Source organism: Thunnus albacares, chromosome 23, assembly GCF_914725855.1.
Source record: "Thunnus albacares chromosome 23, fThuAlb1.1, whole genome shotgun sequence".
Lineage (NCBI taxonomy): Eukaryota > Metazoa > Chordata > Actinopteri > Scombriformes > Scombridae > Thunnus > Thunnus albacares.
In genome coordinates this window covers 22,639,527-22,927,884 of record NC_058128.1, presented here as the reverse complement: position 1 = coordinate 22,927,884, position 288,358 = coordinate 22,639,527, and the positions used below count along the sequence as shown (strand labels likewise).

The 288,358-nt window shown below is 40.6% G+C and overlaps 7 protein-coding genes and 1 long non-coding RNA gene across 29 annotated transcripts in view; 4 read left to right on the top strand and 4 right to left on the bottom strand.

Annotated features, from left to right (window-relative positions):
- mpped1 (metallophosphoesterase domain containing 1) overlaps nucleotides 1–45,304 on the bottom strand; it is a 92,788-nt gene extending 47,484 nt beyond the window's left edge. The window contains exons 1-4 of one of the 3 annotated variants that reach the window (XM_044343784.1): nucleotides 45,079–45,304; nucleotides 31,754–32,145; nucleotides 29,468–29,649; nucleotides 4,123–4,348 (exon numbers count right to left, since the gene is read on the bottom strand). In XM_044343784.1, the coding sequence (XP_044199719.1) occupies nucleotides 4,123–4,348; nucleotides 29,468–29,649; nucleotides 31,754–31,932 (587 nt within the window). In that variant the 5' untranslated portion in view covers nucleotides 31,933–32,145; nucleotides 45,079–45,304. Of the gene's footprint in view, nucleotides 1–4,122; nucleotides 4,349–9,328; nucleotides 9,623–29,467; nucleotides 29,650–31,753; nucleotides 32,491–45,078 lie in introns of those variants that run through there. The other 2 variants (XM_044343783.1, XM_044343785.1) reach the window with 2 other exon arrangements.
- A 7,171-nt stretch (nucleotides 45,305–52,475) lies between these two features.
- scube1 (signal peptide, CUB domain, EGF-like 1) lies at nucleotides 52,476–176,857 on the bottom strand. 5 transcript variants are annotated; one of them, XM_044343492.1, is made up of 23 exons: nucleotides 176,643–176,857; nucleotides 169,291–169,413; nucleotides 147,750–147,875; nucleotides 133,714–133,848; nucleotides 104,873–105,001; nucleotides 102,763–102,879; nucleotides 96,124–96,213; nucleotides 89,332–89,448; nucleotides 70,911–71,033; nucleotides 66,267–66,383; nucleotides 65,210–65,332; nucleotides 64,912–65,031; nucleotides 62,133–62,231; nucleotides 60,640–60,756; nucleotides 60,286–60,444; nucleotides 59,727–59,930; nucleotides 59,440–59,601; nucleotides 58,682–58,849; nucleotides 57,968–58,129; nucleotides 57,577–57,774; nucleotides 56,815–56,967; nucleotides 56,583–56,662; nucleotides 52,476–56,495 (listed from the first exon to the last, which is right to left on the bottom strand). In XM_044343492.1, the coding sequence occupies exons 1-23, from the start codon at nucleotides 176,728–176,730 to the stop codon at nucleotides 56,343–56,345; spliced, it is 3,063 nt and encodes a 1,020-aa protein (XP_044199427.1). In that variant the 5' UTR covers nucleotides 176,731–176,857; the 3' UTR covers nucleotides 52,476–56,342. The 5 variants fall into 5 exon arrangements, with proteins under 5 accessions (XP_044199427.1, XP_044199428.1, XP_044199429.1 ...); XM_044343493.1 differs by lacking the exon at nucleotides 96,124–96,213; XM_044343494.1 differs by lacking the exons at nucleotides 169,291–169,413; nucleotides 176,643–176,857 and adding an exon at nucleotides 155,395–155,581.
- Nucleotides 136,310–137,402, top strand: LOC122975199. The gene is made up of 2 exons (XR_006400594.1): nucleotides 136,310–136,629; nucleotides 137,283–137,402. It is a non-coding gene; the product is annotated as an uncharacterized LOC122975199 (long non-coding RNA).
- Nucleotides 176,858–180,694: 3,837 nt separating the features above from the next.
- Nucleotides 180,695–188,538, top strand: samm50l (sorting and assembly machinery component 50 homolog, like). Of its 2 annotated transcripts, none has more exons than XM_044343713.1 (15): nucleotides 180,695–180,779; nucleotides 182,488–182,601; nucleotides 183,040–183,141; nucleotides 183,250–183,337; nucleotides 183,619–183,725; nucleotides 184,145–184,275; nucleotides 184,637–184,724; nucleotides 184,893–185,021; nucleotides 185,109–185,180; nucleotides 185,652–185,738; nucleotides 185,951–186,021; nucleotides 186,356–186,423; nucleotides 186,736–186,882; nucleotides 187,070–187,211; nucleotides 187,554–188,538. In XM_044343713.1, the coding sequence occupies exons 2-15, from the start codon at nucleotides 182,506–182,508 to the stop codon at nucleotides 187,597–187,599; spliced, it is 1,374 nt and encodes a 457-aa protein (XP_044199648.1). In that variant the 5' UTR covers nucleotides 180,695–180,779; nucleotides 182,488–182,505; the 3' UTR covers nucleotides 187,600–188,538. The 2 variants fall into 2 exon arrangements, with proteins under 2 accessions (XP_044199648.1, XP_044199647.1); XM_044343712.1 differs by lacking the exon at nucleotides 180,695–180,779 and adding an exon at nucleotides 181,271–181,447.
- A 3,430-nt stretch (nucleotides 188,539–191,968) lies between these two features.
- aldh1l2 (aldehyde dehydrogenase 1 family, member L2) lies at nucleotides 191,969–218,211 on the top strand. Its single transcript, XM_044342939.1, has 23 exons — nucleotides 191,969–192,173; nucleotides 194,428–194,572; nucleotides 198,891–199,125; nucleotides 202,720–202,885; nucleotides 203,909–204,010; nucleotides 205,938–206,027; nucleotides 206,297–206,431; nucleotides 206,658–206,783; nucleotides 206,894–206,985; nucleotides 209,952–210,099; nucleotides 210,389–210,508; nucleotides 210,629–210,756; nucleotides 211,026–211,176; nucleotides 211,291–211,361; nucleotides 211,493–211,598; nucleotides 211,837–211,924; nucleotides 212,122–212,215; nucleotides 212,323–212,422; nucleotides 213,203–213,301; nucleotides 213,601–213,766; nucleotides 214,468–214,573; nucleotides 214,663–214,862; nucleotides 215,454–218,211. The coding sequence occupies exons 1-23, from the start codon at nucleotides 192,126–192,128 to the stop codon at nucleotides 215,507–215,509; spliced, it is 2,772 nt and encodes a 923-aa protein (XP_044198874.1). The 5' UTR covers nucleotides 191,969–192,125; the 3' UTR covers nucleotides 215,510–218,211.
- Nucleotides 218,212–220,898: 2,687 nt separating this feature from the next.
- Nucleotides 220,899–231,863, bottom strand: LOC122975515 (acidic repeat-containing protein-like). Of its 12 annotated transcripts, XM_044343984.1 has the most exons (8): nucleotides 230,991–231,857; nucleotides 224,597–228,178; nucleotides 223,435–223,781; nucleotides 223,102–223,126; nucleotides 222,944–222,990; nucleotides 222,585–222,752; nucleotides 222,202–222,436; nucleotides 220,899–222,077 (listed from the first exon to the last, which is right to left on the bottom strand). In XM_044343984.1, exons 1-2 carry the CDS (start codon nucleotides 231,067–231,069, stop codon nucleotides 226,764–226,766), a joined length of 1,494 nt encoding a protein of 497 aa, XP_044199919.1. In that variant the 5' UTR covers nucleotides 231,070–231,857; the 3' UTR covers nucleotides 220,899–222,077; nucleotides 222,202–222,436; nucleotides 222,585–222,752; nucleotides 222,944–222,990; nucleotides 223,102–223,126; nucleotides 223,435–223,781; nucleotides 224,597–226,763. The 12 variants fall into 12 exon arrangements, with proteins under 12 accessions (XP_044199919.1, XP_044199921.1, XP_044199916.1 ...); XM_044343986.1 differs by having other exon boundaries at nucleotides 222,585–222,990; nucleotides 223,102–223,781; nucleotides 224,597–227,476; nucleotides 227,561–228,178; nucleotides 230,991–231,863; XM_044343981.1 differs by having other exon boundaries at nucleotides 223,102–223,781.
- A 2,780-nt stretch (nucleotides 231,864–234,643) lies between these two features.
- nopchap1 (NOP protein chaperone 1) lies at nucleotides 234,644–238,371 on the bottom strand. The gene is made up of 4 exons (XM_044343266.1): nucleotides 238,172–238,371; nucleotides 236,581–236,655; nucleotides 236,315–236,448; nucleotides 234,644–236,143 (listed from the first exon to the last, which is right to left on the bottom strand). The coding sequence occupies exons 1-4, from the start codon at nucleotides 238,230–238,232 to the stop codon at nucleotides 235,958–235,960; spliced, it is 456 nt and encodes a 151-aa protein (XP_044199201.1). The 5' UTR covers nucleotides 238,233–238,371; the 3' UTR covers nucleotides 234,644–235,957.
- A 593-nt stretch (nucleotides 238,372–238,964) lies between these two features.
- slc41a2b (solute carrier family 41 member 2b) lies at nucleotides 238,965–282,328 on the top strand. Of its 4 annotated transcripts, none has more exons than XM_044343264.1 (11): nucleotides 238,965–239,100; nucleotides 240,640–241,225; nucleotides 242,508–242,615; nucleotides 245,008–245,079; nucleotides 245,800–245,944; nucleotides 246,201–246,347; nucleotides 254,115–254,262; nucleotides 254,865–254,944; nucleotides 263,599–263,730; nucleotides 264,309–264,457; nucleotides 278,737–282,328. In XM_044343264.1, exons 2-11 carry the CDS (start codon nucleotides 240,683–240,685, stop codon nucleotides 278,920–278,922), a joined length of 1,710 nt encoding a protein of 569 aa, XP_044199199.1. In that variant the 5' UTR covers nucleotides 238,965–239,100; nucleotides 240,640–240,682; the 3' UTR covers nucleotides 278,923–282,328. The 4 variants fall into 4 exon arrangements, with proteins under 4 accessions (XP_044199199.1, XP_044199197.1, XP_044199200.1 ...); XM_044343262.1 differs by having other exon boundaries at nucleotides 240,542–241,225; XM_044343265.1 differs by having other exon boundaries at nucleotides 238,965–239,110.
- Nucleotides 282,329–288,358: the final 6,030 nt, after the last annotated feature.

Genomic DNA, 288,358 nt, shown 5'->3' with positions numbered 1-288,358 from the left:
GTAAAGTCAAGTCTCCAGAGGCACTCGAGGTTGTACACCTAAGTGGGTAAAATGCATCCTGGGTGTGTTACGGCTGTACAGAAATAGTTCCAACTCTAAGAAAAAATGCCCCAAAAAGGGAATTACCACTGGGGCGGCCAGGCTTCAGTCCACAGGGGCCACGGCCATCCCTTGCCACCCTGAAAATCCATGCTTGCGGATACGGAGATGGAGGAGGAAGAGAAGACAGGAAGTAATGAAAATCCTAGATCCATCCCATATTTCTTCTTCTTATCTCCCTTGTTCCTTGCACCCCCACTGTCCCTCTTTTTTTTTTTTCTTTTTTCCGTCCCTTCTCCCTTTCTCTCCTCTCTTGCATCAATTTCTTTCACTGTTTCTCTCTACTTCCTCCTTCATTCTGCCCTCTCTTCACTTATTTATCATCCTTCCCTGTTCTCTTAAAAGCTCACCAAACTTTGACTCTTCTCTTTCGTTTTTCAATCCTTCCACTCTTTTCTCACCTCCATCTCCTCTTCATGTTATATATGTGTTTGTGTTCTGATAGCTGGTCTCATTTTGGAGCTGGCAAACTATCCAGATTCACAAAACTCCTCCATGAACAAATCTCCAATTAACCCTTTTATCTCTCCTTCCACTTTTTTTTTTTTATGTAGCTTGTCTATCCGTCACATTCTCACACACTCTTCTGTCAACAACTTGAAAAAGTTTTTTTTCTATGACAGTTGTCCTTTTTCAGGCTGTCTTTTTGTCTTCTTGAGCCCCTCATCATCTGTGACAGCAGTCATTTTTGGCTTCCTGACAGATGTTGCAGTCACGGTCCGTTTCTACAGCAAAGACGTCGGGACATGTTTTGTCCTTTTCACTCATCAGGAATTTATTTCCTTTGTGGCAGAAAAACATGTTACACAAGCCTTCAGAAACTCCTGCAGGTTAAACTGAACTAACCAAACACATTTAGGCCTGACTGACTCTAAAAGACTCATTATAAACTGACTTGAAGACACTCATTAGCCTAGCGGTGTTAAGGCTACAAACAACCTATAATGCGACACCGGTACTTTGTCCATTCAGAAAGAATCTCTGATGTTTTGAATATGTAATTGTTTAGTCCTCAAATATAAGACAACATCTACTTCTTTCAGATTCCAGAAATGTCATTTTATATTTGGGTTAACACTGTTTATCAGCTATAGCTAATTAATGTTACTTAACAGCTAAAATGAAACTTTGGTCTGTTGTCTGCTTCATGTTCCTCCTGTTAGAGTCTGTGATCAGTAAATCTGAGGGTGAAGATAACATCACATCACATTCAAGTGAATCTCCCAGTAAAACATTTATAGTATATTCACATCAGTATTTTGAACTGATCAACTTCATAGTTATACATCTGGGTGAAAAATAAGGTATTAAACGTAGCTGTTATTTCAGTGTGTCAGATGTCAGATACATTTAATCATCATTTCATATTTTATGCTTCACGTCTTATTTCTCAGGTTGTAGCTACAGGTTGTGAACATTAATCATTAATCATTAACAATCATTAGTCGTTAAAACAGTTGTGTTTCTGGCTTCTGGAGAGATAAAAGCTGATTACAGATCCTCACTGAATCTTTGACTTTTAGTTATTTATAACTTCAGTTACTTGCAAACGTTATAAACTGAACCAGTTAGATTCTAAGAGATATGAAAGGATTTGATAACCAGATCTGACACTGTGCTATCACACCACAACCCTAATGATATCCAAGACAAACTCTATGAAAAACTATTCTCCTCATATTTAATGAATTTGTATTATCATCACATAACTGCATTACTACAACACCTGTCTCATTATGATTTCATCTGTTTGCTTGAGCTAATTATTTTATTTTATATTACAGGACAGTCTTGATATAACTTAGTTTAAAGTAAAAAAAATGCCAACAAAGTTTACAATTTTTGAAAATGATTCTATTTCATAATAACTATAAATGTCATGTGAGATCCAAGTCCAGACTCACAGATGTATGACTGATAAGCACACAGATAATCAGGCCGTCAGACTGTCTGATAGTCGGGTAGCACCTCGGGGTGGAGGTGGTGGTGATAGTGGCTGTGGTGGGGGTGGGGGTGGGGGGTGGTAATCTACAGGCCATAAAGTAGCACCAGCCTGGCTTCGCCATGGCGACGGAGGGAGGGAGTGGAACAGGCACCGTCCCACGAATCCTGCCGGAGCGGAGAAGGATGGACGGAAGAGGTGAGGAAGGAAGGAGAGAAGAGGGTAGCAGCCAGTGCAGAGGGGGGAACACACGGAGCCTCCAGCTGGAGCCCCTCTGTGCTGCAGGAATACACCCCGAGGCACACACACACACACACACACACACACACACACACACACACACACACACAGGCATGCAGTCCAAGGCGAGTGAGACACACACGAGTGCACAAGCTCACAGACCCACAGTGGACACACACATTCACACATTCAGACAGAGATATTCTTACACACACACACACACACACACACACACACACACACACACACACACACACTCGTCACCTCATGTGCCCATTACACCAGCCAGGGCCAGCCGGGGAATCTCAATAAAATCTTTCTAAATCCTTATCCCTCCCTCCCTCCCTCCCTCTGTCTGTCTCTCTTTCTCTCCATCCATCTCCACCTCTTCCTTCTTTCCTACATCTCTCCTTTGTCTCCTTCCCTCCACGGGTTCCCTCGCTTTCCCCCCTCCCTCTCTCCTTTTTTTTCTTCTTTTCGCTCCATCTCTATCTTCCTCTCAGTCCACCTCAGGCAGCTCTCTGCAGTGGCCTGAGCAATAAACTCAGGGGACCCATGCTATCACAGCAAACCAATTACCCAGCACTGGACACACACACACACACACATGCAAACAGTGTCCTCAGGGACCTGTCACTAAAATACACACACACACACACAAAGCGGATCGTGGACCACCACCTAAGCGCTTACACACTCACCCTCATACACACACACACATCCTGGAAAAAAAGAAGCCTGTCTACAAGGAGTTACGGTATGAAAGGAATACAAGTCAAAGCTAAATAAAGAAGCTAATAAATGATCCATTTCAACGATTCAAAGACGAACAGATGAAGTGAAAAAACTCTTATTTTGGTACCAATAGCCAAGGCTGGATTAAGCTGCGTTGAGGCTCTGGGGCAAAAGTAAGCTGACCCCCATTAACTGTGTTTAGATGATGTCCTTGCTACCTCAGTCTGTCAATAATGGATTATTGTGTGAATGTACAATATGCACAGTGTTAATATTTGGCGTATAGATTCTGACTAGTCAGAGTAGAGATAACTTTACTCATTAGAGGAACGTAGATGCACAGCCTGCAGGTGGATGCTGGGGTGGAAGTGACACTTTTGAAATGCTAAATGAACATCGGCATGATCAAAAGGATGTGTTGGATATATTTTTCACTGCTGTAAGGTTGTAGCAGCGGATTCAAGTTGACAGCCTGAATGAACTGTCTGACTGCTAAAGACAATACTTCCTATAAGTCTCCGCTAACACATTTTGGTCCACATAACACACCAAATGGTCTCTAAACAACAACATACACCAGCGGGTATGTTGATGGCATTCAGTGACGCATCAGAATACATGAAACAAGACTGTCTGTCTGGCACATTTGTTTGTATGGCTGTGTTTTATGGGCTATAATTAATCTCAGTAGTCTGTAGTCATTTCAGTGGTCACCAGTGGGAAATGTAGTCCCCACACACAAATGAACAAACCTAAAAGCACCGAAATAGAAGCGAGCGAGCACTTTTTCAAATTTGATCTCCCCAACTACAGCCAAACTTGCTACCAAATGGTTTCATCGTCACTCCTCCCCTACGAGCCGCTTTCAGAAGTTCTGAAGATTTTGTAGTGAGATGATTTAACTGTAATGAAATCTCTTTGAATGATTTTCTTTTAAGCAAAACGCAGCTTTGAAACATGGCCAAATTATCATGTAAATTTAATCATTAGAATGTGTTAATTTTTACAGAAAAAGGTGAATATCACACTAAAACTTCAACCGCTTGCTTTTTCTACACTACTAGGAGTTTGCTCTCGTGTGCAGTGCAGTGGTAGAGGTTACTCACCAGGGGGAGCCGTAGATCCTGAATCCCCTCACAGTGACCTCGGAGTCCTGCAGGTAGATGCAGTTGGTGAGCAGCGACTGGACGTTCTCGTAATTTTCTGGCTTCAGCTTGGAGGCCGAAGGGAAGTAGTAGAAGTCCTGCTTGATCAGGTCGGCCATAAACTCCTGGTCAAAGGTCAACTCGTGGTTCCCGGCGATTACTATCTTGATGTCGTAGGGCAGGGTGCCTGGCGGGGGGAGGAGAAAAGAGAGGGGAGGAGAGGGGGGGAAGGGAAGGGAAGGGGGAGAAGTGAGGAAGGAAAAGAGAGGAGATGTGATTGGGGAGTGACAAGCAGAAATGTGGAGATGGCCAAGATGTGATGAAGAAGGAGGACAGGTGAAGGGCAACAAAAACAGAAACAGGGTGGTGCAAAGACAAATTACATGAGGGATGGAAGAGGGGGATTGAGAGGTTATAGATGAAAAGATAATAGGGGAGGAAAAAGGAGAGGGGTACATTTAGAGAAAGGAGGTGGAAGAGGTAAAAGGAAAGAAAGGAGACAAGGGCAGAGGATGAAAGGCAGGGGAGAGAAGGAAATAGAAAATGCAAGGAGACATCAGGACATGGATAGCAGGGATGGAGACGGGAGATGTAGGGGAGGGGGGTTGAGAAAGAGTAAAGGAAAGAAGGGTGGCAGACAGAGCAGGGAGAGACGGGAAGAGGGAAAATTGAGGACGACATGAAACCAATTCCAGACGGCTTGGCATTCACATGCGAAAAAGGCTTTCTCATTGTTTTCCCCTCCATTTCTAGCAAATCTGTACATCTGTCTTAGCTTCCCTCCATCAGTCAAGGTCTCAACCCAGTGCACTGCTGTCTTCTGTTTATGGAAGCATAGCTGAATGCATCCGTCAGGGAATCTTTATCTGGAGGAATGATGGAAGGAAAGGGGAAGCAAAAAGAGTGATCATTGTGAAGTTTAGGGACACAGAATATTAAACATTTACCGACGACGGCAACCGGCGCCGCATCTTTCCCCCCTTTCTTTCTCATCATCTTCCTCTAATCAAACTCCTTCACGTCCCCCCCGAACCTCTCCTCCCTCTCAATGGTTTTAATTGGCTATTCAGAGCTTGGCACAGCAGGGCGCGCAATCGATCGGAGCCCATCAAACCCAACAGCAGCCGGCCCTTCACAAATCTACATGATGTTTTCAAAGCTCTGCTGAGGAGAGAGAGCGAGAGAGAGACAACACTGACAAACATCTGGGGGGTCTGCTTTGTCAGGTAGAGTGGCTGATGGAGAGTTCAATCACCATGACTTTTTATTTTTTTTTATTTATTTTTTTTTATCACTGCCAGGACGGCACAGCACGCAGCTGAGCGCGTCCCTTTGTGTGTCAGCATGCGTGTTTGTGAGTGACTTTCCCGCGTGTGTGCGCGTTTGCATGCATCTGTGCATGAACGTGTCACGTTAGTGAAAAGGAGTAATTAAACTGAGCTTTAGAAGAGGCTGACAGCCCAGCGACGGCTCTGTCATAACAGCCAATCACAGCCCGGTGATAGAAAGAGAGAAAGAGTGAGGGGGGGGGGTAGAAGGAGGGAGAGTAAGGAGAGAGCGACAGAAATACTTTAGGAAGCCCAAAAATCCTTGAGTGTGAAGGAGGAATAATGACAAGATGAAAGCAGCTGTCAAAGAGTGCCCATCTCTGCAGTTTGGGCCCGGGCCGCCCCCTCTCCCCAACACAGCTCCCATTTGTTTGGCAGAAGGGCTTTAGTTTAGTTGTCAAGCAGACACCAAAAAAAAAAAAAAAGACGTAAATGAGGGGCTGCACCTCCACAAAGGCACATGGAAACACACGCCACTGCACAATGTTGTTTTCAATTCCTCTCGGACAGACTTTGGTATGTGAAGTAGCATACGCTCGATTGTCCCTGGATAAACCAAGGTTGAAGCAATGGCTCACTCCAAAATAAAAATCTGATCATTATATTCGATCAAATCCCAACTGAAGCTCACACCACTGAGCGCACTGTAGTTAGCACCTGTATTTCTATCTCACACAAAGTATTGAAGGAAATGGAAACTCTTTACATCTCTTACACATTTTCTGAATGAAAGACTGCGCTGTGCTACTTGAAGTCCAATATTTACCTCTCTATTCCATGATTTTTTTCTTTACAAATACAGAGAAATGTCATAGGTTAGGAAATAAAGTACAGAAATAATCAAGAAAACATTACATTTTTGGACCCAGAGTGCAATTTTATTGGCCGCAAAACCTTGGATTAGTTGAAAGTACTGACAAATGTAAATATTAGAAGACCAAAACCATGACAACCACACTACACACTTCTCTGCACTTCCATTAGAGCAGTTACCCAACCAAAACCCCAAACTTCTGTGTCTGACCCCTGACCATAAAAATCTAAAGTAAACAGAAGAGGAGTTAAATCTAAAAAAAAAAATTAAAACTGCCTCATCCTATTTCATCAGACCATTACTTAATAACTTTTGAATTCCTATGACTGTACTAAACACGATTAGATAAAAATGTTTTCACTAGATGTTTATCTGATAGTGCTGTGGCTAAATTTAAGGAAGTGATTCCATCAGTATTGAATTCACTGCCATGTCTCAATACTACAGAGGACTCTTGTGTTAACTTTAGTCCCTCCCAAATTGACAATCTTGTTCATAGTGCCGCAGGGTCTCTGTGAATGACACTCGACTCCATCACCCCTTTAAAAAAGAAGATACTAAAAAATAAGAGGTTAGCTCCATGGTATAACTCCCAAACCTGCAAATTAAAGCAAACATCACAAAAATTTGAAAGGATTTGGCATTCCACCAAACTAGAAGAATCTCAATCAGTCTGGCAAGATAGTCTTAAAACATATAGGAAGGCCCTCTGTAATACCAGAGCCGCCAATTACTCATCATGAATAGAGGAGAATAAAAACAGCCCTAGGTTTCTTTTCAGCACTTTGGCCAGGCTGACAAAGAGTCATAACTCTATTGATCCATGTATTCCAATGGCTCTCAGTAGTAATGACTTCATGAGCTTCTTTAATGATAAAATGATAACTATTAGAGATAAAAATTCACCACCTCCTGCCCTTAACAGGCACCGATTTATCCACAAACACAGGAACCTTAGAAACAGCTGTAAAACCTGATATACAAAACCTGTCTCATAGACCCCATGTCAACTAGGCTGCATAAGGAAATCTTACTCTTAGGTAGCTCTTCTTTGCTAGATATGATCAATCTGTCTTTAGTAACAGGCTATGTACCACAGTCCTTTAAAGTATCTGTAATTAAACCTCTTCTTAAGAAGCCTACTCTTGATTCAGGCATTTTAACCAACTATAGACCTGTATCTAACCTTCCCTTTCTCTCCAAGATCCTTGAGAAAGCAGTCACCAATCAGTTGTGTGACTCTATAATAATAGAAATAATAGTTTATTGAAGGATTTTCAGTCAGGATTTAGAGTCCACCATAGCACAGAGACAGCACTGGTGAAAGTTACAAATGATCTCTTAATTGCATCGGACAAAGGACTTCTCTCCGTACTTGTCTTGTTAGATCTTAGAACTGCATTTGACACCATTGACCATCATATCTTATTACAGAGACTGGAACATTTAATTGGCATTAAAGGAATGGCAGTAAGCTGGTTTAAGTCCTATTTATCAGATCGATTTCAGTTTGTACACGTTAATGATGAATCCTCCATGCACACAAAAGTTAGACACGGAGTTCCACAAGGTTCTGTGTTTGGACCAATACTATTCACCTTATATATGCTTCCTTTAGGCCATATCATTAGGAAACACTCCATAAATGTTGATTGTTATGCAAATGATGGCCAATTAACCAATCAGTTAACTAAGCTCCAAGCATGCCTTAAGGACATAAAGACCTGGATGACCTGGTACTAAACTCAGAAAAAACTGAAGTTATTGTACTTGGCCTTAAACACATTATCTAATGATATAGCTACTCTAGATGGCACCACTGTAAGGATGTGAAAAGTGTCCTGAGATAACCTCTGTTGTGATTTGACGATATATAAATAAAGTTGACTTGACTACCTAATGTTCAGCTTTCATGCAGTGCCTAACATACTTCACTTGTAATTTTAGTGATTAAAGAGTCTCTGAGATATCCACTGAGATTGCCACTCCAACACTGAAAAACTGGACAAAATGTTTCCAACTGCATAAAAAAAATACACAAATACTGATTTAGACCAGCTTTCTTCTGTCATCTGTGAATTAGCATTTTAGGCTAACACAAACACACACAAAAAATCTTCTTTGTGCTGTGTATGTCAGATGCCTGAAGCTGCTTCACAGTAAAAGCCTTCCAGCTTTTGAGAGGAAGGGGGTAAAGAGGCATTACTGGAAGGTTTTTACTGTAAAGCGGCACAATGTGTGCACAATGTGTTTGTGTGACTTTTGGCAAAATGTTTTGAGTTATCCTGAATTCATTGTTCAGTAAGCTGGTCTTAATCTATTTGTACATAATTTTGTTGATGGTTCAGAACAGAATATAAGTGCATACTGGATATATCACATATTTTATTATAGGGTGTTAATAAGTTCAGGCTGATTTTTGACCATGTGGTGGCAGTAGAACAGGCTGAAAGCACAACATTGACACATTATCCCCTTATATATCCTTGATTTTATGGCTAACATGTTAGCAAACATTTACACATCCAACAGAGACAAAGCAATATTAGCATTCATTTGGAGTCGCGTTTGCGTCTATCTAATGAATGTAAGTTTAATATTCACTTTCATTTTAGCTCTGTTTTTGTCTCCACCAACTCCAGAGTAAAATATCTGGCTGCTAAATGCTCTATCTATTTCCTAACTGGACTGTCTGTGCTGTTTGGTGAAACCGGGATACTCCAAAAACCCGATCAAAACTAGGACACTAGTGAACATGTAAATGAACTCAATGAGTCACCCTATTCACATTTGATCCGTTGTTAATATAAAAATATCAATAGTGCAGCCATAAGAATGAGCTGGAATTCATTTGGATTTATCACACTCGGTCTGTTCATTTCCAGGGTCTTCACTGACAGCATGTACAATCCTTGTTTTATTGCATCTCACACCGCCTCACAAAATGCGAGAAATTTCTCAGACAACACATATTTTCTCTGCAGCCTTAATGACGACTGTGATAGTTTCTGGAAGAAAAGCTCACCAGGAAAGAAGCCAAGTAGCTGCTTGGGAGCGGCATCTACCTGGAGACTAGCTTGTTGTTTCAGCCTTTGAAGACTGGAGTAGAGTGTGAAGTGATAGATGAAAAGTGGACCAACGTGAGCCTGCCTGCATAGCAAAAAAAAAATGCATATATGAAAAGTGAATGAAGTAAGGTCAGGAAGGAGTTTCCAGTTTAGTCTTTGAGCTGTAAAAATCTGTGATATTTCTTTTTCACTCCACATCAGGTCATGGCTATTTTCTCTGAGATGGCACGCTTTGCATCTAACAGTACGACTGTTTCTATCTTCGTCTGCAGATATAATTAAAGAAATGTAATAATTCAAAGGGAATCTTCCAAAGACGGCAAAGAAAAGAAAGGCAGGGAAAGCTGCTTGCGATGAGATCATCAGCTAAAAGCCTAAAATGCAAACATCAAAAATAAGTAAGGGAAAAAGATATGTGTGTGTGTGTGTGTGTGTGTGTGTGTGTGTGTGTGTGTGTGAGCCTGAGGAAAACAGACAGTGAGGCAACAAGGCAATGACAGAGAGGGAACAAGGCACTCATAAATTTTTGAACAAATAAACACTATCTGTGTCTCCTCAGAAATTCTGCAACGTGAGCAGTTTTTCACCCATGAAGTTTGACGGCCAACTGTAAACTGAGAGAAATAAATCACTGGAGAAATATAAAACTCCACCAGCTGGACACACACACACACACACACACATTCATGTATCCATCACTTCAGAGGACATTACACTGACTTACATTCATTTCCTGGAGACTCATCCTAACCTTTAACCATACCTACCACATGCCAAACCCTAACCTTAATATAACCATTAACTTACCTTAACTTTAAACCAAGTCTTCACCCTAAAATGATTTACATTAAGAGACTTACTTTATGTCCCCATAAGGACACACACACACACACACACACACACACACACACACACACTTACTTAGCAAAATTACATTTCAATTTCATGATGATTTTTTTGATAGTTTCCCCTTGAAAAAAAAGCTGCAAAATGACAAGGTGTGAATACCAACTAGCTGAACGTCACATAGTGGAATCTGTTTATTGTAGGAATTCTCTGTTCCAGCCACCCGCTGTCAATATAAATATAATAAAAAAAAATAACAAAAAGAGAAAGAAATCACTATTCAACAACACAGTCTCTTATTGTGCACGTTCACAAAGAACAAATCAATCACAAAAAGACAATTTCTCCATCAAATAAGAATTCATTTGTTGCTTCTGTGACAAAAGAGAGAGAAGAAAAGAGGACAGGATGTGGGTGGAAGTGTGTATGGAAGTGTGCGTGTGGAAGGGGTGGGGGGGGGGTGTTGCATCTAAACATTCGGGGCGACATTCCCCACACAACACACGGGCTGCTCTTTGTCGTCCCGCCATCTTTTGTCTTTGAATTCAAAAGGCTGCTTTTAAGCAACAAATAGTTTTAATTTTTGCCTGTGAGTGAATCAGTCGGGCGGACTGCTGCCTCGTGTTCTGCCGCATCAAAAAAAAAAAAAAAAAACCCAAAAACAAACACAAAATAAAATAAAAAAAAAAAAAACAAAGTCAGCAAGTGAGCGAGAGGGGAGAGGAAAGATATGAGGAAAACATGGGACAGCGCTGGCTGAAAGCGAGGTTGCAGTTGGGAGTGGAAACAGCTGGACTTCAGACTTTCCTTCTGTCCCTTCATCCCTTTATTCCTCTCTGGTTCTCTTTCAATCCCTTCACACTCAGTGTCTTTGCTCTTTTGTAAAAACGCCTGCACCCCAGATCTGTCTGTCTGTCTTGTGTGTGTGTGTGTGTGTGTGTGTGTGTGTGTGTGTGTGTGTGTGTGCGTGTGTGTGTATAATGTGGATTGAGCAATGAGCAGCCTGCAGGTATGTACATGATCCTGTTGGTCATAATGTGTGTATGCATATGATTGTGTGTGTGTGTGTCTACATGTAATAAAGGCTATCTGTGTGTGTGTGTCTGTGTGTGTGTGTGTGTGTGTGTGTGTGTGTGTGTGTGTGTGTGTGGACTCCCACCGCCGCCACAGGAAATCTTCCGGAGTTCGGCCACCATTGTTCCGACGCTGCGATGGGTGGTCTGCTCTTTGAAGAGGAAAATCCCTGCTCTGCCCAAAGCTCTGGCATGTACAGGGGGATTACTGCCCATTGTGTGTGCATGTGTGTGCATGTGTGTGCGCGCTCATATATGTGTGTGTTTGTGCGCATGCAGAAACAAAAAAGCCAGAAATTTCCTGCCTGCCAAGACAAAGTTAATTCCTACGTGTGTGTGTGTGTGTGTGTGTGTGCGCATAGATACCAAAAACTAGTAGCCAAAACGTCCTGGCAAATAACTTAATACCAAAGTATGTGTATGTGTTTGTCTAGAAAGTCTATGAGTGTGTGTGTGCAGTTGCAGAAAATAGTAGCCAAATATTATCTGCCAACCCGAAAATGATTAAATTAATACCAGTGTGTGTGTCAGTATGAGTGACTGCATGTGTGCAGGAGGTAGAAGCCAAAACTTTCAGCTAAAATTAAATTGATGGAAAAGTCCAGTTTATTGCAACGTGGATCCTGTTTGTGTCGGCCGGCATGATTTTTTGAGTTGTTAAAAAAAAAGAGAGAGAAAAAGGATAAAAGAGGTGATTTTTTTTTTTTTGTTCAGCAAAGTCATCAGACCACACCTGGAGCTTTGTTCCATCAACACAGCTGTGTGTTAGGTGACATTACCGAGGGTTGTTTTTTTTTTTTAAATTGATGCTCGTCTCTCACTTTGGGGATGCACATATTGTTCCTGCTGCTGTGTGATGGCTACAGGTCTTTAATCAGCTTAAAGGAAAGAATCCTACGTGCAAACAGCTGTAAGCAACAGAACCTCAGAAGGCCTGCTGATGTTTGGGCAAAACCCGGAATAACATCCAGTGACATGAGGAGACATTATTAGTGACCCTCGTTGATCTAACCTCTCTCTTTCCTGCTTTAACCGCATTAAAAGTTGTATTTTCATGGATATTTCAATCTCTAATAGACGTATTACACATAAAAAGGTGTTTGTGATTTTGGAGAGGTCTGTTTGTGTGCCTCTGCAGACTATAGAAATGTAAATTGTGTGTTTTGGCCTCACTTTAATGTTTATGGAGCGATATCGGTGCTGAAATGTGGAGAAAAGTCTGAGGTTTAGATGTTGTCCTGTGTGCAGAGGAATGTGTGGCTGTATTATTCATCATGGAGCAGCTTTGTAGCTTCCTCTTATTTGACAACAGATTTGTTTTGGTGGTGTGAGAACTTGAGCCTGACAGTGTGAGAGTGGGCAACCCTGCTCGTGTTCTCGCTCTATTGTCACTCCATGATATTAAAACATAAACCTTCAATGAGCTCTATTAACCGAGCGAAGCTCAAATTATAACTTGAACGTTCGTGTGCCGTCATCTACGTGTCTGTGAAGATCTGTGTGAACCTCTACGTGGACGTACAGCCTAAAAATACGTGAGGGCACATCTGTATACACTGACACCTGATGTAGTATAAACAGTGTGTCTCCGCTGCAGTGGAGGAAAGAAGTACCGAGACTCTTTACGCAAGTAAGAGCAGCTATACCACAATGTCAAAACAACAGAAAACTTCATCACAAGTACAAGTCCTGCATTTAAGATCCTAAATATTATCAGCAACATGTATTTAAAGTATTAAAAGTAAAAGTATTGGTGTTTCAGTCTTGTTCATACATTTATTTAAGTACAATTAATACTGATGCATCAATGTGTGAGCAGCATTTTACTGCTGTGGCTGGTTCAAGATGGAACTAGTTTGAACTACATTACAAGGGTGACAATATAAATCTGAGGAGTTGTGAGATGATAATTTGGGGGGAGAGAAGAAGAAACATAGTTCTGCCACCTAAATTTGAATTCATTTTTCAGGCTTTGTGAAATATTGAATAGTTTTACCTATTTGGGCCTCAAAATAGTTATTTATTTGAAACCATGTGATAAGTTTAAAGGGAAAATGTCTCCTTTGATTGAAGTGGAGCCACAATTAAACACTGATTATTTGTAAGGAGTCAAAAGCCAAAAAGTCTGAGAACTATTGGTTTAATCTTCAACAACGCAGTATTATTTATACGCTACTTTATAAGTCTTGGAATGGAACTTTAAAAAGACCTCAGACGTGGCGAGAGACACCGCAGACAAGTTTAGCTAACCTGGGCTTTTATTTAAAGCCTGTTTGATCATGTGACTGCTTCATTATAGCGATGGAAGGACGACCAGAATAAGACCAAAGTTGTGTTGAACTAAAATTATCCTTACGAAACTCTATGTGTGTGTGTGTGTGTGTGTGTCTGAGAGTGATGCATGTTAAAGCCAACACACAGTTTATGTATGTCATCTTCATGTATAGAACATAGTGAGATTACAGCTGAATAGTGCAGCCTGAGCCGGCCTTTATCTGTGCACGCATAAACAGAAATGCAATAATTCAAAGAGAAGCTTCAAAAGCAACGGCACTGATGTTCAAAGACAGACAAGCTAAAGACTCAGCTCGGATCAGTCGTAATTCCTTTACAGTGTGCGTGTGTGTGCGTGTGTGCGTGTGTGTGTGTGTCAGAGACAGAGGGGGACGACTGGGATGTCACATGAAAGAGAGAAAGAGAAGAGAGGAGAGGTGAGTAAGAGATAGACATGCAACAAGGTGGATGATGGAGGAAGAGAAGCAGCGAGACTTTGCGCCTTCCCACCTCAAGCTTAAACTTAATACTCACTCGTTTCATTTAACTCACCACCCACACACACACCGCTGCGTCTCATCGTACACACAAACACGTACGCACACACACACACAATCGCACGAGCAGACGCAAAACAAAGGCAGCCAGCAATTATGAGACGGCGTACACAAACACCACCTACTGAGCCACGCATCCAAAACACACATTTTATCTGAGTACAGCAGCACCTCCTAACACTTCACAATGTCCTCACTGAGCATAATGCATTACACACACACACACACACACACACGCACAGAAAGCGGTGACAAAGACAGATACAGCGCATCATCAAGCGGCCTCGTAGGTGGTCTCTCTCTTCGCTTTCTCTTTTCCTACACTCCATCTCTGTCTCTTTCATCCTGTCTGCTCCACTTCCACATTCAGTGTGACGACGTCGCCTCCAGGATAATGTGGTTGAAGATTAAGCTGCAACTTTCAGAGCCAGCGAAGTGGGCTTCTGATGAATGCTGATGAATTAAACCGATGGCCACTCGCCATCTGTCCCGTGTCTGTTTTTCAAAACCCAATTCCTACCGACGCCACGTTTAGCTGATGTTAAACTACAACCCTCGTACACGGCGTTATTCTACAGAATGTAGCTTTATGTTCGTGTCGTAAATTATCACACAGTACCGCAGCTGTGAGTTTTGTTCCGAGTTGATATGCTCAAGGGTATTCTGACATCCAGGGTTCAAGTATTTAAGCATGTGGAGGTTGTAGACGGTGATGTCACAAGTTTGGAGCTTCACCAGGAACTCTCATCTCTGTTGTCCGAGAGTCTTTGAACGCACCGACGTAGGAGGTTTTTCACACTGCCACATGATGACGGTAAAACAATCAATTCAGAATGAATTCTCGATTCAGAATCTATTGTTGATTCATTGAACAGTAAAGGGGGCACTGTACTGAGGCTCTTATTCCAGCTCACTGCCAAACCTGCCAAGACTCGTGTCCTTTGTCCACTGGACTACAGAAAGTGTGTGAGAGGTTCTGTCAGATTCAGAATTGTAGAGATAAGAATCATGATTCTTATGTCAAATATTTCTGTGAGTAACCTGAATGATCTCTTATGTTGTGACCTGAATTACATCTTCTCACTGATCAGGTTTGGACATCATTGTTTGGCCAAATTGCATTTTTCACTGTTCTGGTGTAAAAAACAGTCATTGAGTCATTGTTGATGCACATTATGTAGATAGGTACTGTAGTAAAATGATGCTTATTGTTTTGTGTTTGTCGTCCTTGTTGGATGTGTTAACATACTAGCTTGACCAATCATGATTCACAGTACTGCTATTATTGTCCTGACTGGGAATTACACTACATATTGTTGTATTTTGTTAAGTTACTGTAATGTAAAGCAAGACTCACTGGTTACTTTCTTAAAGGAGCACTCCACTGAATTGACACAAGGAGATCAGTTTGCTAGTCGTAGTTAGTTGTAGAATGTCTTCTATGGCTCAAGTCTGAGAAAATAGCCATGATGATGTCATCAGAGCTATTTTTGAGTTGGGCTTGGAGACTACACATTTATAACAGAGCCAGTGTTACAAACTGGAGGCATGGAGTGTGAAAGACATGGGTGCACTAAAGAAAAGATGTTATTGGTGGTATTATGGGTAATGTAGGAGCCAGTATTTTTGGGGTTTAGCCAATACTAGGGAGTAAAAGTCAGCATAACTTGGCCTCTGCTCCTCCAATTTTGGTCATTCTTTTTCTAATCTGCATCTCTTACAAGTTCCCCAACTTTAACTTCAACTCCGCTGCTCTGTCGCTCCACATCTGGATATTTGCATTTTCATGAGCAGCAGATAAAAGTTGGTGCTATCTTGCTCTGGTTTCGTTCTATTTGCAGTCTTTGAGTCAGTGAGGCTGCAGACTCTGTTGCCGTGCCGGTGGCTAAACGTTGGGATGGTAAAGTGTTTGATGCCTACAGCTGTACACAAGAATGACTGATGCACATCTGACTCCCCTCTGCTCTTTGTTGTCACCTTCTAACAGCTTGGCCTTGGTCTGTTAGCTGTTGGCAGATCCAGCAACAGTTTACATACAGTGAATTACACGCACTGACGCTGACCCAGAAAACAAATCGGAGACAGAGAGAGAAAGAAAGGGGGGAAAATTATGAGAAAGACATCCATCATTTCATAAGCGATATCCACAGAGGCTTTACACTCTTCCAAATGTTTTCTGAACTGGGGGAGGAGGGGAGAACTTGTTTGAAATAAAAAAGTGGAGATGTTTCTGAGACCATTTTTACATCCCGTTTTCACTTGCTCTTGCGCACACACACACACACACACACACACACACACAAACACACACACACACACACACACACACACACACGCAAGGAACACAGTCTTTCAAGTGTGCAAATAGGAGACACAAAAGCAGTGAGGGACAGATGGGAAACGGTTAGCTTAAATTTACAGTCACTTGAAATTCTGTCGAGTTTCCCAATGTTAAAAACCTTAAAGGAGTGTCAAACCTCCTCGTTATTCTCTCCTCCTGCAGCACTCACTGCTGGGTAAACAAGAAAAAGAGGAGGGGTGAGGGGGGAGGTGGGGGGGGGGTAGAAAAAAAGATAGGAAGGAAAGTTGAGAGAGGATGAGAATGAGAATAAGGAGAAATTGAGGCTTGGGGAAAGAAGGACAGACAAGTAAGAGGAAGGAGAATAAAGAAAGGATGAGCCGAGGAGGTAGGAAAGAAAAGTGGCGAGTGAAGGAAATGAGGAAATAAGGAGGCAGTGTGTGAGAGCGGGAGAGAAGGAGGAGAGAAGGAGAGCAGGCCAGAAAAAGACAGCAGTCATGAAAGTTTAATGCCCTCGCTGTTACCGAGTAAAAGGAGAAAGCTGGGAGGAGAACGAGGGGAAGCTGAGGAGGTGAAGAGGAGGTCCGAAGGGGATGTGGGGTGGGGGGGTGGGGGGGGTTGAAACACCTGACAGAGGATGGAGGTGGTGGGGTAGAAATCATACACACATGGTGCAGAGCCAGACACTCTCTCCCTCTCCCGGGTGAAGAAAAAACACACACTCCCATTTAAAGTGCCTACATGGCAATCGCATCATGGTCGTCACTTATCTATTATTCAACAGTAAAGGGGAATAGAGTATAGCAGGCGCTAAATAAAGAGTTGTAGCAGAGATGGTAAAGGCTGTGAACCTCACAAACCCAGAGAGCTGTGGTTTATTAAGAGATCACTGAGAAAAACACCCAAATACCACCATGAAACATGGGATTACTTTAGTCCCAACAGTCTCTCTGATCAGAAGAGCTACTTCCTCATATGACAAAACACACTTTAAGCTGCACTGATTCATGTTTTGATATATTTTAATATTAACACAGGAGCTTTTTAGCCTCTATTAGCTCTTTGATTTGTTTACTCAGTTGACAAACTTCACTCTCATCAACCTCTTTTTTTAGCCCTGTTAGTGAGTACACTAACTGTCCAGAACAACAAGTCCTACAAATTAAATGACCACATAGGCTGTTTGTACCTGCACTCCAGAATGGCTCAATTGGAGCATAATATGCCGCTTTCCAAAACCTTTACAAATCACTGTTGAAAAATAATGATGTTTTACGATGTGACAGTGCTGTGGTTAAGGTCTGGTTAGGTTTAGGCACAAAACTACTTGGTTAGGGTTAGAGAAAGATCATGGTTTGGGTTAAAATGATCACTTGAAATGTGGTTACTGATTGCTTAAAGTTAGGCAATGTTTGGCGTCATGGCAACAGTAAATGTCCTGACTTGTGGTTGGAAACAGGAAGCGAACAGTGGTCACCTTTTGCCTCACTATCTAGCCATCCACCCAACCCGCCTCCTCCTATCCACCTAACCTTATATAGACATCAACTGAACTGCATCACATCTCTGGGTCATAATTACTACGGCCACTAGATGGTGTCTGTCACTCAAACATAACTATAGGTCATTTTACAGGTCAGTTTTTCTTGGGAGGACAGGCTCGTCCAGAAGCAAACAGCAGGCGTACAATGTTAGCAACTAGCTGGTGAACATAGTGGAGCATTAAGCAGCTAAAGAGGCAGATGTTTTTTGTCAAAAGTTGGTGGAAACCAAAACAGAGCTAAAAGAAGAGTAACAAACACCAAATGAATGCTAATGTTGCTCTGTGTCTGCTGGATGTGGAATAGACAACTGTTAACTAGCATGTTCACCTTAGTGACTTGCTAATATTGTTTTCAGCTTCTCGTGGAGCTCCTCTGCCTTCACGTGGTCAAAGAAAATCAATCAATCAATGTGTCCTGATGGCAATTTAGTTATTAAGATTGTGTCTACATTAAGCCGTCTAAATTCTAAAACGCCATTTTGGAGCAAAAACGACATATCCACAGCAGAAGTTTCAGCTTGTTTCTGCAAATAGCTCCATCCAAATTAAAATACCAAAACAGGTCATTCTCCTCCTACTGGGCATGTGTTCATGACAGATGAACAAGTCAGCCACAAAAGACCAGAGAAGAAGAAACGGTATACTATTTCCATTTCCGCAGTGGCTTCCTGACAATTATTTTACTGCAAGCAGATTACACCAGTTTCAGCAGAGACAGGTGGTAGATAGCTGTCAAAGTAGAAAATGAAGAGAACAACACTCCCATGAAGCCGTCCGCCATTGTTATGATTGTCACTGTGTTTCTTCTTCTTCCTCTTCCAATTAAATGCCACGCTGCTGCCATCGTTTTGTCATTATTTCTCTTCATTCATGTTGACTGCTGAATGGAGGGGGAAAGGGAAACATCACAGACATCAGCGTCCATTTTGACCAATGAAGATAAGTTTGATAAGGTGGAGAAAGTGTGCGAAACTTCGCAAAAATAGAGCCAGGGAGAGCGTTTTTTCAAACAAGCGACATGTCACTTAGCCTGTTCGCTGACGCAAGGAGAAAGTTAGGACATCTTCATTAGGCAAAACTGAAACAATCCGACGCTCACTCATTCACATCACATGAAGTTAGGAAGAGAAGCAGCCACTGAACTGAACCCAGACAGAGGGAGAGACAGACGGAAGACGAGCGAGAGAACAAAGCCTTTAAGAATTAAAGCTGCTCCTCTCTTGACCCCGAGTTGACTCAGAAGCACAAGATCCATATTTAAACACAACATTCACTGCAGTATATTCCCACTCCGCTCTGCCAGCTCACGCCATCACATGGCATGAATAAAGACGCCACTCAAGTCTACAGTGAGGACGACGCACACAAACAAACACGCAAACACTAACAGAAGCGTTGCCTCGGCTTACGAAATCCACATGGATGCTTGCTGGCATGTTCGTGCTCGCAGCGCAAGTGTGTGCTGAAAGCCTGATCAAAGAGGCCATTATTGGAGACAATTGGACTCAAGTGCTGCTGCTCACGAGCTCGAGCTCTGCCTCTCGCCCTCACTAACCCTCCCCCCCCCCCCTCCCTTCCTCTTTCTGAGTCTCTCTCCTCTGTATCTCCTCTCACCTGTCCCGCGCAATCAGCCTCCATCCCCAGCAATCCGGCGCTCGCTTCTTGCCCGAGCACCGGCTTTTCACCGACGCCTAGGCTCGTCTTTTTTAAGCTATCACGGCTCTTCAGGCTACACAATGAGCTCGTCAGAAAATGAGCGTTCACCATACATACACGCGTGAACTGAGAGTGAATAAACAGGTGGGTGAATTCAGAGGTTTATCTGTAAAGATTCTGAGGCAGATAACCAACAACAGAAACAGGAAAACATTGTCCAGTGTGTTTGCCAGTGTTTTTACGATGTATTGGTGCCAAAAGTTGGATGAACATTCCTATGGAAGCCCAGCATTCATGTTAAATAAGGTTTTGACCTTTTCAAGAGGCTTCACAGTGGTGGGTATCAGGCTATGCCATCATAAATCTAGTGGGCCCCATGACAGGTGACACCATTCTCTAGCCCTGATCCAACCTACCATCGAGCTGACTTTCAATCCTACGCTCACCCAAGCAAAGAGCAGATACTCGGAGGCTTAACCCGGCATTATGTCAAGATTGTATCTGCTAGGGTAAACAGCTGTGGCTCACTTGTGAGGCTGTATCAACATAATGCCATGGACCGCTCAGTGGTCCAGTCATCATCCCTACATATTTAGCTCCACTAGTCTTAGAAGTATCAGGAAAGCTATATCAAACTTTATAAACCTTTATCTGAACAAGCACACTTTTAAAAACACCCTTGAATCCTACTCTCACCCAAACAATAATCTGTAATCTTCATATCTACATTGTATGTGCTCAGGCTAAAGTACAGTGGCTGACCCAACTAGCTTGATAACACCTCTTCATCTGAATGCCATGGCCTGCTCTGTTGTTCAAACACCATCACTGTATACTTGGTTCCACTAGTCTTACCAATAGCCACTAATGAGCAACCCCTCTGGTATGAGAATCTTTTCTTGAACTAGTATTATGGTATTACATATGGAGTTATGTAATTTACCTTTGATTTCACGCGGTCATTGGTTTCCATTCATTTCCATATAGTATGCAAATCAATTAGCTGACTTATGAAACTTGCTAGAGGCATGTAATCATTAACATCAAGTGTGCACTTATTTTTTCAGCGTTTACTCTACCTTGTAATGTGCTGTACATTTAAGTCGGCGAGATCGGTTACAGTTGTGCTCTTTTATCTGTTCTAATCTAATCAAACTGAGGGCTATTGGTTTGCTGCTCCAGTCACAACCAATCTCACTAGGTTGGAACTAGTCACATATCCGTATCACTTTCAACGTGATACAAGTCTGAACAGAATGCTGTCAGATTAACTTCAAGGCTGCAGCAGCACGAGGTGAAAACATTCAGAGAAAGAGAAATTCATGTTTTGTTTCACCTTCTGTCACTGTAATAAATAAGTATCAGTATCTCAATCACTACCTTTTATGCACAAAATCAGATTAATAAACTAGGAAACACTGTGAAAGGGCAAACTTTAAGGCATTGAGGGGCTCAATCTTCTCATTTCAGATCAGTCTATAACAACTATTTTCCCCTTGTGGTGCGACCAGGGCAGAAGATATTAAAAAAAACACCTTCATCCAACCATAGTAATAATCTGACCAGCATGCCCTCTCTGTATTTTCCATTTTCATTCATACCAACTGTTGAATAAATGAATATCCAGCACATGAGCAAAAGGAATTAAACCAGAGTCCCATCTTAACATTTTCTTATTCAATGTTTGTGCATGTGGGACTTTATAAAGCAGCAGAATTCACTCTGTAATTACAATAAATGATGGAATTGTGAAATGTGATGTGAAAATGTGTCCGTGGATTAACTGAGAGAAGCAGGGATGGAAGCAGGGATCCCTTGATGGTTATTAATTAAAGATTCAGCAGAAAAATCCATCATTGATGCAGCCTGTGAATGAACAAAAAACAGTCTTCCTCCTCGCTATCATATCGCTATCTATCTGTTTAAACTCATCTCACGTACTAGGTGCTAAATATCATGTGAGCATCGCATCTCTCCGTAAATGTCCTGTCATGTCTGAATAAAACTGTAAGGAGCATTAACATAAAAGTCAATTGAATAAGTGTGAATTAGAAAGGCATCGCTTTAACACCTTGATGACGCCAGAAATTCCATATCTGAAGAGGACTTCTGAGTGTCAGCATCCAGTGGCAGCAAGTGAAGTGAGGTTGGATTCACAATGACTAGCTATCCTGTTACCTCTCCAGTCTCTAAGTCTGTATGTGTTAACGGGGGGGTAAACAGAATGGTTATCTGCGATGGAAAGGTTACATGATTGGCAGTAAATGGGCTAAGACATGCAAAAGTGCAGGTTCAGTCCCCTATATGCACAGAATTATACTACTACAAAGAGTGGGAAGAGAGCTCTAACTCTAAACATACAAGTTATAACCCTGAACTGACCTTCAACTCTGATCTTATTCAATGGTTTCATGTATTTTTTTCAGGTTTCATATGTTAATCTTCTTGATGCTGGTTATTTAGCTTTTTTTCTCATATGTCACTGACAAAACTTAAGCAAGAAAATGACATCTGTACAACAACCAACAAGAACATCCAGTGTGCACAGAGCTGGTCCACTGTTTTCTTCTTCACTGACTGGGACTGTTCAGACACGGTTAACATTTAGAACAGGAAAATGATGCAATCTGAGCTAAATGATTCTTAGGAAACAGAAGATTTGGAATCAATTCAAAGTGGGAGATGTTTCTGAATTCCTGATTCAACTCCTGATTATTTTTAATATTGATTAAGTACAAAATGTCTGACACAATTTCCCAGATTCCAAGGAAACATTTTTTAATGGCCTGTTTTGTCTGACCAACAGTTCAGTTTGCCAGAAAAACAGCAAATACACACATTTTTCAAAGCTGAAATCAGGGTTTGATACTGTTGCTTGATAAAGGATTATTAAATTTGTTGTTGACGATTAATTTCAAATCAATTGACTAATTGATCAGTCATCTAATGATCTCAGCACTACGTTGCATCAGTAAAAACTTTACTGAGGAAAATTACTGACAAGATTGTAGCTGTCTTTAATTGATGATGTCCTAACTACAAAGTTCAAGAATTGAATAAAGACCAAAGATGCAAGATGGACACACACACACACACAGTCCTCAAACAGTGATTGACAACTGGACCTACATGCATCACCATGACAACTATGGGCAGAAGTTTGGCATCTGTCTCTAAAGTGACTGAGCTGTGAGTTTGCTCAGGTAAGGCAGACTTCATCTGGGGAAAGGCACTCTCCTCTCCTCTCCTCTCCTCTCCTCTCCAGTCCTTTCAAACCTCCCCCCCCCCCTCCTCCACCCCTTTCCCTGTCATCTCCTCATTTTTTTAACTCCTCTTCCTTCCTTTCTCCCTGCGTGAATATCATCTCCAACCTCCTCAGTCTTCCCCTTTTCTCTCCTCCTCTTTTCCCCTTCTCCTGCAGCGCTCACCATCCCTGACAAAGCCTTGAGCGTCTGCCAGCGGCCCCAGAGAGCCGGCTGACTTCCTGCTAAAAATAAGAGCTGAGAGAAGAATCGCAGAGAGCTGCCACCGAGCTAGAGAGAGAGAGGAGCTGAAATGGGAGAGAGGTTTGGAGAATGTGGAATAAGAGAAAAAGGGGAAATCAGAATGGAGAGAAAGAAGGTAAAAGGAGTGGAAAAAGATAGAGAGAAGTGAGCAGATTTTAGAAGCACAAACTCTACAGAAGAGTATGAGCAAAAGAGGAAGATATAGATAGAAAGACTGAGAAGAGACTCCACCAGAGGAAGGATGAAAGAGCGGAAAATTTGGGGAGCAGATGGTGTTACCTGACCGAGGCTCAGTTTGCACAGAGACTCCTCCGAATGAATACGCTAAACCTGATCTCCTTGTAAATCTGCTCTGCACACACTAAACAGCAGGAGTTACATTCATCTACAGAATGAGACGGTGTGTGTGTGTGTGTGTGTGTGTGTGTGTGTGTGTGTGTGTGTGTGTGACAGAGAGGGGGAATGAAAGAGAGAGAAAGAATAGGGGCCAGATTATAAATATTTATACAAGCAGACGAGAGGAAGAGGAAAAGATGGCAGGGTTGCAAGGGAGGAGGAAATAACGGCGGAGGAGAGGAGGAAGGGATGGAGAGAGGAGAGACTGACTTCAGAGGCAGCAGCAGGCGCGTTTGGCTCGGTTTATCTTTTCTTTCCCGTCTCTCCCGTTGCCTCTTTCGCTGCTGGAGTGCAGGCTAGCGGATTTGCAGCTCGCGCTCCCTGCAGCTCGCGTTTGTGTGTGCGTGTGTGTGTGTGTGAGTGAGAGAGAGAGAGAGAGAAAGAGAGGAAGGGAAGGACAACAAGTTCTCCCCTTATCTCCCCCACTCTCTGCTCCCCTCCCTCAGTGAAAGAGAACACACAAAGGCCCGTGCACCCGCTAACAGGCTTATGCCATTCCCGGGGAGGTTTGTGCCGGTGTTGATGATGCCGATGACAATGACGACGATGGCAACGATAGCAAAAAACTAGAGCTCGCTCTGCTCGCTCGAACTGTTGTAGATTCACCAAATCAACAGTTCTTTCTGTCGCTCGGCTCCGCACGAGGTCACTTCATTCCAGTTTCAAACAGATATCACGTAGCGATGATAAGACTTACACTTGCTCCTGACTCAGTACAGAGATAAGATGCTTCCAGCGGAGGCTGGAGATGCAAAAAGTCAAAGAAGACAAGTATGAGCTCGGTAAAGCTCTCACACTTTTGTTTGACGGAAGGGAGTGACTTAAAAATGCATTGCAAAGAAATCTCTTCTCAACTCTTTATGGTTCTCAATGTAGAAATATTTTCATAAGACTAAATATCTGATGTGCTACTCTTTATTATTTATCTATATTAAAGTGATTCAACACTCTCAACGGACATGTGGACATGTCCATGCAGCTGTTTGTTTAGTATATTTCTATCAATTCTGCAATGAACCCACTAACACCATACATGTAAGACAAAAGAAAAATATACTGACAATAACAATTCCCCCAACACTCCAATCCCACCAACCCAGACAACTACAACAACACCAGAAATAATTACAAATAACATGCCCAGTCAATGCTCTGCAAGAAAAACAGATGCTAGTCCCATGCAAGTCGATAAAATCACCCGAATACAAAACAAGGTTCAAAAAAAGAAAGTAATTACGTAGTAGCCCCAAAATGATACAACAACATACTACAAAAGAAGGGAAAGAGAAACATAATAAAGAAAAAGACAATTACAAGAAATCCGTATATTTACTATGAATCAACTGAGCTTCTTTCATTATTAAGAATGTGATAAATATAAAGGAAATTTCATAGGTAATCCTGCAAGTAAGGTATTTCCAACTGCCTGTGGTACATGATTTTTAAAAAAAATCCATATTTGCCTAAATTTCCTTTCACTGCCACTCAGGACTGCAGACAGTCTTTCTAGGGGAAGAAGAAGTATTTCATTGTACTATATATTAACTGTTGGGGGCTCAGACTCAATCCATTTAAGTAATATATATTTCCTTGCCAGTAACAAAAGTTTCTCCAAAAGTTTAAATTCAGTTTTATTTAGGTTTAATGTCCCTTTATTAACATTAAGAAGAAGAAGGGATGGATGAGTATTTATATTCCGATGGAAGATTAAATTAATTTCCACGGAGATGCCGTCCCAAAAAGATTTAATTATAGGACAAGACCAAAAACAATGTATATAGGAGGCAGTGTGTAACTTACATTTTATGCACAATGGAGAGACTTGGGAATTTGAATTTGTTTAATATTGAAGATGTAAAGTGGAGCCTATTAAAAATCTTAAACTGTTTTTCACGTAGCCAATTACAGATAAATAAAGAATTAATTGAGTTTATGGCTTTAGTCCAATCATGCTCATTCAAATCAATTTCCAAGTCTCTTTTCCATGCTGATTTGCTCTTTTCAATAGTTTCTCTGGCAAGCACAGCATTTTATAACACTAAGAAAAAAGTGGTTACTCTTTCTTTTTTTTTAAAAGGAATTTTGCCATATTGTGCAAAGGAGGCATATTGCTTAAATCTGAAAATCTCAAATATGAAGAAAGGCAAAAAGTGAGAGGAAAATATTCCATATATAGTCCATACTACTACTACTACCATTAATAATAATAATAATAATAATAATAATAATAATAATAAGTAACAGGCTATGTACCACAGTCCTTTAAAGTATCTGTAATTAAACCTCTTCTTAAGAAGCCTACTCTTGATTCAGGTATTTTAGCCAACTTTAGACCTGTATCTAACCTTCCCTTTCTCTCTAAGATCCTTGAGAAAGCAGTCACCAATCAGTTCTATAATAATAGAAATAATAGTTTATTTGAGCACAGAGACAGCACTGGTGAAAGTTACAATTGACCTCCAAATTGAATCGGACAAAGTACTTCTCTCTGTAATCGTCTTGTCAGATTTTAGTGCTGCATTTGACACCATTGACCTTCACATCTTATTACAGAGACTGGAACATTTAATTTAAAGGAACTGCATTAAGCTGGTTTAAAACCTGTTTATCAGAACAACTTCAGTTTGTACACATTCATGATGAATCCTCCATGCACACAAAAGTTAGACACGGAGTTCCACAAGGTTCTATGCTTGGACCAATACTATTCACCTTGTATAGTAGAATTTAAAATCTTTCTCCTCACCTTCAAAGTTCTTAATGGTCAGGCACCATCATATCTTAAAGAGCTTATAGTACTGTCTTACCCCACTAGAACACTGTGCTCCCAGAATGCAGGCTTACTGGTGGTTTCTATAGTCTCTAAAAGTAGAATGGGAGGCAGAGTCTTCAGCTATCAGGCTCCTCTTCTGTGGAACCATCTTCCAGATTCGGTCTGGGATGCAGACACCCTCTCTACGTTTAAGAGCAGGCTTAAAACTTTCCTCTTTGATAAGGCTTATAGTAAGGGCTGACCAGGCTTGCCTTGGACCAGCCCCTAGTTATGCTGCTACAGGCCTTGACTGCCAGGAGACTTCCCATGATGCACTGAGCTCCTTTCTCCTCCTCCTCCTCCTCCTCCTCTCCATCTGTACGCATTCATGTACCATTAATGCATATTACTAACTTGGCATCTTAGTTTGGCACCCACTGCTATCACTATTATTATTAGTCATATTTCTATTATTATTGTTGTTATTGTTATTATTGTTGTTATTGTGCTTCTCTGTGTCTCTCTCTCAACTCTCCCCCTCCCTCTTTCTCTCTCAACCCAACCAGTCAAGGCAGATGGCCGCCCACCTAGAGCCCGGTTCTGCTCGAGGTTTCTTCCCATTAAAAGGGAGTTTTTCCTTGCCACCGTCGCCAGGTCCTGCTCACGGGGGAATCTTGGGTCTCTACAAATTACAGTCCAGACGTGCTCTACGTGAAAAGTGTCCTGAGATAACTTGTGTTGTGATTTAGACAATTGAGGTGAATTGAGCTGAAATAACATTAAACTATTTTCTTGTAATAAATCATTAATAATCCTAATGTCTTTATTGCACCACTGATTCAACATGGTGCTCTCTATACCTGGTAAAAATTCGGCATTTCCTCAGCTGGACAGGTTTGACAAAAACAAATCTTACACCTCCTATTTTTTTAAATTTTTGCCATCATCAGCAGAGGGATTTCTGCATATTATCCACGAATAAAGCACACTTGGTCAGTAGAGCCGTCATGACAACTGAGCAAACTCCATATGCTGATGAAATCCAAGAGATGCAGCTGAGAGCTCTGGAAAACTAATAGACCTTTAGTTGAAGTGGCTGTAATCAATATTTCTGTATTAACAATGGATCACATGACTACTTGTATGTGAAATGGTTGGCTCATAGTGATGAACCTGCACAGAGTTATCCCCAACTCTGCAGTTAACCCCAGATCTATGGGGCGTCTATGTACAAGCGTTTTAGCGTCTTTCGGCTTATTGTTTTGGCTTACTCTCTAAAGCTAGCACACTAGCTGCCCAGCACCAAACAGCAAACAGACATCAACTAGCTGGCTCTTTAGCTGTTAAAAAGCCAGATATTTCCCTCAGGAGTTGGTATAGAGACCAAAACCTTTAAAGTTAAAATCCATAGGTTTGCAGTCCTGACTGATTTGATGACACCTCATAATCAAATTACACCAGCACTGCCTATTGTTTTCTGCATTAAGTTAAATGTTTGTACACACACTGTGGACCTTGATGCATCAGCTATGGAGCCTCACAGTAGTTCAGACAGGCACCGAAGTCTGTTATAGTCACATGCTCCACACAACCTCCAAACATGTATGCCCAAGTCCTGCTTCTATCAATAGGTGGTCTATATTAACAATTGGTGCTCATTCAGTCTGCCTACAACAACGCTGAGTTCTGCCTTCGCTGCTACACTGCTGCCTGCTTCAGAATTTAACTCCCTCTGATTGGTTCTGAATTTTTAGTGTTTCTTTTTAATGTGTTCATGATCATTAAATGTTGTGTATCTCAGGCTCTACTGAGGGGTTTGTGAGCTCAGGGACAGTCTGTGTTGAGCTTGCGCAGATTTGTTCCGGAGCATCACATGAGCAGAGCCACAGAGCCAAAATAAAATGCTAAAAAAGTTACAATAAATTATTAAAATCTTGATGTGAGTGTCCTGTCTGAGTTTGTTTTCATGTAGGAATGGCAGACTCTGACTGTAAACTACTAGGTGATGGCTACTGCCAAAAAAAAGCTATAAATAGTATCAAAAATAGGCTTTCACAGGATGTCCTAGAGGTTAAGTTGGCAACAAAACATCCCCAACATGCATTTGGCTGGGATCTGTTATCTCTCTACTGTCACCTATCTAATAAGGCCATAATATGTCCAGAAAGGATACTAAAAAGGAGTCTGATGAAATGAAATTCAGAATAAGGACCATCTACTCTGTCCTGAGAGTGAACTTTACCGCCTGGTTTGTGTCAGTGGTTTGTTCCTCCTGTTTCTGTCTGCTGTCAGTGTTCAACTACACAGATATGAACCTGCAGTCTCTGTCAGTAACACAAACCAGACTCACACAACACTTAAAGGACCATACTGCCGGTTTTGCATGTTGACCACAAATCACACATAGATTTCCTTCACGTTACTGTTTCCCAAAGCACAGTGTGGGTTTCAAAGCTGAATTCATTTTCTTCTTTGGTTTCAGTTGATTTCTGTACCGTATGAAAATTAACATGCAGAGTCTTCCCGTCCATCACAATGAACGTTCTGTCAGCTTTTGTTGTGGAAGTTATCGCTGTGTGGTAGCGCAGTTGTGCGCAGAGAACATTTTTAAAAAACTCGTGGTGTGTTCAAGGAAAATCCTCTAAGATTGGAGGATCACCACAAAGCGCTGCATTCAGGAGCTCTGTTGTCAAAAATTGAACACAGAAGCCAAACAATAAGCAGACTGGGGAATTTTACATTTAAGAAAATTGCTGTTCAAACCCGACTCAAATCTCTGATGTTCTCGGAGCATCCTTGAACTCACCAACAAGCATGAAAGGATTCATCTATTCTGGAAGAGACAAACTTATTTTTAATGGCTTACAGTATGCTTGGAATATTGTCAGCAATAAATGGGGGATATTTTTAATTTGCAGTGACATGCAAAACACTGGTCCTTTAAATTGCAGTGAAAAGTATTTTTTTTTTAAAAGTGAGCCTGCTGTAGCCCTGAGATTCTGAAAACTTCAAAGAATCCTTCCTTTTTCAAAGTTTTCTTTAAAAAAAACTTTGAGCAAAGCACCCAGAGTGAGTAAATTTACCCTTGTACTGAACCCAGCCTTATTAATAGATCGTTACAAGGAGACCTAGATACAGAAAACAGGCCTGTGACCTGTTCTGCATCCACAGCCGCAACTTTCAGAGATGCTGACCTAGCCAGTCGTTGAACTTCTTGACCTCAGAGGGCAGCCCCAGCTCGGTGAAGTCCCCAGCGTGGATGAACACATCCCCGTACGGCATCTGGATGGCGTCAGTGCGGGAGTGAGTGTCTGAGATGCACACGAAGCGGGTGTAGCCCGGTGGCTTGGGCGCGTCGTGGGGCATCGGGTCCACCCTGAACCGAGGGAAAAAGAACAAAAGACAATAAAGTTTTAAGGAGAGAGGAAGAGGAAAAAGGGGGTCACTGCGGCTGGTGGTGCGCTTAAACAATACAAGATGAAGAGACACAGCGCTGTATGCAAAGTCTCTGTGGTAAGAGGCTGACAATGAAAGAAGTTTGAATTAGTATCCAGCAGAAAATCATCCCCACAGACTGAGGCGAGGAGGAAGAAACAAGAGACATAGCGGGAACCGAGAGCGAGAGGCCACAATAAAAGCACGGAGCAGAGAGAGACAGAGAGAGAAATGTGCAGAGATAGAGAAAGAATAAAGCGCAGATAAAGAAAAAGAGCAGAGTCCTGTGGGATTTCCAGTGAGCGTGCTCATCCACGGGGTCTCCAGGGGGAAGAGGGGAGCTGGTGAATAACCGTGGCCCACTTTAGTGAGCTCTCCTCCAGGTACGATAACACCCAGTCCTGCCTCCTCCTCTTCCTCTTCTTCTTCCTCCTCCTCCTCCTCCTCCTCCTCCTCCTCCTCCTCCTGTGCACCCCAGCACCACAAGAGACAAGGGGAAGCGGGAAAGCAGATACACATGCATGTAGGACAGCCGGAAAGAAGTGTGAGTCACAAAGTAATAAAATACAGAGAGAGGTTCACTACTGAGTGTACGGAAATGTAAGAGAATGAATCAACACAGTCTCACATCAAAATGTGTAACAGCTACGTTGGTCCGCAGCACAAAACATGTTAGTTTCACAATAAAATTATGAAAAAGTAAAGATGTTGATTTATTTTAGATATAACTTTATTTCTCAGAATCAAAGGAGAAAGAATTTAAACTGATGGCTTTAACATGAATCTATCATATTGTTAAGTTATTAAGGACACTTTTGTGTTTTTGTGTTGAGAAATGTTAAAGATATCATTAAAAGAAAATCTTAACACAGTGACAGTGTGGAAAATACTTTTGGGCGGATTCTCCTGTCAGCCAATCACAAAGCTTCAAATTCTAGATTTCAAATTCAGTTCATCCATGAGACGCTCTGAAAATCTACCTTCAAACAGTTACATAAAATAACAAATAACATAACAGCTCAGATAACTACACGACGCAAAGACAATGATTCATTAGCAGCATCCATAGCAACCACCATAGCAACGATAGAAAGCCTGAAAAGATCTTTGTAATAACTGGCAAACTAAATATCATACGTTCACTGCATGAAGATTATGAAAATAAAATGCACATTTATTGCTGTGAATGTTTTTTAAATGCATTTCTGAACTATCTTAAAATACTGCACTTCCACTGAGAATTAAAAGAATGATAAGTGAGAACAGTGTTTGTGTTAAAGAGGGAAACTCAGAGCAGCAGAATAGTGAGTGTGACATGTACAGATAGAATTAGTGTTGTGCAAATTGTGCTGAAAGACAACATGTTAATATGAAGGAAGTGTTTGCTTCTACAGCAAATTAAAACAGGAGCAGATGAGAAAACAAAAAAGGTTTCTTCTTAAAATATGACAAAATATGCTTATAACACAGAGGAGATTAGGAGTAAAGGCATGTCTCCTACATACGGCTGTGTAAAATAAAGGCAGATGAATTAAATAAAAGCCATCTGAGCTGTTATGTGAGAATTCCTGGTGTTAATCTCACTGGTTTGAGAAAAACTTCCACAGCAGAAAGAAAAAGTCATGGGCACCAAGGAGGTCAGGAGTTCCCAGACGCTCTTCGAATTCAAGGACTTTTGAGGAGAAACAGTCTCACATTGTAATGTTTTGGCTAAGTCATGACAAAAAAAACTCAAGTTACATCATTAAAGCAACTTTTATGTTTCATTAATGATGTTGTCCAGTCAATTTCACAACTGTTGTGACACAAATCTCAAGAATATCTGTCTTTTTTTTTTTCTTTTTCCTCAAATGAACATGAAAGATTCTTCTTTTGGCTGATTCTTCTGTCCAATCTGGTTAAAGAGCTGCTTCACTTAAAGGATAATAGATGTCCAGTGATGTAAAAACAGGATATGGATGAATGAATGAATGAAAAAGGAAACAATCAGAGGAGATGTAAACTAGAATATGATTCATTTCTACAGGCCTGGTGGATCTACTCACATGTGCACGTGCGGCGGCTGGAAGCGTCCCTGATTGATGTTGTAGAAGGTGAAGGCCTGAGTGGGGTTGGTGCTGTACTCATCCACCTCCACCGCCGTCCTGCTGCCTCGCTGGGTGTGTGACTGAGCCTGTGACTGCTGCCGCCTCACTGCCATGATCTCTGACAGGGTGAAGGCCATGGCACTGGTGACTGGAGAGGAGCGGCTGGAGGAGAGCGAGGTGTCAGGCCGAGCACGACAGGAGTTTAGCTAATTGGGTGTTTTTGCTCTAGGACGGTCAGTGGATTGTCCCGGCCTCAAACTCTCACTGAGCTCACAGTCACAGTGAGCTGAGGAGAGAACATCACTTCCTCCCTCTTCTTCTTCTTCTTCTTCTCTACAGCTTATCTGCACCTGAGAGGAACACAGCAGAGCAGAGCTGGCATGAAGTGTGTGTGATAAGAGTGGGAATTCGGAGAAATGGTGAAACAATCAGACTGAAAGAAAATTGCCAACAAAAATAATCAATTAATAGTTTAAGTCATTTATCAGGTTTCAAATGTGAGTGTGTGCTGCTTTTCTCAGTTTCATATCATTGTACAAATTGATTATCTTTTGGTTTTGGACTGTTGACTAAACAAGACATTTGAAGAAATCTCCTTGAACTTGTGATGGGCATCTTTCAGTATTTTATGACATAGACATACAATAAATTAGGGATGCACGATATTATCGGCATGTCATCGGTATCGGCTGAAATATCGGCATGTTGTTTCACCCTGACGGTCCCGGTGCTTCCTCCGCAGGCTCCACTTCACTCAGCTGCCTGTCAGACCAGCTGCTTCTTCTAGCAGAGGCTAGCTGGCTGTGCTTCCCTCCGGCCATGCTGCTGCTAACGCTCCGCTAGCCTCTCCGCTAACGTTAGCTGGGAGGCTAGCAGAGGCTAGCTGGCTGTGCTTCCCTCCGGCCATGCTGCTGTTAACGCTCTGCTAGCTTCTCAGCTAACGTTAGCTGGGAGGCTAGCAGAGGCTAGCTTGCTGTCCTTCCCTTCGGCCATGCTGATGCTAACACTCCGCTAGCCTCTCAGCTAACGTTAGCTGGAAGGCTAGCGTGCTGTGCTTCCCTCCGGCCGTGCTGCTGCTAACGTTAGCCCCGGCTCTCCGTTTGGATCCAACCGGAGCACCGAGCCCCGGTTTGTTATTCAGGTTAAAGTGGGAAGAAGCAGCTGAGTGAAGTGGAGCCTGCGGAGGAAGTAACGGAACCGTCAGGGTAAAATAGTCCCCGGAGGAGCTGCTATGTTCGGCTGCACAGATAGGAAACACCCTGGCTGATAGGATGTACCACTCTGTTTGGAAAAAACTTCTTCTTTTTGGTTTATAACGGCGGTTGGCAACCAGCGTTTTAGGTGCATTACCGCCACCTTCTGCTCCGGAGTGTGGACCAGAGATTAAATCCTACACATTGCTCCTGTCTGTCTAATAAACTCAAAGAAAACTCTACTGCTCCACACACTTGGCAGGTTCATTAAAGTTTTAATGCTGAGCTCCTGAACTCCAGTCTTACTAAGTTCTTCCTTCATATATTGTCTTTCTTGATCATACTTAGTACAATCTATGCTTGCATGCATAATAGTCTCCTCAGCCAGCTGGAAAAAAATATGTGCATATCTTGGTATCAGCATCGGCAATTGGCCACAATGAGTTGGAAATATCGGCATATCTGATATCGGCAAAAAATCCAATACCATGCATCCTTACAATATATCACTCAATCTAAAAGATTTCTAGATAACAAATACTAAATCCTCTGATTCCTAAGGATCATTTTACTCTGACATAATCAATGTCCTTTTTCAGTTTGTGTGTTACAGTGATTTAATATGGGAGTCTCTTCCAGTTTGTTTTGAAAAGGGTGTTCAGTCATGGCAGAAAGGACATGAAGTTCAAACCTGTGTGTGAATTTGACCAAACTGGAGAGGTTTAGTAAAAATGCACTGACAACTAACGATTATTATCATTATAGACACATTTGATGATTATTTTTTCTAAAGAATCAATTAATAAATTAGTCTCTAAAATGTAAAATAAACTGTGAGAAATGTCCATCACAGTTTCTGAAATCATCAGACTGTTTTGTCAGACCATCACTAAAAAACCAAAGATATTTAATTTACCATCACAGAGGACAACAAAAAGCTTTGGCATCTTTTGCTGGAAAAATAATTGCGATTATTTTTCTGTTGATCAACTAATGGATTAATCAACTAATCATTTTAGCTCTTAAACTGAGTATCAACCTCAGCAAAGTTCTTGCAACATCATTAAATCTTATTGTCAGGTGTGTAGGATAAAAAAAGACCTTGACTGAGAATCGCTGTACGTCACTTGTACTCACTTTATTAACAACATTTCAGTTCTTAGACCTTTATCAAGTACATTCATTTAATTAAACAACAACTGCACAATAAACAGTACAGCAACAAACCCTCTGTGTATAACCTTTTTCCCCTGGAGTCCACCAATCAGAGGACGCCAGCAGCACCTCCACACGCACACAAATAAAAATCAACAAGCTCCTCCATTTATGAACACTGTAAATTTAGAAATGTAATAGAATGATAGGAACATATCATACAATAGAAGAATCAAAGGACATTAATTTGCTTAAAAAAACACACACACAAATCAACCAAAGTAAAAAATAAAATATGATAAAAACTAATTAGTATTGGTATAAAAAGACAATATTCTTCCATAAAGGTTAAAGAAACTGTATCTACAATAACATAAAGAGAAATATCAAAGGACGCAATCATCATATTAAAATGATAAGATAATGAAAAGATAACCAATGTAATATTACAAAGGAGATCCATCTTATACAAACTGATTCAAACAATTGATTATCCATAGCCTGGCAGAGAATACATCAGAAAACTGGATATAAAAGGCAATGACACACCAAACTTTTGATTTGAAATCAAAACGGCTGATAAAACGACAGGACTGTGTGTTATTAGGAGCTGCGAGGTGAGCGCTGCATCCCCTCCAGCTACTGTAGCACCAGAGCATCTGTTGGCTCGGCTTAAATCTGATTTTTAAACCTGATGTTTTTTGTAATTAACATTTTCAATATATACAAACATAATGACACACAATACCAGTTGCTACAGTAAATCAATGAAAAATAAGTAACAGAACAAACAGAAGAAAACAAAACAAAATAAAGCAGGACAAACAAAATTAGCTCCAAGTACAATAAAAAACAAAGAGTAAACTGTGGAGACAAGTGAAAAATAAAATATATTTACTTCCTTTCTTTATATACATCAGAAACTTAGACCAAACTTCATAAAACTTTACTTGGTAATCATTAGATCTTCAAAAGAGGCATTGTCTGTCATCAATTTTAACCATTCAGCAAGATCTGGTTTTGTGTGGCTCTTCCGATGGTGGAAAACAATCCTTGAAGCGGTGATAAAACCTGCCAGTGCAAGCCCCAAATGTTGTTTGTATATACATGGTGGTGGGAGGGAGCGGTCTCCTAATAAGCACAGCTGGGGAGATTCTGGCAGTGGCCTATGCAACCACTCGCTGACAGTTTTAATTACTTGTTTCCATGAAGGAGAAACAAAAGAACATTCTCACATTAAATGAAGAAAAGAACCTGTTTCATTTGTACACTTCCAACAATAATTGTCATCCATGAGTCCATTTTTGGTATTTTAACTGGTGTATAATAATACCTGTGAATTATTTTGTAATGTGTAAATTTTCCCAACGTATCTCTAACTGACCAGCTGACATCTGCTACCATATTTTCCATTTATCTGCTTCTATGTTTGAGTTCAGATCTCTTTCCCATATCTTTTTTAAGTTTTCACAGTTACCATACAGTGTTTGCCATCATTTTATAAAAGACTGACTAATCGTATTAATTGGTTGTTCCAAATTGATGATTATCCTTGCTTATATTTAGAGATATGTAACAATTTCTGAGTTTTTATCCATGTCTCTCTGGAATGCTCCCAGATTGGGTCGTTATGTACTTGCTTGATACATTTCTCTGTGACGATGCCTCTATCGGCTCCAAAGAGGCAGCAAGTTCATTTTCTATCTGCATCCATGCAAGTTCATTAGTATTTCCATTATTCCAATGTTTAGCCAATTTTGTCATTTCAAATGATATTCCATACAACTCTACATGTGGTAATCCCAGATAATTAAACCGAGGTGCAATTACCATTTTTATTATGCTTATCTTTCCCCATAAACTCTGATTTATTAGTTTCCATCTATCTAATTTTGTTTTAATCTTTTGAAGTAGCGGAGACATATTAATTTGCATTATACTGGTAAGATCTGCACAAAGTTTTAACCCAAGGTATACCATTCCTGTATCTATCCATCTGAATTACAGTGAACTAATTACTCCCCTATGACAAGTTCTCGATACTGGAATTACCTCAGTCTTTCGCCAATTAATTTTGTAACTTGATATCTTTGAATATGTTTCAAATAAACCTAATAATATAGGGGCTGAAGAGGTAGGGTCTGTGGATAGCCACAAAATGTCATCTGCATAAAGAAACAGCTTGTGCTCTCTTCCTCCAGCTTTAACCCCACCAGTCTTTGGGTTCGATCTAACAGCTACTGCAAGAGGTTCAAGAAATAACAATAATGGAGAGAGCGGCTCTCCCTGCTTTGTGCCCCATGACAGCTTGAAGGAGGGTGATATCAATCCCTGTGGGTCTGCATATATCACTCTAATCCAATTTAAGAACCCAAAAGTTTTCATAGTATGCAACAAAAAAACCCTGCTCCTCATAGTCGAAAGCCTTCTCCGCATCTAGGAAGAAGGACACGATTGGAGCATCGTCCTCCCTGCTTAACCACATCAAGTGAAGCAATCTTCTGAGGTTATCAGACCTTACACTTATAAATCCAACCTGATCTGAATGTATAATGTCTAGCAGGATATGCTGTAGGCGCATAGCCAATACTAGGGTGACCAGATGAGAGTGGATGAAGCTGGGGACAGGGGAGTTTGGGGTGGGTGTGGTCACCTAGCCACGGTGGGTGTGGCCTCCGGTACATTACATTCAGTGTCAACATACAGTAAAACATGTGAAAGTCAAAATGTTTTATTTTTGTTCATGAAGTCAAATGTCTGTCATTAGGAAAAAGAAACACAATGGCTGTGTTGTATGTGACAGTATGTAAATCATTATCTGTTACATCAAATTTTTTAATTCAATTCAATTCAATTTTCTTTTATTCATTCTATCAGGATGGTTTAATTTCCCTCCATGAATGTTTTAATTCAGCAACATAGCTATGCGTCGCTGCTATGTGTAGTTGTAAATTACTGTGCACGGCTAAAAAAAACTACACCAGCCATAATCCATGTAGGCGACGGTTTCCCCGTCTGTGGGAAACACCAAAAGAATGTTTCACAATGATCAGCAATTAATGTTTAATTAGGCTATAACTAATCAAAACTCAGGTTTAGTCTAATTTTCAGGAGAAACAGGACAGGATTCCAGATTCAGGACAACCGCTCATAATGGGGAGTCCGGTCACCGTAGCCAATACCTTAGTTAGTATTTTGCCTGTAGCTGGTTGGATCATGTGGGTCCTTCCCTTTTTTGAGGATCACTGAAATTGCTGACTCATTGAATGTACTGGGTAACTCACCCGTTAATGTAGCCTCAGAATATACCTCTGTAAAGATAGGTGTCAGAATATCAATGTAGTTCTTATAATATTCAACAGAGAAGCCATCTAACCCAGGAGCCTTTCCTGACTTCATTAATTTAATAGCTTTCCTAACTTTATCCTCTGTAATTGGAGCGTCCAAAGTTTCTACTTGATTAGTCGACAGCCTAGGGAGATCAATCCTCGAAAACCATGCATTCCTTTCTTCAGTATTAACAAAAGTGTTTGAAGTATACAGATGTGAGTAGAACTTTTTAAAGACTTGATTAATTTCCTGAGGTTTAGTCACCACTTGTCCAGATTCATCCTTAATACCTGATATAATGTATGTGGCTTCCTTTTGATTTAACTGTCTTGCCAGCAATTTTCCTGACTTTTCTCCACTTTTGTAGCAATTCATTTTGAGTCTAAATATGGCAAATTCAGCTTTCTTATTATACATCTCATTTAACACATATTTAATATCACATATCTGCTTCAATAAGGTCTCACTATACTTTTCAGATAAACTTTTTTTCCTTTTGCTTTAACTTAATTTCCTTTAATTTTTCTGACTTTCTCCCTATTTTCTTTCTTCAGCTTTGATGTATGGGCTATGATTTTGTACCTAATAAATGTCTTGCAGGTCTCCCAGATGGAACATATCCTTTCAGTAAAAAAAATTGTTGAAGTTCTTCAGATAATTGTTTAAATGTTGGGCCTTGAGATTAAGTCTCCACCTACTACTCCTCACTCTTATCCATTGTTAGGCACAGCTCCACTGTAGCACCGTCTGTTAATGCTGTGACCCCTGTTCTACTATCCATAATAGACTCAATCATGCTTTTGGATACTAAAAGATAATCTACCGTATTTTCTCTAATAGTGGCTGCGGCCTTTATTTACCTCAACTGCAAAGGGTACCAGGCCTTTATTGGAAGCAGGCTTATATTAGAGAGAGGCCTTTATTTCTAATTTTCATTGTTTGATAAGTATATTTAATCATATTTTAGTACGAAGTCTCCTTGTTTTCTGATCTGCTTCTGTTTGCTCTGTTAAAGTGCATTACCAGTAATTACAGTAATCGACTTACTCCGATGTGGTGGCAGTGCACCACTTAGCTGTAGCATGTGGTAGCATGCTCATGGATGTATGCTCATATAAAATATGCACTGTAATCTCCATATTTAAGCGATATTGCGTTTCCTCCACCTCCCTTCCCTCTCTGTATCGGCTTTGAGTGAAAATAGCAAGTATATTGTTGAATTTATTAAATTAAAGTGATGGAAATGTAGCCTACGTTAGAGGCCTCTGCATGTAGCGCCTACTCATAGAACTGGAGTTACATCCAGGTAACTACTATTTAACTGGCATGCACATTATATAACAGGCACCAGGAGTTTATCCAACCTTGTTTTCTCCCTTGCCTGTATTTAGGGCCTTTAACTGTTCATGTTGACTACGCCCCTGGCCATTATCGGAGACCAGGCTACCAGGCCCAGGTTCTTTATAAGCTGATGTATTGCAAGTCTATCCTTTGGAACTTTACGAGAATACATTGCCCTGTCCTTTATAGCATCCAGAATCTGATTAAATGCCCAATATTATATGTCTATTCTCAACTGCCCAGACAATCTTAACTTAATAGAACATAATGGAAAAAAAAATCTGCATCCTCCTGACTTGGAGCATATACTGTATATTAGAGATTGATCCTCTACCCAATAACAATCCTCCCTTCATTATCCCTGTGTTCTTTCAGCAATACAAAGTTCTCTTGAATTTGGCAGTTTCTAAATTTGTCCGATGTGTTTCTTGTATGAATGCAACATCTGCCTGTTGCGATTTGAGATAGAGCTGACACCTTTTTTTTTTTTTTTTTTTTAGCTTAACAGGATTCTGAGCTCCTTTAATATTCCATGAAATCACCCTAAAATCACTATTCATATTTTTTCTCCATCATGTTCTTTCCATCTTCATAATGACCATGTACTTTTGCCCCTCTGTTCCAAAGATGTTCCATCTTGTTTTCAGACACATAAACATTAACTACTAGCAACATCATGAGAAACCAATACATACAAAAACCAAAAAATGATTGGTGTACACTGGGCAAAGATACCCCCATCTAAATAAAGACAGGAGGAGATAGTGGTGGCAAGTTCAGCAGGCTACAGTCCAAGTAGGACTGTATACTGATTCTGGCCCTTAGTAAGGCACTTAATGATCTAAAACTTAAATCAGCCCACATCGATAGTCACTAATAAAGAATGAGCAGGTGATCAAATGGCTGCAGATGACAGCTGTTCATATGATAGGGGCCCCAGTCAGTAACAAGTTCAAATAGTCACCGCTCCATCAGAGCAGGAGTTCTTAGGTATAATACTTTGCTCTTTTTGGTGATGAATTCCAGTGCTTTGCGATGGTCCTCAGAACTCATCCGCTTCCCTTTCCATGAAAACCACAGTACAGTGGGGAAGGTCAGTGTGTAGCGAATATCCATCGTGAGTAGTTTCCTCCGAACTTAGGTAAACTTCTTCCTCCTGTCGGCCACATCCTTGGTCACGTCTGGGAAAAAGGAAATTCTCCTGCCATGCCACTTTATTTCTGTTTTGTTCTTGTATTTCTCTCTCACTGCAGCTATCACCCGTTCACGTTCCAGAAATGTTTGGAATCTCATGATGATAGGTCTCAGAGGACGGTCCTCATCTGGAATGGGCGCCAGCGACCTAGCTAAGTTCATTCTTAGCTAGTTAGTTCATTCTTAGCCTAGTTCATTCTTAGCTAGGACCTCTGCAACCAGCTGCCTGGTATACTCCAGCAGCTTGCCACCCTCCAGCTGTTCCTTAACTCCCATTAGCCGCATGTTGAGTCGTCTGTCCCGGTTCGCTGCATCTTGCACTGCTCTCTCTAGCTCATCACGTTGTTTAGAAGTGTTTAGCAGCTCAGTGCTTAACCGACCATTCTCACTCCCTAGATCCATTATCTGACCGTCTGTCTCATCCAGTCTCTCAAAAATAGCAGTAATATCCATGCTTACTTTAGCCTGTGAGGTTTTTACTGGGGAAACATCCTCCTGCAGTTATTTGAGAATGTTGCTGAGTTGTGACATCTCTTGCACTGCTTTTTCCAAAGTCGCTTGAAGTTCTGTGAGAGCATTTGATGCGATAACTGGAGCTCTTGAGTTGGGGTGAGCCATTCCTACAACTTTCAGCATCGTCCCACTAGCCATGCTAGCATAGTTCATCCCGTGCTTAGCTGTTCGAGACTTCGAGATTGTAGCAGCCATTGATAAAAAACAGTTTTCAAAAATTACACCAAGTGATTATAAAAACAAGAACACCAGTTTTAGATGGTTAAATTAGGCCTTTAGTGATCGAATTCAAAGGAGGAAATGTGCAAATTTTCTGGAGATATGTTCTAGGCAACCATCTTGGTAGTCAGACCCATGTGACTTATTGTTTAAACCTGATGTTAACATTGGAGTCATACAGGCAGCCTGAGCGGAACATTTTCACCTTGAAAAACTGCTGTTATGCATAATGTCAGACTGCACGTTGTAGTTCCAGAGCCTGAATGATTTATTATTTACAAATGTATTTTTCTGTATGTGCTGTAATGCATAATGTGTTCTTTTTATTTGAATGTTTGCTCAGACAATATATAAGAATAAATAGAATTGATAAAAATCCTTTCAATGTCTGTCCCTGGTGTGTGAGGCCTGTGTGTGTGTGTGTGTGTGTGTGTGTGTGTGTCGCCCATTCATCTCTGCAGCTCATTTTTCGGAGGCTCTGGCAACTGCTGGGAGAGAGCAGAGCTGCTTAGAGGTGCTGAGATGACGGGGATGCTGGGAGACGGAGGTGATAATTTGGGGACAGGCGGGTTTGGCAAAGTCCGCCTCGACTGCCGTTCGATGTCAGCGTGCCATCTCGATTCCTCATTCCCCGGCAACCTCACACGGTGACAGCACACTGACGTGACAGATACACACTTCACACTTCACACCGACCGCGGTTGTTTGTCACGGGCAAATCCCAGCATGCTCAGTGTATGTGTTTCAGGAGCACATACAGTACATGTGTGCGTTCCGCGTGCACCCAGGTTGATGTGTGTGCAGGCCTGGGCGTGCATATTTCAATGTGTTTCTGTTGTCATGAATGTGACAGTGACAGCGCCTCACATTCATGCCAGTGTGAGACAGAAACATGCATTAGCAGATGCTGGGAGATTATAACACATTGAGCTCATGTGCGGTTTTTCAGATAATGTAGGTTACACAGGACATGCTCATCATCACCTTCCTCAGCTTAACTTTAACAGCAGCCTCTGTTTACTTTCTACACAAATGTCACTTTCATTCTATCTGGAGTAAACATAAGTTCTATTTCATTTCTTTTGACCGTCTGAAAATTTTACCTGAAGATGCCATAGTATACGCACACACACATACACACAAACGCAAATTTTAATCAAATCTGAATCCATTTATCACATTTAAATCCTTTCAGATATTTTATTGAATCCATTTAGTTTAAGCTTTCAACATATGTAACAGCTAAAAATACTTTTACTGTATCTGTACTTTTTGTCGTGGCTGTTACATGATTACATGTTTGTTATGTGATCCGGTTAAACCTGCTGATGAAATGAGAAGCCTGCTAACCTTATGTGATGTTGACCTTATGTTTTCGACAGTGCAAATAAAAAAAAAGAGCAAAAGAGACAAAATATTTGGGAAGACATTTCTAAGCCTCTGAGCTCAGAGATCTGGATATTTGGACCTGGATCTAGGATGAAACATCCTGCTGTGGTTCAGATGTGTTTCAGCACTGAGAGCCAAATACACAATGAAGATTAAGTGCGAGACATTATGCGGCCAGTGTAGAAAGCTACATGAATTCAAATTGAAATGTTCCATCAGATGCTTATAGACAGCCTGTTTGTGTTAAATAAAGAACTTAATGTCTAAATCAAATGATGTCCTGAATCCAATTTTTATAACTTTCCGAAACAAATAAATCAACAAATACCACTTTATGCGTTGACTAGCCATGTATGTGTACGTCATTATCCACATTTGTAGGAGTCATTACTTCGAGACTGCAAACACGCATAAGCCACAGGAGAGAAATAAGAGAGGCAGATGGAGCAGGAGGAGGTTCCAGCTTCTCATATTTCAGAAGCTGGAACCAGATCTTTTTTTTTTTTCTTAAAATATGAATCAAAATGATGAATCGATTATCAAAACGGTTGCTGATTAATTCAGCAGTTGGCAACTAATTGATTAATCGACTAATCGTCGCAGCTCTACGTGACATGTTGTACAAGCGAGCAGACTGAAGCTTCAGTCATCCAGATGCAGAACAGCTGGTGATCGGAGGAAGTGAACGAGTTAGAGATGAAACTGCGGTTCAAATTAGGATCCTCATCAGAAGATACCAAGAATAAACACTCATATATAGAGTACATGTGCCAAACATGTTACCAACCATGTCAAAGGTGACTGACACTCAACCTCAGCAGCAAAGATGCACTTCATAAACCACAGTTACATCAGTAAGTCTCAGCTATAACTCCAGATGTATCTAATTATATTAGTTTTATTAATGCATGACAAAATACAACATTGTTATAAGTTCAGTATACACAAGCTTCTGTTTTTTAAAAGAGCAGATTACACTCTGCAGTACTATCTGCATGGAATGAAAGAATATCACTATATTTTTTGTGAGAGATGGGTCACAAAAGAAGCCACTAGAGTCTGAAGCATCTGTTTCATACGCTCACAGGCCTTCAGGCATACGAGGCTTATATCCCCTGTGAAAAATCATTCTCTCATGCTTTTTGTCTTCTCTGTGAGATCCTCATGGAGTAGAAAAAAAAACAACAAAACGTGGCATTGAGTCTATTGTGAAGCCTGACCGATATAATCTATAGAGTTGTCTTTATGTGAAATCATTTTTTCAGAGCATGAAGGTGTGTGTTACTGGCCAGAGGAAATATATTACAATCACTTTTCTTCTGGTATAGAGTGTTGACACAACTCTATCCACACATCCACAATGATAGCTTTAAAAAAAAATCATATTCAAGAGCAAGAGCATTTAATTCAGATTCAGCACTAAAACATCCAAAGGGAAATGTTTATCTAACGTGCATTATTTTTTAATGTGCGAACACGTCAACAGGCAGTATTCATCTGACCCAAACCGCCACCTGAAAGTCAAACTGTAGACTTTTTGCGCTTCTGTAAGCAGAATCTCAAGCCCTCCTCTATCAGTGTCTGTTATTGACATGAATGACCGAGTCCTTTGACTCTGTGTCAAGAAATGTTAGTGGCAATCACAGAGGGAGCAGCTTAGGGGCCCCTGGATCACATAAGGGCCCCCCTTGACTGTTTTCTAACCAACAATAGAGAAGAGAAGAGAAGAGAAGAGAAGAGAAGAGAAGAGAAGAGAAGAGAAGAGAGGAGAAGAGAAGCCTCTGGCAGCAACAGTGTGAGCGTGCTGTACTGGATGCTGGATGCTGGTGCGGCTGTGGAGAGGTTGATAAATGCAGAAACATAAGAGAAGCTGTCTGATTGATGCTCTCTCCTCTCGGGCACATTCTCGTATTTAACAAGCGGCCGTCACATTAGACTGTGAGCCAATCTTCTCTGCTTATTCGCTGGTTTTCGGCTACATATGGACACACACAGAAAATTAAAGTGCATCTGAGTGTGGCGCTGAGTTACTGTATCTGTTTTATACGCGCAGTATAGCCTGGAGATCTTTGTGTGTGTTGGTCTAATTTGGATCCACAGCTGTGTGAAATATGCAGAATCCACAAACTATAGGGTGATTCCATCTGAAGTGAAAAAAATATGAGACATATTCCAACCAATGTGGAAAAATTATGCACAAATAATCAGAACAGAAGGTTTTTTTGGAACATATAAAATTTCCCTTTTTACTATATTTACTTTGATAACTGTTTTAATCTGGCTTAATTCACGTTTTAATCACCCACAAACAAATTGTTTTAAGTAATTAGTGTGCAGGCAGAGTTTTACCAACTGTAACTCTTTAATTAAAAGCCAGATATTAAATCCTTGCAGTTGAATTATCTTAAGAGCTCCTGAGAATTATCAGCTTCTCGCACATTTTGCAGAAGTTTCCCTCCACTCATGAGAGCTGATTCTGCAGTCTGCCCTCTGTGTGTAACTGAACTAATAAAAAACTTTGCAGCCATTTGGTCCCACAGGCTGCTCCGACTGTCTCTCTCTCAGACATGCGGGGTGTTTTGAAGCTCCACTGAGTCTCTGCACCCTGTACTGTACCCTGAGACTTTGCCCTTTGGATGTGGTGCTACTGAAATCTGATCTACCATAAAAGCGTTCCGGTGAGCCCTGCTGGTAAGTGTTATGTCGGGGTGGGGGGGGGGGACGTGAATGCATGCCTTTATTAAAATCCAGACTAGTCAAGCGACCACTGAGTCCCCCCCCCCCCCCTCCCTCCTTCACATGTGACAGAAAACAGGTCCAGAGCTGAGATTAACCCGGGAATACGCAGCGCGGAGCGGGTTTAACGCATATCTCTGCTCCGGTTCTTGCATGCATGAGTGGACACCTTTGTATAAATGCACCTAAAAACATAAAGAGGAGTCAACTTACCGGCTGTTGTGTGGTCAGCTGCAGGGCTGCTCTGCGCGGTGATGATGGATGTGGAGAGAGGAGGAAGGTGTCTGCGCTGCGAGAGAGACGCGCTGGTCAGTTTGAATGCGCACCCCGTGGTGCACCGGAGGAGCGTCGTGGAGAGATCCTCCTCTCTCTCTCTCTCTCTCTCTCTCTCTCTCTCTTTCTCTCTCTCTCTCTCTCTCTCTCTCAGATCAGTCCTGCCCACCGTATCTCCCGGTGTGCGGTGCAGTGAGGAGGAGCAGAGAAGGGGGGATCTACAGAGCTCATCCCCGGTCACACAGAGACAAAAATCACGCTGGTTTCATTATAAGGCTTCTACTTGGACCACCAGGGCCGTGTCCACGATTTAAGCCCCGAGTCCAGTCCCCCCCCCCCCCCCACATTGCAACCCCACCACCACCTCCAAGAAATATATAACTAAGAAGTCTGTAAACATTTTGTCTCCATATTTAGACGATTTATTCTGTTATTTATATTCCAGTTCTCACACTGCCAAGAATAGAATTCAATCATAATCCTAAATTCATCTGTTTACTTTTATGTATTTATTTATTGACCTCCAGACCAGTTTTATAAAGAAACTACTCTGCTTTGCATGATCATTTGTGTCTGTTATGGTTTTTCTGACAATAAATATTATAATGATATATTATTGTTCATTTCAGAAGTTTAAATGCTGGACTCTACTTCACTGATAAATTCATTCTCAGCATAGTTTCCTCCTCCAGCAGTCTGCTGGTGTCACTCTGCACATACATCAGTCTACACAGTGAAGCTCAAACATCACAGTGAAGGAACAAGAAGAGAAACATACATGTGAGCAGAGGTGGATTTAAAGTCAATGTATAAACCTCAAGGTAAAAGTTCTCTATTACAAGTCAGAGCTCTGCATTCAAATTGTTGCAGAAGTAGAAGTACAACAGTATCACAAGAGATCATTTACTTTAAATTGTACAATTATAATTATATGTATTTATTATTTAATTATAATATCAAATAATTTATTTGCACCTCCAAAGTAAATCCTACAGCTGTACAATAAATGCAGTGGAGTCAAAAAGACAATATTTCTCTCTGGTGGAGTTGAAGTATAAAGTAGTATAAAATAGAAATACTCAAAGTACATGTACTTCAGTTCAGTACCTGAGTAAATGTATTTTTCAGTATTGTTTAGAATCCACCATGTAATTTGTGTAAATTTCTCTTAATGCCGTTCAGCCTCCCTCGTTCCTGCAAACTACAGGAAGATTTGACCTTGGTGACCTCAGTAGTCAGTAGTTATGGTGCTGGTTGGGACTTCAGTGTCATGTATATATGAGTAAAGATGTCATGTGTAAGTGAGGGCAGGCCAGTTCCTGTTATATGAAATACTACCAATAAAAGAGTCAGTCTTTGAAAGGTTGGTTCATTCTTAAAACAGGCCAGACTGATAAATATTTTGATTATCAGTTAATCTTAGAAATATTTTCTCCGTTGTTTGGTTTATAAAATGACATCACAAATTCTTCATTCCTAAGCTGACATTTTCAAACAGCTTGTTTTGTCCAGTAAACAGTCTAAACTCCAAATGTAATCAGTTCACTATCATACAGGAACAAAAGCACCAGAAAATATTTTAACATTTGAAAATAGTTGCTTAAAAAATGACTAATTGCTCATCAAAACTGTTCCTGTGGATCGATGAATTGAATAATTATTTCAGCTCTAGTCTTTGTTGTTCCTATAATATCTCTGTATGGACGTAGAGTATAAAAACCCCAACATGTCCTTCAGTTTATTATTGATGTTTGAATTGATATTTTCTGAGGATAAACAAACAGTCTGTCAATGCAGTGATGTAATTTCTTACTTGTTTGACATACAAGTCAACTTTCTTCATGGGTTTTCTCGAGTCAGGTGTCATTTTCTTGATGTTTGTGCATGAATCTGCCTTTTCTGTCTCAAACTACCGAGAGACTCTAGAGAGAGAGACAGAGGGATATTTTTAATTTGAGAAAAAGTTAAAGGATGAACATGACCATTAACAGATCATAAGAAGGAAACAGACACGTGAAGCACCAAACAGATCAATAAACTGTCTTGTATTAGTAAACCTTGTTAAGCTCAGACCCACTGATCCTGCTGCCTGTTAAATCTTTCTGCTGAAATGAAAAAAGAATTGACTCTCCATCATTTATTGGCTGTGTAAAGGATAATCAGTTAAATTACAGCATTACAGCGTATCACCACCTCTGCTCCTGTTTATCCGCAGGTAATTGGACTGGGATTTAGGCTGGTAATGAGCTAAACAAATAGACCACAATCTGGAGCTCAAACACATGCATCCATAACCAGCAACTTAGTGGAAGCTTCCATAGTAGCATGTTGGGGTGAGTGTGCCACCTGCTGGTTAAATGTGGTCAGTTTGTAAAAAAAAACCAAAACAATTCTAATCTGCTGAACAGAAATCAATCAGTACTCTCTCCATCTGTACCTGCAGGGTTGGCTACAGTTCATTCTGACATGAGAGAGCACTTAACACTGTCTCCTGGCTGCCAGGTCAGTCTACAAGGTGCACAGTTTCTCTGCTGTGATATATATATATATAATATTCTAACTCTTCAAACATCAAATACTTCTCACATGTATGTAACAGTAGAAAAATACACCGTGAAGTCTTTTGAAAGTTGCAGCAGCAGCATACATGTTGTAAATATGCTGAAATTTTGCCACTAAAGTTCTGTATGTGAGTTAATAAAATATGAAGCAATGTTAAGGATGAAACTACCCAACTTTATATAAAACTGTTAGAAACAAAATTATAATAATCAGTGCAATATATAGTAGTATAACACTACCAGAGGACATTTCTCTGTATTTTACTTTTGATGCTTTAAATATATTTTCCTAATAATATTGACTTACTTTTACTTAAATTAATTTTCAATGCAGGACATTTACTTGTAATGGAGTATGTTTATATTGCACTGCTGCATTTTTTCCATTGAATTTATTCTCTTTTGAATCTATGTCAAACATACAAGACATGATCAAAAGAAATATAAATAAAAAACAGTATATACTGTGAGTAAAACTGCATTTAAGACAACAAAATACATTAAAGACATTGGGCCTCTTGTGCTTGCAGCTTGCTCTCTCGTCATTTTTTAAGAAATGACAAGTCTAACTTTACTTACTACGTTATCAAAGGAAGAGAAGTGTCCCCTCGTCCTAGCAGCATCTTTATACTCCCTCATGCTACATGTAATGTAAACACTGGCTCTTCTGGTCTGCATGCTGTAAATTATTACATCTGATTTCGTGGGGAATCATACCGGGTGGCAGCAGGCATTTAGATTAAATGTATAGAAATAACCAATCTTCCCGATGATGACAAGTTAAAAACTCCTTGTATTGACTTTAATGTTGCTCTCTGTCTGCTGGATGTGTGAATAAACTACTGTTAGCTAGAAAGTTCATATCAACATTAAAATGGTGATAATAATGTTTTAAAGCTTGTTTCTGCTGCCCCCAAGTGGCCAAAAAAATCAATCTGTGTTTTTTTGATTCTGTTGTAATTATAAATGTGATTATGGGATGTTGCACTTGCGCACTGGCTCTGGCAACATGTTGGATCCTTTATAACATAGATTTATAATCCTGTTCAACCAGTGACACGTACACCTATTCTAGGCTGATCGTATATTTATTTGCTTTATGTCTTTTTCCATTTTCACTCTAAAGAAGACACAGTAGTGTTGAAACATCTGCACTACGGTCATTTTTTCCTTCTAATGCATCAGAATACATAAAGTTCTGGAAATGAATGAATTTCACTTTACCTACTGTAAGCAGATGAGCGTGCACGGGAAGAGTGTTAATATTCTGAAAACAGAGTAAGTGAAGATGTGTAATGGAATAAATAAACATAAAAAGATAAACAACGGTATTTTTCCACTCTCCCCATGTGGCACCAGATCAATCTGTAATTAAGGCAAACTGATCTGCTACTGTCACAGTTTTGTCACAAAGTCAGTGCATGTTCGGTCTTTATCACATCATATTCAGTGAACTTTCAGCAGAGCGACTGATGGAGGAAAGGCAACAAGATAGTGAAGGGAGAGTAATCTCAGCATCTGGCACAGTTGCATTTGCCTGCAGATGCTGGCTGCTGATTGGACGTCCTGGAAAGATCACGTAGGAAATATCAGATCTGCCTGTCAAATATGATTAATGACCAACAGCAGAGCAGTTGAGGAGTTACAGTAATATTCTAAACAGGCTGTGAACTCCATCATTAAAGAAGACTTCCACTGTCATTCAGAGGCCATTTACATCTGGGACTTCCCTTGATTATTTTATAATCTGTAATTATTTTGTGGTCGTTTTAAAAAAATACAAACGTCTCAGTGTCAGATTAGCATGAAATTAACTGCTGTTCCAAAAAAGACTCCTCAAATAAGAAGACATGGATGCGTCAGATAAGTTAGTAAGGTGACGTGTTTGTTTCCTGCAAAACACGTCACCTCTTCTTCCTGAGGGTGTCAGCTGATTGACAGGGAGAAGAACGTAATGTAATGCAGCAGTGATATGAAAACACTCAGCTCAGGCAACAATGACAAACGCTAAAACAAACTTTGACCAAAGCAAATGCAGGTGTCACGCTGTGATGGATTGTGTTGCTCTACGGAAGCTGCTTTTTTATACTTGACGCAAACAAATAACAGCAAATGTTTGCTTCTGAAGGAAGAAAAAATACTGGAGATTTCCAAGTATGCTGATTTTTGTACAGACTGGAAAGAGGCAAGGAGCAAATATGTCACCTTTTTGTTCCAAATTTACAGTTGTGGATCCACAGTGTCACTGTGGATGTTTAAATGCAAGCAGTCAGATGCATTTTGTCCCCAAATTTTGTACAAATCAGATCCATGTGTCTCAGATTTTGACAAACATGAGTTTCCCAGTAAGCAAACAGAAAGAAGATTTCTGACATGTGAAGTATATGAACTCCTGCTCTAAACCACAGTCTAATACTTGAACAAATACATGTGTCATTGTTAAGATCTGGCGACTAAAACTCTTAACCACCATTGGGGGACATATCATGCACAATTCCATGTCTATATCTTTATTCTAGGGCTCTACTGGAATATCTTTGCATATATTTTATATATACTGCTCCTTTATGCAGCCCCTCAGTTCAGCCTGTCTGTCTGACTACATCCACAAACAGTAGTATTTGGATTTCATTTCTTTTTCTTGTTCTTTACTCGAAATGTCAACTTCTCAAAGTCGACATTTTTGACATTTCGAGTAAAGATGTTTGAGCTGAAATCCGATCTGAAATAAGAGGGTGGACAATGCAAACAACACATGGGAAAACCTTAGCAACAACCTTAGTAACCAAGGCTACGGGACAGATAGCTGTTTATGGGCTGACGTCAGGTAGAGTAAAATAAAGAAAACATGGCAAACAAAGCCTTCAGAGCAGATTGAAGCCCTGACTTTTGACTTTCAGGGAGTTTTTTTTACACATGTTAACCTTAAGTTTTAGAACTTAGACCATGTTTGACATAGATATCAGAACAGTATATAAATAACAAAAGACCAAATAAAGCATAATATGTCCCCTTTAAAAGACTGCTCCATCTGATCTAGCATTGTCAGACTCACAATGGACAGTCAAAAAAAAAAGTATCAAAATTGATGCAGCAGATCCAGACAAATTCTTCTCCTTTGTTAAAACCTGGTGTCTAAATTGCAACTCAACCGTTGATGGTTCAGTTTGGAGATTCAGATGTGTAATGCTAGCTGCGGCTAATGTAGCCTGGAGCTGCTAGCCTCCAGCAGGGATGAGGAGCAGCTACAAAGGTCTGCTAACCTCACTTCTTTCTGACTCCACACCAATGAGTTTTTTTACTTTTCAAACTTGTAGTCTTCAACCCCAACTGACGCTGACTCAAGTGACATCACTTAAGGCAATTTATCCAGTTTCACACAAAAGGTTTTATACATTTTTTGTCACATATGCAGCAGTTCTCCTCAACACCTGAAAACACACTTTGTAAAATCAAGTTTCTAGGTGAGCCTGCACAGGCAGCGTGTTGAGTAACTAAAGGAGCATTTCAAATGGGTTATAAAAGGTTTATCAAAGTTAAGGTGGGTTAATTACTTCTGAATGCAGTTGTATATGATATAAACTCATATCTAACAGTCCAGTCAGTTTGTGGGCTAATAATGACTAATTACTAATTTTGGAGGATTCATTATTCTTATTGTTCCAATTCTCACCTTGAAAGGCTTTGCAGAAAGGTTTTAACGGTTCGAGTCCACAGAAAATCCAAGTATCTCACTTCTCTTCACCTTCTAAGTAAAACCTGACAAAGAAAGAGAATTTGAATGAAAAAAAAAAATCATCCCAGTGTGGATGATGATGAGTGTTTCTGATGTAGCATCCAGATCTGCTGCACAGATTATGTGGCTTGAAGATAAGAGCAATATTAGCAGCGTCAGCTAAATTTTCCGGAAGCGTACTTTAGGCTGGTTGTGTGTAACGGCACATACAGCCACGTCTGAGGAAAGATAAGAGATATAATGAGCAGATACAAGACTTTCCAAGGGCTTTTCTGAGCCTGTTTTACTGCGGATGAGAAGATTCAACATGGACACACAAAAGGGAGACGACTCCGGTCTTTTTTCTGCTACTGTTTTATTTAATTTGTTCAGTACTGGAGTTTCATGGACCAAACAATGGCACAACACTGCGTTACAGTTTCTCTCTTTGGGTACAACCGACTAACACAAACGTTAAAATTATTCCTCTACAAAATGGACTAAAGTACATACAAACATACACAGTCTCTTTTTCTATCACAGGCGCCCGGCACAAAAACTCACTGCTCACACACACACACACAGAATTACACACACACTATCATCCTCAGACTCTCATACACACACACACGCACACACAACATGCACCCATCCATTCACAATAGAATACATTCTCAGGAAAAAAACAGTCAATTATAAATTTTAGAGCAGTTCATATCATTTTTTTCATAACACTCATATTGAACAGTGCCCACCTCAAACAGGAAGCAGGCCGTACCATAACATGTCTGTGTGGCAGCTATTTGGCGAGGCCTGAACAACGCCTAACGACAGTATGATTTTCTTTTGGGAAATTAAATGATGATCCAGTGAGAATAAGCACTGACCTCACTGATATTTAAGGTTGTGGCTGAAAAGTTAATTTCCAAATATATCTGTCTTAGGGGGGTGATTATTTATATCAGCTAATGCCTTTAAAAATATGTTTATCTTTTAATATCTTATTCTGGGATGAGCTCAGTGCTATGCAGGACCATACCTGTGTTTTTCCCTGCTTCAGCCCATTAATTACAAACTGTGTATACTTAAAAGGACTGAAAACCGTTTTTCTCAAGCGCAAGTTTTTTTGATTGATTTTGTGCCTTCTAGCCATTGGTTTCATTTCAATACACAGTGAAAATCAACGTGCAGAGACTTGAAAAACCCATCACTAGGAACATTTAGTCACTTTTATTTTGTGTTACATTTAGGTTGTCGTGTGAGAATTTTCATAACTTGTATTGATGGTATGTTCAAGGATATTCCAACATACTATATTTCAAAGTTTATGGCTGAAATGCATTTCACGTTGGTGTTGCAACATCAAATCCAGAGGACAAAGACAATTCTTAGTTATCATGTGGTGCTCTCTACTGTAATCCTGACTAGCAGTTACTAAAATGCCAACCACAGTTTGATTAAATGAAGTGATAAAAAATAAAAATTTGTTGGCGTGGAATGATGCGAGCAATGTAGCAACACTGTATTCAGAACATGGAGACGCTATGATAAAATCAATGGATGTTCTGAATATGTTCTGCAGAAAAACAAGTCAGATCAGGCTTTAATGAGTTTAAAGGTAGATTATTATGCTTGTGCAATAATACACTGACAGCCAGGACAGTGTGCAGCTGGGTAGTACGGAGGGTGTGTTTCATAAAATCTGTCCAAGTCTGGTAATATTCTTTATATTTGTTTTAATTGATCTACTAAGAAGTATTGTGTGTTGTCCAAAATTAAAAACACATCAATGATCTGAACTGTTGCACTGGATGACATGTTCCTTCATTACCATGAAACACACACACTGTAGTTTATTCTGACTCAGTCCCACATACACCGTCCTGCTGCCAGAAATACTCACTAGAGCAGCAAATGTGGATTAAAATAGTCCCCAGTGAATGCACTATTTCCTTCTCTTTCAGTGACAATTGCTAAAAACTACAGTGACCAGCTGTTTTAGGGAATTATTAAGCCTATAAAGCTGTTTTTAAAGAGTTACATCTTCAGTTGGAACCAATGGGCTTGGGACTGAGAGCCACAGAGTAGGGAAGTCAGGACGTATTTGAGTATTTATTAGCAGGAAAGAAAATATAGAAAACCATTGACATTATACTTTAAGCCTAGTGGAAGCTTTGGCCAATGGCTCTATGGGCTTGATTTAAAAAGTTGCTGTTTAACAGCCAAATCAAAAAGTGTTGAATCTTAGTATATCATGAAACACACCAATCACACAAAATACCAAACAAAAACAGTTAAGCTGTTGCAAAGAAATGAACTAATTGTTCACTGTGATGTATCATTTACTTAAATAAGCTGCAAGTTTCCTCAAATTGGTTTTCTGTGTGCTGGTACTGGTGTACCACAGTGAACTGAAAACAATGGCTGCCTGGAAGGTAACAAACCTAAAAACCTCTTGTTTGGAAAATACATAACAGTGCATGCAATTTGCAGTTAATGGGCTAAAACATGCAAAACCTCCAGTATGGCTCTTTAATCTAAAATCTGTGGGCTTTAAAGTAGCACTGAGACTTCCTCATCTTCCTTGTGCCCAGCACAAAGACTAGAAGCTGTAACACCAGTGAGGGATATTACATGAGCTAAACCGCAATTAAATGCATTTTTATATTCTGTCAGGGGGAAGCTTGTTTTTTCTTTTTCTTTTTCTTTTGGAACAAAATAACAAAGAGATCTAGTTCACTGGCTTACAGTTGAAGTTGCAAGTGCTACGGACACACAGACACTCAGACGGGAGATGCCTCTTATTCAGACTGTGTCCCTGCCACTACATTCACCTTCAGACCAACACTCCAGTCACAACATACACGATTCTCAACTCCAGTCGCATTGTGCAGATATAGCGTCCATCTTCAATACGTGGTAAAAGGATTTCATAGACATATTAGTACCAATGGGAATGACACAGAAACATTTAGTTGGGTTATAAAAGAAAAGCATAGTATACCCACCATACTTCCTATTTAATGGAAAGAGATTGCATCTGGGTGAAAGCAGATATTTTAAGTAGTTGTTTAGAAACAGGTATATAGTAGTATGTATGTAGTGCCATCATACAAGAAGCCATTATGGAGGTGCTTCCTCTCTCTGGCAGCTATAGGAGATATTCGAGGGGATGAAGCAGCACTGGGCGGTGAAAACACTGAAACTGTAGAGGTGGTGGAAAGTTTGAATGATCCCATGCATACGCTGTCTTTTCTCTGTGTGCGTTAGTTTAACGTACAGCCTCAGGTTTTGAGATGTTGAAGCTTCATCCTACATGTTCTCCTCATGTGTGTGTGTGTGTGTGTGTGGATGGGGCTTGAAGCTGCAGTAACAGAGATTTGGGGTAACTGCGAGCTACAGAGTGGGAGCAATAAGAGGGTTTTTCTCTCTCCTCCATGCCAAACCTGGCAAATTTCAAACAACACAAAAAAAGGTAACAAATACGTAACTTAGATCTTTTTTTTTCCTACAGTTTAAAATATAAAATTCAAGTGCAATTAACGTTCCAAATATTAGTTACATCACATACATTTCTCTCTAAAGTAACAATCTGTTACTTGCAGGTAGTTTATCTCATCTTGTTATATATCTTTTTTTTTTTTATTTAAAAAAAATTACAATATAGACTTTCTGATTCACCCCATTTAATCTTTCCTTGTGCTCCAATGGCTAAAGCACCCCTCTTTAACATTTCTTTCAATTCATTTTCCATGTTTAAATGTGTTTTAAGTGCACAGATTGTTTTCTCATCTCTGTCTCGTGCACATTGGGTGGGTGGGGGGGGGGGGCAAATATAGAAATCCAATTCAGGATACATCCATGTACACTGTGTGGGCCTGTACATCCTAACACATCATGCATGTACACCTGTGCATGTCCACACAAACATACTTGTCTTGCACGTTTGTACATCTATCTATAACATCTGTGATGTGGGCTTCTGCAAGTTCTGACATGTTCAGTATAAATATTACAAAAACATAAAAACAACACGGAAAACAAAGCAGAGCAAAATTAAACGAGAGGAGTGAAAGGAAGAAGGTGCAGAAATCTGGGGGATGGTTTGGGAGAGATGGAGATTTAGTAGATGGTGTGCAGAAATAGGGTTTGACTGATATATTGGTTTGCTGATACTGGCCTTTTATTAAATAATAAGATTATTTATTATTTAGGTTTTGTTTGGAAAATGTACTGATTTTATTTGTTGTTCAATAAAAAAAAATGCTAATAAAAAAACAGCTACTATAATTTCCCTTACAATAGAATATACTTAACTTTGTATGCTATTGTAAGTTTTCTGAGTAGCAACACCTCTGTAGTCTTTTAAATTTTCTTTTGAGGCTGCTGAAAAATATTCAAATCAGCAATTCAATATCCAGTTTGAACCTGCAAGACCAAAACTGTCAGATATTGCACCTTAACTGACCTAGGATATGAATTCTACCATCGTCATCCCAAACTGGGACGAAAAACACTCAATACCTGTAAATGTTTGGTATAAAAATGATCAAATTGAAGGAAACAATATATACACACAATATATCATGTAATGTATATTCTGCTACATTATAAAAATATTGGCACTGGCCTTTGAAAACCCATATCGGTCAAACCTTATAGAGAGAGCAGCGTTACTGGAGGGGAGGGGATCAATTAATGATGTGTTACTAGTTAAAGGAGTCAAAGATGAGGAAAGGCATCATGTGACAAACAGGACTGAGGACAAACACAGGAAAAGAAGACAGTTAGTCATAGAACTGGTACATCAATGTGCTGACAGAGGCAGGGGAGAAGTAGAGGGGGGGGGTTAGGTCTGGGTTTGGAGGTTAGGTTTGGAATGACGCAGGATGACGGGGGTCTTGAACAGGGCGGTGGAGAGGCTCCGTCTATTTGTACGGCCGTAGGAACCTGGTGACTTTGGAGCGCAGCAGCTTGATGAAGGAGCGAGGGAACATCTCTTTGGACTCCTGTGCTGTGTACCTGAAGTAGTTCTGGGGGTGGGCCAGCACGTCGAACAGGGCCTTTATCAGCTTCTTGTCCTGCGGGGAGGACACGGAGAACAATTAGTATCAGCCCTTTGGACCAACTATCTATATTTCTATCATGTACACTATGTAAGATCATACCTTCAGTATTTCCTGGTGGTTCTCTGAGGCGTAGAGCCTGCCATCTCTCACTATGTCCTCTATCAGCTGCTGGTAGTCCTCTGGAACACAACAAGGTGAAATGATGAGGTGACAAACAGTTGTAAGCTTACTTTACATGAGTCTAGTTAAATGAAGGCAAATTCACTACACTTTTCTTAAATAATAACAATCAGGATTTCACTTATGTGTAAAATTGTTGAAGCTGACTCACCATCATAGGTGACATAAGGAACTTGGAACCCTTTGCCACTGTTTCCCTCGTTGGACTTGAACTGGATCCAGAGCTTGCGAGAGCGAGAGGTGAAGGCGATTGGCCGCTCATAGGTCTGACACGTCTCGTAGGTGGTGATGGAGGTGGGCAGGGCTGGGAGGACACACGACAGGTTACTGTTTTAGAGGGAGTTCAGCACTGGTAGACAGCTCAGCAGTCAGCTGCGTTGAAATGAATGGATCAGAGTTCTCAGACTTCTTAAAGTCAGATTTAAGCTGGCAGTTTGATAGCAGGTTGCCCAAAAATTGAAAAATGAATCTAAAACAATCAAGAAATTGTAATTGAATCCACATATATGAGCTTATCTGAGATCATCAAACTGTGGTGCAGTTCTCACTTTATAATCCGTACCACAGCTGGAAGAAAATTAATGTGCATGATGTGACAGCATCATTAGTGTCATTCTTGCATGGTTAATCATGCGTAACAAAGGATTGTTGCGGGAAAACAAAGGGATAAGATGCCTCATTGACGTAAATACAGAGGTTAATATTTAATCAAAACCTAATGCCACACACAGGAACACACATGTTAGGAAAAAAATAAGCACTGTTGCACAGTGAGGGACATAAAGGGCCTTATAGCTAGACTTTGAGTTTTAGTTCATTCATTTTCGTTTTTTTAATGTTGGTAATGTATTAATCATAAGTTGCATTAGTAAACTGGTAAAAAATGAACTTATGAATTGAAGTCTGTGTTTACCACTCTTCCTCATGACCAGCACGTCTCCACACTCATCCTCGATGGGGAGGAAGATCTCTGGTACCACAATGAGAATCCGCCTCTTGTGTGGTGGGTTGATGGTCCAGACACAGTCCACATTGGATGGGTAGTCTCCAGGGTAGTTAGGAGACTCGATGTATCCTGTGTACTCCCCCAGTTCACCTCCACACAGCTGGTCTGTGGGCAAAATAATAGAAACACCTTACAATACAACACAATGCAATACATCAGCAACTCTGGCTTAAATGACCGCTGGTTGCTGATCATTCTGTGGGTTTACACACTGAAGCCTATTCCACTGTCAGTCTAGATAAGGATCTCATATAAATACTTTAGAAGCAGGTGAAATATGAATGTAGAGCAGCGTTACTTTTGCAGTGGGAGACGTTGGTGGCACCATCAAAGTCAGTGGTGGTGTTCCCAGGGCAGGTGATGCAGTAGTTCTGGCCAAACTCAGACTGGTAGGTTCCTGCTGGGCAGCGGATGCAGCGGTGGGTACTGGAGTTGTAGTAATGTCCAGGAGCACAGTGCACTGAGGAGGATCAGGAAGAAATCAGTGAACACACACACACACACACAGTATGAACTGAATGAAGATAAAAAAACAAACAGCAGGCTGTCTAAAAGATGCATCACATAGCTGTGATATTATTCACGCCTGGATTACAGAACATGCATACTAACAAAGCACTAAACCCTGTACAGATGACTTTGTAATCTACTTGTGCAAATTGCCATTGCATACACATCTGCACATGACTTTATGCCAACATTAACAATGAAACTGCTGACAAATGGCTTGTGTCATTGCAAATGCCAGCATGTTAAATTAACATAGTTTAGATATTACATAGGGGGATGTCAAGCTTTGTCAGTCTATAGAATATTCCAGTATGGATGTTATATGCCACTATGCAGTAGTTAAGATAGGTGGGTTTAGTCTCTGAAATACATGTCTGTCATTTTGGGTATTGTGATAAATACCACAGTGTTTATTTGATGGTGTGCATAGAAACTGTATATACTGACATACAGGAGACACAGAGAGACGCACAGTGTTTGACACATGAACATAAAGCCTCACCTTTAGCCTCACAGTCCCTGAAGGAGACGGATCCTTCATACTTGGTCATGAGTCCTCCTCCACAGGGGAAGCAGAGGACGCGGCCTGGTTCTGGCTGGTAGGAGCCCAGCGTGCACGGCTGGCATGGACGGAAACCGTCAGCAGAGAAATGACCTGCTGGACACTGACCTGAGGGGAGGACAGAGGAAAATCTCCTCATTGTTTTCCACTTCTCTGTTATTGATTTGATTTTAACTTTATCTACGCCCTTCATTTCTCTCTATATAACACTGATTCCAACTGTTTCAGCTCATTAAGCTAATTGACAAATGTGAGAATTTGTTCATCTGTGGGTAAATATTTTTCTGACTATGAAGATCTCAAAAACTGAATACAGTAACACAGGTCTTTGGTGCTCTCTTGTGGTGTAGCTCAAACTCACACTTGCTTTAATTTCCACAAGGTGGCGCCAACCTGATATGTTTAAACAAGCATAATGTCAATGTAGGAATTACTTATTTTACTGTACAGGATTACTGCTGCACTTTCAGAGGAAATTCACAATTAAAATAAAACACCGAACCTTTTTCAGCCATTACAAATTACAAAGAATTTTCTTTCTAGATAGATAGATACACTTTATTGATCCCCAAAGGGGAGACTACTATGTAATCTATATGCACTACAGGTGTAAGGTTTGGGACTTTTTAAAGCACTTTTTCTTTACGGTTTGGAGCTTTTTGAGAGACTATCGGTGTAATGATTGGGTGTTTAGCTACCTCCACACTGAGACACATTCTTGGCGCCAGCGATGCCCTGTCCTTCGGTGCTTGGACATGGTTCACAGGACAGCTGACCCACCATGTCCTGGTACGTACCAGGAGGACACTGGACACACTGTTCCTGCTCCCCGCTGTAAAACGTCCCCACACTACAACTCACTGAGGAGGAAGACAGATGTCAGTGCTTTGAGGGAATACTTTCTGTGGCTCCTGCTCATCTTCCTCTTTATGAGAGGGCACTAATACTATGACACCCACTCACTACTAGTAAACTCCAATCTTACCACACTTTCCATCTCGCAGGACTTGTCCCGTGCTGCAGACCTCAGTGCCTTCTGGTACCCTGGATGGTTTCTGTGCCACCTCATACTCAGTCCCAGAGAACTGGATGTAGAACTGCTGTTTGTTGATGGACTTCCTGAGTGTCCGCATGGCGCTCTGCAGCTTTTGCTTCATCTTCTCCCGCACACAGTCCACATTACAGGAGTCTAAGGCAAAAAATGTGTTCATCTTAAGACAAACAAACTCTGATACAAAGACAAACTGATTCTTTCTTTTGTTCCTTCAAAGATTATATCCTGATATAACTCATGATGTGTCATGTTTCTATTATGTATATCATATTGTATTCTCTATATGGTTTAGTACTACAACAGAATTTCTATCGCCATTTTTGAGATTAATGATGTTTTTAACATTAACTGCCATCTTTCCAGCTTGAAAAACATGACATTGACATTTTATCAGTTCCGTCATACACTATTCAATATAGAATGAATTCATATTTTAAACTGTATGCATGTTTACTATTTGATCCTGAGTGGAGTTCAACAAAACACACACCTGAGACTTCCTCTTCCTTCATCTCCATCTCAAATTCAGCCGTGATGTGGGAAACTTCTTTTGAAGGAGATTTGCGTCCTCGCCGGCGTTTCTTGGATGAATCACACTTGAGGTTGACAAAAGTCACCTGGCAGTCGTCGGTGCAGGGGAACTGGCCACCTTCCCGGTACAAAAACAAAAGTGAAGAATGATGAGGAGGAGATGGAGAAGGACAGTGATAAGGTGAAGATGCAGTTTTTCACCTTTTAGTTGAAACAGGGATTATAAGTGGTAGTGTGTGTAAAGGAGGCCTCCTAAACACAGAGCTGGGGTGTTGGTAATCCAGAATGACACTTTGTGTGAGACGTTCTTTACCTTGCAGGTTCTGCTTGGATGAATCTCTGTGTTTCTCCTTGTTGCGGGGTCTCAGGTGACACTTGGCATCTTTGATCTTGAACCTGGCCTTCTGTTTGATGGGCGGGGCCAGAGTGTCTTATTTACATACACAGCAGAAAGAAACACAAGACTGTTAATCATAATATTATGTAGTGCCAACAGGTGCAAAAATGTACATTTTTGACAGATGAGCAACCATATTATGTTTGTCCTTTCTCAAGTGATTATGCAAAAGAACAGTTTTTGCTAGCTGCAAAAAATTCAGATGAAACTATATTTACTATAAAGTAATACACCTCCAATGCCTCTTTTAACCTGACAGTAGGGGTGTGACCATAGACTGTACATAAAGATGGACGTAGCACGTTGTGATGTCACCTGTTGGTTTGCATTGGAGCTGGTTGTAGAGTTGTAGCTAACTGTTGGCACTCACACTCTGGAAACACGCCCCGCTACCTTGGACCAAAGCTAACACTAGCTTACTGGGAACACCGAGTGGTGCACACCTGGGCTAACGTTAGCTAATTTAGCTAAACTGTGTATCAAATAACATTAAACTTTGTGATATACTGTGACAATAGTCTGACTCAGTGCGAGTCCCAGAGCCAGGGAGTGAACTGTCAATCACAGCTGTCAATCAACGCCAACATGGCCAACACGACATCAAAGCTACTATAAGTATCGAATCTTACTAATGGAGCAATAATTTCCAAAACAACCACCAGCACACTAATTAGAGGGTCTGAATTTAGAGATTGAAACAATAATGTATGAAAAATGAAAATATTTATCAAAATTTATTGATGCTTTTTGAATGGGAGTCTATTGGAGTCAGGGATTTTTTGGAGCCATCATCTAGCGACCGTCAGTGGTATTGCACTTTAAGGTACTTCCGCATTTGCTTCACTTTCAAGCTGTGGTTGTTGCTGCTTGGGTGTATCACACACAGATGTTCAATCTACCTCCCCCAATCCCACTTCCATCTGCAAAGGCTCCAAAATAAGCCAACAGAGAGTCGTTTCTGCAGAGACAAGGACATGGTCCCTTATTGGCTTCACACCTGTGAGCACTGCTGGAAGAATGGAAAATGAACCCTGATCTCTGCAGTGCTAAGTGAATACTTTTTCCCCTGGTTTTCTTGAAATCGTCTCTTGTTACTGGCTGTGTGGTATCAACAATTTAGTTTAAGTTCTAAGTAATTTGATAACTTTGGATCAAATTTGCAATTTTTTCTCGTGCAGAGTGTACTGGAAAGAACTTCTTAGTCAGAGACTCCCATAGATCATCTTACAGCAGTGTGTGGTTGATAGTAGCCCTACAGATGCATGAATATTTGAAGGGGAAATCTGAAACTGGCAAAATATAAAAGGCACTGTGCTTCTTATCCTGCTGTACAGTAACTGTGTTGACAGGTTAGAGACGATTCATTTACACTGAATACCACATTTCCTGTCACGCTTGGCATACCGTACCTGCACAGGTGGGTAAGGCAGTGGTGGCATTCCTCTTCTGAGGAGATTTACCAGACTGGACGGGCACTCCGCAGCTCAGTGTGTAGCTGTTCTCAGAGTCTTTAAGAAACACATACATATTAGACTACAGTGAGAAAAGAGAAATCAGACAAGATGATGAGAGGTTAGGGAGGCTGAGAGCTTTTATTCCACCTGAAGGTCTGACTGGATCCTCCTGTTCCATCAAACATCTTGTTTTTTTATGATGAGTTTGTGTGTGTATGCGTGTATGTGTGTGTGGTGGTGGGCTGGGTGACAGCACAGCTCTGATGGTTAAAAAGAGTTTTATAAATGCTGCGTGGCCCTATCCTCCTGTATGGAGCGAGACATAGGAGCGAGACAGAGAGCCCAGATCCGCTGCCATGTGACCCTAAACCCTGATTGAGAAATTAAAGGCCAAATGACAGCTCTATGAATCCTGTCTTTCTCTGTTGATGCACACTTCCACACAAGGAGGCATTTCACATAAGAAATGACGGATGAAGCCTTCAGAGGTCATAAAAGCAAGATGATTAAATAAGAGCCCGGGTTGCATTCAGCCACAGGAATTTACATGGCTCCCTCCCCCTAAAATTAAGACGCGCTCTAAAAAGATAGAAAAACAGATATTTCACTTCATGCCTGAGAGCTATCCATCATTCTCACACGGCGGCCGCCAAGTTAAACGGAGCGTGGGCTATGCTATGGAAAAAATGGTGTGATCAAAGAATGTAATCGATTCACAGATGTGTGTTAAGTACTATCGCAGGAGGAGAGGCCAGGGTGCCAGCCAAAGTGCTGGGACGGGTGAAGCCAAGAAAGCCTTGCACAGTGAAAAACACATCAATCTGACTGGAGAGCCCTCCTGAGGAGTCCACATATACAGCAATAAAGAGCTCAAGCGCCTTCATCGAGCATCAGTGGCATCAAGTGGAAGGGATGAGACAGAGAGCTGTGACTGCGGGCTGACACCACCAGAGGGCAGCAACATGTGCAGCATGACAGCATTAATGCTAAAACAGATAGTAAAGGACATTTGAGAGTGATTTACAGAAATGTAATGCATTTCTTTTGCTTTGTCACCAACTTAAAGGTCAAATCTGTGATTTTTTTTCACCATAAAAATGAGTTTATCAGAAGTCTTGTTTATGTAAAAGATGGTAAGGAGGGAGAATGACTCACTTGTGATATTTATAGCATATGTGTATCATATGCAGGGTTTTCATAAAAAAAACAATGTATAGACTCATACAAAAATAATCCCTTTCAATCATTACTAATGACCCAGTAGAAGTGTGTGGCAATGTGTGTATTTGAAGAGACCCTGCACTCTGCCTGTATTTTCTTATTATTTTGCTGTGTTGGGGGTGCTTCTGGGCATCAGTGTTTGGGCAGTGGGTATGTAGCCAATAACAGCACGCAGGGTGTGAGGTCGGGACACTATAAAAATGTAGCAAGCAGGTTACATCACTGTCTCTGTCTCTCTCCTCTGCTCCGCTCTGCTCTCTGTCTTTATGTCATGGATGTATAAGAGCTGCAGGTCTGTGTGCATGACCGACGGCGGGGCTGAGCTACACAAATGCAGAGCAGAGAGGCCACAGTGGACAGGATGAAGCTCTGCATTCACATAAACTCCGGCTATGTGGCACCTTCCCGCAGGGTTGTGCTGAGATAAATGGTAAATGGTAAATGGGCTGTACTTGTATAGCACCTTTCTGACCACTCAAAGCGCTTTTTTTACACTATGAGTCGCATTCACCCATTTATACACATTCATACGCTGATGGCACAGCCATCAGGAGCAATTTTGGGTTCAGTATCTTGCCCAAGGACACTTCCACATGCAGACTGGAGGAGCCGGAAATCGAACCATGGATCTTCCAATTAGTGGACGACCCGCTCTACCTCCTCCCACACACTGGGGCAGCTGTGGCACACTGTGGCATGTTTATTTGTGCTTTAGAACATAACGGCCAGAAAATAATGTTTTATTTATCTGATTCACTGTTTTGTTCTTGTTAGCGCCGCTCCCTCTCTTCATTCACTCTCTAGCTTGCTCAACCACTGCTGCTCTCTCTCTCTCTGTTGATCGTGGTCTCAGCTTGCTCTGGTGTCGTTGTGCCTGGGAGGAGTGGCCAACTTTGAATGCTGTACAAACTCCAACCGACAAATCCTGCATAGCATACCTTTAAATTAATCACTAACTAAAGTATTTGTTTTTTTTATTAATTAAAAGGAATTAACAACATATACAGTACATCCAGTGAAAAATGGCTTCTTGAATTTCCTTAATACACTGTTGTTACACTTTTGAAGCTGTAACTGGCAAATTATGGTATTTCTCCTTCATAACTATAATTATCAAGGAGATTTTGATTTTGATTTTATTTTGAGAATTTGATTATTATTTGATTTCCAACATTATAATTCATTTATTTTCTGTCATTTCAAGGACAGAACTATGCACACAAGTGTTCTTTAGTGAGCTTGTCACAGTATGAGTAATTTTTCATTGTATTTATAGTTGAAAATGTTGGTTTCATTGCCTGTTCTTGCAGTGTTCATTTTACAATTACAATTACTGTTTGGTTCAAAATGGGCATGTTTGGTGTTATAGTGGCATAACTTACCACTACTGGAAAAGGCCATAGTTTCATTGCAAAATGAGCACACTGGTCTCCTTTTCTCACTTTTTGATCTGTCCCTGTATCTTTAAACACTGGGTTCCTACCTCTGACAATGTACTTGCATGTGTGTGTACCTGCGAGAAAGAGGGCGTTGGAGGGGCAGGACAGTGAGCAGACCTCTGCCCCTCCACTCTTGGTGCAGGTCAGCTGTGCTCGAGGTGCTGGCTTCCCATTGGGCAGACACTTCACCGCCTCTGAGAAACACACAAAGTCACATCACCATGACAACCACCTGGACACACACATACACCTGTGAGGAATCCACCACACCACACATGGAGAACTGTGGGCAAACTCGGACATACGCACACACACACACACACACACACACACACACACACACACACACACACACACAGAGTTGTTGCTTACCGATGCAGTCTTTCTTGTTCCAGTGGAGTTTCTGTCCAGGAGGACACACACACTCGAAGCCGCCCTGTGTGTTAATGCAGCTGTACTCACAGCTCCCGTTGTTGATGCTGCACTCATCGATGTCTGACACACAACCACAGAGAGCATTTTAGTCAGTATGTGCAGTCTGTTTTTTGTTGACCACAGCAGAGCCTTTACATCCAAATGTGATAATCTGAGGTATCATCTGCTGGTCTGCTCTGCCAAACGCATATTTTTCAGTAAATCTTCTGTCAGATAAAAGGAAAGCTGAATTTGCCTCACAGCTTTTTATAAGATAATGTTCAATCTTAAGGCTTGGGGATAAACCTTTGTAGTTAAAACTCTAAAATCAAAGTGAAGAAACAAGTGGTATTAAAGTTGAGCTGCTTTCTTGTAAAATCTTGTCAAGTCTAAGACATGATTCACCACCTGTGTATACTGCCAATAGTGTTCGATGTAGTCAAGTCATGGCACCGCAGCCAGGAATTAAATCCTGGTCAAATAGTCAAATAACACCTATACCACATTTACCACTTGTAAGAACAATGAGCATACGTCAGCATACGTGCTGCTGTGATCATGCTGACGCTACCTCTCCATCAGTGACGTCAGTCAGTCCAACAGCAGGACAGTCAGAACTTAACGTGTTGACTGAGCTACAGGTGTGTGACAGCACACGCATAAATAATACACATAAACAAGCAGGAAAAACCAAAGACACATTGGGAACATGTGCACACACACACGCACACACACAGAGACTTGCTCTGTATGCACACAAGGATGCCAGCACACAAACAAATCATGCACACACACAGAAAACTCAGGGAGAAGCTATTCAGGGGAACTGAGGTGTGAGAGTGCTTTCAGTAGCAGTCGTCTGCACACGCTTAGTGACCCCTCACCTTCACACTCTGAGAAGCATTTCCCTTTCAGATGCATACAAACAAACACACACATTTCATCTACTCTCACACACATACTTTAGCTTTGTCAAAAAGCTCATGTATTTATCCCTTGCTCAGCATACACTCACCTCCACAGTGAGTGAGGCCGTACAGGATGTAACCCTTGTTGCACAGGCACTCAAAGCTGCCCGGGTAGTTGATGCAGGTGTGGTCACAGGTTCTCTCAAAGGAGCACTCGTCGATGTCTGAGGGAGATGAAGCATAAACAGTACCTGATGCATAACTGGTGAGAAACACAGCAGCTAACTGTGGCTTCATTTGTTCTTTTGTTGGTTTCTTTTTCAGTCACTCATGGATTTCTCATTCACCTAATAACAGTGATGCTTCCAGTGGTCATTAACCTCTTCCACTCCCCAAGGACGCCGGTGTCCATGAGCGACATTAATGTCTTTCAGAAGCTGTAGCAGGCTCAGTTTTAAAGCTACAGTGAAGATACTGGTATCATATGACACTAGGCAACCTAAGGAATCTTGTTGGGAAGGGGTCTGAATAACGCTCCAAAGTTAAGCTAAGTTTTGGCAAGGGAAAAACTGGCATGACCATTTTCAAAGGGGTCCCTTGACATCTCACCTCAAGATATCTGAATGAAAATAGGTTCTGTCAGTACCCATGAGTCTCCCCTTTACAGACATGCCCACTTTATACTAATCCCATGCAGTTTTGGGCAAAAACAAGGCATTTTTTTTGCTGTATAAATGTGTTATTTTTGCCTATTCTAAAAATGGTGTATTTGAATATGTCTGCATACTGGTGTCCTAAACAGTCTTGGAATTGCATAAATTTGGTATGACTGGAAAGCTGAGACTTGTGAATTCAATGAGCCCAATTGTATTCATGTGTGATGATGTTAGTTGTAGTGAGACCATTTTTTGAAACTTGGTCTCACTGTATAAAATGAGCTATTGTGACCTCTAGGATAATCACAGCCTCATAATTACAACCATGAACTAGAGACGGAGGGCATTCAGAGGATGTATGGCTTTCATAGCTACACTGACAATAAGAGAGTTTCTGAACAATTTACAGAACAGAAGTGCTCACCATCCAATCGCTGAAAAATGCAATTCTTACAGAAATCTCAAAATGTCAAAAGTGTTTTGATACCAAAACACAGTATGAATTTTTCTATGGTATTCCTCAAGGTCTTGGTGTCTTCATGTGGTATTTTGGAGGGATTTTGACCATTTTTATCAATTCTCGAGTGGTCAAAAATGGTTGGTTTTGTACCAAATCTGTGTAACAAATCAACCCAAAAATTGCTGCAACAACTTATGAGACATAACTGAGCATGTGAATGGCTATCATATACTTCTATCATAATGTTCTAAGCCCTTATAGATTCTAAATGTTCAAAATTTGAAAAGGTACCTAACCAAAACACAATGCTCATTACAGATTTATTACTAGAAAAACTTGACACACATCTCAAATTAATCTTAAGTTTCCCAGCTTTCAGACGATATATACCACTTCTGTGTGGCATGTACTGTTGACCTGCTATCTCCCCCTAAACATCCTCTGTCCCCCCAAAAAATGGGTCTATGGTAGGGGGGTGGGAGTGGAAGAGGTTAAAGAAGCTACATTTTAGTGCAGCTATGCCCTAATGTTCTACCAAGGTGGCTGGTAGGGTTATATAAATTTGTCAACTGTCAGGAATTTTATTGTATATACTCTTGTAGTTACCTTTTAAATATCTCAGTTACAGGATTTTTGTATCTACAGTACCAGTCAAAAGTCTGGACACACCTTCTCATTCAAGGAACTTTCTCATTCAGGGAATGGGAAGGTGTGTCCAAACTTTTGACTGGTACTGTATATGATAAAGTAACTTAATTTATCTAGTATTTCATTCACCAAATTAGACAAAAACAGACATTGTAATCTAGTTATTTCATCTACACATGGTTCTGAATTGAATTCCCAAGAAATATCCCAAAATAGAGTATATCACTATCTTGATATGATATATTACTCTACATACTGTGTACTGCGATAGAAGATTAAATCCATCAGCCACCTCTAGTAGTTGCTGGCTGGATACTGACCTTTAGATGATGTGATGAATTTGGCTTTGGGGAAATTGTTCCTCCCCAAGAAAATACTGATGACATTTCTACACTTTTGTAATAAAGAATGAAATAAACAGCATCCAAAGCAAAAAAAATGTCAATTAGAGTCTAAGTTTCAAATTTTGTTATTGAATTATTAAAAATGATGCCACCTGATTAGGTTGATATTGGTAGTTTTAACTGTTTCTTCTGTCCATACTGACTGTGAAGAGATCTGTTCCTGTTGAGTCCCATGGTGATGGGGGACAAAATCCACAGTCCTACCTCTGTGTCTTTCTTCCAAATGTATTGTCTTTTTTTAGTATGAAATTGCCTCCTAAGCAATGTCATATTAAAAACACTAAATATAGATTGATTTGCCTAACTCAGACTGCTGAAGCCTCATATTAGCTTCTGCTGAACTTTAGAGTGTATTTTTGCACAGAACAGAAGGCTGTAGAGTTTGTCCCCCATCTTTTCCATTGAAATCATATTACTAAAGTATCCCTTTGTGGCCATGAAGGACAGAAGGAACATTTGCAACGACAAACATCTCTTTCAATGTACATTTGCTTTAAGACATACTTGAAAAAAAACTTGACCTACTCCATAACGCCAGTAACAAAACAAAGTTTTTCATATTTACCAAAAATATTTTACGGTTGCTACATCACTTCAGAAATTCAAGTCTTATAAAAACCTGTTGTCCTACTATCATGCTACAACTGAAACACAGGCATACCTTCCAAACACATTGATCGGATTATGAATTGGTTGAGTCATGGCTTGATTCAGTCTAATGAGAACACACTACAGTTTGTCCCGCTACATTGATGAAGGTAAAGGTCAGTGGGATGAGTGGTTTACAGACATTTCAATCTTAATGACTCATTTAAAGACAACACAGACTGCTCACCGAGGGCTGAAGAGGCAATCCCATTAATCACAGAGGACAGTATAGTAAACAAATACATGACTAAACTAGGACAAGAGCTCATTCTAATACAGAAACACGGAAAAACTTCACTGGATTGAGGTTGGGACGGCTCACATTCACAGTTACGTCAATGTGTGTGTGTGTGTGTGTATGTGTATGCCTGGCTGCGCGTGTGTTTATGTATACTTGCACAGCACCAAATATTATTAACCTATCAGAAATGGAGGCCAGTATTTCAAGCTCACCTGGTTTATTTCAGTGTGTTCCGTGGGGTTTTACAGGAGCTAAAAATACCACTTGTTATAATGGAGTTTGTCATGTGGAGGAAGTTGTTAAGGCCTGGATGTTGGCTCGGTAAATACTCCAGGCAACTGTTCATATGAAGACTTAGGAATAGCTGGTCTGTTCCGGGCTAGCCCACAAGCACAGTTTACATAAACTGAGCCAGGTACACAGCAGCTGCCTACAGCTGTTTAATGTTAAAGGAACATATAGAAAATAAATGTTGATTTCTGGTTTGGCTGACGTGTTTTTTTTGTTTTTTTTTTGGTGAGACACACCCTCCTGATGAGGTGTTTCAACAGCGATTGCTAACATTTATCTAACTGCTGACAACATTCTCTCTCTATCTCTCTGCCTATCTAAACATTTAGAATAGAAAGAATCTTTTGTGGAAATTGCTTATGCAACTTTGGCAAATGATAAATCTCTCTGCTTTAGTTTCTTAGCCAATTCTGGCAAATGTTCTAACACTGGCATGTAGCGTATCACCAGGAGCTGTTTTCTCTGGAAAAGCTCACTGGCACAGAAAGAGCTGACAAATTAAACATTATATTTCATTTTAAGGTCATGTTGAAGCTAAACAGGCCAAATGTCAGTCAATGGGACAAACCTGGGAGCTATTGGCTGGCATTGAACAGTGGCAAAGGTGTGTCAGAAACAGGCACTGATGCTGTGATGTGGCTGAGAGCACTCAACACCACATTATTATAGACTCCACTACTGATGCACAGTTAATCCAACACATATACACACACGCGTACACACTGTTTGGTGGTTTTGGGTCGGAGACAGAAGCACCTCAGGATTTTGTTGTTAATAAAAATCATTTTGTGTTTGTCTGCTCTCCTGTCTCGCTTGCTGCAACTTGTAACCTGGAATCTGCCTTTGGTCGTCCAAACATAACTGCTGATTACATGTGCACTACACACCCAGCCAGCAACAAGCTGTAGGTTATGTTCCCAGGAAAAGATAACTAGGCCAATCTGTGTGCCTGTCTGCACAGAGTCGGATGATCAATATGAATTTCTTCTCCATCCGTTCAGTAGGTGCACTGGGACATGTTAGCCAAGCTTAGGGCAAGGACTGCAAGCATTGGACTTGATGAGGGAGGTGTATTTTTTCACTAGCACAAACTCCAGTGATTGTGTTAAGATAAACAAATGCCGTCCTTCAAGTGGACGAGAGATCAAAATTGATTGAAATTCTTATCTGACTCCAGCCAAGACACAAATTTGCTCCATTTTGTGTTATCCATTCATTTCCCTGATCATTTCAGCCACGTCCGCTTCCTTCTATGTGTGTATGATCATAGCCTCAGTGTAAAAGTCATAAAACAATTATTGTTTTTAAAATCCAAAACTTACTTGCCTTTAAGCCTGTGTAGACCTGTTTGACTGGCTGTGAGTCTGATAGCGAGACTCTTTTGATTGCTGTTAGTCACTGACCTTGGCATGTCCGTTCATCAGTGAGCAGTTTGTGGCCTTTCTGGCAGCTGCATTCAAAAGAGCCCACAGTGTTCCTGCAGAAGTGGTCACAGCCGCCGTTGTTCTCCTGGCATTCATCAATGTCTGGGTAGAGGAAATAAAAGAACAAAAGAGAGAAATGCTATTACTAAAATTGCTGGTGTTTCATGATCCATAGTAAATGATGCTGTATACCAATTTCAGTTTTCATTACAGAATGCTATAGGTCCACTGTTGACCGACAAACTTTTTAACTGCAGTGCACAAGGTACAAACAGGTGACAAATTACAAGGAAAATCCTGAATAAATGAGTGGAGAAACATGATGCAGAGCGACATGAGGGCTCACTAAATGGTCTGATGGGAGTGCTGAAGTACTTCTGGAGGCTTGTGGTGGACCACATTGTTGTTTTTCCTTTTCATTCATCATCCATTTGTGAACTACAAATTAGTGACAAATGAGCATATGTTATCAACAATCAGTGTGGTGATGGATCCTATTCTGGAAAATAGTTTAAAACTACAGTAAATGTGACATTGAACCCATTACATATATGCATATATTGTCCCTCATTTTACCCAAAAAGACTAAATGAATGCATTTAGTCTGCACAGGACATAAAACTAGAACAGAACAATAAGACTGCACTAGAGACCAAGCATCTGTCTTACTGGTGTATGGACATAAACAAGGTCCTTTCAAATATGGCTAAAATATATTCAAAGCTTTTGTTGTGAAGGTCCGTACTAGCATAACGTCTAAGATACACTGTGGGAGTTTTTTTTCCCTTATGCTCTTTATTTGTGCGCTTCAGTAGGCAAACAGAGTTGGCAGAGCTGAAAGACTGTCGTCAAGTTTCCACCTTATTTTAAACCACAATGCCAGCATGTTGTCTGTTACTCAAACACAAAGACGCATACTGTTCCTGCACAGCAGCAACAGGTGAACAAAAAGCTGTTTATATATTTATGGTGTCGGGTAACATGCAGACCTTCTTGACTCTATTTAGTTGTCTTTCACTGTCTTTCACTGTGATTTCATGTTTTTATTTCTTTCTGTCTACTTATTTTTTCACTGACTTTTCCAAATATGGTACATCATTTCATCATGGTGTGTTTGTATTAGGCACACATGGCATGGTGCATTAAGTGTTATGCTTGTTTAACAGGACTCCAGCAGGCAGCTTGGATCAGTCTTTGGAGGTCTAGCTTGGGGCTTGCTCACAGAGATCCAACTGTCTCATCCCATGATATGCTAGTTACCTGGAACTAATGGAGTAGCTGCTGGAGAGGGTGAGCAGAGACAGACTATCACTGAGAGTTGATTCTAATAATACCCTTTCAGTAAGTATTTGGACGGTGTGTGGCTTACAAAAGGGATAATTGTGCTGTTGTAACCTCTTCATATAAATATAAAAGGAAATGATGACTGGGGGAATGTCTGTCCTTTTGGTTTTTTCCATCCCTGTCTCCGAGAAATGATGTTTGTATACTACATATTTGCAACAGCAAATACTGTATGTTTAAAGAGAACCATAATGCCACCCTAATTACATTAACGACATAATAAAGATTCTTAGGTTCTTAGAATATTCATACTGACTGCATTTGCAAAATGTTTGCGGGCAGCCTTTGTTACATGTCATACCCCTCTCTCTATCGTGTTTCTGTTCTTTTGCTCTGCACTTTCAAAACTGTCACATAAAGGAAAACATTACCCAAAAAAGAAAAAAGACATGGCTGTGGTTAGAGAAAGATGGTGGTCTTGGTTAATTATTGAAAAAGGTCAACAGTGACCTGAAGCACAAGAGAGTGTGTTCATTACATTTAACTGAAACCACAACAAAGATGTTGCCAGTGAACATAAAAACATTTCCTGCAAAATATGTTTGGCAAAACAAATTAGTATCATACAGTAGCTTTTTTCATAGTTCAGTAATTTACAGTCATAAACTGCAACTTTGTTCTTTTTGATTTTGGTAAAGTCACCAAGACACTTAGTTTAGTAGGTTTTAATGAAGAGAAAGACAACATGATAGAATTTAAGTCTCACTTAAAAAACTGCAATGTAAGAGAAATTTGGAAAGTAAAGACAATTGGATGCCAGGAAGGAAGCATCACTAAAATCACATTTACACATTTAGTGACAATCCACTCCAGTTTCCTCTTGCTGTGACTGTCTGAGCTCCCATACCAGTTAGTGAGAGATGATGTGAGGAATCTCTCTATGATGGCTTCATAGAAGTGGACCAACGGGTGTTTTTCGACATGATACTTCTTCAGTTGTTGCTGGGCCTTTCTGATGATGTGGTTTATCATTGATGTTCCATTTTGAGTGTTACTGATGTAGGTGCTGAGGACTTTGAAGGATCAGGGTTAGGAGTTGGTCAGAGATATGAACTGGGCTTTGATGTTTGACCTCCTCCTGAAGTCTAGAGCTATTTCCATTGTTTTTGAGGTATTGAGTAAGAGGTTATTATTAACCTCTTGGCGGTATTGAGTCTTGTCATTGTTAGCGTAATGATATTGGTGTTGTCCGGGTACTTAAATATTTTGACTGAGATGTGGTGAGATGTAAAGTCATTAGTGTAGATGGAGAAAAGCAGAGGAGCTAACACACAGCCTTGTGGCGCACCAGTACTGAGGGTCAGAGGGCGTGATGTAGCATTGTCAACTTTGACAGATTGAATTCTGTTTCTAAGAAAGTCCAGTGTCCAGTAACACAGGACTGTGTTGATTAACATGTCTTGAAGCCTGGTGAAGAGTGTGAGTGGGTTAATGGTGTTGAAAGCCGAGCTAAAATCTATGAACAGGATGTGTGTGTAGGTGTTAGTTGATTCCAGGTGTTGCAGAGTGAAGTGAAGAGTCAGGTTTATAGCATCTTCAACTGATCTATTGGCCCGATAAGCAAAGTGAAATGGGTCCATCAGTGGGGATATACAGGACTTCAGGTAGGTCTAAGCGCTCAAATGCTTTTATAGCCAATGAAGTGAGGGCAACTAGCCTGAAGTCATTGAGGCATATTGTTTTGGCTTGGGTAGTGTAAAGTAATTTCTTCATCCTGCCAAGTCACCTCAGTTCAGCCTGATTTATATCCAATTTGCAGTTATTATTACAACATGTAATGTGCCCTAAACCTGCATGTGAATCTACAAACTGAGTGAAAGCGTAGGACAACTGTAAGACTGGCAGCAGTTTGGTTTAAGCTTTTAGCAATTATAACCAAATATTGAAGAAGAAGATGCAGGTAACACCATTACTAACAGAACCCTATTGCTGCTCTCATAGTCAAAAAAACAAACAGGCCTGTGGACCTAGGATAAATTGTCTGCTGAATCCCTGGGGAATAAAACCAAGATACCTGAGCTCTAGCCCAGGTGTGGTGCAGCAATCCAGAGGCGCAGATTCTACAATAATAATAAGGCGAATGCAATCACCCCCGAGGCATCATGTTCAGTGCCAACCGCAAACCTACTGGCAGATCTGGTTACACAAACTCCAACCCTCCAACCTCACTCCCTCGCCTCATCCAGCCTGCAGTGTCCTCAGCTGAACCCAAACTTCAACATCATGTTAAGTTTTCTTCATAGTCGGTAACATTTTCATATAAATTACTGGCAAATTTGATACTGTGTGTTACCTACTGTATACCCAGTTCATTTCAGAAACATTTCCGTTGAAACAAAACAAGATGGAAATTTATAGAAAGTTCAGAAGGTGGACAGAGTGAGAGAGTACCAGGTAGGAAGAGAAGAGGAGGAGCAGGAGTGAAGGAGGTGGAGAGGGGAAAAGGGGAGAGGGGACAATGGCAGATTACACAGACAAGCCCTTTTTGATTGGTGCTCTCAGTGATGAAAACTGTGAGGGATTAACACCTAAACCCTTGAGCCGGGAAATAAGTCGAGCAAGACACCACAGAGAATGAGAGGAGTAGGAAGAGGAGGAGGGAAAAGGGAGGTGGGGGAGATGAGAGAGAGAAGAGGGAGATTAGGGGTAACAGGGGAGAGAGAGACTTGTTGATTTTGGTCTTTCTATGGCATCGGTTGCAGAAGAAAAACGCAGACTAAAGTTATCCTTTAAGGGGCAGTTTCGACTGCATAGAGATCATGAACGGTATTTTGATCTACAGTACTGTGCAAAAGTTTTAGGCACTAAAAGTAAAGTGAGAATGCTTACAAAAATATTGCTATAAAAAAGTTGAGTAAACAGCAGAAACCTAAATGAAATCAATATTTGCTGTGAGCAGCTTTGCCTTTAAAACAGCAGCAGTTCTCCTCAGTACACTTGAACACAGTTTTTCATGGTAACTTGCAGGTAGGTTGTTGTAAACATCCTGGAGAAAGAATGTTCTTCTGTGTATTTATTATTTAGGCCGTCTCAGGTGCTTCTTCATGTAATCCCAGATTGACTCCATGATGTTGAGATCAGGGCTCTGTGGGGGCCAAACCATACCATCTGTTGCAGGACTCATCATTCTTCTTGTTGCTGAAAATATGACTCTAGCTGTTTGCTTGGGGTCATTGTCATGTCATAAATAAATTCGGGACCGATCAGACACCTCCTTGATGATATTGCTTAATGGATAAGAATCTAAACATCTAGGGTGCCTAAAATTGTTGCACAGTACTGTATATTGCATATCCAAAGCTTTTATATACAACCTTTGCATGCAGACATTAGCCAGTCTAAACTTCAAAAGCTCAGTTTTTTTGTACATGATTTTAATTCTGGAAAATAACAACTGCTGACCAATCAGCAGACTGTTTAGATGTTGACTCGCTGCTGCCTGAAATTCCGATTCCTCTTGAGGAAATCTAAAAACTAGAAGTTGCAGATGCAAAATGAAAAATGGTACTGCAAATGCATCCTATTTTGAGACTAGTTGCCTAGTAGAGTAATTATGAGGAGAACAGAGGAGGAAATCAGGTGACATTAATATACCAACAGAGTCAATGTAGGGAGGAGGTTGGGGTGGATGGATTGGTCAACAAAACACTAGACTTAAACACAGAGAGATTGCTGTTTGTTTCTCATTTCCAACCACAAGTCAACACTGTTTTTTAAAACCATGACCAGGATCGTCCCCTAACCTTAACCACATTGTTGTTATTGTAACCATGACGGTGAAGGTCTCCTAACCTTTAAGAAGTACTTATTTTAACCCAAACCATAATCTTTTCCTAAACCTAACTAAGTGGTTTTTCTGCCTGAACCTAACCAGACCTTAACCATAGTGTTGTCACATCATAAAATACATGTTTTATGATGTTTTATGGTTTTGCTGATCACTGCCGATTGGGATGTAAGATCAGAAATTGCTTGTATTGGAATGCATGGACCGAAGATGTATTTTGTTGTTTAGTTTGGAGGACTGGGTTGCCTATTTCTTATTTAAAATTTAGTTACAAAAAAGATTTGAAAGAGAAATGAATTCTTTCTTCCAGTTTTAAAATCAGAAGCAAAGACAGCCCAGTGAGAAGCACATCTAGCCAACTAGATGAGGGAAAGATCCACGCTGTTTTCACATTGAAGGAGAGTGCTTGCCAGTTGCCTATTGTAGAGCAATCTTGAAATGATGCCTTTCTTAAGCGAATGCTCATCAGGTGTTGGTAGGTGTTAGCCGCAATGAGTGGAGTTGTGGGCCAGCTTGCAAGGCTATACTCACACTGCACGTATTAAAACTAGTAGTACATGGCTTATCAATTCAGACTCAACTATTAACAGGGTCAAGAGGTCCAGTCAACACACACTTTCAAATGGCTCTCAGTGTAGCGTGATAGGAGCCCTTATAAAACAGCTAGTAACTCAGCCACTGTGTTTTTCCATCAGGGTAGACTCAGGCCTCCCTGGCCTGATCCTCTCACTCTGTATCCTCAGGGAGCTTCTGCTGAATGAACTCTTCATCTAAATATGGAGCCGAGACAGGAATCCACAACGAGCTGGCTGCACGCCGTGGTAAAAATGTATTAAACTGCATGTCCCGCTGTGCCCTGTCAGCGGCCTTTTAAAGGGATTGTCCCTCCATCTGGCTCGGCTAAAACGGATTTCCCTGTGGCTGGCGGGAAGAGAATGAGGCTGTGGGGTTTTTTAAGGGGAGCAGGACAGGTAAGGGCGTTCAAGTACACTTACTGTAAGTGTTTGTCAAACATCCCAAACCGTGATGTCATAGCAGCAGACATATTTTGATTGATTAGCTCATTTCAGTTTTTCTCTGCTCTTGTGCCAGTCCTTTATCTACTCTTGACTTTCACCCATTTTCTCTCCTTTGACTCCTCTTTGTCTTCTCTTTTGCTTTTAATTTATTTTCAGTGTTTTCTCCACCCATACTCTGTTGTCACCTGATACCCCAAAGCATTTCTAATCAATCAGGGCTTCCTCCTGCATGCTGACAGCTTGTAGGGCTGATCCGTATCTGTTAGACAGCAGGAGGGATGGCTGTCTTTCTCCCTTCAGGTGACGCACACTGCACACTTGCCAACCTTGCAACTACAGAAATGAAGAGATTTCAGAGACCAGGAATTTTTATTTTTATAAGTAAAATTTCCTACGTCTCGGGAATTATTAATGAATTTATGAACAAACAAAAGATAGAAGCCAGAGGAAAAGCTTCAGGAGAGTGGAAATCTGGATTCTCCAATCAGGCATGATGGTAAGTAAAACATATACACAAAGTGAGAAACACACACACAAATATACACACCATTCCTCAACATTCCCCCTCTGCCCACGTTGTCTCAAACAGTGGATACCACCCCAGGTGGTATCCACTGTTTTTACAACACAGACAGACACAGCTTCATAATTATTCTGGCAGCCACAAACACTGGCAGAACCACTGCATATACCCACACTTAATGGCCACTCTGGGGACGGCTTAGCCTTATAACTGGGTATATAATTACCTTTAATGGAGCTTAAAAAAGCTTTGAGCTTAAATAAATACATTAAGCCTCCGCACATCTTGAAATGATAAAGTTTGGAGAGAAGAGAAACAGGACAGATAAAGGCGAGTCAGGAGAGTGGGTGAAGGCAGAAGGGAGGGTGGCCTGACATGTGTGGCAGTTCTGAGAAGGAGCATGCTGGCATGTATTCTACCCTGGTGCTGCAGATGATTTTATTACCTGAATAGTAATCACAGTTATTTTACAGTAAAATAAGGCAATCAGACAATCTTCTTGCAACTTCTACTTTGGTTCATCTTGGAAGAAGTGTAGCAGCAGTTAATGAAACCATCAGCAAACAAGACTAAGAGTTTACAGCCATGTTAAATAGTGTCTGTATATACAGTAGTGGCTCTGTGAGGCTGAAATGCTTGTTGTAAAAATTCGAAAAGGCAAGGTCCAAAAACTGTTTGGTCTTTAGAAGTTGTGGTAAAGTAAATGTAATGAGCAGACGGTGTCAGACTAAAGGTCTTTGGTGACATATTGTATATCAGAAGGGTTTATTATATTGTGTAAATCAAAGTGTACTCATTGTCATTTCTGTACAATTTCAACATCATCAGTGTTTTCATCAATGTTTATCACTCTTAATATCTTAGTTCACTGTGTTAGCATGCTAACATTTGCTAATTAGCACAAAATACAATCAAGGTTGATGTGAATGTCCTTAATTTTGCATGAGTTTGCTAAAGTACGGAACAAATTGAATTTTTCACCAGATGTTGGCGCTAGATATTTAGTTAGCAAGGTATTAGAATTCATCAACTAGGGACCATGAATGTACCAAATTTCATGACAATCCATCCAATTGTTGTTGAGAAATCTGTATAGCAATCCATCTATTAATTGTTGAGATATTTCAGTCAAAGAGGTGGACTGACCAACCGACAGGCTGAGAAGCAGACATTGGCATCCCTACAGCCAAGCCGCTGTGTGGCTAAACATGTAGGAGTTCTTCAATGGCTTTGTCTGTATATAGACAGCAGGCGAAGAATAAAATGATGAATAAAATGTGTGTGTTCACATGAATGGGCACCTTGATGGCATCATGCACAAACATCTGGGTTGCCAGAAGCTTTCTTGCAGCAGGCATTTGTTAATGAGGACGCTCTTAATTAACTAATTAACACAGATAAGACTGCATATGGCCAGCATGAGGAGCAAGGAGAAAAGCTGAAGCACACTGAAAATGGTTTCTGCTTGTTTCCAACATTCACACAAATATGTAATAAGTGTCTAACACACACACACAGTGATGATGTTATGTCTCTCACTCCAATGTCTGCCCCACAAACGCCTAACTCTTTCCATCTCTGTCTGCCACTGTGAGAGGAGTAATTTGTCATTTTCACTATATGAAGGCTTGCACATACTGCTGCGTGTTCCTACACACACATACACATACACATACACATACACATACACACACAGGCTGTCTCCTGGGATCCATCTCTGACATTTACTCTAGACGATCAATATCTTGCTCTGGCCTTCAATCAATAGTTCCATCAGTTGCCAAGAGCTGTGTGTCTCTCCGAATATCACAGACACTCTTACTGCCTGACTGCTGCTGCCTGCATCTGACAAGAAATTTGCAGGTTTCACAAAGCCAAATTACGTAGTTTTTAGGGCCTCTTTAAAGCTACCCGGAATTGGATTTAAGACCAATTTAACAACCCAAATAAAGAAATAAAAAAGGCTGGCAAAAGCTGTGTATTTCCAATTGAACATAGCTAATGAAAGTTCTGAGACTATAAATGGAAAGTTTTAAAAAATGTTACCACGAAATAATTTAACACAATGTCAAACTTGTTAAAGGACATTCAGTGAAAACAACTTGTTGGGTTAACCCAGTTCTTTAAACTTTTATTGTGATGAGCAGCAAAGCTCATTGAAAGTGGACATTACTGCCAGTCTAATTAGCTTTTTTTTAACCATATTTTGTGTTGCTCACTCAGTCAGAGTCAGTGCAGTTATCCTATTTAATATGAAACAAAATGGGAAATAATAGCTGTTATATCAGAGTTTCTCTACCTTATCTGGCTTCTGATAAGATTTATAGGTCCCAAAAATCTCATTACCTCAGCAACTAAAGGTATGAAAAGCAGCATTAACGGACATTAATTCATGTGCTATGGCTATGGCTTTGCTATGGCTTTGAAATTCAAATCTATCAAAGAAAATAAAATCTTTTATGTTGTAATCCAACCCAATCGCCAGAATAAAACATTGGCATTGTACATTTCTGCAAACCACAGTATCTCTACGTTAAAATCATTTTTTTCGAGTGTCATTTAAAATTGCATTAAATGGCCGTTATCAGTCAAATATTTATGTGTTATGTTGTGACAGCACTGTGGTTAAGGTCTGGTTAGTTTTAGGCACAAAAACCACTGATTAGGGTTAGGAAAAGATCATGGTTTCGGTTAAAATACCCGGTTTTGTCACCAGAAAAATGGCTTGCAAATGTCCTGACGTCTCACTAAAATTACGCGGTTGAAACGAGAAGTGAACCGTGGCCTTGAACATTGGTCTCTGCCATGCAACTAGCTCTCTAGCCAACCACCCAACCCGCCTCCTCCTGATATGAAAGTTAGCTCATATAGACGTCATCTGAACTACGTTACTTTTCTCTGTGATATGTATTATAGAAATGTTGACATGCTACATATTAAATATATTGAAATGTAGAGATTCAACGTATGTGGTTTGCAGTGATGTACAATGCTAACATTTTATTCTGGCGACTGGGCTCAGTGATAAAATGCTGAACCGGTGGCTTTGGTGTTGTCAGGACCACTGTGGCACTGATAGAGTTTACTGTAGCAGCAGAGGAAGCAGGAGTCATTTCAGACTGTAGTTAGACTGAAAAGCTTAGCTTGGCCTTCAGCATTTCAAATTCAACAATGTTCTGAAACGTTTGCTTGACGTGACACTGAGTGATTGATTAGAAATCTCCTGCAAGCCTGTCTGCATTGGTTTAGAAAAACATATTCTGGCACTTTTTAGGACAATTGATAGGCCTCCTACACAATGGAATTTGAATTGAATCTACTGGTAGTTGAACAGTGACCTTCAGGGAATGAATTTTTCTTCCAGGGTAGATATTTTGGAAGTGAACTGTGCTGGCTGTGGCGGAGGCTGAGGGCCAAATGAGAAGGCTTGCTAACATCCACCTGGGCCAAAGGAAACAAGCCCTCCGCCCCCTCGCCTGCTCCTCTGTGAGCCTTCAGGCTGTGTTTGAGAAGTCCAGTGTTTGGAATGAGAAACCCGACTCCAGAAGAAACCCTGATGCTGCTGCGGAGCTCAGCTGCCTGATTAAGACCCATAAACTGACCCATCTGATCAGCGCTGCTGCCTAAACCCACCACCACCAATGAGAGTTGAATGGATGAACACTAACTCCTAACCTCTGACCCCAGCATCCAGAGGTCAAGCGCAGGGTCAGGCTATTATGCGAGAGGCTTGTCTGTCTACCTTGCTCCTTGAAAGACTGAGGTGGAAAAATGGGCTGAAATAAACCAACTCTTGCACTGTCACTTAAACTGAATTTAGGCTCGCTTGTAGGAATGTGCAGCTCATATCTCCAGGGTACAAGCTGCACACAGCGGAGAGGAGTTTTGTAGTTTTACCAAATATTTTCAGTAAAAAGCAATTAAATGGAATACATTTGCAGAAACCCAAACCTCTACAAATAATTACCGACCGGGTACAGGGGATCTAGTTTTCTTGGAGCGCGATTGTTCTCTTCGCAGGGTGTTGCTAGTGGAGAGGACAGACATCAGGCCAGGAGGCAGCGTGTATTTATTCATGTATTAAACGACCCCAGTGCTCGATTCTGTTTAATAACAAAAACTCCACGGGTGCATGCGGGCCAAAGGAAACTCTCAGTTTTACACAACAATAAAACAGCCAGTGATCTGGGATGGGGACTGCCAGCCATAGTGCAGTCAAGTAAGGTGATGGAGACCACAGTGTTTTGACTGGATAAGTGCGCCTGATGGGTGTGGACTCTGACATGTGACTCCTCACTGAGACTAAATGGACTAATGCTAAAACTAAGGGAAATTGTACCAACACATAAAAAAAGATTATCAAAATAAAAGTATTGATTATGAGAATAGTACCAATGGCAGACACATTTTAACCAATATATCGATGGAGCTGATTAGTAAAGGACTTCTCCAACATGGAATATTTAACATTGCTGGTTTCATCTATCTGTTAGTGTTGGCTTTTGTCATACAGACACACAGTAGATGTCTATTATGTTAATGGTCAATATGGCTTTAATCGGACATGACGGGATATTTATGGCCACAGTGCTCTTGCTGTGTTGTATCTGGTGTCTGAGAAGGAATGGTGAAGTTGGAAAGTAGCATGTGAAGACAGAAAAAGTGTTTTTCTGTTCTCTTACAGGCTGCATCAGCAAAGGATTTTAACAGATTTTGCCACTGAAGCCTCACCATAACAAACAAGAAGGAAAAGTACTGTGGTTTGGCATGAGAGGAATCTCCTCAACAACTTAAAATTGTCTCATTCACCTGTTTTTTATTTCAGATTTTATTTTCTTTGTGCAGAAGAGATGATAATTGAGTGATATATTTATTAAGGTGACAAGATGTGTATTTTATCTTGTGCTGCCCCCACCTTTGGAGGTAGACATGTGACAAATTAAAGGAAAAACCAACATAAAGTGTCTTAGTAAGGTGTTGGGCCACCACGTGCCACCAAAACAGCTTCAATGTGCCTTGGCATTGATTCTACAAGTCTCTGAACTCTACTGGAGGGATGAACACCATTCTTCCAAAAGATTTTCCCTCATTTGGTGTTTTGATGATGGTGATGGAGAGCGCTGACTAACACGTCGGGCCAAAATCTCCCACAGATGTTCAATTGGGTTGAGATCTGGTGACTGTGAAGGTCGTAGCATATGATTCACATCATTTTCATACTCATCAAATCATTCAGTGACTCTTCGTGTCCTGTGAATTGGGGCATTGTCATCCTGGAAGACACCACTCCCATCAGGATAGAAATGTTTCATCATAGGATAAAGGTGATGACCCAGAACAACTTTGTATTGATTTGCAGTGACCCTTCCCTCTAATGGGACAAGTGGACCCAAACCATGCCAGAAAAATGCCCCCACAGCATAACAGAGTCACCAGATCCCCTCACTGTAGCGGTCAAGCATTAAGGCCTGGACTGTTCTCTTGGTGTTGCCACACATGCACTCGCCCACTTGTCAACAATATGGTGATGGATGACTCATTTTACCATATTACTTTTTTCCACATGTCTGTAGACCATAGCCTATGATTTTTGCACCACTGAACTCTAAAATGTGTGTTCATCTTTGTAATGAGGGGTTTATGCACTGCAACCCTACTATAATATCCCTCTCTATGTAATTGTCGACGGACTGTTCTTGCTGACAGTCTGATCACGTGCTGCATTGACATTCTCGGTCACCTGAGGAAGAGTTGCTCTTCTGTTTTTCCTTACATATTGCACTAACGCATGACGTCACAGTCATCAAATGTGCATTATCAACCACTGTTTCCGACCCCATTTACTGACGTCTTTCCCATAGATCTTAATGCAGATATCACTTTATCGCTGTTCCTGTTGAAACACCAGTCAGTTGAGCAGTCTTTGTGACTGAAGCTTCTGCCATCCGTGCCCCAACAAACCCTCTTTCAAAGTCACTAAGGCCTAGATCTTTTCCTCTTGCCATGTTGATACAATATCAGAATCAACTGGGCCTGTTCAGCATTTATATACATGCCACAAAGCATGATTGGATGTTAATTGCTTAATTGTACCATGCAGTGCACCTGTGTGGAAGCATCTGCATTCGTTATGTTTCTCTACTCATTTTTTCAGGTTTTTCCTTTAATTTGTCACCGTTAAGGTATCTGCTGTGCCTCACCCCTCCCTTGTGTTTCCTGTTTGTCCCTGCTTTGTCTCTCTCTGTGAATGTGTGTGCAGTATTTAAACACCAGCTCTTCACTCCACTCTTCGCCATATTGTCCGTTCACCTTCAATGGAACAATGCTTCGGCCAACACCTAGTGTCCTTGCACAAGTAATCTTGTGTTGTTTTTTGGAACTCAGTTTAACTATTGTTTGCCTGTGCCTCAAGGTCACCTCTGCTAGTCTTCCTGTTCTGCTGCCTCGCTCGGCTTACCGTCATGTCTACAAGCTCCAGCTCTGGAACCTACACACCGTCTGCCCAGCCCCTGCCATCAACCCTGGCTCAGTTACCTGCTCTGCTGCTAGATAGATAGATAGATAGATAGATAGATAGATAGATAGATAGATAGATAGATAGATAGATAGATAGATAGATAGATAGATAGATAGATAGATAGATAGATAGATAGATAGATAGATAGATAGATAGATAGATAGATAGATAGATAGATAGATAGATAGATAGATAGATAGATAGATTAGCACAAAAGGTTTGTGCATATGTTTTTTTCTATAAATGTTTATGATGTTTCTTACTTAGAGGCATGTTAGTTTCCCGGTGAATCGATGTAATCATGTTCCTGTCTTAGTTTGATCTGATTGTGTGGTTGTGTGTGTGTGAGTGTCCATGTGTTTTCAGTTCTTTTCAGGTAGAGGAGGAATGCAGGCCAGTGGGGACGTGTCTCAGGTGCCAATACACACTGTGAACTGTAAAGCCTAGTACGCCGACCACACGCTATCCACAAAAACACACAAATAACCACAGTCACACACACACATCCAGCCTTTCATGAGCTTGTATGTGCACAAAGTACAGACTAACATGCAACCTAAAAGTTTGTTAATTAACCCACAAACACAGAAGCATTAAGGGACACACACACACACACACACACACACACACATATACAGTAACTCATCCAACCACCCATGTGCACCTTCTAATCAAACATCTGGAAACTGTTCAAAAAAAAAACTTCCTTCTCTCCCCTCTCTCTCTCTCTCTCTCCCAGTCTATCTGTCTCTCCCTCTCTCACCCAGTTGTCCGCACGAGAGCCCCGTGATGAAACGCCTCCCCGGGTTGGCGTGTCTGTCATCGTGAGAGGCTGAACCGCCTCATCTGTCAGCACAGATGAAAGGGCGTTTATCAGACTGGTGGGTTTTAAACATGCCCTACATAGTTTATATTGAAATGATTATGATAGACAGGCACGACAGGGCACATCCCAGTGGCTGTCGAGCGAGGTAGACGCAGACGGGGAGAGAGAGAGAGAGGGAGAGCGAGAGAGAGGTGGAGAAGAAGCTGTCTGTCTCTATCAAGCAATTTAGTGGCACATTAGATGAGACCACCTCACAGCGTGGCACTTATCTTGCCGCTAACTACTATGTTCTGTAAACTGCTAAATGCCAGCAATTATACTGCAGTCTGTGCACTACAATACACTGCTAACATGACTGTGATTACACGTGCCACCGGAGTCGACACACACCCACACGCATACATACACACATGTATAGGCTTCAGCTAGAGATATTGATTAGCTAACTCTCAGACAGCCGCCGCAACCTGTGTGTGCTGTCGTCAAGGTTACAAGAAGCCTGTGTCAAACAGGATGTCCCCATCAATAATGAAAGCTCAGGACTGAAGCACGGACCGGCTCTAACAGGGAGGAAAGATGAAAAATTTCAGATTTTCCTCTGGTTGAATGAAAGGAAGCAGCACAATGACTCAGTGGTTAACACTGTCACCTGAGATTGAATCCACCTACACAATACGTGTGTAGTTTAGGTGAATTGGAAACTGTCAATCGCTTTGAGTATGAATGTGTTCATCTGTATGTTTTTGTAACCTCCCTTCTGCCCAGTGCAGGGTGGGTAAGGCTTGCCACCCTGAACAACATAAGCAGTTTGGAAAATTGATGGATGAAGGCGTCCTGGTGATTTAGGAGGTTGCATGTAATTGCAGCATCCCTTGTTCGAGTGTGATCAGGGAACCATTGTTGCATGTCATTCACCGTCTCACACTCCCTTCATTTCTCTCTGCTCTACACTGTGTAACCTAATAAAAAACTAGTAAAAATAAACAAAACAAAAAGCTGCTGTTTGATGGATCGGTGGAATTGACTGGATGTGGAAATTACCTTAAAATGCAGTTCCTTGACTGGCTCCAAGGACTCTATTAAAGGGTCAGTTCACTCAAACAAAAATACAAATAAAATACTATATTTTCTCACTTAACCTCTGGTGGTATCTAGCCATACAGACAGTATTTGTCCAGGTTTGCATCTCTGAGATCTCAGCCTCCATCCCGATGCAATGGCATTCAATGGAATTCTTCATTCTTTTTACAGAAACAATGTCCTTGTTACTTTAAATAATCCACAGAACAGGCTTTCATCAGGACTATATCTTCAGTAGAAAATCATTCCAACAAAAACTGCTCATGGTGTGTTTTGTGGGTTGTCCAGAGTAATGAGGGCATTGGTTGTGGAAAGACATATTGCAGTTACATTTTAAGTGTAATTTTTTTCAATTCTCGGAGGACCAAATATACATTTCCATTCACCTCCATGGTATTGGGGTGAGGGTGGAAATCTCAAAACCTGAACAAATAAGACCCAAACTATCTCTATGGCTAGATACCATTAGAGATAAGAGAGAAAATACATCCTGGGATTAACTTACTCTTTAAAGTGAACAGGGGCTACAAAGTCAATACATTATGCCAAAAGCAGGCAGGGACACAAAGGCAACATTTATTCCCTGACAAGCCTGAAGTTGATGTGGTTGCCACTTGTTCCTACCAGCTAAGCCAGATATGGATGTTTGATTACTGGAATGTTCAAACACTTTTAAAAGATGGAGTTGAGCAATAAACCTACACTTCAGGTTTTAAGACCTACAGAGCGTTTTTCTACAATCTATTAGTTGTTAGTGCTGAATGTTATCATTGGGTCTATCTGAGATACAAACAGCAGCAGTGAGGTTGCAGGGTGTCTGACACTGATGCACATGTATAGATAAGTTTATGTTTGCATCAGTGTGAGTGTGTGTGTTTTCCTGTCGGTGCCTGGGTGATAGATGCTGATCGATGTGCGCTGCCTGCTCTGTGTCTCTCAGCTCCCCTCAGAGCTGATCCCCGCTCTGGGATTTATGAAGCCCCGCGGCTGATCCACAGCCAAATTATGTGGGCGGGGCACAGCTGGACTGCGCTCCTATCCATCTTCTCCACTCAACTCGGGCCCAAAAAAAAAAAAAAAAGAGGGGTGGACTTTTCATTTTTCCACCACTGTAAATGCTGGGTTCTGTCAGGACCACAAATCACCTGGGGAGACGGAGTGGAAGTGTTCGCACAAGCTGGGCTTCAACTTGACATCAGAGCAGCGGACGACATGTTCTCCCAGCATGCAACTGCGGTGTTACGCATCTGTCAGTGTACGATGGAGGGCTGCTAGAGCTAAAATGACAATTTAAAATGTTTGTTTTATGATTTACAAACATTAATATGTTAACTCAAAAATGTAGCCAACCAGGTCTCTGACATGGTAATTATGATAATTATGTTGCATTCTTGTGCTTATTGCTTCAAATTAGAAATTGACTGATTTGTACGGTCAATCGCTGTATTTACTGCATCTGCAGCTGGATGGTGCTGTCTGTGTGAGTGTGTGTATGTCATGGATGGAAGAGAGTGAGAGAGACAGTGGTCAGCGTGGGCCTCACTGTTCAAACATCTCAAAGTTTGCTGACGCTTCGTCTGCCTGCCAGGCCTGAGACAGCTCCGGCTCCAGGATTTCACACACCTACATGCCACATTCTCAAACTGCCTGACACTCATTTCGCAAACACACACACACACACACACACACACTGCCAGTATTATACAATTTATAAGTTCATGCTCACATCACACGTGGCGCCTGGATTCCGACACGCAAACAGCCATGTCATTGTCACATGACCTATGCCTTGTTGCTATGACGACTCCTACGTCTCCTTGAACATGTCTGTCACATGTTGGGTTGGGCTGAGCGGTGAGGTTCAACACCGCTCTCCATCTCTCCTTCCATACAGAGAGGAGGAACGGATAGAATGACGTCCAACCATCAGACACCACTCATGTGGTGAAGGAATGTGGAGCTTCATCATCCTCACAGTAAGTTCAGGTAGTTTTACCCAAGACAGAAGAATAAGGAATATCTTCTGTGCAAAACACTGGGGAACTTTCCACTCATCTGAACCTATCTTAGTTTGTTTATGTGAGACTTGCTCATATGAATGTTCTAAGTCAGATTTAGCAAACTCTCTTAAATGCACAAGCTTGTTAAAAAGTGCTTTGATCTTGATGAATGTCAACTTCACATGAATGGGTGCTATTGTTAATTAGCTTAACCAACAGCCCAAAATAGCTGTTAAAGGCTATGTGTTCTGCTCCATTTCTGGACACGTTTCATTCACGAAAATGACGCCAAGAAGTAAAAAGAAGAACTTCACACAGCAGAGTTTAAAGTTCTGCTGCTGGACTTGAAGACAGCTGACAAAAACATGACATATTTAGTAGTGTCAGTAAATCACTAATATCAGGAGACCTGAAACGCTGACAACATATTGTCAGCTGCCAATTCTCTGTCATCCAAGAGCCGCACTGTGACAGAAATAAAGTACGAGTGGTTTGACATGAAGTTGGATGCGTAAAAAAATGTCTTACAAAAGCAAAGTCATCCATAGTTAAAATGTGAGGTGGTCAAGGGGACGTGAAAGTCATATCCAATTTTATTCAGATTAAGCAATTCAAATTCCTAGGTCAAAAAAGCTCCTGAATTACCTGAGAGAAAATTCTAAAAACGAGATTTTTTCATAAATGCAAGAAGTTCTTAAATCACTCATACATGCCTTCTTCATAAGAAGAAATTCTGTTTGTATGAGTGGTTCTTGCATGAGGCCCTACGTCTTCTAAACAAGCAATGATCCAACTTTCTCAAATTCTCATTAAAGTTGTAAATACGTGTGACCACTTTGATGCAGCCAAACTCATAAACAGAATTCCTCCTGCCTACTCACAGCTCTGCCACTACTGAGGAAAGGGCACCGCTGCCTGTGAAGACCAGTGTTTGACTCAGCTTGAACCCACAGGTCAGACTCATTCAGCAAGGCTGTTTGTTTAGAGCAAAGCCAAAATGCTTCAATAATCTGTTTGGGATGTTTAGGCCCACGCTGTGGCGGCCTCTTCTTGGACCACCGTCATTGACGTCACTGGCGGGCAGTAGGAAGTGGAGAAATGCTCAGCGGCAAAATCAACAACAACAAATGGCGGCAGCGGCACTGACCGCGACCAGAGCTCTGTGCAGTTGGAAGTGAAGCGGATGGCGGGGTCGTGTTTGGCCCTGGATCACTCAGATACCAGTCATAGCAGGCTCAGACAGACCTGGTCTCCTCTGCACCTCGCACACACGCATATTCACACACTTTGATGCATTTACTGACCTTTGCAGGTTTTGCCGTCGGGCTGTAGGGTGAATCCAACGGGGCAGCTGCAGCGCACCCCTGTGGCCGTGTCTTTACATGTCCTGTCGCAGCCGCCATTGTTCACAGCGCAGGTTTCTGCAGGAGGCAGGAGAGAGGCGGAAAGAGAGAAAGAGAAGGAGGGGGCTGTTAACTTATGACCCCTGCTTCTGAAACACCATGAAAAAGAAACTGCATACACTGAAGGTGATGTGGGTTGAGACAAAGCTTCATGCAGTAGAAGAATACACAAACGACAGCACAGTAGGATATAATGTATTCTTGTCTTTTCTCAAGTTGCATGTAGCTTTGTCAACACACAGATGAAGAAATTACATCACAACACCCCAGTTTTCATGATAAGAGACGTTTTATACAGAGATAAATACAGTGTTCATACACACAGAGAGTCACAATCAGGATTGGGTTATCATTGACAGCAGTGTATCATTACAACAAGACAAAAAAAAAAAACACATGACACTGTGCTGATAGAGGAGGGTGAAGAACTCTTTGGCCCCAAGGTCGCTCCTGTTTCCAAAAGTGACAAGAAATCAGTTAACACAAATAAAAAGGTAGGGTTAAAGTAAGTAGATAGAAAAATAAAGTTAGTGCAAGGTTGAGTGCTGTAAGTCTAGAACGCACTCGGCAGAACCGGCATGTATATTTTCCTCCAGAAAAATGTTCTTGTACGTGGTGCAGATAAGGTTTGCTCGGACTTGTGAATATTGCCTGAGCTGATCCCAAAACAAACACGAGCTCATGGTAACTCCAGCTCACCTGCCCAGCCGCTGTTGCTTTAGCAAAGCTCAGCACACACTTTCCCAATGGGCCTCGAGAAGTGCTGAGGAGGCTGAAATTTGACGTTGACTTATGTTTGTTGAAAGGGATACAATAAAACTACACCTAATAAGGAAGTTTCACTTAGTTACTGTTCTGCTCTTGGTGGGTTTGACTTCAATAATTCCAGAGAAAATCCAAGTCCTACTTATTGCTGCTATGTAAAACTTCAACTCTTTGAGTATATGGCCTAGTAGTTAAGAAATTGGTCAAATTCAAAACATAACATCAAATCTATCTTCCTTATTTCCTAAAAAGTTGACATTTTTTGGAATTGAAAGGCTTTTGCTGGACAACAGCAACATGTAAATCAGGGATGTTTCCCTCCTTTGTGGCTGCTTTTCCCATTTAATTAAAATGCCAAGAGATTGTGTGCCGGAGTGAAGTGAGGAGGAAATAGGAAAAGCCCTTTCAGGCTGGCAAACACATCCACATCTAGAGGTCAAGGCATTAGCATAATGCCCTTTCAGAATGCAGAGTCACAGGCACATTGGAGCCAAGATGGCTGATGCTTTCTATCAAGAAACAGGAAGGTATTTGTAGATTTGTTTGTGTTCCTTCATGCAACACCAAACAACATCAGTCTCATGGCTTCTTTCCTTAATCTCTGTTTTCTAGCCTGCATTTGTTGCTCCCTCGTGTTTATCTACCAAAGCTCTGTGTTCATCATTTGCAATCCTTTTCATGTCTATTTCTCTCTCTCTGGAGAAGCTCTGGGGCCGGATAGCAAACTATTTCAAATACCAAACTCGGTCCTAAATGGAGATGTTTTTTTCAGAATGAGGGCAGGAGGTTTCATAGATGTTGCATTGTTGAAAAACAGCGAAGAGGAAGGAAGCCTGGAAGCAGAGGCACTCCATCATCCAGGCAGCCTGTCTGATGGGCCCTGTAGGGTACAACAGCAGACCCCTGTCCGCTCTCCACTCCAGCTCAGGTCTATGTCAAGTGTGTATATGTGTGTGTGTGTGTGTGTGAGAATGTGTATTGTCTCGAGGTCTGCCCGCCTGCACAGGTGTATACAATCATTGCGGATGAAAGTTTTTGTGTGAGTGTATAGGTGTGTGTGCGTGTGAGTAGACTTGCTGTGTGTGGAGGTGGTGTTTATGGGTCAGAGTGATTTATACTGAGTACAGTGGGCCCTATCATTAGCTGAGGGTGAGTACAGTCCTGCTCAGAGCCCCTCTCTCCCCAGGCCACGCCCAGCCCCAGGGCCAGGCTGAGCGCAGGAACACAGACGCACCGCCGGGCCTGATTGATGTGCTGGACAAACCCCTCACCCCCCCCATCCCTCTGCCCCCTCTCCAAGCCTCTACACCCTCCATCTAACCCTGCATACTTCTTCTGTCCTATAGTCTGGTTTGTGTGTGTGTGTGTGTGTGTGTGTGTGTGTGTGTGAATGCTGGGGCATATTTTGGCTTGTAGCTTCTATATCGTGACAACTGGGATCACCGATGATGGATTCTAATCGGATAGTTTTGTGCTGTTTAGCAATTTTACGTCACCACACCTGCAAAAGCTGGTGCATTCTCTGCAGACACTGTTCACTAAGTCAAGGGTAAAATTGAGAAAGTGAAAATTAACTTCTGATTATGTGCTACAGTAACTGAAGCAATAAAACATAATAATACTGCTGGTGTTTTGTCATTTTTTAAGATACATTTTCACTTGTTTTCTAGACATTCACCACTGATATATTCTTGGATTTTTGTTGCAGCAGAGATGCCCATAATGAATTGTAGTTCACATTGTCAAATATGCTTATTCACTTAATTGCCAAGAGTTAGATGAGAAGGTTGATATCATTCTCTCACTCACATATTTGTGCAGTAAATGTGAAGCTACAGCAAAAAAACCCCAAAAAACCAAAACAAAACAGAAGAAAAAAAACGATTAGCTTAGTTTAGCATATAAACTGTAAACACCTAGTTTGGCTGTGTCCAAAGGTAATAGAATCATACAACCAGCACCTCGAAGCTCACTTATTAACACAGTTACTCCTTAGAGTCTTGAATGGTGGTGAGTCTTGAGGGTGGCGACTCAAGGAAGTTACTGGTTACGAAGCGCCCATAAAACCAACAAACAAGTGTGTCAGAATGTGTTAATCAGTGAGCTGTAGAAGTGCTGGTAAGGCAGATTATGTTACATTTGAACAGAGCCAAGCTAGTTGTTTTCTTCTGCTTCCAGTCTTTATGCTAAACTAAGCTAAGCTAACTGTCTCTTGGCTGTAGCTTCATATTTAATGGACTTGAAAAGAAAGACAAGCATATTCCACAAAATGAAAAACAATTCTTTGAGGCTTCATCTAAAAAGGGTCCACTGAAATTTATTATGCGGTCAATAACGAGAATTCACATGCTTTTATTGACCATTCTAGATTAATGGATTATTTTAAAAAAAAAGATGAAACAGGTTATGAGGAAAAACACAGCCATACCTATACTTGAAACCACTCAAGTGTGTCACTGTGGTTAGCAAGTTTGAAGTCAGCATATGAATTTAGAACAGTGATGAACTTGAATTTAATTTAATTTAGCAAATTTTATTCACCCAGACAATCCAAAAATTTGTAATTCAACAATATTAACTGTAGTCTATTTAGGCCTATTTAGATTATACAGACGAGTTATTGGGTACTTTGACCATGAAATCAACATGATTAGAGGAGTAGGCCACATTTTCAGATATTGATGTACCATTTGTAGAGGATTGGAATTGAAAGGAGACACTTTCCTTTTGCAGACTGAACCAAGAGGCAACTTCATCTGTAGGGATTACGATATGTCAGCGACGGTCAGAGGAATGAGAGGAAAGACCGTAAGTATACACATGTCTGTCATACTGCTTGCACCAAAACGCTGACCACTGCAAACTGCTGTTTCCATGAGAGGAGGACACATGTTCTATTGATTAAAACTGGAGCACATGAGAGAGAAAACCATGTGCACTGTGTATACTAAAGCATCATGCTAAGTAACAGCAACTGCTGCACTGCTGTAAAAAAGTGAGAGGGGCACGATCACCTTTCAGCACTCAACAAGATCCCCTTTTGCGCCTTGATGGGCACCTAAATTAGCTGTCAATCAGCATACGTAGCTCTGGCCTGGAATCATGCTATATGAATACACCTACATACGCACATATGCACAAATACACACACCTCAGCTTAGCTCCATCTGTCCTGAGATGATGGTTTATTTGGAATCCAGGGCCACAGCCACTGTAGCACCACTGAGTCTCTCTTTTGATATTTTGCACATGTGTCTAGCACCTGGCCTCTGATTTTGATATTTATTCATTATCAACATCATGAAATGTCTCAGAATGACTTTTCATCGAGTCACCCACACTCCCTCCTCTCTTTCCTTTCGGCCTTGCTCTCTGTCTCTAGCCTCGTCTCAGCAGCACCTTTTCATTAGAGCCTTGGCTGCAGTTCCATTTGTCTTGATCAAGTGTGTTGTGTGCGCTGTGTGATGGCAGTGGGGGCAGAGACAGGAGCACCGCGTGTCAGAGGAAGCAGACAAAATGATAGCAGTGTCAAATCTAACATACTGATGCTGTTCAGGCTGTGCCAGTGCAGCACTGATGGGGCCTCTGTGCTCTCAACAACCCTACGCATGCACGTGTTCCACATGCACATATGCATGATTGAGGCACACGTGCATATTCAAACTGACTCCAACTTTAAACGTTACATTAAAATACGGACAATGCTGGCACGGTTGCGGAGTTACGGTTAGGTTAATATTGATATAAATTAGAGTTAGCATCCTACTATTAGAGTTAGGGTTAGGGCATGTTCATCCATGTCGATCCATTCTAAATTCAACATGTGTATGGCACTGATACAGCTTGAGATTGTACTTTTAAGACAGGGTAAAACTAAATGTCTACTATTAAGATTAATTTACAACTACTGACAAATTTACTACTAAGATCAATTTATTGCAAAGTTGTACACACTGTTTTAGTTAGTTGCAAATGAATGATGTGCAGTTCTCATGAAATTCAGTTGGATTCACCCAAACTGCCTTTAAGTTTCACATTTAACACCAGTCCAACTTGCTGTATGTTTAGTGGTGAAGCCAACTTCAACAGACGTTTGGCTGACATGAGTGAATAACTTTTCATTTTGTTTCAAACTTTATTCCATTAGACAATTTTTCAATCTGTGCACATTCAAGGCAACTGGAACAAAGGGTATCTGGATATCATGGTGTCCACGGAGCCTTTCAAACTTCAGACTCTGTTTCAGTCTGAAATGTCTTTAACAACACGCAGCATCAGTAGCTCAAGGTGCTGCTGTGGGTGACCCTGATCTCATCGTGGAAGGTCTGATTTGACAGGAAAACCTCCATACAGGGGATCATTCATTTTAACCCCAGTTGGGTTTTCCCATGTGATCCCAGTGGGTTGTATACAATCATACAATCGCATAGACCTGGAACACTACAGGTCTCAACTGGAACGCCATCAGGACAGTTGACATGCTGGTACAACAGGGGTGAAGCAGGGTTTAGCCAGTGAGGGGAAATAAAATATTCAGTTAAAAGGTAATTGGGAAAGGAGAGAGAAGGACAGACAGGTAGGACAGGGACAAGGAAGTGTCCCTGAAACCATATTCTCCACTCTTCCTCCTAGCCAAACTGGCCAGAACCTGCTGAAATGAAACTTGTATATGTATGGAATGTAGTTTAATAAACTACAGACTGTAAAGCACATAGGTTTAGAGTACCAGATGCTGGGAGGGAGTTCTGATGTACTTCTGTCATAGAAAGTAAAAGAAAGGTTAAATTCAAAACAGCAGGACATGAGAGTGGTACTTCAGAAATTGATCGAATCACCCATTTGAATTTCGGTAAGTCTGATTGATCAGGTCAAAACAAAAAACATTAATTAAGTCACTGAAAGACAGTTTGAAGGTCTAAAAGCAAGGAATGTCTTTGTGCTGTCCTTCAGAAACCAAATTGTGGCCTGATATATTTTTTTAATTAGAAGAATCCTTGATACTAATTTTCATCAATCGCCATCCCTTGGTATTTTTAGTAGGAATAGAACACGCAAAGATTAACTGAAAAAGAGATCAGATCAGGTTTGACTAGTGATGCCAAAAATGTGGTCAAAAGATGCCCAGGGGTTCTTTAGGGTTGTTCATGCAGCCCCCAGAAACAAAAGCAACATGTTTCACACCTACCAAAAGAACAGACATTGGTTTAGTTCTAAAAGACACATCTGATGATAAAAATCTCATAAAATGAGGGCTGACGTGTGAGTTGAAGTCTTTGACGTGAGGAGGTTTAAGGACCAAGTATCCATTTGGTCACAGGGTTGTCCAGTCATGCTGACTTCAACAAGGACTGTGATGTCTAAGATATTTTCACCTGCACAAAGGGATAGCATTGGGACTGGTGTTTCTTTCCTTGCCTTTACTGCCCCTTCTGAGAATTTTGATTTTGAGAATATTCTACAAAGTAAAGCGCAAAACTTTCATGGCGTAGCTCTGTAATCATGGGGCTACAAGTTGGGTGTACAACCTTTTCAGGGGGTTTGTTTTGCTAGTAAGGTATCCTGTTCTGTAACACGGTTAATCAAAAATGAGGGGAATGGAACACAAAACATTTGGAGTAAGAAAGTAAATGTTAGTCATTGAGAAAACCTAAGAGCCATCCATAAGTTTGGTAGGTAGAGTTAGGGAGGAAGGGTTTAAAGGAAAACAGCGACCTCTTTTACTCCTTTTTCATCACGTTATACAGTTGCAACAAAACTGTGACTGTGGGAGTAGACACAGTGGGCACCAAAGGTTTTTTTAAAAAAAAAAAAAGATTAAAACAAAATAAAGACAGAGAGAGGAGAACGAGGAGGAACGGAGAGGAGTAGAGTCGGGGATACAAGCACAAGCGCCATGGCAACACATAGAAAGAGGAAGAAAAGAGTTACCCATAAGTAGCCGCCGTTTCACCCGCTTGTCCACATCAGCTACTGACGTGGCATTGAACTCAGAGCTCTCAATTGCAGCCTCATCTTTCTCTAAAACACAAGTGACAAGGGGACAAACAGTGAGCAGCAGGTTAATGAGAAGCCCAAATGACCAGACCTTCAGCCCCTCTTGGCGTTTGAGCAAAAAACCAAAGCCAAGAAGCAAGAAGCGATGAAGAAGCGCCAAAATCCCTGTTAGAGTGTTAATCCCCAAACAAATGATGAATCCCCCAGAGCAAATCAAAAGAACAAAACAAAATAAATGAAAATGATCAGTATCAGTGTGTAGCTTACAAAATGAAGCGGTAGGTAGGCAGGTGGGTAAGGGGAAGGGAGGAGAATCAGGGCTTACAAATGGAAAAAAGTAAATTAAAAAAAGATAGAAGTGTGGGGTTTTAGGGATGGAATGGGGTTGGGATGTACGTTAAGGGGAATTTTAATTCTGATGTTGATGTTGCTGTTGTCGCCGATGGAGTTTCTGTCATATCCATGTTTCCATATCAAACAGCCACACTGTGTCAGCAATGATTCCCTTGCGTTAGGATGGAGGAGGAAGACGAGAAAGAGAGGGAGGGGAGGATACATGTCCAACATTTCCAAGACAAGCTGCCTTAAATGTGGGCACAGAGACGAAAGCAAAGAAAAGGGGGTGACGATGACGACAAGAAGGAGCAGCAAGGGTGGTGCGGGGGGGAGGGGAGGGGGGACAACGGGTCAAACAACAGAGCGAAGTGCTCCAAGAACCGAGCAATGACAAGATGATTGACAAGAAATGATGATCAGAGGAACAGAGAGAGAAAAAAAGAGAGAATCAGTCCCATCATGGCCCACAATGGGAGAGGTATATGAGGGAAGGAGGGGTGCACACACTGAGAAATGGGGTTTGAAGGGGGAGTGTAGGGGAGGGCATGCAGAGAAAAAACAAAAGCAGGAGGTAGTCTGGGGGCAGCGCTGGTTGCCTGTTTGTCTATGGAACATATCACAACTGGCTTTTAACAGTCAACGCTGGAAAAACCACGTTCCCGAAGCTGGGCAGTGGAGGTGGGAGGAGGGGGGGCTGAGGGGTGCAAGGAGGAGGGTGAAGGGGGAAGAGGAGGAAAGGTGGCGATGGCGATGGTTGTGGAAGGGGTTGAGATCACAGTTAAGGTGGCATGCATGTGCTGCAGTGTTGGGGGACTGTAAGTTTGATGATGGGAGTTGGGGCTGGGAGAGGGAGGTGGTCTTTCACTGGGCCTGAGTCATTAGGGCCTGAATGAGCATCTCTCTGTGAATGGGCACCACTTGCTGCAAAAGGACTGGCCTTTGATGTACACACACAGTCCTATGGAGGTGTGGGGGGGGGGGGTTGGATGAGGGGGTAATTAATGTCCCTTCCATTGCCCCGTCCCAGGCCCACTACCTCTTTCTCTCTCTCCTCTCAGGCGCTTGATGGACAAAGTGGAGGACTCTCTGAAGTACACTCAGGGATGAATGGAGGCTTTCTAGTGCTCGGCTAACAGGTGAAATGTGGTTGTGTGAATGTGTGTGTGTGTGTGTGATTGTGGAATCGAGAGCTTGTGCATACCAGAGTGCGTGCTTTTGAGTGTCTGCTCGGTTGAGTGTGTGAAAAGGAGAGGGAGATAAAAATGCAAGTGTGTGAGTGTGTGTGAATGAGGAGTGGATGTGTAAGACAGGTTGAGAAGAGGGGTGGGAAGAGAGGAGTCCCAGCCACTCGCTCCTAAAAGAGTCTATGGGGCTAAGTGGTGGTCGGAGGCCCATAGAGAGGGGGTGTTTTAGAGAGCCAGACCTACACAGGACGAGGATGGGGAAGAGTTAAACCACTCTACTCTACTACAGCTAGGAGGAGAATGGTAAAAAAAAAAAAAAAAAAAAAAAACCCAAGGCACTGGAAGGAAGCAGAAGGACCAGGGTCGCTACTAACGACAACAACAATAAATAAATGTACATCAGTACAAAAAAGGGAAAAATGAAAGAAACAAAAACAAAACAGAAAAAAAGGGGAAACCATACAAATGCAGTGCAGGCCTTCCCATGCAGCTGGGCAAGCAGACAAACAGAAGACAGACGGAAAGATTAGTGAAAGAGGCAGTGGCAGACAAATGCGGCACATGTGAGTGGACACATGCAGTAGGAATGGCATGTTGTAAGAGTGAACGAGGGTGAGCGGTTGCAAGTCCCTGCCTCTCTATGAAGGTGTATGGAGCAAGAAAAGGGGGGCTGATGGATGGGGATGAGGCATGGAGGTAATTTTTTGTTGTTTTTGGTTTTCAGCGAGTCGGTTTCGTGTGGGACTTATGGAGGAGGTGGAAGATGAAGAGGTAGTGAGAGAGCTGGAGGAGGAGGAGGAGGAGGAGGAGGGTTAGGTTTGCTTTCGTGGGAGCTTTACCTAAGATCAGGCTGCAATTGAGATGTCTGTTTTTAAACCACCGAGTCTAACATGAGGCCAACGACTCCCCCCCACCCCACCCAGAGTCACTCTTTCCTCTTGCGCACTGAGGATTAATCACCTGATTTGGTTTTAACATGGATGCTCAGACAAGACAGGCAATCAGGTACTATCACCAGAAAGCAGGAGGAGGAGGAGGAGGGAGGAGGAAGAAGGAGGAGCAGAGGGATAGCACTACATAGAAAGGGTAAAAGGAAGGGTGGGGGTGGGAGGGTTAAAGGTAGGCCCATAGAGCAGTTGGGACACTCGGACCACAGACACAGAGGTCCTTTCTTTCGTATGAAGAGAGACAGAGAGAGAGAGAGGCAGAGAGAGAGAGAGAGAGAGAGAGAGAGAAAAGACACAAGACATTGGGAAAAGTGGGAGAGGAGGGTTCCCGCTTGTTCTCATTCTGCTTCCTCTTCGCAGACTTTCCTTGTCGATGTGTGTTTCACTTCTTCAGAGCAGCTGGAAGGGAAAAAGGGTTATCAGCAGCACAGCAATCTGCTCGAGTTATGAGGATGAGAGAGAGAGAGAGAGAGAGAGATGGAGAGAGAGAGAGGGAGAGAGAGATAGAGGAAGAGAGGAAGAAGTGTTTCCAGTGTTCCAACATAGCAGGAAGGACAGAACATCACAATGACATCAGATAACTGTGTGTCTGCGTGTTTGACCAACAGCACTGACATGAGATGTTTCTCAGTTCAGTCAGGAATGAGAGAACTTTGTGTCCTCTAGTCGGGCAGGTGGTTATAGTCTCACGAGCTTATATGTGACAAAGGGTAAAATCACACATCTTTGGTTTAAAACATATGGAAAAGTTTACTTGATTTTTTTTTTTATTTGGCTTATTAAGGCTTACATTGACTAATTACAAACAAATCAGAACTTGTAAACAAAAGTCGCATGCACTCCCAGCAGCTCATTAATTGGACAGAGATTTGGTGACCTGTCGGTTTGCCAGGTTAGAGTTTCTGGCAGCAGGGGAGTCTAAACAAGTTCTGTTTCCCAGCACTGAACTTTGGTGATTACAGCCTCGGATGATTTCTGTGTAGAATGAGCTGCTAGGAACAACTTTTCTTGTGTTTGGATCCATTCTGAACACTTAAATAAATAGCCAAATAAGACATTAGACCAGACTGTGGTTTGGTCTTGGTTCATTTTCAGAATTAGAGAAAATGCTGGCTATCAGATGTCTGACTCCATCTCTTTATACCCATAAATCCTGGATCTTGGATTGTTTCCTATAACTGATTGTCCTTACTCCTAATAAACCACCATTGCTCTCATCTATCCCAATGCACCAAACTGAAGAAGAGCTGTTTTACATAAAAACATGTATATGTTTGTCTGCAGATGCTTCGATCATTAAAGTGTAGGCACTCCTTTTCAGAAAAGACCTTTGAGTATAGTTGTTGCATTAGTGTCTAGCTGGCTACTGCTATTACCTGAGCCCTGCAGCTGTCAGGTGTTAAAATGTTTGAAATATTGTGTGCACAATTTATCAAGTTATTCCCTAAAATTAATCATTCCAACGCAAATCTGTTCCCAGCCAAAACATTCAACGTATCTGCATTCCATTATCCGACACCAACATAAAACTTTATTAAACCCAGGTGACCCATTTAGGTTGTCCATGACCTGACCACTTTATTGATTTTGCACAGCACAGCAGCACGGGTGCAGCTATCATCTGAAGCTGGCCAGCTGAAACAATGTCCAATGTAGCATCAAAACTGAACAGGCTTGCAAAATCCTAGCAAGGGTGAACAAATTCAGTAATATAAGGGCATATGCACATTAAACTACAGCTGCTAGTAGGGCCCGACTGATACTGGAATTCTGGGGCCGATGCCAATACCAATATAAAGGAGTAAAAAATTCTGATATTGATACATCAGCCGATAATCTTATATATACAGAATATAAACATAAACACACATTTTTTTGAAGTGATCCTTCAAATGTGGTTATCAAACACTCGTGACAAAGATATGTAATGGAGGCAAGATATTTTACAGTTTAACAATAAACTTTATTGTATCAAATGACATCAGTGCATTAGAACGGTAAATTTCACTGAGAATGTAATAATTATAAATAACTATAAATGAAAAACACATAGAACAAAAAAACATATGTACGTATATATTAAACTTGAATTAAGAAAAAGGATCAAACATACATAAAATACTACCTATATAACTAGAATTTAAAAAAAAGACAACATATATGCCGATAGCAATATATCTGTAATAGGCTGGTATCGGCTGATAATATCAGCTGGTCGATATATCGGTCGGGCTCTAGCTGCTAGCTTGTCATTAACACTCTGAGGGCTCCTTTTCATCTGGATTAACCACAACAACCTGTAACCTCAGTTCCTACTGCTACATTAACTGAATGCTATTCATTTAGGGACTAAAATTAAGTGATTTGAGGACACTAATTACTAATTTACTCATACTAATTACAAATTTTGTGCACAAATGATCAATACCTTGACACCTGCCTGGGCTCCATAGACTACAAGCCCTTTAGGCCAATATAACCCAAATACATCCAGGTTGAAACCGAGCTGCAGTAGCCTGGCTACAAGAGCAAAGGAGAAATGATGAGAATTGTTTCCAGGCTGTACAAATTATTTCTTACATGTACGTCAGCAGAAAGGAGGTGGAAGAAACCGAGTTAGGAACAACTCCACTTACCTGGAATGCCTTATTCATCCTCTACTGATTAGAGAAATAGCAAGATGAAAATTAATATCCTTTATGGTGGGATCCAGGATGCGGAGGCATGTTTCAGCCGACAGTCATCTGTACAAATGACCTTTTCAGCACAGAGAGCTGCATGCCAGTCGCTGGCCGGGCTCACTCAGTTTTGATGTGATGAATGTGTTTTTCAGAAAGGGAGATGTGTCAATCATTAGTTTTTCTCCTACCCAATTAAATGATTTCTCTAATACTCAAAACATATTACAGCTCATTCATTGGTCCTTTAGCACTTCACCAAGACTTACTACTGGGAATGATCATGGTTTTTGTGTGTTCCCTATATGGCTTGTAGTATGTGGCAGAGACTATAGAGACAGAGAGAGACGTTTCTGTTTGCAGCCTGTATATCCTGTTTTACTGAACAACCTGCTGCACTTTAGTTTCATCTGCAACAGGAAGCCTCTGAATAAATTGTGTTGCTTCTTTCTTAACCATTGGATAGTAAAAATGAAAGCTCTGGTGACTCATTGATTGGGAAATTTGGAGGTTGTGACATGTTAACTTTTTTGAATTATTTGAAATGTTTATTATTTCAAGGCTGTTCAGTAATTACACATGAACAATGTTACTGTATATACCCACCAGCCAGTCTTTAAGATACTTTCTGCCATGTATTGTGCACCTTGGAATGTATTCTCAAGGTGAAACAGCTCTACCAGTATGTCAGTCCTCCCAATGCAGAATTTATGCATAATCCTGAGAGGCTTAGCTGAGGGCAAAAAAGCCCACACAGTAATTCATCTAGCTAATAACAGAAAAAACAATGTTCAACTCAATTTACTGTTTAGTTTTGAAATCCTTGACATATTTTGGGTAATGATTTTAATCTTATGCTTAGAAAAAATAATGAATTTAATACGTGCTCACTCCACATTAGTTGCTAATGTGATTTCAGCTTGCGCAAAACTACGATTGATAGCAGTTAAGTACATAATGTAATTATTCATATTTTATGTTGTTTTTGACTGGGAACCCAACAGTAGTGGTTCTGGTGGGTTTGGCCTAATAAGAGAATTGATGCAGGATATTGTGCATATTGTGGATGAAGCTGGACTGCAGCTCCGCCACGCTGTCAGTCTTGATTGTATTTCTACATGAATGCTGTGCTGAATGTGGATATACTGTAATTCTGTTCAAGTGGAGTTTCTCTCTGTCTACAGCTGCCTGCTTCTTTTGTGTTGAGTGTTTAAATAAGACGAGGCCGGTGGAAGGGGGGGAAGAACTGTTGGGGAGCTGGGAGATGATCTATCTGCCAACTTAAACCCCTCCAACCCCAACCCTCCTCCCCCAACTCTTTTCCTCATTTTATAACTTTTTTTTCATTTCTGTATGGAAACCGTTAAGCAGCCGAGAACAGGGGTTTGTGTGTTTGTGACCTGGGAGGCCATCTTGGTTGTCACTCACCGATGCAGGTCTTGCTGTCTGAGTGCAGGGCGTACTTCTGGTGGCAGCCGCACACCGGCCCTGTGTCCGTGTCGTCGCATGTGTGCTGGCAACCGCCGTTTCCATAGTTACAAGTCACTGAGGACGAGACACACATTCAGGTCTCTCATCTTGTTCGGTATATGTAACACACGGCTCACGACGTTCTAAATAACCACTAATTCCTTACAGCTTACGATACGGAAAGACAAATTACATACGCAGAGGCAAAACAATGCCCGACTGGAAATAGTGCTTCATATGACAAGGTTGGAGAGGAGTGAGATGAGGAGGGAGAGTATAAAGGACAGACAGAAGGAGAGAGAGAGCTAAATAGAGAAAGGGTGAAAGAAAAGTGTGGAAGAGAGAGACAGGTGGGCGGGAAAAACCTACAATTTTGTATCATGTTCCATGTAAGGTTAGGAATAAGGCTCTATTGTTTGAATGATTACTATAAATGTTGTGCTTGAACAAGGCTTTGGGCTCGTGTTTTAGCAGTCACTAAACATTCTGTGCTTCATACTCCATGAGCAGAGGAACTACAGCCCAGGAACCAAAGTGGGACTCAGTAGGTGTAATGTAAAAATGTTCCTGGGTTCATGGACTAACTTAACTGGTCAAAAAGGACTTTAAGAAGAAAGGCAGAAAATGAAAGAGAAAGGGAAAGAGAACTTGAGAAAGAAAAAAAAAAAGCATTTTGAAGGCAAAGGAACAGCATGAGCGATGAGAAAAGATGCGGAAGAGTGATAAAGAGGATGTCCTCGAGGAGGAGGGATAAAGACGGAGAGAGAAAGGGAGCAAAGAAAACGGGAAAAAGAGGAGATTGTGAAGAGGAGCAGGAACTTTTCTTTGAACTCAGGAACTTAAGTCCTTATCAGCTCTAGTTCTTTGGCCCTTTTTCAATGGCCACAAACTGTTGAGATGGAGTTTGCCCTGATAAAAAGTTGATTTGACAAACATTAACTTTGTGAGACATTTGCAATTCCTCAAACTTTACTTTCTCCTAATTTGTCTTTGAGCTTCTCCAGAGTTCTCAGTGAACTTTTCGAGAGTCAAATTTCTTCTTGTGTAAACATACTTGGCAAATAAAGCTGATTCTTCTCATATTCTAATGATTCTAATTATCCAAGACGTTGGATCTTTTGGTGACCCTAAAACAGAGGAAAGGCGAGGGGAGAGGAAGGTTGGAAGGAAACAAAAAGAGGAGAAAGGGTGATGCAAAAAATGAAGAAGGAGAGGAAGTGGGAGATAGAACGAGAGAGAAAATGGAGGAAAGAGGTGAAAATGGAGAAAGACTGAAGGGACGTGAGTGTAGAGGGAAGGGAAGGTGCGCGTGTGTGTGTGTGTGTGTGTGTGTGTGTGTGTGTGTGTGTGTGTGCGAAGGCGTTGTAGACATAAATGCCGTTTCTTTCATCACTCATTTACTACCGTCCTGCGTCGCCATGCTCAACAGGCCGGCACAGCACTCGGTCCCTCGCCACTAATGAAATATTACTACAGCGGGGGACGCATTAGAGCCTTTCAGAGGCTTTCACAATCTTTACACTCTGACTGTCTGAGAGGAGAACAAGATGTGTTGCCAAACAAAGTGTAACTAAAAGCTTATTTTCCCCCCCTCAAAAACAGCAGCCCAAATTCCATGGCTGCAGGCACTCAGCGTGAAGAGTGAGAAACAGGGATGGAGTGGCGTGGGGGGTGAATTCTCTCTACTGAATCCTTCAGCACCTTCAGCTTGGCCTGAAACGCTTAAATGATTCTGGTATTAAATGTCCACCCTCATATTTTACAGCTGAAGGTCTACTGGAACTTGTCCATCATTGCTATTACAGATGTTTATTACAGGAAGAGTTTAGATCCTTCATCACAACAGTATGTAACCTCAATAAAATCAAATCTATAAAACATAGTGTTAATACCTCGCTGGCATGTGAATCGTAAAAGAAAGTGACAAGTCAATCGACTGATGATTAATAGATGACGGAAAGCATAACGCAAAAATGCAAAGCATGAACAAACTTGACACATACACATACACATACTAAAGGTTGACCTAAAAGTACATCCAGTGTGTGAGATCCAGCGTGATACCTACATGTACAGTCTTTCTGGTTTTTGGCCAGTTCGAACCCAGGACGGCACTCGCATGACACTCCTCCTTTCCCTGGAGCCTCTCTACAGATGTGGGCGCAGCCGTGGTCCTTGTTCATGCAGTTCATCCCATCTGTGCAGGAGACAGAGAGGGAATGAATTATTTGATCGCTTTGACAACGTGTGATGAGATTTTGCCTGTTTGTCTAGAAGTACGTCTGACATTTTGTCCATTATGTACGACATATTCACAATACGCAGTGACAGTCTGTTGATGGCAGAAGGAATTGGAGGGTAAAAGAAACTGCTTCAAAGGGAAGATTTTAAAATAAAAAGTATATCCTGGCTTGAATGAGGAAAAAGACTTTTAAAGAACTTTTTAAATTGTACATATTGATGATTCTTTTCTAATTGTATTTTTATGGTAATAATGTTTTGATTGTGATAGCTGTGTTCTCTGTATCTGTTAGTTATTGTCCATTTAGAGGTGTGAACATTGCCCTGATGAAGACCCTGTGCGGATGAAACCGGTCAGCGTAATAACCAATATCCGACTAAATAAAGGCTTTTAATATAAGAGGCCTTAAAGAACAGTTTTTTTAATCTTAAAGAGCACCATAAGCTTCCCTGGACTTACTGCATGTTAAACTCAGTAAGTGCATACTTTCTTGATTTTCCTTTGTACCCTTGAAACCGCTGAAAAATGACGTAAGATTATGCATCTTAAGAATGTTGACAGATGCTTCACATTTAAAGATATTAAATGTTTGCCTCATTAAAGTAATTAGCAAAGTCTATTCTAAGTGTAGCGTGTATTTCCCAGCAGTCATGTCATACTAACTTGACGATTGTCTGAAACTGTCAGTTGTGTTTAAAAAATGCTGTTAGTTTATATTTTCCCAGTGAGTTCATAATACTTCAAGTTAGATGGAACTGGAAATAAGGTGATTTCAGACTATAGCCATATGCTTATTTAGGCCCATGACACATAACACAAAGGGCAATGTAAGGAGTACTCACTTTGCTTGCCTGGACTAGAGTATATAAAAGACATTTAAGACAACCACAACTACATTTTGTTCAGAAACTCAATGCGCTCACATTTATAAGTCCTTTATCAGTTATTTTACAAAACAAGAAGCTAGTGTGCATATGCTTTTCTCAGTTTTCTATCCTCTTATACTTCTTGAAATTAAACTTTTCCAACAGAACACATGCTTAGTGTGATTGTGTGGACTGCTGATGACTTCTACTGCAGCAAAGAACATGTCCTTGGGTGCAGTAAGCACAAATGATGGGCCAGCTGTAGTATAAAATAGAGACTGTAGGTGTACTTGTAACTAAAGTCCTGTAGCTTCTCTGTTGTCTGTGCAACACAGTCTCACATCAGAATGTGTAATACCAACATTGGTCCGCAGTGCAAGACGTATTAGTTTCACAATAAAATTAAAATTGTGAGATGCCTATGTCTGTTTGTTTTTTGGCCTATTCTTTTCATAGGTCTATGTCCACATCACGTTTTTGTCTGCTCAAACAAAAAAATGTCTGCCATTCTTTTTATTCTCAGTGGAAAATGCATTATTTTAAGATAGTTTCAGCATTAAAATGGATTTTGATAACACTGATAGCGAGAAATGTGCATTTTATTTCCATAATCTTCATTTAGTGAATACATATCATGTTTAGTTTGTCAGTTATTATGAAGATGTTTTCAGGCTTTCTATCGTTGCTGTGGTGGTTGCTGCTATCGCTAACACCATGTAGTAGCATGTTGTTTGAATAATTGTCTTTGCATTGTGTAGTTATCTGAGCTGTAATGTTATTTGTCTTATTTTATGTAACTGTTTGATGAGTGTAGATTTTAGAGCATCCCAGAGATGAATTGAATTGAAATCCAGAATTTGAAGCTTTGTGATTGGCTGACTCACCCAGAAATATTTTCCTCATTGTCTCCATGTTAAGGTTCTCTTTTGATAGTAACATTTCTCAACTCAAAATCATGTCCTTAATAACTCAACAATATAATGGGTTAATGTTAAGGTGTTGTCATGTTATGTTTAACCAGTCTCACATTTTGTTGTGAGACTGGGTTGGTCTGTGACAGCAAGCTCAAACCTCAGCCAGGGGTCGTCAAACTTCTCTTTTCCTTTCCTAATTGCTAAAAGCCAGTTTTATGCTTTCTGAAATCCTGCCTAAAAGTCTCACTTTCTCTCTCGCATACAAACACACACACACACTAAAGTCCTGACACATTTCCTCTTCTTCATCAGCACCAATTAAGCCCTGCGCCTTGATTTATGCCTCAGCTCAGCCCACATCGTTCTCAGCTGTCACTGATCCAAAGCTTCTTCCTGTCTGCACTGAGATGACTCGTCATCCCTTCATTTCTTAACCCGACCTGTTTGATGTGGTCACAGTCTAATCCCGGTGATTTACAGAGCATACTGTGGAAATAATATCTGAAATAGGCCAGTGTTTAAATCTTCATCAGCTGGGGGAGGAAGCAGAGAGGTACAGGATGAAGGGCCAATGCTCTCCAGAGAGGTGAGCAGGGAGGGAGAACCCAGCCAAAGATATCACTGAGCTCCAGGAAGAACTGGAAAAGTTAGTCTGGGAGTGTGTGGATGTCTACTCGTCATGGCACAATCAGATGTATTCACTCACAAAAGACGGTTTGTGTGTTGCATGTGTGCACACCTACGCCTTTTCTTTTTTTTTTGTACTTAACCTTATATTTGAAGGAACAGCCTGTTTCACACACGTCATTTACAAAATAAAAAAAAAAACAAAACTGTTTCTCCAAATACAGAATTTGGTACCTGGTCCATGATTTATGGCCATATTTTTCATGCCTATCAATCATTTCTTATGAGACCGGGATGCATCAACACACTTCATTATGACTTTTCAGAAGAGTCTTCGTTCTTCTGAAATTTTAGTAACATGCAAAAAACGAGGACAGAGGGAATCTGTCTCTTCAAGGATAGACACACAAAATAAACATCCCTCACAACAAAATGAACTCCCTTAAAAGGACAGTCCTGTTACCAAGACATCATCATGTTGTTTCTCAGCTCATCGTCTTCTGTTTGCCAACATTTCTCAAGGTTCACTAGCTTGATCTAGGCATCCTTTAGTGTGGGGTTTTATACCCATTTTGGGTATAAAAGGCAACGGGCTGTAGTTTATCAGAAGTTTAGTTGCTAGGAGATTCCCATCATGAATGTTACTAAAACATGTACCATGTTTAGTCAGGGACTATATTTCAACATTTAAAATCCAAAAGTCTGAGCTGCACTCTGTAGGTTCAGGAATATCTACATGAGGAGAAGTATGAGATGATTATTGATCAGCATCATATGTGTCTTAAGACAAACCTCCAGCTGCCTTACCAATGTTCACAGTGTCACAATATTAATAATAATAATACGTTTAATTATTTCTATGAATCTCAAAGTGCTAAAGCATTAAAGGGCCAGTGCGTAGGATTTCGTGGCATCTAGTGGTGAGGTTACAGATTGCAACAAACTGAATATCCCTCCCCTTCGTTTCTAGTGTGTAGGAGACACAAAAGGGCCCTCTCTAGATCCAGTGTTTGGTTTGTCCATTCCGGGCTACTGTAGAAACATGGTGGCGCAACATGGCGGGCTCCGTGGAAGAGGACCCGCTTCTGATGTAGATATAAAGGGCTCATTCTAAGGTAATGAAAACACAACAATTCTTATTTTCAGGTGATTATATACTCATTAAAACATACTTATGAATATTATATTCCATTTCTGCCAAGTCTGTTCCGCTAGATGGCACTAAATTCTACACACTGCATACATACATATATATATATATATATATACATACATATATATATATATATATATATATATATACATACATACATATATATATATATATATATATATATATATATATACATACATACATATATATATATATATATATATATATATATATATATATATATATATATATATATATATATATATATATATATATATATATATATATATATATATATATATATATATATATATACATACATACATATATATATATATATATATATACATACACACACACACACACACACACACACACACACACACACACACACACATCTTCCACTTGCAAAACAGGAAGGCAATGCATAGCTGAGCTGATGGTGGATTTGTGAATCTACAGCATGTGTAAGGCCAGAGATCACTGTTCAAACAAATGACTCACTGTGCATAAAAGCAGTAACATTAGTAAGATAGTGTTTGGGGAACAATATAATATCCGACTGGGATTTTGATCTTCCTCCACTGACGTAAATCTCTGTAAATGAATGTGCTTTGATATCGACTGGACGAAGAAATGAAACGTGTCCAAAGAGCTTCTCCAGACTCAGCAGGAGGGGAAACAGAAAGAAACTCAGGGTTTGTTGAAGAAAACCTGCCAGCGAGCAGGTTAGGTTCACAGAATAAGTGAGTTAAAGTGATCTTGCTTTCTGGAGCTTAAAACCCAAAGTGTTCTTCATATCAGGGTTAACATGCTCAAAGTTTTCACTAAACCTGCTTTCTGGAGTAGACTCTGAACTGTGAGGTGTAGAAGCAAAATCCTTAGTCCAAAACCACCCACTTACTTTCCACCATTTTACAAAAAAAACAAACGAAAACCAACAACATTTCATCCCATCTTCACCAAATTTGATACATAACATTTTTGGATGACCCAGACAAAATGTCCTATAAAAGGCATGGACTCTTTGACATAAATTACTATCATTATTGATTGCATTGTGCAACAAAATAGGTGACTGACTCCAAACGATCCTGCATCCTGCTGCAACATAATGAATTCAAATGAGTCAGTAGTCGTGAATCTGTATCTCTTTAAAGTTTGTACAATTTATCCTTTAGAAAGCTCCGATGTTTCCAGGATTTAGGTATTTGGAAAAACAGCATGATTGCCCATCACTGTGTTTATTTTGTTGCAGATTAACCAAATGCAGATTAAAATCTTCTAAATATTTTCTGTTACTAAAATAACAAATTTAGAGGACTGTGGAACCTTGGCAGAGGTATGCGCTTTCTGAGTGCTTTCTAGACATAGTTGGATTTGGCAGTAAAGGCCCTGTGCTTGAGGATGCTCTCCAAACAAATCCAAGTACCATGTGAGAGATTTTACAAGGAGTACAAATACACCTCAGAGATGTACAGAACAGATCCCAGCAAATACATGGTGACACATGTAAAAGCACAACGTAAGTCAAATGCAGTAATTAAGACTGCTCATTAACTTTTTTAAACATTTTTATCTTAAATCTTTGAGTGATAAATTTGCATCTTTACTCCCCAGGACTTACATTAATGTGTTGGCACTCACTATCCTCTAACTAGACTCCCCACACCCCCTTCCCTGGTCCCCAGGGTGAATAATGTCCCTTCATGGGGCCCAAGAGTGTTTCAAGTACCTCATTAGGGTGCCATTCCCCCTAGAGAGTCCCCTTCACAAACAGAAAGTCCTTTCTTAAATCAAACACTGCCATTCTAGCTGTCCACTCCCAGCAGCACCATTCCATCAAAGTCCAAAATCAAAGGAACCAAATGGTTAAAGGAAACCCTGCATTCACATGATTAACAAAAGATCAAACAAAATCTTCCTCCCCGTTCAACATTATATAATTCAGACAGTATATTTCAGTTAACAGTAAATGTAGACAGGTACTGGTGCACAGCCAAATTTGGACCCTGTATGGCCCAGAAAACTGCAATGACACCAGGGGGTAAAAAAAACTTTAAACAGTTGCCAAAGCATGGACTGACCCTATTTAAAAACTAAACTCATAAGAAAGCAATGTATCTACAATCAATTTAAACCTGGGAGAAGTCAAATAAACTCAGTCAGAGGGAGGAGGCGGATACAGGACGGGACTCGGCACAACGGAGCCTAAAACAGCAAACAGAGCGGCGGCTGCAAACCATGAGTGGCCTCTCAACGTGTCTGATGTGACGAGGCGGTGATGCTGAGAAGCAAAGCCTGCAGCTCACTGATACATTCACTTGTCAGACTCAGAAAACCCACATGGGTCCCTGGAAACATTCAGCTGTATCTGATGTCGAGCTCTGTTTAGCTCAGCGTCAGCTTTGACCTGCTCATACACAAAGAGAGATGAGATTTATAATAATAATAATAAAAATAATAATAATAATAATAATAATAATAATAAGTAGCACTTTTTAAAAACACAGTTACAAAGTGCATGATACATAGACAAGAATTAAAAGCACATGACCAAAATAAACAAAACTAAAAGCAAACAAAGAGTATTAAAGGCTATCCTGAGTTTTCAGCAGCCGCTTAAAACAAACCACAGATTCAGCAGATCTGATGGGTTGGGAAAGGCTGTTCCAAAGTTTAGGAGCTACAACTGCAAAAGCACAGTCACCTCTGAATTTAAAATAGGAACGGGGAACAGATATAAAGGCCTTGATGAGATGATTGGAGTGGACGACAGCCAGATAGGGGCTCAACAACTCTGCTATGTACGCAGGGGTGAGGCCATGCAAGGCCGTCCACATAATTAATAAAATTTTGAAGTCAATTCTGTTTTACTAGAAGCCAATGAAGGGAGGCAAGAATTGGGGTAATGTGGGGCTGAGGGAGTTACAGTAGTCTGAGTGAAAAAAGATTAGGGTATGTACTAGAAGGGTATGACTGAGTTTAGTAACATGAGATTCAAAGTTCAAATGTTGGTCAAAAAGGATACCTAGATTCTTAGAGGCGGTCTTGATGTTTCTAGCGTGGGAGCCAATATAGTGACTGACCTCCGTAGTAAAACAATCAAGGCCGATCACAAGGACCTCAGTTTTGTCAGAATTGAGAAATTTTGAGATATCCAAGTCATGAAAGGTGGTAAAGTTATTGAGGTTATTAGGTTTAACTGAGAAGTAAAGCTGCATGTCATCAGCATAGCAATGGTAAGAGATACCACTGGAGGAATTAAGCAGATGGCTGAGCGATAGCATATATAATGAAAACAGAACAGGTCCAAGGATCGACCCTTGTGGGTTCCCACCTAAGAGAGGAGTGGAGGAGGACATGTAATTGTTAATGTGAACTTTGAAATGTCTGTTAGACAAGCATGAGGAAAACCATTTGAGGGCAGTACCAGAGATACCAACCTAGTTCAGTGGTCTATCAAATAAAATAGCATGATCAATGGTGTCAAAGGCAGCAGATAAGTCAAGTAAAACTAAAAATGGAACCTTTTCACCTTTATCTGCATGCATAAGACTGTCGTTAGTTACTTTACGCAGTGCTGTTTCAGTGCCATGTTTTTGATGGAAGCCAGATTGAAATTTATCAAAGACACTGTGTCCCACAACATGGGACGACAACAACAACCTTTGGCGGTGTGTCAAAGCAACCTGGAAGGAGCCGCTGAAAACAAAGTCACCAATCACAGGACTGGTTTCCTTCCTGAGAGTGCAGGGCCGCACAGAGACAGGCTGTCACGGTATGCCTCTCTGGAAGAGGCCCTCGCAGCCCTCCTGATTCCTCACTTGCCTGGCTGGGTGGCAAGCAGGAAGCCACAGCCTTGACTGGGGCAGAATAGGGACATGCTGGAATATTTTTAAAAAATATTCTGACTGGGTGCAACACTGCAACCAATACACCACTGGATGTCCCCCCCACCCACCCAACAGCAGAACACGCCAATTTTCTGGGCCACACCATTGGCCAGATTAATAACCTGATTCTGGGTTCCAGGTGTTGCTACTGCTGCAGGGCGGGTGATGTTGCTTGCCACAGTGGGCTCATGTCACGTGTGGCTGGGACTCACCGCCCTACAGAGAAAGGACAGAAGACTTCCCAGGAGCTCCCATAGCTCTGGACGGGCTTTTTGGGTGTGCAGGCAGGACAGAGCACCGCCAGCCCCCACTGCTTCAGCCACCTTCCAGACCACCTTGACGGAGACACTGCAGCATTGGCCCTCCCGTGACCACGGAGTGGCCCATGCCGGTGCAAAAACTGCCGACAGACCCCTGTGGAAGCTGGCCTTTACACGGGGAAAGTCTGCGGTGCCAAAATGACTGTCAGCGGGTGGGAGCATCACATCCACAAGGGCTATGTTCAACCACCCCCTCCCACCACTGGTCATGTTCAATGTGTTCTGTGCAGAATGTTGAAAATGTTTTAATAAAAACAAATTACATTTTCCAAAGAGCACAATCCTCCACCCTCCCTCCATGATGCTGGGATGATGACAGCTCAGGCTGCTTCATCCAGCTGGTCACTTACTCAGCTGGCGCTCCTGCCCCTCTTCCCTCTGTCAGGGAAGCAGACGGCGGGCAGCCTCATTTAGCTGCAGGCTGTGCTAGCCGGAAAAAGCTCAGTGCTGAGCTCACATGACGTTGTGAGAAAGAAACACATCTCACCCAACATAGTGACACACAAAAGCAGATATGTCTCTCTCTGTGGTCACTGGTATTGTTATTTATTGGACCATCCCGTGCGGCCTGTCTCCCCGGGTAACAGTGAGGCAGTGAGCGGCGTTATATCCTCATGGAAGAATTACACCTTGCACCCACACATTGACTGGGTAGAGGACGGTTCATGTCTGCTTAGTGTCAGCACTGTCTCCTGCTGTTTTTGCCGCTTCCCTATATGGGACCGGCATACACAGGTCACATCTCAGTTTTACGATAGCCCAGCTGGCGGCATTATTTCTTCTTTAGAGAGTAATGCCCCATACCCACACACAGGCCAAGGAGAGGAGACATCAAGTCTGCTCTGCTCCCCTCCAGTTATTTCTGTGGGAAATATGGAAGGGGACAAACGCACTGACGCAAAATCTAACGCTGTGTTGAGGTGGCCAATGGTGATGCATTCACGGACCACCCCAACGGCTCAGCCCATTCGATACCAGTCCCCCATGGGCCAATCTTCCATTTATGGAAGGTTTGGTGGGGGAGAGGGCTGAATCGGAGTATTACAGATTCCTGGCTGCTGCCCCCCAGCTGGCCACCCATCCTCTGACAAAGTTTTACAAGGAGCATCAAAGTAGCATCAAAGCTACGTGTTATCGGAGTGGATGGATAAAGCACTGAGACTGGGTTATTCACTCCAGTTTTGCCGTGTTCCTCCTCCGTTCTTTGGCATCAAGGAGATAAATCTATCCTCCCAAGAGGAATTAGATTATCCTCCTGTCATGAGGGCTTTGGCAATAGACCTATAATCTCTCACCCCCTTGTGGAACGTTTCTTACAGGGGTTAGGAGACAACACCCAGTGATGCGTGTCTCCGCCCCTCCCATTGGGAACTGCCGTTGGTGCTCAAGGCCCTAGTGAGTGATTCCTATGGGCCTCTGGAGTGCTCCTCTCTGAAGGCGTTGTCATTCAAGACAGCTTTGCTGCTTGCGCTGACCTCAGCTAAGAGAGTGGGTGAGCTGTGTGCCCTGTCGGTTCACCCCAGCTGTCTGGGGCTCCATGGTGACCACAGCGTTCCTTCTCTCAGACTGAAGCCCTCCTTTGTTCCCATGATCATAAGGAGTTCCTTTAGGTTGATAACTATTCAGCCAGAGGCATTTTGTCCTGCACCCCAGTGAGACGTCACAGAGGCAAAATTGCATCTGCTGTGCCCAGTACGTGCGTTAGCATGTTGAACACACGGCACCCTCGGTGCAATGTACAGCTGTTCGTGTGCTATGGTGAGGGAGTGGACAGTGAAGCCCTATCCAAGAAGCACCTAGCTAGTTGGTTTTGTGAGTGCATCTGGGGTGAGTGTTGAGGACCTATGCACGTCAGCGTCATGGTCTATGCCATATCTGTTCATAAGGTTCTATCTCTTGGACATGAAGGGCTCCTTTTCAAGGTCCATGCTCGCAGAAGCAACTCAGGACTTGCGAAAAGGGTTGTGTGAGTGTCAACTGTGGTACACCTGACCCTCCCGGGCAATATACGCCTGCATTCTCCCGTGATCCAAGATGACTCGAGGAATGAGGTGTGCAGGGTGTCTCTTTCACCCCTGCAAGATTAGGCCATGGTTACACCCAGTTCATGTTCATGTTAACTGGACTGGGTTGGGCCCCCTACTGCTCCTCTTAAGCAGCTGGGATTATAAAGTAGTAGGAGGGCTGTGGCAACTAACCTATAGCCGGTCGGGCTCAGTGAGGCAGTCTGATGACTACTGTACCCATAGAGTCCAGTAAAGGGCGGAGCCTGTGTGAGATAGAAAGAGGGTTACGATATTGTAACCCTAGCTCTATAGCACAGGCGGAGCCCTCTACCTATGGACCCTGCTGCTCCTGAGCCATCCACTAAACTAGTTTCAGAATGGGAGCTGCAGTGAGAAACTGCCTTTTATACTGTGTGAGACGTACGTAATTGGTAGGCATGTCCTGACTGTCAGGCTATGTACATGCAAATTTCATTGGGTGATTGCATGCATGTGATTGGAGGAGAGTATTAACCATAGAGTCCAGTAGAGGGCTCTGCCTGTGCTTATAGAACTAGGGTTGCAATATCGTAACTTTCGTTTCTGTGCAGATATTGACCTTAATGATGATACTGAATTAAGTGGATCCATGGCATGGCCTATAGCATAAATGATTCACAATAATACAACATACAGTTCTTTTCTCAATGTCAGTGTAAAGATCAGGGTTTCCACTGTCCGTTTCATTCATACTATCTGTTTTTAGTGCCACAAGTTACCTAACACAAAAATGATTGAAATGTGTTTCGTGCAGTGAGGTACATCGATTTAAAATTTGGAAAGTTTAAAAGGTTTTTTTTTATTTCTGAGTGGTACTGAGATGAGATATCACTTTTGAGAGAAACAGCTGGATTGGTGCATCACTGATATTTATCACTGATGTTTTAGTGGGTTCTTTCGTGGTTTGTATTAAAAATAAGTATTAAAAGAGGGAGCGTGTTTACAACCTGTGTGATTGAGTGACCACTCACGCTGCTACCCTACTGGATTCTATTATAGCAAACACTGCCTGCCCAGATCTTAGCTATGAAGCTGGTTAGTAATAACTCATGAAATGAAAACTTCACAACCATGAATATACGAAAGTCCAAAAGTTTAAGAAAATGGTTAATAATTGATAGAGTAGATTAGCTTTTCAAAACAGACACATAAAAAGCAAAAGGTATGCTCAATCTATCATTTGTTAAGACTTGAAAAAAAGTGATGGTATGCTTTAGAAAATGTTGATTGTTATTGTAAATGTTTTATGATTTGTGTGGTTGTAGCAGTGAAAGAACAAACACCTTTAGAGTGGTATCCCACTGTAGATCGCGGTTCTTCAGTTAACAATGAAAAGGTAGAGAGAAGGTCGACATTTCTTCTCTCCAGCTGGGTGTGCAGCTTTGTTTAGATTGGGGAGGTCAGCCGGTTTACAACTACTGAAGCTCCTCACTGGGAGCCCCAGCAGGTCCAGATAAAACACTGAGACAGGGCCCAGTAAGAACCCCCAGGACACAGTCTGTCTCTCAGCTCACACACACAGTCTCTCCTCTGTCTCTTTTATTATCGTCTGTCTTTTTCTTGATTCCACTTTCCCTGCCTTCCTTTATCCACCTCTCCGCACACCTCTCTTTAAGTCTCACTCCCCCCCCCCCTCTTTTCTCTCTCAGAAGCTCTGACTCCAGATAAGGTCCAAGCATATCACAGCCGTGTTATTACAACCTGACTCTTGCAGCGTTACACCCCAAAGCCCCGAAGTCTGGCTGGCAGAGTAAAATGGGAGACAGAGGAAAAAAAAAAAAAAAAAAAAGGGGGGAGGAATGAAGTGAAAGACAGACTGGAACTGGAGACACAGATGAAGGCAGAGAGAGAAAAAGATGGAGACGGAGAGGGATAATTTAGAGCCTAACAATCGCTCTCCTCCCTCTTTCCTCTGAGGCTGAGGAGGAATGAGGCGATGCTGAGTGCCAGTCACACAACCTGATCTCCTCCAGAGAGAGAGAGAGAGATTTCACGGTTTTATTCAACTGTGAAACTAATGTGATACTAACTGTGTGGCAACATTTCAAATATGAAAAAGAGCACTCGAAGCAATAATACAAATACTATACTACTTTATTAGTTAAGTCCCATGATATTAATAAAAGACACGTACAACTAAAACTGTTATCTTTATCCACTGAAACTGGCTTAACTAAATGTCTCGTAGAAGCTCAAATCAGAATCACAAATCACAATCTGTTTCACTACGGACATAAAATGAAAAAGCACAAGTTTTGGCAAGCACTGTCCTAATTTCTCAAATTTCCCTCTCCACTGAAACATGTGTTTTGCTTACTGTGACTTCACTTAGATGTTTGAGCTTCACTGTGCAGAATGATGTATGTTAGAACTTTTAAGGAAGTAATTTTATGGTTCAAAGCAGAGGATTTTTAGATGTCTTAAAGCCTGTCTTGATGAGATCTTTACATATAATAGTACTTCAGGTCAATTCAACAAGAAGAATTTAATAAAGTTAATATACACATTTAAGTTCATAAATTCAACAAATGAGTAGTATGTTTCTTGCTCAGGTTGTAGACTCCTCTGTGCATATTATATATATATATATATATATATATATATATGCATAGGCACATCATTTTTAATCATTTTAAACTCAATTACCAATGTGACACCCCCCACATTCATGACCATATGGTTAAGGTGTGGTCAGTTTTATTTATTTATTTTAGGTTGGTTTATAGATTATGTTGGTCATGGTAATGATAACATTTTAGTTCAAAATACAACTTGATTGAGTTGCCATGGAACTGTCATGTGCCCACACTTCCATTTGTGTGTATGCATGAACTACAAGTATTTGCAAGGTTTACTGACCCTCCTTGAGACAAAGAGTATAAGTGTGTAGCTTATTTTCTGAGGTTGCAGGTGATAATTAGGTTCAGCAAAAGATAATACAGCAGACTGACATATCCATGTCCAATAATAAGATCGCTTGTGTGTGCATACATAACATATACATGGGTGTTTGCACACCCGCTAATGACCATGTGCATGCCTGTGTGTGCCCACACACATGTATGAATTACCAGAGTTTGGAATGTGACTGTGTGGTAGACATAAAGCCACCCATAAAGAACTCCACTTAAAAAGCCTCAAAAGCAATATCAAACAGGAACAATGTGTAGTTCTGTTGCAGCTTCCTCTTCACAGAAAACACTGCTGAAGCCTGGGACTCAGGATATACACCCTGCTCTCTGGTGTCACAATCTGAGGCTACTGTCGGTGGAAAAATTAAGTTTCTACATCTTCTAAAAATGTTTTTTCATTGAAGACCTTGCCTTTTCAATTCTTATTGTCAGGCATTAAATTCTAACATTAACGTTTCATTAAATGCTGTCAAACCTCATATTTCATCACTAGCAGCTGTATAAATATTTTCTGGCTAATTATTTCAGGTCCCTTTATACTACTGACACTGCTACATGCATTATGTTTTCACTTGCTGATTTCAGAAAGCTCTTTACTTTGTGGTAATATTTTTATGAATGAAACTTTACCACAAATGGAACAGAACTTTCAGCCTTGTATTCGCTTGCTTATGAGCAAGTTAACTCTTAACTGCTAGTTTCTGAGTGAATCAGACTTTGAACATTTGTGCAGAAAAAAGGAAGAGAGATTTAGAATAAGAATGAGAAATTATTCTTGCATGAAGTCCCAGTGTCTTTATGTTTATGGGTGAATTTTTCCATTAACCTGCCAAGACTGAGTAACTAAACCTATCCGAGGCAATCTGATCATTAGTTACAAAAAGTGGAAGAGTCTCAAATTTCAGAGTGAAATAAATGATGAAGTGTGACAAAATATTCTTTATGGAGTATTGGATTGAAAAGATCACCAGACAGAAAAAAGCCCCTCCTCTACCGTGTTCCTGCCCCTCCCTCCTCTTTTCCATCCTTGCTCTTGTAAATGCCATTTTAATTGAAATCTGTCAGACGCTGGCTGTGTGTCTCTCTCACTGCTCTGCTAAAAACCACAGTGCTACAGGTGCTAAGCCATGAATTTCAATGAGAGCCTTTCTTCCACTGGCTGCATTCAACTCCCTCAAATAAGGACTGTGCCTTTCTAATAACCCTCCCCAATCTCTTCTTCAAACACTAGAGGAAACAAGCACTGGACACACACACACACACACACACACACACACACACACACACACACACACACACACACACATACACATACACATACACATACATACATCCCTCTCACTCATTCTTTCTTTCTTCTTTCTTCCTGTATTCCTGTACTCATATCGCAGTACTAGGACTGTGGATTTTAACATCAATAAATGTTTACAACTTTAATTTTGAGACATTAAAGTACTGTCAGCCTTTATGCTATGATATACATTGCGCATCATCAAGTAAGAATGTCAGCACTAAACAGGAGGCAGGTGCTATTCTTCCAGTCAAACACAACTAAAACTTGGTGGTGAATGGCAACGAAATGACAAAAATACTTTGATTAACTTCCGTGGTCAGCAGTCATGTAAAGTAGACTTAACTGCGATCAATAGAGTGCAGATCTCCACCAGTTGTGTATAGTCAAGATGGCGGCTAAGATAACAAAAAAGGGGATTTATTCATCTCATTGTGTGCTTAACTTCAGTGGATCAGCAGATATTCTGGTTCAAGATGAGACCAAACTTTTCCATGGATGTCAGTTTTTGAGCCACGACAAAGGCCAGAATGTGGTTTGCAACAGACTGGGGAAATCTTGTTTTTAGCCTTCTTCTATGTCGTAACACATATTGTAAAACGGCGAGGACCGCCAAAAAGATGACAGTCTTTACAATAGGCTCATAATAGGCTCTTATCAATATTTATTTGAATTCACAACACCCATGGTGCCAAATCATGATCACTTGATGATCACTTGTGGCCCCTACCGGCCAGTCGACAGGAGTGAGTCATCAGCAGTCAATGGTGTTTATAAAATACATTTTTCAAAAATTGTGAATCACCACAACCATGAGAGGTCCTCGAGCATACAGTCTAAAATGTGCAAATAATATTAGGCTGATGGCTCCAGTAGTATGTGAGATTAGCTGCGGACAGATGCACACATGGACACACGCGACCGAACGCATGATCCTCTCCAGACTTACGCCTGGTAGAGATAATTAGAAGTTAATGAGCAACAATCTGCAAGCTACAGGTATGGTTCTTTAAATATACAAGTAATGTGTGTACTCGAGCCCTCTGAGCAATAGTTATTGCGTCAAAGCAGCGGAGTTTACATCCCAGCCAGAGAGCAGGCTAAGCAGAGTTCAGTGTGTTATGTTAACAGAGTCCAGCTGCTAACGTTAAAGGGAAACTGTTTGATTCACACAGCCCTTGTTAACCGAAATAGTAGGACTACAAAGCGTGTGTGTGTGTGTGTGTGTCAGAGCGGTTCCGGCTGAGGCAGATGTTAGTTTCCTGTAAAAAAAAAAAAAAAAAAAAAGAAAAAAAAAAAAGGCTGGGGAATGATGACAGGAGGACATTTACTTTGTGTGTGTGTGTGTGCGTGTTTTAACTCCTACTGAATACACCTCCCGTGTTTCCTGTGTTTGCTACTGAGCAGCAGCTACGCACCAGGTCAGCTCCACGCCCTCGTATTAAACATTTCCACTGACCAAAGACAAACTCTGGCCTAAAAATATAGTAGAGGCAGCTTTTGGGGTGGGAAAAGAGCAAAACGAAAGGGGGGTGAAAAAAAAAGTGAATTCCACCTTCCGTTCACAGGTAAATAACTTATGTTTACCTCGACGAGAGAGAGATTGCTAAGTTAATAGAGCTTGTTTTTAAAGTCAAAAATCACATGCTGGAATAATATTTAAACAAAGTATTTATAAAATGAAGGAAGGGAAGCATTAGTCACTTTCAGCACCCCCACCATTCTCTGATGACCAGCGTGTGAGAGTATGTGTGTATGTAGATATACAGTGATGGGCCTTTAACAGACTGTGGCTGTTTCAAAGAAAGTTCACACCGAGGTCTCAGCCATACAAAAGCAGGCAGCGCGGAGGTAAATACTTTCAGCTTCACAGCGTTCAAACAGAATCTAGACAGATGCTTGGCAGTGTTTAACACGCTCACACACACACACACACAACAACAACTGAAAATGTCAAAGCAGCAGAATGCAAAGACCCCCACCGTGATGCTAAACTCAATCCTTGTGGCCACACAGCATCCAAAGACGCACACAAACACCAGGATTTCTCCTTCACACACCAGGACGTTCGGAGAGACTTGGAAGAGAAGGGAGAAGTTAATACAAAACACAAACAGAGGCCACTCCAGTTCAAGATTTCACTCGGTGCTGAGACTCTGGGGGCCATTTGGCCAACAGGACAACATTAGGATGATACCAGCTTCATTTAAGATAATAACCCGAACTTCTTAGTTATGACAAGACTTATTCTTCTTCAGGAAATTGAAGACTTTTGTTAGGTTGATCAGTCTATTTAAGCAAAAGTTCTGAATGCATATTTATAGTTGTGCATTAAGGGGTTACTGTCAAGGGAGTAGCAGGAAATGGACCCAAATGCAGGACGCAGCAGCTAGTATGAACTGAAGAATGTGGGCAGGTGTGCACTGCAGGCATAACAAAACAGAACAAAACAGAACTAGGTAGAGCAGAACAAACAGAGCAGTACAGAACAAAGGATCCAACAAGACTGAACTGAAAACCAAGACTTAAATACAAACTAAACTAATGAAACAACAAGGAACAGGTGGCAAGGCACAAGGGCTGATTGGCTGGGGAAGACGCAGGGAGCAGGGCAGGGCTAACGAGACTGATACAGAGCAGGTGTGTCGGAAAAGTGTGAGAGAAAAGCAGGCTGTTGGGAGGCGCACGGAAACCCAGGAGGTAAACAGTGCAAACAGACAACCAAAAACACAGAAAACACAAGTAGGCTCAAGAAAGCCTCGAATGCCAGCAGGCCAAACAAAAAACACTCTGTGCCACGGAGCCAAGTGGGCTGCAAGACAATCCGAGACATGCAAACTCTTAAAAGTCCAAAACATAGATTTCTTCTATTATCCAAAAACTGATAATATCACTACTTGGAGTGTGAATTGCATGAAAAGCATTAAATCTGGCAGCTCAGAGAAACCGGCCCGAAACACATTCTCAAAACAATCTGGTCATAATACAAAGAAACTCATTCTTAACCAGGTGAAGGAAAAAGCATTTCAGATTTCACTTCAGTTCTGCATGCTCTTCCAATCCAAAACATGTATTATGAACTACGCAGTAAAATGTTGCAATAAGCAACAGTATCTCAAGTGGTCCTTTAATATAATCTGCAACATATCTTATCTGTCCTTCCACTCAGTCCAACAAACAAACAAACAGGGAAAAAGTCTGAGGGCATCTGAGGCCTGTACTACCAAGCAAGCAAGTTCAACATACCCGGGATATCTTTTCATTACCTGGTGTCACTGAACCTAACATTGGCTGTCCAGATAACCAGAACTACAAAGCTGGTTATCAACTAGCTCAGTCAACCTGGGGTCTTCCTATCCAGCTACAAGCGCGTTCGAGTGAAAGAGTTGGGGTTGTTAATTATGAGTCACATCATCAAAACCGTGAATGAAGTACTTCATGATATGAGATGAAACGGTGATACCAAGTACCAGGGGAAAACTTCTGTTTAAGGGACTGGAAAAACTTTAAACAAATTGTGCAAATCCAGTGTTTGAATAAGTTGCTTTTTGACAACCTTTTCTGAAATTTTGGATACACAAGGCTCTAACATCATCTGTAGAGACTGGACAAAAGGAATCCAAGATGGATGGTTTAGAGGAACCAGTGGTGAGTGGACTGGATGAGGGTGAGATGTTTGCTCTAACATTTACAACCTTATCTATAAAATATTAATTACAGTCACTGTTAGAGAAAATTGGCAAATTTGGAGTGCACAGACAGACAATATTGTTTATTGTATCAAGCAGGACTTTAGGATTTCTCTTGCTGGAAGATATTAGAGAAATAAGATCTCTCAGCCTTCACCATGTCATTGTGGGTAGCCATAAGTTCTTTGAGATGTAACCTGTGTACTTCAAGCTTCCTCAAGCGCTCGATCATCCAACATTTGCATCTAAAACTCCAGATAGTTTAATTTATCTGTGGAGATGAATTTGTGGACGAGATCTTTCTGAGCTTGAGAGGAACAACTTCATCCAGCACCTAGGAGCAGTGATTGTTAAATGATCTCCACATTGCCATCCTTTAAAACAATATTGCTGCCAAACATCATAGATAAAAATCAAAAGAGGCAGCCTCGTTCAAGAAATGGGTGCATCTCATATGTAAAGGAGGCTGAGACTCTAATTTAAAACAGATATCAAATAAAATACATTTGTAGTCACTGACAAATAAGACCCTAGAACTAACAAGTTCAGTATCCATTCCATGTGTAAAAATGAGGTCCAAAGTGTGCCTTCCCGTATGTGTAGAGCCAGATACATATGTATTATAATCGCATAAAATCGAAGGACTCAGTGAGATTGAGAAATTCAGAGGGAAAATGACACATAGTCTTATCAATATTGAAGATTAAGAAGATTAAAATCCCCAACCATTAGGACTATGTCCAACTTTATAATAGATGGTAAAAGATCAAAGAAACCTGATAAGAATGCTGATTGGCCGTCGGTAAATTAAAATACAATAAATAGGGTTTAGCCAACTGATTCTAGACATTTGCAATTCAAAAGAGCAGTAAGACTCAGTGCTTACCATCTGGCATGTAAACTTGTTCCTAAAAATGACAGCAAGTCCACCACCATGACCCATCAGCCAGGGTGTGCTGATAAAAGAGCAGTCTGCAGGACAAAGTTTGATTAGATGGGAATAGTCTACATTCCGCTGCCATGTTCCAGTCAGGAACATAAAATTCATACTTTCTCTTCAAAAGAAATCATTAAGGACAAATGACTTGTTTGCAATAGACCGAGCATTGATCGGAGCCATCTTGATTGGCGAAGACAGAACAGCAGCAGATCCGTCAGAGGCGTGAGGCAGCTGGCAGAGGTTCCCAATGCACACACCACAGTGATAAGAGTTGTTTTTGTCTCCACCTTTAGATGTGCAGTGTGGACGGGAGGTCCTGTCACTTGTAATGACAGATGAGGCCAGTGGGGCGAGCTACCAGGGGGGCCAGTACTGTGGGGAGCCACCACAGATGGAGATAGAGGTTCCGGGGAGGGTGTGTGGAATGTCAGTCATGTAGAAAGGACTATACAGTGTGTTGCAGATTAGCCGCTAGCATTTGGATACCCTGCCTGTTTGCGTGGACTCCATCAGTCCTGAACAACAAGCGATCCCAAAAGAGGTTAAAATTATCAGTAAAACCTATATTGTGAGCTCTGCAAGTGAACTGGAGCCAAGTGTGGAGACTGAGGATTCTGCTTAAATGCCCTGCTCTATGGGCCAGGGTGGGGAGAGGACCGGAAATATAAACAGATTTTCCACAACTACTTAAAAAGTTAAAATGGTTGTTAAAATCATTTTTGTTCAGCTCAGACTGCTGATGAGCTACATCATTTTCCCCCATATGAAGGGTTACTCATTTAGCAGAAGACAGGAGTGAGCACAGCAGCCTCGGGAACTTATCCAGGATGTCAGAGACCGTGGCTCCAGGGAAGCAGTGTGTGGCTGTACAGAAAGAATGGATATTCCTGATTATGGAACTCCCAACCATTAATGTGGTTGGGGAGAAGAGGGGACAGAGAGATGACGACTGCGAGTTCTCATGGCAGGAGAGTGCACGATCTGTTTTCCACACTGTGAGTTGAAGTTGCCAACTGAGGATGGGATGTCCGAGCAGGCAAGTGTTGGTGGTGAGGCAGTGACATCAGACTTGAGAGAGAATTTCCCTGTCAGCTCAGGGCAAAGAAGACTTCCAGAGTGTACGGTACGGTTTCTTTTAGACAGACGGTTTTCCACAGTTAGCTTCTCCCAGTTAGGATTCCTTGAATGTTCATCATTCAGGAGGTTTTTCACCAGGAGCCAAATTATCCACAGACGTCACTTAAAATCAGTGTTTCTCTGATGCTGTATAGTGACTGGAAGTGCCTGGGAGCCGAGTTGCATTGTCACTGCTATGAACAGTTCTTTAAAACAACTTAAAATCCACGTCCAATGACTAAAATCCTTTATAGAGTTAAAATATATAGTTAAAAACAACCAAGATCCAAAAAGTAAATAAAAAGTCAATTTCAGACAGAGCTCTTGGCAGGCAAACACAAAAACTATAGTACATGTTGGGGCTACTACAAACTACTACAAACCACAAGGGATTGGTCAGCTGTGCCTGGTTGTGTTTTCTTCTGCTAATTTCTAATGCCGGTAGAAATTGTTGAACCTGAAGACAACATTAAAAGATTTTTAAATCTATCTTATTGCAACACTCACATACCTATTTGTATATGGAAATGAACATTTGTCGCTGTAATCCTTCTTCATGTTCATATTTTCTGCAAAGAAAAAACATTTTTATGGAAGTGATGGTGGACAAAATCCACAGTGCTTGTTTCCTGCAAAATGAACTCCGATGTTCAGCTGAAGAAGAGCATTGTGGAAGAGCACCATGGAAGCAAAAAGAGGGAATTTGAAACTAAAAAGACTGTAACCTTGATTTATCTGTTTCAGACTGCTGAAGTATAAAATTTGTGTCAGCTCAACTTTAGAAAGCATTTTTACACAGTTCCAATAACTGTGGAACTAAATCCTTTACTGTTTTTCTGCCAGCTAACCTATGACTCAAAAGTCTTGGTAACACATTTGGAATCTCTCTGTCAGTAAGTTATCATTGTTTTCTGATGATGTTAAAGGTTTGCAGAGATAATAAATCTTGTATACATTTCCAAGTATTTTAATTTAAAAGACTCATAAACTGTCTCTTTTTCATCTTTAAGACAAACTCTTTACTTATGTTTTTATTTTTGGTCACTTGACGTGAATACACTGAAACATTACAGTTGTATTAAACCTAGCTTTAAACCTAATGACCTGGTTCTACACACATTAGGATTTCTTAAATTAGAACTGCTGGGCATTTACAGTATTTGACGGACACATAGAGCTCTTAGTGTTTAGGTGTATGACAGGTGAAGTGTTTCCAGCTTTTGATGACGTTTGTAATTGATGATGATAACAGGCAGGTAGATGGAGCTCCCTGTACTTAAGAGTTCCCACGTGCCCCTGGGCTGTCATTTAAAAGATCCCTGTACCTCCAATTTCCTGCTTTGGTTTGTTTAAAGTGAGAATTCCTTCATCGTGAAGAGTATGTGCACGTGGGACTGTGTGTGTGTGTGTGTGTGTGTGTGTGAGTGTGTGGCAGCAGCCTCAGCCTCAGTCTGCTTCCTCTCCTCGCACAACTCCAAATAAACACACGCAACTTCCATTGGTCCACTCCTCTATGTTTGTCTCTCTCTGTTTATTTTTCTCTTTTGCTCCCCCAACATGCACACCTCCCCCCTGTCCCCTGCTCCCACAATGCCTTGCTTCCTTTGCCTTTCCTTTAGCTTCCCAGCACATGGCGTGCTGTATGTACATAATATTCTGTGTCAACTTTTTCTTTATTTCAAATACTGACTGATACTAGTGGGTAGGAACTGTGTCTTGTTCTCATTTGTGATTACATGTGATTACTTAGTATGGTTTACAGAAAAAGAACCCTGTGTGTCATTCTTTGAGTCATTCTTCAAGCAAAAAATTACAAACATTCTTTAATTCCAGCTTCTCAAATGTGAGGATTTGATGCTTTTCTTTGTCATATATGATATAAGGAATTTAAAGATGCCTCCTTGGACTCTTTTCTGGCATTTTACAGACGAAGATAATTTTTCGGGGTTTCTGCAGGATTCACATAGCTAAATTTAAGTCTTTTAAGACCTTTTTACTACAACATAGAAGCAAATTAATACTTGCTTCATGATCATACCAACCAAAGTATGAAATTATAATGGTAAATTAGTCAATATGACCTTGAACTCTTCATTATTATATCACATTCAGTACTTCCCAGCAGTAAAAAACAATCATTAATAATAATGTAATTTATTAAATTAACATGACCTCAACCTGCGTAAGTGTCAGTGAATAGATAGATGAATTAAGACCGCAAGCACCGGCCTCAACAGCTGTGTACGTGCACAATCCACTGTCGCAACAATCCCACCTGTTTAGCTGTCATCTCCGGAAAGTCAACAATCAGATTCAAAAACATACATATTATAATTAATATTACTGACTCCTACAATATTTAAGATTTCTGTAAATGAAATTTAAGACTTTTCAGTACCTTCTAAATCCAGTTTTGAGGAAACTGGACTTAGTGCTTTTAAAGACCTGCAGATGTTGATTAAACAAGAAAATAATCTGCAGATTAATTAAAATGATGAAAGTAATTTGTTAGTTAGCAGCCCTAAAATTATCACTTTACACTAAGCAGCACAGTGTACAAAAGAGTTACAGCTGCTTCACTACATGGCCCCAGTGCTGCCTTGCATGTTGGAGCACCATGCATCAGCCCATTGCCTCCTGTTAATTGTAATCCCTACCATTATATATAGCCTTCCAGGAGCTGCTGACAGGCCATTTTCATCTCTGCCGGCCTGTAAATCACACAGAACCGCTGCTTCCACACCCGGTGCTGCGCTCATACCCGCAGGGCTGAGCAGCGACCTAATGATTTTTCAAACTGTCGGGAAAAACTTGTACAGGAGGGCATCTGAAAAATGTAACTTAAAAAAAAAACATGAAAGTATCAGGAATTCTTTCGAACTTTTCTTGCCCACAGTCCACTATTAAAAAAAATTGTCTAGTCCTTGCGTTCCACAATTCACAGAGACTCCTGCGACCGAACGTGCTCTTGAAGTGCCAGGCATGGTGTCTACACAAGATGGTGTTTAAAATTCCCAGCTTACTGCCAACTTCAACTTTGCCAGGAATTTTGGTGTCAAGCTCAGAGAAGAATTTACAAGCGTATTGTTTTCACTGTGTTTTGGCGAGGTCTACATTGTCCAAAATGGATAATTAATAAATCAGACATACAGACAGCCCTGGTCAACTGTTAGGGACAATTTGATATATAATACTACACTGCAACTAATCAACCTCTGCACTGCTGCTGCAAATCACACACAACTGCGAAACGGTGAGCAATCCACAGCAACTGGGGTTTCACTCCTAAATGAGACATTTGCCATTTTTATGAAATTATACCTACACTAACATGATTAATGGCACCAACTCAGCACATATTTTAATCCCTTCTCAAGCTCTTGGTTGACAAAATGAACTTTACAAACTAGATTCTCCATTTTAGAGATCCCCAAATTTACCCAAAATGGAACTGAGCTTCTCCATTGAAATGCATGTCACCGTTGGACCTGTGAGCCATGAACCTAACTCATGTGGTCATAGCTCTCCCACTTCATGACAGATCAGGAACATTTGCTTGGAGAGCTGTTTCCCAACTCGAGATTTGGAGCTCGCGGGCCAGAAGATTTGGTTCTCGCCTGGACGTGCTTCAGACAGAGCTGTGAAGCACAACAGAGTGGAAACACACCATAATGGAACAAACAATTGTTGCTAGGCTTTATTATCCCCCAGGCGAGTGTCAGGGAGAAAGAAATGAGCCGCGAGCTGACACTTACCATATGCAAAGCAACGATCTAACACAAACTGTCTCCCTCACACACACACACACACACACACACACATACACTAACAGTTGTGTGTGTAATCAATTGTATCTACCAGACTATAATTTGAGGAGCTGGTTGTTGCCCAGAACTCCCTACTGTTGCATGTTCTGGTGAGTTTGGCAAGTTACGGTGAGATTAACAGCAGATGACATGTCTATATTTCCTGTTAAACGGCTTCAGCAGACTGGCTGTCACTTACCATCATACACATCATCACACACAACCCAATTAAGTTTCGCTCTCTGCAAGTCCAACGTGAAGAAGGAGAAGACTGCAAGCCAGTAAACATGGATGGATTTTAATACTTGCAAATGTTTTATGAGGAGGGAAATGCCTTCAACATGTTTGTTAGACTCCAAGAATGCCTTGGTAAATATATTTTTTGTTCGTTTACAAGAAAACTCCGCTGGGCACCTTTCAGTAAATAGTTATCATGGCAACTTCTTAATAGTTTGACGAAGTACAAACATTTATATTTTGAGCAACGTGGCCATCAATCAATGGGATTTGATGTAGGATTTGTTACAGAAATGTGTGTTCTTCATAGCTTGTGAGAAAGTGTGTGTGTTTGTTTGTGTGTGAATGTGGAACACCTGCCATTAACCTGCAGGTACCTGGATTACAAAATACATATAATCCAGGCTGGAGAGTCAGCCGAATTAGATGTTCTGATTGTCAACACCCCAAAAAAACTTTGGGAGATGGTCAAAAAGCGCTGCATGGATCATACCTGCACCCAACCAGGACATTGACAACATCATACATATCATGGCACTTCAGAGAGAAACATCTTTGACATGAATGGACTAAGCAAAATAATTCAGCTTTATACCTTGAAATCCTTTAGGGTGCCACCAGTCAGAATTTGGATTCACATACACTCAGTATATCTGTGATATACTGTTGTTGTCGGATTGATCCACCGTCTTTAAATAGCTGTGAGGGACTCTGGGACGTCTTAATCTATTTTGAGATAGAAACCTTTAGAAGGCAATGGATGCGGGAAAACCCAAGAGAGTAGTAGAAAGGGTGAGTTTTGAGCAGATTAAATAAAGAGACAAGATGAAGAAGGCAGAGAAGCGGGACATGATGGGGAAGATGGAAAGAAATGTGCATGGAGATTCCTGTGGGACACCGGGATGCTGCTGCTATTCCTGTCCAGGAGAGGGGAGAGGAGACAAGTATCTGATTGAGGATCTCTGGACGGGGTGGAGGCGTGTGTGCTGGTGGTTAAAAGCTCAGGACAGCCTGCCAGAGCGAGGCAACAGGAATATACCACAAGCATCTTCACTGCTATTTACCATGAACATCCCTTTGACAGAAGCAGGAATTACACATGTTGACACAGTAACTGCTTTGATCTACAAAATATAGCAATGGAATCTGGAGATCTAATGGATATAAAATAAGTCACGCGTCCATATTTATTTGGATTTACATAAACATGTGGTTTAATTAAAGACTTGCAGCCTTTTTTTTTTTTTTAAAGAATAAGGAGTTTAAAAGATCAAGTTTTACAGTTTAAAAAGGGATATTAGTCCATGGAAATTGGTAACTCAATTGCAGCTGACTTTCCATTTTCTTTTCCATGTATGTGGTAATTTGTGGTCTGATTCGGTGGTTAAACTTTGCTAATACCATACCACCATACAAAATAAGAAGAACTCTCAATGGCTGTCACCTGAATTTGTTGAAAATAGTGTTGAAGGAGAAGGAGAAGGTTGAGAGGGAAAAGGAGATATTCACATGCAGGTTTATGGGGTTTCCAGTGAGCAAACATGCTTCTATTTCTGCATCTCTTTCACTTCTTTCTCTGAACGTCTCCACAGAGAATCCTCTAACATCCTGACACTGGCTCCTAACACGCCTCCGCACTGACCAAAGCAAAACTGTGAGCACCCAGGGTAAAAGGGGAGGGAGAGTACAAAGGAGATGTTACTGTGTTGCCGCCTCTTCCTCTATTTGATCTTGCTCTACTCCTCCTCAGTTGTCACCCCTCACCACATTCCTCCGGTGTCTCCTTTTTGTGCCGCTGCAAAGATGACAGATGACTGTCCCCTCATCTGTCTTTGAACGTGACTGTCACACTGTCCCCATTCACTGCCAGGCTACATATGAGTATTGTGCTTAGAGAATGTGTGTGAGTGTGGAGGGAAGGAGCGGGCGACCCCTCCTCACCTCGGGATCACCGCTCCTTCAGCGCCCCTCGCCGCTGCAGATTGAACCCATAAATTAAATGTGACAGGAATAATGGCTCGGGATGCCAGAGTAGTGGGGTCAAATGGTTTTAAGAAATCTAACGGCATGAAACGGATGCCAAACATGCATGTCACAAGTCACACACCACGCCCAGTGTCTGTCACTGCCACCGTGGGTGTGGAGGGCGACTGACCGAGCAACGGCACAGCCAGAAGCATGATGTCAGTGCCTTCAAATCCCACGTCTCTTTGTGATCCAGAAAACCCTGTCACGGGATCGCACACAAGGAAAATGACTTTTAGAAGGCATTGAGTTGACAGCAAAGAGAGATGTAAATATAGCCGCATGTAGCAATGAACGGGGACCAAGCACAAAGGGCAGTCTTCCACTTAATATGACCTTCAGAGGAATTCATAAACATGCCACATGCATAAATTGCCACATGGTCAGCAAGTTTGAATTGGCCACCTGGGAATTTGAACCCTGGACCTTTATATCTCCAGAGAAGGTGACTTACTCGCTGAGCCAGTGGGGGAATGGATTTCCACAGCCCTTCTCACAAGTTAAGGCAATGACATCACACATGCAGAACTGGAGTGTTTTTGTCTGTTTAAACTTAAAACACTTACAACAGTCAGTGTGGTGAGACATTTCTGAAGAAAATCACATTTTGCTGGTTTTGGTTGTATTGTCAAGTATTTTAGTGTAATTTGTTTAAAGTTTTGATGAAATAGCAAAATGTAGTGCATACAGTACAAATGACATCAAGATATTGAACATCACTGCAGACTCACCATTGGACCGATCTGAACATCATTTGAAACACTTGAAATCTACCATCTAGAGAATGTCTGTGTCAGTTTTTGTAGCATATCAATGAAGACTTGTGGAGATAAAGATATTAATTTATTTTACATATTTTGAAGAATATAAAGTGATGGACTTCTGAATTGACCATAGGTTGCGGTGAGGAAAACTTTTGTCACAATTCAGTGGATGTGCTGAAAAAATTTCAGCTCTGTAGGACATACGTGTGATTTATTTAGATTTTTTTTGTTTGGAATGTGAAATATGTGGATATATAATATAGTTTTCCCACTTCAATCAATAATTAGGCTACCAGATTTTATGTGTTGACTGACAGATGAACATATATATCGAATTCCGTACGAATCCATTAAGCTGTTTACATGATGTAAACTTTTAGTATTTGTGGCACCCCCTAGTGGTACAATATCCCAGGACTGCACCGCAAAGCTCGGAAACAAGCATCTGAACATGTGCACCAAGTTTGGTTACAATAGCTTTAGCCGGTTTTGATTTATGAGCATTATAATTTCAATCGGTATGAAATATCAAAATTCTGAAAAATGAAAGAAACTTAGTGTTCAAAAGGATCAAATTTCATGCAGCTTTACTTACACAAGCTTAATTACCCTGCAAGTGACATAGCAGTGACATTATCACAGACTGTATATAAAGATAGAGGTGGCGAGGTATGACCTCACCCGTTGGTTTACATTGGAGCCGGTTTAAAACCCAGACTTACAGCTTATGGTCGGCGCCATCTTTTACATTTGGAACCAGGAACTTCAAAATAAGGAATGCGAGGTGTTGCCTTTCACACTCTGGAAACACACCCCACTACCTTGGACCCAAGCTAACGCTAGCTTAGTGGGAACACTGAGTGGTGCACACTAGGGCTAACATTAGCTACTTTTGCTAAACTGTCCTAATAGGGCAGGTAAAGTTATCAAGTAACTTAGCGAAATAGTGAAATAGTACAATAATAGTCCGACTCAGTGCGAGTACCAGAGCCGAGGAGAGCAGCAGGTGAGCCAGCTGTCAATCACAGCTGTCAATCAACGCCCACACAGCAGACATCAAAGCTACCATAAGTCTTCAAATCTTATTAACAGTAACAATCATTTCCAAAATGACCACCAGCACATTTATTAGTGAGCATGAATTTAGCAACTGAGACCATAATGACTCATTGAAAAAAATGACTGACTTAGTATTTCTAGATAGGCTTTTAGAACAGGAGTCAGTTGGACCATCTAGCAGATGTCAGTGGCACTTTAAGGTGCTTCTACATTGGCTTCAGTCTCAAGCTATGGTTGCTGCTGCTTGGACAACATGCAACTGTTTGAAAAAAACATTTTACAGTCCCCTTGATGCTATCTTGCTTGAATGATTCTTTCACTTGCAGACTGTGGGAAACAACATATTAAAATTCATTATATAGTGATAGAGTGGGGCTATCACAGTGAGTTTAAAATATTTTTTCCATATCAGTATAATATTAAAGGGACTGTCAGTCTGTTTCCTGTCTTTATTGCCATTATTTGTTTGCCAGCGAAAACCTTTCTGCCTAAACAATCCTCTGTGTCAACTCAGAGACACCGGCCAATCATCTCCTTACACAAGAAAGAACCTCTATAACCCCTTTAGGATGCTTGAAGGGTCATATTTACAGAAATAACATGAAAAAAGTATGTTCATCGAGCCTTTCAATACAACAAATAGAGAAATACTAAACCTCTGCACTGACATGAACCTGCAAGTCTAGTCAGAGACAGTGGGACAAAGAACACTTCCTTTCATTTTGTAACATCTGGAGTAAAGCAGCATCCAATGACTTTGCATGAATTCACTCCACCTAAATAACTGTTTAATAAATTCTTAAGTTATTCTGGCAAACTAATCCATTTACCCCAAAAGCTGTAACAGTTTAGACAACGTAATCCCTATGTTTTGTTAAACACTGAGCAATAATCATCAATCTGCTTTACACAATTACACTGGAATAAAGCTCTACATGTTCTCTTTCAGGAGCTGGAAGCAAACCGCTCACACTCTCTCTCTCTCTCTCTCTCTGTTCCAGTCTTACCATCAGAGCGGTGGATGCAGGTATGCTGGTTGTCACTGAGGAAGAATCCATCCGTGCACTGACACTCGTAGCTCCCCATGGTGTTGACACACACTTGCTGGCACCCACCGTTGTTGTCCAGACACTCGTCCACATCTGTCAGGATGAAAAGACACAGAGAGAGATAGAGTCAACCGTGGCAGCGTGGTGGAATAGCGGCCCATTAGGTTTCATAAACAAACATGTGTCAGCGAGAGTTAATGTGCCCGGAAATGTCTGATGAGAGGTATGACACCAGAGTCAGGAATGTGACACACAAACACACGCGCTGATTAAAATATACTTTAGATAAACTCACATGTTGCATGTACTATAGGAAATGTGCATGTCCTTATGATCACTATTCACGTATAAACACATACACACAGAGCAGGCGTCTGGCACTGTAGGGGGCTTATTCAAACTCCTGGCACCAGGTGGTAACTGAGCATCTACAGTGTGCAGTGTGTGTGCGTGTGTGTGAGTGTGGATGTGTTATGTACACATACTAGTGCACGAGTGCATTTATAGGGCCCCACTGTGCCGCTGAAAGGCCAGTAAATGTCCAATGGGGCATTTTGATGGGGCTGAAGTGGACTGGAAACATGTAACACCCTCGACTGACTTTAACAGAGATCAAACAGGGCTGCCCGTCTGCGTGTGTGTGTGTGTGTGTGTGTGTGTGTAAATCCAGTTCCTGACCAGGATGACTTTGCATTGTGTTTAGTCTGAGGTTCTGAGGTTGACCTGGCAGATGGTGCAGCCAGGTTACACAAACATAGACGTACTGTTGGGAAGGCAGAAAGACGCATAGCTGCTCTAAATACGTACATACAACTTTTATCATTTTAGACATGATGTCCAACTTTGTTCTACCTGAGCCGACAGTATACCTCCTTTTATCTAACGATTACCATCAAGGCAGGAAAGAAGCAATATTAGGAGACATTAAGTAAAGGTTGAAAGAAAATAAGTTTGTTGTCCGTTGGTCTGTTTGTAGTTGTTCTGGATGGCCACACTCAAAGGCAGGGTGAGAAGCCTGTCATAGAGAGCGGCAAGACATGGTAATTACACTTTCACGCAATTGTTCCCGGAAGGTATTCATAGTGTTGCACTATAAAAACAGTGCAGAAATAGTTGTGCAAAGAACAAAAAAAGAGAGACAGAGAGAAAAGTTCAGACCCTGCTCACGTTCCCACCTTCACACAGCTAGCCAATGACTGCATGAGGTGGGTGTGAATGTCAGATTATCTGTTCAAATTGTCAAACTGAAGTAGTACGTCGGTCATCCCTGTACAAAGGTTTTATTACACAGCATTATTAGTTACTGACAGGCTGCCATGAGGCCAAAATTACACAAGAAAAAAATCTGAGACATTTGTTCCATTCTGAGCTGCACAACAAACCTTTGCTTTTGTCTTTATTTGACACTCTCTTCACCCGTCCCGTCTCTTCCTGTGCCTCTACCTGGCTCCTCTGAGCTGTTGACACTTTTTTCATTTGAGGCTTTACCGGGAAACTCATGTCTCTAATTTTAGAAGGTGGTGGTGGGCTTGCTAAACCCTTGCAGAGTGGACAAAGCCCTTAAGAGCCTTGTTAACAGTGTTTTGAGAGACAGGGAATACTTTACTATCATGTTAAAACAGGCGAGAGAGAGAGGAGGAGGAAAAGACAAGTCTTAATCTACGCTCAATTTCCGATCTTAAACGCTGAGCTCCATCTTCTCCTTCTTCCCTCACACTACCTAGACGGCCAATAATACCGTCTACTAGAAAGCAAGCCACAAAAACACAGTTACAATGTCAAGATGTCCCTCCTATTCTCATCTTTTCTCCTGCACTTTCTCCTTCTTCTCATTTCTGTTCACTGAAGCGGCACCTGGATTTAAAGGTAGAGTCAGCAATTCTAATCCAATACACTTTTTGTAAATTCAGTGAATATCTCCTCACGATCCACTAGCTGTCCGTTCTGTGTGTGCACTGAAAAAGAAATCCGGTGCTCATGCACAGAACTGTCTCTGTAAATGAGTATGTAAACACAACACTACTGCAGCCAATCAGCAACACGGGGCATTCGTGCTTGTGCATATGACAGGGGGGAGTCATCAGAGTAATAATCTGAGCAGGCAGCTGTTTAAGTCACACAGATATCCGGCTGTATATGTGTTTTTAACTTATTAGTTAGCCGACATTCAAACTATTTTGGTGCAGTAAATGTCTGCTGTCAGTCAGCCTGGTGAAGGCTGTTTGTCTGGTCGTTGTCCTCTCTGCTCACCAGGAGCTGCAGCTGGCAGACGGCTGCTTCTGTGGACAGAGACGCTGAATGCAGGTTGAGAGAGAAGTGGGGAGGCTGCAGAGAGGTGGAGAGTGTGGATGGACTGTTGATGAGACCATTTTTTTCCCACTCATGATAATGTGTGAGAGGAACAGAAGTGACTCTACAGCTAACGCATCTCTCTGGATTCCGCCATATTTCTATTTTGGTCGTTGCCTTGGTAATGCGCCTCCATGAATTTTGGGTTTGGAGCTTCTGAAGGAGCACGAAGGGAAGGGTGTATTTGTTTGGGTGTTTAGTTCAAATATCAACAATCTTTCTCCAGAATTACTGACTCTACCTTTAAGGAGAAAGGAGATCAGCTCCAAGGGGACCTGAAAAAACCAAGAACAAAACAGGCGCCAGCTCTGACACTCCTCCAGTTACAGACCCCTACACCGAGTTCATTTAAGAGAAAGGGAGGCCATAAAACAGAGGACAGAAAGAGAGTGATTGTGCACGGTGCAGAGATGCAGCTTTAACTCTATCACCATACCAACACAGCTGTGTTTGGTGGGAGTTACTGTATATAGCTGTTAGAGAAACTGCCAAACTGCCAAATGAATTGAGTCTTCGTTCACTAAGGTCTGTCTCTGAACTACCCACTACCACCATTTCAACAACTTTGAATGTTTGAATGTGCAGTGGTGTCCAGTATACTGTCTGAGGGATTGCTGGACTGAAGGCTGAAACACTGTGACCAGTCATGCATTCAGGTTTATTTTTTAATTCAGCTCATCCTGGATGGAGGCGCAACTACAGGCTGAGTTTCAAAATTCCACAGTTTTCCCAGAACATTTTGTGATTTTGATTTAAATATTTTGGTGTTCCGTGTGATTTAAACTTGTGATCTTTCCCCCACTAACTAACACATATCCAAGATTCCAACCTTTCCAAAAATCCTGGAAATATCAAATTATAAATTGATACATTTTCCGACTTGTAGACATGTTTGCAAAGTCATCCAGCTGTATGCCCATCGTTTTCAGTGAATGCACTCTAGATGGTGCATGACTGGAAGTCCAATCGAACTGTGTGCTGACTTCATTCTGTCCTGGACTCATACATCCATAAACCTCCAGCTCATGTGTAAATATATTGGTGTGTTAGTGCCGCAGAAGTCATTGTGTCCTCGCTGAACTCTGGGCTTTGCTTTCATTGCACTTCCTAACACTATTTCAGGCAAATCTCATGGTTTAACGGATGTCATTAATATGACTGATGCATTTAATTTTCAGGCTGGAGGGGGAGACACACAGAGAGACAGAAAGAAGAAATGCAGCCATCTCCAGTTCCAATTGATCTCTGCCAACATTTCTGCATAAACACAGGCCACGGGGCCATTTTGCAAGTTTCAACCAGAGCCCCTCTGTTTTGTTGGATTGTGCTTGTGTAAACTTGCGTAAAAGTTTGTTTAGACACAACGAGGATGTGCTTGACACATCAGAGAGGGGGGGATAAGGAGACGGTGAGGGGCTGGAGGGAGGCAGAGCGAGGGAGGTGAGGAGAAGGAGGGAAGGGAGAGAGATGAGGTAAAGGGTAAGGGTGGGAGGCTAGTAAGGAAAAGAAAAGATTTGTAAGTAAAGAGGCAAACAAGAGAGAAGAGGAATTCCAAAGTGCTGCGTATCTATTTTTATTTTTGCTATGTGGAACAGGGGTGAGTTCAGTACATACTGCACACTGTAGATTTGGACAAGGGTTACTCTCTGTTTGTCTAATTTCATTATAAAAAAATCTCAAACATCTATGAAAACATTTGCATGAACCTTTCTAGAGGGGATGATCATAAATTGGGGAGCTATGGGAATGTTTATTTCTCTTGTTCCTCACCATACTGTACTCTCCTTTGTTGTTGCACAATTTTGTAGAGCACTATGGTTTATAATAGGGTTGAGAGACTAACAGTGGTGGACAAAGTATTCACATCCTTTACTTCAGTAAAAGTATCAATATAACAATGTAAAAATACTCCATTACAAGTAAAAGTAGTGCATGATCCTACTTAAGTAAAAGTACATAAGTATTATGAGCTTGATGTAGTTAAAGTATTGCAGTAAAAGTAGTGGTTTGTTCCCTCTGACTGATATATTATTATATATGACATCATTAGATTATTAATAGTAAAGCATCAGTGTTAGAGCAGCATGTTACTGTTGTAGCTGCTGGAGGTGGAGCTAGTTTACACTACTTTATATACAGTTAGCTAGTTTAGTCCAGTGGTTCCCAGCCTAGGGGTCGGGCCCCTCCAAAGGGTCAGCAGATAAATCTGAGAGGTCGTGAGATGATTAATGGGAGAGGAAAGAAGAAAAAACAAAGTTCTGATACACAAATCTGTTTTCAGTTTTTGGACTTTGGAAGTTTCAGGGGAAAAATCACTATTTGGAGGAGCTGTTAACAACTCATAGACATCTGAACTGTAACCCCTACTACATGCTGCTTTTTGTAAGATGTCAAAAGCCAAAAAGATTAGATAAGTAACTAAAGCTGTCAAATAAATTTAGTGGAGTAGAAAGAGCAATATTAGTACAATACTTGAGTGAATGGACTCAGTTACTTTCCACCACTGGGGACTAAATAAAGTTTCCTTTATTTAAAGGATAGGTTTATATTTTTCAAGTCTATCTAAATACAATACTCACATGCACATATGTACATAGAAACAGTTTTTGGTTGCTGTTAATGTTTCTCCTGCCCATACTGTCTGTGAAGTGATCCCTTCCTAACATGATTCTAATGTAAATGATGGGAAACAAAGTCATAGTCCACAGTCCTTGTTCAGTGGAGCTAATATGAGTCTGAGTTAGACTAATCAAGTTGGTATCTTCCAAAGTTATAAAACTTTTAATATGATATGTTTTCCCCAGAGAGTGTTTCTTTGTTGAGCCATGGTGGAGGGATAATACCTCAAAGAGAAGACTCTATATAAAAAAGACTTGTAATTTTAGAAGATGCACACTAAATTTTTCTAATTCAGACTGTTGAAAGCCTCATATTAGCTTCAGCTGAAAGACCGGATTTTGTCCCTGATCACTTGAGATCACTTAACAGCCAGTATGGACAGGAACAATAAAAACAAGCAAAAACATTTGAATTGTACATTAGAGTATGTGTACGTGTGCTGTTTTGAGACAACCTTGAAAAACTGTTACTATGTAAGCATTTTTTCTTTTTCACACATGTTCAGGTACCATCATGAAAATGAATCTGCTGATTCCAATAATAGAGCACAGAAGAGACTCAACTGAAATCTGACACATATAGTGTAGCCACAATAATGCAGTTTGGAAGTGAAATGTTTCAATTCTACACATTGCTTTTGTGTCTTGCACATTTTAGGCCCTTATTTTAAAACAAATCAAGTGGCTTTCATGAAAGTGGATTTGATAGCTCCATGTGAGCATTGGTTTATCTGCCTCTTCCCTCCCTCTCTGTCTTGTCTCCCACCTCCTCTCTGTTACATGTTGGACCTTTCTGTGACTCGCCCCGGTCGCTGACTCCCTGCTGTGCAGCCACCTCTCAGATCTCGCGTCGGAAAGAAAATAAACTCACGCGAGTGCACCAGACATTCACAGAGGGCACTGAGCGATCGACACATTGAGCCCAGCTGTGTCCACGCCAAAACAAAATAAATAAAGTCAAAATCAAAAGGAAGAAAGGAACTGAACAGGACCAGCTCTTTAATCAGAGTACAATTAGGCAATCTTAAATCAATTAGTGCACTAACTTGTTGACACAATGCATCTGGGAGATGATGGAGCGACTTCCTGCACGCTCACGCAAACTGATTTCTTTCTTTTTTCAACACTCTGCAATTTTCCAGTGTAGTTTGTTATCCAAGACTCATTCAGAACACCACAATGTTCTGAGGTTTCTGAGTATCATGCTTTGGGTCTATTAAAAGCCACAAAGTCTTTATTGTTTCTCACAGGCAGACCAAGAGAATGCAAGAAAAGTAAGACATAAATTGAGTGTGAACTTTGAGGGTGAAACAAACAAGTTACATTAAAATGCTGTTTTCAGATGGAGTTGTTGCACTTTGATGCAACAAATACAGTGTTGATCTGAAGGGTTAGACCCAAGCAGCAACCTCTGGGGCTGAAAAAACTGAAGCCAACATGGAAGTGCCAAAAACTGCAGTTCCTCAAATGGCCACTTGAGGCTGGCTCCAAAAGTGAGTCAATCCCCATAAACCCCAATGTTAAAATGCCCAACTTTACAGCAGAAATAAACATGTTATATAACTCACCTGTGTCATTTTGTAAGTTATGCACAATTAAGGGCATGGCCGCTTTGAGTGACAGGTGGGTGCTGACACAGGTGATTCCCTACCACTATGACAACGTTGGTTGGGTAACGTAACCATGGTGTAAGCCCATATTCACAGAGTATAGGTGTAGCCGTAGTTGTCGTTATTTCAGTGTGTTTTCAGCTCATGAAAGTTAATTGTAACACTTTGGTCACCTAAAAAAGTCTTGTTCAGCATTTGGTTGTACTAATACACCCTCTAAGGAGTCGGATGTTCAGTGTTTTCCAGTAAGTACATTTTGTTGTAATGGTTTTAAGCCTGTTTTTTGCTAGCCAAAATTAGCATTAGCATTATCACAGTTAACCACTGTAAATGCACCGTGCTAACCAAGCTAGCAGCTAGCGTTAAGGTCAGCTCCACCCTCTCGTCAAAATATGGTCACTTCTGGCTCCAAAATCCAAGATGGTGATAATGAAAATGCAAACTCAAGGGTTCAAAACAGGAATCCACAAACCAGTGGGTGACGTCATGGTGGCTACGGCCAATATTTTTTACAGTCTATGCTTACAACAAAGCTCATTTCCCCTCTGACTGTGCTGAGCTTCATTCTTTAGCTCTCAGTCTCTGCTGCTGTCAAACTAAAGGAACTGAACTCAAAAGCTTACTGCAACAAATGTCTTCTTAGGATAGATGTGTTGCAGGGATTGACATTATATTCCCAGCTGTGATTAATGAGTGAGAAAGCAGAGCGGTTACATTTCTACCAGTCATGGAGGACGTGCTTTTAATTGACAGCATCTTTGAAGTCATCGCAGCTGATTCAAGCCACAGCGCTGACGTATGATGTTATGACAAGTCGTCATACAAGAGCCCAGACACTCTCTGTCTGTGGATGTACACACACTGCCAGTATTAATTGCGTGTATGCATGTATAAATGGGATGAGAGAGGGAGTGTTTGCGATTGTGTGCTATGAACCATACAGTAAATCTCCTGCTGAATGAGACACTTGAGAGTGAGACATTACAACAAACACTGGGGTCCTTGTTGACGGGCAGCGTGAAGACGAAGGATGGAGCTCGGCTTAAACTGCGGTTTGACAATGGGCCGATATGTCAGTCTCTGAATGCTCTGTTTAGATGGTTACTATGCATCGCAGGGCACTATTTACCTCCACAGTTAGTGATGACAGTAAACATAAAGCATCAGAGAGGCTGGTGACAGTACGGTATCCATGAGTCAATACACAGGAACGCATTACCCAATCTGCAGTGTCGTATTTCTTCTCAAAGTGGGCTAAATATAGACTGATCCTACGTAACACCTATCATACCTGAAATACAACCTAATCCTCTGTACAGCGTCTCCCACTGCCAGCAATCTTGCTTTTTTGGTTTTATGGGGTTTGAAATGGGAAATTTAGGTATTTCGTTCCAAAATGAGATATCCCACGTTTGCAAAAACAGAAATACTGCTGGCCTCAGAGCAAGTTCCATAATACAGGCTACTATTAAAACTATGAGTCATCTCCACACCTTTGCTTACAAACACACTGGTTCTGTCTGTTTTTTGAAATATTGACTGGTGCAACCTTTTCTCTGAGATGTACACAGCAGTTTGAACTGAGTACATGCAAGAGGTAAGCATTCACTGGGTACAAAAACAAGTATGCAAACATGCACAGTAACATAAATGTCAATAATCAAACAGAATAAAATTAAATTCTACACATGAAGACCTTTAAAAAACTTAAAAACTAAAGCCAGATCTTTAATGTGACATATTGTAGCAGAGGCAAAGATGAATGTCACACTCAAGCTTAACTTCTAATTTCCATTGTTTCATCTAGAACACTATACATTTGTAACTGCCTTGAAAGAAAGGCTTAGGTGCTGTGTCACAATATCTTGCATCACTTTTGGAGGTGTTGGCAAGGTCAAGCAACCAAACACATCTTAAGTGTGTGACAGATTTATGAGAAAAACTGCTCTGCCTGTCAGAGTTTGCAGACACAGCCCAGATCCATCACTCTGTCCAAATTGAGATACAACATCCAAAAACTATCTATCAAGTTTTCTCCTCTGAGATCTGGATGCGGCCTGATGCTAGGATACTCTTGTGACGTTCAGATGCTGCTGTACAAACAGCACGGTGCTGCAGGAGGAAGAGCGGGAGGGTTTCCTCTTTTCTTGCTACAGTGCGGAAGACAGAGTCGCTCATTAATTTACTGCGTTTCACAGCTCGACCAAGTCTAAAGCATCCAGTTGCTGACGAGCTTTTACACTGTACACTTTATACTTGTACTACACTGCATTTAAGATTGAAATATTATACTTTTAACTCCACTGCATTTATTTGACAATTATTATTATTGGTCATTATTAATTATAATTAAGAATATACATACAAAACACATGATCGTCTATAAAATATGGTGCATTGCTACTGAATGTTTTCACTTTGAATACAGGACTTTTACTTTGAATGGAGTATCTGTGCATTGTGTTATTGCTGCATCAAGAATGAATACGCATTCCTACACTGCTAATAGCTACAGTATTAGTGCATTAGTCAAACATGAACACTGTCACCTGCAGAGGGATTGCTACACCCAATGCAACAAAAACCAAGGCATTAATGGTACGTTTTATTACTGCCTATAGATGAATCTGGCAGCTGATTTATGTGTCTGCCACCACCATTACTGCAGTGTTAGAGTGCAACTGCACACATTTACACTGGTAGTGAAAGTAGAGATGTTTGGGTCAATTACAGTTGGCAGTTATTCAGTCTCAAAGCACTAGTCTGAAATTAATTATTACACAGGCTTTGGGAAAAAAATAACATTTAACGTCCGACCTCCACAGAATAGTCAAAGTGCTTTGTGGAGTAAACCCAGCACGTAACTCCTGCTGATTATAAATCATAGGACTCCATGATTTCTTGTATTGTAATCAGAAGAATTGCATCATTTAATAAGAATCAGAAACACATGATTCTGTGAAAGTGGAATGTCAGCCAGGAAACGTAATGTTAAGAGAGTGCCCAACTAGCAGAGATATGCGGCTCACCAGTGGCCCCATAGGTGGATCAGTTTTAAGCGGTCCCCCGCTGGTGCTTCATCACTCAATGTGCAATCGAATCATGAAGACTTAATGGAGATTTGTAAAAGTGATATTGATTTCATGGAGCACAGGCTAGTGGCTTTTACTTTCCGTTTTTTTTCCCAAAATCTCAGTTTACTGTTGGAGTTCCAATGATTTTATTATATAACGATTTTCTGACCGCAATTGGTCTTTCTCAAGGCAAGTTCTGGAGCACACAGTTTTTGGCATGCATTCATCAGATAACCCTAACCCTAACCCTAACCTTTATTTTAATTCAAATAATTTGATGACTATATTTGTACAATGTTCAGACTTCTTTGCATACATGCCAAAGAAGTGAAATCATTTACGTGGGCTGACCCCAGACCTCTAACTGTAACCTAAAATATGTGAAAAAAAACACTTACATAGTAATATTAGATAGGTTTACATTTTTTCAACTAGGCTAAATACATGAATGTGTTCAGTATATATTTTATGGTAACCTGTCCATTAAATGTGGATATTACTTGTGTACAAGAGAAAATTTTAGCACTGTCAGGTCAAGATCGGAAAAGTCAGAATGTCATGCAATGATTGGATAATGCTAATTTTTAATGCTAATGCTAATTTTAATATGTAGCAATTCACTTTACCCCACCAATAAAATGAGGGCAGCTTAGAACAAGCCCAGAGAGCTAACATCTCATTGAATGTTAATGATATAATGATATTATGTTTATACATTATTCCCATTAACACACTGACTAGTCAGTCTGTATGTCTGCTGCTGTTATCTGATGATGGTTGAAAGTCTAGTGGAAACATTCAGTGATCTGACTCACTCAATCAGTTTAAAATGTGATGAGAGAGAAGAAGGAAAAGGAAAGGACACCAGACAGCTATTAAGGTAATTAAATGAAAGTCAGTACAAGGTCAGCAGACAGACAGAAATAGTAGAACAGGTCAGAGGGAGAGAAAAGGAGAGAGAAAGATAGATGGAAAAATAGGCAGAGTAAAGCAGATGGTGAGAAACTGTAAAAAGCAAAGAGAAAGACAAAAAGAGAAATATATGACAGTGAGAGAGGAGGGGGGACAGGCAGACCACAGAGAGAGAAAGGTGAGTAGGGATAAAGAGAGGGAGAGGAGAGGAGAGGAATTTAAGAAGGTGGAGGAAGAAACAGAAATAAATGAAAGAAACAATGATATAAGGAAGGAAAAAAGAAAGGAAACACTGGGGACATAAGGAAGGAAGGAAGAAAAGGAACAAAGGCAGATAGAAAGAAATGGTTGTAATTAGAAAAGAAAAAAGTGAAGAAGACACACTGGAGAGAGGATTAAGCACAAAAGGAAAAGAGGAATGGAAGAAAGGAGAGACAATAGATAAAAGGGTGATAGAAGTAAAGTAAGACTCAAAGAAGTGATGACAGAATGAAGTCTAAATTAAAAGAAAGGAGGAAGGAAATAAAGAACGATGAGAGGAGAAGGAATGAGCAACCCTGACTGACAAAAAGAAAGAACAAAGAATACAATAAAGGAAGAAAGGAAAGAGGGAAAAAAAGAAGGTAGAAATAAGCAAAAAAGGGTTACACAGCCTGTACTGGCTTTGAGTGTGATCACACAGATCCTGCGTCTGATTTCACGCTTTACTGCCTCGTTTGAACTCAGTAACCAGCTTTTAATTAGCAGCAGTTCATTAAGGCCGCATCCTTTCAACATCCAATAAAGCAAGTCTCTGGGTTCAAGTCAGACGTGGGCTGGTTTCCTCTTGCCGGGCCGTAAAGAACAGGTGATGATAGTTCTCACATGACTCAGTTGGTATCGTTTCAATTAGTGGCACAAACACGTGTGGTGCAATCCCACTAACCTAACGCCCCTTTTCTTCACTTGACCACAACACACGGAATGACACAGCAGCTAACCAGTAAGCTAACGGCTGTGGGACAGTCAGGGACCATTTACTGACAAAACCAGCAGGAAATAAACAACACAAAATACTGTCAGACACAATTACAGTGACACTTACCCTCCAACTAAATGCACCAACACGGAAAACTGGCATATTCTCAAGGAAAAATCTGTCTTTTTTACGATCAGGGTCTCATTTTTTATAGTTTTTGCCATCCCCATCATGTGTCTGAGTATGATCAGTTTTCACCAGCTTCACTGGAGAGATAAAGGGACACTGAGGCAACCACAACTGAATTCTAATGTGGGGATGTTATGAGCTGCAGTTCCTTTAATGGCCACTAGATGCTTGCTTAAAAAATGAAATCCAACTTTATGGTAGTGAAGAGGAAAACCAATTAGTTCTCTCTAGAAATACAAATCAGTAAATGTTGTCCTGTGTGCCTTGATTATGAAAACTATTGTATGTATGTACTGTTTATTAAGAAGATATCATAACTTGCGTGGTATGTTTGAGTTTGATTGACAGGCTTGTTCATGTTTGGACTATGTATTTACATTCATATATGACATAACTATGTCATGGTTAAATCTATATCACTGACAATTATATAATAACTGCTTATTATCAAGTGAAATCTGATATGAAAGTTGTATGTATGTACATGTTAATCCAATGGTTTTATTGTTTATTGCATTCCAGGGCTACTCCCTGGTGTAACTGTCATGGCATGCTGTGTTACTGTATTTACACAGAAACAACATGGAAGCAGGTCATTTTCTGCAGATGGAACGAGGCAGCTGGAATAGCAATGGTCAGATCAGAAAAACGCTTCTATGTGTTTTTAATTTGGAGGAATTGTTGGATTCCTGCTGTTATAAAGCTGTTTGTATCAGTGACTCCCATTTCTGCATTCCACAATTTATCCAGTGTACAAAATGCTAAGATAATGAATATGATTGATGGCAAAAACATAGAAATGAAACCTCCAGCCTTAACTTATTGTATCTTTCAAAATGTCGGTAAAAGCCTTCTCAAGAAAAAACACTTTCACTCTCAAGGATACTGATATGCCGAATTAAATGTTAAAGCTAAACCAGACCAGTGCTGGTTGCTTAACACTGTCTTAACACTTTTTGGCAACAAGATGCAGCTGTTTTTATCTTTGTGGCTAATGACACTGTGACACTTCTGTAGAATATAACTCTATTAGTGCAAAAGTAAACTTCTACTCGTGCACTAGAAACTATAGAGGCATGTTTGAACTGGGCACTGAATTATGACCATTTTCATTTAACATCTTTGGCCGTGGAAATTTGAATTCTGATAGCAGAACGCCTTAACTCTGCTTTATATCAGCTGTCTAAAAGTCATTCCTGTGAGGGGAATCCACAACTCATCAGCTACTCTGCACTGCTGGCTGCCGCTATTAACACTCAATCTCTCACTCAATCTCTCCAAAGGGTCAAAGAATGAGCTACAACACTTACAAATGCCAAAACATATCCCACCAAAACACACGGACATCCAAAATGACATGGTTTTTTTACATTTTTAATTTGATTTTGCTCTCATCAGTCAGCGGTGGGGGACAGATGGGATTAAATGTGTTTGAGCACATCCGTGCAGAACTACGTGTTGCACCGGGCAGAAAAAACATTAGTCTGGCTGACACTAAGTCAATAACACAGCACTGGGGCTAAATGGGCTGGATCTGTCAGTAATAAAGCACAGCCAGATATCTGTAGGAGAACTCTTCAACCCCGACCGCCCTCCCAGAGAAAGGAGCATAAAACAGCACAAATCATGGAAACCCTCCAAACGATGACAGAGGGACTCTACGGAGAAAGGCGAGCTGAGCCAGACGGGCTTAAGAGATACAAGGACACACACACACGCACGCACGCACACACACAGGAACATCCGTGCACCCTTAACCATACTCTCTTGAGCACAGACAGACATATCTATTCGCAATCATACACTGAATCTGACACATGCACACACACGCACACACACCCCAGAAACACACAGACACTCACTGATACATACCAAGGATATATTAACATTTAGGCACACTTAGACATGCAGATTACCAGACAATCATACATTTAAAACCAGACTTACCATTGACCTAAAAAGTTTGTGGTTTTGATAAAGTATGCATGATGTTTTTCGCCTTATTTTTTGTTATGGTACAACACCCACATTGGTCAGTATGTCTCAATTCTTTGTCCTTCTTCAGTCCCACTCAAAAATCAACACACCCAGACAAAAATCCCATAATTGTACTGTGTAATAAAGTAGATATAAATAAAGGTCAGGATTAAACAACAAGACCTTTGTTGGGTCTAATTATGACCAATCTCATGACTATTTTGATCTTTCCAGTCCATAAATTGCATGTCAGAGTGGAAGTAACACACAAATAGGAAGAATGTGTTTAAACAAAGAGTGTTCGTACCCAGACAGTTGTGTCCGTCGTGGGCCAGCATGAATCCATCGTAGCAGGTGCATCTGTAATTGCCTGGTATGTTGATGCATTCGTGGACGCAGCCCCCGTTGTAGTCGTTCTCGCACTCGTCCATGTCTGAGAAAGAAAGGAGACGGGATGTGAGATTATGTTATTGGAAGAGGAAGTCAAGTTATTTTCAGTTAGGTTGATACACTGCCGTAGTCTGCGCACAGTCAGGATAGTTATAGAGACTCGATTCTCTGTTTCAACTTCCAGAGTGACATAATCCATCATTGCAAACATAAAACTGCTACTGGTTAGGTCAAAGTTCCAGATTTATTGTTTTCTTGTCAGTGGTGCGTAACGTTACACAGTCCTTCCTGTCAATCATCTGACTCCTGCAGGAAGAGATGGAAATCTCTCTCCAGGAAATAAGTTTTCAATTATTATCACATATATTTTTTTCATATTCACAGCATCTTTGGTGTTGAAACAATGAAGCAAAATTAATAATGATATATAATCCCTGAATAAACTAGAATCATACAGACACTTTGTCAATACAGTTTTAAATGTGAAGCAATACATTTACCAACACAATTTTTAAAGGAAAATGATGACCTTTTTTTGCATTTTGATTCACCCATTTGCCATCTGTTATCATTTAGCATAGCACTTTTATGGAGGCAAGAAGAGCTCTCATTGGCTGTCACCTGCCCTTGTTGCCGGTGTGCGTCCGAGTGAGCACCTTTAAAACTGCAGACATGAATTATATCTTGACATCAGTCAGTGGTGCTAAATAAAGTGGCAGATGACAGCATTATTACAGTATGTTACTAGCAGGAGTATGAGCAGTAAAAGGCAGCAGGTGTCTGCATCTAGCACATGATGATGAAGGTGATAAGGATAACGATGATGATGGTTTTGTCCTCAAGGGGAAATTCATTGCATGTCATAGGCGGTAGGGACGGTTAACTGCCGAGAATATATTTGACTGGTTACACATGTGGGTCTATAGGTTAATTTACATACTTGGGTTGGGTACTGATCTCATCGCTTCACATTATTCACCTTATATCGATCGGTGCCTTGTGGGACTGAGAGTGAGTGCGGCCCTGGAATATGTTTTAAAAACACACATTTACCGACTGAAGTGTCTCACGCAGAGACTCCGACACTGACAGGAGCACCCACAGATACAAAGAGACATGACAGATCCATTTTACCAGCCTGCAAGGCGGCGAGCAGCTAGTTAGCATGGTTAGCATCATTAGCCATGCCATGCTCTGTGTAGCCCTTAGACTGTATAAAAATCACAAAATGAACCGGTTAGTTACCAGTTAATGGGTGTTGGTCTATCAAAAGCAAAATGAACCATGATCCTTCCCTAATAAGAAGGAAATTCAAATAGCATGTACCATTCAAAAATTTGGACACACTCGTTCAAATGAATGGGAAGTTGTGTCCATACTTTTGACTGGTAGTGTACATACATCACAAAATGTAGCTGTAGCCATTTCTGATGGATTACATTTATTTTCGGACCCTAAATGAATCTGTTAACATCACTGTTCACAGGTGTCCTTGCAGCACTGGGGGTTACTCAGGATGAGGTAAAGTGGGGGCATCTGGATGGGGTGAGGAAGAAGAGGAGAGTGTCAGCCGGTGCTTATTCGTCTTTTGATGATCCCACCCCCCCCCCCCCCCTCCCACCAACCCTCACCTCCATGCTGAGCCAGCGGAGGCTTTCACAGGAGCTGCTCACAAGTGGTTGCCATGCGGAGCCATTTAAACAAACAGTCCTCCCCCTCCGTGTGAACAGCAGGAGATCCGCCAGGCAGCAAGGAAGACCCTGGCCCAAATCCTCCTCCTCCTCCTCCTCCTTGTCCTCCTCCTCCTCCTCCTCCTCTTCCTCCTCCTCCTCCCTCAGCACTGAGGATGACAGCGCAGGTGCCTTTTGGTTCTGTTTGATGACCATCTCACTCTCTCTGTCTCTTCCTCGTGCCAAATAAGATGTCAGTTTTATTAACACAAAGTCACTTTGGACACTGGCATTTCATTCCACGATCTGTCCACTCTCTTCCTGTACTCTACTGTTTCTGCCATGTGTCTTTTTATTCTCTACTATGACTTCTGTCTGTCAACATGACTTCTGTCTGTCTCTCACCTCCACCTACATACCTGCTAGCTTATCCGTCCGCCTCTCTGACTGTCTACATATCCTTCTGTTTGTCCAAAAGTTTGACAGCTGATATTAATACAAGGTATTTTGAGACTGAAGTCACTGAAAGAAGCCCTCTCTGTATACTTGCAGGTGTTATTACACAGACACTTAACCATATAATCATATCCAAAACACCACAAGCTATGGCTTCATAAACTAACTCAGCAACCCATCCCCTATATAAACACATATTGCATGCAGAGTTATTTAATTCTATCACATTGTATTGTTCAGATGTTGATGCCACTAGCGGCAAAAAGGAGCAATGATTTTAAGAGTGCCACATGATACACATGAATGCCAGAGGTTTCATGCTATTGCCCTAATCGACAGTTGACGGTTGCCTAGCAATGTGCCAGGACAGGTAAGGACAAAGAAGACTGCTACCTGGCAAATATGCTAACATGGCAGAATTTAAAATAAATAAAAATCTGGAAATGGAAAGGAGGGAGGGAAATGCATTTATCACATTTGTCAGACCTGAACAATACAACTTTGTTTGCTGATGTGAAAAATCCCAAATTGTTCATGCTGAGTGTATCGACAAAATGTTGACTGACAACATATTTAATTTTCTTTCCCCACAACATCTGCTCACAAGTGTTAAGTAGTCTAAACCTAAACACATATGGGACTCAGTATGAGAAGTCATGTGCTTTATATGCCCACAAACCACCCCCAAACACCCTCCTTATGACTTCTTTGTGGTAAAAAAAAAAAAAACACATAGTACTTCTTTGACTGGATAAAAGGTTCTTGGTCTTAATTTCTAGGAGACTTGGTTGGTGAGGCACATAGACACTGGGTTGACTAAAGCAAATCTTTAGACGAAACTCAAAAGGTCCATCCTATCAGCAGCAGATGTTTGAGATTTTAACCAAATACTAATATTAGCCTGAGGTATGTGTTGGCTTTTGTGTGTTAGGAGCAGGAAGCGAAACAGTCAGTGAATCAAGTTTGGTAGGCGAGGTTTGATCAATGGGTGGCTGATGGCTCCAAACAGGAATAAGACCCTGGCACACAGCGGCGATTGGCGACACACACAAACACACACTCAGCCTCCACATCCTGTGTGTGGACATAACCCAGACCTGGATACTGAGCATTTACTGAGCACTCGCACAATAAATGCACAAACATACGAAAACAACGTGCGCGCACAATCAAACAAACCTATTCACCGCACTATTCTCAAATACCTTTTACCCACAAAACATTTCCTTTGAGGTGATTAACATTGTGATTTTGGCTCGAGTATGATTGCTTTGAAGACTCCGAAAGCATGCGGACATAAACATGAAAAAGATCTTCATCTGAGAGGTTTCACTTGGTCTAAAACCATTATGACAGAAGACAAATCAATGCCACATTCTGCACCGTGAAGCGCCACAGAGATGTTTACCGGAAGCCAATTACGCAGGCCAACGCAGATCGGGGCATTTTAATTCTGTTTGTCTGATCTCTGACGAAGGAACCCTGTCTCTGCGCTTGAAGGACCATTCCAGCATTACTGGTGTCAGAGGAGAGAAGATTAATAGCATCATATTGCGTTCAGTACTGTAATATAAAACGCTGACCTAATCCTTCTTCAAAAACGTTCGAAAACTGACCTTAATGATCTTTAATTGAGCTGCATGTGTAAGAACAGCCAGAGTTCATTTTAAGGGATGGAAAACATAACAAATGACCCAAAAAAAATCAATCATGGTGGAATTGTGCTTTAAAGAGCATGAGCTTTGTGTATACAAACTCCTCACAGCCATCACTGGCTCATCCTGAAAGGCATTTGCAACCAATTAGGGTGAGCTGGAATGGGCGACTGTTTGGGGAAACGTTGTTTGGACACTTTGCTGTGCTGCCAGCTCAGATGGCGTGGTTCAGTGCAATGTGGCACCTCCTATGTGCTCTGCTTTTCATCTGTCGGAGATGGAGGGAGAAGGTAAAGACTAGAACTAAAGGAGCATGAGGGGGGGGGGAGCCTCACCACTGAGGGTGAATGTAAAGCAGCAGGTGATTAATTGGTGCCTGAGTTGCTTCAACTACAGTCTGAGACTACATCCACACTAAGCTGGCTAAATCTCACTTCTGTTGTTCTGACATTTCAGCGTGGACGGACAGCTTTATAAATCAGCCTGAAAATGCTAGTGCAGACACAAGTCATTCTAACATTTAAGATTCAAATGTATCTGCCTTAAAGAGAAAGTGTTTCAAAAAGTTACAAAAATGGTTGTACTTTGTCTGAGGCAGAGTTAAGCTCAAGGTTGAAAAGACTGACATCCTAAAGGCTCAATCAAATTAATGGAACACATCCATTAATATACACTATATCTGTTCATTCCAACTGATCTCAACAGTATCTACATGCATCTCTCTAGTAATACCTACAAAGAAATGAAAAGCAATCTGCCTGCTTCTAATCCACAACTAAGGCTATAGGCAAAAGAGTTAATGCGTTAGCATAGCGGACAGCAGTTCAAAAAATAAAGCATGATACACAATAGATTACTGATGTTAGCCCTGTTTTAACTAGCCTGTTTAAGACTTTTTTAGTAATCATGGCTGCCAGACTTCCACTTCATTTTCACAGGTAGACCGGTTCTCACCAATGCTAGCAATGCTGAATTTTCTGAGTCTCTATGGTCCATTATTTTGTAGTTCTATTTTGTGGAAATGACTGCAACTATAAAAGAACTGATCTCATCAACAACTGCAAACAGCTCACTGGGTAAGTATGGTTTGTTTAAGTTCTGTGGTCATCTTTAGCTTAGCTTTAGTGCCTGACAATCACTGATAATCTATTGGTGATTGGCATAGAAAACATATGGGTCAAACCTCTGTTTACAGCACAGGAACATACTGTATATGCTATTGAACTCATTCAACTAAAGGACTCTGTGAATCCAGTGATCAGCTTGTTTTGTGAAAATTAAAGAGGATAAACTGTTTGGATAGTGGTGTGCATTGAGGTGATGGAGAGAATAGGATAGAGGGTTTGAAGTATGTGTAGGTGTGTGTATGTGTGTCTGTGTGTCAGAGAGATTACGGGGAGGTGGGAGAGGTTGGTGGAGGGAAGAGGAAGGTGCCTCGTAGGGTCTAGTTGGCCCCAAACGGTGCCACTTCCTGCCCCTGAGCTGTTGTTGACATCTGACAGCGGTGCCCCGACAGCTTCGGACTGGCTGCTGCTTCCGCTCACATACACACGTTTTCTAATTGCCGGGGAAATGTTTATGCTCCACGTCTCATCAAGTGAATTAGGCGCCTTCACTGACGGCCCCATGCCCTCTAACTGAAGGCCAGAGGGAGGGGAGGTGAAAAGGGAGGGAGGAGGGTTAGGAGAGGGGATGCTGCTTTCATTTCATGCAGCATTTCTAAATTTTATATTTTCAACGTCATGTAGGGTGACTTTTATGTTAGTATCGACCATCGGAATCAGAATTTATGTAAACAGGCTGACACGGAGCAATGTAACAAAGTAGGACAAAAACTGCACATTTGCAAGATCTGATGTATGAACAGATAATAACATCCAATTTGATGACACACACACATGTGCGCTTGTTTTTTTGCAGCCATTATACGCATTTTTCTTTTATTACTTTATGAACTTAATGACATCAAATTAGTGAGTACATGAGTGCATGTTACGGGACAATGGTCAAACCCACAGGGTATTATCACCCCAATCAGCAGTCTAGCATCTTTTAGTTAATTGTTTTGGTTTCAGAGCACATTTACTGTATGATTCAGTCTCACCACTGGTACCACTTCCTGCAAAGCACCAAACCCCACAAACACACAACATTAGCTACTAGCTGCTTAAGAAAGTGGAACATTTAGCAGCTAGACAGATAGATATGTTTCTTCCCAAACACAGCTAAAAGGAGTAATAGTAGTAGTGAATATTGGACTTACAGTCAGGTGGCCAGAAACATGATTCCAAATAAATGCTAATGTTTCTTCTTGGCTGCTGATGTGTAGCTACATGAGCTGTCAGCATGTCAGCCATAACAACTTAATAAATCAGTGAGATCTGTGTGTCTGTCAGCGTGTTCTCTGAGGTTCCTCTAAGCCCCAAAAAATATAACTTTAAAAACCGCAGGACATTTTGTCTGACATTTCGAGTTCTCATGTTGTTAAACAATTCTCTAATCTTCAAAGGCTACTAGAATCTGTTGAGAAACCCACTGTATGCGCCCTGCTATGTACCAAATGGCAGAGAGAATGAGCCAGCTGTTGCAAACAAGTTGAACATCTAACACCTTGTTATAACTTTGGTGAAGACCAACACAAAGTTAAAAGGAGAGTTGATATGACTTACATTCTTCATGTGGGCAGAAATAACTCCAATGTTGCTTTGTGTCTGCTGGGTGTCTGACATTATGTGTGTTTACTTGCAAACATGGTAACCATTTTCATGAGGTGATAAATGGCCTTTATCATTACAGATATTTTGACATGTCATAGCAGGAAAAACACAGGTGTGATTAATAACATTAACAACGGCCGTGGTATTGTACATGCTGTCTCACTGGCACTGATTACTGGGACACTTACAAGGAACTGTTGAGACTGTTGACACAATACAGAAACAGCATGGCAAACAAGCTCTAACAAATCCACTGTACGCTGCCCGACACCAAACGACAAAGTCAGAAGCTAGCAAGCTTGACATAATGATATTTTTCTCATAAACTGGTGGAACCAAAAGAGGAGAGTACATATTAGACATTACATTTGTCAAGTGGCCTGAACCCAAATAAATGCTAATTTTGCACTGCTATGCTATGTTTGCTAACATGTTAGCCATAACAAATTTACAAGGCGATAGAATGTCAGGTCCATGTATGTTAGCTTGTTTGAGGTTCCTTTGTCCCCCAGTCACCACAAAACTACAAGCAACATTATCTAGCATGTTAAGCCTCTAAATCTCTCATCTCTACAAGCTATTCTGTTAAAGTTGTTGATAAAATATAGGAATTCCGGGATGTTTTAAATAAACAACATGATAACAAGCTCTAGTAAACCCACTGTGTGACAGAAAGACAAAGTTAACGCTAGCGGATAGCAAGCTAACGTAATGACTCATATTTTTCATTTTTTGGTGGAGACCAAAACAGGAATGAGAGATTGAAAATGAGACTTACAGTACATTCATTAGGCTTATGCTTCTTGGCTGCTGGTTGTAAGAAATTGTTACTTCAAAAGGCAATAAGATGTCCCATTAGTGACTGTCAGCTCTTTGACCCCACTCACAAAATTAAAAAACAAGGAAGCAATTCTTTTTTTTGCAATGCACTATAGGCTACAAGACTGAGATATTCACTGCTCAGCACCAAACAACAGAAAGACAAAGTTAGCAGCTAGCAAGCTAACATGACTCAGATATTTTTCTTGACAGAGACGAAGACGAAGAGTGAAAAAGAGACTTACATGTGTCGGGTGGCCAAAAAACACAACTCCAAATGAATTCTAATCTTGCTCCATGTCTGCTGTATGTAACAACTTGCCAACACATAAGCCAACTCTTTTAAATTAATGACATTTTTGACATTTCATAGCTGAAATAGCAGTAAGTAACACAGGTGTAATGAATAACATTAACGATGGCTGAATTCCACCTAGATTTTCTTGTTAAAGGGCCCTGGTATTGTGCATGCTGGCTCACTGCCAAGGTTTACTGAATAGTTAATTGGAGTGAAACCTTTATTTTTATTGGTTGCACTTGCACCTGTGTTTTTGCAGAGATTAGAAGTCAAAATGTCTGCCGTGAAAAAGACTTACATGCCAGGTTGATTTAAAGATCTACTGTCCATTTGTCCAAAAAAAAAGAAGTAAGCAACTTTTCCACACAGCTCCTCTGGGTAATGGACCCAAAGTGTAGCTACATTACAAACATGACTTCCCTTCTGCATCATAACTTGTAAGCATATTAAATGGTGCGTGAATGTGGCTGACATCTGATTGACAGCCACATTAAAATGTATTAGTTAAAGAGCAGAAAACAGAAGTCTCAAATTTGACTCTGAAAGTAGATAAAAGGAGTTTTAACAGACTTCAGCAGCCATTTCCACTCGATCGTGTCCCAAAATAACAACCATGTGTGCTTATTCAAGAGCTTGGATATCAGGGCAAAACCAGAAAGAATCTAGACATTTTTATTTTTTTTTAACTATAGCATTTCACATTCCATTACCCAGACTTAGAGTGTGGCCGGCTGCGTTGTCAAGAACAAGCCAGAAAGCAACCGCCTGGTTATCAAGTCAAGGCCAATAATTAGGACGGATATTTTCTTTTACTGTTATAACTCACACAGACAGTTGTGTGTGTGTGTGTGTGTGTGTGTGTGTGTGTGTGCGCGCAATGATATAAAGACCCAGAAAATGTCTGCACATCCACATGCTGTAAATCTCACACTGTAAAAAATGGCTGTAAACAGTAATTTACTGTTTCTGCACAGTTAATTACTGTGAATATTTTTATTATAGTATTGTAAATTAGGCCTGAACACACAGTAATCAACACACTACTGTAAAAAATCATGGTGACACATCACAAGTAATAGTCTATCAACACTGAAGGCTGTGCATGCTACTGTGCTGCAGACGGCACAGAGAAGCATCTGCAGACTAGAGCAGCTCTGGTGAGCGAGCGGGGCTGTGTTTCAAAGGTAAGGCAGTAGATATTGCCAGAGTTGCAATAAACATCACAATCCTCTGAGCTGAAGTTTCAAAAACACCACAATCTTATGATCTATTTCTATGATGACAAACATGCCCCAGTTTCCCAGTTACACTGCTGAAAATGCCCAAATAATGCACTTTGTTGCGGTGATATAACGTAAGTTAGGTTAATGTTGAGTCTTGTGGAGCTAACTTGAACACAATAGCGAACGTCAACAAGTTAATTTGTTGAGCTATAATTTAGCCATCTGACTACAGCAAAAAATTGATAGGCTATAATGTTATTTCTTGCACGTCACTTACCAGGACTGGTCATACTCTCAGTCTCAACCCACGACTACTAGTAATGTTACTGAAGTGTGTCCTGAAGCTGTTTCTTGTAACTGTTAGGAGAGGTGCAGGATTGTTGTTAGAGACTATAGATGTAATGGAACAGTATCTAAGGACTGTGTTAATCCATGCATGGACTGCCTAGATGGTGTACAGTTGTCAGAGTTGTATAGTCAATTCTATTGCTATTAAACATATTCAGCCATAGTAATCATTAGTAATGAAGTAGCCTAGTTTTGAATGACAGCTTCCCTGCTATGACATCTTGTCAATATGTAACATTTAAACAGTGGTGGGATACCTTTATTGAAGTAAAAGTACCAATACCACAGTGTAAAAATACTTCATTACAAGTTTAAGTCCTGCATTTAAAATCCTACTTAAGTAAAAGTGCAGAAGTATTACCAGCTACATTTTCTGAAAGTATTAAAGTAAAAGTACTCGGTTTGCAGAAAATCGGGCTGTGACTGATATATTAAATAAATATAACAATGTACCTTATTAATACTGATAAGTCAATGCATAGGCAGCATTTTATTGTTGTAGCTACTCAAGGTGGAGCCAGTTTGAACTGCTTTGTGTGGGTTATAAAATAAATCTGAGGGGTGTTGAGATGATAGATTGGGTAGGAAAGAAGAAAAGAGATAGTTCTGCTACATAAAATTGAATTTTGGTTAAATTTTCAGTGCTTAAATCTTTGTGTTTTTGTGAAATACTGGAGAGTTTCACCTCTTTGGACTTTAAACAGTCATTTATTTGAAACCATGTGAGGGAAAATGTCTCTTTAGCAGAACCATAAACAACTCAAAGACATGTGAAACATGACAAAGAGACAGAAATACACACTGATTTTTTGTAAGGGGCCACAAGCCAAACAGTTTGGGAACCGCTGGTTCAATCTTTAACAATGTGTTGTAAATTATAAAACTCATCATTACGTTGTTTCATGTAAAATTTTAATCAAAAAAGTAACTAAAGCTGTCAAATAAATGTAGAGTAGAAGGTGCAATATTCTCTCTGAAATGTAGTGGAGTGGAAGTATAAAGTAGCATAAAATGGAAATACTCAAGTAAAGTACAAGTACCTCAAAATTGTACTTAAGGGCAGTACTTGAGTAAATGTACTTAGTTACTTTCCACCACTGCCTTTATATAATTGAAACCAACTAAACACTTTCCAAAGCTGTTTTGCTGTGATAAATGAAGCACAGTTGTGCATTCTAAATTTTGATTTTCATTTTTACTGCAAATGTAGGTTCTTAATGTCGGTCATCAGTCTCTTTGATTACTAATAATTGGTATTGGCCTGAAAAAAACATATCAGTTGACCCCTAGTCTAGGTGCCAAAGTTCTTCACTGCAGCTGGTTTGGGACTTGACAGCTCTTTGGATTATGTTATCTTTTTTTTTTTAACCTTTTAAGTTGTCAGACGGTTTCATAGATGGATAATGTGGACCTTCTCAACATCCTACAGCTTGCTAACTTTAGCAGTTAACATTTGACAGCAGACTACTCCAACCATAGCTTGGAATTGAAGCCAATGCAGAAGTCCAATACGCTTGAAAATCATGGTAAGTTTCTTACAGTGCAGGTGTGGAGTGAGAGCTCAAGCTACACAGAATTTCTTTGATCCCTGTCAGCTTTTCCTGAGTGACATTTCCACCCAGCAGGGCCAGACATCATCTGTCAAAAATTGACAAGGAACCTGGTTGGAGATGCTGGCATGAGGTCACTGTGTCTATATATAAAGCCTGAGCCTCAATGAATCTGACCCGCTCCACTGAGTCTGAGCTGAGACAGAGAGACAGGAGAGGCGGGGAGTACACAGACGGAATCTGTGTTAGGTGGGTTGCATGTGTGTGTGAATTTAGATATGTATGTGTGTGTATGTCTGTATCTAGCCAGTGAGGAGAGCGGCTGACTGATGACGAAGGTGCAGACGCCAGGCAGACAATGGCCTAGTAATTGTCTGCCACTTCTCCCTCTCGCCCTCCCACCTGCACTCTCCCTCGCCATCCATTCTTCCCATGAGATGCCCTTTCTCCCTCCATCTCTGTCTCTGTAAAGCAGGTCAGGCGTTCGTCACTGTGGCTCCCAGTCAGGGACAAGCTACGAGTACAATCCAGTCTGAAGCAAGGGCACTTCTTACAATTGTACATGCAAAAAACACATTTCTATGGCATCTAGTTAGAATAATAACCTCAACTTACACACACAATGCATCACTATTTCTGTTAAAATGAAATCCCAAGCCTTCGATTCTGCTGAAGCTGGCCTGAGATTGCAAGAAAACAAACGAAACCTTGATTTGTCAGTCGTACGGGCTTCAATTGAAGTGAAAAGGAGAGAGCAAATATATACGGTGATTGGTGTTAATATGACTGCACCTGGTAGCACCAATGGTAATAATTGATGACCCCAAGTACTAGTATAAGTACTACTGCAAATGTGGAAAAGTAGTATAAAGCCTTTTCTGTCTCCAGAGGGAGCTGTGTGAAATCTGATCAAGTGCCTCAATACCCACTGCATTGTGGGTATTGTAGGCGCTATGCTTTGACAAGGAAGAAGAATGTGTGGAAAAGAAAATACGCTAAAAAAAAAGAGTCAGTTTTACTTCTGATGCGTGTGATCAGAAATGTCCACTTTGCCACCTGTAACCACACCCAACAGTGATGTCACAGTGATCCTGGAGTACACCTGTGCATCACTACAGCAAACTGAAACGTTTCACCACTGGAGGTCAGCAAAAACAAGATTTTCAAGGGGGTGTTAAGTTATTCTTTAACCTTGAATGTGCCCGCTTTTGTGTGAAATATCAGTGTTACAATCTTGCACAGCCAAAGTTTCTTTTATTAAACTGCATTTTAATTGTGAAACATTGGAATTCAATATGTCATTATCTATGCTCAGTTTGTTTGCGATATAAATAGAAAAAAATAAGAGCAGCTACATATTGACTACACAGTCAATACCTGTGTTTCATGGCACTATTACCAGTGCTCAAGGTGATGTTTCCTTTACCTGCTTCTCATTTAACTACTTGCTTCAGCACATAGTCATATAAATGCTCAGCTGACACCCAGAGCACAAATATACACACACACACACACACAGATGTTAGTGTGAATGGAGAGGGAATAGGCAAGCGCTGGTGTTAAAACACATAATGAGAGGGAGGAGAATGGTGCAATGGGCAGTACTGATGAAAACCAATCAATTAGCCTGTAAGTGACAAATGCTGAGTAAACACAGGGGGGCTTTCGCAGGGCGTCTGACAGCTCTGTGGCAACCAGCCAGTCCACTCATCCCTCCAGACCATCATACACTTTAAAAAACCTTGTTAACAGGACACTGACTCTACAAGTGAGAGTTCGGAAAAGTTCCCCAACTTTTTTTTTTTGCCTCCAAAATTCATTCTAGCACACAAGCCATTTTGAAATATTGAAATGGATTTTTTTTTTTTGCCGCAGGAATCTCACCCCTAATCTCCTAAAGCTCGTAGTCTTTCCTACCCTGAACCTTAAAAAAAAGCTAATTCCCTTTAATTCTCAATGATTCATCTCTCAGTCCTTTTTATTTATAATTACCAGCTTGATAAACAAGTGCACAATACTTTGTTGATTAGACCATTTTGCTACATCTTTCTATAAACAGGGAGACATCTTTGGCAAAGACACACACACACACACACACATACACCAACACATGTGCAGTAAAGCAGGCTTGACTGATACACAGCTCCTCCCACATACTCTTCATTTGACAGCACAGGGATAAAAGTTCACATTTTTCCATAACGAGCCGGCGGTATCAGCTCGTGGAAAAGTCTACAGAGAGGGCAGCGTTCATAAACGCCAGATCAAATTTCAGAGGCTTTCAGGGAAGCAGATTCACTGGAGAAAATGACTCCTCTGAGGACACAATCCTGATGGGAGCACTCAGAAGACAGGAGATAAAAAGGAGAACACCCATGGGCAGCAGTCAGCAGTGGCTGGGAGGTGATCCCGCCGAATCCTGCAGGACGAGCGAGGAGCCTGCTCCTGGTGGAACAATGCAGCCTGCAAGCTTCTAATTTGTAGTGCGGAAGTGTAGCAGAGGCTGAGAGCACAGGTCGTCTCCCTTGGTCACCGGGGCTCAAATCCCAGCCGTTACAAAAGCACAACAGTGAGCCAGAGTTTTTTTCTATGTGGAGTCACACAGGCCACGTCCCCCTGGAACCTCTAAACTGCACATTAATAATGTGATAATCAATAAAACCCATGTTCGTGTTGCTTTCTTTAGTAAAATAAAAGTGAATAATAACGTCTGGACATTTATACTGATTCCAAATATAGCAATTCACAAGACTTATTGATATTCTGAACACAGACCTTTTCGATCTTGACAAAGATCCATGTGGTTTTTGGCCTTAGCCCAGCAATTTCCTGATGTGAAAAGTCAAACTACTTTACACTGTTGCTTTCTTTGGCAGCTGCTGCAGCGCTCGGCTCTCATTGCTGTGGTGATTCTGCACTTTACTTCACCAGAATCAGATGTCAATCAAACACTCTAACTCCTCAGTCTGTTTTCTTAGATTCTACTACTGATGAACTGAAGGTTGTTGTATTTAACATCCTTGTTTTGTCTGCTCAGTAATGGTGGCTTTTACTGCTCATGCTAACTACACTGTTCTTTTTCTGAAATATGCATCACTTACTGTAAGATAAATGATTTTTCCTGGGAAATATCTGTGAAACACTTGTTTTTTAATAAGGAAATATCAAAGTTTTCAAAAACTGGACTTAAAGTCAATCTTTATCAGTGTTTAGAGTCCCTATCAAGTGTTTTTGTCCTTGAACCTGATCCATGTCTTTTAATATCAAGTATCTGCCGATGCAGATGCAAACAGCTGCACAGTCAGCCTGAAGTAGGCCTGCATTAACATCAAGGCTTTTTTCTGACAGATTTAAGCACTGAGTCAAAAATGTCTTCTCACTCATTTCAATGAGATCACTGTGTTGATGCAGTGGGAGTTTGGAGGCAGAGAGTTTTGCAGAAAAATACATGATTGTCCAGCAAAAAAGTTGAATCTGGCTGATTCATTCCTTCAGCTGTTTGGCTGCCAGCTGACTAGCACTGGTGGGAAGTAACTAAGTACATTTACTCAAGTACTGTACTTCAGTACAATTTTGAGGTACTTGTACTTTACTTGAGTATTTCCATTTAATGCTACTTTATACTTCCACTCCACTACATTTCAGAGGGAAATATTGTACTTTCTACTCCACTACATTTATTTGACAGCTTTATTTACTTTTCAGATGAAGATTTGACACAATGGATAATATAACAAGCTTTTAAAATACAACACATTGTTAAAGATGAAACCAGTGGTTTCCAACCTTTTTGGCTTTTGACGTCTTACAAAAAGCAGTGTGTAGTCGGGGTCACATTTCACATGTCTATGAGTTGTTAACAGCTCCACCAAATAGTGATTTTTCCCTCTAAACTTCTCACATGCTTTCATTTCAATAAATGTCCAAATGATCAAAAATTTCACCAAAAATCAAAGATTAGAGAAAAAGTCCAAAAACTGAAAACAAATTTGTGTTTCAGAGCTTTGTTTTTTCTTCTTTCCTCTCCCATTACTCATCTCACAACCCCTCAGAACAGCTATAATCATTTTTGCCTTCTGACGAGGTCGGACAACACGTCGTACGAATTAGTTCCCTCTGTGCGTCATGTGGCCGTAATCAGGAAGATTCGTTATCCCAGCATAACTATTGCTCCTCAGATTCTTTGAGAGTTCTCTTAAACAGCAGCAGCAAATTTAGCTGTATATGGTCATGCTATGCTATGAATGGTCAGTTCCTTCATGTAAGTCTTTAGCTAAATTAAGTTGAGCTTTGCGAAAATTCACTGCCAATGTTTTGCAACTGATTATTCCTGTAATGCTAAACTGAGGTTCAAAGGCAGTTTTCAATCAAAAGCAGCATCCAGAAAAGTGGACACTTTTTTCCCCAAACCGACTCTCCCTGCCTCTCTTGCCAACTGTGAGTTAACATCAATATTTTAAGCTTCTTGCCATTGTTAATTGTTTGTGCCACTCCGTGGGTTACTTGATTGCAGCACAGGGTATGATGTAGTTTTTTATCTGAAATATGCTGTAACTGATTGCTCTTGCACCCAGACCACAAAGAACACAGGATCGGAACAAGTTATATGAGTGATTGGGGCTATATGACGTCTGATCCACTCCTAATGAACTATTTTAAACTAAAATGATCATTGAAAATGATGGCACAAACAGTGCATTAATTGGCCCTTTTGATCCTGTGGACCAACTTGCAAAATCCCTAATTGTGAAATTGTGTAATCTGTGAGGGAAGCAAAGCAGATTTGCGTATATGAGGGTCATGACACCTCATAACCTAAAATAGCACTTAACATCCAAGAATATTTATAAAGAGTGCATCCGGAGGTCTCTGAATAAATACAGGTGCTCTGGAAAGAAAGTCTGATAAGATGAATAACGAGAGATAACAGTGTTGATAGATCATACATTTCTGAGCCAATGCACTCAAGAGAGAATTGTGGAGTATAAAGCCTTTGTCAAACCATAAGTTTTATCCAATTTCTCATTATCCACTGCATGTTTACTTGACTGTTGACTGATTATACACTGATATGAACTGATGCAGAGAATGAAGAAGCAGAGACAACAAGAGGGATGGAGAGAGCGAGCACAAAGGCTCTGTGGCTTCCAGGTGCTTCCAGGAATAGCCGAGCGACTAATGGCGCTGGCCGGCAAAGTGGCCCATAATGCCTGTTGATGGAAAACACAGCCGGCCAATTACAGCGCCCATATCTAATCACTGGGGTCAGGGGTCAACTCTCGTCCACCATCTGTCTTCATTTGGCATCCCTATCATGAGCTGTTGCCTCATCACCGGGGGGAGTTCGATAGATTTCAGCGTACGGTCAAGAGGCAAAGGGATGGTTGACACACACACACACACACACACACACGAGCATCCAATATGCAGAACAGTGACGTAATAAAACTCAGTTGACATTCAAGCTCCATCGATGCAGAGTACAGCTCCCACACACACTAAGACACACATAAACACTGATTCAAATGTTGGAGTGTGTGAGGTGATGTAGTAAAAAGTGGCTGGCAGGACAGATCTGCTCAGACAGACGCTTTATGGGAAAAAGATCATATTCCTGAAAAGCCTGAATTTTCTGCCGTTTCCTCAGAAGACAGAGGAGCTGTTGTTATTCAGGACGCCTCCTTCAGACTGAGTGTGTGTGTGTGTGTCTATCCAGTATAATAAATCATATGCTATAGAGCCACGAGCAAAGACAACAGAGCTGCATAATTATTCAGAAGGTATTTAAGGGGATTTTACTTTACACAATCAATAATTGTCTAAATTTAAAGGGCAAGTTCAACCAAAAATGCAATCAAACATATTTTTCTCCCATCTATAGTTTGCTGTGAGTTTAGGGGAAAATCTGCTGCAGTTTGCCCAAACACAATGTTTGCATTTTGGGTTTTGGTTAAAAAAAAAAAAAAGTGCACAAAAAGTGCTGCTATCATTGTCATTTATGTAAAGGATTGAACTTTTTTTTTTAATTGCTTTTGCCAAGAAATATGTCCGGGAGGTCCTGTGGAATATGTTGGAAATATAGTCATCAAATGTCATTGAAATAATGTTTTTAATCTGAAAAACTTCTCAATTAAGTTTACTCTAAGTTACCACCTATTAAGCTGACCATTTGACTCACCTTAGCTCTAAATGCAAGAGAGATACAGTGGTAAAAAAAAAAGAGGAATCAATGCCTATACTGTCCCTGCTCAGGTTTTCATGTGCCTAAAAATAGAAACATGAATCCATATAAACTTCACCTCGACATTAGCGACATCTGAATATAGAAACCTGGTGAGCAACCCCAAAGTACACTATTGAGCAAGAAAAATAAATACAAAATAAATGACACAATGAGCCCCATGCGTTTCGCAATTTACTAGCATGACTAATGTTAATATTTGTCCTTTGATGGGGGGGGGTATGACGTGGGATGAATGAAAAATAAAAAAACTTACACTGACTCAATGGAAACTCAACGCCCATGTTATGGCAAAGCAACAAAGACAATAGTTAGTTAAACAGGCAGTTCAGCGTAATTGCACTAAAATCAGGATCTATATGTCAAACAATCCTTAATTGATTATATTTATTTTGGATATGAATTAAAGTTACAACAGTAACTTCACAAATAATCTACATTTCCCAACTCATTGTACTGATGTTACTTTCTTTAACCGTGTTCTGGCAGAGGACGTCGATGTGGCAGTCATCCGAAACCTGTGCACACTCATCTGCATCTGTAAAAATATCAACATCCAAATAAACCAGATGTCACTAATCGTTCAACAAGCCTTGATGTTGGGTATGACCATGTCTTAGTAGTTAAGTGTGTTACAAAGCATCTCTTCTCCTTGTATGAGATCAAAGTTTTTTGCACATGGTCCCTGACAAATAAAAATATTAACTTGAGCTAAACTAAAGTAGGTTAAAATTACTTTTGGCGAAGCTTGCCGGCACCAGTGCTAGCTTTGCTACCCCTGTCCATCCCATGGCCCCGTGAACAGAGTCTGACCATTCCAGCTGCACTCTGATTTCACTAATTTCTTTAACAAATTCAAATGCTGTTTCTCAAACAATTTCTACAGATAACTTTAAAAAACATAAATATCATCACCTATAACATGATAACCGCACATAGGCTGTATAAAAATAATGGACGTAGCTACCGTGACATCACCCATTGGTTTGTGAACTCCCATTCTGAAGCCTCGAGTTTGGCATTTTGACCGTCATCATCTTGGATTTTTGGAGCCAGAAGTGATGAGAAGTGACCATATTTGAACAAGAGTGTGGAGCTGGAGCTCCCCAGGGTTCAAGTACAGCACCTTACACACTGCCGTGGTAGCGACTTGTCAATCACAAGGTAGCTATGCCTTAAAGCATACGCTGCTTTTTTGTCTATTTCACTCTAAATGGGACCGTAATTTACAAATTGAACATCATGCTGTATTGAAGAAGACTTGAAACTAGCGATTGAGACCATAAACTCATTAGGGAACTGTTTACTGAGGTAATAAATCAAGAGAGAAGTAGGGTCATTTTTTCATAGACTTCTATACAAACGGACTTCTTTTTGGTGCTAGTGGAGTCGCCCCCTGCTGATCATTAGAGAGAATGCAGATTTAAGGGTCTCAGGTTTACAATCGTCTCCTGTAGTTTTCTCCCCTACCGTGGCCTTTTTAATTGCTGATAACCATACCATTGTTGTGATGTTTATTGAGGGTAACATGATGAAATTTTATTTCTGCTATTCATGCTGGGGTTTTTTAAATGTACATACAGTAATGTGTTTCTGGGATAGAGGGCATTTTCCTTGATAGGATGTTCTCATGCTAAACTAGCTACTTCAGCAGTAGCTGGCCAGAAGGATGTAGGATTGCATATTTTCTGCCCACCAGCAAAGCAGCTGTTAGAGGCTGTAATGTTAACTTCAGGACTTCAATTAGGAGAGAAACATTACTGTTTTTATGTAATTATATAGCACTTTCATTGTCATTGGGTTCCATTGGATTGGGATGAGTTACATCTGATAGCTCTAAACCTCTGCAAATTATAGTAAATATATATGGATACACTGTATGGAATGTCAGAGCAAACATAAGTTTTACTGTGTTTTGGTGTTAATTGAAATTTTTTAAACTTTTTTAATTGAACACATTGACAGTTTTTTGAATTCTCTTATTCTAACTGGTCTACAGAGCAGTAAAAGTGCAAACATTTACAGTGCAGATGAACCGTGTGGAATTTAAACCCCTAAAACTGATACCATGCATATCACAACACAGCCCTATCTCATTTTGTGTGCTTGTGTGTGATTGTGTGTTTGAGCACATGCAGCTGAGCAAACAGGTAAAGTGTCAGATATTCCTGGATTAAAAGAAAAAATCTCCCCTACAACACAGCATATTTCCAGTGCAGCAACAATAAGGTCTGGGAGCAGAAAACATCAGTCAGAGAGCATATTGCTGTATTCACCGTCAATGGTGGATAATATGGATAGTTCTTTCTCTGTATAATGTACATGTAAACCCCACAGCTGGAGCTTAACAAGTTCAGCCAAGTTCTCTAAGGGGGTTTGTCTAAATGCATTCTGGGAAACATAGGAAATAACTAACTGTCAAAAAGATCCATTACAACTCATCATTTGAGCAGATACTGCACACTTGTGATAATAACTAGTAGAAATGATGGCCAAAACTAATACATGGGAATTATTATTTAATCTCATCAAGATTTATAAAACGCACAAGTGCTGTAGCATCATTTATACAAAGGCAGTCTATCTAGTTATGAGCAGTGTGGAGCATACGGCACATGGGAAAAGATTAGAGGATTGTGTGTGTGTGTGTGTGTGTGTGTGTGTGTGTGTGTGTGTGTGTGTGTGCATAAATAAACGTGTGAGTGAGCTGGGATTCAGCACAACACAGAGAGGGAGAGAGGGGGAGAAAGCATATCTGTGCGCTCAGAGAGCTCCAGCTGTGGTGTGCTTTGAGGCAGAAGTGAGTGGAGGTGTGAACGCACAGCCAGGTGCTGCCCCGTCTCACCCTAACACCCTCGCTCAGTCCACTTCCTCCCCGTTAATTAGGAGAACCTGTGGGGGGGTGGGTGATGGTGATGGTGGTAGGGGGTGTGTATGTGGGGGTTGTGAAACAGCTGTCTAACCCACCGTTACATCAGCAGAGACCCCGTGCTTGTGCTCAGATCAATTCAGCTTCAGTCTAGATCTGGCTGAGATGTACTGAAGTTCTTACCAGACATCATCTCTCCTGCTTATGTATAATTATAGCTGAGGGGAAACTGCTTCTGTGTTGCTACACAGATAGAAATAAGACACATTTGTGTTAGGGCATACAGCTATGCAAGATGTTTGTGATGGTTACTGGGACCTCTCCTTGGGTGTGATTGACAGGTATTCCTTGGAACATCAATAAGAACTCTTCCTACACACCTTCCTTCTTTACACCTAACAGCACCACTCCCTGGGCTATCCCCGGTCACTTCCCATCTGCAGTGTAGTTAAGACATAGTTAAGGTTAGGTGAGGATCATAGCTGTGGCAAATAAACCATTGTCATTCTAGTTAGGGATAGGGTTGGGGTTGCACAACTAAAACATTAGGTGCGGGTTAGGAAACTTGTGGTTACAGTTTAAAAATTCAAATCCAATATTTAATGACAGTAGACAGACAGTAGATGGAATGCAAACTTGCTGCAATGGTACTGGATGTTGGCATTATATTTAAAGTGGTACACTGCAGAATCGCCCAATATGGACGGAATTCCTGGGGGTACTGAGCTGAAACTATCCATGAAATCTATCTCATCAAATTTGAGTCAAACAAATACAACAAGTAGCTGCTGAATCATGCTTGATTTATACCTACTGTATGTAGTTGTTCAGAAAATCAAAGTATGCTTCATGCAAACTAATGTAGGTCGTACTAAGTGTCATCTAACCATATCTAAAGGCAAAAGTATTTATACATGTGCCAAGTAGACACACTCGAAAGTGGGTCAAAAAGCCTGCCATTATAGCCTCCTCCTGGCTCCTGTCTTCAAGAACTCTGTGTCTTTTGCATGTCTTTGTATTCTTGAAGAATCACATAAATGGAGATAAGGGTGCCCACTTCTAGACAGTCTCTCCTCAAAGGCATCCATAGTGTTGTGCTCAGTTGTGCAAATGAAAAGTGAATTAGGTGTATGAAGGACCTGGCCTACGAAGGTGGGCGTGATTGTCAGATTCTCTGTTTTGAATAGCCACTGCAGCCTCACCACGAAAAGGGTGTTTCAGACACTGTTGGCACATCTGACAAGCACTTTGTTTGAAGTATACTGAGGACTTGAGTCTGATGACGTTGCAAGTCATCATCTCAACACCTATCTGAAACCATAAATCACTGACTGGTCCAACACCAATCTATCGGTTCAATAGATTGTTGGTGGAGGTGCATGAAACTTCAGTCTTAGCAAAAACTCAACTTGTGATGTTCATTGACTTTGCATCCACTGTATAAAGTCACAAATGTCCATGAACACCTCAAAATGTGGCCTTATTGATTGATTCCCAGGGGGTCCTGGGTGTCTTTTCACCTGGATTTGGATGCATTTGAAGTGTGAATAAGTATGTGAAGTATGATGAAGGAAAAGAAGCCTGAAGAAATGGATGAAGGACAGGGACTCACCCTCGCAGTGCTTGCCGTCTCCCTTGTAGCCTGGTTTGCAGATGCAGTTGTAGGACTTGGCCGTGTTCTGGCAGAGGGCGTCAATGTGGCAATCATCCGAACCCTCTGCACACTCATCTGCATCTGTACAAATATCAACATCCAAATAAACCAGATGTAACCAAAGTCACTGATCATTCAACAAACCTTGATGTTGGGTATGACCATGTCATAGTGGTTAAGTGTGGTACAAAGCATCTCTTCTCCTTGTATGAGATCAAAGTTTTTTGTACATGGTCCCTGACAAATAAAAATAATAACTTGAGCTAAACTAGAGTAGGCTAAAATTACTTTTGGCGAAGCTTGCAGGCACCAGTGTTAGCTTTGTTACCCCTGTCCGTCCCATGGCCCCCGTGAACAGAGTTTGACCACTCCAAATGCATTCTGATTGCACTGCAAACTCTATGCATTTACACTTGCACCAACGTTTTCTGACAGCAAGCGCTGCTGTGGCAGTTGCCACACAGCTACATTGATGTTCAGCATTTTGAAGCTGGAATTATGCTTCTCCAGACTGCAAGTAGGCAAACATGGAGTGTGGTCACTCATACATTCGTGTGGCTGTTTGTTTTATACTTGTATGTAGTATGTTTACGTTTCTTTTCATCTCCGTTTAAAACCAGCCTCCTTATAGGAGTTGAATCACCAAATCAATCCCACTTGACACACAGGTAGGCACAATACTCAGTTGAGATTTTGGAAGTACACTTCTGCAACATATGGTTACTCATGACAACCTTCTCTGCATAGGTTTGTAGAACCCTTCATGTGTATCTTTGGAGGAGCATAACTCCAGCTTGAATCTGTGGTAGCACGGCGCAACTCCACCACTAGCAACTCCCCTCTACCTCTGATACTCACTACCATACATCACAGGCTGCTGCTATCCACCTATTATAGTCTCATCATGCAGCTAAATAGAGCAGGTTGTGGCTAACAGAGGAAATGGTTAGCAAAATGAAATTAATAATATAGTACATTTTGCTGACCAGGTTAGTATCATATAACCTGATGCACCAGATGGTTTGTTACACAGAACCACCTTTCAAAAAATACTTGGCAGGTGATTGGATGAACCATCTGTTTATCACCATCTATCACCATCTATCACTGTCTTACTTACCTTGCAAGGCAGCTGGATTCGCGAGATTGCGATCATGCAAGAATCCTCATAGGATGCTGATTGGTCTGAACCACCAGTGGTTCAGACACAAGCACATAACTTGAAACCTGACAAGATGGATTCTCACGTGATCTTGTGAATCCAGCTGCCTTGCAAGGTATCAAAAGCATTGTTTATTGTTCTACACTGGATTATCAAATTTTGAAGCTGAGGTCCCTCTGATACTCTTTCTCTTCGTTGATCTGCGTGTTCCCTGCTAGTGAAAAGGTGTATAATGCAGGAAACTCGAATACCAATAAAAATAGCTCCTGTATTGTTTCCCTCTTTGTAGTTTCTATGGTTTCCATGGTCACATGGTGAGGCATGGTGGCAAGTTGAAACAGTTAAACCATCATAAACTCCAACCGCAGTGGTGAATTGCCATCCTCGTTCACAAGAGTGGCATGGCTGCCATCATGTCTACAGTGAAAACCATGGAGGTGGCAGCAGCAATTGCTAACTGTCTGAAAGCATGTATATTGCCCTTTTCAGAGGTAACAGACTGGCTCATTTGTGTGTCATTTAACTGACTTCTGAGTATAGCAATTCACATCACAAAATATCAGTTGCACATAGAAACACATGATAATAGGTCCACACTCACACATTTATTTCATTGATTTCATTCTTCTTTTTTTACACCTAGAGGAGACCAAAATAATTCATGTTTCTGTTTGTCAGGTGGACACAATAACACTGATGAAGATGTAATGAGGCTTACGAAGTTTCTCCGGCAGCTTTAAAATAAGTTGAATTTGGAGGTCAAATCTTTCCTGTGACTGCAGGAGTCCTGAGAGCAGGAGTGTGTTTAAAGGGGTGGCATGGGGTGCCCCCCTCCCCTGGAAATGATTGGCCCCCCCGGCGCTACCCCAATGCCCTTGGGCTAGAGTACTGTGACAATGCCCCATATCATTGGATCAGAGCGCTGTCAATAGCTGCTTGATTTATGATGCGAAATCACAGTAACACATTTTCCACAACCATCAAACAGGAGGAAAGACTTGAGACAACTTGATTATATTAACAACACCATGTCTCTGTTCATGGTATGTACACACTCAATTATATATTTTGAAATATGTGGACTGGGATCTTGTTGTTCTCTGCTGCGATAATATGCATAGGTGAACAGCAACAGCAGTGAGTGATGTAGCCTTCCGACAGTGGAAGGCTACTGAAGCCTCGATTGCCCTAGTAAAGACGATCCTCGCAGGTATAACAGCTTCAAAAGATTCCAGGTGTCCCATTATAATATTTTGTGGGTAGTTAGTTAGCTTAGCTAACGTAACTTATGAGTATGACTTTCCCGTGTTATTCAGCAGCAGTGTACCACAACATAAAATAGACAAATATTACGTTATCAGTTCATCCTGTTATTTTAAAGATTAAAGGCACAATCCCTTTTCCTACATAGGCTGCGATAAAGTGGTAAACACTGAAATGTGGGGTTTGAGAATGTTAACTTAGCGATCTGATCCAATGACATTAGGAATTTTAAGCTGTAGAATGGTGTATACCGTTACGTTTGTATTGGAACAAAACAACAGTATTTTGGAGTGTGGTGGGAGAAATTAAGCTCTTGAGTAATACAAGGTATTCGTTCTATTTGCATATCCAAAAAGGGCTTCACAATTGAATGATTCTGCCTTTAATCAGACCAGACCATAGCAATCAAATGTAGCTTTGTGTATTTTAATGGCTACATTAGTGACTTAATGGTTTGTATTCATTTTTTAGGGAGAATTTAGTGGGAAAAATAAAGAATGAACGGGGGGCAGAGTCAAACACAACCTTCCACCAGTCAGGGACAACAAACTAGCAGCCACAGACCTGCCAGCACAGGTCAGAGCCAGCCTGAGTGGGCCAGCGAGGGCTACACCAGCAGCCATCTACAGTATCAGCAGCAACAGGTGAAGTCAGAACATGAACCTGTTATGCATTTTCTTCCTTTTCACAACCAGGTCACAAGATACCACTTCCCAGATAAACATATTAACCATGGTAATTGATTGTTTTAGATATACCCAGTGATGAAAGCTCCCACCAAACCTCTGAGGGAGAAGAGGACCAGTCTCAGAGCAGGCTTCGCAGCAGAAGTTGTTCAGATTCCGAAGGTGACAGTGACAGAGAGCACCACCCAGTCCCATCTGAATCAGAATTTGCTATTCCAATTGGACCTCAAAGTATATTGACAAATGTCATCTTTCAGTGTTTAGACTATTTCCCTGTGAACACTGGTGATGATGAAATAACAGGAGTAATTTTTGGTGTATTTATACTTTTAGATATTTCACAACCTAGAGCGGTGGGTCCCATGCAGCCTAACTTGAAAATGTTCCCTTGAGTACAGCAAGGACAAGGTAACAAGAGGAGAGCAATTAATTCTACATGGTATAAAGAATATGGATAGAATATTCACAAAGTCAGAACTCGGCCCATTGTTTTGGATTGCAGAAAATTTTTCACTCCCCTCTGCCCCTCAGTCTGCCTTCGCTTCACTCTCTGGTTTTGCAAACTGGAAAAAGCACTATATAAGGATAGTGGGTTTGCAATACATTCCAAATCAGAGCACCATGGAAATGCCATGTTGGCATGGTCTGAATGCAAAAGGGAAGCTGAGAGTAACACATCTTTGTTGCAATCAATGGATAAAGAGTACCAAAAAAGAGTGAAAGAGAATCGGGACAATATAAAAACTGTGGCAAATGTTCTCCTGCTTACTGCTACACAAAATATTCCCCAAAGAGGCCATTGTGAGTCAGAGGAGTCAGAGAATAGTGGGAACTTTATGGCCATATTGGACAAATAGCAAAACATACCCCAACAGTGAAGAAAAAAATGTCCAGCGGAAATGCTAAATACACAATACCACAAAAAAAGAAATCCTTGATTGTTTGGTGGAGATGGCATAATATCATCCTAGAGGTCAAAGAAAGTGAAGCGTTCAGTGTTCTAGCTGATGAAACTAAGGTCATGAAAAAAGAACAAATTTCAGTCGTCCTGAGATATTATTATAAGGGGTCAGTAGATGAGAGTTTTTTACATTTTCAAAAAGCTCATAGTTTAGACGCTGCAGGCCTAATAGAGAAGATCATCGATTGTCTAAAGAGATATGGGCTGGAATACAAAACCAGTCTTGTAGGCCAGGGATATGACAGAGCATCCATAATGAGCGGAAAACATGCAGGTGTTTCTGCACGCATAAAGGCAGTGGCAAAACGTGCATTCTATGTACACTGCAACGCACATTGTCTGAACTTACTAGTTGATACTGTCAAGTCAGTACTTGAAGCGGCATGTTTCCTTTCTGTACTAGAGAAGCTATACATCTTCATGTCGGGCTCATACATTCACCATAAATGGCTAGAAGCTCAGCGAGAAATGTATGGAGGTCAGCCTAGAGAGCTTTAGAAGCTTGGCAACCTAAGATTGGCATGCAGGCACTTTGCGTCCTTGAAGATATTGCTGATGAGAGAAGTGGGGACAGGTCAGTGGAGCCAAGGGGCCTACTTGTCAAACTGACTTACCTTTCATTGGGCTTCTAGCAACATTCCGCAAAGTGCTGGGTGATACCAAGCTTCTATCAGATATGCTTCAGTCACCGTCACTAGACCTAGCAAGAACTGTTGAGCTTATTGAAGCACCTCAGGACTCAGAATTACAGAGAGGAATCCTTTTTTGATGAGCTATGCAGAGTGGTCTTAGACACAGCTCAAAAATGCAATATCAGCATTGAAAGGGTGAAAAAAAAAAGGCAATGGAGGACCATCTCTAGACTAGAGCGATCTGTAGTGACATCCACTGTTTGTGAGCGTTGGACTGACCAACATGACAAGGATGGTTTTCGAAAGAACATCTTCTATCCAATCCTTGACTCTATGATTGGGGAGTTACAGAAACGCTCCTCCAAGTCCAACTGCAACATAATGAGAGGCGTTCAAGCACTCCATCCCAACAGCGACAACTTTTTAGAAGTCACCTTTTTAATTTGCAGAGATCAACGAGTCAAACATAGATGATCTGAGGGACGAGCTGCACCAAGCCAAAAGGATTTTGGAGAGGAAAAAGACACACACTGTGCAATGTGTGTATTGAAAATAAAACAAGTTAAATGAATAATGAATGCCTAAGTGATGTTTTTTAATTAGTAGAACAAAATTGTGTTGTCCTATCCGTGCAAATCAGCTTTTCCGTGCAAAACGATTTTCAGGCAGTGCCACTTTTCATATAATACCACATGTATTAGAGCTTAGGACACTGCACAAGAGCCTGAAAATGTTTTCTGAGCCAATTTTTCAATGCTGTATTTATTTCTGATAGAATTTTTTGATTTTCCATGGGCCCCTCTGACTGGTTCTTGGTCTTCCCTGTTCCACCTCATTTAAAAATCCTGGAATCGCCCCTGATGCAGAGTTACCATGTCCAGCTTTAATGGAACTGAATTGTCTTTTTCACATCAATCATATCTTAGGACATCTTTGCCAAATGTGTCAGATAGAATCACAAGCCCTTTTGTATGACAGTGAGAGAGAGCTGTAGAGTCAAGGTGCAGCACCAGACAACAAGGGAACAGAGAGTTTAACGGCTCCCTGATTGATCAGGTTATTGATAGAGGAGCTGGTCACATCTGAGCCTGAATCCCAGGGCAGAGGGCCAACTCATTACAGAGTGTACACACACAGAGAGGGGAGGGGCAAGGGGGGGCAGAGACAGACATAAAGATGTTTTGGTTTCTCTTGGTAAATCTGTCATTGAGCATCAGCACAGAGCTCCTCCATCAGAGTATAAATAGCCTGTGTGTATGTTAGACAACCCGTCTGTAAGCAGCCTGCGGTCCAGCCCTGCTCTCTGCCTGGCCCTCCGCCCAGCTCCGCTGTATAAAGGCAATAAATAAATGATAAAATGGAATTTACAATAAATATTTTTCTGTTCAAAAAAAGTCAGTGAGTGTTTTATTGGAGCAAAGGCGAGAGCTAGAGAGCAAAAGAAGCAACAAGTTTAAGTTTTGTAAGTGTTTTATGTGATTTTTGATTGTGAAATGCTGCAAGAGGGGACACTCCAGCTCTTCAAGCTTCCCTCCTCCTCTCTGTATAAACCTGAGTCCTCCTCGTTTTGACAAAGCCCCGGCTGCATGGTGGCTCACTGTCTCAATATTGACTCCTCACCCATTCACAGCAGTGGGAGGCTGAACAATGCGCTGCTGCTGCTGCTGCTGCTGCTCGCCGGTCAATATTGGGCCCCTGCTGCCTGCCTGCTCCTCCTGGGACTTTGACGGCCCCTCTCCCACCCACATTTACATACACACACACATACGCGCGCGCGCGCGCACACGCGCACACACACACACACACACACACACACACACACACACACACACATACACCCTCCACCTCCCTCCTCCTCATCCAGCTCCGGACCGGCCACTAAACCCAGAGGCAAGATGCTCTCTAGCGGACTCCGCTTCTAAAACCACCCTAAGTAAATCATTTGCATCATTCCCAGACTCACATATGAAGTGAAAGATTAAAACAGGCATTCCTCTCACTCTAAATGAGAGCAAATGAGCGCTTGACCAAGAGATCAAGCTGCGGTTTCCGATTGAAATTGACCTTTGCGCGCAAGAAACACAAGTTCCAGTGAAGTCAGGGAGGCTGGTAAACGGCTGAAAATTCATTTGCGCATCAAGAATGCCTTTCAGAGGAAAATGGCAAGTGAAACTGAGTTTCTGCCAAGACTTTGGCTTATAAGCAATCACGTTCGCTTTAAGAAATTACCAATTTTACTGTCAAATAATGTTTTATGACACCGGAAAATATCCCTAAAGGAATTTAAGTGCGCAAATGTGAGTTTGCAGTGCCATTCATTGTATTTCTGCAAACATCACGAGGTTTTTACAATATCACAGTAGATAAAAAATGCCATGAAGTAGTCTCTAATATTATTATAGGAACTTGCAGTGCGCATGTGGTGTTGCGGCACAAGTTTAAAGTCCCCTTATGTTTTTCATCTCTAATAATATCCAGTGATAATATTAGTTTGTCAGTCATGTTTCACTGGTTTCCCCCCTTTAACCCGGTTAAACTGAAGCCACCAAAAAGTACAGTGAATGTTTGACAATAAAACAAGACAGAGAGGAAAGGGGAGCTCTTACCTGCGAGTCCGACATTCCCCATCACCCTGCAAGTATTTATGAGGAGGATAAACAAACAAACGTCCCGGGAAAAACAAGCGCTCCCCATGCTGACAGACGGTGTGAGGATTCAGCAGGGCTTTTCTGGGGGTTTGGACTGTGTGTGTGTGTGTATGTGTGTATGTGTGTGTGTCTCTGACACGAGAGGAGGAGGACCGCTTTTTGGTAGACTGGCAGCGGCAGGGAGGGAGAGAGGGAGAGAGAGAGAGAGAGAGAGAGAGAGAGAGAGAGAGAGAGAGAGAGAGAGAGAGAGAGAGAGAGAGGGAACAGCAGGGGAGAGTGGAGCAATCCGAGCCCTCTGATTGGCTTGTTTGTGCCGGTAGAAAGGAGAGAGAGAGAGAGAAAGAGAGAGAAAGAGAGAGAGGGAGAGAGAGAGAGAGAGAGAGAGAGAGAGAGAGAGCATGTGGGCCTACTGAGAGTCATGATGATGGTACTCAGGGTTCCCCAAACCCCAAAATCCACGACAAAAATAAAAACTCTTATTCCTATTATAGGGAACAGTGTACAGAATGAACTAAGGGCAAGAAAGGAAGAAAAAAAAATTCTTGTTCTTGCTTTTTTTCTTTTTTTTTTCTTTTTTTTTTTTTTTAATATTTCTTGTTAAATATTCAGTAACTAGTAGAAAATCATTCTATGTCAGTTGGCTAAATTGCTCATAACCAGTGCTTGATGAGGGGTCACAAGTAGATTTTGTATCCAACTAAGGATCTCTAAATATGCTGTCTTTCTCAGCCATGAGAGGCTACTGAAAGTCTAAGGAGGTTTTAAGGATTAAGAAATACTGACACCTAGTGGCATAACTGGTTAAGAGTGGATTACTGATTGAACAAAGTGGGCAACTGGCCCAGAGCCCGCAGCCTCAGATTGTTTGTGTTGCAAATAGTTTGTGGTGATTAGACTGATTGCAAATTTGTTATGTAATATGCACCACAAAAACACAATAAAAACTGAAATGTAATCATTCCTCCTGTTCATACTGGCTACTAAAAGATCCACTTTAAATGTGCTTTCAGTGTAAGTGATGGAGGCCAAAATCTACAGTGTGTCCACACAGTCATCTTGTGCCAAAATACATTTAAAAGTTGATGAAAAGCTTATATGAGGCTTCAGCAGTCTGAGTTAGTCATATCAAGTGGATATCTGCCGTTTTTAGCATCAAATTCCCTCTTTGTGTTTCCTCGGACAGTGTTTCTCTGTTGAGCTGCGGTGGAAATATAGTAACAAAAAGAAGGACTTTGGCACTAAAAAAGACTAACATTTAAAGATATCTACTTGATTTGACTCATTTGGACGCTGAAGCTTCCTATTAGATGCAGCATGCTAACACACTGAGATTGGGTGGTGAACAAAGCAATTTCTTGGTCTACTGACTTTATGTCCATATTGTCCTCAGATTTATCCAGATTGAGATATGACAGTGTCCTTATTCTTTGCGGCAAAGGTGATACATTTCTGCCATTTTCTAGAAAACATCTGTTTTTTCCTCCACATATACACAAAATGAGCACTTTATTAGGAACACTGGTGCAATCTAATGCAATCCAATACAACAGCTCTGCCATAAATTCTACTTTTATGAAGCTTCTACATTTTCAGCTTTTGTTGACATTGTCAGGGAGGTGATAATTCTACTTGGAGTGTATTAAAGTGAAAAGGGTTCCTAATATTTTGTCCACTCCATTAGCATACATGGGGGGCAAAATATTAGGAACACTTTTCAATATAATGTACTCCAGTACACCACCACCACCACCCACTGCAACCTTAATAATGAACATAAAGTAGAATTATCACCTTTCTGACAATGTCAACAAAAACTGAAAATGTATAAGCTTCATAAATGTAGAATTTACGGCAGAGCTGTTGTATTGGATTGCATTAGATTGCACAGGTGTTCCTAATGAAGTGCTTGGTTAGTGTAAATCCCTCACTGTGCCACTACATTGTTAAAGCATTGTGCACAATCTTAGATAATTAAATACATTTAATTATCAGACACTGACCCAATAGGGGTCGACATGTCATTTTTGCCCCAGCGCCTATTGGTTAATCAGGCTTTGTCAAAGGTTCCCCAACTATTCATTCAAATCAAATATCAAAAACCATCTAGATAAAAATGACTTTTGTGGTTTTACTTGCAAAGTTCTTTTAATAAACTAACAGTTAAATTGAACCATTATTCCTCATTGTTGGCCTCTGGAGCAAAACCAAGGAGCCTGGAGGTTTCAAAATCTCATTCTGAGTAACTCTATGTGGGTATCAGTGAATACAGTGCTTTTATTGAGGTTAGCTCATTATGTCTGCCACTCAAAATACTCACATATGCAAAACTTCATTTTTTAATCAGACCCTATGGCTATGTCTAGTTACAACTTTACTGATGACATTTTAATACCTTCTACAGTCTACAGCACTCAAGAATGCTTACAGGCGGGCCCGAGGCTGGCTGGGAACCTACTAAACATTCATTCTGTTGAAACTGCAATTGACAAGTGTTTATTTCCCAGAAACCGCCAGCCTCTGCTTTGTTTGTTTTGTCGTTCACGAACAATTCGTTCAAAAGAACGGATCTTTTGGGTGAACGAACTGAACTGAATCATTTCCTGAAATGATCCGTTCATTTTTCAGTCAGTCGTGAGCGAACATGATTTGTTTGCAGGGTGTGTTCAAGACAGCAAAATAAATTCAGCAGCACTGATCTTGGACTGCAATCCAAATATATGACATTATCTAGATTAATACACACACACACACACACACACACACACACACACACACACACACACACACACACACACACATACACAGGTTTACTTAAGTCACTTTTGGGGTATTTACATAGACTAAGATTAATTTCCTGGAGACTTACCCTAACCTTAACCTTAACCACTGATCCAAAAATCAGCATTTTACCAACTGGGGACACGGATTTTGTCTTCAGTTGCACAAGCCGTCCCCAATTAACTGGTCTTAAGTCTGGTGTGTGTCCTTGAAAGTGACTTAAGTTTTATCCAGAACCTTCAGTGTTTGTTTATAGAGTTTATGGAATGGTTTCATTGTTGTGATGCATGCCTGAAACCAAATTGTGACACAATATGACACATAGGATAGTATTGGAGTGCATAAATAAAATTGCTGCGTCTGTACTCATTAAATTTTGAATGAATTTAAAATGAGCTAGGTTATGTTTGACAGTCACTGAATTTTTTTGAAAATCTCACCATCTTTCATAGTTTACAATGTGTTGTGAAACCTGCAATATGAAAAAAATGGGTGGCTGAGACTGTCTCAGATCCTTTAACTGTGAGGGAACGTTGCATGTCCAGTAATTCATTCACTCATGAATGTGAATGTGAGTCCTGAGTGATAGACAGTCACTGGCTTATCCTTCATGAACGACCATTCTCAGTTCACTAGCTAGCAAGCTGAACTGAATGTTCGGTGGAGTTTCAGTTCAGTGAGTGGGAATATAATAATATAATATATAGCGATTTTCAAAAACAGAGTTATAAAGTGATGTACAAACATGAAATCGAGTAAAATAATGAAAATCATGGGGAAAAAAGCAAAATTGTCAGTTAACAAAGCCAGTATTACAGGGGCAATTTCAAATATGAATGTAAAAACAAAAAATGAATAAAGCAAATAGACAAAAAGTAATTAAGTAAAAATGAAAACAGAAATAAAAGCATAGGAGTCAAGAATTAAAAGTAGTTTCATACAAGTGTGTTTTGAGGATTGATTCAAAATGAGGCACCGATTTAACTTGCCTGATCTCGTCATACAGGGTGTTCCAGTCTGAGGGCTCGACCAGCAAATGTGCAGTCACCTGGAGAATAGAGATAAAGTGTGGGAAACACAGAGGGGGGTAACAAATTTATTGATAAAAACACCGGATTGTTCAATAGAATATAATATTATCTTGTATATACTTATTGTATTTTATTATTATAAACTAATGTAAACTCGAGCCTGTTCTACACACTCCGGTACGATTGGTGGCGGTATGCATTTAAAAGTTAGTATTGTAATGTGCCAAAAAAAACGCAAAGAAGAAGAAGACCGAGCGTTGCCTTCAAGCGCAAAAGGTTTTTCATAGTTAGCAATGACTTTCGTTCCTTTCCGCTTTTTGCGCCACTTATTTGCTACATTGTAACATTTAACAACTCCCGGTGCTCTATGACTGCAACATTGTATCTGTGCAACTGTGGCCACTCTGTGTTTTTACAGGCCTAGCATCATATTTGTGGAGCTCCTTCAGAGGAGCGACAGGGCCTTTGGACTTTTTAGCATTAACTACTGTAGAATGACAGTAGTTACCCCAAATTTGCCCCATGTATCCACACCTGTATGATGGCCTGCTACCCTGCTGCCGCCCGCCCTCTCGTTTTGCGACGTTTTTCTGCTATGTGTTGCTTAAATTGTAAGATAAAATGAACACAATTAAGTACAATAGCCCTGCATTTTTCATCATTTCAATATGTAGGAACTGTTATATGTAAAACATGAAAATTGCATTCTGAATTATAAATAACGAGATGGAGAAGAAAGACCTTAGTTGAAGTTATAGTCGTCGACATTACAAGGAGCACTCGAACACAACACGAAACCTCACCAACTGTCATGGCGTCTCTCTTGAAGGGGGTTTGGTACTGGAGAAAGTAGCCGCTGTCATTTATCAGTTTTCACCTGCGCGCAGAGCAGCGAGTACCGACTTAAGAGGCTTTTAGAAGCGGGTAGTCACCATGGGGACTGTCCATGCTAAGGTAAACCTCGTTTCTTCCTGACAGCTGCTCCTTTCCAATTATTTATTTGCCATGACCTCCCCGCCAGCCTGTGCTGAAGCCTGCAGTGTTACAGGCTGGGAGGTATTGTCAAAATGAAATAATGTTACATTATCCATACAGTTCTTCGGTTTACATATTGTGGCGGTAACTGGGACACTGATGGTGCTTTCAGGTGGTATTTACAAAGAAGAGAGATATGAGAAGCCATTTTATTAACCCAGAACAGCGTAATAATTTTAGAAAATCATTGCACTCTCCGGCAATACTGTTTCACTACGCTTCAATTACCGTAAATCCCAGAATATATCTAGTTCCATATCCTTATATAAGTATTGTTATGTACCGTATACGACAAGTCAACTGTCTTCGTTATTCAAAGTTCCTACTCATCTGAACAGACTGTACAGTGACATTCACTGGTCGTAGGACATCAGACACGCTTATTTAAAGCCCCACCCATTGACTTTCCTGCCCTCTCTCTTACAGACAGTTGCCTTACATAGCTTTTTTTCGTTGTATTGGACTGCGTTCTCAAATTTTCGAGTCTGTCTTAAAACCACAGTCAGGAGCCCAAATGAACATTGCAACAGGTTTTTCTTTCTGTAATGATTCCTCCTGTTCATACTGACCATTAGAAGATTGTTTCATAATGCACTTACAAAGTAAATGATGGGGGTCAAAATCCTCAGTCCTTCTGTGCAAAAATGCATTTAAAAAAATATATAATATGAACAATAATATGAAGCTTCATCACTTACATTGAAAGCACATTTGAAGGGGGCTTTTTAATAGCTAGTGTGAACAGGAAGAACAATTATCTTATCTTGCCTCACCATATAACATAAATAAATACAGACCAACACAAAGCACAGCCTCAGGAATGAGTACTGAGTGGACCCAACTCCTCTCTGGACAGAAAACTGCTTCACAAAGAAGTAGAATTAATTGCAAGGGTGTTATGTTTCATCGCCTGCGAGTGATTCAAGTATTATAAAGTGTTGTACCTGTCCTCGGTGCAGAGTCTGGATCCTCTCCCAATGCACGGCCGAGACTTGGGCGTCAACCCTGATGACTTTGTGGATACTCCAGAGCCAGAGCAGGAGGCCAAGCAGGAGATCCTCGAAAACAAAGATGTGAGTTGAATAAATTAGTAGTAGTCACGAGGAGTTAGTCATCGTAGTCGATAAAAAATTGTTATGTATATCTTTCTTATCTTTCTGAAGGTGATCTTTCTACAAATTATTCATATCAAAATGACACTGTCCAAAGTTTCAGTCTTTTGAGTACAAAATTCTCTCTTTGTTCTTCAAAGGGAAAGAGATTGTTTCCCTGTTGAGCTGCTGCAGGAGGATAACAACAAAAAAGAGTGAATTTTGTACTAAAAAGCCTGTGACTGTCCTTTCAATTGAAACATAGCATTCAAGTGCAAAAAAGAGACTTTTTTTTTTTAACTTCTTAGTCAAGGAAACACCTGCAGCTGGACAAAAGCAAGTGTCAGCTGTGTTAAGGCCAAATCCACTTTCGATGACGGTGATGTAGAATGAATCCACATAAAATATCTTTGACTGCAGGTGATCGTCCAACACGTCAACATCCAGGGTCTGGGGAGAACTAAAGAGGATCTGCTGGGCTATGAGATCTCTGACGTTTTCCACGCCAAAAACCTCATCGATGTACGTATTTATGACATGACTCACAGGCAAGACTTTATGTTCTGAAGGATTCTTTTCATTTTTGCATGAAGTTGAAGTTTCACTAAGTGCAGAGCTCTGTGATCACAGGTGATGAAAAAGGCTCACGTCGCCAGACAGAGGCTGCTCCGCCTGGGGATTTTTAAAGATGTGGAGGTGCTTATCGATACATCTGAAGGTAACTGATTCACTGCTTCCTACAAAGAGCCACGACGCATACAAATCACACTCTAGTCTTTAAACTCAAACGTGAAAATTTGGTAAAAACAACTTCTGAGGAACATTTAAACATGCATCTTTAGCTCTTGAATTCATCTGTCTGTCAGTGTCCAGGATCAGTATTTGTATTTCTATCAGTTGTGGGAATTTCTTTCTTTTTAAAAGGGACTGTATGGTGTATTTCTATGGATGAAATGGCTGTTTGTCCAGCTTTACTCTGATTATTTCCTCTCTCCTCAGGTGTGGATGCCTTGCCCAATGGTCTGGATGTAACTTTTGAGGTGACAGAGATAAAGAGGCTGACAGGAAGCTACAACACCATGGTTGGCAATAATGAAGGAAGCATGGTGAGACAACCGACACTTCCACATGACTCATGTCAGTCTCTTTGTTTTAGGCTTGGAGTGGAGCATCAGTGCATTGGTTACCTGTGAGGTTTAACAAGCACCAACAAAATCCTCACTAGCATTCAAGAAAGCGTTTTTTAGCGTAATGCGAAGTTATCTTTAAATATCTGACCTTTTGTGCTTTTTCTGAAAATTAGTTTTGTTGTTTTTAACCCCTTTTCACTTGAGTCATCTCACAGGGAAGCATCACAATTGAACTAATCAGTTCTCATGTCCTCCAGTGAATACAGACTAGTTTAAAATCACCCATCATCACAGTTATTAACAACTGAACAACAACAAATATCAACCTAAATGACCACAAAATGTTATCAGCTCTCAGCGTCTGTGTGTGTATGACCCTCTTTCCTGTCTTTCAGGTGCTGGGTGTGAAGCTGCCCAACACGCTGGGTCGAGCTGAGAAACTCACCTTCCAGTTCTCCTACGGGACGAAGGAGACGTCCTACGGCCTGTCCTTCTTCAAGCCCCAGCCCGGACACTTTGAACGCAAGTACGAACAGAACACTGTCAGCAACACAGATCCGTCGTAAACTGTCACATAGAGCAACAGCTGCTGCAACTTTAACCCTTTGCACCTGCTTGAGGGAATTTGCATCAATAAAATAAGATGTTCTTCTCATTAGTCAGTCAAATGTGAACTCACGGATATGATCCACATCTTGTTAGATTCAGCGTAGCTTACACACAGATATATATGATCCTCATAATTGCAGATGTTGTCTTAGAATCGTCAGATTTTGAGTTTTCTTCAAAAATTTTACAAAACTCTTTAATAAAAACTGTTGTGTGTAGTAGCTTGATTGTGCCACCATGGAAGAGTTTTTCTTTATTTGTTTGTCCTCTTGTTTCAGCCTCACCCTAAACATGTACAAAGTCACCGGCCAGTTCCCATGGAGCTCCTTAAAAGAGACCGACAGAGGCTTGTCTGCAGAACTAAACGTAAGAGTGCGGTCATGTGTGCTCGTGTGCAGCTAACATATAGCACAAACAAGATATACAGTATGATCATGGAGAAATACACTGACAGACATTATAAACACACATACGGCAGCTAAAGGTAGTTGATTTACTTCGACTAAAGTTCTCCAACATCCTCTCCTCCCGCAGTTTCCTCTCGGGATGACCAGCCACACGCTGAAGTGGGAGGGTGTATGGAGGGAGCTGGGCTGTCTGGCACGCAGCGCTTCCTTCGCCGTCCGAGAGGAGAGCGGACACTCGCTGAAATCTGCCCTCTCGGTACATTCTGAAGCCTTGTACTACTAGTAAACCTACAGCGTATGTGTTCTCTATTCAGGAAATGTTTATGTTGGTTTTGGTTTGCAGCACACTGTGTCGATCGATTCAAGGAATTCTGCCATCTTCCCCAGCAGAGGTGCCTTACTGCGGATCAACCAGGTAAGTCTGCATATGTACTGTATGTCCATATACATGCATAATAATAATAATAATAATAATAATAATAATAATAATAATAATAATAATAATAATAATAATAATAAATAAATTATGTGTTCAGAGGAAAAGATGTAGTATATGTAAGTGTAGGTAAGCTGGCACTTAAAACCCTTTGTGTTTTGGTGCTTCATCAGGACAACATGATAAAGTGGATCTGGAAGCTCACTGCTGATGAGCACAGTTCACGGTTATGTTTTGAAACATCAGGGTTGAGCTGGTAGGAAATGTAGAGTTTTGCGGTTGACACTGGAAACCATAACAAAATCAGGGAGTAACGCATTTTTACCTGTTTTCTCTCTTTATCAAAAAAAGACGTTTCATATCTGTCAGTCTTTTTAAACAACTGGACGTGTTCTCCTTGTTCAGTGCACTGATACATGCATGAAACTGAGGTGTGTGTTTGCTCTGCAGGAGCTGGCCGGGTACACAGGAGGAGATGCCAGCTTCTTGAAAGAGGATTTTGAGCTGCAGGTCAACAGACGGCTCTTCTGGGACTCAGTAAGACACAAATAAGTCACTCCAAACATTCAGCAGGACTTTCTTATAGCAGCTGCAGCATAAACCAAAATTACCTGTGCTGATAAATGTGGACCTTTAGTAAACACCAGGGGGCGACAAAGCATTACGAAATAGTTATTTTGGCACATTATACTGAATATTTTCTATGTGAGGTTTTGTGTGTTTTTAAGGAAACATTTGTGTCCTCTCAGGTCTTGTCTGCATCTCTGTGGGGTGGGATGCTTTATCCCATCGGAGGACAGCCGTCCTGCATCGCTGACAGGTTCGTCTGATTCATCCAAGAGTCATCTGGCTTTGACACATCACTGACTGCTAGTGGAGAGCTCAATAGGGCACTGCTAATTAGAATCAAACTGGCTCTTTATGAAGAAAATGATCTCAAACTGCAAAACATCCATAAAAAAAATAAATAGCATCTTATTGAATATCAAGATTAGAATTAAGAAGGACTCAATTTTTAATTTTTTTAGGTTGTATTTTTATGCCTTAAATGTGTGCTATCAATCACCTGACTTGTTTCAAATGGCAGATATGTGATTAGGAGATAAACTGCACTCTGAGTGGATGGTTCAGTGATATTTATGTGTTTTGTCCAGGTTTTACCTCGGAGGTCCCACCAGTGTACGAGGATTCGGGATGTACAGCATCGGGCCACAGAGTGAAGGTAAAACCTGTTCTCACTGTCTGCCAAGCATAACAACTCACACTGAAGTAGGTGTTTCACTGTCAAAGATCGCTCAATATATCAGGGTTTCACCACCTTAAGATGCAAAACAACAATATTCTGATATTCCTCAAATTGAGACAAATGAAGACTGTGGTTATCCTCAGTTACTGTATACTTACATCAAAAAATATACATTATCAACACTTCAAAAGTGCAAGAATGATCAGAAGTGTGTAAGGAGCTGTATGTATGTAACATGAATCTAATGTGTGTGCTGTCTCTTGGTTGAATGGCCTGGCTATGTTCTAGGTGACTATCTGGGTGGAGAGGCGTACTGGGCAGGCGGTCTGCACCTCTACACCCCGCTGCCCTTCCGACCAGGGAAGGGCGGCTTCGGAGACCTTTTCAGAACACATTTCTTCCTCAACGCTGGCAACCTGTGCAACCTCAACTATGGTGGGTGGACTCAAAAATATTACTAGATAGAGATTTTAAGACAGACTGGTGGAAAAAGCTTTCATTTTAATAGTCAGCAGGGACCCAGTAAGAGAGCCTGTATTAGGTATAGAAATGAGACAGTGTCCTAGTTGTGGTGTGACATGATCAGTGGTGTGTGTGTGTGTGTGTGTGTGTGTGTGCGCAGGTGATGGTCCCCGGGCGCACCTTCAGAAGCTAGCTGAGTGTATTCGCTGGTCATACGGAGCGGGCATTGTGCTGCGCCTGGGAAACATCGCAAGACTGGAACTCAACTACTGTGTGCCCATGGGAGTTCAGAGTGGAGACAGGTAGGAGCCATGGACTACTACTCAACTACACTCATGATTGTAGTGTGTTTTTAACACTCATCAATTTTGTCTCTGCATCAATCTTAACCAGAAAAATATATAAGTTTTTGCGAGGTGTGTCACTACATCCAGGCTAATAATCCTGTCAGGTACAGCACCTCACAATGTATTGGTATTCAGCTTACTTAGCTAGTTGTACTAGCCTGGTCACAAGTACAACAGACCACACGTCCACACCCTCCTGTGATTTAGGTTTAGTGTGACATTGCTTTGTTAAAATAAGCAATCATTCTAGGATGATTTTTAATTTCTCTTCCTTTTTTTCCCTCCTTCCTCTCATAGGATATGTGATGGAGTCCAGTTTGGAGCGGGAATTCGCTTCCTGTAATGTCATCACTCCACTGCCCCCAGTATTCAGTTCTCCAGCAGAGGCTGTGATGTGAAAAGGGAGATCGTCTTGTCATTTGTCACCTGTAACTTGTTGTAGAGTGTAACACTAGCATGGGTCCTATGTCCTGGGGAAATGTGCCTGACCCCCCAAACCCTCCTTTGATACACACAGTTTGAAGTCGAGGTGCCAGTGTTGGAAAACCTTTTTACAAACACTCTTTCACCCATTTTGAGAGTCATTTGAGAGTTATTTCCTTAGCAACAATCACAAGGAACTTTTGTCAATTATACAATCATGGTGAATCCTACAGCATGTCAGGAATGGTCTCTTAATTCAACAGACCATTGAATTATAGTTTTAATTGGAGACACTTCTCCTCTTCTCATAGTAGAGATGTAGTTCAGGAACTCTCCAGCATTGGCACCTCGTCTGTGCAAAAGTCATCTAGCAGTGATTTCACCCACTGTGTTCCCTGTGGTGACACAAAGTAAATTATTTTCCAGAATGTTAAGAGATTTTGGGTATGTTCCCTGTTTGCCTTCCAGGATGACTTTTGTTTGACAGTTAAATGCGCACCACGCACTCTCGTGACCTGTTGAATATCTATCGATTTTGTGCTATGTGATTGAATGATTGCAGCAGCAGCAGCAGCAGCGAGGGGATGAACCAAGAGAAACCAGCACTTTTTAAATCAGAATGGAAAGGGAGGTGTAAGAAAGGAACGGACCCTCGTGCCAAAGTGGTCCGTTGTGATGAGAAGAACAGCGGTTTGATCTCTCGGGCCAGCAGCAGAGATGGAACCACAACCCCCCCTGCACCCCTCCACACACCCCTCCCTGAGCAACATCCACCACCAGTGCTCTTACTGTTAGTCTTTTTTTGATGTTGTTGAAGCTGTTTTGTTCTGTACACAAATAAATCACAGCTGCTCCCCTGGTTTCTCTTTGGATCCTTTGTTTCTTCTCGAATACACATTCAACAATCATGTGAAAAAAATTACCATATGCATGTACTAGTTCTGGATCTTGGTATGTTGTCAGAGTTCATGTACACTGTGATTTATTTGATATTTATTAGTGCTTCATGTTGCCATAAATAGTTATTTTTCTTTATTAAAGCTTGGACTGACCTTGAATAGGTTTATAAAATTTTTACACCTGTCATACAAGTTAAGACCTTTGGTTTGTAGCAACATTGCAAAGGTGTAGCGGCATTTTAATTTGATAAGTAGATTTATTGCCTTATGGTACAAAGGATCCAATTTGTGGAATAATAGCTTGATAACCAGCAGGATGTTATCAGATCTACAGTGTGCGGTCTAACCTGAAAGTGACATAAGTGTAATAACAAGGCTGAGTGGACTTTCCTGTCCAGATGATATCAATGAGTCAGTGTGTCAGGTTGTGAGCTGACCATTTGAACCTTTGATCTGCAGGAACCTGTGTGAGGCAGTTGAGTGTGGACGGTGCTAGATGTGTGTGTTTGATCAGGACTTGTTCTGTGTGGGAGTCCAGGCAGGTGTACAGTAGGTAAACGCTGTGAGGCCAAAAAGCCTAAGCTGTGCAATGACATACTGTATCTGGAATAAAATTACAATCACAAGTTCATCTCTACTCAGTAAAGTATGATGATCTTTGAAATGACAAAAGATGGTATGTGAACAGTGCCAGCATACTAAACAGTAGGCTACTTTTGTAGTTAAACATGGAGTTTTGTGTATGGTGAGTGCTTTATTAATGCACCCTAACTTCAGTGAAGAATATTATATTGTTACACACATGGCATTTTCTTGGCACTACAGAAAGGAAACTGGTTAATTTTACAGCTTAAAGTTTAGGAATACATACTGTTTACATGAGTGATTGATAAATGTATGAATCTCAGATGAAATGAAAGATAATTACGATGAAATATCCAAAACTACCAGGCTAAGGTATACTCACACACGGCTGTCATTTATTTAGAAGAAAGAATAAGGATATTGATTAATGAATATCAACTAAAACATTAAATATCAAAATATCCAGTCATTTGATAGCAACTCTTTTAGCCACTGTTAGAAACCAATGGCCACTGGTGTTTGATTAATGATTTATTATGAGGGTTTTTCCTCTCTAAAAATGTAAATAGTTTTTTTTTCCCCTTTATGTTTTATTTTATTTTGTTTTTATATATATATATAATGTAAGCAAAAAGAATACAAAAAAACAGTACACCAAAAAATAAAATAAAACATAAATAAAATAAAGTAATATATGTAATATTTTATATAGGTGCCTATATAGTGTTTAAAATTTGTGATTTTTTAAATAAATTTTGGTACAGCTGTAAGGAATCTTTGTTTAAAATAAAAAAAATGTAAATAATGAAAAAAAAATCAACAACTAATAATTCAATCGATTTGTCGATTTCTACACTAAGTAGGAAATGCAATTAAGCTAATAAACTTTTAAATTTAATCGAAGGGCTTAATTTATTCCAAAAAGGACAACATAACTCCAGTTTGGCTTTATTGGGTTTTGAATTCTCATTCATGGCCGCGTGGTTGAGGATATAGTAATCACAACGTGAGTGTTGAGTATAGATCATGGATGTATTATAAGAGCTGGATAGGCCTCCGACACTCAGCCTTGCATCCAATTTTTCCCAGTGGCCACTCATGCTATTGCAGCGGACAATTCCGGCCCAAAAAGCTTTTTCCCTGTAGACCACCACTGTAAAAGAGACGTCTGCAAAACGGTTGACCAGACACCTCAAAGTGCAAACAAAGTCAATTATGACTCTTTCTATGATAAAATTTTGATCCATGGGGGGTTTATATTTGTAAAACTTTTTTCAAGCTGCGAAAACTGATTTAAAAATCAGTGATGTCACCACAATGTAAAGTCAATGGGTGAGGCCAGCGAGAGAAACGTTACTGCACATATTCAGTAACGTTGGATTATTGGACTGATGCATTATAAGAGCTGGATACTGGACCGAAAATGGTGCCCATTCAGTCCAATAACAAACGTGCTCCTGGCTGCTATAACGACAGTCGTTAGAGTTGTTGGAGTCATCTGAGGCCAGGTGTAAACGACAGTCATTGGAGTTGTCACATGAGGCCAAATGTGAATGGTTGTTAAATCTACTGGGAAGGGATGAAAGGACAACATTGTAGGTGGGGCATAGTATCTACAACCAAGTCCAGTTGCCCTCAATTCAACCCTCCTTAGATACTATAACAATGTGAATTTACCTTTATATGCAGATATTCTACCAGCCTTTTTGCCTTTGTGTTTTTTTCTTCAATTGATCGGTTGTATTTTTATCAGACAAACTACACTAAATAATACATACATTCAATATGAGATTATAGTTTATTTGTGCAGATGTATGTCATATATGAATGTATACATAATATTCATTAAAACATTCCTATAATTTGTATATATTTGGTCTTACATCTGTGTACATGTAAATAATTCTTGTGTGCCTTGTAAACCGCAACAAACGACAAACCGGGGGAAAAGCCAGCTTGCTGCAGCCAGTGCTAGTGAACTAGCTGTTACAGGCTAACATTAATGAACCAGTGTGTAGGATTTAGTGGCATCTAGTGGTGAGGTTGCAGATTGCAATCAACTGAATAATCCTCCCCTTCCATTTCAAGCATGTAGGAGAACCTATAGTGGCTGCAAAACTTGCAAAAAATGTGAAAGGCCCTCTCTAAAGCCAGTGTTTGGTTTGTCTGTTCTGGGCTACTGTAGAAACATGGCGGTGCAACATGGCAGGCTTCATGGAAGAGGACCCACTCCCTATGTAGACATAAAGGTCTCGTTCTAAGGTAATGAAAACACAATGATTCTTATTTTCAGGTGATTATACACTAATTAAAACATACTTATGAATATTATATTCCATTTCTGCCAAGTCTGTTCTGCTAGATGCTACTAAATTCTACATGCTGCACCTTTAAATAGAGATATCCTTGTTTTTCAGTATATGTCCTGTCTTTTCATTGCAGCATCACCATTCACTACTTTGACTTTTAACATTATAACTGTTGACTTTAACAGCATTAACTAACATATGATGAAGTATTTGCTACAGATGTATCCCACATTTTACCATTTTCATAATATCTGCAGATAGTCTGAGGCCACAGATCTCTTGTTTTACTGTCCCTCACTCTTTGGGGAAGTAAAGGAAATCGGAAACAGGGTTTGTTTTTCATTGTTTGACGTGTAAAACGCGAGGCAGCAGCTGTTAGACACGTAACCACTAGTTTTTCCAATTTGGCGCCAGCGCTTGTTGTCACCCAAAAGGGGGCGGGGTCGTCCTGACGACAGGGAAGTGACGTATACCTGCTCTCATGTATAAGCTGGCTGAGGCTAGACCATACCACAGCTACGGTCACACACTGACACACACACGCAGAGGCAGGTGTGTGTGTGCAGCCTCTGCAGCAGGTCGGGCAAATTGTGCAGCATTCGGATTTATTTTTGCATTATTATTATTTTTAATACACACAATACACCGTCATTATGTTGTGGACGGCGGGTCAAGTCTTGAGGAAATTCTCCACCTCATCCGTGAGTAACGTTGCTTTTCCTGCTTAAGCTGCACCAATGAATTAATAGTTCTATTAATACATGTGTTGCATTGATCAAGAAAAATCTTTGTTGCAAATAGTGGACGCGTGCCAGGTCGTTATGACATTAGCGGACTGAGCCAGGTTCGGCTCTGACTGCGAATCAGTGAGTCATAGTTGACATCCAGGTCTTCACAAGTCACTCTGCGACTGTATGGTTTTTTTGGGGTTTTTTTTTTTGACAAACACAGCAGTTAAGGACGTAGCCTATCGGTGCCAGTTTGCCACGTTACTGTGCCCCTCTCCCTCTGCCTGAGTGCTCTGACTGTACTGGCCTCTACTGTACAAGACCTGGAGGAGTTGCATCAGCTATGAGCTTCATACTGTAGACCGACAGCGGCTTAGTTCCGATCCTGCAGGTCTGCAGGCAACATATGCACAATCTACTCATCCATTCATTATCATTGGGGGTGTTCTGCAAACAGGAACATTGTAATTCACCTGTGTGTCCCTGTCTGTGTATTCAAAGCTACCTGCTAACTGTTACTGGTTAATTGGAATGAATGGCTTTGAATGCATCATGACAGCCACACACTGGTGCCTCAGGTCCATTCATTTCAGCATGGGAAACATGAAACCTTCCTTCCTTCACACATGTGCTTGTACAGTCAGACGGGAGTGGGGGCCTCTGGCATGCACTTGAACTTCTCACTCTGTGGATGAGGGCTGTTCTCTCTGGCAGCCAATAGCTTTTCTGTGACCTGGCTCTGACCAATGGCAAAGATTTAATGACCATTAGGCCAGGGGCGGACTTAATGAACTGGGGGCCATGGGAAAGGCAAGCATGGGGTACCATGAAGCTCACACCCTTGGCCTTTTCAGTTTATGCTTTTTATACATTGCCAGTGGGTGTGGAAAGTTAAAGGAAAACTACAAGAATTAAAAAAAAAAATTATAAATCAATAACTTGGTAGCTAGTCAGGTTGAGCTCATAGGACTTGGTTTTCCAATCCTGTATTATAATCGGCAATCATTCTTTGAGTGGGTGTAGGGGGTAAATGCAGGTGGGCACCCTCCTTCCATGGTGTTTCATTGATGGGCCCACACAACAACAGAACTTCAGGGGGATCAGTCCGGGTTTCTTCTGTCAGTGGTTCAGTCCTGTTTATGCAGACTGTAAATCATAACCAGCAGCAGCAAAACAGGAAAATTATAATATATAATAGACAACTATTATGATAATGGATTATTTTTTAAGCAAAAATATCAAACTTTTACTATTTCCAGTTTGTAAAAATAAGGAATTGCAGACTTCTTCTCTTTTCAATCTTTATGAATAACATAAAACATTATTATCCTGGGATTTTGGACTGTCGGTCAGATAAAAGAAGCAATCTGAAGACTTGGGCTCTGGGAAACTGTAAGGGGCATTTTTCACCATTTCCAGACATTTTGTGGACCAAACACTTAACTTAATTAACTAAATTATAACTGACTGATCGATTGATAATGAAAACACTTGTTATTTACAGCTGTAGTGTGCCTTAAAGTTTCCTATAAATATAATGTTGAATATTGTTAGCAACACCATAAGCAGTGGTAATGCTCCACTAATATTGAAGAATTAGTGGAGGTTTGAGAAAGTAACCTTGGTGACGTCATAGTGATGTCACTAGGGTTATCTCAGTTTGGGCTTGAAGGCTTTTATTTGAATGAAAAGCCTATATTACAATCTGGGGTGTGAAGTTCGAAAGATATTTAAAAGACATTTATCAGGCGTGGAGAGGTGATCAAAAGTTTGAGTTGCATTGTGGGAATTGTAGGATCTAGCGTTTTTGGAGTTTCACCCATACTAGAGATTAAAAGTCAGGATATCTTGGCCTCTTCTGCATCAATGTTGACACAGATTTTTTTTTACTGTCTGTCTCAAGTCCCCCAGCTTTATGGAGGTACAATTAAAAAATGGCCCCTTTTAAGAGTGGTGTTTTGTTGGCCCCGCTGACCTGCTGACCTGCAGGTCTTTGCCTGCTGTTAAGACTGCCTCAACTGGTTCACCAGTTACATAACATCTATAGAACTAACATGAGGTCAGGAAAGTGTGAAAAAAAATCCCCCTCTTCTGAACAAAAGCTCTATGTATACATGAAGATGTTTATTAAAGCACTGTAGTTTGAATGAGACATAATGCAGATGAGTATTTCCAGTACTTCCAGTAGTTCCGGCTGGAACTAATGTGGTGTTCTCTCTCATTACAGCATTATTACCAGAATAAGCTGAAACTAGCTATAATTGGCCAGAGCCTGTTTGGCCAGGAGGTGTACAGCAACCTGAGGAAGCAGGGTCACAAGGTGGTGGGCGTGTTCACAGTCCCAGATAAGGATGGCAAGGCCGACCCCCTGGGTAAGTTAACTCTACCTTCCTCTGTTCACCTGCTGGTTCTCTAGTTCTCTCGAATCTGTGCATCACAGAATGATATGAACCATTAATGTCTTCCTTGTGCTTCATTGAGCTATTATGGTTGATGGTTTACTATATATACCAAAGGATTCACAAGAATCATTTCAGATTGGTTTATTCGATACCTGGAGAGTCCTACAGATTGGTTCAAATGGTGTCATTTGATCTTTGGTTGCAGCTAATAATCAACCTTAAAATACAAAACCTTATCTTTCTCTAAGAAAAAGGTGGTCCGATCTGTTAGAGCAAAAACACAATCCAAAACAACAACAGGGAACAACATAAAATACCAAGTTTTATGAGTATAAGAAAATAAATGTTGGCATCTCACAGCCAGCAGTTACTCATGCAGTGTGGACTGGTGCACAGCTATTAAAGTCCTGTTCTCTTTACTCCCCTCACACTGAAAATATCACTGAACTTGTGGAATGAGAGGTTACTGAAAGGTTGTCCAATAAATAATGGTATATGCAAGCAGCTTTAGGGTTAACATGTTCATTTGTAATGAGTTAGAGAGAACTCTCTCTAAAAACTTTGTCTAAATTTTTTCATAAAACTTTTAGCAATGTGGGCTGATACTTTTTTGTAACTATTAAAGAATTCCCAGTTTATATAATGTGTCCGTAGCACATGGTATTGAAAATAAGTACGAAAAGGTAGCATTGAATGTCTGCTCAGATTCTTAGTTGCCATGTTTGCTTTGATCAAGTAGTTCTCCATTTAACTCTAAATTCAAAGTATTTATTTTAACACCAGAACTGCTTTGGGAACGTTACTGTTTTATTAAAATATTGATATTGTCACAGCATGCAGTCATTGAGGATTAATCTGGTGCAGATTACTAAAACATAGTTAAACATGCAGGCTGTAGTTTATTTTGGTTTCTCGAGTGTAGTTAACAACCACGTAGCTAGCGTTTTAGTCTAAGTAACATCTATGCTAATGATACAGTCACAAATGTTAGCATACTAACGTTAAGCTAGTTAGCATTGCTATGTAATAAGTTGCTAATAAAATAAACATGGACTTTGAAAAGGGTAACATTAGCAGCACGAGTAAAGATACCAGAGCTGTAATGTTACATTAGTGAACTAACATTAATGTATAGAAGAACTTATAAATTAGGTTTTTTGTTGACTCAGATTCATACAAACAATGTACACTGTTGAAAAGATAGGAGCTTGGGACTAGTTTGGACCGGGAAATGGTCAATACATCACAACTTAAGTCAGACTTAAAGACCAGATAGCAACGCCTGACAGTTCTAGTTGTTAAAGTTCTTTGGCTGTTGAACATTTGACAACTTTTGCTTCTTTAGTTAAAAGAGTAAATTTTTTTTGGCAGTGGAACAAGCTGTAAACGCAGCGTAAACCTTATGAAGTTGTTACAGTTAACACATTAGCAAGAAGTTGCTTATTTACACATCCAGCAGACACGAGGCAACATTATCATTCATTTGGAGTCATGTTTCTGTCCACCTGGTGAACATAAATCCAATATGGTAGTTTTTGGACGCAGACATTTTTGTCCTTTAACAACATCAGTGCAACCTCAAAACTGAGGCACAAGGGTTTAACAGTCATTTGTTAATATAAAAATAGTGATTAGTACAGCTTTAAATGAAAACACAAAAAACACCAGACGTGTCAGTGTCAGACATAAACTATGGTTTCTAAATATTAACAGAACAAAAAGAAGTTGTTTGGCTATAGGTGGATATTAAATACTCTCTATAGCAAAAAAAGGCATACATAAGTCAAATACAGATTTTACAGTGTATATTTCTCCTTGTGTATAAATCTAACACCAGGTTCACTTATAACTGGATGGTGTGAAATTACATATAAAAATGCATCAAAAGACATTTATATAAATAGAACAATAAACATTTAGGTGTGGTGCAGATGGCCTCTGATGATCTGGGTCCTCTGTGGGTCAGCAGAGGCCTGTGCTGTGGCTGAGGTAGATGCGTGTTGACTCCACAGTGCTCCTGGACAAAGACAGGCCTTTATCCTGCGTTAGTTGCGGGATAGTGGATCCATTGTGTGTCTGGGGAGAGGCCCTGTGTGGCCCAGAGATGCAGCTCTGAGGTGAAAAGTCTACCATTGGGCCGCACTCTTTGGTATGATGCAATTTTCCAGGAAGCATCATCATCGACATCATCATCCAGCTGGGCGCTCTGAGCCTCCTGCCCTCTGCATGTCATCCTCCTCATCTCCAAGACAATATCCATGTCACAGGTGGTGTGTATTAGGCAGCAGAGGAAAGACTCAAATGCAGACTATAGAGGCAGGCAGGGACAGTTCAGTGAGTTTATTGTCAAAAGTGAAGATACAAAAGCTCACAGGCATGGGTAGCAAGTCCAAACAGCAGAAGTGTTAAATCCACAGAGTTGCAGGGATGAGATACAGAAAAGTCCAGACAGGCAGGCAAGCACATGCAGATATGGTCCAGGTAACAGAAAACAGAAGCTAGAAAACTCTGACAAGGGAACACAGGATCTGAGCCTGTATATGAAGTAAGTGACTGATGAGAGAATGAGGTACAGGTGGGGAGATCAGGTGAGGGGAATGAGGTGATTGCAGGGCAGATGGGAGTGGCAGGATCTGGAAAGTAAGGAGAAAAGTCTGAGGGCATCTGGTGGACTGCTGAAGAATGGCAACTAAGGTATCTGGGGAAGTAGCTATGCAGCTGGAGGAAGGGACATAGAGCCAGACTAAGACAATCCACCTATTTCCTCTTACTGCCTCTAGTCATGAACGCAATCCTGATGTGCCTGAACCCAACTTGAGTTTTCATTCTTTAAAGCATTCATCGTTATTTGTCACATTGTAGAGTGTTGGTGTGAATTTGGACTGGAATCCAACAGTTACGTTTGTTTTTAGATTGACACAAAATTACAAGTTAAGGTTTTGCGCTGTTAGTCAGACAAAAGAAGCAGACTGAAGACATCAGTTTATCATATTTTTTCACTTTTTTAGCATTTTATCGACTGAATGATTAATTGAGAAAATAAACAGAAGATTGATTGATAATGTAAATAATCATTAATTGCAGCCCTAGTTGTTTTTTTTTTTAATTATAGCATTGTTTAAGCTTTCTACTTGATAATCTCTACTGGTGCAGTAAGACACACTCACAAGCACCCAAACTGAGACTTGACCACCTCATGCTTCCCTTTTTTTGTCTCCAGTAATCCATTTTGTCAGATGTGAGTATATTTACATGTTTGCTGTGTCATAGGTTTGAGAGCAGTTGGGGCCTGTGTAGGTTTCTTGTGACCTCAGTCATGTCATGTAGCACATAGAGTCAGCTGTTGGACAGAACTGGAGAAAACTGGTTCATCTGCAGTATTGTGCCATGTTTATTTCAGCTTTGTTCTCAGATGTGTGTGTATCTACAGGAACAGCGGGTAGGACTGGTTCTGACAGGATTCAAAGCTTATCTGACTCGAGTTGAGAATCCTACATGTGGCACTTTGAGCCTCCATCATGGAGAACAATTTATCCCCGGTATTTTCCATCATTAGGGTCATGAGGTACTACCTCAGCAAACAGGTACCATTTTCAAAGTTTTCCTTGTTAGTAGTCCACCCCCTTATTTAAATTACTCAAGAAATTAGACAGAAATTTGTCAGCATTCTTTCATATTTAATTTTCCTTCTTCCTCTTCTCGCATTTTATAGAATACACGATTAATTGATTAATTGAGAAAATAATTTGCTGCCTGAATTGAAGTTGCCTGCCTGAGTTGAAAAATGAAATCAAGAAGACAGTAAATAAGCTTTGTAAAAATAGCAATGTGACTTTCTTAATTTGTTCAATCATCTCAATTCAAATAAATAGTAATACATTTTTCCTCTCAACCTGGCTGTCAAAACTCATATTTTGGAGCGTCCTTGAACACACCAACAGGGAGAGTTTTGAAAAAGTTCCATACTGGGATACGTTACTCATTCATGTTTCAAGTCACTATAAATTCATTCTCATCACACATTGAAATAATCTGAAACCAAAGGGTGTCTGGAAGGAAGGACATTGGTCTTAAAACTGCTACACTTTAGAAAATTGTCTGCAGTAAGGTAAAATATGCTGCAGGTGATTTGTAGGTGATTACCTCCAGGAAAGGTCCTGTAAGGCTTACGAAAGGTCAGTTGAGGCCCTTCCTCTGTTGACAGGAGGTCTGAGGTCATCACCATACAGACAGACTCCATTTCTGCTTCCTAACCTGCTAAGCTATCTTCTCCTCTTGACTCTTTCAGCGGTGGCAGCAGAGAAGGACGGTACACCTGTGTTCAAGTTCCCACGGTGGCGGCTCAAGGGGAAGCCCATCCCAGAGGTGGTGGAGGCCTACAAGGCAGTGGGCGCCGATCTCAACGTCATGCCATTCTGCTCTCAGTTCATCCCTATGAACATCATTGACCACCCCCAGCATGGCTCCATCATCTACCATCCCTCCATCCTGCCCCTGCACAGAGGAGCCTCAGCCATCAACTGGTGAGGAAGAGGGGAGGGAGACATACCATCATACAGTTTTACTGTATACTGTGTATGTTTCTGGTGAAGAGTAATCACACCTGCCTTTTAAGTCTGTCTCTGCTTCCAATACAGTTTTTGCAGAATGCATCTTGGGTTGGTGTGTTAAGAGAAATAGTTGGAGAGATCACATTGGGTACCACAAAAATCTATACAGTATATAAAATGTAGCACAATGTGATGTGGTGCTTGAAACATCACTTATATGGTGTTAAATAGTACAGTGTGTTAATTGTCTCAGTCTGCACTGTTTTTTATAGGCTGATTAATTCTCCTCATGACAAGTAAATTGAAGTTAATTTATAAAGTCGGTGTTGCCCCTTTAACCCACCGTTCCTTCCCTGATTAGTGTGTGTTAGTGGTTTTAATTGGATCTGCACTGACATGTAGGAAAGGAGTTAGTATCCTCACACAGGTTAAAGGACATCACTCCTGTAACTTTGCTTTTGGCTCACTGCCCATATGGATTCACAGTAGTAAAAAAACATCTGCAGCCATAAATAAACAAGACAGATAATAGGTGATTTCTGTCGGAGTGTGAACAAATGGCAGCTAGCCAAAAGAAATTATATAGACTTATGCTTTAACTGACACATACAGAGGGCAGCCTGCCAAGGGCTTGTATGAGAGACTTACAACTGTAGCAGTCAGTCATGGAAATGCAACACATGCTTTGTTAATTTACACGGCAGCTGGTAATTGCAGCTCATTAACAGGATTAGCAGACCTTTTTTCAGATTGTTTGTGTAGTTGTCTCTTCTCCAACATGGTCATCTGTAACCACTGGTGAGTTTCAAAAGAAAATGTTCACTTTCTGTGCCATAATAAAGCATTTACAGTGTGCAGCAGTGGTGGAAAGGAACTAAGTAAATTTACTCATGTACCATACTTAAATGCCAATTTTGAGGAACTTATACTTTACTTGAGTTTTTCAATTAAATGCTACTTTAAACTTAGGGAAATATTGCATGTGTTACTCCACTACATTAATTTAATAGTATAAGCTTATAAAATACAGTCCATTGGTAAAGCTTAATCCAGTGGTGCCCGACCTCTTTGGCTTTTGACCCTTTTCAAAAAAGCAGTATATGAAGTAGCTCAAACTACTAAAAACAATAGGATGCTACATACGCATTGATGAATCAGTAATAACAGTAATGTAATATATGATAATATATTAGTCTGACCAGTTTTCAAGAATGAGTACCTTCCTTTTTGATACTTTAATTACATTTTGCTGATAATACATACTGTACTTTTACTGTACAGTGATGATAAAGGTGTATTTTGTCCCCTCCTTACAGGTGTAACAAAGATAACAAGAGTGAGGGAGATGTCAAACAAGTAGAAACAGTCATGAGAAGAGCTGTAATCAGCTTAAATAAATTAAATCCTGTGTGTGGGTATATCATGGATGTGCACGGCCTTTAAGTTAAGGATGTGAGTACTTCTTCCACCACTGATAGGCAGCAGACATGTAATTGGACACTAATGTATTGCACTGTATTATTTGTATGTTTCTTATACATGAACATTTAGCAGTCATCACAGTCGTCACATAAAAATGGTTGTCATCTTCAATCATGGAAGAAAACTATCACAAACATTTTTTAAACACCAGTGTCATACTGTATTAGCATATACTATTTACATATTAATCAATCAGAGTTTATTTGTAGAGCTTTCATATAGGTCAGTTCCAAGTGCTTCATAGGGGACTGAAAGACGACTGAGATCAAAAAGACAGTAGATTTATTAACAGTAAAACAATCACAGATACATGCACACAAAAAGTAAAAATATAGAGATATCAAATAAAAAGTGAAATAAAATTAAAGACGAATTAAAGCTACAAAGTGAAACATACAAATGAAGCGTTACAGCACTACACTACAGTCTTACCTGGTCTGGTATGACCAATAGCTTATAGTGGCTAATGTTAGCTAATATTAGCAAATTTTAGGCAGATACTACAGAGTAACTGATGTCACTGGGTAACTTTGTGACTCTCAACATTTACCATTATCCTGCAATTGTCACTTTTGTCCACAGTGACTGCTGTTAGCAGACGTTGCATTGGCTTCCTCACCAAAGGCTTTTGTCCTGCACTACATAGCAAAAGTATATAGTTCACAGGCCCTCAGTCCTCTCTGTTTACCTGGTCAAGGTAGAGGAAGAGGAGGGTTTGCTGCTATCTATCTGGCACACAGGAGGTTTAAACCAGTTCTGTTTGACCCCAACCTCCACCGAACTGGTTTTCTTATCACTGCCTCCTGCTAGTCTGTCGGTTCTCCACCCTTACTATCTCTCTGGGTTTGTTATCACTGTGTGTGAATGAATAGGTTCTATCTGTTTTTAACTGAAAAAAACACAACTTGAAATATTTCTTGAGAAGATAGTGACTGTTAGGTTTGATCCTCTGCTGCTACTTTTACCATCTACTCCCTTGTTGAATCAGTCATATTTCATCCACTTTGGACCATTTCCTTGTGACTGCCCTCTTGGTTGCTGCTAATAGAACCCTAACAATATTGATATTATATGGATTTGACTACTCACAATTTTAACAGAGGTATTTAAGAGGCCTATTCTTTTACTAGGTGTGGACATGTTTATTTTCCAAAAGACACTGTTTGTTTAGACGATATAAACTTTACCTCCATTTATGTAACTGTAGCAGCTGAGCATCGCCCGGTCAGTGCAGGTTAATTTCCTCAGTCACATTAACTGCTCCACTCCCAGGTTACACAACACAAACATCTAGAGTAAAAACGACATGTCTTCCATAAAATATTTAGTTACAGAGGTGGCTTGGTCTAGAGCTGTATTTTCAGCAGCTACTGAATGATCATAGAAATATTATAGGAATACTACAGGCAGCAGTGTTTCTGTATGATCCTCTCGCTCTTTCGCGACTACACGTTGCTCCTTGTAACTTCGATCATGAAGGTGACACTACTCTATAGAATATTTAGGCTAAAATATAGTATAGAATTGAGTATTTATAGTATATAACTTAGAGAATATTATAGATCCAAGACAAAACTGACAGAAGGGCAGGATTGAGAGAAAAAAGCGCAATTACAAATCCGTCTATTTCAGCACCACGGACAGCACCTTGGATTTATCAATGCACAGCACAGTCAGGCTATTGATATTTCAGAGCCATGATTGGGCCATAGATTCTAACCTGCACAAACCTTAGTCAAATAAAGGATCAATGAGTCAGACAGACTTGACTAACATAATCAACTAAACAACAACATGAATCCATTCAAGCTAATATATGCTAACAAGTCTTGCCATTGGCCTTTATATTTTTATTGCCCAATGAGAACCTTCATTAGATAGCTCACATTCTTATCAACAGTCTTGATTGCCCCAGTCTGATTCTCTCTGCAGGCACCTTTTATTTCTTCTTTTTATCTTTTCTTTATCTGCCTCTGACCCATTTAGTCAGGTTTATGGCTATTATATCCTGTACCTGCTCAAAAATAAGTGTGTTATGACATAACTCCATGTGTTTATTTTGTCTGTGTGTGTGTGTGTGACCAGGACCCTGATCCACGGTGATAAAAAAGGTGGTTTCACAGTGTTCTGGGCTGATGATGGTCTGGACACTGGACCAATCCTGCTGCAGAAGGAATGTCCTGTTGAAGCCAATGACACTGTGGACACACTCTACAACCGCTTCCTCTTCCCAGAAGGCATCAAGGCCATGGTATCCACCTGGAATTTGATATTTTTAGCTCAACCAGTCCTTATTATCATTGGTTCCCAACTGGTCTAACACCTGATCAGTATATTTCCATCCACCTATTCTAACTGCCAGTGGATTGAAAACCAAGTTCTTCTTGTTGTAAGCCAGCTTTGTTGTCTAATATTCACAAAATGAAGACTGAAATAACAGAAGTACAACTGGAACTTAGAGCTCAATTAAATAATCTGCATTACAGCAAGAGAGTGAATTAAGGGCTTAAAACCAACATAAAGCATTTTAAAACTTTAAAAGCATTGCAGTAGCACTTACTAGATAATGATAAAGAGATCCAGCAAGATCTCAACCTAGGCCAGTGCTTAACCTCATACAACTTTTTTGTCTTCCTCTTTTTTTGTGTTTAGCATAAGTAAAACCAAGTTAAATATATATCGTCTGAAATACTGTGTGTGCTCATTTGTTGTGAGAGCGATGGTCACATGACTGACAAAGCCAGCATCAAAAGTCTACTTGTACTGTAAAGCTGTATGATGTAATGCTGCTACTCTACGGAGCGGGAAGCAGTACTTCACTGCAGTATTCACTGGATTCACAACCTTAGTTTTTTTTTTCTCATGATGTTGACCCACAAGCTAGTGACCCACTCACAATATACTCACCGGTGGGGAACCACTTCTTTGATCATGTCACACAAAAAAGAATTTGTAAATCAGCATAGTGTCATCATGTATGTATGAATAGAACATTTTTCACATTCACTAATCAAGAGACTAGACATGCTATGTAATTCATACTTGTTTTTATCTTTAAATATAACTACTGTGTATGATAGATGCAACTAATTTGCATGTTGATAAATTTCATAGTAATATCTAGAGATGTTTTTCAGATGATTGATTTCATATTTACACTCTAATTGTATTCTCAACTCTGTCAAGAATCTACACTTTTCCATAATAGAAAACCATATGATAAGATTCATGTTGTTATTAGTTGTAAACTAGCTGTTGCTGTTTTGCGGTGCAGGTTGAGTCGGTGCAGCTCATCGCTGATGGGAAAGCCCCTCGAATTCCCCAGTCAGAGGAGGGAGCGACTTATGAAGGCATTCAGAAGAAATCCAATGCCAAGGTGAGAGTTCTCACTCCAGACAGCAGCCTAGAGTCATTTACTGTATGATGTCATTTAAAAATCACTAAAGTCAGGGAATGAATCCTACTGACTTACTGATCGCTTCACTTTACCTGTAGCACCAACATGAAGCTGACATTTTCAGCTTTTAATGAAATATCTGTTGGATGGATTGCCATGAAATTTAGTACAGACATTCATGTTCCCCTCAGTATGGATTGTAATGACTTTTGTGATCCCTTAACTTTTCTCTTGTTCCAACATCAGGTTAATGTGTCCAATAATTTGGTTCAATTACATTCCCATCAGTCTCAGCTGTACTGTGGTATTAAATGTTAGCATGCTAAGTAAGATGGTGAACATGGTACACATACCTGCTAAACATCAGTTTGTTAATGTTGTCATTGTGTGCATGTTATATTCTGGCATTAGCATTTAGCTCGAAGCTGTGCCCGTTAGCATGGCTGTAGACTCTTGTTTCTTTTTGAAAGGACATGATAGCAAAATGGTTTCTCACACTATGAAAACTTTGAGCTTGTTTATCTATTTACTTCAAATGAAACCTGACAGCAGAGCGCATGTGTTTTAACTGGAATATTGTCCAAACATGTACACGGCAAGTTTACAACAAATGGAGTCTTGCAGTACTTCAGGCGGGCCTGGAAGTCAGTTACAGTTACCTCACTGCTACACTGCTGCCTGCTTAACAACTTTACTCCCTCCACCTCCCCAGCCTCCTCCTGTATTGACGTTCAGTTAGTCATGAATTGCTAATGTTTCTTTTTAATGTGTTCATGTTCATTAAATGTTGTGTATCTCAGGCTCTGCTGGGGGGTTTCTGAGGTCAGGGACAGTCTGTGTCAGGCTTGCTCAGATTTGTTCCATAGCATCACGTGAGCAGAGCCACAGAGCCAAAATATGCAAGTTACAATAAATGGTTAAAATCTTGACGTGAGTGTCCTGCTTGAAATGAAAGCTTTGTGTTGAGCTTTCATACTTGAATTTTCTCCAAAGTTATTATACTTGCTTAACCTCAGCATGTTACCGTAGTCACTGAGAGCATGTTAGCATGTTGACATAAGCACTTAGCTCAAAGCCTCTCTGTGCCTAAATACAGCCTGACAGAGCATGGCTATTGACTCTTGTTACATAATCTGGAGGCCCTGTCCCGTAGAGATAGTCAGGTTCCAGAAGTCTTCAGTAAGTTGATTTACAGAAATAACAATTCTTTAAGCTGCTCTGATCGGTATCAGAATCAGTATTTTATTAGCAGTGGAGGCCCACATGTCATTTCTGGCCCAGGTTTCCCGACACGTTCATCCAGACCTGCATATAGATTAGTTGTTTCACATACGTCACCTTAGAATTACCAAGAGAGTCATTCCTAAAGGTAAATGTCTACTGGTGTAGATGCTGGAATAAAAAATGTTACTTCAAACACAGATATGGTGTGATAAATTACACACTCTAACATTGAGTGCAATACTGTGCTGACGCCCAAGATGCCACTCACTTCTCTTACATAAATACACAGCTTGTATTGTGCTGCTGTAAGCTGTTGGGCAGCTGCTCAGTGCAACACCTTCATTTACAGAGAAGCATGGAAATTTATTGTTGCACAACATGTCGTACAGGGTCAGAAATGTATGACTGAGCTGCTGGCTGCTGTTTATCTTACAAGGGGAAAGACAGAGGTGGGGCTGATCTCAACTGCTCTCTGATTTGTCACTTGCAGCCATGTTCCTGGCAGTGTGTAAAATATGTGCTATTCTTAGTACACCAGCTTTTTTTCCAGCATCGGTTTTCCACGTGACGCTCAGCTAGCGATGGCCAGCTGTTGGGCTTCCCTCTCTTTCTCAGAAATTTCTGTGACCGCATCTGAAAATGAATTTGAGCATGTTGACCCCAGCGTTTCTCTGTCCCTCAGGTCAACCTGGCCCAGCCAGCTGAGGCCATCCACAACTGGATCCGCGGTCATGACAAAGTCCCCGGTGCCTGGACTGTCATTGGTGGTCAGGTGAGTTTCCTGGAGCACACAAGCAAAGAAAATACACATACTAGGTGTCTATTGTAAGGTCAGGCTTATACGGATCATGGATTCTTTGGTAGGCTGACATTCAGTACCTTTAAACATGCAGTCGCCATGTCCTGGAAGATTCTTAAAATGACTGAATAGGTTCAGAATTTTGGCCTTAAATGATCTTAAATTCAGATATTAAAATGTGACTCCACACACAGACGCAAAATATGAATTTTTAATGCTTCTCTGTCTGTTTTCTCCCTCAGTCTGTGACCCTGTATGGCTCGTCCATGTTGGGGGGGTCCGTACCAGCCGGTCAGCCCCTGGAGATTGAGGGGGCGTCACAGCCTGGCCTGGTAACCAAGAACGGGCTTGTCCTGCATGGAACTGATGGAAAAGCAGTGAGTATCTCTTGTCGTACTACAAAACAAACGTTCAAAGCAAACAAACGTAGAGCAGGGCGAGTGTGGCAATGCCTCTGTTGGCTGCGCTCCAGGTATAGTGCAGTAGGTTTTCTTGCTGCAGGGTTATTTTAACACAGCTGGACATCATGCAAATACACTATGTGTTGGCATGTCTCCTCTTACCTTCTTCCTGTATTTAATCCAGTCTGTGTTTGCTCTACAGCTCCTGGTGAAGAACCTGCAGTTTGAAGATGGGAAGATGATCCCTGCCTCCAAGTACTTCTCCTCTGGAGAAAGCTCCAGCGTGGAGCTGACCGACGATGAGAAGAAGATGGCAGAGGAGATCAGGGCAAGTCGTTTATTTAATTGTAACCGATGCTTCTCCTGAATGATGTTATCTCTGTTATTCAGATGTTTCTCTGTTTTTAACCTGATGTTCCTTGCTTTTGTTTATCACAGAATATCTGGAAAGGCATCCTCAGCAACGTCTCAGCCATAGAGGACACCACAGACTTCTTCAAGGCTGGAGCCGCCTCCATGGATGTGGTCAGGTGAGGGAGGAAGCCAGTGCAGCGATTGGTCAGAAATGATTCACCTGTTATTTTAGAATATAGGTGGCAACAAGTCTTCATTTTGATCAGAAGTCTCAGGTCCTGAACATTTTAACATTTATAGACGCGTTAAACCATCTAAGATTTATCTATATTCTGAGGCACTATTTTAGATGACACTACAATTCAAAGAAAATTCTTATTTTTCACATTCCGCAACATAATACACAATCTTATACAATCATTAACCTTCTGTTGTCTAGTTGCAATGATGACAACTATATTTAATGTAAGAGGGCGACCATGTCTTGTGTCACTGAGTATTATATTTTGCACACACATGCTGTAGACAGAATGCAAAGCCATGTCTTGATACAACATGAAGAAAGAGCCAAAATAAATGCATAATTAGATGCACATTCATGAGATGTGATCATTAGCATAATACACCCTCCTAAAATTGCTCTGTAAGGCTCCACTCCATTTGTGGGCGAGTGTCATTCACAAAAAAGGTCCCAAAGAGTAAAAACACTGCGTAGCTTCAAGTCCTGCTTTCACAAATCAGTAGAAAAATAGTTTAGTGTTGTTCGGACAATAATCCGGTCCTGAACACCCTAAAAACCAAGGAGATCACTGTGGACATTAGGAGATCCAGGAAGACCACACATCCCCCTCTCCACATAAATAATGAGGAGGTGGAGAGTGTCAACAACATCAAATTCCTGGGAATCCATATAACAAAAGATCTCTAATGGTGCTATAACACCTCCCACCTGGTGAAAAAAGCTCAACAGAGGCTTTTCTTCTTAAGAAACCCCAAACAGGCCAAACTTCCCTCTCAGCTCCTAGTAAACTTTTACAGAAGCACCATAGAGAGTATCCTCGGCTGCTGTGCCATGCTGTGGTATGCCAGTTGTACCACCAGAGGAACTTGGTGCGGGTCGTAAAAATTGGACAGAAGATTGTGGGAACTATGCTCCCAAACTTGGACACACTGTATGTTAGCCATCTACACAATAAGGCTAGCAGCATCAGTAAGGACCCAACCCGCCCCCCAGGTCACAGTCTGTTTGTCCCCAACAAACAGAATGAATAACAGCTTTTTCCCCCGAGCTGTAGCCACCATCACCCCCCCACCCTTCCATAGCTGCAGAGGACTGTAAATATTACCACCCACCCCCCACTCCCCAACTGCTGCTAATGCACTCCAACACTTCATTACATACCTGTAACTTGTTATGCAATATTATTTATTACCTTGTTTTTATCTTGTTCTCTGTTGCTCATGGTCACTGAGAGTTACCACATGTCATTTTGTCGTATGCCTACAATGACAAAGCGTCTTATGTCTTAAAAACAGAACAAATTTAGGAGTGTCACTAGTAGGAGACCCAAAACAATTAGAACATCCAGCTGATCATCAGAACAACTGTGACAGAAATAAAGAGAAAATGATATGACATACAGTTAGATGCTAAAACATGTCTTTCTAAAGCAAACCCCGCCATGTATAATATGAGAGGCAGTCATGTGATAGTCACAGAGATATTAGAGGAGAGAATGTTATAGCCAACAGTAGGTGATGTTACACTGTCAGCTACATGTGATACTGGACAGAGAGACACAGAGGCAGCTGTCACTTAAAGAAGTAAAATCTAAACACCCTCTCTGTAAACTGGCAGCCATGATGATGATAATATAGTCAATAGAATTTTAATTTTGCATTAAATTTGTTTTAGTTATATATTTATTTTTGTTATTTTCAGTATCATATTTTAACCCCAAATTAATTTAGATTAAGACATTATAACTGTAAGTCAAACAAGTGTTTCTCCTCCTGTGAAGAAAGGCAGAGATGATCTATTACCACCACCACTTGTAAATTACATTCATACATAAGAAAAATTGTAAGTACAAGAAAACAGATGAATTCCACAAATGTTCTTAAATCACTCCTACATCTCAAGAACAAATCTGTTGATATGAGTGCTTCTTGCACAAGGTCCAATGAGTCTATCCTGAGATATGGTATTACAGTCAAGTTCAAGGGTCAAATTTTTAGTCTGCTGGAGAGAGCAGGGAAGACATTTTTGAGCGGTTGAATATTTGGCAGGCCAGTAGGATTTCATCTGATTATTCTCATGAGTATGAACTAATGAATTCTGGTAAGAGGTCCCATTGTCCAAACACAGTCGTTACCAACATCAAACTATCAGTTAAACTCATTAACAGACAACTGATTGAGGACAGACAAAAGTGTAGGAGGCTGTCAGATAACTGTAGGACAGTTCTTATGCTTGCTTGGAGGTAAGTTAGATGTGTGAGATATGTGTTGATATGCTTGTTATTTATTGAGGAGTGCCTTTTTTCATATTGGTAGGCAATAAAAGCCGACTTGAACGTAATTCTTTTTCTAGACCCCATCTGCAGAGCATTTCTATAGTTGGAAGGATATTCTGGAGGGTTTTTAACTGCAATTGTTGTGTACTAGTAATGGCAACCACGCATTAATATTGACTGCTGCAGGTGCTATATTTGGTGCTTTGTTCAGACAAATGAAGTCTTACATGATTGGTAAATCTATGCCAAGTCCAAAATGTTCCCAGTTTTTTCAAATTAAGTCTGGTGTCACAAAGAAAAAATGTGACTCAGGTATCTCAACGTGAGTCCTTAGCTCAGTTCAAGACTAACCTGTTCTGTTAGGTCTTTTCATTCTCCTTAGTTGCTCAAATTGTAACTTAAATTTCTTGCATGAATCTGTTTTTTACCAACCAGCAACAGTAGCTAAGAAGAAGACAAGCAGCTTGTGGATAGAGAGCAGCCAGTTCAAATCCTCTGACAGCTTGGGATGATCGGGGCGATAAAAATAGTAGAATCAGTAATTCTTTACCCTCTGTGGTCAACCCATGCAGAGGTTCATAAAAGAACTTGAAGCAGATGTGAAGTGTTGGTGTGTCTGTGTCCAGGCTGGTGGAGGAGGTGAAGCAGAAGTGTGCCGGCGTCCAGCTGCAGAACGAAGACGTGTACATGGCCACCACCTTCCAGGATTTCATCCAGATGTTCGTCCGCAAGCTGAGAGGAGAGGACCAGGAGGAGGAGCTGGTCATCGACTATGTGAGTCTGAGCACCAGCTATTATTGTTTCAGGACCCAGTAAATCTACTCTCATTTAATCTTATACAGTTATACAGAAAGCGGCCAACTTCCACCGCAAGAGAGACTGTTTGTACAAGATCTATTTTTTCATCTTAACATGCAAAACAGCCTGTAAGATCCTTTCATCTGGACGTGTTTTGCGTTGTGTTTCTTTTCCTCACTGTTGTCAGATGTGTACAGAGTTGAGTCTTTGTGGCTGATTTGTGATTGTCGTAATGATTTGTTTTTTTGGTCTGGTTTGTATCCAGGCAACCAAAGAAGTGAACAACATGACAGTGAAAATGCCGCACCAGTGTTTTGTTAACGGCCAGTTCGAGGACGCAGAAGACGGCAAGAGCTACGATACCATCAATCCTACTGATGGATCAGTGAGTGACATGACATACTCTCCCGTGAACCCACACCAAAGCTTCTACAGGATCATTTGTTGCATGATATTAACTCAAACTTATTATCGGACCGTGTGTGACCGTCACATCTTTCACCAGGTTATCTGTAAGGTGTCCTACGCCTCAGTGGGGGATGTGGACCGGGCGGTGGCGGCTGCCAAAGAAGCTTATGATAATGGGCCCTGGGGCCGGATGAACCCTAGAGACAGAGGAAGTCTGCTTTACAAGTGAGTAGCTCCACCTAGAGGACTGCAGTAACATTACGAAAAATAAACCAACAGTCAGATTCGCCAAGATTAAAAACACAGAGTTCATTTCTGATTTACTGCTCAGATTTTATTTTGCTTTTAGACTGTTCAGGCCTTTATTTAGGACAGGCTTATATTAGAGATAGGCCTTAATTTCTAATTTCAATATGATTTGATCTGATGCTAGGAGGTCTGATTTTTTTTTTCCAGTGACATTGCACAAAACTTGATACCATTCTACCTTGTAGGCTTGCAGACCTGATGGAGGAACACCAGGAGGAGCTGGCCACCATCGAGTCCATCGATTCAGGAGCCGTGTACACGCTGGCCCTCAAGACCCACGTTGGCATGTCCATCCAGACCTTCCGCTACTTCGCCGGCTGGTGTGACAAGATCCAGGTAGGTTAACATTCAACAGGTTTTCCCCCTGTGGCTGACACAGAAACTATAGCTTTATGAACATTCATCACTGATTATAATAGCAGAGGCACGTGCAACTGTTGTTTGCTGCAGGGCAAGACGATTCCCATCAACCAGGCCAGACCCAACCGCAATCTGACCTTCACTAAGAAAGAACCACTGGGGTAAGATTTACTGAAGGTTGGATCAATTTAATAAATGCCTCTTATGATTTATTGTATTCAGTTAATATGTTTATCTAATTCTACTACAGTGTGCACAATGTCCATTTAGTAAGTGTGTGTTTCTCTGGTAGTGTGTGTGCCATAGTCATCCCATGGAACTACCCTCTCATGATGCTGGCATGGAAGAGCGCTGCCTGCCTCGCAGCTGGAAACACACTCGTTCTTAAACCAGCACAGGTGACCATACACACCATACACACACACACACACACACACACACAAACACACACACACACACACACACACACTCTTTAAATCAAAGCATTCACACAAAGTACTAAAATAACTGTTGGTTTCTCAAACTGAATACGGATAGTGTTGCACACAGTTTACAATAATCCTATGTCTGGTTTAATTCTTTCCATCTGGTTGAATAGATTTAGAGTCAGTTTTACATTATTTCTAATATTTACAGGTCACTCCGTTGACAGCACTGAAGTTTGCAGAGCTGTCAGTGAAAGCTGGAATTCCAAAAGGAGTCATCAACATTTTGCCAGGCTCAGGTAATAAAAACGGATACAACAGATTGTTAGCAAAGCCATATCATCTCAAGGCCCATTCAGCAGCTGTTGTGGAGCTTTTGATCATATCAAATGATCTTCATCAACAGATGGAGCTTTCCTAGTTGCCATGGAATTGTAGTTGTACATAAGTCAAAACTGAATTGAAGTACTGACAGTGCTTCCTCTCTGTCCTGCAGGTGGGATGGTGGGACAGCGTTTGTCCGATCACCCGGACATCCGCAAGCTGGGTTTCACCGGCTCTACACCTATCGGCAAACAGATCATGAAAAGGTATGACCCAGTAAACTCACTTTCTATTGTGAGTATTTAGGTGACTGTCACATGACACTTAATGCTCTCTCTCTCTCTCTCTCTCTCTCTGTGATTTCCTCTTGCAGCTGTGCGCTCAGTAACCTCAAGAAGGTTTCTCTGGAGCTGGGAGGAAAGTCGCCTCTCATCATCTTCAGTGACTGTGACATGGACAAGGCTGTCCGCATGGTGAGAGAGGGAAGGGACTGTTATTGTTGTCTCTCGGTGGGAGCACAGCAGGGGATTATCAGGCTGCTTTTACACTGTGTCAATTCTGAAACAACGAGTCAGTTCCTAAATTAGTTTCACAAAAAAGTAATCTCCAGCAATTTATGATTTATTAAGCAAACTTTGCTTAGCCCAGAACAGCTAATTATTTAACAAAATCATTGGCTGTCAAAACTAGGGCTGCAACTAACTATTTTTTTCTGATAATGGTTATTATTAGTGATTAATCAGTTGTTTTGTCTAAAAAAAATGTCAAAAAATAGTAAAAAATGTCAATTAAGTTTTTCCACAGCCCAAGATGACATCCACAAAGGTCTTGTGTTGTCTGACTGACAGTTCAAAGCCCAAAGATATTCAGTTTACTATCATGTATGAGAAAAGAAAAACATCAAATCCTCACATTGGAGAAGCTGGAAGCAGCAAATGTTTTGGTGTTTTTGCTTTAAAAAATTACTGAAGTGATTGTTTCATTTTCAAAACAGTTGCCGATTAATTTTCTGCAGATGGACTAATTGTTGCAGCTCTAGTCAAAACTGACACGTTTTGACTGATGATATTACTGTACTGCAAATGTGACATAGAAGCACATATTTTTAACTGATGGCTGTCAGTTTGGCAGAAATCTGACATTACATTGCTTTGTAATGTAAGATCTTTGAAATAACACTGTTTCAAAACTCTAGATTGATAATTAATCAGAGTGGCTGTTCATTCTGTATCTGTGTGTCTGCTGCCTCACAGGGAATGAGCTCTGTGTATTTCAACAAAGGTGAGAACTGCATCGCTGCCGGGCGTCTGTTTGTGGAGGAGTCCATTCACGATGAGTACATCAGCCGAGTGGTGAGTGAGCCAAAACACTGACATACTGTATATTAAAGGGGTAGTCCAGCAATTCAGTATTGCACCTACATACATATATGTGGGGGATTCATGAGGATGTAACAAAAGGCAGTGATATTCAGACTTTTAATCACTAATAAGAGAGAAGCTCTAAGAAGGCTGGATCCTACACTTCCCATGATGCAATTCAATAGCATCTCTTCATTAGATCCTCCTTGATGACATCATTAGGGTTATTTTCTGAGGCTTGACAAAGCTCCCCTGATGTGTAAAATCTTTTGTCACTCTTGCCCTTTAAGGTGGAGGAGATCAAGAAGATGAAGATCGGAGACCCGCTGGATCGCTCCACAGACCATGGCCCGCAGAATCACAAAGCCCACATGGACAAGCTGCTGGAGTACTGCGAGGTCGGAGTGAAAGAAGGAGCCACGCTGGTATACGGAGGCAAACAAGTGGACAGGCCAGGTAGTACACACCGCTGTGTTAGGTTAGGTCAGATTTACACAGAGAACATGAGGCAGTGGTGAAGAAAAGAGCATCACAGAACAAGTGTCAGACCATTAAGTTCATCATAAACTCTGCCAGAGTATGTGTTTGTGTGTGTATATGAGGAGTGTGTTGAGTTTTCTCTCTTTTAATTTGTTTCTTCCATTTTTTGTCTTATTGCCTTTTATGTGTCATTCTTCTTTTCTTTTGTCTACAGTCATACATTTTAGCTCTTTTTTGAAAAGTTGCTGATGAATTTAGGCCCGCAACTAATGATTAGTTCCACTATCTAACAGTATATATATGTTTTTTACTATTAATTTAATCTTTTAGTCACAATACTAAAATCTTAAAATGCTAAATACGGGTTCATGGAAGATTTCTTACTTAGTTTTAGCTTTTAGCATTCAAAAAAACATCCAGGTTTTAGAGAGCAAGCGCTTCAAGTTACGCTTAAATCAGCTTGTTAGCAACATAACAGATGTTACATTTTAAAAAGTTAGTTATTCAGTTCAAAATTCAAATTGGTTAATTGTGAATTGACTATCAACTAGTCATTTCAGTATTTGACACAGAGGAGCTGCTTTGTTCTCTTTTCGCTCTTCTCTGCTGAAGCTTTAGCATCATTGTTAGCATCAGCTAATCATCAGCTAATCATCACTGTGCTCATTTTCCTTCAGGTTTCTTCATGGAGCCCACTGTGTTCACTGACGTGGAGGACCACATGTTCATCGCCAAAGAGGAGTCCTTTGGCCCTGTCATGGTGGTGTCCAAATTCAAAGACGGGTGAGTCATCATAAGAGTATCCTGCTGCAGCGCTGTGGTGCAATATGAGTTGCTAACGGTATCCTCTGTCCTCTTCCTCGGAATCACAGCGATGTGGACGGCGTGCTACAGAGAGCCAACGACACAGAGTACGGCCTGGCTTCAGGTGTGTTCACCCGCGACATCAACAAGGCCATGTATGTGAGCGAGCGGCTGGAGGCTGGAACAGTATTTGTCAACACCTACAACAAGACCGACGTGGCTTCACCTTTTGGAGGTTTCAAGCAGTCCGGCTTCGGCAAAGACCTCGGTGAGTAGAGGCATGGAAATGATGTCATAGTGACCTCATCATGGATATCTCAGTTTCGGCTTGGACTTGAGTATTCTTTTTATCAGATAGCCTGCTTACAAACTGGTTTGAAAGAAGTGTGCATTTAAATGTCAGGAAGGGTCTAGTGAGAAGACACTATCAAGTTGCATTATGGGAAATGTAGGATCTAGCATTTTTTACCCATACTAGGAACCAAATTTATTATCTCACCCTACTTAGAGTCTCATCTCTAAGGTTGAGACAATAGTTCAAATATAGATTAGTACAATTTTCAGCATGTGTCAATAATTCAATTTAAATATCATAAGAAGAAGAATGGATTAAGACACAGCTTAGACCAGTGGTTCCCAACCTGGGGGCAGGACCCACCAAAGGGACACAAGAGGATTTCATCACAAGATGAGAGGACTAAGAAATTAGTAGTTATATTTCTGTCAAAATGATGTACATTTTTCAATGGCTTTTTGAAATAATGTATACATTCACCTCTATTTATTCCCTCAGTAACTAACAAGCTTGAACCTGTTAGTATTATTCAGCTGACAAAGGTTTGTTCTGTCTGATCCACAGGCGAGGACGCTCTCATGGAATACCTCAAGACCAAAGCAGTGACTGTGGAGTACTGAGGCACAGACTCTCCTAACGAACTCTGACCCACATCTGAATAGGAAGGGACTCGTCTGTCTGCTTCGATCAGACATCCAACTACATTCAGCATTGCTTCTGGACGGCGTGTGTGTGCGTGAGTGTGTGTGTGTGTGTGTGTGTGTGTGTGTGTGTGTGTGTATAGTACGAGTGAGAGGAGAGCTTTGTTGTTTGTCTCGGCTCAGTTTGAACAATGTGCCTGTCTGTTGGCTTTCTGCGTGAAAATTCACATCATGGACGAGGAACGTGAAGTTTTTACCCGCCTCTATATCAAACACATACAACCTACAGTTGGACACCGCTTTGCCTGATGGGAGCTGAGCTGTTTCTGACTGTATGTTTCAAGGTTTCAGTTCTTCCATAATCAGCATGAAAGATGCAAGAAAGCTGGATTTTTACATAATAACACTACTCACAAATTTCTGCCTGAAACCTGTTTTTCCAATCGTCAATCATGTCAGTTCAAAATTTAGAAATGATCTGCCTTTCTCATTGACTTGTGAAGCTGCTTTCACCATTCCTTTAACATCCCTTTTTTATTGTTTGGCAGCTTTTAGGCATTTGTGTACCGTAGCAGAAAAAAGACGAAGGTATTAGTTAGTGCATAAACTAATTTATAAATGAGTGTGAATGTTAAACAGTGTGTTCAGATGCCTTTTGGGTTGAGTTTTGGAGAATCCGGTGCCCTCACACTGGAGAACTGCATCTCAGTAGCAAAATAGTACCAATAGTGAAGCTATTGATCAGAATTGATTGTCAGGTTGATGGGAAAACAGGGTTCAGGTCAAAAAGTTCTTTTGAGTCCTTAATGCAAATGAAAATAGTTTTAACAAAGTAATGTCAACTCACTGTCTATTTACTATGTTTTTTCAAAGCTTTCAACCCCACTCAAAAGCTTGCAACAAAGCTAGTAGGTTGATCCTGAGTTTAAGAGTATCTTCACACCAGGCTGGAAAGCTGTGCTTCACTGTCTTCGCTGGTTAGAAGTGTGCACCTGCACCTGTAATCACACCCAAAGTGATGGATCATGGTGTACTGACACCATGGAGTACAGTTTTACATCACTGGAGTGGGGTGAGAAGTTTCACCAAAAGAGGTGTTATGTTTCTCTGTAATATTATTTTGTCAGATACTATTTCCAAGGTCAAGAATCAACTTTGACACTCACATCAAAACAAACTGGTAGCAGTGAAAGAAGGGACTGTTGACAATGTTTTATTTAATTAACTGGTTTAAGTCTTAATGTATGAGTCTTCATGACGGCCAAATGCAAGCAGGTGAAGAACCATAATTTTAGTTTGGTTTCCTTCCTCCCAGGCAGCCATTCATTACAGTTTGTTTCAGTACACTAAGAAAATCTTGCAGACTTGGTTACAAGAAGTTAATTCATCACAGTCAACATTTAGCCACATTTATAGTTGACAATTATTTTCTTCTATTGTCACGCAGTAATGCAGCTGAAAGCAGGGATTCCTCCGTGTAAGTGTGTTCGTAAAACTGCAACTAACAAAATGTGAGAGCTGGATGTTTCAAATCATCACATTCATAAGTTACTGCCAACAGGAAATCAAGACTAGAAGACAAACGAGTAGTAAAGATGACTATCATGAAAAGAACAAGTGTGAATTTGGTAGTTTCTCGTGTTAAAAAGGTTGCTTTCTGACATCTGATGTCACAGTGTCCTTGAATGCACCAACAAGGAGTTTTCAAGGCAGTTACTGCTCACACTGCATTGGCATATGATGATGTAACTTTTAAAGTAATTGTTTCTTGTGATGGATTACCTGCCTCAAACAAATTTCCGCTGTAAATGGTCGACCTTTATTTTTAGTCTGAACATTCAAAACACAAAAGCACCAGAGTCTGCGCAGTCTTAAAACACTTAAGGTATTTAAAGGATCAGTGTATAGAATTTGGTGGCATCTATCAGAACAGACTTAGCAGAAACAGAAAATATAATATTCATAAGTATGTTTTAATTAGTGTATAATCACCTGAAAATAAGAATCAGGTTCGAGCGGGTTCTCTTCCATGGAGGCTGCCATGTTGCACCGCCATGTTTCTACAGTAGCCCAGAACAGACAAACCAAACACTGGCTCCAGAGAGTTTTGCAGCCTCTGTAGGGGGGGGGGGTGTTCAGCTGGTTGCAATCTGCAACCTCACAGCTAGATGCCACTAAATCCTGCTCACTGGTCCTTTAACTGTTGGATCTGTAGTGAGCCATTTTTATTTTATCTTCATCACAAACACTATGGTTGTCATCATGTCCTTGCAGCCGTCTGTTCCCACATTGTAACTTTAGACATTCACTTTCTCTTCCCTTTGTCAAATTTGACTTTCTTTGTAAATATTTTTTAACAAAAGAGGGAAAAAAGGACTATTTGATATATTTTTGACAATGTATTTGTCAGACAGAGGAAGACTGTATGTCATAACACTATATTATATTTGTCAAAAACACACCAGCTAGATGTTTTTATGCATCACTAAGTTGTGAAATTAGTTTTTTTTTTAATTTGTCCCATGTTCTCAGTAAAGGCAGCAAGGGCTAAGAAGCAAATGTTTTCTTTCTCACTCTTTGTGAAAATAGAGAGAGCTGTCCCCTCAATCACCCCCTCAAACAGTATGTCTTAAACCAGTAATGTCATACGATGAAGTGAATAAACTTTGATTTGAATTTTACTGCTGTTACTCGGACGATGTGCTAACATACTTTGTGCATGGTGGGAGGAAAAAGTGATACTGCTCTTTCCACAGCTGGTGCTATTGTGTAGTATTTCCTGTTATATTTAATATCATAGACTAAGCCTTTAAGTGTCTTCCTAGAAATACATTTACAGTATATGTTATTGAACACATTTTGCACAGAATACTTATAATTGATGCATATAATATCTGACGCATAAATTCTCTACAATTCAACAGTGATGTAAATGAGTTGGTATGTTATTGAGCTTCGTAATTAGCTAAAGCCAGACTGTGTAGCTGTTGCTGAACAATGGCCACAATTATTACCATTGTGACGATTATTAAATAATGGTAAATAGGGATTTTTCACAACCTGCCAAAACAAAATTATGCTATTAATGGCTCATAAATGATTTATAAAGCATCAGTAAATGATTTATTAGCCAGTGAGTAAGCCATTATTTAAAAAGTGGTACCACTATATCTATAGAAAGTTTGCTAACATTAGCTAACATTAGCCACCATACAGTGCACTACTGGTCATATCAGACCCAGTGAAACTGTAGCAGTAAAACCTCCAAATGTATTGAATACAGCAAAAGTGTATTTTATTGCTTATAAATTTGACATTTCATTTGTAATATGAAGAAGGGTTTAAAAGTTAAAGAAAAACATAACACCAGGCTGAAAGGCAGAGTTTTGCTGCCCTCTGTGACCTGCATCAGTGACATCAGTTCAACCACTGGAGGTCAGCAAAGACAAGAATTTTAAAGAGTCTCAAGTCACTCTTTAAAGGGTTGAATCATCAAAATGACAAGGAAACATGCTCTTTTAGCTCCAGTGGTATCTGCTCATGAAGATAGTTTGGTTTTATTATTCCAGATTTGAGATAACTGTCCCTGATATTTCTGCCTCCCCCAAAATATAACAGAGATAAATGGAATTTGAAGTTATTCTAGTTTGTAGCAGTTTAGATTTGCTACAAACTGTCAAACACATCTTTCCTTGTTACTCTGGATACTCTGAATAAAGCTGTTGGACAGTTGGAATTACTTCTGACCAAAGACTAGTCCCCATGAAAACCATTCACAGCAAGGTTTGTGAATTATTTAGAGTAACATGGACGCTGTGTGTAAATCATTATTTTAAATTTTTCAGTTCTGTGAGCATCACAAAGCAAATTCCAATCACATCCACTGTACTGGGGTGGAGAGACAAACGTCCGAAACAGAAATCTCAAAAGCCGGACAAACAAAAGAGAGAAATGTGCTGCTGCTGCTGCTGCTGTTGTTGTATTATTATTATTTGGGTGAACTAACTTTGAATATGATTTAAAAAAAAACAAAAAACAAAAACTCATTTAGCTATGTAAAAGTTTTTCTCTTCTAAAGTCATGGTTAAGTAAATTGTTGAGCAAAAATGATTTGTGAAAATTGCACACAGCTTAAAACATGGAAATTCCTTGTTATATGACATGTATGACTTGCACTGCTCTGTCACAGTCAACAGGATATTCACTTTGGATGAGTCCATGACTGATATAAAGGTTTTTTTTTAACTATTTGCAGGTGAAGAAACAAACCTCACATTTGTCTACTTGCTACAGCAGTTGATGAAACACTTAAGTCTGTAACCACATTCGACATTTTATCAGTCAACATGATTTTTCTACGAGAACGGGAGCTGTAAATGATTGACTAACCAAAACAGGTTGATGGGACTGGTAAGACAAACTTCTAGCCAACACTGAGCAGCTTGTGTTTTGTTTGGCGGTCGGTGTGGGTTTTCCATGTTTCCTGCAAATCATGTGTCTCTGCAGTCAATGAACTAAACAATCTGTTCTGATGAGTGTGGATCATTAGCTGCCAATACAAACATACAGCTGAGATTTCCATAGTTACTGCAGTAAATGATGTTGTGTAAGTGGATAAAATATCAATCCCAAATACCCAAGTTTTACTTCAAATGCTGGTGTTTAAAGGTGCCGAAAGGTGTTTAGGACCACTATACTGTTTTCCTGTTGCTAACCGTAGAGTTGTATTCGGTGACAAAGCAACCTTTCAAAGAAGTATCACTTCAATGTGCCGCAAATTACTTAAACACACAACAAACACCTCATTAAGTCACATGTGACACAAATATTTAAAAGACTATTTTAAAAAAGTCATAAGGGTCAAACGTTAGCATGCTAACATGCTGACTGTTAATAATAAGGTATAATGGTTACGGTAATCACCATCTTAGATCAGTGTGTTAGCATGTTAACATTTGCTAATTAGCACCAGGCACGAAGTACAGCTGCTGAGTATACATATATATATATGTGTGTGTGTGTGTGTGTGTATATATATATATATATATATATATATATATATATATATATATATATATATATATATATATATATGTTTGTGTTGAAAGAATAGTGTTCTGTGTTTTGACAGATAGCTCTTGCAGTGAACTACACTACAATCCATTCTGTTCAGCTTCCAGACTTAAATCTGCAACATGGACTCATGTAGAAAGACCTGCTCTCTTGTCCAGATAACTCCGGCCCTGAGTGGAGGAGCTGTTGTGGAAGAACTGTAGCCACTACAAACTGCAGTGGATTCACAATATAAGAAGCTTCATTTTAACTCAACATCACTGAGAGTAGAAGAGCTCACAGAACACAGGATCACTTTAGATTTAGTTGTTTTTTATTGAATTCAACACCACAAGTACATTAGGCAGACTCAGTACATAAAAATAGTGCCTATAAACACTAGCTACCATTCAATTATATGGACGGGATACAGAGTTAACAATTTATTCCTACACTATCTTGATATCCATATGTGTTATCATGTATATTACATGGTTATATAATATATACAAATGATATCTAAGCATTCAACTCATCATATAGAAAAAAACAACAACAACAAAAAATACCCTCATGTCTGCTATTTATTCTTTTTAACCAAAAAAATCATTGCCATAGAACATAATGCCCCATTTGGTTGTGAGGAATAACTAATTGGATTACCAAGATATCAATTCTTCCAAATTTGTTTTTTCCCACACTGGACTTGAGAACAAGTAATGAATATTTACTATATATATTATTCAAGTTGATAAGAAATATCCTGAAATGTAATGTTAATTTTATCTTTTCAAGATTATCTCAATTTGGTGACTTTTCTAGAGTTTATAAGGGGCTTACTTTCTTTCTTAACTGGCTCAGCACCAGGATGAAGTGACTTAGGGGGCTGTTAAAAACTGCAAGGGGGCAAATTTTTTCATAAAATAAAATTAATTGATTTAACCATCCAATAGCCTCAGAAAGGCTAAATAACAACAACAAGTCTACTGTTTCAAAATACAATACAATTACTAACCAGAGCACTCACATAAGAATGTTGCACTAGCTGAGAGCTAAATATTTTTTAATTTATGAACGATTCTCTGTCTGGCTTTTTTTTTTTTATCATGTTGTGGCGCACACACCCCCTACACACCACAAACAGTACTGTCCTTTGTTCTGAAACAACAGTTAAGCGATAGTCTTGTGTATGTGTATCTCAGCCAATAATTTTGTTGGTTTTGCTATTTTTCTGTAGATACATAAATCTTAAACAGACGGGGGAAAAATATAACTGATGGGGCTAAGCCCCCTTAAGATTCCTTGTGGCGCCTGTTTCTGAGTTGACTGAAACACTGATCTCGATCTGGTCCTCCTTGTCCTCTTGACTGCTGGAGGAGGGTGGGCTGGAGGGGATTGAGAGATCCTTTCTGGATGTTTAGTGCTGAAAGTGGTTCAGGGTGCCCAGAGCTGTGGTGCTGGAGCTTTCTGCGATGGTTGTTTGACTTCAGGAGTCCTGCCATGAAATCAAAAACAAGTTGTCACGTTGTATCATCAGCATCCAGTATGTGATGTTGACTTTAGACCATCACAGCTTTACATCAATTTAGATATTTTTGCATTCTTAATACGGGACTTACTTTCTCTGTTAGTTGACTGAAACCCTACTCTTGTGTTCATCCTCTTCATCTTCTTGACTGGTGAGAGAGGGTTTGATGGGGGATTTAGGGAATCACCCCTTCCGATTGGGTCTGGAAGAAAGTTTGGTGTTGAAAGTGGTTGATTGTGTTTGGTGCTATGGTGCTGGAGCTTCCTTGGATCATTGGCTGGTTGCCATCTACTGTCTGGTGCCCCAGGAGACACAGGAGTCCTGCCCTGACATCAAAAACAAGTCATGAATATTTATAATGCTGTATTATAGAAGGTAGCCATTAAAACATCATCAACATACAGTATATACTGTTAACTTTCTCACAACTTTATGTCAATTTGGTGACTTCTGTAGTCTTGATAAGGGGCTTACTTGTTCAGTCTACTGAAGCTTCCCAGCTTATCCTGTGATGTGTCAAGTGTTAGCATTTCTTCTTTGTCATCACGGGAACCCTGGATGTACTGCTTGAAAGTTGAGTCTCTGTCCTTCATGTTGTCGCTTCCTGTGGGGAGGTTGATGCAGTCCATATAATCCTGGAGGCTGTGGATATACAACAAAACAACAGCATGATAGAAAGCCATCTGCTCTGTTAAACAGGGTGGCCTCCAGAATGTTGAGTACTAAGAATCTGTGATACATAACTCTTATTGAAGTGTGAAGCTGTGGTTCTCAAGATCAGGGTTGTCTGACCGGTGGATGGATGGTTGATGATGCTCAACGTGTTCACTCACTGGTGGACCTGCTGCGTCACACTACAGCTCTACAGCCTTCTGCACTTCTGTGACAAAAAACAGAATAAGTAAGTGAAATATAATTTATATTTTGAATGAATAATTAAATAAGACATATTAAGATTTAAAGGAGATTTTTGTAAAAGTTTTTACCATACCTCTGCCTGTCACAGCCAAATGCACCTCAGAAAAAAATACAACAATGAGTACAACAGAGTGAGTAAGATAAGTAATGACTGAGTTACAATATAAGGCTTGCAAGATTCATGTGTTAATGTTGTCATTAGTGATTTCCATGCCTGTATCTTGTAAAGCAATCTTCACCTCAGTAAAAAATCATTTTAAAAAATAAGAAAAAACAAAGTGAGTAATCTTTGACTCATTAAATAAGTGACAAAATGTATAAATAAGTGATCATTAAATGGATAATAAGTGATATTAAATGGAAAGAAACCAGATACTTTCATTCTAAGTCATAAGCTTGTACTTACATTTTCCTAACTTTATATGATTTACAGTTGGGTGGATGAGCAGATCCTCCATTAATTTTTAGGGTTGTTGTGTTTTTTGGTCCCTGGCTCCTCCTCCTTGTGAAGCCCACTGAGCCTCAAGCCACGATGGCAGATGTAGGAGTCAGTTTTAAACTGGCTTCCATTGACACAAAGGAGCAACAGCAAAGGTTTGCTCAGGCTTGGATCAGAGAAGATACAGATAGACCCCGGTGCAAGACGCTACCTAGGGTACTGCCAGCCCTGCCAGACACAAAGGCCAGCCCTCAAGGTTACAAAGAAAAAAATCCAGCCACCAGATATAGATAGGCCCCGGCGCAAGACGCTACCTAGGGTACTGCCAGCCCCGCCAGACGCAAAGGACAGCACTTATTGTTACAAAACCGAATTCAGTCACTGGATACAGATAGACCCTGGTGCAAGACGCTACCTAGGGTACTGCCAGCCCAGATAGACGCAAAGGACAGCCCTTATTGTTACAAAAACAAATTCAGTCACTGGATACAGATAGACCCCGGTGCAAGACGCTACCTAGGGTACTGCCAGCCCCGCCAGACGCAAAGGACAGCACTTATTGTTACAAAACCAAATTCAGTCACTGGATACAGATAGACCCTGGTGCAAGACGCTACCTAGGGTACTGCCAGCCCAGATAGACGCAAAGGACAGCCCTTATTGTTACAAAAACAAATTCAGTCACTGGATACAGATAGACCCCGGTGCAAGACGCTACCTAGGGTACTGCCAGCCCCGCCAGACGCAAAGGACAGCACTTATTGTTACAAAAACAAATTCAGTCACTGGATACAGATAGACCCCGGTGCAAGACGCTACCTAGAGTACTGCCAGCCCCGCCAGACGCAAAGGACAGCACTTATTGTTACAAAAACAAATTCAGTCACTGGATACAGATAGACCCCCGGTGCAAGACGCTACCTAGGGTACTGCCAGCCCCGCCAGACGCAAAGGACAGCACTTATTGTTACAAAAACAAATTCAGTTACTGGATACAGATAGACCCCCGGCGCAAGACGCTACCTAGGGTACTGCCAGCCCTGCCAGACACAAAGGACAGCACTTATTGTAAAAAAAAAAAAAAAAAAACAGTTACTGGATACGGATAGACCCCGGCGCAAGACGCTACCTAGGGTACTGCCAGCCCCGCCAGACCCAAAGGACAGCACTTATTGTTACAAAAACAAATTCAGTTACTGGATACAGATAGACCCCCGGCGCAAGACGCTACCTAGGGTACTGCCAGCCCTGCCAGACGCAAAGGACAGCACATATTGTTACAAAAACAAATTCAGTTACTGGATACAGATAGACCCTGGTGCAAGACGCTACCTAGGGTACTGCCAGCCCTGCCAGACGCAAAGGACAGCACTTATTGTAAAAAAAAAACAAAACAGTTACTGGATACAGATAGACCCCGGCGCAAGACGCTACCTAGGGTACTGCCAGCCCCGCCAGACGCAAAGGACAGCACATATTGTTACAAAAATAAATTCAGTCACTGGATACAGATAGACCCCGGTGCAAGACGCTACCTAGGGTACTGCCAGCCCCGCCAGACGCAAAGGACAGCACTTATTGTTACAAAAATAAATTCAGTCACTGGATACAGATAGACCCCGGTGCAAGACGCTACCTAGGGTACTGCCAGCCCCGCCAGACGCAAAGGACAGCACTTATTGTTACAAAAACAAATTCAGTCACTGGATACAGATAGACCCCGGTGCAAGACGCTACCTAGGGTACTGCCAGCCCTGCCAGACGCAAAGGACAGCACTTATTGTTACAAAAACAAATTCAGTCACTGGATACAGATAGACCCCCGGTGCAAGACGCTACCTAGGGTACTGCCAGCCCCGCCAGACGCAAAGGACAGCACTTATTGTTACAAAAACAAATTCAGTTACTGGATACAGATAGACCCCCGGCGCAAGACGCTACCTAGGGTACTGCCAGCCCTGCCAGACGCAAAGGACAGCACTTATTGTAAAAAAAAAAAAAAAACAGTTACTGGATACAGATAGACCCCGGCGCAAGACGCTACCTAGGGTACTGCCAGCCCCGCCAGATGCAAAGGACAGCACTTATTGTTACAAAAACAAATTCAGTTACTGGATACAGATAGACCCCCGGCGCAAGACGCTACCTAGGGTACTGCCAGCCCCGCCAGACGCAAAGGACAGCACTTATTGTTACAAAAACAAATTCAGTCACTGGATACAGATAGACCCCGGTGCAAGACGCTACCTAGGGTACTGCCAGCCCTGCCAGACGCAAAGGACAGCACTTATTGTTACAAAAACAAATTCAGTCACTGGATACAGATAGACCCCCGGTGCAAGACGCTACCTAGGGTACTGCCAGCCCCGCCAGACGCAAAGGACAGCACTTATTGTTACAAAAACAAATTCAGTTACTGGATACAGATAGACCCCCGGCGCAAGACGCTACCTAGGGTACTGCCAGCCCTGCCAGACGCAAAGGACAGCACTTATTGTAAAAAAAAAAAAAAAACAGTTACTGGATACAGATAGACCCCGGCGCAAGACGCTACCTAGGGTACTGCCAGCCCCGCCAGATGCAAAGGACAGCACTTATTGTTACAAAAACAAATTCAGTTACTGGATACAGATAGACCCCCGGCGCAAGACGCTACCTAGGGTACTGCCAGCCCCGCCAGACGCAAAGGACAGCACTTATTGTAAAAAAAAACAAACAAAACAATTACTGGATACAGATAGACCCCCGGCGCAAGACGCTACCTAGGGTACTGCCAGCCCTGCCAGACGCAAAGGACAGCACTTATTGTAAAAAAAAAACAAAACCAGTTACTGGATACAGATAGACCCTGGTGCAAGACGCTACCTAGGGTACTGCCAGCCCCGCCAGATGCAAAGGACAGCACTTATTGTTACAAAAACAAATTCAGTTACTGGATACAGATAGACCCCCGGCGCAAGACGCTACCTAGGGTACTGCCAGCCCTGCCAGACGCAAAGGACAGCACTTATTGTAAAAAAAAAACAAATTCAGTTACTGGATACAGATAGACCCTGGTGCAAGACGCTACCTAGGGTACTGCCAGCCCCGATAGATGCAAAGGACAGCCCTTATTGTTACAAAAACAAATTCAGTTATTGGATACAGATAGACCCTGGTGCAAGACGCTACCTAGGGTACTGCCAGCCCCGCCAGACGTAAAGGCCACTCCTCAGGGTTACAAAGAAAAATCAAGCTACCAAATCCTGCTGTTTCCAGATGGTCAGTCAGTCCTGCATGATAAAGGGTTGACAATCCTAATCACTGTCACTGTCGTTATACCACCATGGCCTCACGGGAAAAACCTCACAGTGTCTCTCAAAGCTCCTATTTATGAAGGACCCAGGACTAGACATCGATGGAATTGGCTCTTCTGAGCTGTCTGTCTGTCTGAGGCTATCTTCACAGCTCCCTCTCAGCCTCTTAGCAGGATTCATCTCCCTGTAGCTCTCCTCCCTGCTCCTCTTTGTAGAGGAGCTGAGGCCAGAAGTCGATGGTGTCAGCTCTTCTGAGTTCTCATTCTCTCTGAGACTATCTTCACAGCTCCCTCTCGACCTCTTAGCAGGATTCATCTCTGTGAAGCGCTCCTCCCTGTTACTCTTTGTAGAAGAGCTGAGGCCAGAAGTCAAGGGTCTCGGGTCTTCTGAGTTCTCATTCTCTCTGAAGTTTTCTTCACAGCTCCCTCTCGGCCTCTTAGCAGGATTCATCTCCCTGTAGCTCTCCTCTCTGCTTCTCTTTGTTGGGGAGAAGAGGCTAGAAGTTGAGGGAGTCAGCTTTTCAGAACTATCCTCTTCTCCGAGGCTTTCCTCACAGGTGGAGTGTTCTGAAAATGTGCTCCATTCATCATCATTGTCAGGTTGTTCCAGCTGCTCAGGAAGTTCAAGATGTTGCTCTAGAAGTTCAAGATGCTGATGAGGAAGTTCAAGATGTTGCTCTGGAAGTTCAAGAAGCTGATGAGGAAGTTCAAGATGTTGCTCTGGTAGTTGAAGTTGCTGATGAGGAAGTTCAAGATGTTGCTCTGGAAGTTGAAGAAGCGGATGAGGAAGTTCAAGATGCTGATAAGTATGACGCACAAAATCAACAATTGTAAGAGGAACTGGTTCATCCCAGTACAGCCAAGGTTCTGGTGGTCGTAGATCTTGGAAGCAAAGGGGTCTGACATTTTCTTCCTCCTCATCAAACTCATCATCATCCTCATCATCCTTATCAGTAGCATTATCACCATCATCATCACCATCATCATCATTTTCATCATCCTCTCCAATGGACTCATACCCAGAGTCATCGCTGCTCCAGTCAGAATACCCAGACCAGTCATCACTACCATCAGTGTCTTCACTGTCCGTGTCTTCACTGTCAGTGTCTTCATCACTCTCAGCCTCTTGATGATTGTCTTCCTCATTCTCACCTTCTTCAGTGGAGGAGAGAGGAGGAATGTCCACATCTGCATTGCCCTCAAGGACATCCTCAGCCTCTTCTTCCTCTTCTTCATCATCCGAGGACAGAGGGGGAATGCCTTCACCTTCATCTTCCCCTAGAATGACTGCAACCTCTGCTTCCTCATCGTCCGAGGAGATATAGATTGGAAGAGCGTTACCTTCTTCCCTGTCGATGATCCTGATTAGCTCAGGGATCCCTTCAGCTGCAGGGCGTTCAGTGATGTAGAAGACACCTGCAGGGACAAGAAGTTAAAGTTTGTAAAAGCTTGATTTCAAATCTTAAGTATTTCTCAAAAATGTATTTGTGACCCAATAAGTAATAATCAAAGTTAAATTTAAGTTAAAATATATTAAAAATAATAGATTAAAATAATTACATTTAATAACTTTAATTCTGCTTAATCCGGACTGTGTATGTGGTTTAGTAAGATTGGATTGACAGTGGTATCTCTCTTGCAGCAAACAACCATGCAACTCATTGTTCTGATTCTTATATCTTAAAATAATAAACTAGACATAAGCTTTTCCCAACACATCGCATCGCATCTCCTTTAAACAGCAAGAAGAGGAATGACAAACACACATATACAGATATCTTGCATGTGAAACAAGTAGTCCTCTCATTTTGGCAGATAATAACATGTTAATGGATAAGATTATTAAGAAAACACACAAAAAATGTTTAATCATAAAGATTATGTAAGCAACATCATGTACTTATTTCACGAGGAGAGTAACACATGCTTTTAACTATAGCTTTTGCCACTCTTTAGATCCCAACACATGATCACAGCTGAGAACACACATACCAGACATAAAGCATGCACCATTAGAACTTTGTGAGAACATGTCGCTTCTCAGAAATTCTTATCTTAACCTTACCTTATAAAAACAAATTATTTGGTTCCAGGCAACATGTTGCCTTGCCCACTCCCCCTATAAGATATGACAATTGACAGACGAACAAGAGAAACAACGAGAAAACCAAAGACCAAAGTGAGGCACTACGAGACATAATAAAAGCCCGTTCTCTGATCATGAAACCATGTGATAAAGATAGGGGGATTTGTATACTTCGACAAAGTCTACGGCAACCTTAACATATCTGCAGTACAGGTTCATTCTAAAAACAGAAAAGAATGCAAACTTATCAAAGATCAATATTCAAGGTACATTTTAATTGTCATTTTACAATGCAAGATTGCTCAACAAAATTCACACTGTATCGTTGATATGCAGATGATATACTAGGAATTTTTCAAAAAGCTACGAGAGTAAATTCACATATATCCACTGTATGCTTTCCAGATATTAAAATAACTAAAAACATTGCAATTTGGCAACTAGTATTTGTAAAAAAAACAAAACAAACAAACAAAAAAAAAAACAGACGGAAACATCCCTTTTCACTGAAGTCTTTCTTAACTCAGTTAAAACAGGTTAGAAAGATTTTCCTCTCTGAAACTGACTTTTAAAACAAAAATCAAATGTTGTATAGATTCCCCATAAGAGGATATTAAGAGGAATATTAACAAACAGCAGCTGAATTGGTAAACCACACTAGTCATGCACCACCAGTGTGCAAACATGCAGATCATTCAGTGTGTCACTGATTATATATGAAAAAGCATTAACATACAATCAGTTGAGACTCAATCTGCTCAAAACTTTTTTCCACTTCTCCAAAAATAGTTTACAGGTGATCTCTTAATGCCACATCTTTTACTCTCACTAAACAATATGCAGATCATTTTAGCATAAATACTTCAAGTCTTATTAAAATCATATATATGATATTAAATACATATTTATATATAATCCATGTTTACATAACACAGCTTTACATCCAAAACAATTATATTTTTCCGTGGGCCCAAATCATTTAGCCACAATCCTGCCTCATCACATCATATAGCAGTTCTTTGGAAAGGAGACAATCGTGGGATCGTTGGGAACAGACAATCTTCATGACACTGTGTGAACTGTGTTTGCAAGAACTGTTTAAAATACTGAGATGTAGCCTTCCAGTTTGGTGTTCACAGGTCATGCGTAATTACGCACGCTGGACCCTGGGAACCTTGATAACCACAGGGCTTCTATAAAATAACGTCTGAGCCTCTGTGCACATATAGTCGCTTATTATTCTCCCAGTTTATGAGTTGCACATCATGGAGCGTGCAGGAGACGGTGGCATCGTGGACGCACGACGCGCACATTCAATCACACGCACACTTGCATGACAAATCAACAAATAGTCTTCTTTTTTCTCACTCGGAAAGAAAATATATTTCAGTGCTATGAAAATGAATTACCATGTCAAGTGTGGCTAAATGACAAGGGTTCCTATCTGATAATAAATGATTACACTCAACAGTCCTGGCTGTAGGTCCAAAAACAGACACCTGAAGTTCAATTTGTCTCCTTCAATCACGCTCATAACAACATGTGATGGTGCGTTTGGAGGAATATGTGAAAATGAGTTCACTGAGGGGATAAACTTTGACTTTAAAAGGACTCGATGCTTCGGATCCATTTAAAACAACTCAGCTGTCCACACAGAGGAAACGTGCTCCGGTTTGTTTACACTTGCGCGTTCTGACGTGCTGACGTTCACTTCTAATAGCTCTCCTAATACTTCCATCATCTCCATGGTTACTACAAAATGTATATTTTATGCATTTTATAAAAAATGGCCTAGTCGCCATCTTTTTTCCAAAACTTTCGACGCCAAACTCGATTAATTTGATGCCCTCAAACCAAAATAACAGTGTTTTCAAATCGCTGCACCATTATTAACACTTTCCACAACTTTCCCGGGACCTTTAATGCATTTACACCCTCTAATAATCATTTTACACCGAGAAAACGTCCTGTATCACCCAATCTGTGTTTTTCAAACATGTCATTAAAATCTAGTACTTGTCCATCTTAAATTGAACAAATGATCATTCATTTTGTATTGAGGAAGCTTTTAAATCGTTTTGGGAGATGCATGAATGAGGAAAAACTTTAAAAAATAAAAATAAAAAAAGGTAGTTGTTTTACCTTCATGATGATAGTCCGGCTCACGCTGGCCTCCAGACAGCAGGTGTTCCTCTCTGATAGGTGAGGTGCTGACAGGCATTTTTCCAGCAGGTTGCTTTTCCCGCTAAAGATCAGTTCTCCTCTGGTTTAGTTCTCCAACAAGATCCGCTTTTTTCCAAGATGCTTTCCGGTGTTCAGGTTTTGCAACAGGTCCAGTCGAGTCCAGTCCGAGTGCAAAGTGAGAAAGTGGAAAGTTCTGCAGATCTTAAATGACCTCGGTCACGCATCACCGTTCGGTTGCCATGACTCCACCTGTGAGTCAATAAATCTGATATATTTGTGTTATTACATTTTCTATATATTGATATAGTGTAACCTATGAGTTTAACATGCTGACTGATGCTTTGCTGCTTTGAAACAATTTTTAAAAAGCGGATGGTGCTGCATCAAATAGCTACTGTTGTGTTCTCTCTGCAGAATAAACAAAGTGTAAAATCTTTTTTTATTTCATAATCGCATTTTCCCCCCTAATGACACTTTTATTTCATGTCACGTTTTATGTCCTCGTGTCACTTTTCTTAACATAAAACTTAACTGTGACAGATCACAGTTCTTAATAAGTCGCTTTTTCTTCCCAAATGACATCAAAAAGTTACCGGTCACAATTAGAGAATTTAATCAAGTCATTAAGTCTGTCTGTGGTCTAAGACCTTGTGACATCCATCTCAGATGTTGATCAGTGAAAGAAAATGTAGCAATAAATTAAGACGTGAAATTCTTCACAACCAAAATATTTTTCCCGAAAAGTCTTTCGAAATAAAACTAAAAATCTGCTTTTATGAATCTAACAAAGTGAAAGGAATATTTAAAATCCTGCTTTTACTTTCTGTTCATTTTTTCATCTCAACTCTTATTATTATTTTCTTTATGTTGTGTGTTCTGTATTATTAATACTGTAGCACTTTGAGTTTCACTATCAATGAAAAGTGCCGCAGTACGAATTACATATATCATTATCATTATTGTTATTGTCATTGTCATTCTTCTTCTTCTTCTTCTTCTTCTTCTTCTTCTTCTTCTTCTTCTTCTTCTTCTTCTTCTTCTTCTTCTTATTGTTATTATTATTATTATTATTATTGCAAAATATGTGGACGTTGCAGATGTTTGTACTTTATTTAATCACCAGAAATAAAGTATTTCTCATCTTTTTTAACTGTGATGTTCAGACTTTTTGTTAAGAGCTTGCTGACCGTAACTTTATATGATATACCGACAGCTTTATTTTTCCAACATGCATCGTTCCTCTCAGTGCATTCTCATTTTTTAAAAATATTTTGAGGGCTAAATTTGATCTACTTTATCTATTGAATTCAATGTTTCAGAACAACAAATAAAATATACCATAAACTGCCACACTCAGCTGTATATTGTTGACACTCTAAAGAATATAGATATGAAGGTTATTTAAGCTTCTTCTGTTTACGGCACAACATCTGAACGTTCAGCACTGAGGTTGGTCTATAAGAGCGCAGTTCAGTTTGTGTAGCTTTAGTTGACAGAGACACACACAGATCTCTCCAATATACCTTTCACGTATATTACGTTTGGCCTCACTTTTCTCTACAATTTTAAAAGATTAAACTTTGGATGTAAATACAACCTTTACTGCAATCAAGGCAGAATTTAATTTAATTTATAAAATAATTTTTCACTTGTCATTAAATATAACCTGAAATTTTGCAGAAACGTCGCTACTCATGTTCTGTTTACTGCACACAACTGTAAAATATACACTAACCCTCAGCCAATAAAATACTCGCAGCCATCACACAGAAGCACGTGCGTTTCCAAATTGAGGCACTGTGCGCATTTACGCACGTGGCACAACAGGTAACGTCATCAGTTATTTAAATGACTTACTGTACGCGGCATGAAGATATAATGATAATTAACCTCCTACACGCTACACAGGTAAACTGCTCCACACACATTCAATGTTTAACAGTGAAGAATCATTTGTAACATTATCATTAGGATTAGTATAGATCGACTATTCGGAAAATAAAGTTAGAATAAACGTTATTTCATTTAAATGTCTTAAAGTTTTTGACAATACGTTTTCTTGTTGGTGAAAACTACACACCATTCAGTCACCTCTCTGACACATAAAGGGTAACAGATCTCACCTTTTTATTACAACAGAATCTGACTATTTTCTGAAATATTATGACTTGTTGCCTCTTACATTTTCAGCTTTTTTCTCCAAATTTCACGATTTTCTTTCATGTAATATTACAACTTTTAAATCGAAATCTTGCATACCTAGACGTATCCTCCTGACAGTGGCCCTTGACTCTGTCATATATCATACATACACTAACAGTTTAAATGCAAAATCTCAGAATACCTACAGTTGTGGGATTATTGTGCACATAGCTGACGCGCATCTCATCGCATTTTAACAGATAAATCATCGCTGGACATCGATACCAAGATGAGAAAATAAGATTTCCATTGTTAGTTGTTTTCTTTTCAAAGGAAACCATTCACAACACTTTGACCGTGGAGATTTAATCAAGAGATGGTTTGTGAATTGTGCACGACACCTAGCATCATAACTGTATAGACTGGTGTCAGAGTTTGAACTGAGCACTATAAAAATTATGTCGAAATCCTATTTTTTTTCTCTTCTTGTCAGATTTCATCAGACAAACTTCGACTAAGTGGTCGCGTTGCATCTGAATGATATAACACACAGGTACATGCTTGTTTTCTTAACCATTCCTCATCTGTTCTTCCAGGCAGTGGATGTTGTTGGCAGCCGGCGACACAGATTGTGACAGTGGTGCTGCTGTCCAACCTGTGCTGCATGCTCCTGGATTCTGTAGCACCTCAGGTTTATGGCAGGAGGAGCTGCCAGTGTTGCTGGTGTTACTGACAACCCTTCCTGAAAGCTGTCAGTAACTCCAGCATCACTACGGTCACAACGTAAATAAGCTTCCACGTCCAGGAACTCTTACATCTTCTTCTCCTGCATTTTGTAACTTTAAGATTATATGAGTCCATATTCAGCTTTTTATGATCAGTACTGCTGCTTGAAAGCTTTATACCACATTCTAGTGTTGCTGAATACTATCATCAGTTATCAGGGTTGAATTTCCTGTCATGTGATCCCTTGAGTTCTGGTAGAAGGATGATATCAGGGGGAAATGTTTGAATACCACTACGCAGAGCAAGTCAGACAACATATGTATGATTGTTCCTCTTTTTAAGGAATGGACTGACACACAGAGGAAGTGTAATGATGTCACATTGACATACCAGCTAATGGTATGCCATCAGTAGAGCTTAGTGTTGAATCAAAATACTTTCTTGGAACTGTACCAAAACCTGTGAAGTACCAGAGTTGGCACTGTTTATCTTGTTAACTTTTGTTTGTTTAAATGGTTCCTGATTTAAAGAAAAATAGATTTAATTTTAGGCTTTATTCTATCCAGGAAAATATATTTCTCAAAGTAGGTTACTGTAAAAGCTAGTTTTGGTATCTGTATTAAACTTGTGTGGGATCAGCAGTAGTACAAAAACATTCCCAGTGATACCCAGCATGAATCATCACACTGATGTCATGTTGTGTCATAGTGAGCACTATTCAGAGAACAAACAGGAATCTGGGCCGATATCTATGTTGTTTATTTACCTCTATACAGGAGTAGAACAACTAAAAAGAAAACAGGTTGGCAATAATGGACAGTTTTATCTCTGATGACTCGCATAAACAAAATCATTCATTTGTGCTTCTTTATATCTGGATGCACAGTAGCAATCATACTTCTTCTCTACAGACACATCTCACTCAAACATCAAATCACACAGGTGCCTCATGAGCAGCCGAAATATGATATAAAATGATACAGTGCCTGTAAAAAGTATTCATTCCCCTTCCCCCAAGCATTAAACCAAAGACACAGGATAGCACACACAGCGATCACTTTAAAACAACTTGAATGTCCTGCAGTGGTTGAATCACATCTCCAGATCTCAACACAACTGAAAATTTGTGGCTGTTTACTGGTGAACCTGTAGTATGTCTATATGTATTTATGTATGTATGTATGTATGTACAATTGCACCTAAATTCACAGACTGGAACTGCTGCAGCTACTAAACACTGACATACAGGAACTGAATACTTCTGAATCTTATGTTTTATTTTCGTGTCTTTTTCTGTTGATCAGAATCTAAAAAAATATTTTCTCGATTAATTGATCAGTCATTTGGTTTATAAAATGTCAGAAAATGGTGAGAACTGTTTCCCAAAAGCCAAGATTCAACCTAAAATGTCTTGTTTAGTCCCGACCAACAATCCACAAACCAAAGATATTCAGTTTACTGTCATACTGAGGACTAAAGAAAATAAAATATTCACATGTAATAAGCTGAAACAAGACAATTTTTAGCATTTCTTCTTTAAAATGACTCAAAATGATTAATTGATTTTCAAAATAGTTGGCGATAATCTTTTTGTTGATCGACTAATTGTTGCAGCTGGACCTGGATGTGCAGCAGAAGTAACAATCTTCTTATCTAGAGACACGTGTTACCATAGCAACCTCAAGTGTGCCTCACAAAAGGCCACATTCTGCTCTATTAAAACATGCATTTTCTGTGAAGAAGGTGATAAAAACAGAAGCCAAAAACAAGAGGATCCACACAGCGTTGTGGCCGAACACGCTACGTATAAATGAGAGGTCATAGCTTACAGATTGGATCTGTTCTGGCTCTGAAGGCACTTTTAAGAATATGACCTTTACGTGTACAAAATAATAATAACTGTTGTTCCCATAGGGATGAGGAAGGTCTGAATCTCTCCACACAGTAGCCTGATGTCCACCGTCTCTGTGAAGTAGGTTTAAAATCCCTTCAGTCCTGAGGCAGCTGGAAGTCATCTCCTCAGAGGGGCAAAGAAACCTGGTACACAGCTGACTCATCTACTCCGCCTGCTGGTCCAGAACCTGGATGTTGGCTTTCTTCTTGCCTTTGTGTCCAGGTAGTTTCAAGTTCTGCTCTGTGATCTTGCTCTCTTCATCAGAGTCCGATTCTTCCTCGGAGTCCGACGAATCCTCCTCGTCTTCGGAGTCGCTGTCTGACCCGCTGAGCTCCACCAGCGCTACGTCCTACAAGAGAATGACATCACCACTCAATCAAATCTTATAAGTTACAACAAATCAAAAGGACTCTTAACTCCTCAAAATGCCAAAGTTGGTATGTTTCATCTCTGGAATTGACTTTCTAGTTCAGCAGCTGGAGGCAGGAGAGCTCAAATGTACCAGCTGCCTGACACTCACCATCTCTATGACCCTCTCCGTCTCCTCCACGCTCTCTATGTCGAAGCGTCCAGCGGGGGATTCCTCCATCTGCTGCTTCAGCTTCTCGTTGGCCTCGGCCATCTGTGGGAGGAAACTCTGCAGCCGCTCCAACACTGATGTACAACAAAGCAAAGCACGCACCATGACTCCTCTAGCTCGTTTTTTATCTCTTAGATTTTGTGCAATTAAAATTTGTAAAAAGATCAAATGAATAGCAAGTCAGCATGCAGGCGGTTTAATCTCACCGCTGCTTCTCGGGACTCTCTCTGTCTGCAGGGATCTGCTGGCCTTCGGCTTGAGGAGAAGCTTCTCATTGAGACCTGGCAGCACAATTAACATGAATAAAATGACACTTTGCAACAATAAAATGCTCAGAAAGTCAAAAAAAAGTGATTTAAGATTGAAGTGTTAAGTCTGAAAATTCACAAGGAAGTTCGCTAACATTAAAGGGTCACATCAACTTTTCCAAACCAGTTTTTCATGACTGTGCTAATGTCAAGCATTTTACTGTTGGCTAGAAAAGAAATGTATTTTCCTTTAAATGCAAGAAAACTAACTCTGTAGCTGCACCCTGCCTAATAACAACTGTGCAAATATTCAACATCAATTACAAATTTCAGTCAGACTCATATTATGATGATGTGATGTTATCTGTTATTGTTACGCACATTTCTGCTGTCAAATTGAATCAATCTGAGCAAAATCATTAAAAATTAGTCATTAAAGTCTATGACACGCTGAAGAACTTGGTCTTAATCTGATTATTTTCCCAATAAATCCATTTTACATGTGATCTATAAAATGCCAGAAAACTGAAAATGTCCATCACAAGTTCCCAGAACTCATGGTTGTTTTTCACAACGTCTTGTTTTGTCTGTCATAGTCCAAAACCCAAAGATAATTAAGTTATTGTCATAGAAGAAAACCAGAAAATATTCACATTTGGGATTTGGAACCAGTGAAATTTTGACCATTTTTGCTTAAAATTGCAGATTCATTTTTTGTTAATCAACTAGTAGATTGCCTAGCTAATCGTTGCAGCTCTAACAGTGAACCTGAGGTGCAAAACACAACAACATTTCAGGAAACAACAACAAAACAGAAAAACACAACATTTCACAAAATGTCATTGTGTTTTGCACCTCAAGGCCACCGTACAGCTCTACACAATACACCTCTTTTAACATTAATTTGAGTATTCTAGTTGTGATTCTGCATACATTTGCCACATTTATGTTACAAAAGATCCTTATTATCATACTTATTATCACGATAATGATTTTAACCGTATCAGTAATCCCTAAATTTCTGCCTAAACAACATACATTTATTTCTTTAACCGTAATCACACTTAACATGAGACTGTTCAGGATTAGGCTATATCCAAACATTTTGCAGCCATAATGTCTGTAACTCTACTGTATGAAACTGCTTAATTCTAACATTTGTATTCGGTCTTAGTCACCTGTTATTACATTTCAATTATTTTCCCACAGCTTTGGGAATATTCTAGTTGTTTGTAACATTTCCAGACCTGGCACACACTTATACAAATGACAAAACTGTCCTCTGAATGAATGAGTTCATGTGGGAACCTCCAGGACAGAGAAAACCTTCATGACACTTTAATGTTGTAAGGAGCCTACATGGATACAGTGAAGTTTATGTAAGAATAACTATATAATACATATGGCGAAGTTCTTATTTCTTGAATAAGTAAAAACTCTGAGTTAGCTAACGTTAACTTTTCATATCATAGCGAATCACCAGCATTTTACATTGAAACTCTCCACATTTCTCTTCCAACACTTTAACAGCTAAGAAAAGCATCCAAACCTCCTCCGTTGCCACATGTCAGCAAAGCCTGTGAGCTCGTTTTCTTGATGTTTAACTCCATTTCAAAGGCGACACGATTATATTTGTATCGGCATCGACATGTGTGTTACTGGTGAGACTAACATCCGGGTGGAAGGTAGGAAAAGAAGTATTTTAGCTCTGCTTATAGCGCCCTCTGCTGTTTGGGAGGAACTCAGTGTCAGGTTGGCAGCAAACCAGACAATACCAGGATATGAACGTAGATAGGAGGTTATTGTTCAAACGCCCCACAATAACGGAATTTATCGCAAAATACGAACAATAAGGTTCATTTGGACAATACCAAATAAATTTGTACTATACGCCTGCGCACTACAATCAAAATACCTGTATAGCACTTTTTGTCCTAACTAGAATGAGTATCGGTGTAGTAAGAGGTCTCACTCTCACTTTCTTTGTTGTGTTTTTGAATTCCGTCAGAGTCGACTTTACACAGCTCATTGAGAAGCTATTACATTTTATATAAATATATATATTTCGCAAGTTGACAGCCGAAAATTGTATTTGGAGAAAGATGGCAAACCTGTTTCGATTAGAAAAACATCCTCTCCAAGAAAATGCAATGACGAAAATTAGGAATGATTCATCACGACTGTGGAAAAAAATCTGAGAATTTGTGTTGCATATGCTGATTTCTTTGTCAAAAGTGTCTTTGAGTTATATTACAATTAAATTACACCCGTGTTATGAGTTTAAGGAATCCGCTAGTGTGGTTACACCCACTTTTATTAAAACTACCGAGTGTCACATCTTTTATGCATAGACGATCTTCGGTGGCAGTGTTAGCTCTGACGCGTCTCTCTGGGAAGAAGACTCGCATCTTTTCTCCTGGATGAAACGTCTCCGTAGCGGAAAACGACGGTGAAGTTAGCTTTCGATTCACCAGAAAGGTAACTAATGGTAAAGAAAAAATACATAACATAACGAATACGCAGTTTGCTATTTTTTACACCCACTGGCGAAGTAACGCTGCCTGTATTCTCCCGGTTCACGCAGGGGCAAGTAGGGAGCCGTGTCTCCTGCTGTTTTGATTCCTGCATAGCTAGCTAACGTAGCACAGTTTTAGCTAACATAAACAAACACAAATAGGTTTCTTGACATTATCAAGTTTAGCAGGGAAACGTTATCTTCTTTAAACGGAGACCGAGAAAGATAGGTAGTTAATATGAAGGCCTGAACAGTGGTGTGTGAAGTGCTAATGGAAATGTGGACAAACTATGGTCTCTATACTGTTTTCTATCAACATAAGACAAACAACACCGGTATAAGCAACAACTATTATTGCTTCCGTTTTCTCCTTTGCACTCTGTCAATTATTTTAATGGTGTCCAGTGTTTTGGTGTCTGGACATGACTCACATTAAGAATTGAGTCAGCTTTAAGAGATGTGGTTAAAGTGAGAACAGATGGTAGTTGGGTTTGGTTAACCCCCAAATTTACATTTGTGTATGTTCTGTGATGACACACTATCTTTCCTGTTTTGCTTTTACTTTTACATTCAAACTAAGACCTATCACTGCCACACTGCTTCGCTTGCTCCTTTTGCGTTTCTAGTGTCTGACTGTCTTCACAACATCCAGGGAAATGCATTTTGGCTGACAGTAGTGTGAGATGTTGACAGCTGTACGTGTGTTTATGGGCTGAGGATGCCAACAAATTGTCCAGCACTGAATTGTGAACATGGAAAACTGTCTCTAAGATGTAAAAATAATGTTGGCCCTTTTGGCTTCAACTCATACAGCTCATTTTGTTAAAGATTCCCTCCAGGCATGTATTAAGACATATAAAACTATTCTGATTGGCACAATAATGTGTGTCAGATATGTTTTTCCACATTAAACGTATGATGACCACTTTTAAATCCTTAAAATGGCATCTACTCTACTCTACTTTTCTCATTAAAAATTCCAGAATCTATAAATATGCAAACATTTTTCACTTCAAAAGTTTAACTGCTGGACACAAGATGTCTCTTGATTTACTGTAAAGTCTATTCTCATTGTTTGTGCACTGTGGAGGCTTCAAGTTTCCACATCACACTTGTGTAAGTTGAATATTGGACCATGATGTCACAAATCATCCTTCACGTTTTTTAGTGAAAGTTTGGAATTTCTCTAAAAGCTGGTCTGTAATTCATTAAAAGAACAGCATTGCCAAATAAAAACCTTGTTTTTCTGGTTTCCAATTTAGGATGTTTTATTGACCCTTTATAGGAAGTGACTCATCTGTTACATCTCAGTGTAATATCATCTTAAATATTGCTTCAGGCTGTGTATTGCTCTTCCCCTGCCTATTCTCTCTTCTGTTTTCTTTCATTGTGTATTTTCTCTAGGCTGATGATGAGTCCCTGAGCCCGAGTTTTAACATGGATGGTGCACCTTAGCCAGCGTAAACCACATTTGCTGAGTATCTCTTTGACATCACCCGCAGACTGGATGACGGGAGATGAGACACTGCAGCCTTAGACCGCATCATGAGTATCCAGAGTCTGGGAGGAGCTATAGGGGACTCCCTGGGCTCTAGCCTGACAGTGCGTATGAGCGGAGCAGGTGGCGGGTGGAGTGCTCTCTCCCTGAAACCTGTTTCCTCCGGGCGGATCGCCTCTCTTTTCCAGACCATGGTGCCCACCGGGTATACCAAGCTACAAGAAGAGCGGCTGGCTATGGTGGACCTTGGAGCTAAACCCGAGGCCAGCTCGCTCCAGAACGGCTACAGACAAGAGACGTCTCACATAGAGGGCCGACGGCTCCTGGACAGGGCCTCTCGGTCCTCTGTGACTTTATCTGACTGTGGAGATGGAGGCTACTCTGAGACAGAGCCCATGTTGGCTGAGAGGAGGCTCTCCGGGGAGGAGGCTGACGAGGAGGAGGAAGAGGATGAGGAGGCAGGGCTGGGATCTGCTGTGCAGAATATGCCCAAGGAGTCGCCTCTGGCTATGGCATTGCAGATCCTCGTGCCTTTCCTGCTAGCTGGATTTGGAACAGTATCAGCTGGAATGGTGCTGGATATTGTGCAGGTAATCTGAGCTACAATACAGCTTTTATTCCAACAGCAGCCAGCATAGTGGAGCGCTCGAGTCAGGGTGGAATTAAAGGCTAATTCCAGTTTATTACATCTTGAGCTTTGATTTCATAGTTGTGGCCATCGTTTCTATGGGTTATAATGACTTTGCATTCAGCAATTACTGTATTGTGGGAAAGTGCAGTTTCTTTTTCACAAACAACAGTTTTGTTTACTCGGGGGGAGTTGCACACTAAAATCCATTATGTATATCCCTGAGGTCTAACAATAATGTTGAATGCATTTCCTTCCTCATAAAACATTTCCAAAGCCAATTAAAAGTTTGAATCCTGCATTGTTAACAAGTTTACTAGCTTGCAGTCTTCTTCTACCCTGCCTTTGCTGGCGCAGTGCTGTGTAGTGTGGTGCATTAAAGCCACCTGTAGATCTGTAGATCATTCATATGCACTTGCACATGACAGAAACTGCTCCATAGCACTACTAGAGGTAAAAAAAAAAAACTCCATAGGGTATCTTTAACTTTATGGATACATATGTTATTCTATGTTATTTTTATTTTTGTAGTATTTTTTTGAGACATTAGATAGCAAACTGCAGAGAAATGACAGGAAGTGAGGAGAGGGGTGTGTTTCTTTGAGGTCTAACAAACATTTTGAACGCACTTTTGTACTTAAAACTGTTGCAGAGTCAATTTTGAATATTCTAAGTAGTGCATCGTTTACATCCGTGTTTGCCAGCTTGCAATCTTTTTCTTCACTGCTTTTGGTGGAACATCGCTACATTTGTACATTATGGCTGAATAGCAGAATAGCATGAAACCATTGACAGGATGTGAGTCATGTTGCCTACATGTTGATTATCTAACCACCAACTTTACTTTAAAAAAAATAGGGCTGTGGCTGATAAGTTATTTCCTTATTGATTAGCCTGCTGATTATTTTTTCCATTTATTGCTTAGTCTATAAATTGTCATAATTTAATCGCCCAAAAATTCAAAATTGTAATTGATTAATTTCTAGTCAGATAACTGAGGTGTTAAACAGCTAGTGTGTGTGTAGTTTTTGCCCCGATCAGAATTTTCAGCTACAGTTTCAAACACTTCCGGTCTGTTAACACTGTTGAATTTGTTTCACAGGTTCACATGCAAATGAGGGATGTTCCTTATCTAAATCATAGTTTAGCATTTAAATTTGAATGCCAAACGAGGCCGTTTGGAAAGTAGAGTTACTAGAAGGTCAGAACAAGAGTTACAATAAATTTGAATGTGTCGTCTGCAGCACTGGGAGGCGTTCCAGTACATCACGGAGATCTTCATCCTGGTTCCCGCGCTGCTCGGCCTGAAGGGAAACCTGGAGATGACTCTGGCATCCAGGTTGTCCACAGCGGTGAGACACACACACACACACACACACACACACACACACACACACACACACACACACCATTTGTCAATAAAAGGTTGGAGCTCTATATGGGATGGAAATAGTGTGAAGAGCTGTCTTCCTGTATATTCTCATTAGGCAGTTTGTGTTAAGCCGCTTTAAAAAAGCTACACAGTCCGTTCCTGATGACTGGTTGTTCCCTTCTCTATTCTTTGTTTCTGTTTGTTTAATTTTCTTACACAACTTACTCTTCTTGTAATTAGATGGCTTGAGTCCAATATTCTGGTGCATTGACTGTTGTTTACATTGCCTGGTTGTTGTTTTTTTACGCTCCAGCTTAGTTTAAACCAAGCTACTTTCCCAGTCTGTAAATGCGGTACATCCCTAATGTCTTCTGCTCTGTCAGGTGAAATGAAGAAGAGAACAGAAGCTGCAGCTGTCTCCGCTTTGACTATCCCTCCTTCTTCTTCAAATTCAAGATACATATATATATATATATATATATATATATATATATATATATATATATATATATATATATATATATATATATATATATATATATATATATATATATATATGTGTATATATATATGTATGTATATATATATATATATATATATATATATATATATATATATATATATATATATATATGTATATGTATATATAAATATATATATATATATATATATATATATATATATATATATATATATGTATTAATATACTTTGGAAAGTTTCAAGTGAAAGTTATGTCGGAGCACTTGAATGGATTTTTGGTGTAAAAGCTTTGCGGATTAGGAATTAGCAGTGGAATTTGCTGATGTAGCAGAGTGAGGGGTGATTTCATGTAGAAGGATGTAGGACGGGCTGTAGCGGCCGGGACGTCTGAACAGTCAGGTGGCAAATTCACTTCAATCTCTCAGGGCACATTGTGTGAAAAGGGAAGAGCGGTGAGAAGAGGGCAGGTTTTCCCGTTAGTGTAAACAGAACCTGGAGCACACGCTGTACATTCGCTGCTCGTAACATCCCATAAAACCGTGTCATAGTCTCCACAAACCCGGGTAATTACAGCTGAAGCAATCACAGATAAGTCAACGCAGCGCTTATTCAGCGAGACCTGTCCGAGATTTCTCAGTGCGTTCACGTCTCTCTGTGTTTCTCTCCACCCCTCCAACTATGCTAGATAGAAGAAGTGACAGAGCAGAATTCTCTCTTTGTTTGGTTTTTGGCTCTTCCTGTTGGCCTCCGGCTCCCCGCGTACAGACACCACATTCACAGCGCTGTGTCAACACGGACAGCAGAGCTCAGTGTGAGCTGATACTCCACAGTGGTGTCCCAAAAAAACAATTTATCTTCATGTTACTGTTCTCCTCGGGCTCAGCTGGAAGACAGACAGTCAGGGGAGTTCTGCATTATCAAAGAAAATTGCACTTATTTCCCTACTTATAAAGTAATGTTCTCACTGTGTAATTTAATGTGATCTCTGAGCTAGTGAAAATGAGGAATTACATTAATAGAATTATAGAATATTATCTGAAAATGTGTATTCATATTGTATAAGTATTGGTATGAGCTGTGAGCAGACTGACCAATGCTGGGACTCCAGATGTTGAAAGGCATCTGTTTTAAAAACAATGGCTCACCTCCAGCTCAGTACACCTGTTTATGAGAGTGGTCTCTTGAGATATCCGAGAGATACGTTTTGATAAAATCAGATGGCAGAGTCAGTCATCCAATCTCAATCCAGTAGAGGGTGCGTTTCATTTGTCAAAGCCCAGACTAAAGCCAAAAAGTGCCTGAAACAAGCAGAAACAGAAAAAGAGGCTGCAGTGCAGACCTGACCGAGCATCAGCAGGGAAGAGTCAGCTCACTTCTGACAGTTGTAGACTTCACACAGTCTTCACACATCAGATATCATAATAATAATAATTTATTTATATTTCCACTGATTTTGACATGTAAAAGTGGCTTTGCTCGTCACGGTAAGCAGCGCTCAGCCTGTGAGAACAGTTGTATAATTTCCTCTGTGGCTTTGGAGGAGCTTTGTCAAATCCAGAAAAAGCAAGCGGAGATTATCTCAGCTTTGGTTTGGTGATGACAAATTCAAGCCTGTTTTGTAAACTAAGGGTGTGGAGTTCGAGTAAAGTGCGTGTTTACAAGGCAGGAAGGGTCTAACCAAAGATGTTATCAAGCTGCATTATGGGAAAAAGCAGGATTAAAAGCCAGGATATCTCAGACTCTGCTGTTTCAAATTTGACCAGTCTTTTTTTTATTAAAATCTGACCTCCTCCAACTGTATGTATGAAAGTGCTACTAAATGGCTGGAGTACTCCTTTAACTTCATGATAGTTTGTCCACTTACTTTTGGCTCTTCCACTTCTCAACACAGGTGAATGTGGGTAAGATGGATTCTCCCATAGAGAAGTGGAATCTAATCATAGGAAACCTGGCACTGAAGCAGGTAATCACACACACACACAGTTTCTACCTTGAAACATCCCCTCACATGCACATCCATACTGCCTTTTCATTATAAAATAACAAGAAATACAACACTGATTGCTTGAACCAGTCAAGTGTTTCTATTATTATTAGCTTCTACACAAAATATACCTGATTAAGTTTCCCCCTTGTGGTTTTTAGAGGTATGTTTACTGATTTGTTTATGTTTAATTATATTTGATATATGACTAAAATCTCACTTCATATCATTGTCATATTTATTGTAAAACTATGGGTGTTATATGGCATGTTGTACATTCTTGATACACATAACAAGTGTGGTAATTGGTTGAGGCCAGGTGGGCGTTCACTGCTATATTGAACTGTCTTTGAGCTGTTTGTGTAGTAAGACTGAGAACAGGCTCTTTTAATCATCTACCCACACACTGATAAGCATACCATAACACATGCAACATCACAGTACTTTGATTAGCTGGTAGTTTCACAATAACATCTGTCAGCCGGAAGTGTTATGTAATAGAAAAGCATATCTTGTCATGCTTGTACTTACATTATTTCACAATCATGTATATGTGGAAGCATACCTATAAAAAGTAAGCCTTTTATTAATCGCTCTACTGTTTTTTCTAATCATTAAAAGAGCACTACAATAAAAGCTGCTTGGGTTAATTCTGCTTCCTGTCATTTCCCCTCTTTATCTCCCTCCCTCTCCTTCCAGGTTCAGGCCACTGTGGTGGGTTTCCTGGCAGCTGTAGCGGCCGTGGTTCTTGGTTGGATCCCTGAGGGGAAGTTCCAGTTAAACCATGCTGTGTTGCTCTGCTCCAGCAGCGTGGCCACGGCCTTCATAGCCTCCCTGCTGCAGGGTAAACACACACACACGCACGCTAGCAGCTGAGTTCCACTGTTTAAAATAAACTGTTAATACTGTCCATGTGGAGAAGTTGGGTCACGTCTGTCCAGACTATCATTGTAACTGATCTCCCATAATCACATGTTAAATAAAGAAAAGAGTTATGCTTACCAGAGCACTTATTTCTTGCTGACGGTGCGTGTTTATGATGATGTATAAAAGCTACCGATGGTTGCTGAAGTGCTCTTTTCTCCTCGTGTCATGCTCAGGTATCATCATGGTGGGTGTGATTGTGGGTTCAAAGAAGACAGGCATCAACCCAGACAACGTTGCAACACCCATCGCGGCCAGTTTTGGTGACCTCATAACCTTGGCGATCCTGGCCTGGATAAGCCAAGGCCTCTATAAGTGCCTGGGTAAGTGAATAACTACTACATCTTTTAACTAGCACCTTAGCAAGGCTCTCATAATCACAGGTGAAGATGTGGCTGCATGTATGCATACGGTATTTAACCATTTAGAAAAGAAACACGCCTGGGGTGACATGGTGGAGGGCCAGCAGGAAGCAGAGGGATTTATGGGAGATGTAGATTTTAAATCATCACTGTAAAAGAATAAATCAGCACGTTACTGAAAGATATTATTCATCATTCCTTGGACATTGCAGAGCATGCATACAAGACCAGTTGCGAATAAGTCATAAAGTAAGGCTAAATGATGTAATCAGATGAAATACACTGAAGACATTGAGATAGATGTGATCCTCGTTAGTTTGTGTTTTATATCAAACAGCTAAAGTGATATAGTGTAACACAACTAGAGCTTATTAATGCACATACAATACAACAGAGTTTCAGTACAGATAACAAAACAATACCTTTTCATTACCTTACTTACCTTAAACATTCTCTACAAATTATGTTGTTTCATCAAAGAAGTTCTCAAATGTTAAATGTTAAAGGGTATCCCCTTTGCCTAAAGTTCACACAATGCAAATCACAACCCCCCCCCTAGTTCAGTTCCAGCAGGGTGCCTTTGTTGCATGTTGTTCTCTCTCACACTCTCCCATGTTTCCTGTCAGGTACTTCCGGCAACTATTAAACAAATAAAAATGCCATTTAAAGACCTTTGCCTTAATAAAATACATTATAAATAAATGAGCTAAATTTTGATTTAAAACTGATTATCTGATCAAAGAATAAGGAAGCAAGACTATGAATCTGAGTTTGTGTATATACGTTTGTATTTATCAAGCAGTGGTATCAGGCTCATAGTTAGCGTTATCATTCGTCTTAGTGTTTGCAAGGTCCGCTCTCCTTTTTACATATGCATTTGATGTGAGATCACACAATTAAAAGGAGGTGACATGTTGAGAAGTTGATTATGTGTGCTGATGAATTTGCTAATGTGATGCCATTTGTGGCATTAAGTGAAAAGCAGCTGTAAACATGGTGCAGATGGGTGATGAGTCATAAGGAAGGTTGTGGTTAGAAAAGAAATGTGACTTAACCTTAATCCTGCAGAAATCTTAATGACATGGGCCATAGAGTTGTCACACCACAAAAATGTCCAGAGAGCTGCATTTAATAAGTTATCAACAAATACATAAACTCATTCAAATTTAGAGCCATAACTAAGAAAAGAAAAATATAGAAGTAATTATTAGTGAACATCAGGGACCATCAAATGGACAGAGTGCCGGTAGTTGTAGATTGTGTTCATTAAACTTGAACTTGATGATCAATTTATTGAAAAATCACTACAGGCTGCAAGTGCACTGTTCTATCTTTATTTAATGCTTTTGACTGCATTTACTTCCTGTTCTGGTGAAACACACATTTGTGCTGCACCTTCTTAGTAGATTTGGCCCTGAGTACTCCGGTCACAGTTCAGTAGGTACCAAAAAAGTTCAATATCCATTCCTAAACATGACCGATCAGTCTAAATTTCTTCCTTCATTGGACATGTATGTACAGTGTATGTAATAATGATTGATGCTGCTGACATTATGTACCATTCCTCCATAGTTTCCACTTATAATATATTTTGAATACTCAGTTTCACAGTCTTGCTAAACATTTGTTTACATGGTCCCTCTTCTTGGTTAGTAATGTTTGTGAATCTCAGACGCTTTTCTTCTCATGGTTCTCCGTAGCGAGGCACTTCCCTCAGTCAGCCAGTAGAGGTCCCTCCTGCATCACTTTGTAGCTGTGCTACTCCAGTTGCAGAACAGACCGTCTCTTTTCCTCTCACCACACATTCCACATGTTTAATTCATGTCACACCCAGACCTGTGTTGTGCCACCTTGTATGACTTAATACAACGAACACTGGAAGCTGTTTCCTCTGGCAAACATCTCATACTAACTAATCCTGTCAGATCTAATTGTACGACATAGATGTTAACCAGTATGAAAGGAGCAGTTTAAAGGGGACCTATTATGCTTTTCCTTATTTTCAGTCATATATATATAATGTTACAACGTTGGATGTTGATATTAAACATGGCCAAAGTGTCAATGAGGTAAATGAACATATGTAGAAGTAATACCTGTGAGGAGAAAACACTGGCTTCAGACTGCTCTGAATCCTTGGTTTTCAACGTTTTTTTCTACTTTTCTGCTCCACACACAGCGTGTGAGTACACTGCTCCGCTAACATTATGGCATTTTTCCATTGTTTTGAGGGTATCATGCTGAGCCATGACTGGAGTCGAGCTGGCGCGCTGTGAGTGTTTTCCATTACACAGCAGGGCAAAGTAAATAAGTAGTTTACCTGTTGGAGGTGTGCTGGTTGTCTTCAGCTCTTCATCAGACATCATCATCACTGTGGCTATTTCTGCTTGTGCTAGTCCTCCCTGCATTATTTCTAACTGATCCGCTGAGCAAAGAACTTCAAGTATTTCCATATCTTGTTGTGTCGACTGGTTTTTAGCACAGCTAATGGAGCTCTGGTAATTCAATGAAGAAAATGTTTCATCTCCTGTAGATTCTTCATCATAAAAGTCTCCTGTTTTTTAGTAATTTTAAAAACTTTTAATATGAAGCAGTTAAACAGGAAATGTTGGGTTTACATCAATGGTAACTTAACATGACTCTGATGCGGCTGCCCCTCAGCAGGCTTCCAGAAAGCTGGCCAATCAGAACAGAGTGGGCTCATCAGAAAGGGAGCATTAAAGAGGCAGGAGCTAAGACTGCCTGTTAGAGACAGAGGCTGAACTGAGGGGCTGCATAAAGGGACAGTATAAGTTTTTTGAACTGTGAATCATGCAAAGCTACTCTAGTGCATTCCCAGAATAAAAATATAGAGCTGGAAATGAGTATAATAGATCCTTTTTAATGCTGTGAGCTAAATTTATTAAACACACTTAGATTTCATATTTCCATGGCAAGGCAGAGCTGTGAGGCTGTCTGGCTGTGTCAATTTCAGGACAGTGGCTCTGTTGTTCTTGAACCCAGCCATGCCGACACTCTCCTGCGAAACTGGAACTAGTGGCCAGTTTACTCTCAACTAAACAGAATTTAAATCATGTGATTATCTATGCAAGTAGATGATAAGATGGTGAGGCCAGCACCTTGCATGGCAGCTCCAGTGCCATCAGTGTGTAAGTGTGTGTGTGAAGGGGTAAATGAGAGGCAAAAGTGCTTTGTCTGTTAAGGTAGAAAGGCGCTATATAAGTGCAGTCCATTTGCCATTTACCATATACATATAAAAACTTAATGCCCCTAATACTTCTAATTTTCAGGCAAACCAGCTGAGTAGAGATGAGACACTGGCGAGACATAGTAGCTTGCAGGAGCCAAGTCCAGTCAAGTATATTTATACAGTGCTTCCAAACAACAAGATTGTTATAGATTGCATTACTGAGAGAGCTCAACAATAGATTAAAGCAGGGATAATGAGAGCATGAGATGAAGCACAAACACCAAGAAATCCGGCCCGGAGCTTCTGAGCATGCACAGTATGTCTTTTCAAGTGTGTTTGTGTTGATGTGGCAACACTGAACCATTTCAGGGCAGTCTACAGGAGAAATGAGTCCATGATGTAGTCAGTGAAACGGCTGGTAGGGAGTTAAATCTGTACATTAGTGTTGGTTTCAGATACTGAAACACTGACTGCATTTACACCTACACAATGGGCAAATCAAATATCACACTATTATGATATGATTCCCACAATAACAATTAGGTGGGACATCATCTACAATATATTGTAGTATTTTTTTAAATTTACAGATTCATGACGTGCTGCCACAAACTGGCAGAAAGCCGTGCCAGAAATCACAACAGCTCTAGAGTAAAATGTCAGGAATAAAGGATGTGAGTAGATTTAACACAAAACGTTTCAGCAAACAGTTGCACATTTAGGCATCCTGCAGACATGCAGCGACGTTAGACTCTTTTGAAGTCGTGTGTCCGGCCACCTGACGAATGTAAGTCCAGTAATCCCTTGTGGTCTTTTTGGTCTCCACCAGCTGCTGAGAAATATATCTGGCTCTTTAGCTGCTAAGTGCTCCTCTATTTTAACCGGCTAGTCTCTAACTTGGTCTGCCATTTGTTGCTGGGCAGGCAGTGTGTAATGGCTATATCAGAGCTTTTTTTCTATGAAAACAGCTGCCTACTGCAGCTGGAAACAACCCTAATGAGATCAGTGGGACTGAATCAAGACAGTAAGGTTTTCTGCCATAAAACCATAATAATGATCTGAAATGCTTGTAGAGCTGAGGGGAATTCTGTGTTGGTATGTCACTATGAGCAGCCCCTTTCACATTACTCATTGTTAATACAAAAACATATCGAGGAGTGCAGCATTAAGCTCAATGATTGGATGTTTTACAATTCTTTAGAATGGTAGTTGACATTTCTCCATATTTTTCTATGGACTCAGGCTTCACCTGACTTTTTGATGGATATATCATTTGCTCACCTTGTACTGATGATTCAGCCAGTAGGGTTTCATTTCCATATAAGCCTCGGAGGAGCTCCTCATCAGTCATCTAACATCATCTATCTACAAAAATGAATAGGACTTTAACATTTGGAACCCTGGAGGCCTGAAATAAGTCCTCGGTAAGTTAAATCAATAACGCATACAAGGAATAATTGTTAATTCAAAAGAATGTTATTGATTTATTTTGTACATACCTTAAACTTGTGTAGTAACATGGTTTAAACCCTGACAAGTGATTGTAACCCTGTCAGTTCCTGGTTTAAACTGCCTTAGATGCGTTATTAAACAGACTTACTTTGCAGAGAAACATCATACACCTTTCACTTATGGTTGTTTACATTTGCTAACTCATGCAGGGTTTTGGGTGCACTTCTGTCATCATAAAGCATGGAAACAAGAAGGTACTTATCATCACTATCGGGATCATCATTTCTTTCTTGTGCATTAGCAGCATCTTTCCATTTCTCAGCTAAAGGAGATAGTTGGCAGCCACACTGTTCCTTTCTCCTTTCAGAGCATTATAGCAAAATGTATTCCACCAGAGATCAACAAGAATATATTGTTTGTTCGTTGGTTTATTCACTGCAGCAGGCAACAATGGCAGGGTGTCAGAGGTTCATGTAAACTGTTTAACCTGTAGACCTTAATGGGAGCATGGCTGATGGGCAGGTTGCTCTGTGCATGTTTAACTCAAACACTTTTACCTTCCCTGTCCATGTCTGGTACTTTGCTCCAGAGGCACGTGTGCTGCTGTGGGACAACAGTCTCAGCCTCAATATACCTGCCTCAGCTTTATATTTTAGGACTGCTAGAGCCCATTATACCCTGAACTGAACAGTAGGCCCTTTCTGTTTTCTAGCTACGAGACTATCCAGATAATAAATCTGGGACTGTTTCCTAATGACAGTTATTTAGTACTTGGAACATAATCCTGCTGGAAACATCTGGTGGTGGCTCTAAGCAGGTGCTTTACCCTAATTACCCTTTCAAAATAGTTGTGTTGTGCTATATTGTAGTTGGAACAGAGTGGTATGGTGGTAAAGAGAGAGTGAGAGAAACCTTACTTGTGTTGGTGTGCGTTTCCTCTCTCTGCTACACTTTTTAAAAAACATAACACTGGTTAGGTGGATTGGACAGTAAAGCTGGTAGGTTAACAAGTCAGATCCTTTTTTGTTTCCTAACTACTTTTCTTTAACTTCAATGGAAAATGTCATGATGTTATGGAAAATATTATTTTTGCATCATCTAAATGTTGAGGGAGAAAGTAGTTCCAGAAAACAAATCTCCTTTCCTTTTGTTTGTCTGTATCTCAGGCTCAGGAAATAGAAAGGAGGTAAAGAACCTTTCCCTTTCAGAGAATTTACCCAGCTTTTATGTCCTATAGGTCTGTAAAAAAAATCTTAGCATTACATATAGAAGGACTTTTGTTGAATAGAGTCACAGACAATGAGACATTTAATACGATGATGGCAGTTGAATTGCTGACGGTTATCTTTTATGTGGATTTTTGGGCATTTTTGTGCACTTATTTTAGACAGACAGTAAAAAGATGACAATAAACAAGAGAGAGATTCAAAGATTTAAAGGGGAACTTGAGCCAAGGACATTTTGATTCATGATTTGCAGCTGTACTCACAAAGTATCTTATTTTAACTCTAGGAGTCCTCCTAGTGCTCAACATTTCTAGTTAAGAGTTTCCTCTTAAAAGCTACTGAGAGCAACCTTACTGTGGAACTGAGAGAACCTCTACACTAAGAGAAGTGGCAGAGTTGACCCCTTTTCTATGGATGTTATATTTTATGAATAAACTTGCTTTGTTTAAGAAAACTCACATTTTGGTTAGTGTGAATTCACAGAAATGTAGCCAAGGCTGGATTACCAGGCAGGTAAAGTGGGCAACTAAAGCCTCTTTCACACATAGTTCACGGTAAATTACTGTTATAACCTTTCAGGAACCGCTAGTGATTTTCACTATTCACACATGCAGCTACATTCAGGAACATTTCTGTCTTGCACCTTTTCACACATGCCATGGCAATGCGGGAATAGATGGGGCAAGGGACAGTCCAGCAGATGGTGGTTATGCAACACTTATGGATGCCAACCGCCATAAATCTCAACAGAAGAAGAGGATGAAACTCACAAAACTCAGATCAAACTTTCAAACTAGGCAGTCCTGATCAAATATGAATCAAGATTATTTTACTGCATTGCCTATTTCTCCCCTCAAATATCTTCAGAAATATATTTTAATATGAGAGAGTTTGAGATGCGGCCGCCATGTTGAAAACAGACGAGCCAAAACCAAGCACCGCCCAACTTGCTGTATGTCACCCACACGTCAAGTCTTGTGATTGGTTCACTCGCTCCATGTGAAAGCGTCTTTCATCAGACGGATGTAACCCTTTATGTGTTCGTCCCTGCAATGTTACTGCTTGCATTCACAACACAGCCGTACCAGCATTTTCCCTGAAATGTTACAAGGTCTTGAGGTGGGAAACTGGTGGTACAGATTTCCCTGAATATCAATCTCAATTCACACATGATCCCATGCAGGAAAAGTTCCTGAATATTTCAGGGATAGACTACACATGTGAAAGGGGATAAGCCAGTGCCTCAGACCCTGGTTTGTAGACTATTTGTGAAGCACAATATCACCTGAAATGACCTTTTCTGTTAAGGTCCAAAAACATAGTTGTGTAAAAACCTAGTTGTAAGACCACACAAAATAACAAAAACTTGCATCGTGGTGGTATTCCAGGAAAGGAGTGCTGGTGGTTCTCTTTGCTCTGGGCAAAATATAATTAAGATGTCATGTTTATTCCTCTACTTGTATACACTAATCTGCCAAGAGTGGGAACAATGGGGGTCACTGGGTACCCTCAGCTCAGTTTTGCCCAAGGGCCCCCTTGTAGGTAAATCCAGCTATGTCCTTGAATAATTAAAGCCATCAAGTAATGAAATGTGGCATTGAATGCTCGGTCAGATCCTCAGCCTTGTTTAATTATTTTAAGATCAGATATCTCCTGACCTAATTAGAAAACTTTTCAGATTTTTAGACGGTATTGCATGGAGAAGTTTTTCTATGGCAGCTTGTGTTTTGTGTTAGGTCAAAAAAAAAAAAAAAAAGAAAATTTTCAAATGGTAGCCAAAGTACTTAAGCCCTGTCCAAGACTCCAGCTTCCCGAAACATGAAGTAGGAAAAATGAACGCGTCTCCTCCTCTTTCCCCAGATTCCTATCCGTACGTGTCGTCACTGGTTTGCGCTTTCTTCATGTGTCTGACTCCTCTGTGGATCGTCGTCTCCTCCAAGCACCCAGCCAGCCGCACCCTGCTCTATTCCGGATGGGAGCCAGTCATCACTGCCATGGTCATCAGCAGGTGTGTGTGTGTGTGTGTGTGTGTATGTGTGTGTGTTTGTGTATGTAGCTGTGTTTGTGTGTGTTTAGTCTTCAAAGGGGAAAGAACAGCTATTCTGCGTCTGCGACTGCCAGTGTCTGGTTTGCTTGATGACTCATCCCCTAAACAAATTGCAGCACCCGAGCACATACACCCTCGGGTCCCCTTGAGCCTGGCAGCCTCACAAATACAGCCGGTGGGAAAGGGAACGATTGTCTCCCTCGCTCTCACTCACTCTCTCAAGCACTCTTTTTTTTTTTTTCTCAACACTCAGGTGAAACCACTTTTCTCAGGCTTTAATGGAGAAGTGAGAAAATACAAATATTGGCTCTGGACGGCTTAAGCTGAAAACAATTGAAAAGTCTTTCATTCTTTCTCTCGCTCTCCCTCATTCAGTGCAGCTGATGAAGTATTTTTTAGTGGTGTTTAGAGAGAGGCACACAAACTCACTGTGGACATCATTTATATGAAGACAGTGCTCTCTCTTTCTCATTCCGTGTCCCTTTTTGTCTCCCTCTCCATCTCTCACACAGACACACACACTGTAATACCAGTTAATGATCTAATTATGTTGTGTTCTGCAGCATCGGAGGACTCATCCTGGACAAAACGGTGTCTGACCCAAATCTGGCTGGCATCGTGGTGTACACGCCGGTTATCAACGGTGAGTCATAGTATTGGCACCGCTTCTTCCTTCACTCTGACTGACATCAAGGTGTCGCTGCCTTCATTTGCAGGAGTTTGCCCCCGAGGACACAAACACACAAGGAGAATCTGGTCAAAGACTTGACCAAAGGTTTGAATATAATAGCTTTTTAAATCCAGGGGGGATTAAGAGAAGAGCTGTACATATGTATAAAAAGACCTCACCGCTTGTGGAGTTAGATTGCTCTAATCCCACATCCCATTTCTCCTCGGTTGAAGTGCAGAAAGCATCTGCATTCATTATATACCTCCACTCATTTATTCCAATCATTTCAATCTAAATATGTTCAGAAAGCCAAGAAAACCAACATGGCCTGTGTTCTCATACCGCCTGAGGCACTACAAGGAGGCAGCTAAGATTGTCCAAGGTTACCTCTCAAGGTGAATTCAAGTCAGTTCACATCAAATACTCGTATGTATTTTAACATGAATCTCATTATGTTCTTGTGTGCTGTGGATGACTGTATTCACAGCTTGATTATGTTGTACAGATCTCACTCTTTTAAGCATCTAGAACAAGGCTCTTCCAGCCTGCAAGACAATTTCATGAGTAAAGCGTAACCCAGTTGATTCTAACATTCGGTGTCAGGGACAAAGCAGTAAGGCTCAAGGACTTTTGATTTTGTATAAATCAAAAAATGGTAACTCAACATAACTGACCTAACAAATGATAGAAAGGGAGGGTTTATATACACAAAGGCTCGCCTACACAGACACGCAACGGGGGCATGATTAACCAATTAACTGTATATCACAACATTAACCTTAATACAAACAGAGATTGAAATCAAGACACTATTTACACAAGTCTAACTGTCGAACCAAGAAAAACAACATAACATTAATTCCCAAAATAATCAAATTTAACTGGATCCCAAAAAGCAGACTCCCCTCTGGCACACCCAGTTGGCCTCTCCCTCTTCATGCCTGCCATAATATAAGAGGCCATCTTTACTGGCGCCGCTTCTTTTGGCCAAGGGGAGGAACTCGGTGTTGACATGTGGTTTGGCCACCACACCCACCTACAAATAATATAATATAGAACAATTCTTTTGCTTTTTCTCCAGTGTTAAATAAGTCAAAATAGGAGTAAGTGGCTCCAAAATAGGGATATAAAAGTTCCTTTTTTAAAAAGCTTCACATTTAACAAACAAGCTGCACTCATCTATGCAACCTCTAAACATAAATACATTTGCAACAGCACTCTGATTTACCAGTGTGCACCTGACACCAAAACGCTCCCCCTTTCTAAACAGAAAGGTTGACTTGAAGCACAGACAGTTTTAAGAGTTGGGCAGTTGATTCTTTTTGAGTGGAGTTTATTATGTCAGTTTCCTGTCTCGTCTGCAAGGAGAAAGTGAAATACAATCTCAAGTGGCATCGCTCTACTAAACACGTAGAGTATGGAGAAAGAGAAGAAAGAAAGATGAGTTGCTCACATTCAGAGCGAACATATTTGAAATATATACCTGAGTTTATCCTTCATTCCTGAAATTCCAATCCATTATTCCACTGTACATATCTGTATCTTAGGAGTGTAGCTTGCCTTTATCAGATAGAGGATAGTGAAGCGGCAGACAGGAAACAAGAGGAGAGAGAGAGGGCTACGACACGCAACAAAGGTCAAACTGGCTGGAATCGAACCAGAGACGTGGCAGCTATGTGGCTTGTGCAGTAACCGTTCAGCCACCGCTCTGCTCCCCTTCTCTGTTCTATAATTAATGCAGTCTTTGACCCTTCGGGCTGAGATAGAGACAAAGTGATTATACACAAGATGGATGACACTTCATAGAGTCTATTTGTCTTGCGCTGTGCAGCTCCCAGGTGTGAATGCATATAAATGTGAAAACAGAAAAAAGCTCAGTCAACCGTCCCTGGATAAATGAAGGTTACCCAAAAATAACTCTAAATGCTCATCAGCATAAATAAGTTACCTAATGAGACTGGTTTAGGCATTCAGCCGCAGTCTATCCGTCTCCACTTCATAAAACTGGTCTTCTTCCATTTCCTCCCGCCACCCATCTCCCACCGCTAACGGGCTCAGCCTCGGTTGCCAGGACCCTGGCACCTCCACAACAAAAGATAAGCTTTTAATTAAATGGCATTAATGAGAGACATTTAACGAGATGGAAGGCGATTCTGACTCTAATTGGTTTTCCGTCCAGACGTATCTCAGGCACCGGACAGCTGGGGAATTGAGCGTGTGTCTGTTTGTGAGAGCGAGGATGTTTTTTTTTTGTTTTTTTTTCGCGTCTGAAAGATCCAGGTCTCGGCAATCTTTTTTAACCGTCTCTGATTAACAACGTTTAATTCGCGGTTGAGGAAACAGTGAAGCGGTTTCCTTCGTGTATTTTCAGCTGATTAAAATGATCGCTGTTTCCTGTCCTAATACAAAAAATACGATTCAACAAAGGGCATACGGAACAGAAACTGAATAGATGGTGTGTGGACGTTTGATTAGAAATAGTGGAGCAGGAGATGTGAAGAGCTGGATAAGAAAAGACAGGTTAAATGAAAGGTGGAGGGAGAACTTCTTCTTTTTACCACACTGACCTCCATTATTTCACATTGTTTCATTTCAATGCTTAAGGGCTATTTGATGTCATTTCTCCTGCAATGGAAGGTATCTGCGGATGCTTCCAATATATTAATATTTAATGTCTTGAAAGGTATTGAAATGTGTTTAAATCAAGCATTGAAGAAGTGTCTGCTAGTTAATTTTCCATTGTACTTGTTCCAGAAGGGAAACCTCTGGGCCTTCATGGTATTCACTGAAGGCCTAAGAGAGAATTTTTGTACTCCTAATGAATATTTTTACATTTTTAAATTTTTCTTCCGATGGCATCTGGTTAAATTAGCGACTCCCCCCTGCCAGGGCCTTTTATTAGCTGTAACGAATGCCTGTGTAATGTCAGTAGGCAAGTCAATGTGGGCATGGATTTGAATTGACTGTTGTCTTAGCCAATCATTATTTTGTTGAGTTGTGGGCGGGACATCCTCTGGGCGTTTCATGTATACTTTGCATTCTGGCAGAGAGATATTAAATCTACATTGAAATTCAAGTATGTCTGAGCTCAAAAAAAAAAAAAAAACGTTGGATTGGATCCATCTTTAGTTGTTAAACAGTAACTAATGATTATTCTAGATATTTGACTTTAATTCCAGCTAAACAAATATATGAAATAAGTCAATGTGATTTGCTTGTTTCATTTATATTCACAAGATAACATAGGCCTAGTCCTTGACATGTCATATTTAAATGTAGTGATGTAGTGATAGCCAGCTTTGTGTGACTGGTTTTCCAGAAATACTTTTGTGTTTTAAATTCAGGTGTCATTATGAAGGTCATAAAAAGCTTTTCATCTGACTTCAGAGACCTGCAGATATCATATTATGTTATGCATCTTGTATTTTTCCTCTAGACAGTGTTCAGATACAGCTGACTCTTTAATCTTTGCTTGTCATCTTGGCATATTTGCCGTTTTTTTTCTCTCTACTGTTGTTTGTTTTGAGATAAGGCGTCCGCCTATTTTACATCTTACTTCTACCAGTAAGTCATTTTTTCCTCCTCTTTCCATGTTTTTCTTTCATTATATTTTATCTGCATGTTCACATCACATCCATTCAAATAAATAAAAAAGAAATGAAAGAGAGGAGGAGGAGGAGGAGGAGAGGCAGGGAGATGAGATGAGTGACCAGCAGACAGCTCCTGTGCCCCTCCTCCCTTCTCCCCCCTCTGGGCAGACTAGCCCAGAGAGGAGCACAGACCCCCTGCAGCTCCCACGTGTAGTCTCTGCAGCCCAGACCTCCTCACACTCCTCATCCTCACTCCTCCTGTCAGACCCAGTGACCCGAATCAGCCAGATCTCCCCAAAACTCCCTTCACTCTACTTCTGCCCCCCTGCTGTGTGTGTAAGGGCATCACCCCCCCCCACTCATCCCAGCCTGCACCAAACCCCAGACAAGGACAAAAAGTCAGAAAGTCAAAATATGTGCACAATCCAAAGGCATAGTCATTCAAATTCTGACATGTTTGATGGGAAAATAAGGGCAAACAGTTTATTTTAAAAACACTGCACACACACATCTTGATATTGATGCATACTGTCGTCCAAAAATTGCAATGCACATTAATAAGAATAGAGTCAGTTGGGAATAAGTAAAATATATGGTAGCTGGTAGAACAACAGCTCAACAAAAGCTTAATATATATTATAACTAAATGTAGCTAAATAGAAAAATAAACTAGTAGATCTTTGGAAAGGCATTTTATTGCACACCTTGCACCATAAACTGCATTTAGCAGTAAAGTAATTTGTAAGTAAACCAATTGTGATTTCTGTGAACACTTTCATCTGCTCCTGTTGAAAAAGGCCTCTTTATTACATTATTGGCTCTTTATGAAATACTGTCTCATCTGTAAAAGATTAGGCGGTGTCTGAGGTGTGTGTCATAGAGGAAATAGCCCCAGCCGTTGGTGTGATTAAAGCTGACTGGATGAGTGCTGGATAAACGCACGTAGCCCGATTCAAGATGATAAATAACACCAATAGTACAACCCAAGTTAGTAGTGTCTATGGGAAATCATCAGAAATCATAAAAAAAGTAGCAACTACATTGGAAAATCTCAAATGTATGTCAAAAAATAACTATGTAGACATTATACAATATGGACAAGATAGGTGTGTATGTGTGTTTGTATGGTAACTGCCACTACTGTGCACATTGCACAATATGAACATTTGTACATTAATATATATAGTATAAAAGTATGGAATCTGGGATCACCTTTACTCAGCCCCAAAGTACTTTTTGTGTCTGTGCTGACAGAGTACAGTGGTTCTTACTTTAATAAATTATAACCAATGTACATACATTTCAAACTAGTGATTTACTAAATCAGGTTTCAGTAATTTAAGAAACACCTAAAGAAATAATGTGTTTTACAATAAGTGATATTATTTATTACTAATTAGAATTAGCCATATTCATACAGTTTAACTGACATTATTTTATAATTTTGCATTTAATGTTATTGGCATAATGTTTTTTATGTTGAGGTACTGAATGTTATTATATGTATATAATTAATTTTTGGTGAAATGTAAGGTGTCAGGCCAGATATGTTTGCCATATCCCTTATACTGTCACATACTGTATTAGCAAGCTAACAGCTAGCTTACAAACTAGTTCCACCTGTCAACAACTCATCTTTACCTAAGAACTCATTTGTGTGGTGCAGCCGGTATTGATGTGGAGAAATGCACGTAGTTAACACTTCCGTTATAACTAGCTTACATCTATAACTTACGAACAGCTGGTGCAACCGGCTCCAGATCAGATGCGTGGAGGGATGTACGGGCAAAATCAGGTTGTGAGGGCAGGAGTATGAAGTGAAAGACGGGGACAGAAAGGGTCAAGCGGGTGTGAATACTCATTGTTAGGTTATGTCTGTTTACAGGCCCAGTGGGACTGCTGGTAATGCTCCAGTAAGATGTCACCAGGCACCAAAAGAGCCACAATAGACTGAATTAAGTGGACATCACCCTTAGGTGGTGGCTGTGTCTAATTTAATATACTGGCCACAATAACAGGCTTGGTCGGGGGAAGAAGTCAGAGACGCCCACCCCGCCTATTATTTTACTTTTTATATGGTTTGCAGTACTTGACCACTTCAATGAGTTTTCCACTGCACTGCAAGCATCGAATTATGCATTCTTTATGATTTTGATTAAAGAAACCTATTTTCTTTTCCAGCGTTGCTCAGTTCCACCCTGAGCAGTTTGTGACAGACATAAAGGCACACTTAGCAAAAACCTTTTCTTCTCTCCTGAGCTGCTCAATGCCCACCTGTCTGCTGCTTTGTTGTCTATATCTGTATGTATGTGAGCTTTCCTGCAGGGCTTAGTCACCAGACTGTGGCTTCAAGGATGAACACAGCAAGTTAGTGTGTGTGTGTTACTTGCTAAAGGGAAAGTGTGATCGCGACAGCATGTGAATGTAAAATGGCCCTGTATTTTGTCAGTACAGATGGCGTCCCACATTCTCATGACTGTTCATCTGCTTGATGTTAATTAAAATCTAACATGAAGAAAATAGAACTCTAAACCTGTTTTAAACAAGGAAAATGACAATGGTAACATCAGTGTGTTGGAAAAATATGCTTAATTTTCAAGAAAGAAAGGAAATGAGATGCAGACTAAAGTGACTAAAGCTCTTGTTCAGAAACTTTTTGGCAAGAGATCCCTTAAACAAAACATTTGGGAGCTGTAAGCAGTTCAGTAAAAGAGGGATTTTTTCTTTCTCAGATTGTTTTGTTTGAATGACTTTTTGGCCTGAAGAGATAAAATTATCCAGTATTTAAGAGGAAAAAAAGACCAAAGAAGATGAATCCAAAAAAATAAACATGTAGCCAATTTTAGTTTCTTCTTGTTTCCTTCCCAAGTAATAATCCTGCCGCCTCTTATTTTTATTTTTTTTTATCAGTATCAATGTTGGTGTTTTTCATTAACACGGAATGTTAGCGGCCAAAAATCTGATATCTGTTGTGCTATACTCGCAACTCTTTAGGAGGGTCCCAAACAGCGGGTAGGGGAACTGTTTCTCTACAGATTGGCATTCCTCTCAGGACCCACTGAAGATTTAGCAATTTGTAGCCATACCAGTGATGGTACTAATAATTTAGTTTGTCCAGAGGGTGGAAAATGAAGGTTACCAGACCTATTTCTTTGCAGACATTTAGACTTGCAGTAACAGGAAAAGGGAGACGGTCCTCCCAAGAAAAACAAGAGCATTAGTCATTTCAGCGAATGCCCCAAAAAATGCTCAGCCTGACTGTTGTCCGCCGGGAGTAAAGGAGGAAACTGTGTGAAGTCTACAGATTGAGGAGGACTGGGTGAATGGATGGGTCAAGAAAACATCAGACCTTATCAGACCTTGACATAGGATACTTCAGTTTGTCTCCTGTTTCTTACCAATAGTCAACCGCAATGCTGTTATTACTGAAACCATGATGATAAAGGTCACCTAACCTTAACAAAATAGTATTGTTATCCCAAACCATGATGTTTCACAAAAGTTTTTTTTTGTGCCTAAACCTAATCAAACCTTAACCATAACTTGTTGGATCATTAAGAGGTTTAACTTTTGAAAAGGCAATATCATAATTGTGCTAATGTCGTCAGATCAGAAAACATCATCTGGTGGGCGTGGTCCAAAGACGTATGTTGTGGTTTAATTTGGAGGACATGTTGGGAAAAGCACAGGTGTAACAAATAATATTAAAGGATAGATTCACAATTTTTCAATTGTGTCTTAAAACAACAGTCAGGTGTCCATATGAACAGTGAAAGAGGTTTTCCTCGCAGTAATCATTCCTCCTGTTCATACTGGCTATTAAAAGATCCCCTTCAAATGTGCTTTCAGTGTAAGTGATGGAGGCCAAAATCCACAATGTGTTCACACAGTCATTTTGTGCAAAAATGCATTTAAAAGTTGATCTTGATCTTAAGTTTATATGAGGCTTCTGCAGTCTGAGTTAGTCATATCCAGTGGATATCTGCCTCATTTACAGTCTTTTTAGCATCAAATTCCCTCTTTGTGTTTCCTCAGACAGTGTTTCCTTGTTGAGCTGCAGGTGGAAGTATAGTAACAAAAAGAGACTTTGGCACTAAAAAGACTGTAATGTTGAAAGATATCTACTTGATTTGACTCATTTGGACGCTGAAGCTTCATATTAGTTTCAGATAAACTCTGAAATACATTTTTTGCACAGAAGGAGGACTGGATCACTTACATCGTAAGTGCTTTATGAAGGGATCTTCTAATGGTCAGTATGAACAGGAGGAATGATTACAGCAAGAAAAACATGTTGCAATGTTCATTTTGGCTCCTGACTGTTGATTTAAGACAGACTTGAAAAATTGTGAACCCGTCCTTTAACGAAGTCTCAGTTCCATTAAATGTCATAGTCAGGGTCCTGTGCTAGAACATCTAAATGGAATCCAGTAATTTTAAATGTTATAAGTAACACCTGTGCTTTCCCTGCAAATACATGTCAAAATGTCGGCTGTTAAAAATGATCTATCATCTGTAGGGCAACAACTTTTTACACAAATATGATTACCTATACATTTACGTTTGACATTTTGCATATTGTAGTACAGAGCCTGACTGACGCATTGCCATGGCCGATGTAAATGTACGATTGTAGCTTACTACATATAGTGTATATATAGTAGCAGTCAAAAGTTTAGACACACTTTCCCATCCCCTTGAATGAGAAAGTGTGTCCAAACTTTTGACTGCTACTATATGTAGCAGTTATAAAGTTATGTTTAAGGTAATTTAGAGACAGTAACACCATTTACACAAGTTTACACTTTGATAACCAAATTTAACGGATGTTTTTATGTAAACTTTACATGTACGTGTTATATATCGAGATATCCCTCACCTTGGCTCTACTGTAGTTCCTATAAACAGTAACAGTTAACGATTTTCAGGTTAAAAGTGAGAAACAGTCATTTTTACCAATGATGTGTCATGATTGACATTCACAGTATGCTCTGCTCCATGATGGTCTATGTCATGAACCATTTCTATCATATCCAGGTATCGGGGGTAACCTGGTGGCCATTCAGTCCAGCAGGATCTCCACTCACCTGCATTTCCACTGTGCTCCTGGGGAGGTTCCAGATGAAGCTAAGGGCTGCTACTACCCCTGCCGCACATTCTTTGGTACAGGTCAGTACTGTATGAGTAAATCTACAAGCTGTTAATAGAATCTCACATTGTCCAACTCCAGTATGATATGTATGAAGAACTTTAACTCAGTGTTTTAGCTTTTATAAATACTATGCTGGTTGCTCATGAGAAGACATTTTAATTGGCTTTCGCACAAGTGCATGTGTTTAAAACACTGTAAGCTTGGAAATTATGTTCTGTGGAAATGCTGTCAGGATTACAACCAGGATTTAAACCTTGTAAAGTGTTCACAGTTTGACTCAGATCTGTTCCCGGTGAGCTGCAGTACCTCTGGTCCTCTGTCCTACTAGGCAGTTAATTGCCATCTCCTAGTGTCCCAGATGTGAATTAATTCCTTGTTAGAAGTCTAGAATGAAAACCAGCAGGACTCTGAATCCCGGGGACAGCAGGTGGGCTGATTCAACCGGCACAATTTGCCGCAAAACTGTTTAATCATGTATTTTAGAAAGGCTACTTGTACCAGTTTTAGACAGTTTTGTTTTCTCCTGTAAAGAAACGCTTCCCTGACGTTCACCTTTAACACATCTCACATCCTTTTTGCTCTTTTTTTCTCTCAGGGGCCAATCACCGATCTGCTCAGGTGCTCCTCCTTTTGGTGATCCCTGGTCACTTGATCTTCCTCTACACCATTCACCTGATGAAGAGCGGTCACACCACCCTGACACCCATCTTCACGTCTGTCTACCTGGCTGCTGCTCTGCTGCAGGTAAGCACATGATGATAACTTTTCTAAACAACAAAAAAAAGGTTAAAATTGTTTAAAGCTGCGATCAAATGTGAAAGGAGTCGGTGGTAATGGCAAATCCACAGAGAATTTTCACCAGGCTGCAGTTTCCTTCAGCCAAACAGTGTTTTTTAGTCTCTTTTAGCTGTTTGGGTTTTCCAGCCTGCATATTCCGCTCTCATCAGCCTTGTTTCCAGCAGCAGCAGGCAGCTGTTTCTAGCAAAAAAAAAGCTCTGACAAGTCCACTGTATGCTACCTGCCCAGCACCAAACAGTATACTAGTGAATACTGGGCTTTTGGTAGGTGGATGGAAAAATGAATGTAATTGAATGCTAATGCTGCTATGTGTCTGCTGGATGTGTGAACAGACAATTGTTTGCTAGCACATTTGCCATATCAATTTCACAAGGTGGTGATATGTCAACTTTGTGTTTTCAGTTTGGTTTGAAAACACACAATTGCAAAACAGATCTTCAGTCTTTTTCCATTGCATTTCATTGCATTTTGTTTTTGATCAACACACCAACTTTTCCACCTCCAGCCAATTTATACACAAATTGAAAATGTGCAGAAAAACAGGTGGATGGAAATGCATTTACTGATGACTTTCAGGTAGCCTTCTACATACCAGATTGTCATTACCAAGTAGAATAATTTTCTTATTATAAATGGGACCGTTCAGTAACTACGGCTTTCAAGCTCGCTAAAAGCTTAAATTACATTCCAGAGCTAAAACAGAAGAGAAGATAGGAGTATGTTTTTGTGCAAATGTGTTCACTTGCTTTGAGTCCCTGCACATAATCTGTGACTGCAATACAAGTTTACACTGCGAACTCCAGCAAAAAGCTCAATTTTGCATTTGCACAAGCTCATCTTACCTGAACTGTTTCCATTATTATTCAGAAGCAAACATGATTTTCTTGTTTCTTGTCAGCGAGAATATGAATAGGTTTCTATGAAAGGTGAGTCTGTGGACGTGTGTTTCACTCTTAACACTTGTAGTGAAGGAGGAGAAGCAGGTGTGTGTATCCTGTGAATTCCTCGAGCGTTGTGGTTTCAGGCAATGCCTGAAGGAATTTGACTTCTGTACGTTTTTTGTTTTGGCAGTAGTTAAGATAATTATGAAGGAACACCTTGAATTCTGAATGACTGCTTTTACTTTTCAGGCACACCATGATAAGTCTTAACGTCTGGAATTTTAAGAATTTAGTTGCCGTGTTTGTGTGTATGCATCGGACGCTTGCTTTGCTCGAAGGCTTTTTAAGGCTCCCCTAAATCTTTAATGCAGACATGGAACATTAGGATGTAATCCTGGCCACTGAGGAGTTGGAGACTTTCCAAATCAATTAAGTCTGTAGCCAGTAGAGCCGCTTTAACGGTGCTTCTGTCGCAGATAGAACATCAAATGGCAGACACAGGCTCTTGGGGTTACGATGTTGGAAAGAGGAGTGCATCCAGCCTCTTTCACGTTTTAATATTTACAACCACTGAAGAGAGAATGCTGATCAATTTATTGATCGGACTCAAGAACCTTAAAGATCCCCTCCAGACGTCTTTTAAGAAGTATGTCAAAAACTATAATAAATAAATGGTGTCTGATATAGTTTTTCCACAAAAAATCATCTTGTTACAATCCTTAAGATCTCATCTCCTCCTTCTCCCTCATTAAAAAATCCAGAATCTATGAACATGCAAATATATTTCATTTCAAAAGTTTAACTGCTGGAAAGAAGATGTCTCCTTCTTCACTGTAAAGTCTATTCTCAGTGTTTGTGCACTGGAGGCTTCAAATTTCCACATCCCACTTATGCAAGTTGAATATTGGACCAGAATTGGCTACCAAACTATTTATGATTTCACAAATCATGCTCATAGGCCCGCCCCTTAAAATTGGATTTTAATTGAGGAGGGAGAAACTTTCCGCTCTCAGCAGACGAATGTGAAAACAAACTCTACACATCCATCATTCTGCACAGTGAAGCTCAAACATTCAACTGAAGGAACAACATATTTTTGATTGGAGGCGGACTTTAAACACCACTTTGCTTTTTGATTTTTAAATGTTTCAACAGGGTTTACAAAGTGGGTCAGACCAAAAGGCAGACATGCCACTGCTTGTCAGAATAATTCATGAACTTCATTGTTGTTATTGTTGATCAGTCTCTGAGACAACTGGGGGAAATTGCCTGAATTCTGCTTTGAGTAATGGTTCGCACAGCTTCACAAGAGCAAGGTTATTATGAAACACTTGTTTATTGAAGCATACCACAGAAATTACTCAGAGCATTGGTGCTTCATCTACTTCGTAATCAGTTCATTACTGTAGACACAGACAGAAAAGCAGACACTAATTATTAGGCTGAATGATGCACATAATATGCAATGTTAAATACTAATTGTAGGTTTAGATTTTGTCATAGTACTATATTAACTCTGAGGCTCATTTAAAAATATGCAACACGGGGTCACAGTGAACTGAAAGTTTGCAGTGGATATTGCTCTGCTAGGTGTGTGTTATTGAAAAGGAGAATATAACTGGGGCTTTTTTTCCCTTAATGATGTTCTCACTCTGAACAATCTCTACTGGTGTCAGAAACTTGTAGGAGAAAACACAAGCAGCCAATCTCAGCTCTTGTGGCCCCCAAGTGGTATCTCTGTATCAAAACATTAATAGAAACTGTTCAAACCAATGCTGTAATCCACTATTTTAATGTCCATACATATGCCCAGTATGTTCCAAACACTCATATTTCCCCCAATGTACAGATTAAAAACACTTCCTTCCACCTCAGTCCTCACACATGATCCTGCACACCTACGTTTCAGCATTGTGTGCTGCTTATTTGTCTGTGGATCACTTTCACTCTGTCAACTGGTTAACTAAAGAGCTGCAGGCTCTTGCCGCAGTTTGGGTAGACCTCAGCCTTTCAGCACCAATCAAGGTAAGCTTTTCTATGTGAAAGGGAAGACTGACTAGAATTCAGGGGTGTCCTAGACAATCTATCACTGGGGAGGGAATGAACAAAATTGCACAGCTATTTCACTCAGTAGTTAAGGGCCCGGGCCTGAGCGCAAGGCTCTTATTGATGTCTTTATCTCTCTGAAAACAAATGTGTGGGTGTTTGAGGATCATGAGCAGGGTATAATTGTGTAGCGGCGGCACCTACAGCAAGTCTCTCAACCTATACTTCAACCCAGGCACTAATGATGGTAATAAAAAATCCTGCCACTCTCATCAACCCGCCTGACAGTAAATGAACACATAAGCTCCACTTTTTGAGGGTGTTAGATGAGGGCGTGGAACGGTTTGCCTCTATAGTAATTTATAATTCCTGATTTCATGAGTAACATTTATTTAAATGTCTTTTCTATCCATAATTTGGATAAATTCTTTTGACACTGGGTAATAGAGAAATCAAAGCAGCTCAGTTAAGACTCTTGAATGTGGTAGACGGCAGCATTAGTTACCAATATCAGTAGCGTCAGTCAGTGCCCTTAAAAGACCCTGGTGTGTCACGGCGTATCTGTTCACTGAGTTCACTATACCCATGCAGATGTGGTTCATTGAGTGTCCTGGACTGAAGAAATAAATGTTCAATTCACATATGAGAGTTAAAATATCCAATTACGTGAAACTGGGATTCATTATATCTGTATATATATATAGTTCTTATATTTTCTTTCTGTGCCCGACATGGAGCGAGACATAATTTGGCAAAAATGTCAGTAACATGGTGGAATTTGATAATGTCCTTCAGTTAAAGTAAAAAGTACTGTAACTGTCTACTTCTTTAATAGCAGTGATAAGCGGAAATTGCACATGCTGCGGTTTGATAATGTTCTATTTAAAGTGAAAGCCATAGAAAATTAGGGGCGAAATTGAAACATTTCTGCAGAATAGCTCCAGTCATTGTGATATCTCCACCAGCCTCACGATACAGTCACTGAGCAGAAAAGAAGAATGTAGTTAAATTGACCAGAATTCTGCATATTTTGGCACACGGCGGTAGATGGTTTTACGCAAATCCGTAGTGAATAAAAATACTGAACAAGCGTAGGAACATAACTTGCACAATACACAAAGCAACATGATTTAAAAATACCATGAATGTCCCAAAGCACATTCTGAAAAATGAGGGTGGGGAAAAATAAAATAAGGCAAGCATGGTGCAAGAAGCTGTGGAGGTGACAAAGAAAACTCAGGATGACAGAAAAGGTAGTTTGACAGTTAGGGAGTCAAAAAACTCAACTCTGAAAAGGTTACTCAAAGTGCAATAGTGATAAATATGCATTACTATGCGAATCTAGCGTTTATGGCAATCATGATACTGTAACGTTACGCAAGGCTAAAAATGATGGGATCAATACTTGGTCAGATACAAACCCCAATGGTAACTATAAAGGAACTTTAACAAAGGGTGAACACCTCTGAAGCTCTGAAGCCCAAATCTCATTATTTCAGGTAAGTCTGGGTATCAGATGTTATCAGTGTTATCTTGACAGATCAGGAATCCAGCACATCTAAGCTGTGAGAAAGTAGCTTGATCTCTTATCTGTCAGCTGAGCTTTTGGCCCTCAAACGGCTCAGCTATGCTCAGGAGTAAGGCCCACACAATTTAACAAGGCTTTCTTAAGGTTAGACAAAAATATCCTAACTATCTTTTAAGATAATATTCTCCGTCATAAAAGATCTGAACATGCCACTTGACAGAGGAGTATATTCCCCATTTTCCATTTTCTAATATCAAGATATCAAGTATTGCCATGTCAAAAGTAGATAAATTCACAGATGGAAACTCAGTCAATATTTTTTTGTTGGAGCACTGTGTTTATTACCAGCTGCTTTGCTAGTTTGAAAGACTGATTGCAGTGAACAGAGAGGTTGACCAGAGGCAATACATATGGCAAGACAAATTTGTGCAAACCATCTTTTTTTAAAGCTGCTCAGTGGCCAACAGACTGTGGCTGTGTTGAACAACTAGGTGTGAAATCACTGCTGAAAAACAATTTCAGGGGATAAAAAAAAAAGATTTCATTGCCTCTTATACTTTTTTAAAACATTTCTCTTGACCTTAACTTGACAGCTACGAGACTTGACTCCCTGAAGACTTGACTTGCAACATGAAGGCAAAAACACTGAGGTCTCAGTCTTTGACCTGATAAATAATAGAATAATAGAATAATGAAAAAGACAGCCAGGCGGTACTTGCATGGCCACACAGCTTGAATATTTAATTACAGGACCTATGAAGTGAAAGGACTTGGTGTCAGCTTAAAAACAGTGCATAATATGACAATTGTGCAAACTCCATCCAATGAGAATGAACACAAGATGTGGACAGAAGCTATGGAAAAAATCAGTAAGAGGACCTTCAGCTATAAAACAAAAATGTTTTGTGTCATTTTAGTCAGCAGTCAGAAACTTGACATCTGCATCTTGACTTATGAAGACTTGCGACTTGGACTTTCCCTGAATGACTAGAGATTTGACTTGAGACTTGCTCTGAAAGACTTGACTTGGTCTTATCTCAAACAGCTTCAGACTTGACTTGAACTTGCTAAACCACTCAGGGAAAAGAAATTCTCCTCGTCACCTCCCCCTCCCCTCGGAGTTCCATAGAAGGCCGTGTGTCAGCACAAGTTGAGACAGTTGAGTAAATTGAGTCCTTTATCAAGTCTGGAAAAATGCCCTGTGACATCATCAGAGAGGTTAAGCTCAAGGCCCTGAATTCGTTTCTGCTGTGTATGACATCCCACTATTGGAGACTTACATGCATGAAATCCTATCAGCGGATTTACCTTCCGTAAAACCTTTTACACCAGACATAAAATAGATCACTCCAGTATATATGCAAGATTGATGGAATGTGTGACACAAACTCCTGCCTCTCCTCTTTTCAAGGAAAACGAGAAGTGAGGAAAATGTAGTTTGCCAAGATGAATGTTTATTTTTTATGATTTAGTTGATCCAGGGGTGACAACAGATGGTGCAGGAGATGAAACACTTATAAAACTCGACAAGGCATATATTGACAGTAAGAGGGATGCTTGAGAAGGAGCTAGCAGCAGAACAGAACTGTTGATGGATAACTAAAGGGCCAAAGCAAGAATTGAGAGTTTAAAATAGCTGTGTCCTCTTGCCTTGTCTCAATGTTCTCTCTGTGAGAGAGGAGAGAATGCTCAGTACGGCTGTATGGTGATGCTGACCTGAACAGGATGTAGCGGTGTGATGTAGAAGTAATTCTGGACCTTAATGCATCCCAAACTCGTTTTGTCAGACAATTCCGTGGCAATGAAGCATGCAGGCACCAGGAAAGAACACCCAAACAGCTCAGGAACGACATCAGAGAATGTATTGTATCGTTTGGCAGCTATCACTTTGAGACTGAAATGGCTAGAGAGACTCAAAGGGATTTAGTAACAGCCAACTTCATTAACAAGGACACATTACACTGCATGTAAAGTATGACAACCGGATGAAGACAGAAACGTCAGTAGGTACCAGTTGTGACTTCTCAAACCTACCCGGTAAAGTAGAGGTGTTTATTACACAACAAGGTATTTTTCTATCACTGTTAAACTCAGGCCTTTCCCAGACCTGCTGTAACAACAGTAAAGGTTGACACTATCAGGCTACCCGTTCCACCCATTTGCAGTTTCATTTACAACAGTAAAAAGTCATCCGAGAGTAAAAAGAAGAACTTATTATTACTTGGTTGCATGAATGCCTGATGAAGGTCAGTGAAAGAAATGTCTCTACAATCAATTCAGTGCTGATAGTGTGCAACCTTTTCTCCCACATGATTGCATTTTCCTACGCACCTATCCACCAGGTGTGCATTAAATAACACTTAGTTTGTGCCTAAAAAGAAACCTGCAATTACAAGGAAACTGATGAATGCAATTGAGTTCTCTTAAATCATTTATATGAGCCACTTGAGAATAAATCATTTTAAGTATTTGCACAAGTGATTCTTGCATGAGGCCCATATTACATATTACATATCTTTATAACCACATTTCTTCTCTCTAAAATGCATCAGTTTACGGTGCAACACTTTATATTATGTATATTCAAGTCAACCCGAAGCATAATTTTATTCAGGTCATACACTAGAATAAGTTATTCTACTGATGTGAAATGGCTTATAACGTTCTCCAGGTCAAGCATTTCTTCAGAAGAGCACAGCTAAATCTGTTTGCCCAGATGATAAATACTTGTGGTGTTCTGAAGTAGCTAATAAAGTGACATTAAGTGATGCAGTGTGTATGTTCTTTCAGGCAGGATTTGCAGATTTCTATAAACACAGGATTGAGAGTTGTGTATACTTTAGTGGAGCACAGATGCAGAGGGGGCTTCTAGTGGTAAATCTCAGCAAACAGAAGAGGAACATTGTGTCCCTCATAGAAAACAGCTAAAAACAGGGATTGTATTTGCGTCAATGCAGGTATATGCCACACTGACAAAAACACATATGTAATATATATGATTTTATTGAGACGGATGGTAAAATGAATGTCACTTATTAAAGTAACAAAATTCTGAAGTTGTAGTATTATGACGTACGGTGTTGTGGCATCTGACAAGCATTCAAACTAATGGAAAGCAGCCTTTCTTGATCTTATTTCATCGTCTCACTGGGAACTGAAGCAACACACCAATGCAGCCCCTTGTGCTTTTTGAAATGCAATACGACTTTCAGTGTTAACACCTGCTAACAAGTAACGTCCAATTATTACAAGAATGACAATGAGAGACTTTACCAAATTGCCTTGTAATTCCTCAAGAGTTGTAAGTCACAAATTTGCATTAGCACCTCAAGTAACATGCTCACACCAACACAAACTGAACACAAACATATAGAACCCTTTTTAGTCACGCTAGCGGCATACTGTAAGGATGGTAATGTTCTGTCGGTTGTTTAGTCAGTCAATTTGGTGCAGACTGAAATATCTCAACAACTGTTCAGGGATTGCCTTGAAATTCATGGTCCCCAGAGGATGAATCTTACTTTGTTGATTTCCGACCTTTCCTTTAGTGCCACCAACAAAGTTTTCATTCTTCACATCCAGTGAAACAACATTTTCAAGACATTGATGGTGCAGAGATAGTGTACCCTACTGACTGGTGATCCTCTTTTCCTGTAGTGCCACAGTGAGCTTCACATTTGTGGTTTTGAGTGAAATGTCTCAACAACTACTGCATTGTCATGATGGTTTGATCCAGCACCTGTAGAAGTTTTTTGGAAGTGCATACCCTACACCCTGTTTGTCTTTGGTATTTTTTGGTACAGCACTCCTTTTTGAAGACTCCCTTCCACACAGAACACTTACCAGTATTGAATATGACATCGCAAAGCAACACTTTTTAATTCACAAAAGAAGACTATGAGAAAATGATCTTTAGTCTCGTTTTGAGGATGCAACTATATCCTCTCACATGGACCAAGATGAAAAGAAGACCTTAAAGAAGCAATACAACCGTGAAACAAGACTTTTCCTACATGCGGTCACATTAAGTGACCATTTACAACAAAAAAAGATCCCCTGTGGCCTCTGAATTCAGATGTCCCCGATTGTTGGCCTGACTGATCCCACATTCTTTGACAAGTGGCGCTCGTTTGACCTTATGGTTTTAGTGATACAAGCACTCTCTGACCGACTAGCACTGGTATGTAGCCAGATACAGGAAGGTCAATAAGTACTTCTTGAACAAAGACAAACTTAAAGAACTATTTACAGAATGTGACCAGTTTAAAGAAAAACATGAATCTGAGATAAAGTCAACAGAAAAGAAAAAGTTTGAGAGAGATGCAGCGGACTATCACAGGGGACGGGTATATTCCTGGAGAAATCCACCTCACCGCAGAGAGAGTACCAGCCAGGATAACCCTGCCAACCTTCATCATGTACCTGTGCCGTCATCCGTGGAGACCGGCTCAGAAACTAACAGTGCAGCTTTCTCTGTATTCTCCCCAGTCAAGTTGGAGGATAGAGAGGATAGATAAAATCTTAGGAGGGGAAAATGTAGGAGACCAACACAGAACGAGACGGTAGCCAACCATAATCAAGAGACCTTGAATGTTGTCAGCTTGTTCAGTAAAAAATTGTCTTCCAGTTGTCAAGAAGCTTTAAGTAAAGGTTTGTCTTTTGTACCTACAACTTATTGTAAAGATTTCAATATCTGTGTTAATTTTCAAATTTATCATGTCTTTAAGTGTTAAAGATTTTTTTTCCCAATAGGCCTAATATAGAATCACCTACAGACTCAGCTAGAAGCTGTACACACTTGTCTTCTTCACAGTGGCTCTTTAACAGATAAAATATCTACATTTGTTGACTATTTTCTAAAACTTCATGTCATTTCTTTGCCCCCATATGTAAAAGATACCATTGATATGATAAACATTTTAAAAACTGGTTAATGGTTACGCCTGATGTGGAATCACTTTATACCAATATACCACATGACGGAGCCATTGAAGCGGTTGATTTTTATCTACGGTCCTCTCAATCAGAAATGAATTCCAAGATTGTGTAGTCCCAACAAAAAATGTTTTCATGTACAAAGATTCTTTTTATTTGCAGTTGAAAGGCACAGCTATGGGTAGCACCATGGATATTTGAATTCTTCACATAATCCTTTTTTTCATTATATAAGGCTTTGGTAAAGTTGCATTGATGATATATTCCTCCTTTGGGCAGGTGCCTAAATTACTGGTTTTCATACGTTTTCTTTGTCATCAACTTAAATTTGTAGTTAATTCTGAATACTTGCAAATCAATTTTCTGGACATTTTGATCATCAAAGAACAAGACAAAATGGCAACAGATCTTTATAGGAAACCGTCAGACAAGAACACAATATTACATGGCAAGAGTTTCCATCCCACCTCTCTTTTTCCAATCAGTCATTTTAATAGAATACGCCGCATTTGCAGCTCAGATGAGTCTTACAATAAACATAGTGGTGACATGATGGAAAGATGTAGGGATAGGCAGTATGAGGAAGGCTGAATCCAAAATGCTGTAGACAGATTTAAGAATGTCAGCTAAAGAGAATGTCAACAAGAGAAGGATTGATTCAGAGCTCCCTCTGCATTACACAATACTCTCATTTGGGAAAAGAATTTTAAGAGATTGTCCGGCAACACTTGCATATTTTGAAATCTAATCCTAATCATAAATCAGTCTTTAAAGATTCCCCACGCATTGTTTACAAATGTGCTCCAAATATTCATGATCTCATAGTCAGAGCCGACCTTCCACCAGAACAACCTACTCACTTATCGACCATTCCAGACGGTAATTAAAAGTGTGCACAGTGCGCACAATGTAATTTCACTTTCAAATGTCACTCATTTACTCATCTGCATTCTGGTAAAAAATTCAATATCAAGGGTATTATTACTTATAACATAAAAAAACATCATCTACATGATCAAATGTCCCTGTGGCTTGGCTTACATAAGAAAAACAACACGCTGTCTCAAGACCCGTATTTCAGAGCATAGAAGTAGCATATGTACTAACAATCAGAAGAACCCTGTGGCTGTGCATTTCAACTCATTCAAACACAACCCATCCCCACTGAGATACACTGGGATTGAACATGTGAAAACCCCCCAGAAGATGAGAGGACATCAACAACATCCTTTTGAAAAGAGGCATTCTATATTTTTACTCTTAATACTCTGTCACCTAAGAGCTTAAATTTAGATTTTGATCTTAATCCTTTTTTGTAAGTGGTTATAGTTGAAAAAACAAAACATTTTTTCTAAGTATGATCGACAGACCGTATTTTACTTTTACAGATATCTTAATGAATATGGTTGTCTCTCCCAAAAGTTTATATCTGTTGATCCATTTTCATTCTCATTCTTTTCCTTTTTGTTTGTGTAGTCTTTCCTGCTGTAGGTATCAATACAAATTCTGGCCAATTTCTAGGCCTTGCCAGTAGTCCTAAAAAAAAAAATTTCGGCCAGTAATATATAACTGCTTTCTATTTTTCTACATAGTAGTTTTTATGTTCATTGCTTTTTCTGATTTATGATATACATTTAACTCAACTTCTGATGTGTTACATTAAATATGTGCCTACATAATATTGATCTTCATGTTTCAAGTTGTTTCTGCCCTTCTCATAGAAGGGCATGCTCTGTTCCCCATGTGGGAGTATCAGACAGTGTTGTCCAGATCTGCTCTGATTGGTCCAGCTTGAGAGTAGATTGACTCAATCATGCAGATCACAATCACCTGAGTGATGAATGTGTTTGTGTCTATATATTGCTTGTTCTGCTTTGTGATGGTGATTTGACAGTGCCTGATGAAGATCTCTGTTAGATTGAGACGTTTCTCATTTAAAATTGCTGAGAGCTATTAGCACAGTGTGCAGATCTTTTGTCTGATCCAGCTCCTGTAGAAGCTGTTTGGATGTGCATACCCTACACCCTGTTTGTCATTGATTATCATGTTCCCCTCAGGATGAACTGTAATAACTGTGATGATCCTCTTATTTGTCATCTAGTGCAATCATCAGGTCAAAATTTGAATTTGTCTAACACTTTGGTTATCACCAAATACTTGTAAAACTAATGACATTTCCATTAGCCTCAGCTGTACTTTGTATATAGTGCTAATTAGCAAATGTTAGCATGCTAACACTGAAAAATAACACGGTGAACATGGGAAACTTAATACTTACTAAACAAAAGCATTGTCACTGTGAGCATGTTAGCTTGCAGACATTAGCATTTAGCTCAAAGTAGAGCCTCAATTCAAGTCAAGTCTGAAGTTGTCTGAGAAAAGATCAATACACATGAGGTGAAGAAGTTTCCTCTCTGCCACCACTCAGACTTTGATTATGGAACCAAATACAAAGACAGAGAAGGCGGCAGCATGATGGATTAGCACTCATATTTGTCTCTTTCATTTTTGAAATTGAATGTATCTGGGTCCTTGAAAAACTGACAGCCCAAAACTTTGCACACAAGTCTCTGTCGGTCCCACCCTCCCTTTTTTTGTTTGTCTGAGGAAAAACAAAGCTAATATCCTGGATGGGATGTTGTGTTCTGTAAATGATGGATTGCAGTCGACAGTTTCGAAGCAAGTGATGGTTCAAAAGCAGCAATCGCAACAACTGAGAGGATGTCCAACTGTGCCACCCTGTCATCACCAATAAAAGACAGAGCAGTGACATCCTCGCTTGTGAAGAGTCGGGTTTGAAAGCTTGTTGTTCGCCTGTAAGAGGCTTTCAACGTGTCATGACAGAACATTATTGGATAGGAACGCAGGAGGCCATGTTGTTTACCACGATTACACATTCCTTCGCAAAAATTTCCCCACAGTCAGAGACGAGTGGGGCTGTCAACAAGTTATCAGAACTCATACATTAGTGTTTTGTTTTCTACTTTGTATATGCAGACTGATATATTATCAATTCTTCCCACTAACTCTTGATACCATCACCCCTGCTTGTATTCTTAGCATGTCAGTATCTTTCAATGACTGTAATACTTTTTTGTTTTTATAATGTTTGCACTGCCAACTCTGGACAGCTCATTTCCCCTTAAATTATAGACTCATCCTTATCTTTTAATAGACTTCTCTTTTTTTCTCAGCACAGTTCCCTCTATGCGTGGAAACTTGAATTATGAATAACACTCACTTACTCGTCTCTCGGTCTGCTGCTTTGTCCATTACTCCTTCTCCCCTCTGTTCTCTTTACAGTTTAAGTGTTTATGCCAATCTGCAAGGCATTTTAAGCAATTATTCCTTTCAGCCATGATAACACAAGCCTTTTCTTTTCTTCATCTTGCTTTAATTTCCTTACTTTAGTAAAAACATACACTCATGAAAACCATGAAAAACAGAAAAAGGTACTCCAGATCAAGTTAAAAGAAAAAAGAGAGAAAATAAGTAGGCAGTAAGAGTAAATGAGTATAATTAGTCAGGAGTTGCCAGATTCAGGCCCATCTCACCAGTTAACTCTAAAACTTACTAGTAAAATGAGTAACCTAATGTCATCCTAAAGGTGGTGTCACAGAATAGTCAGGAGATCATCAATGTCATCAGGATATGGCATCTGGGAGCCATGGGAATGTCTGCACAAAATTTTGTACCAGTTCACCTGTTAGAAGTTGAGCTATTTTACTGGATAATTGAAAACATTAATATGCTGATGGTGGAGGTGAGGGTATCATCTCTAGGCACCGTGGATATCTGTACCAAATTTTCCGGCAAGCCATCCAATAGTCGTTGAGATACTTCAGTCTGGACCAAAGTGGTGGACCAACTGACAGACTGAGATAGAGTGAAAGTAACTTATGCAGACCAAAATTTCAGCAGCATCAAATTTGATGATAGCTGACCCAGTCCAGGTAATTTTACTGGCGTCCAATACCGCCTGTTAAAGGACCAGTATATAAGATTTAGGTGGCTCTATTGGCAGACATGGAATATAATATTCATAAGTATGTTTTAATTAGTGTGTAATCACCTGAAAGTAAGAATTGTCATGTTTTCGTTACCTTAGAATGAGTCCTTTATATCTACATAGGGAACAGCTCCTCTTCCATGGAGCCCGCCATGTTGCACTGCCATGTTTCTACAGTAGCCCAGAATGGACAAACCAATCACTGGCTCTAGAGAGGGTCTTTTGTGTTTTTTGTGAGTTTCACAGCCACCATAGGTTCTCCCACCCACTTAGACTGGGAGTGGGAGCGGAGGAGTATTCACTTGGTTATAAATCTGCAACCTCACTGCTGGATGCTACTAAAGCCTACACACTAGTCCTTCAAATCCTTTAAATATCAACTGGATTAATGTCAATCAAGCATCTCTCATAGGTAGAGGGATTTGCTTAACCAAAACCTCCCAGTCCACATCACTATGAGACAGTTTCCCATCCTGCTTTAAGATTTCTACTGAATTCACTAATAAGGAAGCAATAGATAGAATTCACCTCATGTGGCAGTGATTACAGTTGCATTTGATTTGTGAGCCAATACCAGTGTGCAGTGGGGGTCCGGAACCTGGAGCACCAGCATTAGATAGGCAGTCCTGAAGTTGTAGGTATCGCTAGAAGTCATTATTTTGCTATCTTATTATTGTAAGCTTTTAACAGCAACAGCTGTTAACGGCTTGTATGGACATCCCTAATATATCAATTTTTCTGATAAATGGTGTGTCATCCTATCTTAAGTTTGCAGTATCTCCATATGAGGAAGCCACAATCTAATCCTCCTCTCTCTCTCCTCCAGGTGTTGCTGTTGTTGTGTATAGCAGACTGGATGGTGCACTCGATGTGGCGGAGCGGCAAAGACCCGGACAGTTTTTCCATCCCTTACCTGACTGCTCTGGGTGACTTGTTGGGCACCGCCCTGCTGGCACTCAGCTTCCACTTCCTGTGGCTCATAGGCGACCAGGACAGCGACGTGGGCGACTGAGGCGGCCTTTAACGCTGTCTGCCATCCAACTTCTCACGCCCTTTAGCCTTGTGGGAATGTGGGTGTTTTCTGTCGCCGGCCAGCACATTCCTCTGCTTCTCTATCTGGATGAAACTTCACTTAAGCCACATGATGGTTTGGAAAAAAAATCTGACTATTTTCTTCCCTGACATTTTTTTACTCTCCACAACTTTGATCTGCGTTGTTTGCACCAAAGCACTTGCATATTGTCTTGCTGGTCTTGTTAAGGAGAGCAGGAAAACACCAGCCACCACCCACAACGCTGAGGAATCCTTGCTGTTGGCAAGGTGGTCTACTCTGCCAGCCAAGCATCAGTCGGAGGTCCTCTACTTAACAAAAATCTCTTTGGCTGGTATATATTTTCGGGATTTACCACCCACCGTCACACAAAATTTGTTACTTGCCCTGTGTATTACTGCTTTGCATCATCGCATCAGTGGAAGGACTCAGAGACTGTTGGGGTGGAGGCCATGAAAAGGAAAGTGTGTTGTTGTTTTGTTCCAGATCAACTCTTCAACACACTTCGACCTGCCATTTTAGCAGCTCTACCAGCACCAGAGTTTAAAGGGAGTAACACGAACTTGTTTTGTTGGTACGAAAAAGTCTGCACTTTTGTCTTGCGTCTACCCTTTTAGTTGTTTGTTGTTTCACAAGTGTCTGAACTCACTCAGTCTGTACAATAGAGTTATGGTTTTCATATGTCTGTATTTTTTGTTTTCCTACACTGTTATCCTCCGCAAGGTTAAGGCTGAAGCATTCTTCTTTCCCAGGCTGCACGAAAGCAAACATACACAAGTGTCACTAGGAGACATTTGCATGGCTGTTTTCTTTTACACTCGTACCAACTTGAACATTTTTTTTTCTGCCTTCTAACAGGACATCAGGATCAGGGGTTTCTCAGCCATTTAGGCTTTGAGGGACCAGAAAACAAATCATGTCCAGTCATGTGGACCAATACTACAACTCTGAGAGCATTAACAGAGCGTCTGATGACTTCATGCCAAGATTTAGTCTAAAGATTAAATCTTTACAGGAACATGAACGAGATAAAACTGCAAGTGCATTAAAGACTTACAAGATTCTCATTTTATAACGAGCCAAATTGATGCATTAAAAAGTCAGCTGGAAACAGCATTTTCAACCAACGCATGCAGCATGCCAGAGTTGGTTGCAGGCTATCTAGAAATGAGAAGCTGCTTTTGTCTACTACTGTCTGAAATCAAGGACCTGTTGTTTAAAAAATTACTAAGAATTTTGATGGTCAGTCTGCTCCCATTATGAACTGTAGGTGTAGCAACAGTAACTAAAGGGAGCAGGATTTAGCAAACGGGAACTTACTACATTGGAATTGATCCACAGAGATATTTAGGGCTGTGTTTTTGTGGAGGCGCAATGACCAGCGCTCCAACTGTTTGGTATTTTCCTGACCTTGAAACTCGCTTTGCGCGTCTGTGTTGTATTTTGGTGCTCAGCGCAGAGTGTACACGGTGCACAGGTAGGAGGAGAGGGGCAGACAGGTGGGAAGGTTCATTCAAATGAAGCAGCGCAAAGACAGTATCTGTACTGTATGAGCAGCTTCTCTTTCAGTTCATTAAATCCCTGCAGCATCTGAAGGCAGCAGGACTGATATGTTGATAAATCCGCAGCCTCCGATTAGAGAAGTGTCGTGCCAAAGCGCAGCGCCGTTACGCACGGCCGTTACGCACGGCCGTTCACCGTTTAACTTCATTACATCGCCTGAAAAGGACATCAGGCTGTTACAGTATAACCACACACACCTCTACACACATCAGACTGGTCGGTTAGAACTCGATGTTCTGCTTTTTATGAAGGAGACATCAGGTTAGCAGCTCATCAGCCTCTTTTCCAACTTTCTTTTATAGCAAAAGTAGCATCTGGTGTTTTATCCTTGAAACACATTGTATAACATTAATAACTATGTGAGCATGTATGAGGTGAGATACATTAGGCTATGATTACTGCTGAAATAGCATCATGCAAACGGCTTCACCAAATCCATATTTTTGTATTTCAATCATCGTCATAGTAACCAGCTGATGAAAACAACTACTCCATCTGTCTTTTGGCTGCAGATTTGTGGTGATGTGTGTTCATGTTCATGTCATGACGCTCTGAACTGTCCAGACATCTCCTGAAGAAAAGCTTCCTGTTTGTTGAGCCGTCGTCATCACGTTTAACTGTGATTGGCACGACTGTTTCAGCAGTGATGTGACTGGCTGAGAGAGTATTTAATAATCACCACACTTCCTGATCTATATTCACCTTCACTCAGCCCTTTTGCATGTTGCGCTGCTACACAGACATGAACCAAAATAACAGGTTCGCATGAAGACACCCACACGGTCCGTGCGCCTGCCACCTTACGCTTGTTGTTGCACTTGCGCGGTCAAAATAGAGCCCTTGTATATTTGCAACCACTCATCTTTTCCAGCCTTAGCCGCCTGATATCTTCTGTAAATTGCCAACAGCCCTTCCCCGACACTCGTGTAAAACAAACCATGTATTCCTCTGTATATTATGACAACCTCCTCAGTTCTCTCTCATTAATTTCCTGTGTTTGTTTGTCCTGTCTTCTATTCTCGGCGGGTGCCTGGTTGTTGCACACGGAACAGAAGCAGCGCATCAGTCCAGCATGACCATTTACATTCCACGCTGGATGTTTACATGCCAATCACATGTTGTTTACACTCATACATAGTGTCTACATGCTCGCACGCCATTAATCAGCAGTTTTCATGTCAGCATAGTCTGATTTTCATCATCATATCAACTAATATAATCACTGATAGCGTAATCTGATTAATCGCTGCATTTCTGGTCAATTCCGCTCACTTTTTCAGACTATGAGATGTGTTTAAAAGGTCAGAGAAGATTGATCCAGATTAGGCTACTGGATTATTAAATCAGTCCCTCTATCTCCAGGAGGAATGACATTAAAACTCTTAAATCAAGCCACCATCTTAATCAGATCATTCAGCAGCATATTGCGTGCATGTGGACGTAGCCGGTGGCTCTCTTCAACTCCAATATGTGCCTCTTGAGATTCACTGGTTGACAAGGTATTTTTCTCTGTCATGCCATTAATGCAATTTTCTTTCTACTGCATTGTAATACTGTGCAATGATTCCTTTTTGTACTCACTTTCTGTTCTGAGACGATGACTATTGTATTTTTTTTTTTAAAAAGTTTCATTCCAAAATGAGATATCCATCATTTTAATTATTGGCATGAAACCGCTTACAGATATTATGGAAGTTTGGGGTTCAAAGTGTATGTATATCCTTTTGGAATGAAACCCTTTCTTTGCTTTTGTGGCTCATATGGGCATAAAATGTCTAAATAAATGCCCTTCAATTGAAAAGCATCTCGTTTCTGGTTATTTTTGCTGAAGGGTTTCACTGGCAAATAGCTATCCTCTTATCCACATACAGCAGCAGTCATTACATTACATTCACAGGAGAAGACAGCCATCACATGAGTTCTGAATGCAGCAGATGAAAGCTTAAATACTGAGCCAGGGAAGAAAAGCAGGAGTTATGATTGAAATGAACAGTAAAACTCTTCATTCCCCCTCTGTTTGCCTGAAGTAAGCCCTAGATATAGTATAATCTATGTTCTCCGATGGTCTCCATGACAACACGACCAGGCAATGCTCATCCTCTTCTGTTAACCTCGGTGCTTGGGAAAAACATGCATTTCTGAACAGATGTCACACTTACGCCCACCTCTAACACATACAGTAGCTCATGTCTCACTGGAGAAGCTGCTATTGAGTTGCAGTGTTGAGGGAATGGAGCCATTGCAGGATTTTACTATGACGAAGATGAACTAATGAGGTTGCAAAATGTCTGCTCTCACAAAAAGATTGAGGTTGACTTGCTCTGGTAAATATCTAACCAATGAGAGGAGTGAAGGGTTTTTTTTTGTGCTTTTAGTGATGCATTTTGGTTTGTTTCTGTGTGAAAAGAAACTGAACCCACAGGAAAAAGCAACAGATTTACTGACTCATCCACTGATTGAGAGCAGAGAAAACCAACTGTAGATTTGAAGATGCCCAAAATTAACATTACATGATGTGAAGTTCGCCCCTATTCATTATCTGTGGTAAGCGTGAAATTAGTTTTGAAAGGTATCAAGGATTAACATGCAACATGGGACCAGCGACACAAATATAAGGGTCATGTGAAAAAGTGAAAAGTTCAGTCTGCGTTCAAGATATTAGATATGAAGAGAAGTCATGTAAGTTGTTGGAGTTACAGAAGTTAGCTACTTGTTAGTTTGCATGTGTTGAGGTTTTACGGAGTCCCTGAAGTCCAGAAAGATGTTATTAAGACTGTTTTAAGACTTTGTGGGCTCCATACCTAGCAATATTATACCATCATCAGTATTTCTTTACCAGAATTGTATTCCTTGCAGTGTGGAGATGCATTTAGATCCTAAAGGGCAGGTTCACAGTTTTTCAAGTGTGTCCTAAAACAACAGTCAGGTGTCCATATGAACAGTGAAAGAGGTTTTCCTTGCTTTAATCATTCCTCCTGTTCATACTGGCTATGAGAAGATCTCCTTCAAATGTGCTTTCAGTGTAAGTGATAGAGGCCAAAATCCACAGTGTGTTTTTGCAAAAATGCTTGTAAAAAGTTGATGAGAAGCTTATATGAGGTTTTATCAGTCTGAGTTAGTCATATCAAGTGGATATCTGACACATTTACAGTCTTTTTAGCATCAAATTCCCTCTTTGTGTTTCCTCAGACAGTGTTTCCCTGTTGAGCTACGGTGGAAGTAAAGTAACAAAAAGAGACTTTGGCACTAAAAAGACTGTAATGTTGAAAGATATCTACTTGCTTTGACTCATTTGGAAGGCTGAAGTTTATATTAGTCAAGTCAAGTCAATTTATTCATAGAGCACATTTAAAAACAACAAAAGTTGACCAAAGTGCTTTACAGAGACTGGGAAATACAATCAAAAGAAAACACAGACATAGTTATGAGGATCAAGGGGAAAATTAATAAAAAAGTAGAATAAATTAAATAAAAATGGGATTTAAATCCTAAAAACACAAAAGCATTGCACAGAGAGCAAATCATTAATAGAGAGAGAAAAATATATAAATAAAATAAAAGTCATTCATGTCTTCATGATAAGTATTAAAAGGCTGAAGGAAAGAGATGGGTCTTAAGAGGGGTTTTAAAAATATCAGAGGAGGGGGAGGATCTAATAAAGAGAGGCAAACTGTACCACAGCAACATCAGAAAATGTCTGATCACTCCTGGATTTCAACTGGGAGCATGTAATGAAGAGCAGTGATTAGTCAGCAGATCTGAGGGGTCTGGCGGTAGAACAGGGGGTGAGGAGTTCATAAGCCAGTACATGCAGTGCCTTAAAAACAAATAGAATCGTAAAATCAATACTGCATTTCACTGGTAACCAGTGAAGAGAGGCCAGTACAGGAATGATGCAGTCTCTCTTTTTGGTTCCAGTGAGGAGTCGTGCTGCAGCATTTTGAACCAGCTGCAGGCAACATAAAGCTGACTGACTAATTCTTACATACAGAGAATTACAGTCAGTGGGGGAGGAGATCAAAGCATGTGCTACGGTCTCCAGATCCTTAACAGACAGAAATGATTTTAGTTTTATAAGTGATCTAGGATGGAAGAAGCTGGTTCTGACAACAGAGTTGTCATGATATAATATTAGCTTCAGTACATTTAAAGACATTTTTGCACAGAAGGAGGACTGTGCATTTTGTCCTCCATCACTTACATTGTAAGTGCTTTATGAAGAGATCTTCTAATGGTCAGTATGAACAGGAGGAATGATTACAGCAAGAAAAACATGTTGCAATGTTCATTTGGGCTCCTGACTGTTGATTTAAGACAGAAAAAGAAAAAGAAAAGTCCTATCCTTTAATAATGGAAAAAATTAAAGAAAATATACCTGAAGAGTTAACTAAATAAATAAAATTTAAAAATTGGAGGTGGCGGGTACAATAGAAAGACTTCAGTATTCCTGAAACCTTTGCTACAGGCGTCTGTCTTTTTCAGTTATTCCTGTTTGATGGATAATTGGTATGACAGCTGCCATTGTAGATGAGGGCCGACCAATTCGCTAATTTGGCCAAGTGAAGCATCTCTCCGCAGCTGTAACACCATTGAACATCAAAGCATCCTCAGAAGTAGCCTCAGAATCGATTCAGTGCAGCAGACACTACTGTACCTCTGTGAGCTGATAAGGTAATAAGCATGAACCGATAAAAGCGCAGACACGTCTCAGGAAACTGTGTGGCTTTCTGTGAAAACAACCAAGCTAACATGGCAGCATGGAAATAAGATACAACTTCAAAGTTGAACGTCATAAGGTGTTTCTCTCTTGGAAGCAGGAACAGGCAGCAATAGGATCAAAAGAAGAGGGGGCACTTACATACCTATGCGTGGTCTAAATTTAAAGTCCTGGGCTGTATAACCAATGTATTTCCCATATCTCTTTGAACACGGTGAGAAGCATTCCAACACTACTTTTTAACATCGCCAAATGGATTTTCTTACCTCTCATGTGATCAAAGCCAAAGGCAGTAGATACGGATTATTTATGCTTATGGATTTTCTTAAAGGACGAGAGAATCAGTTGCGTTCTTTAGATGAAGCACTTATGGGCCGGGAGGTTTGCATCAAATAAACACCTTATTATCAAAGCACTAAACAACCAGCCACACATCATACTGCACTGTTTTATTAATGAAGGGCTAAGTTATGATTAATAGATTTCAGTTGGTGTGTGAGCACATGTTGTGTTTAACAACGCACCTCTGTTAGTGTCTAGACAGTACATTTTTAACAAGGTCGATCGGACGTAGCGCTCGCTTGATAAATCGAGCTGTGATGTTTTTGGGGTACGTATGCTCTCCTCAGTCTGGCAGCTCTGCAGCAGTGACCCAGACAGTACCAGAGGGCCTGTGAAACCTAACCCCCTCCGTCAGTCATCCAGTCACCCTTGGGGCTATTAGCAGTACGTTAATGTGGAGCCCGCAGACGGAAGGGGGTTCTGGGAGGTCTGGCGGTAGCTAGCAGCTCTCCGAGTGCTCAGGAAAACAATAGATGTTTCATACACGGCGTAATTGGAAACAGATTTCTCCAGAGGTCTGTGGGTCTTGCCAGTCAAGCTAAGGTGCTCAGACACATTTGAACAGTGTGCCACAGTGAAATGTGGACCTTTAAAAAGTGAACCTTAAATTACACCACAAAGCAAAGGAGTAAAAGGTTTGTGAGGGTGACGCTGAAACCAATCAAATCATAGTATTATATGGTATTATATAGTTTGTATCAGTATATGGGGGGTTTCATGTGATATAATCACCACAACATGCTGCCAAAGGACAAAGGTCCACAGCTGTTAAGGCCTCAGTGTGTTTCAAACAAGGTACTTGTCAGATTGCCTCAGACAGACAATCTAAGCTGAAGCTCTCTTTCTGTCATTCCTCACACAACATATTTATCTCATGTGAACAATGAGTGAAACACTGTCAATACCTGAGGACAGCAAGTGTTGTGACATATATCCCCATTTGTATGATTCATCATATAGACCCTGCAAAGACACACAAAAGAAACCATGTTATTAGAGAGATGTTGAGGCAGTGTGATGCAGTAAAGAGGCCGTGACAGTGACTTTTCACCCCACCCTCTAGTGTTGCCATTTGGTGCAGGTATAAACACTTTAGATGTGTTCGGAAGGCTGGGGCTAGGCACCAGCAGCTAAGTCCGACTCTAGTCTAGTAGTATGATCTAAATCAGTGCTTCACAAAGCCAATTTAACCCATTTAAATAGTTAATAATAGTTACATTTTGTGAGTTTTTACACACAAAAGACTCAAGACTGACCCACTACACTGACAAGTAACCTGATATCTAGATATGGTTTGTCAGATTTTCTTGACTTTTTTGCCGTTTTCACCAAGGTGTTGGCTTGACAAGAATGACCTGTCAAAATCTTTACGTCTTAAAATCTACTCAGACAGCAAAACAACATGAAGATAAATGTAGATAGCCCTGCTACCCACGTAAATCAGATTAATTTAACTTAAATTTCTGCTTGCCAGTTTCCCCCAAGGCATGTGCACCTTACTGGCTGTACGCCCCCCACAGTCTGAGAATCACTAGTCTAAATTACATCAGTTAAATCAGATTATGGCAGCCTTTTGGCTTCATCACCATTGTGACTTCATTAGTTTTAGAACATCTTGCCAAAGGGCTGCAGTTGAAAATTAGCCTGCTGGCTAACACTGGCACATTTACAGAAATGTTGACTTATGTGCTTTGCCCTGATAGATAAAAATGAAAATGAAATGTTCTTGTTGTAAATAGTAATTTGAGGTTACCCTGGCCTCATCAATTGTGGACTGGAGCTCTAAAAGTGTTATACATCATCAAAACCTTGTTATAATTGAAATCTTTTAATAAGGGAGAAAGATTAGATTTTTTTCCCCCAGAAAAACCATATCAGACACACATTATTGTTCCAACCAGATCTTTAAAGGTACCCTGTGGGTTTTGTGTGTTTTGATAAACACTGAATGTAAATATAACCTTTGTTTGTTTGAAAGAAAATTCCAATGAGCTCAGTGGGATGCTGTATGGGATCAACACTGCCAGGGTTCATAGAATGATTTCCCTTGGGGCCAAATATGCTATATGTATATATATATATATGTACGTGTACATCCTGTCATGGAACTAAATGGAATATCAGTGTAAGTCTGACAGTGTTGACTTGTCCTAGTAGGTTGTTGGTGCAGAAACAAGACTGACCAGAGCATCTATGTGTTCTTATTGGGTAAACAGGGAAATTCCTGACACCCTGGGGTGATATTCCTCTGGCGTCAGACTGTACATACTCTGAATGTTTCCTTGTTGAATTTATTGAGTTCTCATGTTGATCTGCATTGACCTGCAGTTCGCTGTCCTCTTCAAAGGGCTGTTACTCAAACAGACAACATCCCAATGTCTCAAATGTTGAATGATTTCTCAGAGAAACCCTGAGACAGCTGGTAGTTGGCCTGGATGTGACACTATGACCTCTGTACTTCCATCACCGTGTCCTCTATCTTTTACACTGACAGTAACTGTACTTTCGACAATGGAAGATCGATAGCGCTGTTGGTGAGGACGGATGACTCAGCCTGTAGTGGGTGCTCAGTGCTCTTGGAGTGAAACGCTGGTCGATCTGTCTTTATTTAGGTGGTTATTAATCTCATTTGGCAGCAAACCCAAACTGAGACAGCAGGAGGAGGCTGACAGCCCTTACTCTGTGGGGAATTTCACAACTGTGCCACCCTATGAACACCCCGGACACTCTAATTGCCCGCCACCAGAGAGGGACATGGAGTGAGGACACATTTCA

Coding starts and splice junctions, on each gene's coding strand:
- scube1 (XM_044343492.1), bottom strand. CDS start 176,730: ATGGGGAGCGCTTGTTTTTCCCGGGACGTTTGTTTGTTTATCCTCCTC. Junction 105,002..133,713: donor CTGCATCCACCGCTCTGATG/GTAAGACTGGAA, acceptor TCTCCTGCACAG/ATGGGATGAACTGCATGAAC. Junction 71,034..89,331: donor CGACGGCAAAACCTGCAAAG/GTCAGTAAATGC, acceptor TCCTCTACCCAG/ACATTGATGAATGCCAGGAG.
- samm50l (XM_044343712.1), top strand. CDS start 181,427: ATGGGGACTGTCCATGCTAAG. Junction 183,142..183,249: donor ACGCCAAAAACCTCATCGAT/GTACGTATTTAT, acceptor CTGTGATCACAG/GTGATGAAAAAGGCTCACGT. Junction 186,424..186,735: donor CATCGGGCCACAGAGTGAAG/GTAAAACCTGTT, acceptor GCTATGTTCTAG/GTGACTATCTGGGTGGAGAG.
- aldh1l2 (XM_044342939.1), top strand. CDS start 192,126: ATGTTGTGGACGGCGGGTCAAGTCTTGAGGAAATTCTCCACCTCATCC. Junction 210,100..210,388: donor AGGAGCTGGTCATCGACTAT/GTGAGTCTGAGC, acceptor GTTTGTATCCAG/GCAACCAAAGAAGTGAACAA. Junction 211,599..211,836: donor TCGTTCTTAAACCAGCACAG/GTGACCATACAC, acceptor TAATATTTACAG/GTCACTCCGTTGACAGCACT.
- LOC122975515 (XM_044343975.1), bottom strand. CDS start 231,069: ATGCCTGTCAGCACCTCACCTATCAGAGAGGAACACCTGCTGTCTGGA. Junction 228,179..230,990: donor GCCGGACTATCATCATGAAG/GTAAAACAACTA, acceptor TTGTCCCTGCAG/GTGTCTTCTACATCACTGAA.
- nopchap1 (XM_044343266.1), bottom strand. CDS start 238,232: ATGGAGTTAAACATCAAGAAAACGAGCTCACAGGCTTTGCTGACATGT. Junction 236,656..238,171: donor GACATGTGGCAACGGAGGAG/GTTTGGATGCTT, acceptor TTGTGCTGCCAG/GTCTCAATGAGAAGCTTCTC. Junction 236,144..236,314: donor CGGAGAGGGTCATAGAGATG/GTGAGTGTCAGG, acceptor ATTCTCTTGTAG/GACGTAGCGCTGGTGGAGCT.
- slc41a2b (XM_044343264.1), top strand. CDS start 240,683: ATGAGTATCCAGAGTCTGGGAGGAGCTATAGGGGACTCCCTGGGCTCT. Junction 246,348..254,114: donor AGGCCTCTATAAGTGCCTGG/GTAAGTGAATAA, acceptor CTCTTTCCCCAG/ATTCCTATCCGTACGTGTCG. Junction 254,263..254,864: donor ACTGCCATGGTCATCAGCAG/GTGTGTGTGTGT, acceptor TGTGTTCTGCAG/CATCGGAGGACTCATCCTGG.